At 40.6% G+C, this 288358-nt stretch overlaps 2 protein-coding genes across 4 annotated transcripts; both read left to right on the forward strand.

The window, feature by feature from the left end:
• The first annotated feature begins 31996 nt into the window (after positions 1–31996).
• API5 (apoptosis inhibitor 5) lies at positions 31997–69006 on the forward strand. 2 transcript variants are annotated; one of them, XM_060018740.1, is made up of 14 exons: positions 31997–32192; positions 46186–46347; positions 47441–47534; positions 48034–48099; positions 48612–48763; positions 49995–50201; positions 51106–51210; positions 52327–52416; positions 56863–57044; positions 58329–58422; positions 59250–59306; positions 61649–61725; positions 62249–62385; positions 66869–69006. In XM_060018740.1, exons 1-14 carry the CDS (start codon positions 32124–32126, stop codon positions 66949–66951), a joined length of 1575 nt encoding a protein of 524 aa, XP_059874723.1. In that variant the 5' UTR covers positions 31997–32123; the 3' UTR covers positions 66952–69006. The 2 variants fall into 2 exon arrangements, with proteins under 2 accessions (XP_059874723.1, XP_059874724.1); XM_060018741.1 differs by having other exon boundaries at positions 66874–69006.
• An 8156-nt stretch (positions 69007–77162) lies between these two features.
• TTC17 (tetratricopeptide repeat domain 17) lies at positions 77163–228977 on the forward strand. Of its 2 annotated transcripts, XM_060018742.1 has the most exons (25): positions 77163–77336; positions 104103–104192; positions 115473–115642; positions 116768–116879; positions 117113–117244; positions 126908–127017; positions 127595–127739; positions 128194–128333; positions 129775–129935; positions 131631–131743; positions 135826–135972; positions 137322–137437; positions 137594–137759; positions 138927–139004; positions 139142–139366; positions 146501–146687; positions 168354–168524; positions 182160–182419; positions 182901–183054; positions 187478–187598; positions 189504–189663; positions 190583–190666; positions 224752–224871; positions 226092–226235; positions 227838–228977. In XM_060018742.1, exons 1-25 carry the CDS (start codon positions 77178–77180, stop codon positions 227967–227969), a joined length of 3597 nt encoding a protein of 1198 aa, XP_059874725.1. In that variant the 5' UTR covers positions 77163–77177; the 3' UTR covers positions 227970–228977. The 2 variants fall into 2 exon arrangements, with proteins under 2 accessions (XP_059874725.1, XP_059874726.1); XM_060018743.1 differs by lacking the exon at positions 168354–168524.
• The last annotated feature ends 59381 nt before the right edge of the window (positions 228978–288358 follow it).

A 288358-nucleotide genomic window follows, 5' to 3' on the forward strand; every position in this document is an offset into this window, starting at 1 on the left:
CTACGAATATCCTCCATTCTTCCTCTGACGTGAGAGGCAGAGCGATGGGAGGTACATTTCTTCATAACCATTTGGAGAGCGGGCTGGTGCCACTGTCCCCAGAATCGGGGCAGCTCTGTCTCCAGCTGGGATGGAAGGAGCTTTGGGCTAGTGTCATGGAGTCACCAGCAGGACAGGTGAGGCAGGATGTTTTTCCCACTCACCGAACCTGGGAGCAGCAGGGCCTTCCATACCACTGGGTCCTGCCACGTTTTAATGAAGTCAAGCACTAGATTTTCCCTGTGAGCGTTTCTGATTTGTCATTTTTATTGAGTGGCGAAAAGGGCAGCCGGTTAGCAGCTGAAGCAGAAGAAAGAATCTGAACTCCCAAAATCTAACAGGAAGATCCCCATCCTGACCTATGCCCAGAAAGAAGGAAACTCTCTGCCTTAAGAGTGGGTGTTAATTTAAAAAGAAATTCAGGGAAACATCAGACAGGGCTCTGGAGGTATTTTCACAGCTGTGGACTTCCTGCCACCTCATCAAAGGAGCAGATGTTGGCTGGCTGGGTGGACGGGTGGCTTGTGTGTTTCCTTCTTATGAGCAAGGTCCCGGCTCCCTGGCTTCTCACACCTTCACCTCTTTCAAGTGCCTCTATTTGGCTTGCGGCTCTTTAGCCTGGGTCTACGCAGTCAGTCAGCTGGAGGATGACAGCATGTAACCACGGTGTGCAGAGATCCGAGGGCCAACGGGCAGCTAGAGGACAAGGACACAACCTCTTTAGGAGATGAAGTTTGGCAGGGCTCCCACTGTTTAATCAAGTTCTTAATAGGCTTCACTTCCTGGTTCCATCACATCCTGCTCTCATCAGAGAAGCGACGTCCTCTCTGACACTCCTTGTGTCTCTTTGTCTCAGTCTTTGTTGTGTTTGGTTTCTTTTTCTGTCTTTCTTTTATTCTCATCCTCTCTCTGTCTCTCCCTCCCTCCCTCCCCCCACTCCTTTTGTCTCTTTCTCTCTCTCTTGGTCTCTCTTGGTCATCTCTTGCTCTCTGTCCTCTTTGTGTCCCTACCTCTCCACATGTCTCTAATTTCCTCTGTGTCCACTTTTCTCTCTCATTAGAAAAGCAAAGCCCAAGCCTGGATGGGGGGTGGGTGGGTGGAGTCTGGGAGAGAATGGATACATGTATATGTATGGCTGAGTCACTTTGCTGTACCTGAAACTAGCACAACATTGTTAATCGGCTATACTCCAATATGAAAAAAAAATAGATATAGATATATTTTGCCTTGAAAAAATCTAAAAATTAAAGAAAAAATTTTAATAAAATATATAGAAAAAAGAAGAAAATTTCTCAATTTTATTAGTGATTAAAAAACAAATTACAGGCTTCCCTGGTGGCGCAGTGGTTGAGAGTACGCCTGCCGATGCAGGGGACACGGGTTCCTGCCCTGGCCCGGGAAGATCCCACATGCCGCAGAGCGGCTGGGCCCGTGAGCCATGGCCGCTGAGCCTGCGCGTCCGGAGCCTGTGCTCCGCAACGGGAGAGGCCACAACAGTGAGAGGCCCGCATACCGCAAAAAAAAAAAAAAAAAAAAAATTACAGAAAAAAAACGAAAGAAAGAAAAGCAAAGACCAGACCTTGCCTCCTGTTGGGGCTGAGCCGCCTTTCCATCGGCCCCCCAACACCTCCACAAGTTCATCCTTTCTGACCCCTCCTCTCCCTTCTCCCTAGAAATCCAGAACCAGCTCCTGGCTTCCTGGGGCCCACACCGACCTGCTCCTCGACCTTGCTCCCCTTCTCAGGCTCCACAGCTTTCCAGTGCTTGCTCCCTGCAGCCTTGATTAGCCCCTCCTGACAACGGTTCTCCAGGGTCTCAGGCTTCCTCCAGCCCTCCTCCTCCAGTCACTCCAGTATTTCTTTCACCTGCCTCATGGAGCAACCCATCGAGGCACCCAATGCTTCTCCTTTCCCAAGAATCCTGAGTAAACCACAGAGCAACATTAAACCATTCCAGTGCAAAGCCAATATGTGCATTTCTTTTTTTTTTTTTTTTTTTTTTTTGCGGTATGGGGGCCTCTCACTGTTGTGGCCTCTCCCATTGCGGAGCACAGGCTCCGGACGCGCAGGCTCAGCGGCCATGGCTCACGGGCCCAGCCGCTCCGCGGCACGTGGGATCTTCCCGGACCGGGGCACAAACCCGCGTCCCCTGCATCGGCAGGCAGACTCTCAACCACTGCGCCACCAGGGAAGCCCCAATATGTGCATTTCTAACGTTCATTTTTAATAATATTGCTTCTGGCCAATTCAAATAAGGAAATGCCCAAAGCCATATCCATTTTGAAGATGAGAGATGGTACCATGCAATCTCTGCAATGTCTACTTGAAAATATTTCCTCTGCCGTTCTGTGAAACGAATGTGTTTATTCATTCTACAAACATTTACCGAAGGCCTACTACATGCTAGCACACAGGGCCACTGATATAAAAACGGAAAGTCATATTCCCTGACATGCTCAACAGGCCACGATCCAGCACACTCATCCCCTGTGTAACGACTCTCATTTACTCCTGAAAATCCTGCCTCTATGTGAAAAACCATTAAATAAAACAATATTTTCATTAATTTTAATGGAAAAAAAATAGAACATAAGGCATCCTAACCAATGATAACCAATTTGCACAGATAGAATGATACATCAGTTGAACAGTGAAGGCAAGTTTCTACAAGTAATAAACAATAATTTGAAAGTAAATGCAGTCAGCACATGAAACATGGTGCAATTGAGATTCATTACGTGTCACACGGGATGAAGAGCAGGTGGCAGGCGATGGGTGAGAGGAGGTGAGTGGGAGCCCAGTCGGGGAAAGGTGAATTCTCCTTTCTGCACCACTGGCTCCATCGAAATGCACTCAAAATAAAGTTATAGCACAGAAAAATACATTTAGGAGAAAATGAAGTCCAAACAGAAGAAGGCTTCTAAACATGGGGAAATGATGCTCCTACGTAACGCGCTGAAAACTCCTCATGGATGTGACCTCCTCCTCTTTTTCTTTCTAAAATGGACCGGTAAAAAAAAGCGTGCACGGTAACATTGTTTGCAATGACAACAACTGTTTTTAAAAATGATTTAAAAAAAAATAACCCTGACCATCACCCAAATGCCCTTTGATAAGGAACGGAAGTAAATCAAGGTATATCCGTGCACAGTAATCATTTGTAATAATTTTTTAATGAACAAGGTAAATCTATAGTTAATGATATAGAACAATGCCCAAGATATAGCGTTAAGTTAAAAAAAACAAGCTGTGGAAATAAGTGAGTATGATTTATACACTCATAAATATATGCTTTTTTTTTAATGATCTTAGATGGATAACACAAGAAACTATTTACAGGTGTTAGTCCTAAAGGGTGTGAAGGAAGAACAAGGGGTAAGAAGGGAGTCTCTCACTTTTTTTTTTTTTTTTTTTTTTGCAGTACGCGGGCCTCTCATTGTTGTGGCCTCTCCCGTTGCGGAGCACAGGCTCCGGACGCGCAGACTCAGCGGCCATGGCTCACAGGCCTAGCCGCTCTGCTTTATGTGGGATCTTCCCGGACCGGGGCATGAAACGGTGTCCCCTGTGCTAGTTTCAGGCAGGCAGACTCTCAGCCACTGCGCCACCAGGGAAGCCCTCACTTTTATTTTATATCCCCTGTGACTGTTTGAATTTTATCATAAGCATTGATTATTGTTAGAATAAAAAGTAGATAAGAATTTTTGAATTAAGATCAAAATATAGAGAAAATTTTGTTCACTCTGAAAATTTCACATTGTTATCTAGATGTCTGGTTATTCCAGGGTCCGCAGCAGTGCTGAGAACATTCCCATTGGGGTCGTCTTTACGTTTTGGATTTTCCCGAAATGCTTTCTCCTCCAGCCTCCAGCTCAGCCCGTCCTCCTCAGCCTCTCCTGGTAGAAGGGTAGGTACTTCACAGCATCCTCATTTACCTAATTTACCCTCTCCATGAAATTGCTTGAGGGATTTTCCAAAGTAACAATACCCTCTTCTAGATATTAATTAAGGAGTCCTGTTGCCACTTCACTTACTATCCTAAGGTCCAAACAGAAAAGTCTAACTTCTCTGACTCCACAGAGGCCAATAAAATGCCTCTCTGAGGAGACTTCATATAAGCAAAGAAAATTCATTTGAAAAGGTGAAGCCCATCAGTCCGCAGGAAACTCCCAATCCTGCAGCAGGTACATGCCGGGTGCTTACCTCCGCTGTAATAATATCTGTTTCTGTGGAGAGGGAACTAAATTCCATCACGCTGGGCTCTCAGAGCCCCAGTCCATGATGTGGTGACCTGTGCTGATGCCTCCTGAGATGAATCTCTTCTTTTGTTTGTTAGTTTGTTAAAGCAGCTTGGGTACTCTTTCTTTCTTTCTTTCTTCCTTTCTGTCTTCCTTTCTTTCTTTCAGCTGTGTTAGGCCTTCATTGCTGCACGCTTTCTCTAGTTGCGGTGAGCGGGGGCTACTCTTCATTGCAGTGTGCAGGCTTCTCATTGCCGTGGCTTCTCTTGTTTCAGAGCACGGGCTCTAGGCGCACAGGCTTCAGTAGTTGTGGCACGCAGGCTCAGTAGTTGTGGCACACGGGCTTAGTTGCTCCGCGCATGTGGGATCTTCCCAGACCAGGGCTCAAACCCGTGTCCCCTTCATTGGCAGGCGGATTCTTATCCACTGCGTCACCAAGGAAGTCCGTGAATCTGTTTTTTCCATTCTAGTTTCCCCATCTCTTAAATAGAGGTGCCTATTATTCTTGCCTCTGCTGCTATTTTGGGGGGAAGAAATCAGTCAGGGATGACCAAAACACTACATAAGTGTCTATAAAATACAATAAAATAATCGCAGCTCTTATAACTTAAAAACCCACCAGGGCCTCCAGATCACTTGGGGAAAGCATTTTATGTGTGACTATAAATCATACCATCTGCTGCACTCCCCTGATTTTTAAATCAGATCACTGCCAAATCCAAACATCAAAGAAAGAAGCAAATAAGATCTTTTTGAGCTTTCTCATCCCTTTGGGCCTCTGCACCCCACAGCAGCTCAGTTCTTCCTTCTAAGACCTGGGTCTTCCCTAAGGATATTTATTCAGATCAACTTCACAACTGACTGACTTTTAAAAAAAATGTATTCATCACACACACATGTGCCCCTGGAAGGCACTCTCCAAATACTGGAAAGAATTGGTATTGGATTATCACGTAGGAAGGAAAGAAGAATTTTTTTTAGAAATTAACCAAACTAGGGATCTAATTCTGAAGAAGTTGGTGGAAAAGACTAGAAAGTAAAAGATCATCTACACATGCAAAAATGTGTGGCCTCCTCCAACCTCATTCGATAAATTTTTATTAGTCACCTACTGGGGAGGAGTGGGGAGGCCTGGAAGAACACAGGCTTTGGGAAAAGAATGAACCTGGGCTCTATGACTTACTACTTCTATGGCTTTGGGCAAGTTGCTTCACCTCTCTGATCCATAGTTTTCTCTTCTATTAAGTGAGGATTTTAATATCTCCTTTACAGAATTGTTTTGGGAATTAATAACAAAACATATGTAAAATATTTAGCACAGTCCTGGCATATGGGAGACCCTCAATGTTTGTTATCTATTCTCATTCTCTGTCCCGAGAAACGGTGACAGGAGAGACAAATAAAGACACTTCTGATCCTCAAAGTGCTCACGAAGAGAAACGTTCCTCCCAAATCCTTTCTTGTTTAGGGAGATACTGAGTCACACCTAGATTGGGGATGTTAACATCTCATCTGCTTCCAGGTCACAAACACAGCTGAATTGCACACACAAGGGAAGATCAAGCAAGAAACCCTTTCCTGAGGAAAACTGGGGCCAACCCTGAAAGGCAAAACTGCATCACACCAATTATTCTAATCCAGGCAGAGGTGTCTGGACGCAGCAGATAATTAGTGGCTGCCCCAGTCTTTGCAGTGACATGACTGGTGCTGTTTACTGTAATTACATTACAGTAAAATGATGAGTTTTCCCATAATTGATAGTTACAGCATAATTGTGACTACACAGAATATTAACACCTTAGTTGCCAGAGCCTTCCAAAAATATTAGCTAAGTAAATATTTCCCTTCTCTCTGGGCAGCAAAATGAGGGAACTGGAACTTTCTAGGACAGCCTTTCACATCTGCCCTTCTCGTACTTCATACACCAATCTCCTCAGATTTTTCAAGGGATCCCACTTTGATCTCTGCAAGGACCCAATGTCATGGACTTTCCACCTTCCTTCCCTATTAAACCTGTGGTGACAACCAGCAAGCATCTGACAGATTCATTTTATTTGCAAGTATGATAGCAAGCACTATGCTGAGAGTGAGGCAGGCCTGGTTCAAATCCTGACTTGTGACTTGCCCACTTTATTTCCCTGTGACTTTGGCAATCATGTAACCAAGCTAAGCCTTCTTTTCCTCACTAAAATGGAGATTATTACCACCCACCTCGTGGTGGTACTAACGCTTTCAACGAGCATTTTGTTTGCCTTATATTTTTGCCAACTTCTATTATCTTATATTTGGAAAGGTACTTGGCAATACTAAAAACACAGAAATTTGTGTCTTAAATTGTGACATCTCAGAATCTCCATAGAGATGAGCATCAAGGTGAAACAGAATTCATTAAATGAGAGGGGACAGGTTTATGCTTTACAGTGGAATGGCTATCATTCTGTCTACCCAGCTTTTGCTTTCTGGTGGGAATGTCATTCCCTGCCCACCCTCCCCACATACAAACTGTAACCATGAGGTTTATATGGGAGTAGCCACATTCTTACAGATCACAACCCTAAGACCACTAATGATTAGTCTTAGATTGGGACCCAGACTCAAACAGAGCCATGATGATATCCTAACCACCTGGCTGCAATTGATTGGCTCAGGGGAAGCCACCTGACTCCTCCTATCACCCCCAGCCAATCAGGCGCTTTCCAAGGATTGAGCCATAGATTGTGTGATTAAGTTGTTTCCAGCGGTACGAGCTGTAAGACATAAAACTTAGAACCACTGGCAGCAATGCTTCCCCTCCCTTTGTAAAAAAAGAAAAAGAAACAAAAGAAAAAGAAGCAGTTTCTAGTGAGAAAGAATGCAGGTGACACAGTGACAAAGAGAGGACTAGTGATGCTCCAGCCCTTGTTCTAGTCTTTTCTATTCCCCATATTTCTAGGATTTGATTAACCAGTCTCCCTTAGATTTCATGGGTTAATCAATTCTCCTTTCTGATAAGTTTTATTTCCATCTCTTGCAACCAAACGAGCTCTCTTTAGATTGCTCCTAAATCCTGAGAAGAAGCATAATGTCATCTTTAAAAATCATATGTAGGTGGGTTTTGACACCTTCACCAAAAACTTTCTCAATTGCTTTCACCGAGGGAAAGAAGAGACGGGCTGTGTGGTTCGGTGAATAAAGCAGGAAAGAGGAAGAGTGTCAGGCCTTGGGCTGGAGAACTACCTCCACCGTTCTCCAGCGAGTAACATGGGCAGGCCCTTTAGCCTATTTAAGTTAGGGTTTCCGCATTTATAAAATAAAAGGATTAGATTACAAGACTTCTAAGACTCCTTCAAGCTCCTAACTTTCAGTTTCACTTCTCTAAGTCAACTGCTTCTGGGGTATCAGGATTCACAGGTGTCTGTCTAGCAGAAGTTGTTTTTCAAAACTTCTTCCCATTCTCCTCTGGTTAGTCTGGAAGCTTGTGTTAGCATTTGAGCACTAATTTTCTCACTCATCCTTTCTTCAGTTAAATCCAGCACTTCCTGAAACTGGCTGGAAGGCTACAGCTTGGATGACGGAGAAAGAGGATTAACAAGAGCAGCTCATTGGCGAAATAAGACTAATGAAGAAACAGCGTGTGGGGATCGCCTCTCTGGAGAGGAGTTTAACCTTGGGAAGGATTTCACCTGTGGTGGTTGAGGATGCTGGTACCTTTGAGAGAGGGTTGCAGAAATTAGCGTAGGGTTACACTCAGCGAGGCAGAGGGCTTTAAGGAAAGGCACTTGGAATTTGTTCAGGCCCATCTGTGGGGAGCAGATGTCACCAGGAGCTTGAGGCCAGGATGTGAGCCAAGGTCGAGGAAGAAGTCAGGAAAACCCTAGTGACAGATCTGCAGAGCCAGCGGCCACGTGCCTTATAAAAATGAACCACTTGCTTCCAACACTTGCAGCCAGTTTCGCGGTATCTGGGAACGAAGATGAAAAGATGAACGGCGTCTGCCAAGCAGATCACAGCCTTGCCTGCGACATCGGAAATGGTATGTTTAATCACTGCAGCGCACTTTCTCTAGCCTCCTAAGGACAGAAGGAAGTCCCTAATGAAATTATTGCTCTGCTGGCTGAATTAATGATTTCCAGGTAGGGTGCTGGTAAACACACTGTGCTACGTGTTCACAGGTTAACGGAGGCCACATTGTGGAGACCCTGACCCCACGGCTAACTCGTCACAGGTAGCTAAGAGTTGGGAAGAGAAAGGGCTAACCAAAGGGAACCAGCTGTGGGTACCATAACACTGAGTCTGGAAGAGAGCTTCCCATTAGGAAAAGGGGGAAAGGGAGAGAAGAGGATGAGAACTATATCTAAAGATGGGAAGGAAGGCGCCAGAGGACAGATAAAGCCACTCCTGTCCTTCATGGGCAGCCTCTGCCATCTCCTCCACCCAACTTCCCACCCACTCTTTTTTTTTTTAATTGGCGTATACTTGATTTACAATGTTGTGTGAGTTTCTGCTGTACAGCAAAGTGACTCAGCTATATATATACACATATATCCACTCTTTTTTGGATTTCCTTCCCATTTAGGTCCCCACAGAGCACTGAGTGGAGTTCCCTGTGCTATTCAGCAGGTTCTCATTAGTTATCTAGTTTATACATAGTAGTGTCTATAGTTATCTAGTTTATACATGGTAGTGTCTATATTATCTACTTTATACATGGTAGTGTCTATATTATCTAGTTTATACACAGTAGTGTCTATAGTTATCTAGTTTATACATAGTAGTGTCTATAGTTATCTAGTTTATACATGGTAGTGTCTATATGTCAATCCCAATCTCCCAATTCGTCCCATGCCTCTTCCCACCCTTTTCACACCCACTCTTGCAGACTTCACCCTTCCCACCTTCAGCCCCTCTCTCTCATCCCACATCACACAGTTTGAAGCCACACTGAGTAGATTTGCCCCATGGTGAGCCTCATACCAGGATCCAACATGTTGGAGAGAGAGAAAACACATTTTTTCCCCCTGAATGTGTTTTTTAAAGCCATCAGGAGCCCATCCATCTTTGGAAGTGACAAGCTCACCTGTGGCCTCACAGGGTCCACAGCGAGGATGACACACACGAGCCAGCCTCAGAGGTGACAGGCTGCATCCCATTTCCTGTGGCTGCTGCTGCTACCATCTGCATCTGAGTCAGTCGGGGACGGAGGTGCAGCAGGCCAGCCACAGGGACTGCCAAATGACAGAGGGAGCAGCACGAGAGCGGCGGGGGGGGGGGGGGGGGGGGGGAGGGAAAGAGGAAGCCCACTAATAGCTCGCAAGCATGTCTTCTAAAAAGCGTGTTAACCAAACAAGCTGCCATCCCTCAATCCCTCCCGCTCCTTCCCCAATGTACACTAATTGAAAATTAAGTTTTCAGTTTGAAGCCATTTTCTAATTCTGTCTCATTCAGGAACAGTGAGAGCCCCGGTGTTTTGCTGAATTCTCAACGTGCTTTTCACGAGCTCCCTCAGGAAGCCGACAAAAGAGCCTTGTCAGCATGTCCCTGACAGCAGCAGGTGGGGTCGGGACAAGGCTAAAGATTCTGCAGATCTCGACTGGAAGTGGCAAAGGGAACCCTCTCGCTCATCACCGCCCTGTCCCCAGTGTGTTAGGGAAGCCTTGCCAGTTAGACCATAAGCTCCCTGTGGGCAGGGACTCTGGTACCTAGATGGCCCTTGATCTCCTAGGGTAACTGACTCCAGGGAATGGCTCTACTTAAAGGAGAACAAAATGTCAGAGTAAATAGTGAAAAACAGGTTTATCGGAGGCTCTGTATTAAAAACTGAAATCGAAAGTTATAAAAATTGATTTATTTTGGCTTATATTTGATAAAATTTAGGTCATTATTATTCCAGAACCAAAAATAAATCATGTGCTGATTCCTCTGGCATAATTTTTCCACACAATTGTATGACTGCACAGTAGGGCATTCTTGATTTCGTATTTACCTTTCACTGCAAGAGCAAATGAGAGAATCATTTTTGAAAAATATTTAAAGTCTTCCTCATTTTTCCCGAGGGACTCTCTTAAGCACTGGATATTCTAATCACTGTCTATTGCAGAAGCTCAGATGTCCTTATCCTTGTCGACTGCTTTAATTTTTAAGGGTTCTTCCCAGTCTTGTTTTGCCAAACAGCATATATGCAACTCAGGTGTCCTTCCAACCTCAATTCCACTGACTTCATCAAATCCTATACCTTTTTTTTTTTTTTTTTTTGCAGTACACGGGCCTCTCACTGTTGTGGCCTCTCCCGTTGCGGGGCACAGGCTCTGGACGCGCAGGCTCAGCGGCCATGGCTCACGGGCCCAGCCGTTCCCTGGCCTGTGGGATCTTCCCGGACCGGGGCACGAACCCGCGTCCCCTGCATCGGCAGGCAGACTCTCAACCACTGCGCCACGAGGGAAGCCCATATCCTACACCTTTTACGGTATTTCCAGTTTCACTTTGCAATCGACTTACATTGAATTTGCTTTGCAGTTATCAGATATTCACCCTTCATAAAACATCAAGAGCCTGACACCCACCCACAAAGACATTGGGTAATACAAGAGGAAGGAGACCAGAGCGGATCTGGAAGGGCTGTCTGATGGGAACTGTTGTAATTGGCAGGTTCATTAGTGAGAATTTTCATTTGCAAAACCTTTCCTGTGCGATTTCATAGGATTCCTGTGATTTGTTAAGTAACTCAGATATCCACCACAGGTTGTTACCAAGCGGTGATTTCAAAATAATCTAATTCTAATGAATGGTTGGGCTACCAGGAAGGAGAAGGAAGGAGGCTTTGTTTGGGAACTTAATTAATGAAGCCTTCCCAAGGCATCATTATAAATAAACTACGATAAATGACATGGCCACTGTAACCCCCTTTTCAATGTCTATGGCAAGCAAGAACCTCATGTGCTTTGACTGAAATGTAGGTCTGAAATGCAGATTTTATGATTAATGGAACTTGAGTGACATAAGTGGAATGCTAGAGAAACTGAAATCTTGGGGACAAAAGGAAATGGGTAAATAATATGTGTGAATTTTCCTGGGGCTTGAGGAATCGGAGGGGGAGCAGTGGTGGTGGTGGTGCATAAGCTTAAAGAAGCTTCAGATGGCAGGTAGAAGTAAAGAGATTGGAGGAAACTCCAAGATCAGGCTGGAGAGGAAAGGAAAAGAAAGATCCAAGGAGTTAAAATATCAATTCACCTTGCTGGAAGGGGACTAGGACACCAGCTATTAAAAGTGCAATTCAGGGCTTCCCTGGTGGCGCAGTGGTTGAGAGTCTGCCTGCCGATGCAGGGGACACGGGTTCGTGCCCCGGTCCAGGAAGATCCCACATGCCACGGAGCGGCTGGGCCCGTGAGCCATGGCCGCTCAGCCTGTGCGTCCGGAGCCTGTGCTCCGCAACGGCAGAGGCCACAACAGTGAGAGGCCCACGTACCGCAAAAAAAAAAAGTGCAATTCAACTATATCTGAATAAAAAAAGAAACAAAAATAGGTACAATTCGCAGACAAAAGCAGCGGGTTCCTGGCTTGAGTGCTTATAGCGAATGTAGTTTCAACGAGGAACTTGAGAGTTGCACTTGGTTCCCTCACATGACTGTGCTTCAAAGTCTGACTCAACCGTTGTGTGACCACAGGTAAGTGACCTAACTTCTCTGACCTTCTGCTCCTCATTAATAAAACGAGATGTCACTCTCCAAAGAGATTTTGAGGGTTAGAACTAGTATCCATGTTATTGTGATACACAAATAAGTCCCCTACATACGAAGAGTTCTGTTCCAAGAGTGCGTATGTAAGTCCAACGTGTTCGTGAGTCCAACAAAGTTAGCCTAGGTACCCAACTAACACAATCAGCTATATAGTACTGTACTGTAATAGGTTGATAATACTTTGCACACAAATAATACATAAAATACAAACAAACCAAAAAAAAACCATTTTTAATCTTACAGTACAGTACCTTGAAAAGTACAGTAGTCCAGTACAACAGCTGGCATACAGGGGCTGGCATCAAGTGAACAGGCAAGAAGAGTTACTGACTGGAGGAGGGAGAAGAGGTGGGAGATGGTAGAGCTGAAGGATCGTCAGCAATAGGAGACGGAGGGCAAGCTGCAATTTCACTCACGCCTGACGTGGATGGCACAGGTTCTGGTTCCTTGCTGGATTCAGTTCTACCATCTTGAAAAAACGATCCAGTGAGAGCTGGGTAGTAGCTCTTTTTTTCTCATCATAGATGACACGGTAGCACTGGATTGCATTCTGAAGAGCAGCTGCAATGTTCGTGTACCATTCTACATTCGGGTCCTTTGCCTCAAAAACTATCAGTGCCTCCTCAAATAAAGAAAAATCCCCTTGCTATTTCCTGTGTTGTGAATCTTTTCGGTTCTTCGGTTATTTCTTCTTCCTCTTCCTCTTGTCTCTCTTCGTCCTTTCTCTGGGCCTCCAATTCCATCAGGTCTTGATTAGTAAGCTCCACGTTCACATCTTTGAAAGTTTGCAACTTGAATGTCCGTATGTAGGGGACTTACTGGATACTATATCCTGACTGGCACAGTCATTCTCTAAGTGGTAGCTGTGATTATAATGATGATGATAATGTGGGCAGGGCTAACATGTACCCAGCCAACCTGGGGACAGACAGGTAGAACAGTGTTAGCCTGAACCAACAACAGTTACTAATCCTGATCCCACTACAAAACAGACTTTGTTCTCTATACAAACGTCGGAGGAGTGAGCACTAAGGAATAGGCTGTCATAGTGAAGTAAAGAAGAGCCCGTAGCAATCCAGCATTGAGATAAAGTGAAGAGAAGCACTCCACTCTCAGAGGTGGCCAGGAGCCGTGAAGAAGCAGCCTCCCCTGCGTGTAGCTGGGACGATCTCAGCCCAGAAATCAGTCAGTGTGTGTGGAAAGTTTTGCCATCCTCGGCATTACAAGATAAATGGCAGGAAAAATAAGACATAATCGCAGTACGAAATCATGGAAAAGGCAGGAAGACTGGGAGGTGAAGTCCTGGCTCCTTGAAAACGATAATAACAACATCAATCTAATGCTTTCATCCTGGGTACTTGGGTCAAGTTGGGTTCCCTAGAAGCAGAGCCTGAGGCAGGGACTCAGATGCATGTGACTTGTTGAGGCCATGTGCTCAGGAAGGACCTTTATGGGAGTGAGGAAGGACCTGTATGGGAGTGAGGCAATAGGAAAAAGCTGAGCAAGGATGTGGTCTCAGATGAAGTCTAGGCTTGGTCAGTAAACTGGGGAGGGGGGAAGGGAGAGAGGTCAACCTCCCAGGCATCTCCAACCAGGTGGTTCCTGTCAGCTACAGACAATTCTCCACAGGAGTTCACAGGTTGGAGTTGTTAGCCACGGATCAGAACGGGTGCACAACCTAGTGAAGGATCTGGGAGGGGCACCAGTGGTTTATACTACGACACCTTTCTAGGCAGATGCTTTAGGTGTATTAATTCACGACAATCCCATGAGATTCTCCTGACTTACAGAGGGGAAAAATGAAGCTCAGATAGTCTAAGTAACTTACTCTCAATCACCCAGCTTATGTGACAGAGCCAGGTTAGGAACCCTGGCACTCTGGTTCTGGAACCCACACACCTGGCCACTGTTCGACTTTACGAGGTACTGTTATAGGTTGAATTGTGTCCCCTCCAAAAAAGATTTTGAAGTCCTAGCCCCCAGTACCTCAAAAAGTGACCTTTCTTGGGTATAGGGTCATTGTAGATATAATGAGTTAAAATGAGGTCATTGTAGAGTAGGAAGTTCTCTTAATCCAACATGACTGATGTCCTTAAAAAAAGACACATGAGGAAAGAACACCACATGAAGACAGAGGCAGAGATTATGCTGCAGCAAGCCACAGAACTCCAAGGACTACCGGCAAATCACTGGAGGCTAGGAAGAAACGAGGAAGGACCCTCCCCTACAGATTTCAGAGGGAGCATGGCGCTGCAGATGTCTTAATTGCGTACTTCTAGCCCCCAGAACTGGGAGAGAATACACCTCTGTTGTTTTAAGCCATCCTTTGTTACGGCTGCCCTAGGAAACTAATATAGGTGCCAAAAGAAGGAACTAAATATTGGGGAAGAAACTGTTCTAGTATAGTTATTAATTTTAAGCTCAAAATAATGATTTACTCAAATGTACATTATAATCATAGGCAAGTGTTTCAAAATGACATATATACGAGGAATTCACAGAACCCTCAGGGAGATTATAAACTGCATGTTTAAGCTCTGGGGCTTAGAGTCATACTGGCTTCTAAATCAGTTCTTTCTTTAACAGCTGTGTGGCCTTGGACCAGTGTATTGACCTCTCTTCAGTTTTTCATTCGTGAAATGGTGATAATAATAGTACCCTCTCCTTAGAATTGCCAGGAGGATTATATGAAATAATGCACTTAGCATTTAGCATACAGCCTGGTACATAGTGAGCGCTAAAGGTGAGCTATTATTTCTATTACTGCTTTGAAATCCAATCACTATGGACTTTGGAAAACCTGAGCTCACTTCTCATTTCTACCCCTGGGTATCCTTGCACCTCTGAGCCTCCTTTCCTCAGCTATCAGTGGGATTGAGCTAAAGTATTGCTGCAATCAAACAGGATAATATATGTGTATAAATATACTCTAGGAATAATAATGCTCTTTGTAAATATGACACATGATAACGATGAGAGCTTTTCACTCTCCACTGAATTAAAGAGAACTAATTATGGGGCTGGCAGGAGGAATCGTTTCCTTCTGAGATCTATAGGCCAGAACTTCTCAAATTTTAAGGAGTATATGTGTCACCTGGGTTGCTTGTTAAACTGCAGATTCTGATTCAACGGGTCTGGGATGAAGCCTGACATTCTGCATTTCTAAGAAGCTCCCAACTGATAACCACACTGTGGGCCCAAAATGCACTGAGACATGAGATTTACCAGTCAGATGGGGTTCACATCTTGACCCTTAGGACTGCATCCCTTCTGGAATTTAGGGAGATAATGTATCCTCGTTCTGGGAACAAAATAGAAGGCCTTTTGTTATAAATTTTGTATCTGTGCTTACTGTGTTGGGGATAAACACTTTCAGAAGAGCTCTAGAGAAGTCCCCCTGGAAATGAAGGCCTATTTGTGCCCTGAGGGGTGCTGAATTTTTCCCAAGGGAGCCCCCTCAATCTCAATTGTTTCCACCACTCTCAATGGTCCCATGAACAACACAGCCCGCCTCAGGGCTGAGGAGTAAATGCTGGATGAAGAAAAATGATGGAGACTTATCGCCACCTACTGGATGAGGAAAGAAGAGTAAGGGTATGTATAGTAAAATATTTCACGGATCCCAGCTCTTAAATCTGAGAAGGGCCAGGAAAAGGAGGGGAATTATAAAACCAGAAAAAACCTTGGAGACTGCAGGTTCAACCCTCCAATCATTGAGTTCATCCCAGAACATAAACCAACTAGGCCTGATGCCATCTCTTTCCTCAGTCTTTTTGCCAATTCTGGGAAGAATAACAGCTATAATTCACTGAGGGCTTACTATGGGTACCCGGGGACATAATTTGTATTATCTCATTTAGTCCTCATAGCATCTCTCAAGTTAAAGAATACTGTTATCACCACCTTTGCAGAGAAGGAAACAGAGGCTTAGAGAAGTTAAAAAATTTAAGTTCACCAGGCATTAGGTATTTGCTCCAAAGTCTGAACCTAACAGATAACTAAGGGCAGGCACAGACCAACCGGCTCTCTGCCTTCCTGGTTGTGTGGGGAAAGCACAGTCACTAAAGTGCGGAGTCAGGATCCCCCTTTTATTCTCTTACCTCTTCCCCCATCATCACCAAATTATATCCTTAACCTTAGTTTTTGGAAACACTCCGAAGTTGAGGCTTCTTTCGTCAGCAAGCTACAGAATAGTACCTTCTCCATCCTGGAATGTATGTCCCACTGCACTAGTTTTCTAGGGCTGCTGTAACAAAGTACCACAAACTGAGTGACTTAGAACTTTATTCTGTCAGAGTTCTGGAGGCTAGAAGTATGAAATCAAGGCATCAGCAGGGCCATACTCCCTGTGAAAGCTCTAGGGGAGGATACTTCCTTGCCTTGTCCTAGCTTCCAGTGTTTGCCAGAAATCCTTGGCATTCCTTTGTTTGTATTGGGTTGGCCAAAAAGTTCGTTCGGGTTTTAGTACCATGGAAGACCTGAATGAACTTTTTGGCCAACCCAGTAGATGCATCACTCCAATGTCTGCCTCCGTCATCACATGACTGTCTCCCCTGGGTGTCTGTGTGTCTCTTCTCTTCTTATAAGATTACCAGTCATGTTGGATTAAGCCCCCCTGCCACTCCAGTTTAACCTCATCTTAACCAATTACATCTGCAACAACTCTATTTCTAAATAAGGTTACATTCTGAGGTTCTGGGAAGGACTTGAATGGGGATGTGGGGCAGGGGGGTATCATTCAACCCAGTGGATCCACCCTAGTGGCGCTGAGAGTGACCACTGAAGTCCAACTACCTAGGTTCAAATCCTGGCCCCAGCCCTAACCAACTGTATAATTTGGGACAAGCTACCTAACTTTGTTAAACGTCAGTTTCCTCACCTATAAAACGGGTATGATAATAATTATGTCCATCTCATAGGCTTACTGTGAAGATTAAAAGAGTTAATACATAGAAGGTAACTCTCGGAACCTGGCGGTATGATGTAATTTCTAAAGCCCAGTTGCCTGGGGTTTGAGTCCCAGCTGTGTTGCTTACTAGCTTTACAGTCTTGGGCAAGCTACTCCACACTCCTAGGTCACAGGATCCTAATTTGTAAATTGAGGAATGATGAGGATGATAATTACACCTACCCATGGGGAGCAGGGCGGCTGTGAACATTTGAAGAGTTAGAGCAGAGCTTGGCGCATAATAAATGGCCAATAAGTGTTACCTAATGTTACCTAAGATCATCTCTCTCAGAGCTCTGTTGAAGGATTAACTGATGGAATCCATTGAGACCATGGGTCTCAGTACCTGCTCACTAAATATTGATGATGATGATGAATTTACACTAGGCCTGTAAGAGAAAGAGAGAAACAGCTGGAGCCTTAGGCCAGAGAGACTGCATAGGCAGGAAAATAAAGAGTCAGTATTCTCAGTTCTCCGATTTTAACTTCAAAGTAGGGATTATGATGGTAACTGAGTTGGATGAGTCTCCAGACTGTTAACTCCCCAGGGTGACACCTCTGTTCCCTTCCTTCCTGCACAAGCCCAAAGGCCCTGTCGTCTTCCTGCCTTCTGGTCTACCTCCTGGGGTCTCTTTCCCTCAGGGTTGCTGTGATGAGTGATACAGTCTCTCCAGTTCCTTCCTTCCTTCCTTGGGGTCTCTGCCATCAAGCCCACAGTTTCCTTTCCACTTTCAGGGCTTGATTCCTAATCTCTGAAGGAGAAGTAAAATACAACAAACTGGAGAGGAGATAAGTGTTCCTCAACTTCCCCCAGACATAGACCACAGTCTGTTGTTTCAGACTCTCTCCCTTAGAGGATGCCTGAAAATCTTGGGGTTTTTAAATAAATTTATTTATTTATTTATTTTTGGCTGTGTTGGGTCTTCGTTGCTGCACACGGGCTTTCTCTAGTTGCAGCGAGTGGGAGCTACTCTTCATGTGTGCAGCCTTCTCATTGTGGTGGCTTCTCTTGTTGCGGAGCACAGGCTCTAGGCGCTCGGGCTTCAGTAGTTGTGGCATGCAGGTTCAGTAGTTGTGGCACGTGGGCTTAGTTGCTCCGTGGCATGTGGGATCTTCCTGGACCAGGGCTCAATCCTGTGTCCCCTGCATTGGCAGGCGGATTCTTAACCACTGTGTTACCAGGGAAGTCCAATGCCTGCAAATCTGATGGTCTCCTCTTCGTCTCTGTCTTTCCTGAAAATGGTGTTCACCAGTCCTCTGGCTATCACAGACACCAAGCCTTCCTACAGGCACAGGAATTTCTTCCTACTGGTGTAGTTTAGGAAGATTCAAACTGAATTATCCGCATTCATTCATTTGAAAGATCCAATATTTTCTAAGGGCACATGCTATGCCAGCCTCTGGGCAGTGCAGCAGTGAACTCTGCACTCTCTAGAGCTTTGCTGTCCAATCTGGTAGCCACTAGCTACATGTGGCTATTTCTATGTAAAGTAACTGAAACCAAATAAAAGTTAAAATGTATTTCCTCACTTTAACTAGCCACAAGCCAAGTACTCAAAAGACACTTGTGACTCTTGGCCACTGCATTGGGCAGTGCAGGTATAGCACATTGCCATTATTGCAGAATGTTCTACTGGAGGATGCTGGTCTAGGAGAGAGAGGCAGTGAGCAAATCCACAAATAAATGGATTCAAGAATTGCTTCTCTCAGCATCTCCAGAAAGGGTGGTGTCAATCTTAAAGGGCCTCTAACTCTGACCCACTTAGGAAAAGTCGTGCCCAATTCTCCTCCTGGGCCTCCTTACACATGGGGGCTCTGAGAGGGAGGGGAAGGGGACACCATTTCTTGAAAGCCCCTTTCCCGCCTGGACTCTGGATTCAGAGCAACACTTCAGGACTGGAACTGTGATACCTGCACTTTTACAGCTGAGGGAGCAGAAGTGGAAAGAAGTTATGCCGAAGGGAAGTTGACATCACACAGAGCCAGGAGTTGAGGCTGGATTTGACTCAAAGCCTGGGCTGCCTCCCAGCAGTGTAAGCCCACCGAGAAGAGCTCTCTTCCAAGAGGCAGAAGGTGACGACAGAGAGAATCTTCAGGTGGCTCCTGAATCCTAGGGCCCCACTGAATCCGAGTGGACCAATATTCTCATTTTTCATCATCCCTCAGAAGGTAAGCCTTCTTGGGATTCAGAGCCTGGGAATCTGCATTCTAGCCTGATTCCCACTATTTATTAGCTGCAACTTGGCAATAATTTAGCCTTTCTGTCCCTCAATCTTCTCGCTTTTAAAGTGAGGGAGAATAATCGTACTTACCTCCTAGGGTCTTAAGAGGTGGTTTTTGTTGTAGGGATAATTGACAAATAAAACGGTAAGATATTTAAAGTGTACTGTGTTACGATTTGTATACATATATAGTGTGAAAGGGAAACCACATAGCTCAGATTTGGGACTTGAACCCACAGTCTTTTTTTTTTTTTAATTTTTATTTATTTTTGGCTGCGTTGGGTCTTTGTTGCTGCTCATGGGCTTTCTCTAGTTGCGGCGAGCGGGGGGCTACTCTTCGTTGCAGTGCGCGGGCTTCTCATCGTGGTGGCTTCTCTTGTTGTGGAGCATGGGCTCTAGGCGTGTGGGCTTCAGTAGTTGTGGCACACGGGCTCTAGAGCGCAGGTTCGGTAGTTGTGGCTCACGGGCTTAGTTACTCTGAGGCATGTGAGATCTTCCTGGGCCAGGGCTTGAACCCGTATAGCCTGCATTGACAAGCGGATTCTTAACCACTGTGCCAAACCCACAGTCTTTTAACTGAGATCACACACCTGGTCCCAGGACTTAATGAAGCTCAGGTTCTTTATGTCTCATCGCAGAAGGAATTCAGGGACAGACAAAGTGATAGGTAAGAAGTGGATTTATTTAGAGAGATACACATTCCATAGACAGAATGCAGGGTCCGTCTCAAAAGGTAAGAACGGCCCTGGGAGAAACACACTCCACAGACACAGTGTGGGCCATCTCAAAAGGTGAGAGGGGGCTTCCCTGGTGGCGCAGTGGTTGAGAGTCCACCTGCCGATTCAGGGGACACGAGTTCATATCCCGGTCTGGGAAGATCCCACATGCCGCAGAGCGGCTGGACCCGTGAGCCATGGCCGCTGAGCCTGCACGTCCGGAGCCTGTGCTACGCAACGGGAGAGGCCACAACAGTGAGAGGCCCGTGTACCGCAAAAAAAAAAAAAAGGTGAGAGACCCCAAAGTATGGCGTGGTTAGTTTTTATGGGCTGGGTAATTTCCTAGGCTAACCGGTGGGAGGATTATTCCAACCATTTTGGGGAAGGGGTGGAGATTTCCAGGGAGTGGGCCACCACGCACTTTTTGACCTTTGATGGTTAGCCTCAGAACTGTTGTGGTGCCTGTGGGTGTGACATTTAGCATATGCTAATGTGTTACAATGAGCGTATAACGAGGCTCAAGGTCCGCTGGAAGTCTAAGCTTCCACCATCTTGGACCTAGTTGGTTCTAACCAGTTTCTGTCATGTCCTATGTCTGTGTCACTCTTTTAAAGGTTGTGCCCTGCCCCCTTCCTTCCTGTTTCATAAGGATTCCCACCACTGAAATGTGGATTCCTTCACATTCATCACCTCATGTATTTATCTTTTTTTTTTTTTTTTGGTGAGAACATTATGAGTTTCAAATGAAGCAAACTTTATGAACAACTTACCACAATGTCTAACCCATAGTAAGCACTCAGTCGTCATCATTACGGGATGGCTGGGGAGACAGTGGAATGGGTAGAGGTTAGAAGGGAACAAAACCTGCCACCCCAAAATGTGTCTCTTTGGCTTGAGGATTAATTTAGACAGATAGTTTTTAAGAAACAAAGGCTCAGCAAACCCTTTTACCTCCTCCCCTTAACCGTTCAGAAGAATTTAGATAAAGGGCCTGTTTCAGGAAAAAGAAGTATCACCGTGGGTAACTAAAGCATAATATGAACCAGGTGTGGTCATCCGGGGGAAAGTTAGCAAGGCCTGTGGCATCAAAGTCCTCTCCACCTCATGGTCTCCGCATGGCCCAGCAAACATTTGCTCTTGTTCATTTTCCTGTAACTTGCCTTCCTTCCCTTTGCAGTCCTAACCTCTACCCGCTTTCCTTCCCTCAGATGGCATACCAGCTTCAATTGACTAACTTGTTCTTAGGACCCATATTCTTATGGAACTCCTGTATGTATGTAATTAAATTTGATTTTCCCTCCTGTTAATCTGTCTCATGTCAATTTAATTCTTAGGCCATCCGGAAGAACCGAGACGGGGAGAGGAAGTGTTTTTCCTCCCCGACAAGGTCAAAGCTCTAAGTCAGCTGACCTAGTTTAAATCCTGCCTTGACCCAGCCAGCACTAGCTTCGTTTCTTGGGCAAGTCATGTATCCTCATTTGTAAGTTAAGGATAACAACGCCTACCTTAGAGTCCTAGTAAGGATGAAATGAGACAATTTCTGTAAAGCGCTTAGCATAGTAACTTGCTAGGCACAGAGTAACTTCTCAATAACAGTTAAAACCAGGCAGGATCCTGTGGGGAACTCCAGGGCATAAAAACCTTTCCCGGCTCCTGGTTTCTTGTTTGCAGGAAGAAGGCTTTCAGTCTCCTAGACCTTCCCTGAGTTGCAAAGGGCAGATTCAAACAGTTACAGGGGCCTGGGCCTGGTTCCTCCTCTAACATTTTGATACTTATCTCTGAGTTCTTCCTTAGGAGCTAAGGCCCCGCACCCGGATGGAGGAGGCTAAGTTCAGGCTGAGCCCAAGCACCCAGACCTCAGACTGGTTGGAACCAGAAGGCTGACATGGAAATTCCTGGAGCACCACCCTATTACCTCACCATCAGCCTATCACAGGAGAATTACAAGCCCTGCAGCCCTCCCCATACGTTTTGCCTATAAAATCTTCTTCCCTGAAACCCATTGGAGTTTGTGTCTTTTGATGAGCCACCTGCTCTCCTTGTATGGTCCTTTCTCTGCTCCAGACTCCGACATTTCGGTCTGTTTGGCCTCGCTGTGCATTGGGCACGTGAATAACACTGTTAGCTATCAATAGGGTTACTAAAGTGCAGAGGGAAGGGAGGAAGATAAGCCCCTGGCAGACAGAAGTTTCAGGAATGGAGGGTGAGCGCCATCTAGTGGCCTCCAACTGAAGGCCAAGTACAGCAAACAGCACAGTCAAAGGCACAGGACTTCATTTCTAATTTAATATTCCCAAGAAAGAAGATCTTCTAGCCTCTTCCTGCCCACTTCTTCATGTCCAGGCTCTAGAGGCTGATGTAGGAGTAGAAGAGGAGGAAAAAAGCAAAACAGACAGGTAGTTTTCTAAAGCCTTCTCGGCCAGCCCTACTAAAATGCTCAAAACCCATAAACTGCTACTATCAGGAAATGTCTCGAAGGCCCTTGAAGCATTAGGGACAGAGTTAATGGAGCTCCGAGAAGTTAAGCTTCATCTGAGCTGTTTTCTTCCCCACGACGTCATGGTCTTTCTCATCTCTCCCAGTGTACAACTTGATGCCTGGGAAATATCGTCTCACACCTGAGTTCAAGCCCGAACTCTCCCCTCCACTAGCTCTGAACTTCATGGAAGTTATTTAACTTCATTAAACCACAACTGCCCCATCAGTAAAATTTGCCTGTACTGCCCAGTGTGGGCAGAGCGCCAGCTCCCATGTGAGAGAGCTGGGTTCATGTCTTGAGCACCAATTTGGCTTTTCTGAACTCCTGATTTCTCTTCCACCAGATGCAACAAATAACTCCAACCTTGATGAGCTGTTAAGAAAATGGCATGAATGAAAGTTTGTAAACCACCTGGCATATAGAAACCACTAAACATATCATAGCTTTCTTCATTAGTTACTCCGCCGGTTTGCTGTCAGGTTTGAATGGCAAGATGTATGTGAAAGCTCATCGCACAGTGCCTGGTCCACAGTAGATGCTGTGTGTTGTGGATGCTCTGGGGTGCCACCCAGATCCCCCCAAAACCATCAGCACTGAGTGGTGATAACTGAGAGCTCACAGCTGAGTCTCCCTCTGGAAATTGTTCTAGACTGAAGACAGCAGCCTTGACCAAGGTCACATCCCTTACCAGGGTGGTCCACACCCAACGAATGGTTAGTTTGTGGGTTAAACTGACGTTTAAAAGGTCCAAACCACTCGCTTCATTTGGGTCCACTCTGCAGGGTTATTCCAGCTTCAGAACTCCCCGTGGGATGACTGAGGCGGCTGAATCACACCCCAACTCCCCCCTCTGCCCATTTCTGCTTCCTACACTTCCCCACAGCTGTCATTCAGAAAGCACTTCCCAATGAACTTGCTTCATGCAAATCTTCTCAGAGTCCGCTTCCTGCGGAATTGCTCCATGACACTTCAGTGTTAGTTCTTTCTTACAGTCCCCCAACTCCCTGCCTCTTTCTTCCCCATCTGTAAACTGGAACAAGTACACTTGTCTCTTACCAGCTTCATTGGGCAAGAATAAAGATAACTGGGACAAAAACAAACCAAAAAACCTAACACCTCAATCTCACTTTCCTCCCCTTTAAATTGACATTAATTATTACTGTGCTATATATATTTTTAGGCACATCAATGAGATATAGAAGTGAGAACACTTTATGTAAAAATATAAATAATCTATAAAAATCGAAGGAATTAAGAAACTACAGAATTGACTGACAGTGAGTTAATAATAGCAACAATTTGCTGAATGTTTAGTATGTGCCAGGCGCTGTGATACTTTACATGGTTTGTCATTCAATTGTCACAAAAATCATAAAGTGAATGCTATTATTATCACCCTTTTATAATTGAGGAAACTTGGGCTTAGAGTACTAAGTGGTTTGCCCAAGGGCATCATCCAAATGGTGGGAGTGGATGGGAGGCAGGATTTGCTTCTCGGCAGCTTGATTCCAGAATCGGCACCCTTCTCCACCAGGTAACAGGGCAGGGCTATTTCCTTGATGATTATGCAATCATTCTTTTTTTCTTATCTATAGATTGATTTATTTGTTTATTTTTGGCTGTGTTGGGTCTGCATTGCTGCATGCGGGCTTTCTCTAGTTGCGGAGCACAGGCTTTAGGCACGCAGGCTTCGGTAGTTGTGGCACGGGGGCTCAGTAGTTGTGGCTTGCAGGCTCTAGAGCGCAGGCTCAGTAGTTGTGGCTCACGGGCTTAGTTGCTCCGTGGCACGTGAGATCTTCCCGGACCAGGGATCAAACCCAGGCCACCTGCGTTGGCAGGCGGATTCTTTTTTTTTTTTAATTTTATTTATTTATTTATGGCTGTGTTGGCTCTTCGTTTCTGTGCGAGGCTTTCTCCAGTTGCGGCAAGTGGGGGCCACTCCTCATCGCGGTGCGCGGGCCTCTCACTATCGCGGCCTCTCTTGTTGCGGAGCACAGGCTCCGGACGCACAGGCTCAGTAATTGTGGCTCACGGGGCTAGTTGCTCCACGGTATGTGGGATCTTCCCAGACCAGGGCTCGAACCCGTGTCCCCTGCATTGGCAGGCAGATTCTCAACCACTGCGCCACCAGGGAATTCCCTTATGCAATCATTCTGATTTTTGAAGACCATTACTTAAGAGTTCTAGGAATTCTGGTCGAAATCCCAGGAAATCTGAGACTTCTGGGCAACAATATGTGGATGGGTCGGTCAGAAGCCACCGTTGTATGGGGACAGCTGAGCCTTTCTAGTGATATAATAAGACTATCAGGCTAGGAGTCTTCCATTTTACCACCTTCACTGCCCCTTACGCAGTGTGAAGCCGTCCTGCTCAGACTCCACGGAGCCTCAGGGTCCCAGGGCAGGAGGAGAGAGTGGCCCCTACTCACCCGAAACTTAGGAGTAGGCACCCTTCACTCCCAGGGAAAGGAGCACTTCCACAACCATTTCTTTCTGGCCCTTCTAGAACCTTTTGATGAGAAGCTAAAAACACACGCTGATGACTTTCTAATTTTCCTAGGGCCAGGTCTGAGAAAGGAGGGCATTCCACCTCAGGGAGCCATTGGGAATGAAGTCACACGGTGGAATGTTCTCGGGAATGAGGATGCCTGGAACTCAGAAGAGACGATGGCAGGTCGCTTCCATTATTTACTGCAACAAAACAAACTGTCCCCAAAACTTAGTGGCCTAAAACAGGGCCAGGAAACCTCATCGCGTGGACCGATTCAGCTCGCCACCTGTTTTTGAAAATAAAGTTTGTTTGGAAGACAGCCACACCTATTCGTTTCTCTGTCGTCTACGGCCGCTTTCACACGATAATGGCAGAATTGAGTCATTGTGATAGAAACTGTATGACCCAAGAAACCTAAAATAATTACTATCTGGCCTTTTCCAGAAAAAAGTCGGATGACCCCTGGTCTGACAACAATTTTTCGTATCTCACAATAATGCAGTCTGTGCTGGTTTCTCCCATCTCACTCGGGCAACCACATTCAGCTGAAGGGATAGCTGGAAGAGGAGCTCAGCTGAGACGGCTGGGAACACTGAGCCTCGGTCTCCCGGGGGTCTCCATCCTCAAGGAGACCAGACCAAGTTCCCCCACGTGGTGGTGGCACAAGCCCCAGCACACAAGTGCTTATCAAGCCTCTGCCTGCGTCATGCTTGTTGATGTTCCACTGGGCAAAGCAAGTCACCCGAGGAAGCCCAGGGTTAAAGTGGAAGGGTATGAACACTGCGATCATGAACCCTGGAAGGGGTGGGTCATCAGGAGACACCAAGGCACCATGTACCACATTGGCTTTCAATATTTTTTGGTTGAATAAATAAGTGCAATAGGTCTGGCTGAAGAGTAGTGTTTATTCATTCACTCATTCAGCAAAGATTTAATGAGCCCCTACCCTACACCGGGCCTGATCTGAACGATTGCATTGGTCCAACGATTTATCTGAAAGTGAGTCGGTGATATATTTTTCACAAAAGCTAAATTTGTATTGATTCTCTTGCAGTGAAGACATATTGCGCTTAGATGTTTTACCTAGTATGTAAACATTTTAATGTATTCTAAGAACATTCAGTTCAATGCGAATGACATGCCTCCCAAAAAGGAACCCAAAGTAATTGTATCTTTATTGTGTCCAGTTTATGAAATGAAAACACACGTGAAAGAAGTGGGAGCTTCTCCATTTGTTACCACGATGCCGTTTTGCCGAAAGTTTTACTTTCGTTACAGGTTCAAAGGACTCGTTAACAAAAAGACACCACTCATCACACCAGTAGACAATTTCAACTTAACTTTAATAGAAAATCATTAAAAAGAAAGAAATAGAAATGAAAAGGGAAAGAAAAGTAAAAGCATGTACACCCTCAGATTGGGCCGACACCTACAGCCAGACTTAGCGCGGAGAAGTCCTGAAAACAGCAATCTGGAGCCCCAATTGGGAAAGGTCCTGGGCGGTGCGTACGCTCTGCGGGTGAGACTTCAAATTGCAGTTTAGGGGAGTCCCGCTTATAATACCAGGCTGCAGACTGATATCATCCATTTGCGTGCAAACGTGCAGCTCTGGGTTTCTTCAACAATGCTATTTATCTCATTTTGTGTATCATAAGAATTTCTAGGCCCCCGGGAACTCGCCAGGTCCCCAAGGCTCAAGAAATTCCACAGTCCACTCCCTTCTTCATCTTAAGTGCTGCCGGTCTTGCTGGCGGCAGCTCACAAGCAGGCACATAGTCCAGGCAAGGTCACGAGTCAGTTAGAGGCCTAATATTGCCTCTGAAGCCTAAACAAGACTACTTCCATTTCAATCCTCCTAACAGATGTGCAGCATGGGTGGTGTTGATTTCAGTCGTGCTTCAGACCTCAAGCTCTTAATAGGCATTTAGTTGTCCTTATAGTAGTGCCACCTCCAGAGGGAAGGGTCCTGGACTCGAGGGCCAGAGTTCTAGATTCTCATCCTGGCTCTACCAGTACCTCACTTTGTGTCAATGTACTGAGGTCAAGATCAATTTTTCACTATTCACACGTTTTGCTAACATCCTGTTTCCCTCTCTTTTGGGGCACAAGGAAAGTTTGTACTTCTCTGCCACTTGTAGTTAAGTGTAGCCGTATAACTCGCTCTGGCCAATGAACTATGAGTAGAAGAGACCAGGTGGAAGTATGAAATTGCCAGTGCTCAACACTACTCCTTACTCTTCACGTTTACCTTTTTGGGGTTTTTTTGCGGTATGCGGGCCTCTCAGTGTTGTGGCCTCTCCTGTTGCGGAGCACAGGCTCCGGACGCGCAGGCTCAGCGGCCATGGCTCACAGGCCCAGCCGTTCCGTGGCATGTGGGATCTTCACGGACCGGGGCACAAACCCATGCCACCTGCATCGGCAGGCGGACTCTCAACCACTGCGCCACCAGGGAAGCCCTCATTCTTCACTTTTGACAGCACATGTAGATAAAAAGTGCAACCTGAGGCATCACATGCAGGATGGCTGCCCTAAAAAGTCACCCAAACCTACAAAAAACTTAGTATGGGCAAGAAATCAAGCTTTCTTGTTTTATCCACTGAGATTATGGAGATGTTTGTTACTGCAGCATAACAAAACCCAGCCTAACAAAACCAGATTTCTTAGAAACAGCACCACATCTGTTTGGGTAAAGTACCCTGACATGCTCTCAGTGCAAAGAAGGAGCCTTTCTGACACGCTTAAGCAACAAAAGATAAGCTAAACATCTATGTGTCTGATGGGGAAAGAAACTCCAGAGAGAGATATACAGAAAAGAAAGGGAAGGGGGAACCCACAGGATGCTGGGGATGTGCATATGCTAATGTGACTCCTCCTCCTGCGACCTCTACAAGTCTTCAGTAAAGTGGACTTCAAACGTTTAGGAATGCTTAGAGAGAACGGAATTGTTTTGATCATTTATGAATATGCTTTTGTTTCTTGTTCACTTGTTTGCTGTGGTTTTTGTGGCTTTTCAAAAATTTTGTTTGTTTCGGTGGAAGCTGGGTCTTAAGAGGCTGAATTGCAAGACACGGGTTGACACTGGGAGGAGTAGAGACAGCTCGTGCCACCACAGGCAAGGATCGGGGGCGGGCAGAGAGCGCCGTAAAGCAGAACTGCAAGCCCATGGGAATTTGTAGGCCTCACCAGCCCCAGCCTCAGCCCCACTGCAACAGCAGCTGACACTTCCAAAGTAACCACCATGTAGCACTTTACACAATGAGCGCGTTAAATCCTCATAATATTACCTTTAAATTCTGTACTCTTATTTTCATCTTGCAGATGAATGAACTGAGGCATCGAGGAGTTAAGTTGGCCATGCAAACAGCTCCCCCTTGTGGACCCCTCTTCCAATGACCGGTTCCCTCTCCTTCAGGTCCTAACACAAATATTTTGTCTTCACAGAGACTCTCCCCAGGCACTGTTATCCACCTCTGTCATGCTAGGTCACAGCACCTATCACAATCCATGGCAAGTTGCTAATACTTTTAATTTTTGTATTGTTTTCCTCGGTTTATGTGATCGTCAGCTCCAGGACCACAGGAGCAGCGCTTGCCGTGTTTACTGTTTTATATCCCCCCCACCCCCAGTGCCTAGTGCAGCCATGAATGAACCAACATGTTGAGGAGCATGAACTGAGGTAACAGTGGTTGGATCTGTTAGGTGGGAAATCAGAACGCTTTCAGCCGCCAGTCACAAACGACCTGATTAAATGACATTAAAAAAATTAGGATGATTATTTTCTTTCTTTTCACATAGCAAAAAATCCAGTGTTTTATATAAACTAGAATTTGTATGTTTACCTATAAATAAGAAAAAAAATTCTTTTTCAGCAAACATACCAAAATGTTAACAGAGTTTGTCTCTCAGCGCAGGCTAGTAGGAGAATTTTATTTCCTTCTTTGTGCTTTTCTTTGCAGTTCCCATTTTCTTCAGTGAACATCTATTACATTTGTAATAAAAAATAAACATAAAAACCATTGGTACTTTTTTTAAACGTCTCTTTGCCTTTGAGGTTGTGAATGAATTCTGGGGTCATTCTCTTCCACTGCTTCTCCTTCCCTGGACAAAATTAAGCCAATACCAACTGGATCACTTTGCACACAGTAGTCATTTCTACCTGTTTTGATTAATGAATGGGGAACATGGAGGGAATAAAGAAGCACAGAATCTGTTCATTGTCCGTGAAGGGAAAGCTAATGGAGGGAAGACTTTTCTTCACGTTGGTTGCTGCAATGGAGGATGGTGGGAAAGATATATAAAGCTGTAGAGTCCAAGAGCTCAGGTTTTGAAGTCAGATGGGTCTGGGTTCAAATCCCACTTCTGTTACCAATCTAGCTGAGCAACTCTGGGAAATGTATGTAACCTCCTGACCTCTCTGATGTGACACAGAATTAAACCTTTTCTTCACAAGCCAGAAGGGAGAGAGGGAGATCCCACAAGGAAAAGCAGAGAGAAAGTGCTCAATATGTTAGCTATCACTTTTGTGGCTGTCATTACCATTATCGTCAGCCGTGACTGCTACGTCATCTCAGCTGCTCTCTCCCTCCCTCCCTCCCTCCTGGGCTCTCCACCCACGGAAACCCCAAAGGGTTGGCAATCAATCCAAGCTGGGAAGGTGGGACCAGCTTCAGCCTCCACTGCACCTTTATCGCTGTTATTCACAAACTCGTAAACGTCCTGATGATTAAGGGTGGACTGTATTTATGAAACATTTTTGCACTGGATAGAGTGCATACAAAGCTTTTTGCAGGAGGTGCTATACTTCAGATGAAACAGACTTTCTTTAGTTTAGGGAGGCATTCTCAATTATTTCTTTCAGTCTTACAAACTCCCTAGTTAGTTAAGAAATCTAGAGCCTCACTTCCTGCCCCAGATCACTTCCCCATTTTTTTTAAATTAATTAATTTATTTATTTATGGCTGTGTTGGGTCTTCGTTTCTGTGCGAGGGCTTTCTCTAGTTGTGGCAAGCGGGGGCCACTCTTCATCGCGGTGCGCGGGCCTCTCACTATCGCGGCCTCTCTTGTTGCAGAGCACAGGCTCCAGACGCGTAGGCTCAGTAGCTGTGGCTCACGGGCCCAGTCGCTCCGCGGCATGTGGGATCCTCCCAGACCAGGGCTCGAACCCGTGTCCCCGGCATTAGCAGGCAGATTCTCAACCACTTCACCACCAGGGAAGCCCCACTTCCCCATTTTTACACATATACCTAACACTTCATTGAATACCTAACTTAGCGGATGTGATCCAAATACACCTTTGTTATTTGTCTTTGCCTTTGTTATTTGTCTTTGCCTTTGTTATTTGTCTTTCACTATCTCTTTAAAATTTATTGAAGTAAAGGAATCTCATTCGGATCCTAGAGAGAAATTCTGGCAGATCCATAACTTTTCTGCTTGCTCTTAGTTAAAAAATAGTCCTCAATTCAGAAATTAAAATGTCCATTCTCACAGGTGAACCCAAACTCTAAACTTGAGTTACAATCATATCTTCTCTGCTCCATCTGGGACCTGCTTCCCATCCTGCCTTTCTGCTCTCTATTCCCCACCCCACCTGGTAAGCAGTTTCTAAGCCCTCCTGGGCATATGCTTTGAGAGGGGGATGTGAGAAGAGAGGATACGTTAGTACATCTGCAGTACTACATGCCTTCTCAGGTTGGTAGAGACTAGGTCTTTTCCATAGGCCACTCTGTGGGACCTTCAGAGGTGACCCCCAACTGTGACCCCCATGAGGTGCTCATGTGCTGCCCTCAAACGTCACACAGTTTCTGTTGCCACTGATTCTTGTCGTGGGGGATTTCTCATGCTCAGACAGATGCCCCCTGAAGCAGGACTTGGAATGGATCCAGAATCTCTCCCTCTCTCTCTCTTTTACAAGCCTATCTCTGGTACAAGGGAATCCCTCTGACCCCCTTGTTTCCAGGAAAAATCTGGGATGGCAGGTAGATCCCAACATGGCCACCTCCACTCTGCTGCCACAGGTAACTCAAGCTTTTTCAGGCATACGTCAGGCACCAGCCCTTCGTGTCTTCCAACTACAGGGATTACATTTCAGGCTCCTCAGTATGGTCCCAGGCTTGAGGGAACGAGGCCACAGTTGCCCCAAGCTGCTCACAAGCACAAGATCTCTCTCCAAAAACACCCTCACCAATCCCTCTCCTTCTACTACCTAATTTTTTTAATACCCTTAATCTAAACGAGAAGTACAAGACGCAAGGAACTGGTTTGTAACCATTGCCTGCATATATTCTGCACGAGTGAATCTGGCTTTGAAATTTACCATCTATTACAGCTGATGTTTCAATCTTGACATTTCAATATGAACACACATGCACATAACTTTGTTTTGTACGCTTTGGGGTTTTTTTATAATAAAAATGTAATCTTTTTATACCTGTTTTGCAACTTCCATTTTTTTCATCTAAACTTGTATCTTGCAGACTCTTATCAGTAAGTATATATGGTTTCAGTTATTTATTACCCTCTTGGTTATTAGACACAATCAGGTGGCCCAAACTCTACTTCGGCAGCCAGCAAAGATAAACTTTTCCAGTAGGGCAAATTTCACTCCTAGACCTGTTTAGCCTGGTGGACAGAAGTTTTTTTTGTTTTTTGGGTTTTTCTGTTTTGTTTGGACGTTGAGTTTTGTTTGTTTGTTTGTTTAATGACAACTGAGTGATTTTTGCTCAAAAAAACCACAAAACCCAAAATAAAAAATAATAAAAGCAACACTGAACCAATTGCCACAGATTTGCGTTACCTTCCCTGAGTCAGTTGTAAATAGAGTTTATGACTTCCCATACAGCTTGCACTCTCACTCCTCATTCTGTTTTTCTCCCCGTAAAATCACTTTTCTGGCCAACGTGAGGTCTTTTAAGGGCAGAAACGCAATTAGCTTTGTATTTTCCTCCAACCCGCACCAAGATCTCCTAGCCAGGCACAGTCCTTCCAAAAAAAAAAAAAAAGGCATGAGCTAGTTCAATCGTCCTTGCCGCTTTTTGCACCTCCCACCGCTAGAGGGCAATAAAACAGTAGGTGGCGCATTGGCAGTCAAAGAAGGCCGCTCCCGACGCGCACGTCTTTACGTGGACGTTGGGGGAGGAGCTGTCCCGTGCGAGGTGACTGGCGGCGGCACTGGCGGCAGCTGGAGCCGTAATAGTGCGGGTCGCAGGCTAGGAGAACTTCAGAGGCGGCGGTGGCACCAGCGACGACGAAGACAGCAGTAACAGGCCCTGGGCTTGTCGTTCACCATGCCGACCGTAGAGGAGCTTTACCGCAACTATGGCATCTTAGCCGATGCCACGGAGCAAGTGGGCCAAGTGAGTTCCCTAGCGGCCTGCGGGGCCCAGCGCTCTGCGGCCTTTCGAAAGCGCTCCCCGGGCCGGCGGGGGCTACTGCTTCGCCCTCCCGCGGGCTCCCAGCCGCCCCGGCTGTATCGTCGGGGTGGGCCCCTCGCCGGGAGTGCAGACTCGGGCTTCACCAGGGAGAGCGCGGTCCCCGGGTTCCAGGCTCCTCTGCCTCCCTTGATTAGCCTTTTCTCACCGTGGCGTTTCCCAACTCAGCCTCTTCAGCCCCCCCGTCCCCGCCCCGTTCAGTCTCTTTCCAAGCCTTGTCCTCCAGATTCCACTGAAGTTTTTCTCCTTTTCGGTGGCGCTCAGTCCCTTGGAAGATTAGATTGAGAGTCCTCGAGAGGTCAAAAATGTCTTTCTCGAGGCAAATCTGCAATTAATTTACGAAGAGAATTTGGGAGACAGAAGTTTGTGAAATACAGAAAGGCCCTTTCGTCCAGACTTTAACGAGGGCTTATGATTTCATTATTCAGTACATTTTTTGAGCGCCTGTCATGGACCAGGCTCTGCGCCGGGCGCTGGAGGTACGAGACAGAAAAACACATGCGCTCCCAGAAAGCACCTTTAGTGAGGGAGACTAGTGATAAATAAGAAAGAGAGATGCTTCCCCCCCCCTTCCCCCAATGAAGAGTGTCGTGAAGAAAATATAACAGGGCCGTGGGGGGGTTGGGGGAGAGTGCAGTTTTAAATAGAGTTGTCTGGCAAGTGTTGAATTGGCTGTACGAGCCATTGCTTCTGTGTGAATTTTCAAGTACTGGAGTCCTTTGAAGTTGAGGAATTGACAAGTGGTTGTGTGTTTTCTTGGGAAAAGAACTAGGCTCTCCCCGCGGTAATCTTGACCATTGTTGTTGGAAATCCCATGCTGTATCTTTTCAGTGCCTAGAACGTCATGTGATTCTTCTGCTTACCCATCTCTTGGAGTAGTGAGTGGCAGATCCTAGAGTATGATAACATGAGCAAAGCTGTGGCTTTACCTCTCCCATCCCCTTTTCCAGACATTCAGGAAGAACCTTTCTGAGCCGAACAAAAAAAAAATTTGATGTTGGGACCTTATTTTAGCTTAATCTAGAATTGTGAATATACCATTTTCAGATATCAGTTGGTTTTCCTTCCCTGCACGTTTTCATTTCAGTAGGAAATTTTGACATCATCAATGAGAAATATATACTGACAGTCAGTCTGTTGTAGATGTATGTAGGGTGTGTGTGTTAAGTTGGCTGTGAAGGAGACATTTTCTGCCGATTAAGGCAAGGTGGGAAAAACTTATGGTCACTCAGTTTGAGTTTGTTGTCCTTGTTCCTATAGAGAACTAGTAGTGAAGATAGTTTCATTCATTATGACTGAGTTGGGGGAGATTGTAGCCAATTGTTCTCCCTGAAATTGACTTCGTTGCACATCAGCAGATGGATGGATGGAATAAAAGGTACAACAGTGATTCTCAAGTCAGTTTGTATATGGTGCTCTCCCAAAGAGGTGATTCAGGAATCTTCTAGGGAAACTTTGAAACTGTATGCAGAGTGCTGTCCCATAACCCCACCCTCATTTTTTGCTGGAGTAGGATAAAGGTTGACAGCCACCTACTTACAGTATGTTAGAGCAAATAGAAGCCAAATGGGAGTTTTTATATTCTATGAATAATGGAGAGTTGCTCTCATTTCCCTCTTATATTGTCTTTAATTATAAATACCAGTTTAGATTCAGAGTTCTCTCTCAAGAGGTCAGTAGTGTTTCTCAAGGCAAAAATCTGCTTTTAATTTAGGAAGAGTGCTTAGGAGACAGAATTTTGTGAAAAACAGGAGGGACCCTTTTATGCAGACTTTCATGAGGACCCACAATTTCATTCATTCAGTATGTTTTCTTGAGTGCCTACCATGTACCAGACTGTGCTGGGCAATAAAATTTTAGCACGGTTCCCTTAGGTGATGGGAGATCAGTACCTTCATGACACTGTAATGACAATTGTCAAGCAACTAAATAAGGAAAAAAAATCTTCGGGTGATGAAAGGTTGTGATTTGCTCAGTCTCAAACAGTGAATTCTGGGAGAACTGAAGCTAGACTAAACCGTAATGCCAACTAATTCTGCTCTATTGTGTAATACTTCTTTCCTTTTAGAGAAAATTCCTAAAACTGCTCACCCCAAAAGGTGTATTAAGCTTCAAGATACTGCATGTGAATTTAATTAACAAAAGCAAGAGCCAACTTAACGGAAGGGACACCATTCACGTTTTTTTAAGGAGAGAAAAAAATATTTACATTCATAGTGTAGCACAGCCAGATTTTCATGTCACCTTGTTAAGATTTACAGTCAAGACTTTAAATTTCCTGGCGGGTACCTATCTGGACACTTCTGAAACCATATTTGAGTTTCTTAGTCTAGAACTTACTTCTAACTTTATTTTGATTTTCGCCCTTTTTAAAAGAGATGAGTACCACAGATGCTGCTCACAGAGCCACCACTGAAGGGAGTGCCCTCTCTGCTACTGTCAGTACTCCTTTTATTTTATTTTATTTTATTTTATTTTATTTTTTTAATTAGGAATATCTGCTTGCTTTTTTATATAGCCTATTGAAGAACATTTTTTTTACATTTTTATTGGAGTATAATTGCTTTAAAATGGTGTGTTAGTTTCTGCTTTATAACAGAGTGAATCAGTTATACATATACATATGTTCCCATATCTCTTTCCTCTTGCGTCTCCCTCCCTCTTACCTTCCCTATCCCACCCCTCCAGGCAGTTACAAAGCACCGAGCTGATCTCCCTGTGCTATGCGACTGCTTCCCACTAGCTATCTATTTTACGTTTGGTAATGTATATATGTCCATATATACACTGCCACTCTCTCACTTTGTCCCAGCTTACCCTTCCCCCTCCCTGTGTCCTCAAGTCCATTCTCTACTACGTCTGTGTCTTTATTCACGTCTTGCCCCTAAGTTCTTCATGACCTTTTTCTTTTTTTTAGATCCCATATATATGTGTTAGCATACGGTATTTGTTTTTCTCTTTCTGACTTACTTCACTCTGTATGACAGACTCTAGGTCCATCCACCTCACTACAAATAACTCAATTTCATTTCTTTTTATGGCTGAGTAATATTCCATTGTATATATGTGCCACATCTTCTTCATCCATTCATCCGATGATGGACACTTAGGTTGTTTCCATGTGCTGGCTATTGTAAATAGAACTGCAATGAACATTTTGGTACATGACTCTTTTTGAATTATGGTTTTCTCAGGGTATATGCCCAGTAGAGGGATTGCTGGGTCATATGGTAGTTCTATTTGTAGTTTTTTAAGGAACCTCCGTACTGTTCTCCATAGTGGCTGTATCAATTTTCTCAGGGTATATGCCCAGTAGTGGGATTGCTGGGTCGTATGGTAGTTCTGTTTGTAGTTTTTTAAGGAACCTCCATACTGTTCTCCATAGTGGCTGTATCAATTTACATTCCCACCAACAGTGCAAGAGTGTTCCCTTTTCTCCACACCCTCTCCAGAATTTATTGTTCGTAGATTTTTTGATGATGGCCATTCTGACTGGTGTGACATGATATCTCTTTGTAGTTTTGATTTTCATTTCTCTAATGATTAATGATGTTGAGCATTCTTTCATGTGTTCCTTGGCAATCTGTATATCTTCTTTGGAGAAATGTCTATTTAGGTCTTCTGCCCATTTTTGGATGGGGTTGTTTGTTTTTTTGATGTTGAGCTGCATGACCTGCTTGTAAATTTTGGAGATTAATCCTTTGTCAGTTGCTTCATTTGCAAATATTTTCTCCCATTCTGAGGGTTGTCTTTTGGTCTTGTTTATGTTTTCCTTTGCTGTGCAAAAGCTTTTAAGTTTCATTAGGTCCCATTTGTTTATTTTTGTTTTTATTTCCATTTCTCTAGGAGGTGGGTCAAAGAGATCTTGCTGCGATTTATGTCATAGAGTGTTCTGCGTATGTTTTCCTCTAAGAGTTTTTTTTAAATTTTATTTATTTATTTATTTATTTATTTATGGCTGTGTTGGCTCTCCGTTTCTGTGTGAGGGCTTTCTCTAGCTGCGGCAAGTGGGGGCCACTCTTCATCGCGGTGCGCAGGCCTCTCACTATCGCGGCCTCTCTTGTTGCGGAGCACAGGCTCCAGACGCACAGGCTCAGTAATTGTGGCTCACGGGGCTAGTTGCTCCGTGGCATGTGGGATCTTCCCAGACCAGGGCTCGAACCCGTGTCCCCTGCATTGACAGGCAGATTCTCAACCACTGTGCCACCAGGGAAGCCCTCCTCTAAGAGCTTGATAGTGTCTGACCTTACATTTAGGTATTTAATCCATTTTGAGTTTATTTTTGAGTATGGTGTTAGGAAGTGTTCTAATTTCATATTTTTACACGTAGCTGTCCAGTTTTCCCAGCACCACTTATTGAAGAGGCTGTCTTTTCTCCACTGGATATTCTTGCCTCCCTTATCAAAGATAAGGTGAGCATATGTGCGTGGGTTTATCTCTGGGCTTTCTATCCTGTTCCGTTGATCTGTATTTCTGTTTTTGTGCCAGTACCATACTGTCTTGATTACTGTAGCTTTGTAGTATAGTCTGAAGTCAGGGAGCCTGATTCCTCCAGCTCCGTTTTTCTTTCTCAAGATTGATTTGGCTATTCGGGGTCTTTGTGTTTCCATACAAATTCTGAGATTTTTTGTTCTAGTTCTGTGAAAAATGCCAGTGGTAGTTTGATACGGATTGCACTGAATCTGTAGATTGCTTTGGGTAGTAGAGTCATTTTCACAATGTTGATTCTTCCAATCCAAGAACATGGTATATCTCTCCATCTGTTTGTATCATCTTAAATTTCTTTCATCAGTGTCTTATAATTTTTTTTTTTTTGCATACAGGTCTTTTGTCTCCTTAAGTAGGTTTATTCTAGATATTTTATTCTTTTTCTTGCAGTGGTAAATGGGAGTGTTTTCTTAATTTCACTTTCAGATTTTTTCATCATTAGTGTATAGGAATGCAAGAGATTTCTGTGCATTAATTTTGTATTCTGCTACTTTATGAAATTCATTGATTAGATCTAGTAGTTTTCTGGTAGCATCTTTAGGATTCTCTAATGTATAGTATCATGTCATCTGCAAACAGTGACAGCTTTACTACTTCTTTTCCGATTTGGATTTGTTTTATTTCTTTTTCTTCTCTGACTTCTGTGGCTAAAACTACCAAAACTATGTTGAATAATAGTGGTGAGAGTGGGCAACCTTGTCTTGTTCCTGATCTTAGTGGAGATGGTTTCAGTTTTTCACCATTGAGGACGATGTTGGCTGTGGGTTTGTCATATATGGCCTTTATTATGTTGAGGTAAGTTCCCTCTATGCCTACTTTCTTGAGGGTTTTTATCATAAATGGGTGTTGAATTTTGTTGAAAGCTTTCTCTGCATCTATTGAGTTGATCATATGATTTTTCTCCTTCAATTTTTTAATATGCTGTATCACATTGATTGATTTGTGTATATTGAAGAATCCTTGCATTCCTGGGATAAACCCCACTTGAGCATGGTGTATGAACCTTTTAATGTGCTGTTGGATTCTGTTTGCCAGTATTTTGTTGATGATTTTTGCATCTATGTTCATCCGTGATATTGGTCTGTAGTTTGCTTTCTTCATGTCACCTTTGTCTGGTTTTGGTATCAGGGTGACATTGGCCTCGTAGAGTGAGTTTGGGAGTGTTCCTCCCTCTGCTATATTTTGGAAGTGTTTGAGAAGGACAGGTGTTAGCTCTTCCCTAAATGTTTGATAGAATTTGCCTGTGAAGCCATCTGGTCCTGGGCTTTTGTTTGTTGGAAGATTTTTAATCACAGTTTCAATTTTAGTGCTTGTGATTGGTCTGTTCATATTTTCTATTTCTTCCTGGTTCAGTCTCGGAAGGTTGTGCATTTCTAAGAATTTGTCCATTTCATCCAGGTTGTCCATTTTGTTGGCATATAGTTGCTTGTATTAATCTCTCATGATCCTTTGTATTTCTGCAGTGTCAGTTGTTACTTCTCCTTTTTCATTTGTAATTCTGTTGATTTGAGTCTTCTCCCTTTTTTTCTTGATGAGTCTGGCTAACGGTTTATCAATTTTGTTTATCTTCTCAAAGAACCAGCTTTTAGTTTTATTGATGTTTGCTATCGTTTCCTTCATTTCTTTTTCATTTATTTCTGATCTGATCTTTATGATTTCTTTTCTTCTGGTAACTTCGGGGCTTTTTTGTTCTTTCTTTACTTGCTTTAGGTGTAAGGTTAAGTTGTTTATTTGAGATGTTTGTTGTTTCTTGAGGTAGGATTGTATTGCTCTAAACTTCCCTTCTAGAACTGCTTTTGCTGCATCCCATGGGTTTTGGGTCGTTGTGTTTTCATTGTCATTTGTTTCTAGGTATTTTTTATTTCCTCTTTGATTTCTTCAGTGGTCTCTTGGTTATTAACTAGTGTATTGTTTAGCCTCCATGTGTTTGTATTTTTTTACAGGTTTTTTCCTGTAATTTGTATCTAGTCTCATAGCGTTGTGGTCGGAAAAGATACTTGATACGATTTCAATTTTCTTAAATTTACCAAGGCTTGATCTGTGACCCAAGATGATCTATCCTGGAGAATGTTCCATGAGCACTTGAGAAGAAAGTGTATTCTGTTCCTTTTGGATAGAATGTCCTATAAGTATCAATTAAGTCCATCTTGTTTAATGCATCATTTGAAGCTTGTGTTTCCTTATTTATTTTCATTTTGGGTCTGTCCATTGTTGAAAGTGGGGTGTAAAAGTCCCCTACTATTGTTGTGTTACTGTCGATTTCCCCTTTTATGGCTGTTAGTATTTGCCTTATGTATTGAGATGCTCCTGTGTTGGGTGCATAAATATTTACAACTGTTATATCTTCTTCTTGGATTGATCCTTTGATCATTATATAGTGTCCTTCTTTGTCTCTTGTAATAGTCTTTGTTTTAAAGTCTATTTTGTCTGATATGAGAATTGCTACTCCAGCTTTCTTTTGATTTCCATTTGCATGGAATATCTTTTTCCATCCCCTCATTTTCAGTCTGTGTGTGTCCCTAGGTCTGAAGTGGGTCTCTTGTAGACAGCATATAGACAGGTCTTGTTTTTGTATCCATTCAGGCAGTCTGTATCTTTTGGTTGGAGCGTTTAATCCATTTACATTTAAGGTAATTATCAATATGTATGTTCCTATTACCATATTCTTAATTGTTTTGGGTTTGTTATTGTAAGTCTTTTCCTTCTCTTGTGTTTCTTGCCTATAGAAATTCCTTTAGCATTTGTTGTAGAGCTGGTTTGGTGGTGCTGAATTCTCTTAGCTTTTGGTTGTCTGTAGAAGTTTTAATTTCTCTGTCAAATCTGAATGAGGTCCTTGCTGGGTAGAGTAATCTTGGTTGTAGGTTTTTCCCCTTCATCACTTTAAATATGTCCTGCCACTTCCTTTTGGCTTGGAGAGTTTATGCTGAAAGATCAGCTGTTAACCTTATGGGGATTCCCTTGTGTGTTATTTGTTGTTTTTCCCTTGCTGCTTTTAATATTTTTTCTTTGTATTTAATTTTTGATAGTTTGATTAGTATGTGTCTTGGCGAGTTTCTCCTTGGATTTATCCTGTATGGGACTTTCTGTGCTTCCTCTGCTTCCTGGACTCCTTAACTATTTCCTTTCCTATATTAGGGAAGTTTTCAACTATAATCTCTTCAAATATTTTCTCAGTTTCTTTGCTCATGTCTTCTTCTTCTGGGACCCCTATAATTCGAATGTTGGTGCGTTTAATGTTCTCCCAGAGTTCTCTGAGACTGTCCTCAATTCTTTTCATTTTTTTTCTTTATTCTGCTCTGCAGTCGTTATTTCCAGTATTTTATCTTCCAGGTCACTTATCCGTTCTTCTGCCTCAGTTATTCTGCTATTGATCCCTTCGAGAGCATTTTTAATTTCATTTATTGTGTTGTTCATCACTGTTTGTTTGCTCTTTAGTTCTTCTAGTTCCCTGTTAAACACTTCTTGTATTTTCCCCATTCTATTTCCAAGGTTTTGGATCACCTTTACTATCATTATTCTGAATCCTTTTCCAGGCATACTATTTCCTCTTCATTTGTTTGTTCTGGTGGGTTCTTTCCTTGCTCCTTCATCTGCTGTGTGTTTCCTCTCTTCTCATTTTGCTTAACTTTCTGTGTTTGGGGGTCTCCTTTGCACAGACTGCAGGTTCATAGTTCCCGTTGTTTTTGGTGTCTGCCCCCAGTGGCTAAGGTTGGTTCAGTGGGTTGTGTGTGTTTTCTGGTGGAGGGGATTCGTGCCTGTGTTCTGGTGCATGAGGCTGGATCTTGTTTTTCTGGTGGGCTGGTCCACGTCTGGTGTGTGTTTTGGGTTGTCTGTGGCCTTATTATTTTAGGCAGCCTCTCTGCTAATGGATGGGGTTGTGTTCCTGTCTTGCTAGTTGTTTGGCATAGCATGTCCAGCACTGGAGCTTTCTGATCGTTGAGTGGAGCTGGGTCTTGGCATTGAGATGGAGATCTCTGGGAGATTTTCGCCATTTGATATTACGTGGAGCTGGGGGGTCTCTTGTGGACCAATGTCCTAAACTTGGCTGTCCCACCTCAGAGGCACAGCCCTAACACCTGGCTGGAGCACCAAGAGCCTGTCATCCACACGGCTCAGAATAAAAGGCAGAAAAAAGAAGAAGATAAGATAAAATAAAATAATTAAAATATAAAATAATTATTAAAAAAGATTTTTTAAGTAATTTAAAAAAAAAGAAAGAAAGAAGAGCGCAACCAAGCCAAAAAACAAATTCAGCAATGATAAGCACTAAAAAGTATACTAAAAAAAAGCACAAAAAATGGACAGACAGAACCCTAGGATAAATGGTAAAAGCAAAGCTATACAGACAAAATCACACACAGAAGCATACACATACACAGTCACAAAAAAAGAAAAAGGGAAAAAAATATATATATTGTTGCTTCCAAAGTCCACTTCCTCAATTTGGGATGATTCGTTGTCTATTCAGGTATTCCACAGATGCAGGGTACATCAAGTTGACTGTGGAAATTTAATCCGCTGCTCCTGAGGCTGCTGGGAGACATTTCCCTTTCTCTTCTTTGTTTTCACAGCTCCTGGGGTTCAGCTTTGAATTTGCCCCGCCTCTGCGTGTAGGTCACCTGAGGGCGTCTGTTCCCGCCCAGACAGGATGGGGTTAAAGGAGCAGCTGATTCGGGGGCTCGGGCTCACTCGAGCTGGGAGGAGGGAGGGGTACAGAGTTCGGGGTGAGCCTGCGGCGGCAGAGGCCAGTGTGTTCCATCAGTCTTAGGTTCGCCATGTGTTCTCCCAGGGAAGTTGTCCCTGGATCACGGGACCCCTGGCAGTGGTGGGCTGCACAGGCTCCCGGAAGAGGGGTGTGGATAGTGACCTGTGCTCGCACACAGGCTTCTTGGTGGCGGCAGCAGCAGCCTTAGCGTCTCATGCCCGTCTCTGGGGTCCACGCTGTTAGACGCGGCTCGCGCGCCCATCTCTGGAGCTCCGTTCAGCTGTGCTCTTAATCCCCTCACCTCGCGCACCAGGAAACAAAGAGGCAAGAAAAACTCTCTTGCCCCTTCGGCAGCTCCAGACTTTTCCCCCGGACTCCCTCCCAGCTAGCCGTGGTGCATTAGCCCCCTTCAGGCTGTGATCACGCCGCCAACCCCAGTCCTCTCCCTGCATCCGACCGAAGCCCAAGCCTCAGCTCGCAGCCACGCCCGCCCCGGCGGGTGAGCAGACAAGCCTCTCGGGCTGGTGAGTGCCGGTCGGCACCGATCCTCTGTGCGGGAATCTCTCCACTTTGCCCTCCACACCCCTGTGGCTGCGCTCTCCTCCGCGGCTCTGAAGCTCCCCCACTCCGCCACCCGCAGTCTCCGACCGCGAAGGGGCTCCTAGTGTGTGGAAACCTTTCCTCCTTCACAGCTCCCTCCCACTGGTGCGGGTCCCGTCCCTATTCTTTTGGGTCTGTTTTTCCTTTTTTCTTTTGCCCTACCCAGGTACGTGGGGAGTTTCTTGCCTTTTCGAGGTCTGAGGTCTTCTGCCAGCATTCAGTAGGTGTTCTGTAGGAGTTGTTCCACATGTAGATGTATTTCTGATGTATTTATGGGGGGGGGAAGGTGATCTCCACGTCTTACTCTTCTGCCATCTTGAAGCTCCTCCTTCCTCCTGTGTTCTCTTATACAGGAGTATATTGGCTCCTAAGTGTGGAAGAGTGTAAGCTTTACTGACTTATATTTCATGAAATAGCATTCTTTTGGTACTTTTTTTTGGTATGCTTAAGCTAAAATCACAGACCAACCAAGTTCATAATCACTCAAAAATAATGTAGAAGTGTTAACAGTTTAACACTTACATTAAATTCAAACTAAGTTTATTAATTGAGTCTGAGGAAGGAAGTAGTATAGCTTAGCTTACCCATTTTCTTTTTATGTCATACTTGAGAAATTTGTTGAAACTACATCCTGTCTTCTCTTTCTTCTCATCCCCTCTTCTTCTGCTTTATTTCATGAAGGCTGCATCCTGGACCCAAACGTCGCTTACCTGGCACGTCAGTGACCACTTATGCATATCAGTTGTGATTTGACAATCATAATTGCAAGGTTTTTCTTTTAGAATGTGTCTGCTGAATGTGGATCAAATTGTAACTGACTTTTTTACTTGAAAATATCTTAGAGATTGCTCTAGAGTTTTCTCCTTTAATTAGAAATTAAAATCACACATAAATACACAGCTTTAGAAATCCATTAAAAGTATTTACAATTAAAGTTTCTTGGGCTTCCCTGGTGGCGCAGTGGTTGAGAGTCTGCCTGCTGATGCAGGCGACATGGGCTCGTGCCCCGGTCTGGGAAGATCCCACGTGGTGCGGAGCGGCTGGGCCCGTGAGCCATGGCCACTGAGCCTGTGCATCCGGAGCCTGTGCTCTGCAATGGGAGAGGCCACAACAGTGAGAGGCCCGCGTACCACAAAAAAAGAAAAACAACAAAAAAAGCTTCTAATTAGGATCATTAATTTATCCAGCTAAAATATAAATACAACTGTTGGAAAAGCAAAGATACACAGTGCTGTGTAGTATTTGAAACATTTTATTATGGTTACATTCCTACTTGTTACTAAATCACTATGATCACTGCAAATATCACTTATATCTGGTTTCCTACTTTGAAAAGCAGAAGTAGTAATTACTTTAAGGAGATTTCTGTTAAAAAGTCCTGTCCCTGTACTACAGTTAAAGGACACAATTCAAAAAGCTGGCAAGGAAGAATATAATTTTATTTTGCATTTCATAAAGGATAATTAGTTGAAGTCTATTGTAATGTCTGTGAAATTATTTGATAGAACTGATGCCTATTAATGATAAAAACTTTGATTTCTATTATGACTATGTTAAAATGTCTTAACTTTCCAAAGGTCTTGCTGTTTAATATACTACATTTCAATTTATATGCCTGTGTGGAGACTGTATTTAGGACTCAAATTTTACCTTTGACAATCCTCCATCTGGCAAGCTTTTCTTTCTCTCCTCCTTTGTTAATTAAGATCTCAGGACACTAATTTGAAAGATTCCAATTAAAGAAGCTTGGTATTAGGCACAGATCTTGACTTAAAAGGCTATCAGAACCACGTTCAGGTCCTGGATCTGCTACTTAACTAACTATATGTGGTTCTGGACAAATTATTTCACTTCTCTAAGACTTGGTTTTCTCATCTGAAAAACAAGCATAGTAACACCTAATTCAGGATTATTGTGAGGCACGTACAGAAGGCATTCCACAGTTCCATGTAGGCTTTCAGTAAGTGTTACTAATAATCCCTTTTTATTCTATTCCACATTTTTTTCCCTTGGTAGGGGGATGGTTGTTTTAAGCAGGGATCCTTCATTTAATTTTAGACAGTGAATTTTAGACAATTCAAAGGGGTTTATAAGTAAAGTCTGAAGTTTGAGTTACAGAAAATTGGATTGTGATACTCTGCAAAAACTAAGGATGTCAGACTGCTCAATACTTCAGTTTTATGAAGTCTGCTAGAAGCTATGAAGCAAGCCACAGGAGTGTACATTGGTAGAGAAGTCAGCCATGATTTTTTTGAACCTTTGCACTAAAAAGTGTATAATACACTTTTTAAAATATAAACTTATTTATTTTTGGCTGCGTTGTGTCTTCATTGCTGCGTGTGGGCTTTCTCTAGTTGCGGCAGGTGGGGGCTACTCTTCGTTGTGGTGCGTGGGCTTCTCATTGCCGTGGCTTCTCTTGTTGCAGAGCATGGGCTCTACGCGCACGGGCTTCAGTAGTTGTGGCTTGTGGGCTCAGTAGTTGTGCCTTGTGGGCTCTAGAGCGCAGACTAAGTAGTTGCGGCGCACAGGCTTAGTTGCTCCGAGGCATGTGGGATCTTCCCGGCCCAGGGCTTGAACCCATGTCCCCTGCATTGGCAGGTGGATTCTTAACCAATGCGCCACCAGGGAAGCCCAAAAGTGTATAATACACTTTTGAAGTAGTAACTCCTGAAGACTGATTTTGTGTCTGCATTTCATAAGGAAGCTAACCTTATTCACAGAAATTTCTGTTATTTAGGGGGTGGTATTAATGTTTAAGATAGTAGAAGGAGTTGTCATTAATCGGTTTGATGGAATTTGTTTATTAGAAATAATTTTTAGAATTTGTTTTTTTAGATAGGTTGGCAATATATGAACTTTTAAAGTAATCTAGTAATTATGCAGATTATATTAAAATGTGTACCTTTAGAAGATCTAATTGTGATCATAGCCTTTTGATACATGGAGCACTTTATTTCTGATTATTTTTTTAAAATAATGTCCTTGGGACTTCCCTGGTGGTCCAGTGGTCAAGGCTTTGAGCTTCCACTGCAGGGGGCACGGGTTCGATCCCTGGTTGGGGAACTAAGATCTTGCATGCCGTGTAGGGTGGCCAAAAATAATGATAATAATGTCCTTAATTGAGATCCCACTGAACCTAAATAACTTTTCATCATGCGATATATTTTTTCACTTAACACAGTATATTGTCCATGAGAAGAATTATCACAAAACTAAATTTGTGGTAATTCTCTAATCCATTTTCTGTTCTTTAGTTTTCTGCTCTTGGTGGCATAAAGCAAGCTCACTTATCTAAAGCATTTAGAGAATTTCTTTATACAGAGTAAATACATATTTGGTATTTGTATTATGTTTAAGGTTTTCCAGGAATTAAAAGTATTGTGTAGCTGTGATATTTATTACTTTGTTTGCCAGCTTGATCCATTTAATAAAAGGACTGGTTTGGAGGCAAGTGTGTAGGGGGGATTGGGAACTTGTTGATTCTTCACATTATGAGTATCTGAGGGACAGCACTTCTGAAATTTTTTTTAAAGGAAACAAATGAGCTTTGAATGTATTATTTTAATGAAAAGTTAAATATGTGATATTAGCATCTATCTTCATCGAAATTGGTTGGCCATATAGAATGAATTACTGTTTTTATATCCTAAAATGTGAGGCAAAATAAAGCTTCCTAACCTTCCTCGTATTGCTTAATTTCAAGAGTGTATTCTCTCTACCTTCTGCAAGGTGGTAATTGGAAACATAAATATATTTAAGTAAATGTAACACAATTCTTTGAGAATTCTATTATATTCATTACAAATTTTTAAAGCATGATACAATCACAAGGCTAGGGTCAGTAATCAATAGAATAAAGAAGTGTTGGTACATAACAAACTTACTTGCTTTTTCCACTTAATATTAGAGTCATTCTTCTCCTTTCCCAACTCACAAATAATAACATGGGGGACAGGGAGCAGATAGTAGGAAGGTAGCTGTCAAATTTAAGCAGTAAAACTCCAAAAATAAGCCCATTTCTTAGCCTATGTAAAATTTAACTAATTTAAAGGAGACTCAAAGAAGTTTGTTTAGCTTCCCATCCTTCAAAATTGTGTTTCTTTTCTACTTCATTCTTTCTTTCAGCATAAAGATGCTTATCAAGTGATATTGGATGGTGTCAAAGGTGGTACCAAGGAAAAAAGATTAGCAGCTCAGTTTATTCCAAAATTCTTTAAGCATTTTCCAGAATTGGCTGATTCTGCTATCAATGCACAGTTAGACCTCTGTGAGGATGAAGACGTATCAGTAAGTTTACGTTTGACACTTTTCAACAAGTTTTCAGACGTTGCTTTTGCCATTTTCAGATATTTTCTGCGTGTACCTAATATAACTGAAGTACCAATCATATCAGTGAACAATAAAATACTGCAGTGTGGCCTGGTGTGACAACATACCAAGGCTTAAACCTACATGTAAGAAAATATATTAGTTCTTTCAACTGTGAAGAATCTGTAGAATCACATAATACTTTGTTTTGCTTATTTGTTATCCACTGTTGAAAATGGTCGTGGCTCACACCTTTTCCTTAGATTATTACGCATTGTGCATATGAAATCAGACTAGTGTTAGTCTGTAGTCAATTTATGCTTGCTTGGATATTTAAAATAATAATAGTATTGCAGCATAAAATATAGTTTTAACACCCCTAAATATTTTGCATAGCAGAAAAATAATTTACCTGTGAAAAAATTGTATGTGATTACTAGACTAAAAAGAAATAGTTTTTGCTTGGAACAGAATTAACCATTAGCATTTCTGGCTGCTGATACAGGTTCCTAAGAATTTTCAACTATTAGCCCCTGGCTTTTCAAATGAAATCATTGAATCATGATTTCATGCATAATTTGTTAGATTTAACTCCCTTGCACTTTTATGTTAAACTAGATAAGCCATGATCGCATATTTGGAATGAAGTTCACAGAATGTATTCACAAATGTATTAAGTATTAAGTAGTACTGAAAGTTCTAAAGTAAATAGTTATTAGATATGACATTGACACTGTAGCCATTCTTGAGGGATACAGTATTACGTACCCACAGGTAGTAAAAACCCAACAGTTGTGTATAATCAGCATATAAACTGTTGTTTATAATCTCAAATCTGCCTACTCCAGATAATTGTATTTAATGTCCCTTTCCACCACATTTTGTTTTAGTATTCTGTGAAGCTTTGAATATTAAATTGGAGTAAATTATTTCTAAAACTGCTAAAAATCTCATATTTTTGCGACTCATATGCCCCATATGGTTTGTCTGTGGTTTTTGTTTTCTTTAAAGGTTGAGGTTGTTTTTATTTATGATAGTATTTGGTTAATTTTTTGTTTGAAATTATGTTCAGATTCGACGGCAAGCAATTAAAGAGCTGCCTCAATTTGCCACTGGAGAAAATCTTCCCCGAGTGGCAGATATATTAACCCAACTTTTGCAGACAGGTAAGGAATTTTATTAATACTCTTTTATCTAAATATAAATTCTCTCTGAAATAATGACTCTGTTTTTCTTAGCTTTTTTTTTTTTTTTCTGAAGGTGCTACCTCTGATAGAAATTTAAATTCTCTTTTTTATTCAGTAGTTTGAAGCTTACTGACTTGTGATTATCTAATTTCTGGTTTTGTTTTGAATTCTGTTTATAAAGGTATAATGACTGGATTCTTTGGGGAATTCTTATTCACCACCATCCCCCCCCCCGCCCCCTAATTTCGTGTAGTTTCTCAATTGTACCATCTTAACATAAGAACTTTACAGGTACACTAGATCAGGTTCTCTACCCTTACAAGAAAGATGTATTTTCTTGGTACTTGAGAGAAATGCTTAGTTATATGTCTCCTCTCAATGTAATCTGTGAGAAACTATGTTGAGTCTTAAGTTTGAAAATGAAGCAGATGATATTTTTCATTTATTTCATACATTGTACCACTTTTTTTCTATCCAGATGACTCTGCAGAATTTAACTTAGTGAACAATGCCCTATTAAGTATATTTAAGATGGATGCAAAAGGTAAGGCCACTTCTTGTTCTGAATTGTGTTTGATGTCCTAAAAAATTGGGGAGTTTGGTAGTACTCATTAAGGATAAAGTCTGGGATTCACCCAGACGTCTGTTTCATAAAAATTCTAAGTACTCTCCAAAAAAAGCTTAGCTCAAGATGTTTGTGACTCGAAAAACCAGCAGAAATAATTGCAAAAACAGATCAAACTTTTCCCTTAGAAGTCTGTTGGAAAAACTCCCTTTGCCACTTTAAAGAAATTCTTCCAAAATACCTGAGTTTATTTATTATTAATAGTGATAGAAAAGGAAAGTCATGCTCAAGCTGATTCTGAATCCGTGAACAAAGCATATGGTCACTCTTATGGTTGGGGCTTTAGAAATTTCAGACAGTTTAACCAGTATCAGTGATATTCAGGAAGTTTATTAATTCACTTGAAAAGAAATACTGTAATTCAAATTAACTTGAAAAATTTCATTCCTATATAGAATTGACTTGCTACATGCAACTGTTTTGTTCTGCAGGGACTTTAGGTGGCTTGTTCAGCCAAATTCTTCAAGGAGAGGACATTGTTAGAGAAAGAGCAATTAAATTCCTTTCTACAAAACTTAAGACTTTACCGGATGAAGTCTTAACAAAGGAAGTAGAGGAACTTATACTAACTGAATCCAAGAAGGTAAGCTTCGGTTATCTTTTAGTGAACTTCTCTAATGCACAAGAACATATTTGAAATTAGCCGTATTCATCAGTGCTGTATGTAGCTTGTGTATAAGGTGATATATCCCATAAGAACCACCGTAGAACTTCAAGATTTTCTTATGTTGTGCTTTGCACTTTGGTCACTTGTAGTGATGAATCAATGTGTTAATTTAAAGGGTTTGATCACATTTAAATCCTTTGTGGTGTTATCCTTAAAATTTATGCATTCATCAGGAAGGAATCATTTCCTTCAGGAATTTTTACCTAATTCCCGCCCTTCCTCCCTGATTTTAGGATATTCTCCCATAGTATTCTGGATCATTTCAGAATGAAACTGAAGTCACCTTGAAATGACCTGTTGTTTCATCCTATCCCATGACCCTATAAGCTCTAGAGACCATGCTTGTTTGTGCTCCCAGCGCTGGCATAGTTACAGTTGCTAAGATTTGAAAGGTGCGTCACAATTAACTTTTCATTCATACAGTGCCAACGTTTGGGAATAATTTATTTTTATGTGTTGAGGAAAATTCAAAATTTTCTCTAATAGCACCACTCACTTGCTTATTGATAAGATTTCTTTAGTGAGAGAGAAAGGAGCAGCATATTTCACCTATGTCCCAGCTAGTTATCTGGTGGGATACGTCATGATTGCTTGCTCCTTTGGTCAGTGAACAGAAAGGCTTAGACCTACTGATATGGAGCTCTTAAAATTTGCATGGTCTCCTGTTTTGTATACAATTACCATATTAATGTGAATGAGGCTGCTTTTAAATATAGGGAACTGAGTCTGATTTAACAGTTTATTGCCACATTTTCTCCATCTTTTTTTGGCTATCACCCCCTGAAGAGCCTTTTTAGATATTTTTTCCCTTAGCCACTATCCCATGAAACTTTAATACCACAGATATACTGTATATCTGTTTATGTACTGTATGTATATCTGTGCTTTATATGTAAAAGAAGAGTAAAATTTTCCAAGAACCAAATTTTGTTCCATTGGAAACAGTGTAGCGCACCATTGAAAATGCGTGGCTTATTCTGAAGCTAACTTGACTGAAGCCTGAAGTTGTCCTCTCTTCAGTATTTCAGGAACATTAGCAGCAAACTGACTTTGCAAAACAAATATGCTGTGCTGTTTCAGTATTGATGTTTCTTTCCCATTCAAATGATAAAGATACTAATAACTGTTCTGAATCGTCTCTTTCCAGGTCCTAGAAGACGTGACTGGTGAGGAATTTGTCCTGTTTATGAAGATACTATCTGGGTTAAAAAGCTTACAGACAGTGAGTGGAAGGCAACAACTGGTAGAGTTGGTGGCTGAACAGGCTGATCTGGAACAAACCTTCAACCCCTCGGATCCTGACTGTGTGGACAGGCTTTTACAGTGCACTCGGCAGGCGGTACCCCTCTTCTCTGTGAGCTCTTTGTTTTATATACCTGGTATTTTGATTACTCTGTTAGCTTAAAATTCTATAGATACACACTTGAGCATTCTTCTCAAACCTTTGTATAAAAGTATTAACCCAATGGAGCTATTATTTATTTTATGGAGGCCTAGGTGAAGAGCCCAAAGCAGCAAGAAAGTTCTATATAGTCTTGCTTAGGGACTTTTTAAAAGTCTTGAGATTTTGCATCATACTTTATAGTTTCACTGAGTTTTTAAAACACTTAGTAATTTAAATTTTTTTTTCCTTAAATTTTTTGGATTGTTGTTGTAGGTGTATTTGCTCTTTATCTCTGGCTTTGTGCTTCCTCTGGCCATGAATCTTCTGAGATGTGCCTAGCACAGTTTGAAAAACACAATTTAAAGGAGCTGTCCTGGTACTTCCCTGGTGGTACAGTCGTTAAGACTCAGCACTCCCAACGCAGGGAACTAGATCCCACATGCATACCACAACCAAGGAGCCTGTGAGCTGCAACTAAGGAGCCCGTCTGCCGCAACTAAGACCCGGCACAGCCAAATAGATAAATAAATGTTTTCTAAATAAATAAATAAAGGAGCTGTCCTTCTAAAGGGAGAATGTACAGTCTAAAATTCAGCACTAAAGTTTCCCCTGAAATTTGACCTGAGAATCAAATAAGAGTTGAAAGATGTATAAAAGTCCCAATGCTCCAGATTACTTTGCAACAAAGTATATATTGTCTATTGAGGTTACTCCTGGGGTGCTTTGGGGTATGCACTCTGTTGTATTTTAGCCACAGTACTTGGTGCTTTGGTACTGAGCATTTGTCTATTGACATTCTACTGTTTGGGAGAATATAATGTATGTATATCTATATTTTTTTTTTGACAATTCAGTGTTCTTTGGATTTTTACAGAAAAATGTTCATTCCACAAGGTTTGTGACTTATTTCTGTGAGCAAGTTCTCCCTAACCTCAGTTCCTTGACGACCCCAGTGGAGGGTCTTGATATACAGTTGGAGGTAAGAGAAAATTTCTGCTTTTAGCACTGAAAAGTCATTCCCGTATTTCAACATAAATGTAACCACTAACTTTGATCTGATTTCTAAGAGATTTAAGGCCTGGTGGTGGCTAGCTAGTAACCTCTCCCAGGATTAATTACATAGGAATGCTTTATGGATTCATTGAGAGTTTGCTACAGTAGGAAAGCACCGCCTATAGTTTTCATTATAGTCTAAGTCTCTGCCTTTGTAGCCTTAATACTTTTAAATACGTTGTTCAATTATGACAGTTCCTATCTCTATGACTGATAGAGCCAGATTTAACTGATTAACACAAAACGTCCTTTATCCGTTCTCCAATAGAATTGACGACTCTCTATCCCCTTTATATCTCAACTGTGATGTACATATACATTTTTTTTGCAGCATATAAAATACTCACATTTTTCTCCCCAATTTAACCTTATTCCTCTCTGAATCCTCAGAATCTAATGTAGAATTCTGAAGAGCACCTAGTAATGATTATTGAATTGAAATATGGAAATGTATGTGCCATTTCCTTCATGGGTCTTTAGGATAGAGAAGAGTCTCACTGTGTACTTACACTGTGGTTTCCTTCACATGTCCTGGGTTTGGCTTATCAGACTGGAATTGAGTAAAGCAGAGATGAACCTAAAGAATAGTGGCAATTACTGATACTTTGAGTTAGTATCCAGAGACTAAGTTTGATAGCAAAGGAGGCCCATCCTAAATGTTAGTAAATAATTCTTTGCTGTTAAGAGTTCTTGCTCATTGTCTCTTTCTTATACATTGTTAACCTGTAGCAGAAAGTGTATATTCTTTTCCTTACCAATTCTCACAGATATATTGAGAGTCATGAGATCTGGGTTTTAGAGTCTGCCCTGCCATTCACATACGTTGTGACTTTGCCAAGTCACATAATCTCTCTGACCTTCAGTTTCCTCAACAGTAAAATAGGGCTGCATCTCTAAATTTTTTTTCCAGTTCAAATGTTATGATTCTGTAAAAGCCTAACTGAAAAATAAGCAGTATTAAATAGTTATGTAGAATAATTATTATTTTATAACCCTTGCTCATTCAAAAAGAATGCTAATAACAGTGAATTGTGTGTTTTAGGTATTGAAACTGTTGGCTGAAATGAGTTCATTTTGTGGTGACATGGAAAAGCTAGAAACAAATTTAAGGAAACTGTTTGATAAGTTATTGGTAAGAACTTTTTTCTTTCCTTATGGCATAGTCAGTATAGAGCCCCAAAGTCTAATAGTGTAGTATTAATTTCTAGATTATAGAGAACCAGATTTTGAAATGATTTAGATAATAATTGTAGTGTTGTTAGCTGCTCAGACAACACGTCTACTTTAAAAATAAAATCTGTTTTAATCTTACGCATTTCTTCTGTTGTTGATGCTTTAGAGAAAATATAATACAAGATTTATATAGTAAGTCTTTCTGCTATTCCTTTATCAAAATATTTTAAATGTTTGCACCAGATCACCATCAAGGTTGCTGCTCAAGGCCAAATGGCTTTAGCAACCTGGAAATAAAGTCATTAATCATAATTGTGGAGAAAATAAGCCATCTTTTTTAGTTTTTAATTGGAGTATAATTGCTTTACAATGTTGTGTTCGTTTCCACTGTGCAATGAAGTGAATAAGCTATATGTATACATAAAACCCCTCACTCTTGGACCTTCCTGCCAACGCCCCCCATCCCACCTGTTTAAGTCATCACAGAGCACTGAGCTGAGCTCCCTGTGCTATACAGCAGGTTCCCACTAGCTATCTCTTTTACACATGGTAGTGTTATTTATGTCAAACCTAATCTCCCAATTCGTCCCACCCTTCCCTTAGCCACCATGTCCACGTGTCCATTCTCTACCTCTTCATCTCTATTCCTGCCCTACAGATAGGTTCATCTGTACCATTTTTCTGGATTCCACATATATGCGTTAGTATGTGATATTTGTTTTTCTCTTTCTGGCTAACTTCACTTTGTATGACAGACTCTATCTAGGTCCATCCACCTCAGTACAAGTAACTCAATTTCGTTTATTTTTATGGCTGAGTAATATTCCATTGTATATATGTGCCACACCTTTATCCATTCATCTGTTGATGGACACTTAGGTTGCTTCCATGTCCTGGCTGTTGTAAATAGTGCTGCAGTGAACATTGTGGTACATGACTCTTTTTGAATTATGGTTTTCTCAGGGTATATGCCCAGTAGTGGGATTGCTGGGTTGTATGGTAGTTCTATTTTTAGTTTTTTAAGGAACCTCCATACTGTTCTCCATAGTGGCTGTATCAATTTACATTCCCACCAGCAGTGCAAGAGAGTTCCCTTTTCTCCACACCCTCTCCAGCATTTATTATTTGTAGATTTTTTTGATGATGGCCATTCTGACAGATGTGAGGTGATACCTCATTGTGGTTTTGATTTGCATTTCTCTAATGATTAGTGACGTTGAGCATTCTTTCATGTGTTTGTTGGCAATCTGTATGTCTTTGGAGAAATGTCTGTTTAGGTCTTCTGCCCATTTTTGGATGGGTTGTTTGTTTTTTTGATGTTGAGCTGCATGAGCTGCTTGTATATTTTGGAGATTAATCCTTTGTCATTTGATTTGTTTGCAAATATTTTCTTCCATTCTGAGGGGTGTCTTTTCATCTTATGTTTTCCTTTGCTGTGCAAAAGCTTTTAAGTTTCATTAGGTCCCATTTGTTTATTTTCGTTTTTATTTCCGTTACTCTAGGAGGTGGATCAAAAAGGATCTTGCTGTGATTTTGTCATAGACTGTTCTGCCTGTGTTTTCCTCTAAGTTTTATAGTATCTGGCCTTACATTTAGGTCTTTAATCCATTTTGAGTTTATTTTTGTGTATAGTATTAGGAAGTGTTCTGATTTCATTGTTTTACATGTAGCTGTCCAGTTTTCCCAGCACCACTTATTGAAGAGGCTGTCTTTTCTCTGTTGTATATTTTTGCCTCCTTTGTCAAAGATAAGGGGACCATATGTGTTTGGGTTTATCTCTGGGCTTTCTGTACTGTTCCGTTGATCTATATTTCTGTTTTTGTGCCAGTACCATACTGTCTTGATTACTGTCGCTTTGTAGTTTAGTCTGAAGTCAGGGAGCCTGATTCCTCCAGCTCCATTTTTCTTTCTCAAGATTGCTTTGGCTATTCAGTGTCTTTTGCATTTCCATACAAATTGTAAAGTTTTTTGTTCTAGTTCTGTGAACAATGCCATTGGTAGTTTGATAGGGATTGCATTGAACCTGTAGCTTGCTTTGGGTAGTAGAGTCATTTTCACAATGTTGATTCTTCCAATCCAAGAACATGGTATATCTCTCCATCTGTTTGTATCATCTTTGATTTCTTTCATCAGTGTCTTATAGTTTTCTGCATACAGGTCTTTTGTCTCCTTAGGTAGATTCATTCCTAGGTATTTTATTCTTTTTTTGCAGTGGTAAATGGGAATGTTTCCTTAATTTCTTTTTCAGATTTTTTGTTTTTAGTGTTTGGAATGCAAGAGATTTCTGTGCATTAATTTTGTATTCTGCTACTTTATGAAATTCATTGATTAGATCTAATAGTTTTCTGGTAGCATCTTTAGGATTCTCTATGTACAGTATCGTGTCATCTGCAGACAGTGAAAGTTTTACTTTTTCTTTTCTGATTTGGATCCCTTTTATTTCTTTTCCTTCTCTGATTGCCTTGGCTAAAACTTCCAAAACTGCCCCTATCTTTTATCTTTTTGATGATGGCCATGCTAACAGGTATGAGCCAATATCTCATTGTGGTTTTAATTTGCATTTCCCTAATGACTAGTGATGTTGAGCATCTTTTCATGTGCTTGTTGGCCTTTCGTATATCTCTTTGGAGAAATGTCTGTTAAAGTTCTTTTGTACATTTTTTGATTGGATTATTTGGTTTTTTGCTGTTGGGCTGTATGTGTATTTATATATTTTGGATATTAACCCTTTGTCAGATACATAGTTTGCAAATATATTTTTCTGTTTCACAGGTTATCTTTTCACTTTGCTATATAGAAGCTTTTTAGTTTGATGTAGTCCCATTTGTTTTTTTTTATTTTGTGGCTTGTGATTTAGGTGTCATATCCAAAAAATCATTACCATGACCCACATCAAGGAGCTTTATTCCTATGTTTTCTTCTAGGAATTTCATGGTTTCAGGTCTTACACTTAAGTCTTTAATCCATTTCAAGTTAATTTTTGTGAGTGGTGTAAGATATGGGTCCAGTTTCATTCTTTTACATGTACATATCTAGTTTCCCAGCACCATCTACTGAAGAGACTGTCTTTTCTCCATTGAATATTCTTGGCTCCCTTGTCAAATATTAGTTGACCATCTATGCTTGGGTGTATTTCTGGGCTCTTGATTCTGTTCCATTGGTCTGTTTCTCTTTTTTTATGCCAGTACTATACTGTTTTGATGACTGTAACTTTATAGCCTAGCTTGAAATCAGGAAGTGTGATGCCTGTTGCTTTGTTCTTTCTCAGGATTTCTTTGGCTATTTGGGGTCTTTTCTGGTTCCATATAACTTTTAGGAGTATTTTTCCTAGGAGCATCAACTTTTTTTTTGTTTTAAGTATAGTTGATTTACAATGTTGTATTAGTTTCTGGTGTACAGCAGAGTGATCCAGTTATATATATTCTTTTTCATATTCTTTTCCATTATGGTTTATTATAAGATATTGAATATAGTTCCCTGTGCTATATGGTAGGATCTTGCTGTTTATCTTAATTTTATATATAGTAGTTTGTATCTGCTAATCCCAAACTCCTTTTTATCCCTCCCCCTCCTTTCCCCTTTGGTAACCATAAGTTTATTTTCTATGCCTGTGAGTCTGTTTCTGTTTTGTAACTAGTTCATTTGTATCATATTTTAGATTCCACATATAAGTGACATAAGATAATTTGTTTTTCTGTCTGACATACTTCATGTGGTATGATTATCTCTAGGTCCATCCATGTTGCTGCAAATGGCATTATTGCATCCATTTTTATGGCTGAGTCGTATTCCATTGTGTTTGTGTGTATGTGTGTGTGTGTACATATATATATATACCACATCTTTGCCCATTCATCTGTTGATGGACATTAAGGTTGCTTCCATATCTTGGCTATTGTAAATAGTGCTGCTGTGAACATTGGGGTGCATGTATGTTTTTGAATTAGATTTTTCTTCGGATATATGCCCAGGAGTGGGATTGTTGGATCATATGGTAACTCTATTTTTAGTTTTTTAAGGAACCTCCATACTCTTTTAAGAACATCAGCTTTTGATGTCAAACCCAGGTTGAATCCTGTCTCTTCAGCTTATTAACTTTGGGAAACTTACCTAAGCTCTCAGAACTTCAGTTTGTTCATCTGCCTAGTACCTAATAAATATTAGTCACTTTCACTGTCATTAGTAGTGGTAGTAGTAGTAGCAGCTATACTATAGGTTAATATGGAATGTTGACAGGCTGGGTTATTGATCCAATATGTAAAAGGGATATCTTACTTAAATTTCTGATCTTGGCAGTTTTTAATGCTTCATGTCTTCAAAGCGTGCCTTATAATTACGTGAGTATATGCTTATAATTAGAGTGTCTAGAGCAGATTGCATACATCTCTCTATTTTCATCTCTTAGGAGTATATGCCTCTCCCTCCAGAAGAAGCGGAAAACGGGGAGAACGCTGGTAATGAAGAACCCAAGCTGCAGTTCAGTTATGTGGAATGTTTGTTGTATAGCTTTCACCAGTTGGGCCGAAAACTTCCAGATTTCTTAACAGCCAAGCTGAATGCAGAAAAGCTCAAAGATTTCAAAATAAGGTGATGTATGGTTGAAGTGGCCAGTCTTTGACAAAGGTGAAAGCTATCTTGAAGCTCCCTAGATTTTGTTTTCATTTTATAAGAGCTTTTTCCCCACCCTGCCTTACTGCAGTGCAAAAGAATGGAAGATCTACAAAACAGGAGTGTATATAAACATACAACTATTGTGGCATAGCAAATGCATGGGAGAAGATGACCTTTCTCAAAAATGGACTCTGGCTCTCCCTACTTGCTTCATGATCTTGGGCAGGTTCCCTAACCTCTCTAACACCCCAAATTGTCCTCAGCTGTTAAATTTATTGATAATAGTACCTGCCTTATAGAGTTGTGAGAATTAAATGAGACAATGGATGAAAAGCTTTAAGCACAATGCCTGGCACATAGTGGGTATTCAGTAAACTGTATCTGCTATTACTATCTTATAGTGTTATTAATATCTTACAGTGCAGCTGGAGGAGCAGCACTGGAGAAATCAATATAAGTCATTTTCCTGAAGATACTTTGTATTAAATCATTGCATGAACAAATTCACATCTTAAGTTTTGAGATGCTTGGCCACTGTATCATCTGTTATTGTCCTCTATGCTTTGGTAAGGCAGAGGTTTAATACTTGGTGAAACGTTTGACCAGAAGCAGGCATCTTAGGAAATTACTCTGAAAGTGAAAAAAACAGCGATGCCACGTTGTTAAGTAGAGTTCCTAGAAGTCGGCAGGATGGAGTTAACGGTACCACCTTTCTTCACATATTAACTGGGAACAAATTTGAAAAAGAGATTACTCAACATCCTTCACAAAATCTGCAGTTTTGTTTTATTTTTAAACTGGACCCTTAGGTGCAAATGGGTCAAACACTGTCCCTCCTTAGCAGGTAAACATAGAGATTAAGTGACTTGTCTGTGTCACTTGACCTTCATTTGGCTAGTGGAAGAGAAGAACCCAGGCCACCTGATTCTAGTCCCTGGCTCCTGGTTGTTTCTAATTTAGACACATACCTTGCAGGTTAACATAACAAGCTTCCTTAGCACAGTGCCAGAAGTGTTTCCCTTGCCAGGTTGAGTGTGGATCTATTCCAATTTTTGACGAAGAAAAACTGCTTTTATTTTACTTATTTGTGTATCTCTTATGATCATACATTGATAATTAAAAGAAAGTTCCCCTCAAAATTTACTCTTTATTGGTAAAGGCCATTTAGCTATAGTATTCTTTGAATTTAAAAACACAGTTGAGGTATAAAAGCAAAGTTGAAGTGATGATTTCTTAATTAGCAAATACTTCTTCATTTAGGCTGCAGTACTTTGCACGGGGCCTGCAGGTGTATATCAGACAACTTCGCTTGGCTCTCCAGGGTAAAACAGGCGAGGCCTTAAAAACAGAAGAGGTAAGAATACTCAGTTACATCTTGTTGGGAAATTTTTATGATAGCCACCATTTATTACAAATTCAGACTGAATTCATATATTGAAATGTAACATTCGACTTTATTTGAAGGATGATACAACTCTAAGTTGAAGATACAATGTTAGAAGACTACATATTTAGTTATATGCTAAGTTATATAGATAACTTTATCATTGTTGAAATGTCTTGAATGTTTCCAGTGTTTGTGAACAATGTTATCAAATGTTGATGCATGCCAGTCTTTCACTAGGGTCTCATTAGCAGCATATTTTGTTTAAATATTTGATTAGCAATTGTGATATTTTTAATTTCACCTTTTTGAAGCCCAAATATTAGTTTACATTAGAAAAAAATATTAAACTGCCAATTCTATACCAAACTATATGTGTTTATGTTGGGATTTTTGGTTTTCTCTGATCTCATCTATTTTGATCAATCTTCATTTTGGTCCTAATGAAATATTTTAAGTTTTCATTGTGTCTTCCTGTAACATAAACTGATATTTTTTTAAAACAACTGCTATGTGCCCATGATCTGTCCCCTACTCGTTTTTCAAGTAAATTGTAGATATAACACTTCTAACCTGTCAAGGGAAGATAAAGATTATTTGCTTTCTTTGCCATCTCTACACTTGTTTTAGAGTCAAGAAATAGGATTGAGCATTATCAGTAAATATAAACCAAGGAATTCTCTAACTGTAGAAATGATTCTGAAAGAGAAGTGGAATTATTCAAGTTCTATACGGGAATGAAATATACATCATGAAAGTTATTGGCATTTTAATTTAATTTTGTTTTCCTTTTGCAGAACAAGATTAAAGTTGTTGCATTGAAAATAACAAATAATATCAATGTTTTAATCAAGGTAAGTCTTCCTTTCTTATCAAGTCATCCCAGCCAGCTAGAAAGTTAGTGCAAGAGGTTTTCCGTATGTCTTTATGTCTGCAATGGTACTGGTTAAGGAGAGATGCCATTACATTCCAGACGTTTGGCCTTTTAAAGCTTTATGCCTTTTATAACACCGAGTGATGTTTTTGTAGCTATTATAGAATAATACATTGTTTTATTTATTTAAAAGTTATTGCAGAAGATACTGCAAAGAAAGGGAGGCATGCAGAGTTTTTCTGACCCAGAGCATTGGAGCAGATACATTTAGACTCAGAAATTTCACTGACTTAAGTTCTTGTAGTCTTAATACTATCGGGTCCTTTTGAATGACCAATAATACCCTGCTTTGCTTACACTAAGAATGAACAGTCTTATGTGGCACATGAAATGTTGTCCTGTGGTCTTTTCTGTTAACTTGTCTATGTAATAAATTGAGAGTTTTCTATACTTACCATTAAGCCATAAATATCCTTCAGTTCTGTTTACCCTCCCCAAGTATCTGTTAGCCTAAACAAAAAACTAATGACCTGAGAGAACAAAAAAGGAATCACAACAAAGTAGCCATCATTTGATACTGTAAGTTAACAGTACTGTTATAAGTTGATAGTATTGTAGCCAGATGGGAGAAAGAAATATTTGTAACACTTATAGCACAAAGCTTAACAGCAACAAAATCAGGGCTAGTGATATGCCTTAAAACTAATCTGGTAAAAATCCCATGGAATACTTACTTTTTATCAGAAGAGAAAGGGAAGCTTTTCAGAGAAAACAGTGAGACATTGAGGGATGAGTATCATTGCCAACAGGAAAAGTGAAAAGGCATTAACAACAGAAGAGGTAAGAATACTGACTCACATCTCAAAGAAAATTTTTATCATAGCCACCATTTATTTCAAATCTTAAATATAAATAATTTCAAATGGTGGATTAATACATTAAAATGTGAGATTTGACTTTATTTGAACTGATGCTATAAGTCAAAGTTGAAGATATACTATGATGTTAAGAACATTTTAAACTTAGCAAATACTATGACCCAACACATGGAGATGAGACAGTTTCCTGTTCAGGAAACCATAGTGATTTGAAGATGACTGCAGTAGGAAGTTGCATGGGGAAGAATGATGAATAGGGTCAGCAACCAATGTGTAGGGTACCTGACCAAAAAATTCTGAAATATTTTTTTAATATGACATAATTCTTTGTTTTAGGGAAATCACAAGAAAAACTGGTGTGCTTTGGTCCATCCATGGCATCTGCTTGCCATCTTTAGTTCCTACCTAACCAGACGCATCTAATTCCAAAATTTACCTTCACTTCTATTTCAGTGAATCCACAAACTATACTCCAGTTTCCCATTGTCACCTGAGATTTAACATGTTTAAAATTGAAGACTTCCCCCTTCTTCTTCCTGTTGACACTTTCTTAATAAATAACATTATTATATGCTAAATCACTCCAGCTAGAAACCTCAAGCATTTTTGTTTCAAAGGACTTTATATTGGCTAATTCCCTGCATTTATCTGGTACCCTGGACTTAAGTTTTATATAGTAGGAGGTGATTTTTATTCACATATTCATTTTAACTGTGAAAGAAACTTAGTTTACTTTTATCAGATTTTGCCTGTATATAAAAATTAGAGTAAAACTGGTAAGAAATGTTAGGTAAAATACCAAGAATAAATATATTTAGAAATTCATTCATAGTTTTGAGGGTATTATGAGGTTAGATTATTTCAGTTCTAGATTATGTTAACATTTAAATTCAGCAAATATTTGCATTACCTTATATTAATAATTTAGTACTTAAATCTTGTGGGTTTTTTCCTTATTGGTAATATATAGATATTTGAGGGGAAGAAAAACATGATTAGCCAGACCTTTAGTTTTGTTCTAGTTTTGAACCACTTAAAAACCTGCAAAGCAAATGTAGAGTGCACCATTGTATCTTCCTTAAAGCACGTCAGTGACTGCTCCTGTGCAAAAGAAACTACTTGTGGATTTGATTAAAGTTGATAAATATTGATATTTTTGTCCTATAACTTGAAATGACATTTGAAAAAAGTTAGCTGCAGTTTCTTAAGTGATGTGTGCAAAATAACATTGAAGTAGTAGATGTAATTTGTAAACAAAATTGTCCTTGTTTACTTTTCTCTTGCAGTTTATTTTTTAGGTTATTATTTTAGTCATCAGCACAAAAGCAAGAAGGATAAATTAGTTTCCCGTCCTAAAATTAAAATGTGTCTCCCTGTTTCCTACCCTTACCACCACTCCCCGCACCACCAAACACATTAGAAATCTCTAATTTTTTCTCTTCAGGATCTCTTCCACATTCCTCCTTCTTATAAGAGCACAGTAACATTATCCTGGAAACCTGTACAGAAGGTTGAAATTGGGTAAGAAACATATTTAAAGGGATTAAAGTGTTCTAATATTTGATTTACAAATACGAAAAAATCTGAATTCAGATTTTACATTTCCTGTACAAAATGGTACGTTATTAGTTAAACGATTCTTAATAAGATGTTAAACTATGATTATTAAAAGCATGCCTTAAAATATAAAATCTAATCTAGTATTTATAAAATAAACTGGTAGAATACAACTCTGGAATTTTCAAGCTTTTGTCCGTATTGCTGTAACTTAATAAGACTTTCCTGACAAGTTTTATAAAATGAGTCACTTGTGTATAATCTGTGAAGCTACATATTTCAGATTGTTGTAAAGCCTTGTAAATGCCCCTCTGACAATGTCTGCATAACTAAAGCACAGTTAATTTGATGACATCAGAATGTTATTTCCTTTTTTCTGATGTGACTGTCATCTTTTGGATGTTTTTTGTAACAGATATAATAAATATATTGATAGCCTCTGGTATAAAAGAATTTTTTTTAATTGCTGTTCTTCCTACCATTATAGGCAAAAGAGAGCCAATGAAGATACAACTTCAGGCTCACCACCCAAGAAATCTTCAGCAGGACCAAAAAGGGATGCCAGGCAGATTTATAATCCTCCTAGTGGGAAATATAGCAGCAATTTGGGCAACTTTAATTATGGTGAGCGTTTCCGTTTGGGTACAAGCAATATGAGAGATAAGGCAGAAATTGTGTTGTACTTGATTTTAATTACTAATTAAATAGACTATCATAGTTCTTTCAGGTGACTTTTCGAGTTAGTTTGGGGAACCTGAACTGTTGGGGAAACAACTTAACCCATTCCTTTCTGACTCACCCTTGTGGGCTCACTGAATTGAGCATGTAACACTGAGAACCTGAAAAATGTGCCTCTTGTATTCAGAGGAGCCAACAGAAAAAAAAAGGAAGGAAGATGGCATGAACCATCTATTCCTGGTTTTCCCTGTTTTAGCTTCAAGGCAAGACATTTTGTGCATTCTCCCTCAAGAATGTATATAGCTTCCATTCTTGGCAGATGTGGTATTAATGATCCTTCTTGGCCTTAGTCAGCCTACTGCTTGTCCTCCCATCTTCTGCACTACTTCAAAAGGAGAAGTTCTAGAAGGTAGAGTGAGATGTTAAAGCATCATCTAGCAAAGAAGATGTGTCCTGTTGCAGTCTCCCCCACTACCCAGAGTGCAGTCCTCCTTTCAACTTTAGACATTAGTGCAAGGAGAGCTTCCCACTAGTCCAGTCTCTCCCAGGACTGTTGAATCAGAAGTGAAGTTTGTCTCACTGGCTTATAAACAAAAATGGACAAAAATTTCACTGACTCAGATTCTTAATCTTGCTTAAGAAGACCAAGTTTAATATTCAAAACCAAACATACTTGTGATTGGTTTTGGTTACCAAGCAGAATTGATTCTGCAGTAATTATTCCCAAAAAAGTACATTCTGAAGAATATGCTCTCTATAATTGTTTCCAGGGTGAGATGATTGTGACGTTAAGTAAATTCCTCCTACGATAGCTAAATTCCTCTAATATCTGAGCAAACAGATTATAGAAAGGCAATTTTAGATTGTGAAATGAACCCTTCTACTCCAGTCAGACTCTTTGAGGCAACTTTAGTGTAGAAAAGATCACTGAACTCTTTTACTTATATAATAATAAGTAAATGTGCATCTCTTAGCTTCTTTTCCTACCTGAAATAAAGGGATAACATAGAGCTTAAAAACTTCAAAAAATATTTGCAAAAGCATTTTTTAAATGGAAACGATGCTGTTACTTCATTGCACGAAATATTGTCTTCTGTCATTTGTATGATTTAATGTGGTGTTTATCAAAACCATTCTTAAAATCAACTGTTCTCTCAGATACTATCTTCATTTGATATAGATGAAAGTAATCAAGAGGTATGGCAATACATAGAGAATTAAATTGTATTTATTTTCACTTAAGCAAGTCAGTTACTCTGAATTTCCGTAAGCATTTTGCCCTGTGAAATTCATTACCTGCCTGATAGGGAGAATCAGATGATGTGATGCATGTGCAAAAGAGATGTGGAAAATGCAAAGCCTTAGGTTGTATGTGATTTTTAAAAAATTATCAATGTGAAAAAAATAAGCAGTTTTACTCAGGACAAATATCCAGGGAATTCCCTGGCAGTCCAGTGGTTAGGATTCCACACTTTCACTGCCGGGGGGTTCGATCCCTGGTCAGGGAACTAAGATCCCACAAGCTGCACAGTGCAGCCAAGAAAAAAAAAAATCCAGGAGTCACAACCTGAGTTGTTCCATAGTCGTCAAAGTAACAGAATGGCAGAACAGACAAAACTGTTGTCTTTTGTGTCTGGTATTCTTGTACTTTAATATTCCTATAGGGGTGAACCTTGTAATTGGAGTGCTTGTCATAAATTGAATTACAAAGCAAACTAAACTCTGATTGTTCTTATTGGAAAGTAGGAACAAAATTTCTGCTAGTACTTTTATTTTGGGGAGTTGAATGTGTCAGATTGTAAGTATTCTCATAGTAACAATTCAGAGAGTTTCCCTGGATTTCTTTCACCCATTCGGTTGAAAACCGTTCTTGGTACTATAGATGAGAATTGGTGGACCAATCTACCTCAAATTTTTTCTACCTTTTTTATGTCCTTTCCTTAGGGAACTGACAGTGGGTCAGGAAGAAGGAGAAACTGTTGGATTTTTTTTCCTGGGATGTCAGAGTTGTCTCAAAGTTGGAGGGAAAAAATGTTTTGTGTTCTTGAGTCTTTAATACATAGATTTTATTACCCACATTTGGCAAAAACATCATAATTCCACTTCTCTATATCAGCCAAGCTCAATTTTATTTTTCCAAGGAAGACTTGGTTGCATGGGGGGTTTTTTGTTTTGTTTTTGAAGAGTCATACACACTGAAGGCTTGGGAAATTTACTCCTTTTGTGTTATAGGGAACCAGGTAATACTAATATCGCTCTTATTACAGTGAACAAGTCTACTGCAAAGAAAATAGATTGTGCCAGTGTCATGGGCCTGAACTTGTTCACTACAGAGAAGGAGCCAGAATTTGTGATTGTTCTTTGAGTCCATGTAGGCATACTTAGACTTCTTTCCTTATCCAAGTTTATCACTTTACTAACCAATGTCTCTGTTATTTGCTTTATCAAATGGCATTTGTTCCCATAACTTAGTTCAGCTTCCTGGTGCATTTTCAGTCAAATTATTTGCAAACATATACCCATGTTTAGTTTTCCTTCATGCGGAACAGAGTTCCCTGGTAACCCACAAGTACTAATTCTACGTTTTGTGACTTGTATCCTTCAACTTTTACCTTTTTAGAATATAAAAATAATTTTTAAAGTATAATTTTAACTGTAAGCAGTGTTAGTAAGCTTGAAACCATTGAAAAGATCATTAAAGTGCAGAATAGTCCCTCAGGATGAAGAAAAAAGAAAGTTTGGTGACTCCCTGTACTGTAGAAATGGCTGCCTCGGTTGCAGATCAGAAAGAAATAGCCAATATAGAAAAGATAATCACAGCAAATAATACCTTCATACTATGTTTTTAATATACTTATTAGATATACTGAACAATTGAGGGTAACTGAGTTCTTCATATTAAAATTGATTGAAAAACAATTGAAAGGGTAGATTTTAGTAGTCTGTTAGCTTATAGCTAATAATGATAGCTATGGGGGTGTTGATTTGTTAAGTGTGTCGATGTAAACTGAGAAATGAAGGTTATATAATGAGTATGATAGGGGGAAAATATGCAGACATCTGCATGGGTAAAGCCAAGTCTTAAACAGTCAAAAATGCAGGAGTTACAGCATCAAGAAGTTGCTGTATTAAGGTTGCTATGCTCCCAGAATGCACCACAGTCATTGCATCTATCACTGGGAGTATCTTACCCACAGACGACCTCTGATTTTCTGAACGTGTTGGCTCACGATGGTTTCGTTTAAACAGTTTGCATACCAATCAACTTAGAAAAATGTGTCATGACATGAGAGGTGACTTTGAATCAGATTCTGTTCTGTTACACAGGTAAATGTTGGCTAAGCTGGGGAAAGGTCTAGTTAGTTTTCTAACTCAAGAGTTTCTGGAGGGAAAAAAAAAAAAGAAGAAATCAAAACATCACCCAAATACAGTAACTATATTTCTAGCCATAATGGCAAAAAATGGATTGCAACACTGACTTGATAGGAATTTTTCAAGCCTCCAGTATTATGGATCAAAAATGGCAACACCAGATTCTTTTTATTGCTCCTAACAAGATTGCTGCAATGAGGAAGTTTGAAAAGTTCCAATGAGGAGATTCTATCTCCAGAATTAGAAGTTTGAGACTAACTTATACATGATGAAAAGTCCTGCCTTGCTGATAACGTCAATCAGTTTTCTTCACTGGAAAGACTCCTTTGAGGAATATTTCTCTGGAGCTGTAAAACAGACTGACCAATAAATCAAGGACTCAATCTACCATATGACACAAGTAACTTGATTTTTCAGCAAAAGATATCCTTAATTTACATCAGTAACCCAAACACTGTAATATATACATATCACCTTTTTGGCAGCACTCTGAGCAGCTCATACATAGCTGAAAAAGCAGTGAGGAAGGCCGTCGGAATTTGTATCAACATTATTTTGAAATATGGTGAGCAAAACAAATTGCCTGTTTGTTGCATTTGAAAGGTACATTTTTCATTCTAGCCTGATTTTTCAGAATTGATCATTGATAGTCTAAGATATTTTACATATATGGCACTAACTTTTGAAGGCCAGTGGCTTTAATTCCATATTAAGTATAGAAATTTTTCTAGTTGTGTTAATTATCTTTGGTAGTGATAGACCCCAAAATAAAGAACTAACAATGTAGTTATAACATTGTCACCTTGAAATATCTTTATTAATGGGATACATTTAATTGAGTACCTACTGTGAATGTAGGCACCTTGCGATATGTGCTTTGGCGTATATGATGCCCTGGTTTTATGTGAAGACTGAATTTGTAGATGGACTAGCAGAATACCGATGCTGTTTGTATAGAGCCTACTGCTGCATTCAGAGCTGCGAGCTACATTACTTCTGTGTGTGCTGTCCCGTGAAGTCCTGAACAAGACCTAAACCCTTGTTCGCTTTTTCGTAGAGCAGAGAGGAGCCTTCAGGGGAAGTAGAGGTGGCCGAGGTTGGGGAGCACGAGGAAATCGTAGTCGGGGAAGACTCTACTGAATGAGAAGTCACAGTCTTCAGCATTGTCTTGAGCTTAATATACTTAAATTCTACTACTCTACTCATTGGATTGCCGGGGATGTCCCTTTAAAAAGACTGCTGCCTTCAGCTAAAAACTTAATGTTCTTTATACCTTTGTATGTATGATCTACTTTTGTAATAGACCATGGTTGTGTCCAAGGTAAAACCACAGCGATATTTTTGGATGCTTTGTCTGCAATCTTGACTTGTTTTTGCAATATCACCATTATTCAGACTTCATATTGTGAATCTTTTAAACATCTTGATAATTTGTTATTGAGAGCTATTCAAATCTAAAATGTAATAAAATTCAGTCTAGTTCTGATAACTGGTAAAGATCATCAGTTCTGAAAGGTTACTGACTTTCCTGTCCTCTCTGTCTTGCCCCCAGCCAACATATGGAGAAGAGTAATGGTCAGTCTTAACATTTTATTTTCATTGTTATTTAATAAAGCCGCTAGGCAATGGTGCAGCATTCCTGGCTTCTGTCAGTAAAGCAAAATACTTACCAGCTTTCTTAAAATGTAGAAATGACATTACATTTTTAGGAGGAAGTAAGTTGCTTTGCACTGCTTACTTAACTCTTCTCCATATGTTGTGATATAAATTTTTGAATATGGGATCTTACTATTTGCATAGAAATGTGTATGTATAATATACATACATACATGAGCATATATCTGTGTGTGTGTGTGTGTATATATATATATATATGCATGCTGCGAAACTTGACTACACAACATAAGTCATTTTTTAAAATTCCAGGAACGGGTAGTCTTTGACACGGTGATTATCCTTTTGAGGCTGAATCCATTATTAACTTGTTATCTAGGTTTTCCTTCCAGCAGTGAGGGCTTTTGAGTCAGTTGCACTTACATGATTATTGTTATTTAAAACTAAAAATAAACAAAGGCTGCATTTTCAAAGATAAATTTGGAGATCCCTGTTGGAGAAATACAGCCAGAATATTGAATCTGATGTACATATAGGTTTCTACAGGATGAGATAGAATAATTTAGAATTTGGGGATTTGATAACCAGGGCAGCCCAGAAAAAGTGACTTGGTAACATGGTATACCAGTAAGTAAGGGATGCTCTCTCAGTTTGCTTTTGCCACTTTCAAGATTTTAACTTCTCAGGTTATTAATCAAAATTATTGTATAAGTTAGTCAATAGAGTCTTTAGGTTAAAACAACAGATGGGGGGTTTGTGGAGTGTTTAATGTCATGGGCATTTTTAGTAGCATAGGCCCTTTGCTCTGCATTTGAATGTTTCATATATTTTTGTTCCACAGTTAATCTTCCCTCCCCAAGTTTGCTATTCAAATCCAATGCCTGAGTGACATTTTCTAGTAGTTTGACCTTTTTTTTGAGGCATAGTTTGTGATTCCAATACAGGTGTCTTCATTACTGTTACCTCTATACTGGGGGTATAGGCAAAACCCCTTTGTTAGAATTACTGCACATGTATATGGGGAAAATATTTTTTGAAGACTAGAATGATACGAGTGAGCAAAAGAAGTTGGTCAGCTTGACTATGGAGTGGTGGCAATAATCTCTAAACATTCCAAAAGACAGTGAGCTGAACCTAAGCTCCCTTGGAATCTGAGCAGACACAGGAACATGGAATTTCCATTTGAAAACTGTGACCAGGTAGCCTGGACCTCAACGGCAGATCAGCCAGTGGCCTAAAGCCATTTCAAGTATAGATGCTGTTTTGGGACAGTTATATAAATTTGAACATTAAGTGTAATTTTTCCTCTTTTTCTTTTTAATATTTGTAAACTCAAAGCTGAGCAGAAGTGACTTTACTTTCTAAAGTTTGATATTAAGTTGACTGTGTTCCTTCCTTTACCACCTCATTGTTCCCCTTCCCTTTCCTAAGGCAATAGTGCACAACTTAGGTTATTTCTGCTTCAAAACTTTGAACGAAAAACTTCATGCCACGAATTTTTTTTCTTTTGCAAGACACCTGTATATCCCCTTGTTCAAATGTAAATGTTCCCTTATGCTTTTGAAATAAATTTCCTTTTGTAATTTTGTTTTGTGTCTTGTGTTACGATTATAACTTCAGATTCCTGGATATTCATTAAACATTTATTCATTGCTTCTCATGTGCCAAACAGTGTGTTAGACCATGAAAATATAAAGATGGAAAAAATACTGCTCTGCTTTCAAGGGTTCAGTATTACAAGTTATCTTTCATTTTCAACCTTTTGGATTTATTTTTAGAAGCTAATACCCTTCTGAAAAAAGGATTTGGTTCTTTCTGTCAAAGCAAAACATCAGATACTTGCCAAATCATTATGAAACAATTTCTTCCCTCAAGTTATTATGTAAAGCAACTTCTTATTTTGACTCCCAGCCTTTATTTGTTTTCCTGAAGTAGCACCAAGGATGGATCAGAAAAAGTTACCTAAATTCTCTTGGTGATCACATCCAGTCCTATGTCTGTAATACCATCTACATGCTGAGGACTGCCAAATGTCTATGTCCATCCTTTCTTGCCTGGAGTTTCATAATAGCCTCCTGATTGATCTCCCAGCTATTACACTTGACTATAGCCTGTTCTAAACACAGCAGCAAAGAAACATACACTCTTCTACTTGAAGCTGTTCAATGACTCCTCGTTTTAGAATAAAAATCAAAAACACTGCCATGGCTTAAAAGTTTCTGACCTCAGCTGCTGCTCTGCCCCAGTCAGTCAGCTTCATGCAGCTAGGCAAAGACACACTCCTACCTTAGAATCTGCACTGGCTGTTCCTTTTAGCCACATATCTGCCTGTCTGACTCCACCCCTTCGATTCCTCAAAGATCACCTTCTCAAGAATCCTGTTTAATACCGCAATGCCCCTTTCTACCCTGCCAAGACTTCAGAACCCACTTACCCTACTCAATGTTCTCTGGAGCATTTGCCAACTTCTAACATACTATCCTAATTATACTGTATATTGGGTTAGCCAAAAATTGCTTTCAGTTTTTAAGTAAAAACAAAAGGCATTTTTCATTTTCACCAAGAACTTTATTGAACAATGTATTCACCCTTTTATTCCACTACCTTCTGCCATTTTTCAGGCAACTTCATAATTCCATATTCCCAAAACTTTTTATCTTTTCGAAACAAAGAATTGTTCCAGGTGCCTTATACAGCCTTCCAGGGAATTGAAATTTTTTCCATTAAGAGAATTTTGTAAAGACCGAAATAAGTGGAAAGCCGAACGTGCAATGGCTGGTGAATACAGCGGACGAATCAGAACTTCCCAGCCAAGCTGTAACAGTTTTTGCCTGGTCATCAAAGAAACATGCAGACTTATGTTATCCTGATGGAAGTTTATGCGTTTTCTGTTGACTAGCTCTGGATGCTTTTTGTCAGGTGCTGCTTTCAGTTGGTCTAATTGGGAGCAGTACTTGTTGGAATTAATCACTTGGTTTTCCAGAAGGAGCTCATAATAGAGGACTCCCAATCCCACCATATACACATCACCTTTGGATGAAGACCGGCCTTTGGTGTGGTTGGTGGTGGTTTATTTCGCTTGCCCCATGATCTCTTCCGTTCCACATTATTGTACAGTATCCACTTTTCATCGCCCATCACAGTTTGTTTTAAAAACGGAACATTTTCATTACGTTTCAGTAGAGAATCACATGCGGAAATACGGTCCAGAAGGTTTTGCTTATGTGGAATCCAAACATCAAAGCGATTCACGTAACCAAGCTGGTGCAAATGATTTTCAACACTTGATTTGGATTTTTTGAGTATGTCAGCTATCTCCTGCATGGTTTAACGTTAATTGTTCTCAATTAATGTCTCGATTTGATCGCTATCAACTGTAACTGGTCTACCTGACCATGGAGCATCGTCCAGCGAGAAATCTCCAGCACGAAACGTCGCAAACCACTTTTGACACGTTCAATCAGTCACAGCACCTTCTCCATACACTGCACGAATCTTTGTTTGCGTTTCGGTTGCATTTTTTCCTTTATTGACATAATAAAGCATGATATGCCAAAAATGTTGCTTTTTTTCTTCCAACTTCAATATTAAAATGGCTACACAAAAATTCACCAATTTTGATAAGTCTTTTTTTAAATGCTGACATGACAGCTGTCACATACAATCTAACAAAATTGTTTCGAATGAAGTTAAAGACAAGTGCTACTAGAGCCATCTTACGGAAAAAAATGGACGAGCCTTTTGGCCAACCCAATAATTTACCATATTTTTAGTGTCTCCCCCTGGTAGAATGTAACATGGCTAAAATGCCACAAAGGTAAGGATTTTTGCATTTTATTCATTGATAATCCCATACATCTAAAACAATGCTTAGTACATAGTAAGCTTTCAATAAATAATAAGTAGAAGGCAGTGTTTTATGCTGAGGATATAGTGGTAAACAAGATAGGCAAACTCTCATGGAGTTTACATTCTATTATGCAGAGGCTAATTAATAAGCTGATTTCAGAGAGTAGTGTTATGAGGACACTGAAGCATTCTAAGGTGATCATTTGTAAGAGCTCACAGAATGGTTAGAAAAAGTCTCTGAGGAATTCACTTGAGCTGAATCCTGGATGATGATTTGGAGCCAGCCTAGTGAAGATCTCAAGGAAAGGCATTTGAAATGGAGGCAACAAAACGTGCAGAACCCTTGGCTTTAAGAATACCAGGCTGTGCTAAAGAATGAGTTCTCAAAGTGCTTAGGTTCCTAATCTCGACCCCAGAACTCCCAAACTCACCTTCGATGAACTACTTTCAGTAACTCAAAGGGGACATGCTCTTTCTGATCCTGGGGCATGTTTCCTCTGTCTGGAAAATCTTTGTTCCCTGACTCTCCCTCTCCCATTCATCAGACTAACATTCCTTCTTCAGGTCACACTAGATTTCACTGTCCCTGGGAAGCCTTTCTGCCCATGCTGGGCACAGGACCATGTACAGGGTGCTCCTTCAGCTCACTATCCTTCCTCCCCATTTTGGAAACCATAGGAGGAACTCAAATCAGTTCTGATGGGTAGAAAACAGCAAGTGGGATTTAATTCTAGCAAGTGTGATGGAAACTAAAACAAATGAAATCTAATTTATCAAAATCCTAAGAAACTGTAGATTTATTCCTAGAAGTTGTACATTTAAAACTAATATAGCCACAAATAAGAAAGTAAAATTCTGGTCATCATAAAGAGTTGATAAGAGAAACAAGATCTGAGACAAAGCCTAGACAGACTACTACTTACAGTTCCAGTCTGTATTCTTCAAGAAATACGTAAGAATAGGAAACAAGAGCAAATAAAAGATGAAGGAATGGTATTTCTAGAAGGAAAAACTAAAACTTGGTATGCTATAAAGTGATGGATAAGATCAAAAAGCACAAACGCACTAAAAGGTTTGAATAGAATGAACTTGGATTTAATCATAAAATCAGGATACTGAAAGTTGGGTGTATGTGAGGGAGTAAAAGCTGGGGGTGGGGCGGGTATGACCTGTAGCTACTTACAGACTGAACAGTCACAATACAATTACTCCATAGAAACTGTCGCCCCCAAATGTATTAACAGCTGCAAAGATTTGGATAAATTAATGGCTGGTAAGTCTGTATCAGGAAAAGTCTTTTGAGGCTGACCATCATGTCATCCTCAGAGCAGCCCTAGTGTCACTGTGAGTTAGAATCCTGGGCTGATTTGACACTTGGTCTCATCCAAAGTAGTCCTCATGCTTCAGACTGCCACACTACTGGCGAACAATTTCTAAATGAAATTACTACGTTTCATAATTTCTAATGAAATTAATATTTAGGTATCCCCTGTCTCTTCTTTGAAAACCCTCTTCACTTTGTGTCTGGCTTCTGGGGAGATACACCTGGATAGCCCCTCCTGCCATAACCAGCCTCCCTCCCTATCCACCCTTTCAACCTCCACCAGTTCAAAATCACTGAAGGAATTAACTATATGTAGCAGGCTGCCAATAATTCCTTCTATTCCCAATCAAACATGCTGCTTCACTTATCAAGATGAGTGTTTCCATTTCCCCTGAAATCTGGGCCAGCCTTGTTACTTTCTTTGATCAACAGAATGCAGAAGTGACACTTTTCTGGGCCTGGCCCTCAAGGAGCCTGACAGCTTCTACTTTCACTCTTTTGGAGCCCTGAGCCACCACGTAAGAAACCTCTGTAACTAACTACTGGGACTGAGAGAGAGAGGCCCAGCCACCCCTAGCCATTTCAGCCACTCCTGGTAAGCACTAGGCATGAGTGAAGCCATTTGGGAACGTTCCAAACCCAGCCAGGGTCCCAGCTGTATGAAGCCTTATGAGTGACCCCAGCTAACAGCAGGAGGGGCAGAACCACCAGCTGAGTCCAGCCAAAAAATATATAATAAATCATGGTTTAAAGCTTAAAATTTAATCCACAAAGATTTACGTTGGTTTACTATGAAGCAAAAGATAATCATTTAACAGAATTTAAACCAGGGTGTTAACTCTCTCAGGAATATTTATATCTTAAGTATTTTCTCTAAGAAATAAACAGTATAGAAATCCTTCACAACATTCAGATAAAGTGGCCCAAGAGAGGAAATTAATAATCCAGAAAGATCATTTTATCATTGTCCAATTCCCAACTTCAAAAAAAATCTATAATGATAGTGATAAATTAAAGGACCTATGTGCTAAAATACTTTATGCTGAAAGACCAGATTACATGCAGTTATGGGTTTTCCTATCATTTGTTCAACTAAGAATTGAATCACAATTTAGAGATTATCAGCAATTTTGGTAACTACCATCTTATATTTCTACAGGTTTTATGTAAGCATGAAGAGAAAATATGTACTTAAAATGGAAAAAATATCAGGTCTTAGAACAACAGAATAAAAGAAGGGTAACAGGTGATCTATTTGGATGTAGAAAATTGGTAGCAACAATTTTATTTGGATTAGAAGTTTTCATTGTCTTATTCACATAAAATGGGAAAGCTACCTTTTGGGGGTATAAAATACTAAACAAACTAACCACTTAAGTATGGAAGCTTTATGGAAGATAAAAATACATTAGTATAGGAAATGCTTCCTGCCCTCAGATGCTAACAGTCTAACTAGTTAAACAAAGAGCTACTCAAGAGTTTAGCTGTTCAAAATGTACAAAGTAATATCACAAAGCAACATGGTATTAATTGTCCTATTAGTGTTACAGAATTCAGAGGAGGCAAATAGAAGTTGACAGATTTTTTTTTACAATCTGGGATTTAAACTATACCTTACATAATGTATTTTAAAAGAGCAAGAGAGGGATTTTAGGCAAGGAACAAGATGAGCAAGAGCACTTGTAAGTGTTACTGTGTGATGCTTAAAACATAGTTCAGTAAGACTAGAGGTGTGGAACTAGGCAGTCAGGATCTGTGGCAGGCAGGATTCTAAGATGACCCCCCAATGATCCTTGCCCTCATAAAATCTTCTCCCTTGAAAGTGGGGAAAATGCGTGAATATGATATCATTCCTCAGTTTTATGTTATATGGCAAAGGGAATTTTTGCAGATGTCACTAAGGTTACTAATCAGTTCATATGGGGCTACTCAAAAGACAGGTTATCCAGGTAGACCTTATCTAATCACATGTATGCTTAAAATCTGGGCCTAGAGATCAGAGATGGAAGAAGTCAGAGATATAAGTGATGGAGACATTTTCCTGCTTGCCTTGAAGAAACATCTGCCGTGCTGAGAAAGCCACATGGCAAGGCATGGTGGGTGACCTAGGAGTTGAGAATGAGGACAGTCAGTAGCCAGCAAGAAAACTGGGACCTCGGTCCTATAACAGCAAAGAACTGAACTCTGTAAAAACTTGAAAGCATTTGGGAAAAGCTCCTGAGCCTCAGGTGAGATTGCAACCTTGGTATAAGCCATGTGAGACACTGAGCAGAGAACCCACACACGCCATGCCAGACTCTTGACCCATGGAAACTGAGATAATAACTATGTTAAGCTGCTAAATTTTGTGATAATTTGTTACATAGCAACAGAAAACTAACACAGGATCCCAAAGGACAAGGGTTATCATTTAAGGAAAACGAAGGTGGGTGGTACGTTAAAGCTATAGAAGTTACTATTCCGCCCCTTTGCAAGTTAACTTGTGCATGTCAAAGAAATTGCTGATGGCCAAAAGAGGTGATGCCGGAGCTTCTTTCAAACTCCTCACCATCCTTCATCCATGCTCAGGCTCTAAAGTTAGGTAGACCTGAATGCAAATCTGAGTTCTGCTGCTTATTAGCTGTATGATCTTGGCCAAATTACTTAACTAGCCTACGCCTGGTAAGTTAGTGAAGATTAATTAGAACTATGTGTGTACAGTGCCCAGTATGTATTAAACACTCAACCAATGTTAGATGATGGTGACTGTCATTATTTAGTAGCTTTATACACAAGTAGGGTTTACTTCTATGCCTAAAAATAAGATGCTGAGAACATACAAGAAACCTTTGCAATTTGCCACCAATTTCACCTTTTCATGCTTAGCGCTTATTCTGCCTAAAACAGCACCTTTGCTCTAAGACTTTCACTTGGTTGGTCTGTCTCTTCTACACATGAGCCCTTACACACCCCCAATATCCTATATGTAAATTGTTACCTTGCCAATATCCCACCAGATTGCTCAGTGGTCAGATTTTCATACCCAGGGTCTAGCAGAGTATCAGGCAAAAAAAGCAGGTAAGCCATACATTTTTAATGAAAGTAATGCTCATCACTTCAGTACTCCTAAGAAAAGCTGCTCTAAGAAGACATAAAAAGCCAGTACTGTGGTAACGGCTTCCATAGCATGAAGTGATGTTTAAACACTTGGCAATTATTTGTTTCCTTGCAATACACCTGAGTAGGGAAGTGGTCAGGCATAATTCTCATCTTCCTTTTCCCAAAGAAAAAACCCCAAAGCATAATGAATCTAAACATAAAATGACACATATAGCTAGAAGGCAGCCCTGACGCACCTAAAACGACATAGCTAGCTAGAACCTAGAAGCCAGGCTAGTCCGCTTGGCCTGCGTGTTGATGCACTAGAAGGAAGTGCTTCTCAAACTTTAATGGACATACCAGTCACCCGAGGCTCTAGTTAAAAGGTAGAATCTGATGGGAAGAGACAGAAGAGCCAAGAATGTGCTTTTTTTTTTTTTTTTTTTGCGGTACGCGGGCCTCTCACTGTTGTGGCCTCTCCCGCTGCGGAGCACAGGCTCCGGACACGCAGGCCCAGCGGCCGTGGCTCACGGGCCCAGCCGCTCCGCAGCATGTAGGATCCTCCCGGACTGGGGCGCGAACCCGTGTCCCCTGCAGAGGCGGCAGGCGGATTCTCAACCACTGCGCCACCAGGGAAGCCCAAGAATGTGCTTTTTTAATAAGCTCCCAGGTGATGCCAATGCTGCTGGTCTCCAGATCTAGACCTGTGATGTTCAGTAAGGTAGCCACTAGCCAGCCACACGTGGCTATTTAGCCCCTGAAATCTGGCTAGTCCGAATTTAGATGAGCTATAAGCGTAAAATGCAAACGGATTTCGAAAACTTGGTACAAAAATAAATATCTCAGTAATTTCTAATAATAATTAGATATGTTAATAATAATCTAATAGATTTCACACTGAACTAATAATATACTGTATATAATAGGTTAAATAAGATGTTATTTCATTTTTTTGTGTGTGGTTCACGGCTCGCGTTACGTTTCTACTGGACGGCGCTGCCCTAGACGAACAACACTTCCAATTCTGAAGCTCCCCCTATTGTGAGGTTTTAAGAATAAAAGAGAACCTATCCCTTCCCTTAGATGTTTCGAAAGCACACCTTTTATTTTCCAACCATTTGACACAATCAGAAATAAAAATAATTTTTTTTTAAACCAAAGAGTTGCATGTATATACTCTGAGCCCTCTCATTTTGGCTTAGGATCCAACTGGAACACTACTTTTCTCTCCCTCTGGTTCCCACGCTCCGAGATCGTATCGCGCACAGGAAAACAATAATGAGAAAGCGGTCTCCGACCTGAAGCCAAATTGGGCCAGCGTCAGAGGCCGCGCTTCCCCACCGCCTAAACCGAGCCCGAGGCCGAGGAAGGCGGTAGTCAGCGGGCAGCTCCCCCTCGGCTCCTCCTCCTCCTCCTCCTCCAGCGTCGACCTCCCCAAGATGGCGAACGGCGGGGGTCCATTTCCGCTTCCGGTGTGAGCGCCCGGGCTAGGGGGGGCAAGATGGCGGCGGCAGTAGGGGTCCGCGGACGGTGCGAGCTGCCGCCGTGCTCCAGTCCAGGCTGGTTCCTCAGCCTTTCCGCCTTGCTGAGTGTGGCAGCTCGAGGGGCCTTCGCCACCACGCACTGGGTCGTCACGGAGGACGGGAAGATCCAGCAGCAGGTAGCGGCCAGGGTGTCCCTCTCCGCCCGCGCCCGCCCTCGCCCGGGGGGGATTCCCCGGCCCGGCCCGGCCCCTGGCTGTTTGGCTCCGCGCGGCCCCGCCCCCAGCCTGCAGTCCCACGGTCCCGGTGTCGCGGTGTGGGCGACCTCCGCCCTCCAACCGGTCCCCTTCCCACTTGTGTCCTGGACCTGGCCTCGGCTGCCTGCAAGTTCTCAGGCTTCCACCCCTGGGGCCGGGCGACTCTCCCCGGGAGTTCGGGTCCTGGGGACATTATCTGGCTCCCTAGCTTTAAAACCCGGATTCATTATCCCTCCTCTGGTGCCTTTCTGGCCCACGCGTCACCAGCCCTCCCCGAGGAAGTAGAAAGCAGGTGGCAGCGCCCGGGTGTGCGCGAGTCCTAGGGAGGTGACAGCTTCGGCACCCCTAGGCAGTGTGTCACCTAATGCTACTTCCCCCAGTCTCCTGTTCCACATGCTGGCGTTCGTGTCAAGCTGTGGTGGTTTCAGCTGGTACCGTTACCCAGATCAGCAGGGGCTCATTAGACACAACACGCACACTCTCTTTGCGAAGGAATGCTTGAGGATGCCTCTGGTGGCGTTGCCTGCATCTTTTCAGCAGTCAACCGCCCTAGTATCCCAGTGTTCTTTGCATTGTTTCTTTACCTAGTTGCTGTGACCCAGCCCCTCAGGGAGGATATGCGATTTCCCGGATTCTTGTCAGGTTGAATTAATTCCTCAGAGGAGAGGCTGCTTTTCTTACATAACTTTCTGATGGCCTGTATTTTGTGAATGCTGCTGATGCCTAAAGAATGCGTGAGTGTGTATTCTGCTACAGAAACTTGATAAACTTAATGACTTCCAACACCTGAGAACAATCCTATAAAGTCCAGCAAACATTTAGAAAGTGATCTGTGTGCCCCATGCAATTTAATTGAGCCCACCGATCTGCAATGTATTAACCATTGTCCTGTGAAAGTACTGGGTTGTATGTAATGAATGGTGATAGGAACACAATGCTAGGCTTACCTTTGTGTAAAGTGAGGTTCACATTTAGATTCACCACGTGATGGCAGATTTTGTCTTAAATATAATGAATGAGTAAAGCAATTTAAAAGTCAGCGTTGGTTTTGGTGAGTGGTTTTCAGTGTATATCTGAGAAAAGACTGACTCTGTGGGGTGGCATTTCTCTATACCTAAGTTACATTAGAAAAAAATTTCCTTTTCATGGCCATACCAGCTGAGATTTAAAATATACATGTGTGTTTCAGAAACCCTAGACAACACTTACAAATTCACCTCTAACAAAAGATTGGAAATCTTGTGTGAATCCTGGTTGCTTCTGTCCTTCTTCTCTCTCCAGATGATGGTTTTCCCTGAGGCCCTTATGAAGGGAGATGTGGCGTTAAGTCCTGCTGCATTTTGGGGAGCCCTTCTCCTATTGGCTCTTTTGCAGTATTGTTTTGGGTCACAGCTATTTATATTCCCTGACGTTGACTTCTCATTTTGATGTCCAGCTACTCAGCTGAGAAAGTAGCCCACCTGAAAAGTGGTAGAAAGCTGGTAGAAATGTATTTATATGCTGAACATTGCAAAGGGAAAGTAGAATCTGATTTGGTTTTTGTTTTTTAACACATTCCTTCTTTTTGCACATTGGGTACATATGTTTTGGTGGGGGAAAGGTAGGGGTTACTAAAAACTTGCTTGAGAAAGGGAGAAATCTACAGAATCTTCTGGATCTCTTCCAAGTCACTCCTACAGTAGGTAGTTAGGAAAGCAAGATTTCTTTCCTACATGCCTTTTTAGTGATCCTCTTTGGTGAATTTTCCAGTACTTTGCTACATAACATTTACAGTGTTAAGTCCAGGCAACTACAAAATTTTATACCAGAAGAAATAAAGTTGGTGACTACAGTGTAACAAGAGGCCAGGGGAGGGAAGTTGGATTTAATCTGAGGGGAAAAGCGCATGTAAATAAAGTAAGAGAGTTGGACCTCACAGTCAGCTTCTGAGTTCCACTCTGATAGCTCTGCATACATTACCCATGCAGCCCTTCCTGGCAGTAATTTGACTGCAGGCAGAATCCAAACCTCAATTTACATTGTGCTTAATTATCACATTTGGGTATACTTATTAAAGAATTGAAAGGTCTCTTTAGTATGTGGATTTGGGTGTACTGCAGATCTATTCATGCTTTCAGAAACATAACTAATTAAAATTTAGTATAGGAACTTCCCTGGCGGTCCAGTGGTTAGACCTTTGCTGTCCAATGCATGGGGAGCGGGTTCGATCCCTGGTCAGGGAGCTAAGATCCCACATGCCTCACCGCCAAAAAACCAAAACATAAAACAGAAGCAATATTGTAACAAATTCAATAAAGACTTAAAAAATGGTCCACATCAAAAAAAATAAAGTAAAATTTAGTATATGTACTGTGTCTTACCAGGAGTACCAAATCCCTTGCTCCTTGTTTTTAGTTATAACTTCTGAGTGAGAACAGAAGTATTTCATTCTTTTGGCTGTGCCGCACGGCTTGCAGGATCTCAGTTCCCTGACCAGGGATTGAACCTGGGCCACGGCAATGAGAGCCTGGAATCGTAACCACTAGGCCACCAGGGAGCTCCCTGATTTCATTTAAAAAAAATTTTTTTTTATTTTATACGTTTATTTATATATTTATTTTTGGCTAATTGGGTCTTCGTTGCTGCGCGCGGGCTTTCTCTAGTTGTGTTGAGCAGGGGCTACTCTTCGTTGGGGTGTGCGGGCTTCTCATTGCAGTGGCTTCTCTTGTTGCAGAGCACGGGCTCTACACACGCGGGCTTCAGTAGTTGTGGCGCACGGGCTTGGTTGCTCCGCGGCATGTGGGATCTTCCCAGACCAGGGCTCAAACCCGTGTCCCCTACAATGGCAGGCAGATTCTTAACCACTGCGCCACTAGGGAAATCCCCCGATTTCATTTTTAAAGTTGCCTAATATTAGGGAAAGGGTTAAGGGCAAACTGAAATAGCAGGTCTTAGAAAATAGCTTTAGAAACTCTTCACTCGATATTTATTTTAATTTTTTTTAACTTTTATCTTAATTAATTAATTTATTTTTGGCTGTGCTGGGTCTTCGTTGCTGTGTGCGGGCTTTCTTTAGTGTGGTGAGCGGGGGCTGCTCTTTGTTGCGATGCATGGGCTTCTCATTGTGGTGGCTTCTCGTTACGGAGCATGGACTCAAGGCACTTGGGCTTCGGTAGTTGTGGCGCGTGGGGTCAGTGGTTGTGGCTCGTGGGCTCTAGAGCGTAGGCCCAGTAGTTATGGCACACAGGCTAGTTGCTCCGTGGTATGTGGGATCTTCCTGGACCAGGGCTCGAACCCGTGTTCCCTGCATTGGCAGGCGGATTCTTAATCACTGCGCCACCAGGGACGTCCTTCACTTGATATTTAAACCTATCCAAATTAAGTGTGATAGATCATTGTTTTCCAGAGTGAATGTGGGTAAGTACTTATGAATTAAAAATCTGAATTGCCCAAAATACAGACTTAGATAGGGACATTTTCCATCATAATAGTTAAAGTTTTAAGTACAGTAAGCAGTCCTTCCCAGAAGAAGAGAACATTCGTTTGGCTTTTCTATTTCAAGCCTTAGCAGATGATAAAGATAGGCACCCACAAGTTACAGACTGCAGACTTGTGAACACGCATATATATTGGAAGCCTTAGATCTTTGGGGGGTTGAAATGGGCCTTTCAGTCAGAGCAGGGAAGCAGACATTGCTCCAGGCAGCCTCCTCGCAGTCCAAGCTGAGCTGCTTCTGGCAGTAGCAGGTGTCCAGTACTTGGTGTGGCGACTCAGGGAGTTAGTTGTTCCTTTCCACAGTCCCGGCTCCATCTAGGAAGCATGCCATCCATGTTTTTAGGCTCTGTGTTTACTGAGCTGCCACTGAACTCCCAGGAGTGTTGTACAGGGAATACTGGAGCTGGGATGTGAAGAGAATGCTCCAGTCACTAAGTTCATTTCCCACTGCAGTCAGAGGACGTCTAAGAAAAGCCCCTCCTCTCTTTCTCCTCTCCAGCTCTGTGCCGTTCTCCCAGCTTTGGGCTTTGGCATACTTCTGAACCCCTAATGTCCCTGTACCTGAAAACTAGTAAGATCCTCTCACCTTATTTAAGCAAGAGTCCTTAACTTGGAGTCCATGGACTTGAGGTATGAGCTTTTATAATCTAGTTGCTAGGAAGATCTACAGTAACTAGATCTTTTGTTTGACTTCAAGATAAATTTTTGTTTGTTTCATTTTGACATTGTTTTTGCTTAATTACTCTTGTGGCAACACCTGTTTTCTATTTTAATCACAAGTGCCTAGCAGTTTTCTTGCACTGAAGGTTAAATAAACTTTTGTGAATTAGCCTAAGAGCCTATCTGTCACATCATTTCTTTGGAAAAATGTACGCTTCATGTTACAGCTTACCAGCTAACAGATGAACTCTTGAAAAATGTTAGTTTGGTCTAAAACTTGAAAATTTAGATTATCAACTCTCTCATAACATTATATTATTTATTTTCTTTGCTGCTGTTTCCCTCTCCTCCAATCTTAGAACCATGGCATTTTAGATTTGGAAAAAATTCTTAAAGAATATATGGTGCGACTCATAGGAGAGAGGGTCACCCAAAGACACAACTAATGAATGGCATTTAGTGGTAACAATAAGTAAAAATGTATTTATCTGCAGTAATGTGTAAGCCAGCACTTTATACTAAGTTTGAAGTGCGTTTTTTTATCTGCTTAACACCTACAAAGGAAGGAACAGAAAGAAAAACAAAACCAAATGAAGTAGATGTCTTCTCTTTTCCAGTTTGCTTTACTTTTGCAGAATGTTTTGTGATAACTTTAAGTTGGGGGTGGGTGGATGGGGGAGGGTCCCAAATAGGTGTGAATTAATTTGGGGGTCACTTAATCATTTTGCCTCCTGTCAAGCAGATGTCTTCGGAGTACAGATCTGTTTAACTGCTCAGAACAAATGAGATTTCTGACAAAACTAATGTTCTGAAGCTTAGCAAACTTGGCAAAAACTGTTTGATAAGCAACTATTTCAGCAACTATGACCTAGGGAACAGCTATCATATTTAGTTGGACAAACTGGCTAAATCTTTATTTGTTGATTTTTAACAGCTTATAAGTGAAGGAGTGGTTTAATTTTGGTCTCATGTTAAGTGATTTGGTTAATCTGGGAGAGAGCCTCCATATTGTACTGTGAAGCTGACAGCTTCATTTTGGTGCTTTTCAAAACTGAACCCATCTTTTGACATAGAGCATGTTTCTATGTTTATACACTTAAGGGATTTACTTGGACCTGGAGGTCATATTGGTTATTCAGTAGCTAGGCACCTGCAGTTCATACTAGACGTTGACATCAAAAGTGATTCTCATTCAATCCATTTTTTAAGATATTTCCCACTATTATTTTTCTTCTTATAAATTACCCAGGTATTAAGTTTGTTTATATGGTAGAGTAGTAATAGGAGTTTGGAAATATACAGAGATAAATTGTAACTTTAAATACTTTTCCCAATTATTTATTGAACACATATCTATTGATGGCTTCCTTTTCACCAACCCACAGTGCTTTGAAGGGTATGTTCTTTTCCACTGGCTACTGTGACACAAAATTCTCATTTTTCTTTAGGGGTGAGCAGAGCACAGCTCCTTCTTAACCTTCTGGGTCTTTTTGTCTTTTGTTTTGGCTCTTCCACCTCTGCTTATCTTCTAGATCAGTGGTTCTCAAACTTTGCACAAAAATAATCTGGGATGCCTGCTTAAAATTCAGATTCCCAGGTCACTGAGAGTGATTCAGTAGGTTGATGGTGGAGCCAAGGTTTCCACATTTTTATCAAACTCCTCAGGAGAGTGTGATGCAGATGGGTCACAGATCATTATGAGAAATTCAGTTTTAGATCTTGCTCTTCCTCCAGCCTTTGTTGCAGGCTTCTATTCTTACTCTCTTTGTATACCTGGGAAATGTCATCCTTTCCCAAAACTTAAGTTACCATATGTATGCTGGGAATACCTACATTTCTTTCTACAACTCAGTTTTTTTTCTCCACGAGTTACAAATTCAAGACTTCCGTGTTAACTTTTAACTCCATGTGAATGTCCTCTAGGTACTTCAAGCTTAATATGACCAAATCTAAACTCAGTTTTACACCTATACCTATGTCATGCCCTGTTTTCCCAAACTTAATGAAAGACACCACTATACATCATCTGCTTATTGGTCCACATCAGAAGTCTGGTTGTCCTTTTTAATTTCTCCCTCTTCCTTACCAACAGCTTTCAGTTTTACTTTCTAATTATATCTTGCTTCTTTCAGTAGCCACTACCATTACTCATAATTCCAACCACCTAATTAATTGCCGTAGCTTCTTAACTGCACTCCCTGCTTCTAGTCTTGTCCTACTTCTAGTCCATTTTTTCCACAGTGCAGAGTAATCTTTTAAAACCTTCTGTGTTTTTTTGTTTAATTAAAAAATTTGAATTACAAAAGTGATGCGTGGCACTGTAAAAATAAATACCTAACACTATGGTAGTATTTGAAGTAACAAAATGAAGTCATCCTACCTCTACCCATTCTTACTCCCCAGGAAAAACTACCTTTAACAGATTGGTACATATCCCAGAATATGGTCCAAATTCATTAACATGTCTTGAGATCTGGCCCTTCCTTCTGTCTAGTCTGTCTCTGCTCATTCTTGAGTGCCCCACTCTCACCTCAGAATATACACACGTAATATACTTAGTCATACTTCACTTTTGTCAGTGTCCCCAAATATGCTCTGTTCGCACTTATTTCTGGGCCTTTGTACATGTTCTTCCCCCAAAACATCTTAATCTGGCTAACTCATACTCTTCATAACTTAAACATCACTTTCTCAGGGAAGCTTCTATGATGCACAGATTTGAATAAGCTGTTCTTTCAATGTGCCTTCAGAGCATCCTGCATTCCCTTATGAAAGCATTTGCCATACCATGTTGTGTCTGTTTACTTATGTAAATGCCCTACTAGACTACATTATGCTCTATGAAAGGAGCAGCTGTGTCCATCTTCTCTGCAACTCCAACATCTCTCACATTGCTTAATCACATAGGCTACAGTAATATCTGTTGAATGGATGATATAAGGAAGTATGAGAAATGATTCCTATTGATACCTTTTAGGAATTTACCATTGTCTGAATGAAGCTTTACGATACTCACCAATGTGGTTGTCATCAGGGACTAGCCTAAAGGAACCCTCAGACCTTCCAGGAGATCTTCAAATCTCCGAGTAACCCATCAGTGAGTCAGCCCTGAGGCCTTCAGAAACCATGCTGTACACAGGTGACAGCCATAATTTCAGAGATTACTCTTGCCTCTCTGTTGTGATCAGGTTGTGCCTGCCAGGGAAGTCATCGTGTCGCTGCTGACATTATATATCTAAAGGTCAGCTCTTGCTCAGACATAAAATGTATGGAGAAGAGACAGGAAAATGATAAACAAGAGAAACAGAAAAAGGATCGGAAAGGGCTGAGGCAAGGTAGGTGGGAGCCGGCAGCTGCACTGTTGAGGAGGGATTAGGATCAGCTGTGGGCTTCAGCAGTTGTTGCAGTTTAGAAGCAGCTCTGGTGGAAGTGAACAGAAGGCGCTCTGACAGTCAGGAATAAGAGGGCTTGCCAGCAGGTCGGGTCAAAAATTAGAACAGCTTTGCACTCGGAAATGTAGGGAGCTGGGTGTGAGCAGCGCCTGCATCTCAGCTGTGCTCCACGATGGCAAGAGTGAAAGGAATTCCTCCACCCTATGGCTCTTTTATAGCCAGACACCTCAGCACAGTTGTCTGTGCTCACAGACTCTCCTTCCTCTCTTCATATAGGTCTGTTTTAAACCCATTGCAATCGGTCCTGCATACCCACAACTCTTGTCAAGATACCCTGGGCCTTCCACATTGCTGAATTCAGTGCTCAGTTCTCAGTCATCTTACTTAACCTCTTAGCAGCCCAGCATTTGTCTTCATACTCTATTGAACTATTTTTTTACATGACTTCCTGAACATATACTCCTGGTTTTCCTTCTAAATCCCCTGCCTCTCATTCTCTTCTGCTGAATTCCTTTTTGATTCGTGAGTCTTAAATATTGATGTGCCCCTTTTCTTCCCTCTGTACATGTGGCTCACCAGACCATCTTATGCAGTTTCATGGCATAAAATATATAAATCTGCAGTCTCTCCCTGAACTCTAGATTCATATATCCAACTGCCTACTCAACCTCTCCACCTAACTGCCTAATAGACACCACGAGTACATCATGTGCTAAACTGACTCTTGATTTCCCACTCCACCACACCTGTTACCAAGTTTTTCAGGCCCCACATCTTGGTATCTTCCTTGACTCTTCCTTCTCTCACATCTCATACCCAGTCTCTCAGCAACCTGTCAACTTAACTTCCAAAATGTATTCTGAATCCTGCCATGTCTTTCCGCCTGTACTTTTACAACCCTGGTCCAGACTATCTTCATCTCTCTCCTGAACCTATGCAGTAGCCCCCTAACTGGTCTCTTTGCTTTTACGTTTGCTCCACAGGGTCTGTTCTCCCCAGATTAGCCAAAGCAGTCTTTTAAAAAACATAAGTTTTGGTCATGCCACTTCTTGAGGGGTCTTGGGGGAAGGGAAGCAAAGAGTATCAGAAAACCTTCAGTGGTTTCCCATCACACTTAAATAATAAAACCTAGTTTTCACCATGGCCTGTAAGGCCCTGCAGGATCTGGGACCTGGCTCCTGGCCACCTCTCTGCGCTGATACTACTTTCCTTCTTGTGTGCTGTGTTTCAGCCATAATGGCCTTCGGGTGGTTTTTAAAGCACCAAGTTCACTTGTTTTTGGTTCACCAAGACCTTTGCTTTTGCTCCTTCATCTGCCTGAAGCACTTTTTTGCAGACATCAACATGGCTCAGCCCTTCTCTTCTTTCAGGCCTCTGTTCTCATGTCACCCATTTTCTGACCAAGCTGTCTAAAGCAGCATCTCTTTCCATCACTCTGTCTTCTCACTCTGTTTTTCTTCATGTTATTTATTACTGGCACTGTATTGTAAGGTATACTTTATTGCCTGTCCTTCTATAAGAACATAAGCTTATGAAGGCAACAACTTTGTTTTGTTCAGTGAAGTAACCCTAGTGCCTAAAACAGTGCCTGACACATGATGCACACTCAGTAAATACTGAATAAGTGAGAGAGTATATGAATGTCTGTGTGTGCAAGCAGTAATTACTCCTGTATTAGCTCTTGTATCTCATATCAGCATACTGAAGGGCCAACCGTTGTTTTTTTGTTTTTGTCTTTGTTTTTTTAAATTAACTTATTTTATTTATTTTTGGCTGCGTTGGGTCTTCGTTGCTGCACAGGGACTTTCTCTAGTTGCGGTGAGCAGGGCCTACTCTTCATTGCGGTGCACAGGCTTCTCGTTGCAGTGGCTTCTCTTACTGCATAGCATGGGCTCTAGGGCGCGGGTGCTTCAGTAGTTGTGGCACGTGCGCTCAGTAGTTGTGGCTTGCAGGCTCTAGAGCGCAGGCTCAGTAGTTGTGGCGCACGGGCTTAGTTGCTCCGCAGCATGTGGGATCTTCCTGGACCAGGGCTCGAACCCGTGTCTCCTGCATTGGCAGGTGGATTCTTAACCACTGTGCCACCAGGGAAGCCCCCACCATTGTTTTAATAGTCTGCAGGAGGGAGGTGCATTTACTTTAAAGGGGGCAAGCTGATTCATTCATTCTCCCTGTTACCAATAAAAGGTCTAGACAGCCTAAGACTTTTCTAAGAACATGGTATCTCTAACCAGAGTTGTAAAATGGTGCCTAAGATAATCTACTTTCCTACTGGCTGTTTTGGATATTTTACCTCTACAGCGTACCTTTTATGGTAGGTTCAAAGAAATCATGTTTGAGATTGTGACCTTATTTAAATTAATTGAATATTGTATAAATTTAGGTTGTCACTTTATATTTTGCTTTCAAGACATACTATTAGGAATTCACACTGTTGTGCTTCCCATATTTATTTAGTCAGTAGTAAAGTCAGTTAGTAATGAGTCTAACTTTTTTTTTAATAAATTTATTTTATTTTTGGCTGCGTTGGGTCTTCGTTGCTGCGTGCAGGGACTACTCTTCGTTGTGGTGCGTGTGCTTCTCACTGAGGTGGCTTCTCTTGTTGTGGAGCACGGGCTCTAGGAGCACGGGCTTCAGTAGTTGTGGCTTGTGGCTCTAGCACGGGCTCAGTAGTTGTGGCGCACGGGCTTAGTTGCTCCGCGGCATGTAGGTTCTTCCCGGACCAAGGCTCGAACCCGTGTCCCCTGCATTGGCAGGCGGATTCTTAACCACTGTGCCACCAGGGAAGTCCCATGAGTCTAACTTTTGAAAAGAACTCATTTATGTATTTTTAACTAACGTTTTCAGTCTTCATTTTCCCTCTGAGGAACTTGGTTATTTCAGTTGAAATCAGGTGACTGGCAAGAGGTCCTGTCTCCAAAGGTCAGGCCTTTCCACCTTCAGTCTAATTGCTTGGTGGGGAGTTGAGATGGGTAATTAATCTTTAGTAGAACCCAAGAGAGTAGTATCAACACATGACAAAAGTGGTCAAATGGAGTCAGGAACGTTTTTATTAGAGCAAGTATTTGCTGAGTGCTTTTTGTGTGCCTATTACTGCATTGGGTAAGCTTAGCTCACTCCTTCAGTACATACTTGGATGCTTTCTGTGTTAGGTACTTGAAATACAGCTGTGAGGGAGATATAGTCCCTGCCTTAGTAGAGTTTGTGTTTTATACAGTCATACATGGAAGTGACTCTAATTTAGGATATCAACAGGTAACTTTTATTGTAATAAAAACAATTTAATGTCTGTAATTCACTGAACACTTTATCCAGTGTTTTCATGTTCATTATCTCATTTGGTCATCATACAGACTCAGTAAGATGTGGGTATTGATCTTCTATCAAATAAATTTGGGCAGAATGTAGTTAAACTCCTTGCCCAAGCCATGCAAGTAGGAAGTGGCAGAGTGTGAACTCAAGCTGAGGTCTGATTCTGAACCCTGTTCTCTTCTCTGCAGTGCTAAACATTGCTACTAACATAAAGAAGAATATTTCTGTAGTTTTATTTGTAAAACAAATACTAATCAAAAATTAAAATTTTTATTTTAAAAATGTTTTTTTAATTTTAAAATTGAATTAAACTATAAAATATATGATAATAGTTGAAAAAAATTTTCACACTATTTATTATGTTATAAAATGAAAAGTGAAAGTTTCATAACTACCCACAGCCCTTCTTCCTGGCAACAACTAGAATTATTTGTGTATTCTTCCCAAAAGTGTCTATGCATTTGCAAATACATAGTTCTTTATTTCATTTTTTTTGCGGTACACGAGCCTCTCACTGCTTTGGCCTCTCGCGTTGTGGAGCACAGGCTCTGGACGCGCAGGGTCAGCGACCGTGGCTCACAGGCCCAGCCGTTCCGCGGCATGTGGGATCTTCCCGGACCGGGGCACGAACCCGTGTCCCCTGCATCGGCAGGCGGACTCTCAGCCACTGCGCCATCAGGGAAGCCCCCATAGTTCTTTATTTTTAAACGCACAACTGGAAACATTTTGTCTCACCGTTATCTTCTATCCACTTCATAAAACTTAGACATCTGTCCATATCGGAAATAAGAAAGCTACCCTCTTCTCCCTTAAGATTGCATAGTATTGGGTTGTATGGGTGTTCTGTAGTTTATTTAACCAGTTCCCTAGTGGCAGACATTTAGATTGTTCCTCTGTTTTTGCTATCGCAAACATTGTTGCAGAGAGTAAACGTGCTAATACATTCATCTTTGCATGCCTCTGTGCCTATATTGAGTGTAAGATGAATTCTTTGAATTGGAATTTCCTGTTTCTAAAAATGCATATATTTAATTTTCTTAGGTTTACTAAATTGTTGTCCTAAAGGACTGCATCAGGAGTGTTTGAAAATGCTCAGCATTGCTTGGAATGTGCAAAAAGTTTTTCATAATCCAATTCTAGTAAAAGACCTCTGTTCCATCAGTTGCCCTTAGCTAAACAGTGTTGTGATTATCAGTAGAAATATGAACAGAAAGGAAGCTTCAGTTAAGTTTTTTTATCTTCATAGAAAAAAATTAAACCTTTGTCATTAACATTTATTTCACACTTGTTGGGACTGCAATAAAAGAGATTAGTCAAGCTGATTTCTTTTCCCCCACAGTTGATACTACCAGTGTTTTGATGACTAATCAAGTTGAACTTTATTCAGTTGTCTCTTGTAGAGCAGCGATTTCCAGTACGAAATAGCAGAGTAATTTACTGGCTGTTGAGTTTGCCATCATCTGAATAATGATAAAGTTACTAAGGTTTAATTCCTGGCACTAATTTTAGTGTTCCTTTTCCAACATTTGATTGACAAATCTGTCTTAGCTTGGGCTGCCGTAACAAAATGCCGTAAACTGGTGATTTAAAGAACCGATGTTTATTTTCTCACAGTTCTGGAGGCTGGAAATACAAGATCAGAGTGCCAGCATGGTCGGGTTCTAGTGAGGGCTCTCTTTTTGGCTTGCAGACAACTGCATCTTGCTGTGTCCTCACATGGTAGAGAAAAAGAGAAAGCAAGCTCTCTGGTATCTTCTCTTACAGGAGCACCAATCCCATCAGGAGGGCCCCAACCTCATGACCGCATCTAAATCTATTTACTTCCCAAAGGTCCAGTCTCCAGCTACCTAATTCCCTTTTGCCATGTAACCTAACATGTTCACATGTTCTGGAGTTTAGGACATAGACGTCTTTGTCGGGCCATTGTTCTGTGTTCAGTATTTGCTGCTGGAATGAAAATTACTTCTGAGTTACATATAAATCCACTCTAACTGTACAGCTACATTTTTTCTGTGTATGTTTACAAGAATATGATAAGTACACAAATGAGAAATATTCATGACTCTGGTGTCCTGTTTCATTTTCTTTCCTTGTAAAGTTGTAAACTGTTTGCTTTATTCATTATGTTATTTGTATATTTCTTGGCAACATAAATCATAAAATGTAGACTGATAACACTTTTATAAGAACTTGTTCCTTAGTTATTCATGTTGAAAATGGTTACTTATTTGCTAATCAGTTGGGGAAATGGTGATTATTTGACATGAATGTTCTAATAAAATTGGCTGCAACACTGTACGTGTTCAAATCTAGATTATAGCTATATAATATACTTCAGATTCCTGGATTATTTTATGTGAGTTTAAGTATTTACAACTATGTCTTCCAAGAACTGAAAATGAGAAAGTAAAATCTAATTGAGGATAACTTTAGAAAATATATAAGGACATTAAAAATTCATGTGATGGTCAGGATTCAACATTTTTGTTTATTTAAAGTTTAATTTTAGTTTGGTAACTTGGTATTCTATAAAATTGAGACTGGTTTTTAACTTTTCACTAAAATACTATACAAGTGCTCTAAGAGTGAAAAAGTCATCTTTAATAAAAATATTTCCAAATCTTGACAGTTCATAACAATAGTGTTTTATTGATCTGATACAATTAAATTTTTCTAGTAAAAGGTCTGTTTAAGTTACATATTAAAGTTTTGGCAATTATTACAGCCAGCAACCTAAGTTCCTCTTAAGAGCTGAGGCTGAACTGGTATTTTGTGAACTTAACACTTCTCTAAACCTGGAAGAAGGTGCAAGTCCATGATAGTTAGACTTGAATCCTGAAGAGAGAGTTGCATGCGAAGTCAAGGCCACAGACTTTTCTGCCCCTCTCATTCTGTTCCTCTAAAACTCATCTTGCTCGCCACTGTATTAGGCTGACAGGGGTCACAAAGGTAAGGGCTCCTTAGACAATCATTTGAAAATGGCAGTGAACTAGATTTGCGATAAGGGTAAAAATTTGAGGTGAGAAAGGAACAAGAAAATACAATAGATGTTGCCTTTTTGAGTGTTTGCCTGGACCCATATCTGTGAGAGGAATTTTTTTCTCTATGAGTATATAAGGAAAAGTTGCAGGATTGTTTCTCAGATCTGAGCTTATACTTGTCAGTTTGTTTATTTGTTTTTAAATACAATAAAGCATGTTGCATAGCACTCTATAAAGTTTCATTTTAACAAGGTGACCTGTTCATAGCACTTTAAAAAAAATACTTTGTAAATTTAAGTGTACGTTCGCTGCAGAAGAAGTCAGAAAACACAAACCAGAAGAGAATAATCATCTGGAGTCCCACCAACTAGAAACCACCATTCGTAAAATATGATGTATAAACTGTCAGATGGATTTAAAAAGAGAAAGATTTTCTTATAAGTACACAAAAGAGGGCTTCCTTGGTGGCGCAGTGGTTGAGAGTCCGCCTGCTGATGCAGCGGACACGGGTTCATGCCCCAGTCCGGGAAGATCCCACATGCCACGGAGCGGCTGTGCCCGTGAGCCGTGGCCGCTGAGCCTTTGCTCCGCAACGGGACAGGCCACAACAGTGAGAGGCCCGCATACCGCAAAAAAAAAAAAAAAAGTACACAAAAGAAGAAATATATATGACCAACAAAGAGATTAAAATATATTCACACTCTTCTGTTTCCCTAAGAGTGTATAGAAACTCAGTGATTGTTGTTAGGAATTTCAGTTGATTCAACTATTCTGGAGAAAAGCTAGTAAAAAATATAAATTTAAAAAAGTTCAGTCCCTTTAACCTAACAGTTCTTGTTCTGGGAAGGAAATAATTTGACGGCTGTCAAAAAAATTAAGTGTAAGGATATTCATCACAATATTGTTAAAAAGAGAGCATAAATTTTAGTAGGAACCTGGGTAAATGACTTTAATATAATATTACCTACTAAATATGATCATGTAAATCTGTATTTACTGGTAAATAAGGCTGATAAAATTTAGGGAAGAATGGAGAGGGGAAGGATACAACACAGTAGATATATTATCTGATTTTTATAAAAATATTTATCTACATAGCTATATATGTATATATTGATAAATACAGAGAAGTTATCCTAACATGATATATGTATATGACAGCAGATATATCTGAAAGTGAGATTTCAAGTAATTTAACTTGCTTCTTTATATTGTCTATAATGTGTTTGTTTTTATAGTAACATATATTTAGCTTGTAAATCAGAAAAAAAGATTATTTTTAAGTTGAACTTTCTTGGAATTAAGCAATGAAAGGACAGAGAGGGCTAACTTTGTCTATGATACAATGAACAACTTAACTCTCAGAAATAAGTAGCCACTGCTAATTGGAGCCTTGGTTTAATTTGACAGATTGTTTAAAAGAAGCTTTTAACTGTAGCTTTGGAAATAGTCCCTTGCCTAAAGTGAGTACAAGTTTATATGGGCAAATTGAAAGAATGATAAATTCATTCATTTGAATATCACATTACTTCAGTGTCATAGGTTAGGCTGGTTAAAAGTGATACTTTTATAATAGTGTTAAATCTTTTATAGAGGTAGGATTTGAAAAGTATAAGGAATTTTTAGAAGTCATTAGGTTGGGTGCCCTCAGTTTATAGATGAGGAAACAGAAGCCCTGACAGGGAAGGTGATTTGCTTAAGGTCACACAGCTGGTCATAGTCCTGTCAAGGACTTATTTTTTCCTGATTCCTGGTGGCTTAGCCTCTTTACCTCCTTTCCAGATAGTCATTAGTGAGCCATAATGCCTTAGGAGATAGAGAATCTAACAGTGTGATATCAGACACTTTCATCAAACACTCATCAATGTTTTATGTACCTAACTTGTACCTGAAAGCACATTAAGTACTGAGGGTAGAAAGAGGAATACAAAAAAAAAAAATTTTTTTTTTTTTTCCCGGTACATGGGGCTCTCACTGTTGTGGCCTCTCCCATTGCGGAGCACAGGCTCTGGACGTGCAGGCTCAGCAACCATGGCTCACGGGCAGAGCTGCTCCGCAGCATGTGGGATCGTCCCAGACCGGGGCACGAACCCGTGTCCCCTGCATCGGCAGGCGGACTCTCAACAACTGCACCACCAGGGAAGCCCCCAATTTTTTTTTTTTGGAAAGATGGCCATACAATAATTAAACACTGTAATAAATGCTAATACTGAAATATGTATAAAATACTATGGGAGCTCAAGAGAAGGATGGTTTCAGAAAAGAAATGTCATTTGAGCCAAGTCACTTGGCTTTCATCAAAAACATAAGAAGAGAAAAGCTATCCAAGTAGAGGAATTAGCATGTGCAAAGGCACAGAGGCTCATACAAGAGCCAAAAGGATAAGATACCCTAAACAGGGACTTCCCTGGTGGTCCAGTGGTTAAAAATCCATCTTGCAATGCAGGGGATGCGGGTTCGATCCTTGTCAGGGAACTAAGATCCCATATGCCATGGGGCAACTAAGCCCGCGAGCTGCAACTACAGAGTCCACACGCTCTGGAGCCCGCGCGCCACAACTGAGACCCGACACAGCCAAAAAATAAATGATTCAATTAATGAATTAATTAAAAAAAAGAAGATACCCTAGACAGGGGGCCTCAAAAAAATTAGGCAGAGGTTTATCAATACCATTAAGACTTTCAGTTTTGAAAATTTTCATTGGAATGTTTGGACAAATTCTTTTTTTTTTTTTAACATCTTTATTGGAGTATAATTGCTTTACAATGGTGTGTTAGTTTCTGCTTTATAACAAAGTGAAATCAGTTATACATATACATATGTTCCCATATCTCTGCCCTCTTGCGTCTCCCTCCCTCCCACCCTCCCTATCCCACCCCTCTAGGTGGTCACAAACCACCTAGCTGATCTCCCTGTGCTATGCAGCTACTTCTCACTAGCTATCTATTTTATGTTTGGTAGTGTACATATGTCCATGCCACTCTGTCACTTTCTCACAACTTACTCTTCCCCCTCCCTATATCCTCAATTCCATGCTCTAGTAGGTCTGTGTCTTTATTCCCATCTTACCCCTAGGTTCTTTATGACCTTTTTTTTAATTTTTATTTTTTTCTTAGATTCCATATATATGTGTTAGCATATGGTATTTGTTTTTCTCTTTGTGACTTAACTTCACTCTGTATGACAGACTCACTACAAATAACTACAAAAAACTCAATTTTGTTTCCTTTTATGGCTGAGTAATATTCCATTGTATATATGTGTCACATCTTCTTTATCCATTCATCTGTCAAAGGATACTTAGGTTGCTTCCATGTCCTGGCTATTGTAAATAGAGCTGCAATGAACATTTTGGTACATGACTCTTTCTGAATTATGGTTTTCTCAGGGTATATGCCCAGTAGTGGGATTGCTGGGTCGTATGGTAGTTCTGTTTGTAGTTTTTTAAGGAACCTCCATACTGTTCTCCATAGTGGCTGTATCAATTTACATTCCCACCAACACTGCAAGAGTGTTCCCTTTTCGCCACACCTTCTCCAGCATTTATTGTTTCTAGATGTTTTGGTGATGGCCATTCTGACCGGTGTGAGATGATATCTCATTGTAGTTTTGATTCGCATTTCTCTGATGATTAATGATGTTGAGCATTCTTTCATGTGTTTGTTGGCAATCTGTATATCTTCTTTGGAGAAATGTCTGTTTAGGTCTTCTGCCCATTTTTGGATTGGGTTCTTTGTTATTGAGCTGCATGAGCTGCTTGTAAATTTTGGAGATTAATCCTTTGTCAATCGCTTCATTTGCAATTATTTTCTCCCATTCTGAGGGTTGTCTTTTGGTCTTGTTTATGGATTCCTTTGCTGTGCAAAAGCTTTTAAGTTTCATTAGGTCCCTTTTGTTTATTTTTGTTTTTATTTCCATTTCTCTAGGAGGTGGGTCAAAAAGGATCTTGCTGTGATTTATGTCATAGAGTGTTCTGCCTATGTTTTCCTCTAAGAGTTTGATCGTTTCTGGCCTTACATTTAGGTCTTTAATCCATTTTGAGTTTATTTTTGTGTATGGTGTTAGGGAGTGTTCTAATTTCATACATTTACATGTAGCTGTCCAGTTTTCCCAGCACCACTTATTGAAGAGGCTGTCTTTTCTCCACTGGATATTCTTGCCTCCTTTATCAAAGATAAGGTGCCCATAAGAGTGTGGGTTTATCTCTGGGCTTTCTATCCTGTTCCATTGATCTGTATTTCTGTTTTTGTGCCAGTACCATACTGTCTTGATTACTGTAGCTTTGTAGTATAGTCTGAAGTCAGGGTGCCTGATTCCTCCAGCTCCATTTTTCATTGTCAAGATTGCTTTGGCTATTCGGGGTCTTTTGTGTTTCCATACAAATTGAGAAATTTTTTTGTTCTAGTTCTGTGAAAAATGCCAGTGGTAGTTTGATAGGGACTGCATTGAATCTGTAGATTGCTTTGGGAAGTAGAGTCATTTTCACAATGTTGATTCTTCCAATCCAAGAACATGGTATATCTCTCCATCTATTTGTATCATCTTTAATTTCTTTCATCAGTGTCTTATAATTTTCTGCATACAGGTCTTTTGTCTCCTTAGGTAGGTTTATTCCTAGATATTTTATTCTTTTTGTTGCAGTGGTAAATGGGAGTGTTTTCTTAATTTCACTTTCAGATTTTTCATCATTAGTGTTTAAGAATGCCAGAGATTTCTGTGCATTAATTTTGTATCCTGTTACTTTACCAAATTCTTTGATTAGCTCTAGTAGTTTTCTGGTAGCATCTTTAGGATTCTCTATGTATAGTATCATGTCTCTGCAAACAGTGACAGCTTTACTTCTTCTTTTCCGATTTGGATTCCTTTTATTTCTTTTTCTTCTCTGATTGCTAAGGCTAAAACTTCCAAAAGTATGTTGAATAAGAGTGGTGAGAGTGGGCAACCTTGTCTTGTTCCTGATCTTAGTGGAAATGGTTTCAGTTTTTCACAACTGAGGACGATGTTGGCTGTGGGTTTGTCAAATATGGCCTGTATTATGTTGAGGTAAGTTCCCTCTATGCCTACTTTCTGGAGAGTTTTTATCATAAATGGGTGTTGAATTTTCTTGAAAGCTTTCTCTGCATCTATTGAGATGATCATATGGTTTTTCTCCTTCAATTTGTTAATATGGTGTATCACGTTGATTGATTTGCATATATTGAAGAATCCTTGCATTCCTGGAATAAACCCCACTTGATCATGGTGTATGATCCTTTTAATGTCCTGTTAGATTCTGTTTGCTAGTATTTTGTTGAGGAGTTTTGCATCTATGTTCATCAGTGATATTGGCCTGTAGTTTTCTTTCTTTGTGACATCTTTGTCTGGTTTTGATATCACGGTGATGGTGGCCTCGTAGAATGAGTTTGGGAGTGTTCCTCCCTCTGCTATATTTTGGAAGAGTTTGAGAAGCATAGGTGTTAGCTCTTCTCTAAAGGTTTGATAGAATTCGCTTGTGGAGCCATCTGGTCCTGGACTTTTGTTTGTTGGAAGATTTTTAATCACAGTTTCAATTTCAGTGCTTGTGATTGGTATGTTCATATTTTCTGTTTCTTCCTGGTTCAGTCTTGGCCGATTGTGCATTTCTAAGAATTTGTCCATTTCTTCCAGGTTGTCCATTTTATTGGCATAGAGTTGCTTGTATTAATCTCTCATGATCCTTTGTATTTCTGCAGTGTCAGTTGTTACTTCTCCTTTTTCATTTCTAATACTATTGATTTGAGTCTTCTCCCGTTTTTTCCTGATGAGTCTGGCTAATGGTTTGTCAATTTTGTTTATCTTCTCAAACAACCATCTTTTAGTTTTATTGATCTTTGCTATCATTTCCTTCATTTCTTTTTCATTTATTTTTGATCTGATCTTTACGATATTTTTCCTTCTGCTAACTTTGGGTTTTTTTTGTTTTTCTTTCTCTAATTGCTTTAGGTGCAGGTTAGGTTGTTTATTTGAAATGTTTCCTGTTTCTTAAGGTAGGATTGTATTGCTATAAATTTCCCTCTTAGAACTGCTTTTGCTGCATCCTGTAGGTTTTGGTTTGTCGTGTCTCCATTGTCATTTGTTTCTAGGTATTTTTTGATTTCCTCTGGTTTCTTCAGTGATCACTTCGTTATTAAGTAGTGTATTGTTTAGCCTCCATGTGTTTGTACTTTTTACAGATCTTTTCCTGTAATTGATATCTAGCTAGTCTCATAGCGTTCTGGTCAGAAAAGATACTTGATACGATTTCAATTTTCTTAAATTTACCAAGGCTAGATTTGTGACCCAAGGTATGTTCTATCCTGGAGTATGTTCCCTGAGCACTTGAGAAAAATGTGTATTCTGTTGTTTTGGATGGAATATCTTATAAATATTGATTAAGTCCATCTTGTTTAATGTATCATTTAAAGCTTGTGTTTCCTTATTTATTTTCATTTTGGATGATCTGTCCATTGGTGAAAGTGTGGTGTTAAAGTCCCCTACTATGATTGTATTACTGTCAATTTCTTATCGCTGTTAGTATTTATTTGCCTTATGTATTGAGGTGCTCCTATTGTTGGGTGCATAAATATTTACAATTGTTATATCTTTTTCGATCGATCCCTTGATCATTACGTAGTGTACTTTTTTGTCTCTTGTAATAGTCTTTATTTTAAAGTCTATTTTATCTGATATGAGGAGTGCTACTCCAGCTTTCTGTTGATTTCCATTTGCATGGAATATCTTTTTCCATCCCCTCACTTTCAGTCTGTATGTGTCCCTAGGTCTGAAGTGGGTCTCTTGTAGACAGCATATGTATGGGTCTTGTTTTTGTATCCATCCAGCCAGTCTGTGTTTTTTGGTGGGAGCATTTAATCCATTTACATTTAAGGTAATTATTGATATATATGTTCCTATTCCCATTTTCTTAATTATTTTGGGTTTGTTATTGTAGATCTTTTCCTTCTCTTGTGTTTCTTGCCTAGAGAAGTTCCTTTAGCATTTGTTGTAAAGCTGGTTTGGTGGTGCTGAACTCTCAGCTTTTGTTTGTCTGTAAAGGTTTTAATTTCTCCATCAAATCTGAATGAGATCCTTGCTGGGTAGAGTAATCTTGGTTGTAGGTTTTTCTCCTTCATCACTTTAAATATGTCCTTCCACTCCCTTCTGGCTTGCAGAGTTTCTGCTGAAAGATTAGCTGTTAACCTTATGGGGATTCCCTTGTGTGTTATTTGTTGTTTTTCCCTTGCTGCTTTTAATATGTTTTCTTTGTATTTAATTTTTGATAGTTCGATTAATATGTGTCTCGGCATGTTTCTCCTTGGATTTATCCTGTATGGGACTCTCTGTGCTTCCTGGACTTGATTAACTATTTCCTTTCCCATATTAGGGAAGTTTTCAACTATAATCTCTTCAAATATTTTCTCTGTCCCTTTCTTTTTCTGTTCTTCTTCTGGGACCCCTATAATTCGAATGTTGGTGTGTTTAATATTGTCCCAGTCGTCTCTGAGACTGCCCTCAGTTCTTTTCATTCTTTTTTCTTTATTCTGCTCTGCAGTAGTTATTTCCACTATTTTATCTTCCAGGTCACTTATCCGTTCTTCTGCCTCAGTTATTCTGCTATTGATCCCTTTTAGAGTATTTTTAATTTCATTTATTGTGTTGTTCGTCATTGCTTGTTTCCTCCTTAGTCCTTCTAGGTCCTTGTTAAATGTTTCTTTCATTTTGTCTATTCTATTTCCAAGATTTTGGATCATCTTTACTGTCATTATTGTGAATTCTTTTTCAGGTAGACTGCCTATTTCCTCTTCATTTGTTAGGTCTGATGGGTTTTTACCTTGCTCCTTCATCTGCTGTGTGCTTTTCTGTCTTTTCATTTTGCTTATCTTACTTTTTTGGGGGTCTCCTTTTTACAGACTGCAGGTTCGTAGTTCCCGTTGTTTTTGGTGTCTGTCCCCAGTGGCTAAGGTTGGTCCAGTGGGTTGTGTAGGTTTCCTTGGAGGGCACTCAGTGAGCGCAGGGTCCAGGCGCTGCTCCTCCCCTCTGGACAAATTCTAAGTGCTGCAGATACAGCTTGATACAGGGCTCAAACAGTATAACCTGGATAGGTTTTTCTCTGTCTTCATTTGTTTACTTCTTTTACCCCATTCTCAGGCCCACTGTGGGTACAGGATGGCTATTCCCCAATAGCTCAAACAAAAGTTCTCGATTAGGGACTCTTTAGTATAAGCTAACTACTTGGTTAATGTCCCTTCTCAGAAATAATCACCAAGATACCAAGGGGAAGCAATCCACTGATCAGGCTTCCCATGTGGGGAAGGATGCTTCCAGCCAAGCAAAGCAGGTATTTTGCCACAAGAAGGAGATTGCTGATACTGGATAGGAAAAACTGTAAATACTAAGTGGGGTCATTTAAGGTAGAGGTGAAATCTTGGTTGCTTTGAATATTTTTATTTATGTTTTCCATCGTATTGTCTCAATATTTAAATAAACTAAAACTCTGAATAAAATATTTAAATATTCCATCACATTTTTAACCTAAGGGAAATTCTTTTTTAATGATTATGGCATAATATAAGATTTCATTAGTCAGTTTCAAACTGCTGATGGGAATAGAGTGAGTTCCCCATTAACAGTGCTTTCATGTACTCATTTGGATACCATTTTTTTAAAATAACAGATAAAAATATTCATCATATGTGAAGAATAAGTTGCATATGAAGGGTAGAACTAATGTTACAATAGAAAAGTTCAGTTTCTTATCATGAAGGACCAGTGAAAAGTGATTGATTTTGTAGAACTCAAAAATGTGTATTTCGTTAGATTGATTATTTTATATTTGGTGTGGGTTTTTTGGCCGCACTGTGTGGCTTGTGGGATGTTAGTTCCCCAACCGGGGATCGAACCCATGCCCTCGGCAATGAAAGCTCAGAGTCTTAACCTCTGGACTGCTGGGGAATTCCCTAGATTGGTTTTTTAAATTTAATTTGTTCAGCCTTTGTTTAACTTGGCAGTGAAATCATTACCTTTATATAGTGACATTTCCATCCATTACCATGTGATTTTACTGAATTCACAGAGGTAGAACTCCAGATTAGAAGTGCAGGAACTACCAATATCTTGGTTAGAGATGACAGCATATGAAAATGAACTTGATATGAGTAAGATATTTACTGTTATATACAATTGGGTACATGTGCTTATATAATATATTAAAAGGAAAATAAAATTGAATTGTCTTACATAATTTGCCATTTTCTTTATTAAAATAAATTGCTATGATAACAGTGAAACTTTGTTTACCTGGAAATCTTAAGAAAATGAATCATTTTGAATAGTTGAATTCCATTATAGCTAATTTTCAAATACATGGTCAGTTTTTCCCTGCAGTTTAAATTTTGCTCTAAAATGTATTTCATGCTTTCTCTCCTTAAGTACAGCAAATTGAAAATAATTTCACTTTTTCTTTTTTATTCAGATCATTATAAGCACCATTTATTGTGCTGTGCAGCAATGGAAGTTTGTTTGTCCTTTGTGAAAAAGCCATATAGTGCTTTGAGATCTTGTGTATGCATTATATCATTTTTAACCTACCTCTCTGTAATTTCTATCACTCTTTGCCCTTGGACTTACAGCAGCCACTTCTAAATGCTAACGGTTTTGAAGGGATATTACCATTCCTTCTCACATTGTATATAAAATAGGAGTACATACACTCCAGATATGGACTCCTAGTGCGCCTGGTTCATAGAGGCTTAATAAATTTTTATTAGTTGAATGGATGTGGTAGTATTTACAGAGTTGTCAAACATCTTAGCAGACATGTCAAACATCTTTCGTAATCTTCTAAGGAGGAGAGGTATTTGAAAGGAGAGAAATTCAAGCTGATTGGCATTTGCCAAAGATAATTAGCATAAAGTCTTGAAATTTAAGAACTTGAAAGTATCTCAATAAAAATATGTGAATGCTATAAATCTTCTGTAACCAACCCTAATCTGGCAGAGATCCATGCCATTTGCTGCCAAGTCAAAAAGAGAAACACAGCTGTTAAACTGTCAGTGGAATCCCTTCCTTCTGCTAATAATTTTATCTTTATATCTTCTCTAGCTACTGTATCTTTGTTGAACTAAACGCTTCAAGGAAATGAAAAAGTACTTTCTCACAATTGAATATGGGCCAGACCCATGCTGGTTATGTAGTATCTTTTTAATCTAAAGCTAAGATTAAGTATTTATCTAATGTAAATCTTCATTTGTCTCATTCTGTCATTCCTCTTGCAGTTCTCCAAATGTTAGGTAATCAGACTGGTTGGGTATTTTGGAATGGGAATGTCATACTCCCACATTCCTTCTCCCTCCCCCAATTTTGTCCTAAAAACCTCATTTAAGTATAGAGAGATGAGGCTTCCCTGGTGGCGCAGTGGTTGAGAGTCCACCTGCCGATGCAGGGGACACGGGTTCGTGCCCTGGTGTAGATCCCACATGCTGCGGAGCAGCTAGGAGCCTGTGCTCTGCAATGGGAGAGGCCACAATGGTGAGAGGCCCGCGTACCGCAAAAAATAATAATAAATAAATAAAGAGAGATGTATTAAATCACTACCTCTCGATGTCTGAGATACAATGAAAAGAGAAGCAAAAGCTTCCACACCTCATTGAGAAACACCTAGCGTTTTGCTTGTAGGCCTTTGCCAGGTTTGACTGTTTGATAGAGGAGATTCACAGCTCAAGTGGTCAACTATAGGCCTTGCTATTATATTTTTAGTGCCTTTTAAGTTCAGACTGCAGTTTTAATGTTAATTCCAGTATAGTAGGAAGGCCAGGGGAAGCACTGAAGGGATTTTGTCATAAAAGAGAGACCACGGGAGATTGTAATTATCCATAACTGCATAATGATGATTATGTAGTTCAGACAATTGCAATGAAAGTATGAGTGGAAGTTAGTCCAGACTAGCATCTCTTTTTCTTGTGGCATCTCTGAGATGATAGAATGAGGAAAGGCAGATGAGTTTTATATGCAGTCACCCAACATCGCCCAGTGTTATTGTGCATATTATTAAAGCAACCATTGAACTTATATCATGTTGTTTTTATTCCCTCTTTTTAAATATTTATTTATGTATTCTCTTGGCCATGCCGCACAGCTTGTAGGATCTTAGTTCCCCAACCAGGGATTGAACCTGCGCCCTGGAAGTGAAAGCACCAAGTCCTACCCACTGGACCATCAGGGAATTCCCATTCCTTCTTTTTAAATTTTTGTTTTTTAAATAGACTTGCATTCACCAAGGTCTAAGCAAGGCTATCTTTTGCACTTAAAAAGCTAGTTCTAAAATTAATTGAGCTGATGTCAAGGTCTTAGAGATTATAGAAAGATTCTTAGAGATGTTATGGAAAACCCCGAATGAACTTTTTGGCCAACCCAGTAGTTTCTTCTCAAAGTAGGACTTCTTGAAGAGCTAGTTTATAATTTGACAGTCTAACACTAAGGGATAGCAGGAACTTCATTTCATCTCTTAGACTCCAAGGCCACTGTCTTAGATTTTCTTGAAATTCAAAAAACCCCGTGTGTGTTGTTTTTTCCTTATTATAAACATATTATGTGTGTATTATAGACAATTTAAAAATATACAAGTTTATAGGGCTTCCCTGGTGGCGCAGTGGTTGAGAGTCCGCCTGCCAATGTAGGGGACATGGGTTCGTGCCCTGGTCCGGGAGGATCCCACGTGCCGCGGAGCGGCTGGGCCTGTGGGCCATGGCCGCTGAGCCTGCGCGTCGGGAGCCTGTGCTTCACAATGCGAGAGGCCACAACAGTGAGAGGCCCGTGTACCGCAAAATAAATAAATAAATACAAGTGTATAAAGTAAAAGATATAAATGTGCCTCTCTTCTTAATCCCACTTCCCCAAAGAAATCACTGTAAACCAACTTAGTTTTGTGCATATACAGACATGTATATGTTTATATCTATAAAAATGTAATTTCTTAAAAAAAGTATAGCATACTTATTATTCTTCATTACTTTTAGTTAATTATACATTGTGAACATCTTTCCATGATAGTAGATCTCATTTTTCTGTATCCCATTCCACTGGACAGTGGCTTTCTCTGTTCCCTCATTGCTGGACTTAGGTTTGTTGGGTCTTTTGTTTGTTTGTTTTTTGCAGCTAAAGGTAATACAGTGAGCAGCCTTGTATATATCTTTGCCCATTTAAAGAACGCCTATAGGATAGCTTCCTAGAATTTATATTCCTAGGTCAGAGGATATGTACTTTAAAAATTTTGATATATGTTGTCAAAGAACCCTCCAAATAATAAGTTTATAAGCCTGCTACCAGCATATGAGGGTTCATTTTTCCTACATATTCAACAACATAGTTGCCTGTTTATGATTCAGAAACAGGAATTGTAAACTGTAAGTCTCAAGGTTATTTTATATTATCTCTGATTTACGGCTTCTGCAAATAGCCTGAAAAATAGATGCTTTTCGTATTTTTCTTTTTATTGCCGCCAGACCTGTTCAGATATGGAATGTGCTATCAAGACAAAGCAATCTATTTTTATTAGTATAGATATAAAATATATTTTAAGGAATTTACTTTATCATTCATTTCCAAATACTTCTCTTCTTGAATATTTCTTACATGACTAGTCAAATCTGAATATTCACTTTGAAAGCTTGCTCTTTCAAGTTGGAGTTCAAGGGACAGCTATTGAACCTCTCATTCTCTTTGCCGAAATTTACATGTCATCACTTTTGAAATAAATACCCCTTGAGTTTACTGAGCACCTAACACTGATTATAATGGTGATGGACCAATAATTTAAGGCATATCCAAAGAAACGTTAATGAAATCTGAGCTTTATTTATCTATTGTTTGCTTGCTTGCAGGTGGATTCACCTATGAACTTGAAGCATCCCCATGACTTAGTCATATTAATGAGACAAGAAACAACAGTTAACTACCTCAAAGAACTGGAGGTGAGGCAACTGGACATGTCATATGCAGCTGATACTTGTTGCATTTCACAGGAGCTGTTGTGTTCAAAGAACAAGTAAAGCATGCTATTTCTTAAATCTTCTGACTTTTACAGGAATATTCAACTTGTAGATTGTCCTTTTTTTTTTTTTTTTTTTAAATCAGAATGCCATTTGAGCAATAGTAAGAGAAACAGACTACCAGAGCCTGGGTTTTATGTCTCGTTTTTGTTTTATTTTTTTATGATTACCTTTTGTTTATTTTTTTAATACAACAGGTTCTTATTAGTTATCTATTTTATACATATTAATATATACATGTCAATCCCAATCGCCCAATTCATCCCACCACCACCAACCCCCCTCCGCCCCACTTTCCCCCCTTGGTGTCCATACGTTTGTTCTCTACATCTGTCTCTATTTCTTCCTTGTAAACCGGTTCATCTGAACCATTTTTCTAGATTCCACATGTATGTGTTAATATACGATATTTGTTTTTCTCTTTTATGCCTCGTTCTTGACTCACTATATCCTTGAACAAAGTTTCCATGTATAAATTTTACCATCAAGTATGAAAAGGCATTATCTCAGGATATACTTGGAAGGAGAATTTGCGTAAAATATCAAAAGGAAGAATGGTTTGAATACCTCATAAAAATACAATTTTGTTAATTCCCAGGTAGTAAAAACTAGGGTCTTGGTATTTTGTGTTCTTATGATTGAGGTGAAGAGCATTCATCAATTTGCATCTTGAAAACTTTTTTTTTTCATTTTTATTTTATATTGGAGTATAGTTGATTAACAATGTTGTGTTAGTTTCAGGTGTACAGCAGAGTGATTCAGTTATACATATACATATAGCTGTTCTTTTTCAAATTCTTTACCCACACCTTGAAAACTTGATATTTATTAGTGCTAATAAAATCTGACCTTTTTGTTTCTATCATTGACCTTTTTGTTTCTTTGTTTCTTTTTGTTTCTATCATCTGACCTTTTTGTTTCTATCATTGATTTTCATAAACTGAAAAGAGTATTAACAAAAGTAGCAAAGAGTATTAACTATTTAAAAAATATTTTCTTTTTTCTCTCATAAAACCTGTTCTTAAAAGTTACAGTGTAAATTGAATCCAAATTTTAAGGAAACTTTAAGTTGCAGAAAAAGTAACCCAATTTGCAAAATAAGATTTAGAAAATTATTGGGAATTATAAGAGTCAGAGTCTTTGAGCGCTAGAAGGAATCATAAAGGTGATCCTCATTTTAGAAGCAAGGAAACAATTAGACCTAAAGACAGTGAATTGCCTGATTTTCACAAAACAAGTTATGGCAGAACCAGAGGCAAACGCCTTATCTCTTGACTTAAACCAAAGGTAAAACAAGGTAGCCTTTCATTTTCTAGTTAATGTAAAAGTTCTGAATTTCACTTACATAAATTCAAACTGGTACATTTATCAACAGCAGTAGTTATAATTGTATATTTTTTAAATTTCTGTAAATTAAGAAGGAGGAGCTTTTAGCACATACTAACCAGCTGTGTATAGGTAGTAGCACTTTAGGAATATTTATAAAACTTGAACACCTCACCATTTTTTAAATAGTATCTCACCTTGTTCCTACCAGTTTTGTCACTTATAAATTTGGAAATGTTGATTTTTATGAATACTAGGAAAAAGACAATAGATATATTTATTGGGCTTCATGCTTGGAAGCTTAAACACAGTGTTCAGAAAGATGCAGTGGTGCAGAAAGTAGTTTTTATTTTCAGATGCATAGACACCATTATATATGTTTATTGTTATCTCTCTAAGCAGGAGTATTATTTAATCTAAAGAAAGGAGTCTTAAATTAGAGTATGTGTAGGGGGAAAATGCCATTTACCAAGTCATTGAAAATGCAAATGAAAAATATTGACTCCACCAATTTTTGGTTAAGGTAGTGTAATGAGTCTATACTTAGTACTTAGTTTTTACTTCTGCTCCATATACATAGCAATGACAGATAAAAAACAAAACAGAAATCAAAATAAAATATAGTCAGGCCTAAACACAACATAAATATCTCCATAGACCAGAAATAGAACAAAACACTAAGTTGAGAATGTAGCTGAAACTGTAAACCTGCTGGTCTCAAAGGCCAGGAACAGGCTCTGGTGTCTGGTTGTTCATTTCTATGGAATAAAGGAGATGACAATATTTCGTGCAAGATAAAGGAAGATAACCAAATTCACTACTGCTCAAAGACTAGGATGGAGCTTGAAAAGAGTCTGGTGGGGAAAAAAAAAAAAGGCAGGAAGAAAAAACAAAACCTAATGACCAAAAAACAAACCAAACCATCCAGTGGTTCAATAATTGCATCTTCAATTTACTGAACACCATTTCAGGGTAGAATATTACTTTGGAGTAGAAACTCTAAACTAAAATTATGTGATGTGACTTTGGGCTTGGGATCTGGATAGAACCTGGAAGCAACTACAAAACTGTTAGACACAGGAGATGATCATGGAGTAGTTGGGAAGAGACAGACAGATAGGGAGAGGGGGTGAAGGTTGATTCCAAGATTTTTGACCTGAGCGACTGATGTTGGATGGAGTTGGTGTTAGCTGAGATATAGAAGACTGAAGGAGGTGTAGACTGGGGAGGAGTTTAGCTTTGGTATATTAAGTTTGAGATACCTATTAGGCATCTAAGTGGAGACACTGAGTGAGGAGTTGGTTCTTCTAGTGTGGACTCCTGGGTAAAGGTCTGAGCTAGAGGGATAAATTTGTTATGCCTTGACATAGACATAAAGCCATGAGACTAGGTAATACAGTTTGTCTACAAAGTAGTGACAACTGGATGACTTCTTAGATACCAAAAGACAGTGGAGGAATAGCATCAAAGTGTTAAGTCTAGAATTTTGTATTCTTTTAAATATAATATTTTATATTCTCTTAAACCATCATTCAAGAGTGAGGACAAAGCAGTTTTCTGACATACACAGACAGTTTACTAACCACAGACCCTCACTTAAAAAAAAAAATTAAGTCCTTCTGCAAGAAGAAAAGTAAATCCAGTGGAAGTGCATAGGATGTGTAATGGTGAGCAAAAACTTGATGAAAAAGTTGCTAAATTTATTTATTTATTTTCTGTGTTTAAAAGGTAAAACTAAATAAAATTACCAGTCTATAGGTGGGTTGGGGCATGCTCAATGATTACTTAAAGCATATTAACTCTTTTGTTATATTCAGGAGGCAAAAATAACTGAATAAATTAAAATCCTGTTGGAAAATGTATAGGTATACATACTAAAAATTTAAGAATATCGCCACCTTTCAGAAGTCTTGCCAAAAGAAATATAAATCTAATCAAACCACAGTATAATTTGCTTTTCACTATAATTGGTTTCTTTTGTCATTTTATATATTCTGTGTATTTAAAAGATTATTCTAAGAAAGGGTTTGTAGGCTTCATCAGACTGCCAAAGAAGTCCATGACATGAAAAAGTTAAGAATCCCTGGATTCTGGTGTCAGTATTCAGGAAATACAGAGGACAGAGGAACATGTTAAACCTGTGGGATGCAGTCAGTAAAATCTTGTAGAGTAATAAACTCTACAGGATAAGTGACCCAATTTCTTTCTCAAATAAATTACAGGAATTAAAAAAAATGAAATAGAGGGGTAACCGGAAGATTAAAAGAGACTTAAAAGACAATTCAACCAATTGCAGTGTGTGTGTACCTTACTGAATTTTGACTCAAACAAATTGTATTTTAAAATAAAGAGGGAAGAAACAGTTGGGAATGAACACAGACTGGATATGTAATATTAAGGAATTACTATTTTTTGCATGTGATAATGGTGTTGTGGTATTATTTTTTTTTAAAGAGAATCTTTCAGAATCATACTGAAATATTTACTGATGAAAAACTTAACCAAAAAAAGAGTGAGGACAGTAACCAAAATAATGGAAATGCAATCTATAGTTTTCAAACCTTACAAACAAAGAGAAGATACAGGAGGAGGGGAGGGAATGTAGAAAGTGTATCAAAACTGTATCAGGGGCTTCCCTGGTGGCACAGTTGTTGAGAGTCTGCCTGCCGATGCAGGGGACACGGGTTCGTGCTCTGGTCTGGGAAGATCCCACATGCCGCGGAGCGGCTAGGCCCATGAGCCATGGCCGCTGAGCCTGCACATCCGGAGCCAGTGCTCCGCAACAGGAGAGGCCACAACAGTGAGAGGCCCGCGTACTGCAAAAAAAAAAAAAAAAAAAGTGTATCAGGCAGGAAATGAGAAAAAAGCAGCAAAGAAAAAGTAAGATAAACAGAAAACGCAAAATAATATGGTGAAAATAAATCCATAAGATCATCAATCACAATAAATATAAACAGATTAAACAAACTGATTAAAACGTGGAATATCAGATTGGATTTCTTATTTAGTTTAGCTGTATAGTACATATGAGAAATATACCTACAACAGCCTCGATATTGCCATTCTCAGTACCTGAGGGAAAAGAAAGAACATGGTGAAGCATACACTGGCTCTAAAAATGCTTCCCTCTAGAAGGCTCAGATGATGCTTCTCATGTTACATTGACCAAAGGAAGTCATATTGGTCACATTGGAGTCTAGCAGAACAGTGATGTAGAATTCTCTTGTAAAGAGGGGCACAAATTTGTTAATAGTAATACAGTCTACCCCAATAATTATAACACGATAACATTTCATACCCATGAGATTGACATAAATTAAAAAGTAGGACACAGAGGGCAGACAGCAGAAGCAAGAAGAACTATAGTCCTGCAGCCTGTGGAACAAAAACCACATTCACAGAAAGATGGACAAGATGAAAAGGCAGAGGGCTGTGTACCAGATGAAGGAACAAGATAAAACCCCAGAAAAACAACTAAAAGAAGTGGAGATAGGCAAACTTCTAGAAAAAGAATTCAGAATAATGATAGTGAAGATGACCCAGGACCTCGGGAAAAGAATAGAGGCAAAGCGAGAGGATGGAAGAAATGTTTAACAAAGACCTAGAAGAATTAAAGAACAAACAAACATAGATGAAAAATACAATAACTGAAACGAATACTACATTAGAAGAATCAATAGCAGAATAACTGAGGCAGAAGAACAGATAAGTGACCTGGAAGACAGAATGGTGGAATTCACTGCTGTGGAACAGAATAAAGAAAAAAGAATGAAAAGAAATGAAGACAGACTAAGACCTCTGGGACAACATTAAATGCAACAACATTCGCATTATAGGGGTCCCAGAAGGAGAAGAGAGGGAGAAAGGACCAGAGAAAATATTTGAAGAGATTACAGTCGAAAACTTTCCTAACATGGGAAAAGAAATAGCCACCCAAGTGCAGGAAGCGCAGCGAATTCCATACAGGATAAACCCAAGGAGAAACATGCCGAGACACATAGTAATCAAATTGGCAAATATTAAAGACAAAGAAAAATTATTGAAAGCAGCAAGGCAAAAACAACAAATAACATACAAGGGAACTCCCATAAGATTAACAGCTGATGTGTCAGCAGAAAGTCTACAAGCCAGAAGGGAGTGGCATAATATACTTAAAGTGATGAAAGGGAAGAAACTACAACCAAGATTACTCTACCCAGCGAGGATCTCATTCATATTCGATGGAGAAATCAGAAGGTTTACAGACAAGCAAAAGCTAAGAAAATTCAGCACCACCAAACCAGCTCTACAACAAATGCTAAAGGAACTTCTCTAAGTGGGAAACACAAGAGAAGAAAAGGACCTACAAAAACAAACCCGAAACAATTAAGAAAATGGTCATAGGAACAAACATACTGATAATTACCTTAAACGTGAATGGTTAAATGCTCCAACCAAAAGGCACAGGCTTGCTGAATGGATACAAAACAAGACCCATATATATGCTGTCTACAAGAGACCCACTTCAGACCTAGGGACACATACAGACTGAAAGTGAGTGGAGGGAAAAAGATATTCTATGCAAATGGAAATCAAAAGAAAGCTGGAGTAGCAATACTCATATCAGGTAAAATAGACTTTAAAATAATGTTACAAGAGACAAGGAAGGGTACTACATACTGATCAAGGGATCAATCTAAGAAGATATTACAATTATAAATATATATGCACCCAACATAGGACCACCTCAATACATAAGGCAACTCCTAAAAGCTATAAAAGAGGAAATCGACAGTAACACAATAATAGTGGAGGACTTTAACACCTCACTTACACCAACACACAGATCATCCAAAATGAAAATAAATAAAGAAACAGAAGCTTTAAATGACACAATAGACCAGATAGATTTAATTGATACTTATAGGACATTCCATCCAAAGACAGCAGATTATACTTTCTTCTCGAGTACGCATGGAACATTCTCCAGGATAGATCACATCTTCAGGCACAAATCAAGCCTCAGTAAATTTAAGAAAATTGAAATCATATCACGAATCTTTTCTGACCACAACACTATGAGATTAGAAATCAACATGGAAAAAAATAGAAAACACACAAATACACAGAGGCTAAACAGTATGTTACTAAATGACCAGGAGATCACTGAAGAAATCAAAGAGGAAATCAAAAAATACCTAGAGACAAATGGCAATGAAAACAAGATGATCCAAAACCTAGAGGATGCAGCAAAAGCAGTTCTAAGAGGGAAGTTTATAGCTACACAAGCCTACCTCAAGAAACAAGAAAAATCTCAAGTAAACAATCTAACCTTACACCTAAAGGAACTAGAGAAAAAGGAACAAACAAAACCCAAAGTTAGCAGAAGGAAAGAAATCATATAGATCAGAGCAGAAATAAATGAAATAGAAACAAAACACTAGCAAAGATCAATAAAACTAAAAGCTGGTTCTTTGAGAAGGTAAACAAAATTGATAAACCATTAGCCAGACTCATCAAGAAAAAGAGGGAGAGGACTCAAATCAATAAAATTAGATAAAAAAGAAAAGTTACAACAGACACCACAGAAATACAAACCATCCTAAGAGACTACTAAAGCAACTCTATGCCAATAAAGTGGACAACCTGGAAGAAATGGACAAATTCTTAGAAAGGTGTAACCTTCCAAGACTGAACCAGGAAGAAACAGAAAGTAATCACAAGTAATGATATTGAAATCACAAGTAATGAAATTGAAACTGTGATTAAAAATCTTCCAACAAACAAAAATCCAGGACCAGATGGCTTCACAGGTGAATTCTGTTAAACATTTAGACAAGAGCTAACACCCATCCTTCTAAAACTCTTCCAAAAAATTGCAGAGGAAGGAACACTCCCAAACTCATTCTATGAGGCCACCATCACTCTGATATCAAAACCAGACAAAGATACTACAAAAAAAGAGAATTACAGACCAATATCACTGATGAATGTAGAGGCAAAAATCCTCAACAAAATACTAGCAAACAGAATCCAAAAACGTATTAAAAGGATCATACACCATGATCAAGTGGGATTTATCCCAGGGATGCAAGGATTCTTCAATATATGCAAATCAATCAATGTGATACACCATATTAACAAATTGAAGAATAAGAACCATATGATCATCTCAATAGACACAGAAAAAGCTTTTGACAAAATTCAGCACCCATTTATGATAAAAACTCTCCAGAAAGTGGACATAGTGGGAACCTACCTCAACATAATGAAGGCCATATATGACAAACGCACAGCAAACATCATTCTCAATGGTTAAAAACTGAAAGCATTTCCTCTAAGCTCAGGAACAAGACAAGGATGTCCATTTTCACCACAATTATTCAACATAGTCATGGAAGTCCTAGCCACAGCAATCAGACAAGAAAAAGAAATAAAACGAATACTAATTGGAAAAGAAGAAATAAAAGTGTCACTCTTTGCAGACGACATGATACTATACATAGAGAATCCTAAAGATGTCACCAGAAAACTACTAGAGCTAATCAATGAATTTGGTAAAGTTGCAGGATACAAAATTAATGCACAGAAATCTCTTGCATTCCTATACACTAGTGATGAAAAATCTGAAAGAGAAATTAAGGAAATGCTCCCATTTACCATTGCAACAGAAAGTATCAAATACCAAGGAATAAACCTACCTAGGGAGACAAAAGACCTCTATGCAGAAAACTATAAGACACTGATGAAAGAAATTAAAGATGATACCAACAGATGGAGAGATATATCATGTTCTTGGATTGGAAGAATCAATACTGTGAAAATGACTATACTACCCAAGCAACCTATAGATTCAATGCAATCCCTATCAAATTACCAATGGCATTTTTTACAGAACTAGAACAAATCATCTTAAAATTTGTATGGAGACACAAAAAACCCCGAAGAGCCAAAGCAGTCTTGAGGGGAAAAAACGGAGCTGGAGGCATCAGACTCCCTGACTTCAGACTATACTACAAAGCTACAGCAATCAAGACAGTTTGGTGTTGGCAAAAAACAGAAACATAGATCAATGGAACAAGATAGAAAGCCCAGAGATAAAGCCACGCACCTATGGTCAACTAATCTATGACAAAGGAGACAAAGACATACAATGGAGAAAAGACAGTCTCTTCAATAAGTGGTTTTGGGATAACTGGACAGCTACAAGTAAAAGAATGAAATCAGAATATTCCCTAACACCACAGAAAAAAAGAAACTAAAAATGCATTCGATACCTAAGTGTAAGACCAGACACTATAAAACTCTTAGAGGTAAACATAGGAAGAACACTCTTTGACATAAATCACAGCAAGATCTTTTTTGATCCACCTCCTTGATTAATGGAAATAAAAACAAAAATAAACCAATGGGACCTAATGAAACTTCAAAGCTTTTGCACAGGAAAGGAAACCGTAAACAAGACGAAAAGAGAACCCTCAGAATGGGAGTAAATATTTGCAAACGAATCAATGGACAAAGGATTAATCTCCAAAATAGATAAACCGCTCCTGCAGCTCAATATTAAAAAAACAAACAACCCAATCCAAAAATGGGCAGAAGACCTAAATAGACATTTCTTCAAAGAAGACATACAGATGGCCAAGAAGCACATGAAAAGGTGCTCAACATCACTAATAGTTAGAGAAATGTGAATCAAAACTACAAGGAGGTATCACCTCACACCAGTTAGAACGGGCATCATCAGAAAATCTACAAACAACAAATGCTGGAGAGGGTGTGGAGAATAGGGAACCCTCTTGTACTGTTGGTGGGAATGTAAATTGATACAGCCACTATGGAGAACAGTATGGAGCTTCTTTAAAAAAGTAAAAATAGAATTACCATATGACCCAGCAATCCCACTACTGGGCACATACCCAGAGAAAACTGATTCAAAAAGACACATGCACTCCAGTGTTCCTTGCAGCACTGTTTACGGTAGCCAGGTCATGGAAGCAACCTAAATGCCCATCGACAGACTAATGGATAAAGAAGTTGTGGTACATATATACAGTGGAATATTACTCAGCCATAAAAAGGAATGGAATTGAGTCATTTGTTGAGACGTGGATGGATCTGGAGACTGTCATACAGAGTGACAGTCATACAGAGTGACAGAGAAAAATATTGTATATTAACGCATGTATGTGGAACCTAGAAAAATGGTACAGATGAACCAGTTTGCAGGGCAGAAGTTGAGACACAGATGTAGAGAACAACGTATGGACACCAAGGGGTGAAAACTGCAGGTGGGTGGCGGTGGTGGTGTGCTGAATTGGGCAATTGGGATTGACATGTATACACTGATATGTATAAAATTGATGACTAATAAGAACTTGCTGTATAAAAAAAATTCAAAATTTTTTTTAAAAAGTAGGACAAAACCAAATGTTGGTAAGTTCATGGGGAGATGGATATTATCCTAATCTGTTGGTAGAATTCTAGTTTTTATAACCACTTTGAAGAGCAGATTGACGGTGACTAAATAAACTGAAAATGTATCCCATACAGCCCCATATTTTTCTCCTACTGGAACTCTTACACAATGACAGTTTTATAAGAATACCGTAGCACATTTAATACCAAAAAATATTTAAAAAGAAGCAACCTAATGGTTTACAGGAAAATAAATACTTTTTTTTTTTTTTTTTGAGGTACGCGGGCCTCTCACTGTTGTGGCCTCTCCTGTTGCGGAGCACAGGCTCCGGACGTGCAGGCTCAGCAGCCATGGCTCACGGGACTAGCCGCTCCGCGGCATGTGGGATCCTCCCGTACCAGGGCACGAACCCGTGTCCCGTGCATCGGCAGGTGGACTCTCAACCACTGCGCCACCAGGGAAGCCCCAAATAAATCATTTTTATACATCCGGTAGAATGAAAAATTTAGAGCTTTACCGACCAATGTAGATAAATGTCAAAAACATAATATTAAGTTAAAAAAAAAAGAAAGTTGTAGAATAATACATACAGTATGATAGTATTCATATAAAATTTCAAAATTTGCAAAGCAATGCTGTATGTTGATTTTGGAGATATAGCTGTAAATATATTTATGTATAAAGTAATATTTTAAGAAAAGTAGGGCAATATAGTAATATTTTATGAAAATGATGCATAAAACATTCAGGATAGTGGTAACTTTTGTTCTTTTAATTAATTAATTATTTATTTATTCTCTTGGCTGCACCGCACAGCTTGTGGGGTCTTAGTTCCCCAACCAGGGATTGAACCCAGGCCATGGAAGTGAAAGCTCCAAGTCCTAACCACTGGACCACAGGGGCATTCCCAGGATAGTGGTAACTTTTAGAAGTGAGAGAGGGATCTCAAAGGCAGTTAAGAGGGGCTTCAACTATTTTTTTTTTCTTGTAGAAAAATCTGGAGTATGGCCAAATGTTAAGATAGATAGGGTGGTGGAAACATGGCTGTTAATAATTCCTCTGTATGTTTGGGGAAAAAATGTCAGTGGCAGGAATTCCCCTGGAACACTAGTTACTTCAGGTAGCACTATCAATGCGCTAGATGTCTTCAAGGACTGAAATATGATGTGTTTGGACAATTCAAGGTACTTCTAATTGCTGAGCTATTCTGTGCCAGTTAAGTTGATAGATGTAGCTTTATAGATAGTCAGAGATCATATCATAAGGCACTCACGTGCCAGTATTATAAATGTCATGTTCTGTTACTTTCTGTATATGGACACCTGTTTCGAGAAGCTTATTTATGTCAACTAGCGTAACCCAGGGCATATTTTGATTTCTCTGACTTGTTCAACACATTAAATTCTCCTTTCTCTTACATGGTATCTAGGTTGAAATATTAGAAAAATCCTTTTGTGTTCTTATTTTCTTCTCAACAGAAGCAGTTAGTTGCTCAAAAAATTCATATAGAAGAGAATGAGGACAGAGATACAGGACTGGAACAGAGACATAATAAAGAGGATCCAGACTGCATCAAAGCCAAGGTACCCTTAGGGGACCTAGATCTGTATGATGGCACATACATAACTTTGGAGAGCAAAGATATCAGGTAAAGAAATTCTCTTTCCAAAAATAAAGTACGTCTTCCTGAACAGACCTTTCTCGAATCAATTAGAAATTATTTCTCTAATGAGAAAAAGCTTCAATCACTGTTGACTTTATTGAAATTTGAAAGTTGAAAATGTGTAGTATGTACAGAATTCTTACAAATCCATTAAAAGTATTTAATACCACAGTAGAAAATTGAACAATTTATGGTAAAAAAAATGCAAATGGCCAATAAACACGTGGAAAAAATATTTCTCAGTAATGATCAGATAAATGCATACTAAGACGTATTTTTCTTCTCTCAAACTGAAAAAAATGTTTAAAAATCAATAACTGGTAAAAATGTAGAAAGACTATATAGAAGTGTAAACTGGTTTAACATTTCTAGAAAGAGTTAAGCAGTGTTATATTAGCTTTTGAAAAGTCCACAGTCTTTTTTTAAAATTAATTAATTAATTTGTTTGTTTTTGGCTGCGTTGGGTCTTCATTGCTGTGCGTGGGCTTTCTCTAGTTGTGGCGAGCGGGGGCTACTCTTCATTGCAGTGCGCGGGCTTCTTTTTGCAGAGCACAGGCTCTAGGCATGCGGGCTTCAGTAGTTGTGGCTCACGAGTTCTAGAGCACAGGCTCAGTAGTTGTGGCGCACAGGCTTAGTTGCTCCGTGGCATCCCGGACCAGGGCTCGAACCCATGTCCTCTGCACTGGCAGGCAGATTCTTAACCACTGTGCCACCGGGGAAGTCCAGAGTCCACAGTCTTAACGGTTTGTGACTTACCTATTTTCTCCCTAACCATTTTTTTTTTTTAATTTATTTGGCTGCTCTGGGTCTTAGTTGTGGCACGCGGGATCTTTGTTGCAGCGTGCAGGATCTTTTAGTTGCGGCATGCATGTGGGATCTTGTTCCCTGACCAGGGATCGAACCCCGGGCCCTCCCTAACTCTTGATATATCTCCTTTAAGTTGAGCTCTCAGAAAATTTTGCTCTAACAACAGCTCTGTGAAAAAAGTATGCATGTTGACTAATATTGGTTGTAAAGTGAGATGCTTTGAGAATATGATTTAATTAGGGAAAAATTGGACATATCTTCACTTTTCATTCATTCATTACTTCTTGCCTCTTGATATTTTAGCCCTGAAGATTATATAGACACAGAATCTCCGGTCCCTCCAGACCCTGAGCAGCCTGATTGTACTAAAATTCTAGAACTTCCATATAGTATACATGCTTTTCAGCACTTGCGAGTAAGTAGAGAAATTTGGGGGGTTTTGTTTGTTTTCATTTTTTTCTTTAATCTCTTGCTTATACATACTCTTTTTCTTTCTTCTCTTCTTCCAAACAGCTTTATAATTTAACAAACATCTCCTATTTCTTAAAATTCCTTCAAATTAAATGCCATAAGATACCAAATTATTTGTGATTTCTATTGTCTTATAATCTCCTTTTTCTGTTTTTTTCTATTTTTTCTTCTCTTCAGGGTGTACAAGAGAGAGTTAATCTTTCTGCACCTCTACTACCTAAAGAAGATCCAATCTTCACATATCTATCTAAACGGTTAGGAAGGAGTATAGATGACATAGGTCACCTCATTCATGAAGGCCTACAGAAGGTAAGTCGTAAATGACTTAAAGAGCCCGGAGGCCCTGTGTGAACAGAAGATATTTTTCTCTCAGAAAATACCTACCTAGCTTGTTTTTGTCTAGAGAGTGATTTTAAATCATGATTACAGTAATATAAACTGTATAGTTCAAAGTTAGAGAGAAGCATTGATAATCCAGTCCCCTTTACCAGGACAAGATGCTGAAAAGTTTTATTTAAACTAATTCACAAAACAACAAATTATAAACTAATACAAGCAACAGGGCTTATAAGCTAGATTATATATTTTGAGTGTGAAAGAACATTAACATTAGTGTCTTTGATACATGTCTACACACAGGAAATACATAGATTATCACTGTTCTCTGAACAGGTAAAAGAATCACCACTAACAATAAAATCTTCATGTAATTTTAAGGGAACATCTACTTTAAAATGATGAAATGGGGAATTATATAACAGGACCCAAGAATTTAAAGGTATCATTCAGGATAACATATGGGAATTTAGAAAATAGTTTTTGCTCTTCTCTGTGCCTAAGGAGATTTGTAAAATGCAGGCTAGTTTCTAAGCACTATTATAGTGGTACTAAGTAAAATGTGTAATTGTAACATTTATATACAGTTTACTCAAATATATATTTATATGTTTATTCAAATGCATTATATATTATAGGATTATTTTTGTAGCTAAGTTACCTTCTTCATATTGTTTTTCTGAAGGTAATGTAAAATATTGCATCCCCAGAATTGATAAGTAATAAGGAAAAACTGGCCTGGGATTTAAGATGTCATTCAGAGAATTGTTAGTTGAAAGTAGATCATCGTGGTAAATGCTCTATAGAAAATTAAAATAGAGGGTAATTGAGTGGCTTCTTTAGGTTGAGCAGTTGGGGTTATCCTCTCTGGAAAGATGAAATTTAAGCTGATACTTGAATGACAAGAAGGAACCAAAAGTCAAAGATCAAGGAAGAACATTCTAGGCTGAAGAATGAACAAAGGCCCTGAAGCCTTAATGAGCTTGGTAGTATATTAGTTAGCTCAGGCTGCCATCACAAAATACCACAGACTGTGTGGCTTAAACAACAGAAATCTATTTCTCACAGTCTGGAGGCTGGAAAGTCCAAGATCATGTTGCTGGCTGATTTGGTTCCTGGTGAGGACTCACCTTCTGGCTGTGTCCTCACATGGCTTCTTCTCAGTGTGTACATGGGGAGGGAGGGAGGGAGAGATAGAGAGATAAATCTTCCTCTTATAAGGGGACTGGCCCTATTGGATTTTTAACCTTTATCACCTCTTCAGAGGCCCTATCTTCACATATAGTCACGTTGAGGGTTAGGGCGTCCATATATGAATGGTTAGAAACACATTCAGTATATAACAAGTGTTATGTAATTAAATTCAGGTCAGTATGGCTGGAGCTTGGTGAGAAAAGGGAGGATGATAGGGAATGAAGCCAAAGAAGTAGACCAGGGCCAGACTATGTGGGGCTCTGAAAGCCAAAGTTAGGACTTTGAATTTTATTACAAGTGTGCTGAGAAGCTGGAGCAGACGAGTAACATAATTTAATTAGTACTTTTTAAGGTGCACTCTCAAACTTATATGGAGAAAGGACTAAAGGAGGCCAAAATTCGAAATAGACCATTAGAAGGCTAGTGCAGTAACTCGAGAGAGATGAAGATGGTTTGGACTAGAAGGATTGGTAGTGGAAATGGAGGAAGTTAAACTATTTCAGGAAATGTTTAGAAGTTTAGAAGCTGATTAATTAGATATGGGGAATGAGAGAAAAAGAGGAATCAAGGGTAATTCCTTAATTTTTGGCTTGAGCAACTTGGAGGAGCAGGGTTGGGGTGAGAGAAGATGAGATAGAGTTCTGTTTTGGTCAAGTTAAATCTGAAATACCTATATGAGTCTGGAATTCTAGTAGAGGTCAGAGCTGGGTATGTAGATAGAGAATAATTGTTAAGTAGGGAGTATCTGTAGCCGTGGGATTACATATGGTCATCTGGAGAAGAGTGAAGTTTGAGAAGAAGTCCTGGGTCCTCCTACATTATCTGTCAAGCAGAGGGTGAAGGGCCAGCAGAAAAGATCCAAAGGATGTCCAGAAGGATGTGATATCCTAAGAGCCAAGGGAAAAAATGTGTTCAAAAGAGAGAGAATAATTAATAGTGACATTTGAACATTTATAGATTAGAGTGTAGATTTTATGAGAAATCTTTTTTTTATTTTGAATTTTATTTTATTTTTTATACAGCAGGTTCTTATTAGTTATCTATTTTATACATATTAGTGTATACACGTCAATCCCAATCTCCCAATTCATCACACCCCCACCCCCACCTCCACTTTCCCCCTTGGTGTACATATGTTTGTTCTCTACGTCTGTGTCTCTCTTTGTGCCCTGCAAACTGGTTCATGTGTACCATTTTTCTAGATGCCACATATATACGTTAATTAATATACGATACTTGTTTTTCTCTTTCTGACTTACGTCACTCTATATGACAGTCTCTAGATCCATCCACGTCTCTAAAAATGACCCAATTTCGTTCATTTTTTGGCTGAGTAATATTCCATTGTATATACGTACCACATCTTCTTTATCCATTCATCTGTTGATGGGCATTCAGGTTGCTTCCATGACCTGCCTATTGTAAATAGTGCTGCAAGGAACATTGGGGTGCATGTGTCTTTTTGAATTATAGTTTTCTGTGGGTATATGCCCAGTAGTGGGATCACTGGATCATATGGTAATTCTATTTTTAGTTTTTTAAGGAACCTCCATACTGTTCTCCACAGTGGCTGTATCAATTTACATTGCCACCAACAGTGCAAGAGGGTTCCCTTTTCTCCACACCCTCTCCAGCATTTGTTGTTTGTAGATTTTCTGATGATGCCCGTTCTAACTGGTGTGAGGTGATACCTCATTGTAGTTTTGATATGCATTTCTCTAATACTTAGTGATGTTGAGCAGCTTTTTGTGTGCTTCTCGGCCATCTGTATGTCTTCTTTGGAGAAATGTCTATTTAGGTCTTCTGCCCACTTTTTCATTGGGTTGTTTGTTTTTTTAATATTGAGCTGCATGAGCTGTTTAAATATTTTGGAGATTAATCCTTTGTCCATTGATTCGTTTGCAAATATTTTCTCCCATTCTGAGGGTTGTCTTTTCGTCTTGTTTGTAGTTTCCTTTGCTTTGCAAAAGCTTTGAAGTTTCATTAGGTCCCATTTTGTTTATTTTTGTTTTTATTTCCATTACTCTAGGAGGTGGATCAAAAAAGATCTTGCTGTGATTTATGTCAGAGTGTTCTTCCTATGTTTTCCTCTAAGAGTTTTATAGTGTCTGGTCTTACATTTAGGTCTCTAATCCATTTTGAGTTTATCTTTGTGTATGGTGTTAGGGAGTGTTCTAATTTCATTCCTTTACATGTAGCTGTCCAGTTTTCCCAGCACCACTTACTGAAGAGAGTGTCTTTTCTCCATTGTATATCCTTGCCTCCTTTGTCATAGATTAGTTGACCATAGATGTATCGGTTTATCTCTGGGCATTCTATCCTGTTCCATTGATCTGTATTTGTTTTTGTACCAGTACCATATTATCTTGATTACTGTAGCCTTGTAGTATTGTCTGTAGTCAGGGAGTCTGATTCCTCCAGCTCCGTTTTTTTCCCTCAAGACTGCTTTGGCTATTCAGGGTCTTTTGTTTCTCCATACAAATTTTAAGGGTTTTTTTTTCTAGTTCTGTAAAAAATACCACTGGTAATTTGATAGGGATTGCATTGAATCTGTAGGTTGCTTTGGGTAGTATAGTCATCTTCACAATATTGAGTCTTCCAATTCAAGAACATGGTATATTTCTCCATCTGTTTTTGTCATCGTTGATTTCTTTCATCAGTGTCTTATAGTTTTCTGAGTACAGGTCTTTTACCTCCTTAGGTAGGTTTAGTCCTGGGTATTTTATTCTTTTTCTTGCAGTGGTGATTGGAATTGTTTCCTTAATTCCTCTTTCTGATCTTTCGTTGTTAGTGTGTAGGAATGCAAGAGATTTCTGTGCATTAATTATGTATCCTGCAACTTTACCAAGTTCATTGATTAGCTCTAGTAGTTTTCTGGTGGCATCTTTAAGATTCTCTACATATAGTATCATGTCATCTGCAAACAATGACAGTTTTACTTCATTCCCAATTTGTATTCCATTTATTTCTTTTTCTTCTCTGATTGCCATGGCTAGGACTTCCAAACCTATGTTGAATAATAGTGGTGAGAGTGGACATCCATGTCTTGTTCCTGATCTTAGAGGAAATGCTTTCAGTTTTTAACCATTGAGAATGATGTTTGCTGTGGGTTTGTCATATATGGCCTTCATTATGTTGAGGTAGGTTCCCTTTGTGCCCACTTTCTGGAGAGTTTTTATCATAAATGGGTGCTGAATTTTGTCATAAGCTTTTTCTGCATCTGTTAAGATGATCATATGGTTCTTATTCTTCAATTTGTTAATATGGTGTATCACATTGATTTGCGTATATTGAAGAATCCTTGCATCCCTGGGATAAATCCCACTTGATCATGGTGTATGATCGTTTTATTGTGTTCTTGGATTTTGTTTGCTAGTATTTTGTTGTGGATTTTTGCATCTATATTCATCAGTGATATTGGTCTGTAATTTTCTTTTTTTGTGGTATCTTTGTCTGGTTTTGGTATCAGGGTGATGGTGGCCTCATAGAATGAGTTTGGGAGTGTTCCTTCCTCTGCAGTTTTTTGGAAGAGTTTGAGAAGGATGGTTGTTAGTTCTTCTCTAAATGTTTGATAGAATTCAACTGTGAAGCCATCTGGTCCTGGATTTTTGTTTGTTGGAAGATTTTTAATCAGTTTCAATTTAATTACTTGTGACTGGTCTCTTCATATTTTCTGTTTCTTCCTGGTTCAGTCTTGGAAGGTTACACCTTTCTAAGAATTTGTCCATTTCTTCCAGGTTGTCCATTTTATTGGCATAGAGTTGCTTGTAGTAGTCTCTTAGGATGGTTTGTATTTCTGTGGTGTCTGTTGTAACTTCTCTTTTTTCATTTCTAATTTTATTGATTTGAGTTCTCTCCCGATTTTTCTTGATGAGTCTGGATAATGGCTTATCAATTTTGTTTATCTTCTCAAAGAACCAACTTTTAGTTTTATTGATCTTTGCTATTGTTTGCTTTATTTCTATTTCATTTATTTCTGTTCTGATCTTTATGATTTCTTTCCTTCTACTAGCTTTTGGTTTTGTTTGTTCTTCTTTCTCTATTTCCTTTGGGTGTAAGGTTAGATTCTTTATTTGAGATTTTTCTTGTTTCTTGAGGTAGGCTTGTATTGCTATAAACTTCCCTCTTAGAACTGCTTTTACTGCATCCCGTAGATTTTTGATCATCATGTTTCATTGTCATTTGTCTTTAGGTATTTTTTGGTTTCCTCTTTGATTTCTTCAGTGATCTCTTGGTTATTTAGTAATGTATTGTTTAGCTTCTATGTGTTTGTGTTTTTTACGTTTTTTTCCCCTGTAACTGATTTCTAATTTGATAGCGTTGTTGTCAGAAACGATGCTTGATATGATTTCAGTTTTCTTCAATTTACCAAGGCTTGATTTGTGACCCAAGATGTGATCTATCCTGGAGAATGTTCCATATGCACTTGAGAAGAAAGTGTAATCTGCTGTTTTTGGATGGAAAGTCCTATAAATATCAATTAAATCTATCTGTTCCATTGTGTCATTTAAAGCTTGTGTTTCCTTATTAATTTTTTGTTTGGTTGATCTGTCCATTGGTGTAAGTGAGGTTTTAAAATCCCCCACTATTATTGTGTTACTGTCGGGTTACTTTTTTATAGCTGTTAGCAGTTGCCTTATGTATTGAGGTGCTACCATGTTGGGTGCATATATATTTGTTATTGTTATATCTTCTTCTTGGATTGATCCCTTGATCATTATGTAGTATCCTTCCTTGTCTCTTGTGACAATCTTTTTTTTTAAAGTCTATTTTACCTGATATGAGTATTGCTACTCCAGCTTTCTTTTGATTTCCATTTGCATGGAATATCTATTTCTATCCCCTCACTTTCAGTCTGTATGTGTCCCTAGGTCTGACATGGGTCTCTTGTAGACGTTATATATATGGGTCTTGTTTTTGTATCTGTTTAGTGAGCCTGTGTCTTTTGATTGGAGCATTTAATCCATTCACGTTTAAGGTAATTATCAATATGTTTGTTCCTGTTACCATTTTCTTAATTGTTATGGGTTTGTTTTTGTATGTCCTTTTCTTCTGTTGTGTTTCCCACTTAGAGAAGTTCCTTTAGCGTTTGTTGTACAGCTGGTTTGTTGGTGTTGAATTCTCGTAGCTTCTACTTGTCTGTAGAGCTTTTGATTTCTCCGTTGAATCTGAATGAGATCCTTGCTGGGGAGAGTAACCTTGGTTTTAGGTTCTTCCCTTTCATCACTTTAAATAAGTCATGCCACTCCCTTCTGGCTTGTAGAGTTTCTCCTGAGAGATCAGCTGTTAACCTTACGGGAGTTCCTTTGTATGTTATTTGTCATTTTTCCCTTGAGGCTTTCAATAATTTTTCTTTGTCTTTAAATTTTGTCAGTTTGATTACTGTGTGTCCCGGTGTGTTTCTTCTTGGGTTTAACCTGTCTGGGGCTCTCTGTGCTTCCTGGACTTGGGTGTCTATTTCTTTTCCCATGTTAGGGAAGTTTTCAACTATAATCTCTTCAGATATTTTCTCGGTCCTTTCTCTCTTCTCCTTCTGAGACCCCTATAATGCGAATGTTGTTGCGTTTAATATTGTCCCCAAGATCTCTTAGGGTGTCTTCATTTCTTCTCATTCTGTTTTCTTTATTCTGTTCCGTAGCAGTGAATTCCACCATTCTATCTTCCAGGTCACTCCTCCATTCTTCTGCCTCAGTTATTCTGCTATTGATTCCTTCTAGTGTATTTTTCATTTCAGTTATTGTATTGTTCATTTCTGTTTGTTTGTTCTTTAATTCTTCTAGGTGTTTCTTCTTTAATTCTTGTAGTCTTCGTTAAACATTTCTTGCATCTTCTCAATCTTTGCCTCCATTCTTTTTTGAGATCCTGGATCATCTTGACTATCATTATTCTGAATTCTTTTTCTGGAAGGTTGCCTATCTCCACTTCATTTAGTTTTTTTCCTATGGTTTTATCTTATTCCTTCATCTGGTACAAAGTCCTCTGTCTTTTCATTCTGTCTATCCTTCTATGAATGTGGTTTTCCTTCCGCAGGCTGCAGAATTGTAGTTCTTCTTGCTTCTGCTGTCTGCCCTCTCTTTAAATTAATCTAGGGACTTCCCTGGTGGTGCAGTGCTTTAGAATCCACCTGCTAAGGCAGGGGACACAGGTTTGATCCCTGGTCCAGGGGCAAGAAATCTTATAGATTTTTATTTAAAGATTTATTTTTCTCTTTGAATATACTATGATGAGTAGAGTATTCTGCTTATCATGATGCTTTAGTAGTTCATGTAGAATTTTTAATTTTTATATATGTATTTTTAAAAGTAAAGTTATTTATTTATTTTTAGCTGCGTTGGGTCTTCGTTGCTGCGCGTGCGCTTTCTCTAGTTGCAGTGAGTGGGAGCTACTCTTCAATGCAGCGCCTGGGCTTCTTATTGCAGTGGCTTCTCTTTGTTGTGGAACACAGGCTCTAGGCACGCAGGCTTCAGTAGTTGTAGCTTGCAGACTCTAGAGTGCATGCTCAGTCGTTGTGGCGCACGGGCTTTGTTGCTCTGAAGCACGTGGGATCTTCCCAGACCATGGGTCAAACCCATGCCCCCTGCATTGGCAGGGAGATCACGTAGACTTTTTAATTGATCTTTTTGTCCCAATTCACAATATAAGGTTTAAAAATAAGAGATTAAAAATCATTTGTTGATTTAAAGGAAAACTTTCTCAAAAGGCTACTAAAAAGGCAACTGAAGCCTAAGTCATAAGTCAAGTGTGAAAGAATATAATATTCTGTAACCAGCTACACTTAGTGCTAAAGTCTTTCATTGCAGCACTCAAGAATCATATTTTTTCCTTGAAGATAGAATACTTAAGGATGCTTAGTAAAGAATTATACTAGTTTTAATCTTTTTTTCTTAATATTTATTTATTTGGTTGTGCCAAGTCTTAGTTGCAGCAGGTGGGCTCCTTAGTTGCGGCCCCAGGGCTTCTTAGTTGTGGCTCCAGGGCTCCTTAATTGTGGCATACAAAGTTTTAGTTGCGGCATGCATGTGGGATCTAGTTCCCTGACCAGGGATCGAACCCAGGCCCCCTGCGTTGGGACCTCAGCGTCTTATCCACTGCACCATCAGAGAATCCCATACTAGTTTTAGTCTTAAAGATAACTTTTTAAAATAAAATAATTGGTCCTTGAAAAAAAAAAAAAGCTATATAAAAATGTAAAAGGAAATTAAAAATTATAATTTAAAAAGTCAGAGATAATTGCTGTTTTATATATTTTTGGAGTTTTACATATCTTTATAGTTAAAACTTTATTCTCATAGGATAAATTTTTTTAGTGAAATTTTGGGATGAAAGGATAATCACATTTTTAAGCCTTTTCAAATACATATTGTCAAATTGTCCCCCAGCGATGCTGTACTAACCCAATATTTCTACACTTAATATCTGAAGTTAGTATACACTGTAGCCAATAGTGAATACTGGCATTCTTTCTAATCTTTGCTAATTTTTAAAAGGAAAACTTGTAGCTCTTTATTTCCTTAGTTGTTGTTGTTAAGTTTTTCGCCTGCTAAGTAGTCATTGTTTCATATTTTTGAATTGTCCATGTTTTTGGCCCTTGTTCTTTTGGTTTTTGGTTTCTCTGTTTAGATTTTTTATGAGGTAGCTACACATTAAGTGTTGGCTGTCATACGTTTTTCCCATTTTATCTTAAACTTTATGACTTTTTTTCCATGCTGAATTTGATATTTCTTTCTTGGGTTTACACTTACATTGAGTTTTTGACATGATTCAGTTTAGTCTTATGACCTCTGTGTGGTTGAAATTTAGTATATGTTAGGGGACAAAAAATGCAAGCCACAAAAGGAGAAAACCTGTCTGAACTTCTGTTTAATTTGACTAAATAATGCACTTATTACTACATACTAAAGACTTACTTTTTAGCAGTGTGAAGGTCTGAGTTAGTTTCTGAACACACACGAGGAAATGACAAACGTTTACCTTTCACAAAAGCATAAGCCTTTCATTTGTTTACATACATACCTTCATTCAGATGTTAAATAAATAGGAAATTTTGCAATATGTTAATTTCAGGAATTTCATGTTAGAACAACTAGCATTTCTAAGTAGGTTAGATCCTGACTTCTAAAGTCCTGAAACAGGGCCCAAGTTGTGACCACTTGGTGGGATTTTTCGGCTTTATTTCCCCTTTGGAAGATAGTCTGGGGTTGGACTGTCCCTGTGTTTAGATCACACCTTAATACACCTGATCAACTAATGATCAGAATGCTGTCTTGACAGGGATAGTTTATTTGTACTTTGTCCTCTGCTTTGTCGCTACTGTAATGAGTCTTGATTTTCTTCATCAGTTTCAGACCAGACAGAGTGTAAAGGTGCTCATTTTGAACATTCTGAGTTGAAGAAACTATCTTGAGTTACATTTGGTTGTCATTTTATTTGTTTAACTTCTAGAACTCTTCCTCGTGGGTGCTATATAACATGGCTTCATTTTACTGGAGAATAAAGAATGAGCCGTATCAAGTAGTGGAATGTGCTATGCGAGCCCTTCACTTCTCATCCAGGTAGGATTCCTCCTCTTCTGGACCTCCTGATTTTCCATGTAACTCAGGGCTGTTAAAATACATAAAAAACAAGAAGAGGAAGCATTGTGTTGTACTTGCATTCTCCTCCATCCCTGTTGCAATTAGTCCCATCACAAAAATGTTAGATGTCAAAGAGTTCAAAGTGATGATGGCATAACATACTTCTGATTTCTGTTAAGGAAAAATATATAATGTAGATGCCCTCTGATTCACTTGAGACTTGAAACTAGGGAAATTGGTTGGAGGAACTATCAGAAATTAAATTATTCTCAAAGCAAATATAAGCCCTAAATACATTTTAAAAGCATAAAATCTCTGCCAGACCTTATTTTTGTGGCAAAATTTGTAGTTATCAGATTGAGTAAGCACCGTCAATTATGTAAAATTAAACATTAGGATTTTCTTAAATTATTTTCCCCATCTGTAAGTAAACTCAAAGTTATTTTCCTAAGCTCAATAACTTTGAATGTAATTTGCCCTTGTCAGGCAGTTATAGGCAATTGTGGAGCACATGCTTCTTTCCTGACATCTAATTACATCTTCCCTTCTCTTTTAGGCACAATAAAGACATTGCCCTGGTCAACTTGGCGAATGTTCTGCACAGAGCACACTTCTCTGCTGATGCTGCTGTCGTGGTCCACGCAGCTCTGGACGACAGTGACTTCTTCACTAGCTATTACACTTTAGGAAATATATATGCAGTAAATACAACTTTTTTTTTACATGAACCAATCCAGTTGCTGTTTTCTTTCTTTCTTTCTTTCTTTCTTTCTTTTTTTCCAATAAAAAATACCCTTTTCCCTTCTTTTGGTCCAAACAAGGGGATAGAAAGGAAGAAATTAAGGGAAAAAAACTTCATAGCAATAATGAATCATAAGTGTTTTAGCCTCTTCACAAAAAAGAAAATAATCGAATTGATACGAATATTATTTTCCTTTAGCATACTCTTCTTAAAATAGCAGTACTTCCAATTGAACCATCCTGTATAGCATTGCTGCATGTTATGGAGATTTGACTACTGATCGAAATAATCTTCACTGTATGAGATTTAGTGTGATCTCATAAATCATAAGGGGATTTGGACGGATACAACCAGGCTAACCATTTCCCCTCCTTTCTTTGTGTATGTGTGTGTGTTTGTTTTTGTCTCTTCAGATGCTTGGGGAGTATAACCACTCAGTGCTCTGTTATGACCATGCTTTACAGGCTAAACCTGGGTTTGAGCAAGCTATAAAGAGGAAGCATGCTGTCCTGTGTCAGCAAAAACTCGAGCAGAAACTGGAAGCTCAACATAGGTAACTAGGAGAAAAAATTACTGAAGCACCAACACTGTAGAACCTTAGGTTAGACTTGTGTAGGGTGATATCAGTGTTAATTTGTTCATTAGAATTAAGAAAAACACCTTTTCACTAATGCTAGTCCTGTCCTTTTTCTCCAATCAGGAGGTTTAGCACAAGTCAGTGGTTGTATAAAGGATTCCAGGAACTAGAGAATATTTACAGTAAATGCTGTCATCTAAATCTTAACAATATTGACAGTCAATTACTTGTATGAAGTCAGATGGAGGAGGGGGTGCTGCCAGATGCTCAGTAATTCTATTGATTACATTTTTATTTCCATAGAATACACCGTCAGTAAAATCACTTGCGCATGCTACATTTGAGCTTTCTCTCCTTTGACTTCTAAGGTTGGGCTATTGTTATGTTGGTTAAGTGATGCTGAGAGAGATTATTTGGCCCACATTTTAATCAGATTTGTGTAAGTTGTACAGTAATGGAATTCTGTTGTACTTGGTCCTTGTAGTATACTTAAAAAATATCCTGTATTTAATTCTATAAATAATAGGGCCAGTAAAGGAACTTGACATAACTCAGAAGTGAATTGTTCATCTCTTATAGAATTAGCCTTAATGTTTTGAGTGTACTTTGATTATTATAGAATTAAGTGGGGATTTGGATTTCTTTAAACTTTTGCCTATTTTCCAATCTGTTTAAAAGCCTAATGTAGTAAAAAGGAAAGAATGACAGCTTGTTTATACCTGGCTTTGTTATACCTGGTCAGAACTTGCCCTGGCTGAGTTTCTTCCAATATTATGCTCTTCTTATACAATCTGTGCAGCTATTAAACCTCCATATGTTAACAGTATAATAGGCAATAAGATTTTTGTGACTAAATATAATCAAGCAGCTGATTTATTGATACCAGGTGGTAGGGAATATTCCTTTATAAGCAGTTTCTGTGGTTTTTTTCCCAAAATCTGTAAACCAAGAAGCTACAGTGCAAGAGCAAGGCATTGTGGCCTCTTCTCTTAACCTTGTCTTTAGGTAGAATCAAAGGAAAAGGTGAAAAGGAAGATTCTAGAAAGGCTTTGAATGTCCATGGAACTGACAGTCTTTGTGGAGGGAAATAGACTTGTTAAATGTATAAAGCTTTATAGTAGTATTTATTGCTATGTATCTTTTCTGGCACCTGAAGCGTCTAATACACCGTTTAATGTCATTAATTGTTGTGTTTATGGGAAGAATTTCACATCCATCTTTTTCCCCCCAAATTTTAATAAAACAATCGTATTTATTTAGCCCCATTGTTCTTGAACTTGTGATACAGTGATTGTATGTTAAAAGTCAAAATCTAGCAATTTTTGCTGAGAACCAGAAAATCTATGTATTTCAGTGGGTTTAAAAATCCATAATTTTAAAGCTCTGTAACTTTTTCCTGTTATTAAAAAATGTTAAGATCCCTCCAGCGAACACTGAATGAGTTGAAAGAATATCAAAAGCAACATGACCACTACCTGAGACAGCAGGAGATCCTAGAAAAACATAAGCTGATTCAGGAAGAGCAAATCTTAAGAAATATCATCCATGAGACACAGATGGCAAAAGAGGCACAATTAGGTAAGTACTGATTCCAAGTAATTGAAGACAGGTTAGGAAATTCACTTCTAGTGTGCTTTACTTTTATAACTTTCATGTAGCCATAAAGCAGTATAAAATTGTGCTTATGACTTCTCTCAGTCTTAAAATGACATCGTTACTACAGGTATACCAGCAGGCCTGAGGAGCTGGTTTGATCCTTCTAACTTTTTTTTAGTAAAAAGTAAAAACCAAATTTTTAAACTAAAAACCAAATTTTAAAGTAAAAACCAAATCTTTTGTATCCTAAGAGTCTTAACAGTTTGTTTGTCCTCTATGGCCTACATTGATGCTTCTCTAACTTTGGTATGCGTATCAATCTCTTGTTAAAATGGAGATCTTGTTAAAATGCAGATTCTGATTCAGTAGGTCTGGGTTGGGGCCTGATATTCTGTTATTCTAACAAGCTCCTATTTGATGCCTGTTGTTGCTAGTCTGAAAACACACTGTAACAGGGCCCTACACCAATTTAACGCAAGCTAGACACACCCTAGAATCAAAACATCCACACTTTTCAGCCAACAGTGGCAATAAGGCTAAATGTTCTCCTCTTTTTTATGCCCCATTAAAAACAAATGTTTTATTTTAGAAGTAAGATTTTAGACTAGACTTTGTCTCAAATAGGAAAGTAATCAATGGAATACTTTCGGGGGTTCTGAAATCCTCCCCAAAATTATACACAGTATTGTGTATATGCACATTTTTTTTTCCTGGTAAAATGGTATGTAGCTCTTATTAAATCTTTTACAGTCTCTGACCCCAAAGTAGAACCACTGGTCTAAAGGAACTTGGGTTGACAGGATATCAGTGATTTGATTGTATCCAGAATGTTTCATTTCTGATTAAACCCTGTGGGAGCAGATACGACAACTTGACACCAAAGAATAAATGAATAGAATCCCTTATATTACATCCTTCTCCCTTGGTAAATATATTGGTCTGTACAGCCTCTTGATCTTTGACCCTTAGCTGTGAACGTTTACAGTCCATTTTACAATCCACCTGACAAGTTTTCTTTGCTTTTTTTTTTTTTTTTTTTTTGCGGTACGCGGACCTCTCACTCTTGTGGCCTCTCCCGTTGCGGAGCACAGGCTCCAGACGCGCAGGCTCAGCAGCCATGGGTCACGGGCCTAGCTGCTCCGCGGCATTTGGGATCTTCCCAGACCAGGGCACGAACCCATATCCTTTGCATCGGCAGGTGGACTCTAAACCACTGCGCCACCAGGGAAGCCCTTCTTTGCTATTTTGAGTGTAAAGAGTATGTTCAGTCCTTGGGATTATTTGCTGCTCAATCTGTACTGAAGTGCAACCAGAGCGCTTATATATATATATTTATATATTTGAAAAAGAGTCATGAAGTATATAAAGCAAATTCTCTCCAGAGAGATGGGCAAAGTCTAATCAATAGATTTTACAGTCGTAGAATGCAATTGCCAGAAGGAACGTCAGTGATTATTTAGTGGAGCCCATTTGTTTCATAGGTGGAGAAACAGGCTTCTTTAGAATGATTTAATTTAATTAACCGTTAATGAGATTTCCCCTGGATAAGTATCCCCTCTGTAAGTACTCTGCCAGGCTCTGAAGAGTACAGGGTTGATAGTACATGACTTAGACTAAGAAAATCATGTTGGCATTGCTGATCTTTTTCATCAATTTAAATTTCCTTTCTTATTCCAGGAAATCATCAGATATGCCGTCTGGTCAACCAGCAGCATAGTTTACATTGCCAGTGGGACCAACCTGTGCGCTACCATCGTGGTGATATCTTTGAAAATGTGGACTATGTTCAGGTCTTTTTCTTAGTCTCTTCTAGTTGTTATAAACTTGCACATATCTAAGAGTAATATCACTCCCCCCCTTAATTCCTTATATAATTGATCTCTAAAATGTGTGACCATCATTTAAGGTGTTGAGTATCTGTTATGTTTATGAAGTCAGATTTTATAGAGAGTACTCAGTTACTCCATGAATGACATTTTTGTTTCCCAAAGTACTGGCTGTATTTTCTTTTCATATGTGTTTAATTCTTTTCTTCTTTACCAAGAGAGCTACAATAAAAGCCTTAACCTCCCCTTTTAATTTACTTTAGTAAGACCTATAATTTAAAATTTGGGAAAGAGTAGCCATGCTCTTTCCTGAAGTCATCAGTCCAGTTATGTTGCTTCAACCAAAAACGTCATCAAAATGATCATCTACAAAAAAACGTTTATTAAGCACATTGCTGTGTGCATGTTTTTTCTTTCTTTCTGTCTCTGTATATGTCCACACAGGTACATACACATATACACACAGTCATACACATACATAAAATCCTAGCCTATCTAGTTGGGAAGAAATAATGCATAAATATAATGATACCAGATAGCATGTAACTGATGCTGATATAGACAGTAAACACAATCAGAGTCCAATTTTCATCCAAAAGGATACTGGAAATAAAATAACATTTATCCTATCCCATAGAAAACCCATCATGTTCCTTAATCATAGATACAGAAATTTCTAGCAATTAGCAGTTAAAATAAGAGATCAGGAAAACTTCTATAGGAAGACAAACCATGGAAAATTAGAACTCTTTAATTTAGAAAAACCCAGATTACATTGGGAAAGAGTAAGAAATAAAAATTAAGAGGCCATTTAGGAGGAGAAGTAGTAATAGAGACCAAAAGCTTCCTATGATTTTTGTGAGCCAGCTCCTAGCAATATCCCATGTCTGGTTTTCAAGAGTAGTAAAGGAAGAACAGACTTACACCCTCTGGGACTCTAGCTCCCTGTCTTAAATCCAAGCATTTTAAGGGGAAAAAGGGAATATTTAGAAATGAAATATACCAAAACCCAGTGTAACTTTTAGATATCATAATGGTCTCAAGACAGACCATTTGGAAGACTGCCATGTGTGAGTGTAGCTTCCAACATTATATATCCATAAATTTCATCACTGCTATATAGTGAAAGCATCTGTTCCTGTTATTAAAGGCATAGAGCTACAAATTCATCATATTCATTCCTTTTTCTCATCTCTTTCCTACTCCATCCCATCCTAGTCCCATTCTCTTATCTAACAAGGTTTCAGAAATACACAGGAACTATATGGTATCTTGTGAGAATATCAAATATTGTTGTACCTTGGTTTGGAGGTAGGCTATACATATATATTTTTTAACATCTTTATTGGAGTATAATTGCTTTACAATGTTGTGTTAGTTTCTGCTGTATAACAAAGTGAATCAGCTATATGTATACATATGTCCCCATATCCCCTCCCTCTTATATCTCCCTCCCACCCTGCCTGTCCCCCCCGCAGGTGGTCACAAAGCACTGAGCTGATCTTCCTGTGCAATGCAGCTGCTTCCCACTAGCTATCTCTGTTTTACATTTGGTAGTGTATATATGTCTGTGCTACTCTCTCACTTTGTCCCAGCTTACCCTTCCCCCCACCCCGTGTCCTCAAGTCCATTCTCTTTGTTTACGTCTTTATTCCTGTCCTGCCCCTAGGTTCATCAGAACCTTTTTTTTTTTTTTTAGATTCCATATATATGTGTTAGCATACAGTATTTGTTTTTATCTTTCTGACTTACTTCACGCTGTATGACAGACTCTAAATCCATTTACCTCACTACAAATAAATCAATTTCATTTTTTATGGCTGAGTAATATTCCATTGAATATATGAGCCACATCTTCTTTATCCATTCATCTGTTGATAGACACTTAGGTTGCTTCCATGTCCTGGCTATTATAGGTAGTGCTGCAGTGAACATTGTGGTACATGACCCTTTTTGAATTATGGATTTCTCAGGGTATATGCCCAGTAGTGGGATTGCTGGGTCATATGGTAGTTCTATTTTTAGTTTTCTAAGGAACCTCCATACTGTTCTCCATAGTGGCTGTACCAATTTACATTCCCACCAACAGTGCAAGAGGGTTTCCTTTTCTCCATACCCTCTCCAGCATTTATTGTTTGTAGATTTTTGATGATGGCCATTCTGACTGGTGTGAAGTGATACCTCATTGTGGTTTTGATTTGCATTGCTCTAATGATTAGTGATGTGGAGCATCCTTTCACGTGTTTGTTGGCAATCTGTATGTCTTCTTTGGAGAAATGTCTGTTTAGGTCTTCTACCCATTTTTGGATTAGGTTGTTTGTTTTTTTGATATTCAGGTATATGAGCTGCTTGTAAATTTTGGAGATTAATCCTTTGTCATTTGCTTCATTTGCAAATATTTTCTCCCATTCTGAGGGTTGCCTTTTCATTTTGTTTATGGTTTCCTTTGCTGTGCAAAAACTTTTTAAGTTCCATTAGGTCCCATTTGTTTATTTTCATTTTTATTTCCGTTTCTCTAGGAGGTGGGTCAAAAAGGATCTTTCTAGGATTTATGTCACAGAGTGTTCTGCCTATGTTTTCCTCTAAGAGTTTTATAGTGTCTGGCCTTACATTTAGATATTTAATCCATTTTGAGTTTATTTTTGTGTATGTGTTAGGAAGTGTTCTAATTTCATTCTTTTACATGTAGCTGTCCAGTTTTTCCAGCACCATTTACTGAAGAGGCTGTCTTTTCTCCATCGTATATTCTTGCCTCCTTTATCAAAGATAAGGTGACGATATGTGTGTGGTTTATTTCTGGGCTTTCTATCCTGTTCCATGACCTATAGTTCTGTTTTGGGGCCAGTACCATACTATCTTGATTACTGTAGCTTTGTATTATAGTCTAGTCAGGGAGCCTGATTCCTCCAGCTCCGTGTTTCTTTCTTAAGATTTCTTTGGCTATTCTGGGTCTTTTGTGTGTCCATACAAATTGTAAAATTTTCTGTTCTAATTCTGTGAAAAATGCCATTGGTAGTTGGATAGGTATTGCATTTACTCTGTAGATTGCTTTGGGTAGTATAGTCATTTTCACAGTGTTGATTCTTCCAATCCAAGAACATGGTATATTTCTTCATCTGTTTGTATTGTCTTTAATTTCTTTCATCAGTGTCTTACAGTTTTCTGCATACAGGTCTTTTGTCTCCTTAGGTAGATTTATTCCTAGGTATTTTATTCTTTTTTGTTGTAATGGTAAATGAGAGTGTCTCCTTAATTTCTCTTTCAGATTTTTCATTGTTAGTGTATAGGAATGCAAGAGATTTCTGTGCATTAATTTTGTATCCTGCTACTTTACCAAATTCATTGATTAGCTCTAGTAGTTTTCTGGTGGCATCTTTAGGATTCTGTATGTATAGTATCATGTCATCTGCAAACAGTGACAGTTTTACTTCTTTTCCAATTTGTATTCCTTTTATTTCTTTCTCTTCTCTGATTGCTGTGGCTAAAACTTCCAAAACTATGTTGAATAAGAGTGGTGAGAGTGGGAAACCTTGTCTTGTTCCTCATCTTAGAGGAAATCGTTTTAATTTTTCACCATTGAAGGCTATACATATTTGAAATTGACTGTCCAGTGGTTTTTAATGCCTAAATGATAGCTATATTAAACGCTTAAGAACCCTTAAGCACACTAATTTTATAGAATAGTGATCATTTTAGTCTAGGTAGGGGAGAGGAATAATGAATCAAACATCTAAATCAGCTAATCACTAAACTTATAAGAGACTAAATCATAGAAAGGAAGTAGTGGGACAGGAAAACAACCGACACTAGTTTTCTCACACATCAATGGCATAGTTGATTGAAAGTTGCTAGCTGTGCATTATCTGTGAGAGAATACTGTTGGGGCATAGTTCTGAAAATTAAAGATCTGATTGCCTTTTAACTGACCTACTTTGTGATTTTCTTCTAATTTTGAGTATTCATTAACATTTTTGGGTTGAGTTAAATCTTATTTACAACTCCTTTTCTGCTTTCAATTTGATTGAACTTTTCTTTTCATTTTCTAGTTTGGTGAGGATTCATCAACCTCCAGTATGATGTCTGTGAACTTTGATGTTCAAGCAAATCAGAGTGATATCAGTGATTTGGTCAAGTCTTCTCCCATAGCCCATTCTGTTCTCTGGATCTGGGGCAGGGACTCTGATGCATATAGGGTAAGTTAGTAGAGGATGATTAAGGAGTTTTCTCTAACAGACAAGATTTCTTAAAGCAGTGGCCCTCAACCCCACTGATTAATATGGCCCCAGTCACTGTTCAGCTTAGTTCAGCAAGCATTTGTTAAGCTTACATTAAATGGAAGGCATTCTGCTAGGTGGTAAGACACAGGGTCTGTCTTGAGTTCTTGGCAGTCAGGTGGGGCAGATGGACACCCTGATTTCAGTTCAAAGCTCTGAGTATAATCACCAACCCTCATGAGTTTCTAAACTTGACCTAAGTGCGTGCTTGTATGTACTTCGCTTATTTAATCAGCATTCTTTTATTGAGCTTCCAACTGTATACCAGGCTGATACTATGAATATAGTACACAAGTTCCTTGCTCTGCTGGAGCTCACATTCTAGCAGAAGATACAGATAATAAACAAGTAAATAAATATGTATTTCTAACCTACCTAAGAAATAATTGTGTGTTAGCCAATGGGGATACCAACATATGAAGACAGAAACCATGTATTTTTTATTCAACATTAAATTTTCAGAATTTAATTGTGTTTTTATTCTAACAAAATTAATACGGCCACTTATTATTTAATTATGTCTAATATAAATTCCCAAGTTTGAAAGCTTCAGGCTATAAGTTTAGTAAGCCTCTGGTACGTGTTATTTATATTTAGAAAGATGAAATTTTACAAATAAAATAATAATTGTTAAACTTCAGCATTGGCAAAGAAAAGTCTTAGTTAAGGGAAAAACAGTTTTCTGTTCCAGTTTTTTAAGTGCATGTATGCTTCTAGGTAAAAGTCACAAACTCCACCTCAAATTGACTTAAACGAAAGAAAATTCACCTCATATTATGGGAAATCCAAAGATAGAGCAAACTTTGGCTTTGGTTGATTCAGTGGCCCAGTGACCCATTCCTTTCCTTTTCTTTAATTTGCCATCCACTGTATTGGTTCCATCCTAAAGCCTGTCTTCCTCATGGTACTGAGGCGACAGCCAGCAGTAGCTGGAGCAACATGGTTTTTGCTCCTTTGGGGCATAAGAGACTAAGACTGGCTTTTCTTTCTTGGAAGCCCCAGGCAGACCTCTCCTTGTGTCTTACTGGCTCAGCTGAGTTAGGCCTGCCCAACCCTGAACCAGTCTGTGGTAAAGCAGGTATAATTACTGACTTAGACTAATAATCTGCAGTAGAAAGAATATTATAGAGTCTACCACAATGTCTATATCTTAAAATACTAAACTGTTTTTAGGTTATCCTAGTATATTTATGTTCTTTTAAAAGTTCATTTAGCATATTGAAGCATTGAATCTGAAGAAATTTATGAGAAATTTTCTTTTTTATTAGGACAAACAGCATATTCTGTGGCCTAAAAGAGCAGATTGTGCAGAAAGCTATCCTAGAGTCCCTGTTGGCGGGGAATTGCCAACGTATTTTCTGCCTCCGGAAAACAAAGGACTCAGGCAAGTGCTGATGGATTTGGCAAAGCACTTGATTCTGCATGATTATCATCTGGCGGTTCTTTGAGAGCACCAGCCTTGGACTTGAAAGGTTAAGTCTTTATTTTGAAGTCACCCAAACTTTGAAAATATGAATTTTGTTCCTTTTTCTTGTGCCAGGATCCACGAACTCAACAGTGATGATTATGCTTCAGAAGAAGAGGCCCAAACCCCTGACTGTTCCATAACTGACATCAGAAAAAGCCAGACTCTGTCCTACTTAGTCAAAGAATTAGAGGTCCGCATGGATCTGAAAGCCAAAATGCCAGATGACCATGCACGAAAAGTAAGGCTCACTTAGGCTGGTGTTTATTGCCGTCCATTCTGGTTGACTTCGCAAGCCTCATAGGTGGAGCAAAAATTTGATAGAAGGCAGTTGTTGAGCTTTAAGTTTATGAAACTGAAACATAGAGTTAAAGATTTGGTGAAATAATTAAGAAGTCAGTCACGCTATTGAAGGAATGCCAGTAAAGTGTTCCCCTGGGTTGCTATATACATAGACCACCCAAGCAGTGTTCCTCTAAGAGGGCTGCAAAGATGAGTAACACAGAACTCTGTTTACCTAGTGGAGGCCATTCTGACCACTGCAGTTTAGCTTTACATTCTCCAAGCTTCCAGAAGTTTGTATAAATTGAAAGCTTGAAGATTCTCTTTCCTTGGCCTTATCAACCCTGTTTTGCGCTCATATGAGGTCCTTAGGAATTTGTATGAATTTGATAACTATTTTGCAAACATTATAAATATGTTCTGTTACGCTGTTTTCTTTAGTTCCTATTAGCTATGTATAACTAGAAATGTTTTATTACTGAATATAAATCCTATATTAGTTACCATTCCGTAGGTACAAATGAAAAAATTTACTTTTTACAGAGAAAACAGACCATCACCATGACCTTTTTTTAACTTAATTTTAAAACTATGAGCAGTTACTACTTACATTCAGCATTTACTGAGGCAAAAAACATTATGTTCCAGGCACAGTTTGGAGTGCTAGGAATACAAAGAAAAATAGACCATGATCCCTAACTTAGAGTTGCTCAGAGTTATATAAATGCTGCAAGAATATAAAGTAGACTAATTGAGGATCTGGTGCTTTTCCAGCTAGGAAGGGTAGCAGATTTTCATTGCATCAGGTGTTGCATGCTTTGCTCTCTGAATAATTTCTCATTTGGTTCTGGACACTTAGGTTGACTTGAACGGGGGAATGATAGATCACCTTAATATGTATGTGGTGTATATGTTTTTAACTTTTTTTAATTAAAGGAAACTAAGGCATACATGAGCAGGGTAACACCTGTTGTAATGTCAATGACTGCCTGTTATGTATATAATTATAAATATCTCTTCAAGTTAGCTGTTCCTGAGGAGCTCAAGACTGTTGTCTATAGAAATTCTTTTCAAATGTCTTCCCTGTTATTTTCAATTGATTCAATCTTCCTTTTGATGTTTTCAGATTTTGCTTTCCCGTATTAATAACTATACTATCCCAGAAGAAGAAATTGGGTCTTTCTTATTTCATGCTATTAACAAGGTGAGTTGCCTACCTCAGATATCTGAAATTTAAATGCTTAGTAATTGTAATTAAAAGTTAAAATGCATGTATTAAAAAATCCTTTTTAGAATGAGTACTGTATTCTTGTATTAACTGAAGTATTTGGGGTTTTTCAGCCAAATGCTCCTGTCTGGCTGATACTCAATGAAGCTGGACTCTACTGGAGAGCAGTAGGAAATAGCACCTTTGCTATTGCTTGTCTTCAGAGGGCTTTGAATTTGGCTCCGCTTCAATACCAGGATGTTCCTCTTGTGAACTTGGCCAACCTTTTGATTCACTATGGCCTTCATCTTGATGCCACTAAACTGCTGCTTCAAGCTTTGGCCATCAATAGCTCTGAGGTGAGGTTTTATGTTTCTTTGTAGCAATATATACTAAGTAGTGATAACTCAAATTCAGAGTATAATATGTATTTTTATAGAAAGGGCATAAAAAAAACTCGTTTTATTTTTTAGTAGAATTTGCATATTGTAAGACGGCTTTGTTTTATTTTTGATGTGTTCATCTATTTTAAATGAATGAAGTTTATAAATTATACAGTTATTTTTTAGAAACTTACATTTACATAAGAATGACATAGCTGCTAAAAATATACTGCCACATCTTTATGTCTGAAACATCTGCTTCTCACTTTATCCTGCTCATTACAGCATGCACATTGCATAATGTTATACTGTTTTACAGCGTTAATTTATAGATACCTTTATACCAAGCAAGCCAGAGCACAGTTTAAAGGTTGTTTTGATAAGGATAGATAAGTAGGTTGATATTCATGCCCTGAACCTCCCACATGCAATCCATGGAGTTGTGTCACTGCTTTGTAGTTAAATACTTTATTTCATTGTTTCTAAAGTACCACTTACTTTTTTTTTTCATATTTTAACATCTCTGAAATAAGGATGCATGTTATAATTGATGACATCTTAGGTTTGATGAATGCAGTTATAATAAATGTACAGTTAAATTGCTTTTATACTTAGCGTCTAAATGCTTCTGAGTTTTATATGCAAAGAAACTTTTAGAAGAAGTGTGCATGAATGGCCTAGGTTTATTCGAGGTGTCCCAAAACTGATTTTTTCGGTACTAGAAGAGAATGTTGCCTGTTAAGAGTTTCCTTTGAAATACACCAATTCACAACTGGATTTTAAGTAAAACTTTATAATCACTGTTATACAACAGGCCAAGTTGCCAGAGAAGTACATCAAATATTAATCAAATGTTTACTGTGTGCCAGGTGTGGCTATAGTAGAACAGATGGTCTATATGAGATGTGATAAAATGAACACCCAAATGGAAGGTTCAGCACAGCTGCATTCCCTTGATACTTCTCATGGTTCACTTTTTTCTGCCACCAGCCAAGGCAATTAGGCAGTTTTCTTCTGGAAAAAAAAAAAAAAAAGCTCCTTTAGAGATTAGCTGCCTTTTCATTTTTTTTTTTGCAGTACGCGGGCCTCTCACTGTTGTGGCCTCTCCCGTTGTGGAGCACAGGCTCCGGATGCGCAGGCTCAGCGGCCATGGCTCACGGGCGTAGCTGCTCCGCGGCATGTGGGATCTTCCCGGACCGGGGCACAAACCCAGGTCCCCTGCATCGGCAGGCGGACTGTCAACCACTGCGCCACCGGGGAAGCCCTGCCTTTTCATATTTGAAAATTATACTAAAATTTTAGCTAAATACTGTAGTACTGCAACAAGAATAAAAATACAAATCAGTGAATCAGGGTAGATACCCCAAAATACACCTTAATCAGACCCTACCCCCAGCTGTCAACATTTGGAAATATTTCCTTATAAGCTTTCCTTCTATGTAAATATTTCATAGTGTTGCAACTTTACTGTACTGGTGATCTTTAAAACTTATATAAAAAAAAATTTTTACTACCTAGTTTTTATAGCCATCAATTTAAGTGGTTGTATAAAGGTTTGATGAATTGATATGTTAGAACTGACTCCTCTGTTGCTGGATGTTTAGGTTGCTAATATCAGTAATGATTTTCTGGATACGACCTTTTCTGTTTTCCAGATAATTTTCTTAGGAAAGACTGCTAGTAGCAGTGAAATTACTAAGTCAGTAAGAGAATGAATATTTTGATGGCTTTGATACAAAATACCAAACAATCCACAAAAAGATTTGGGCCAATATATATTGCCATAATCAAGATCTATAAATATTCATTTTGCTTGTATTATCACCAGAATCAGTTGAAGTAACTGCTAACTTTTATTGATTGTTTACTAGAGCCAGGCATCATACTAAGCACTTTACATGTAATAACTCATTTAATCCTCAAAACAACCCTATGAGATAAGATTTACCCATTTGATAGAAAAAGAATGCCAAAGGGATTTACAGAAAGTCATAGAGCTTGGATTTGAACTCAGGGAGAGTGGCCATTAGAGTTCACACCTTTATAGTCAAGTCACACTGCTTCTGTATTAACGTTTGTAAAATAGATTTACTTTAAAAAATTCCATTCTCTGTTGTAACATAAATTTCTTAATCTTACTTTAAGGATATTGTATTTTTTTAAAATGTTTATTTATTTGGCTATGCCGGGTCTTAGTTGCGGCACACAGGATCTTCGCAGCATGTGGGATCTTTTTTTTTTTTAGTTGCAGCGTGCGGGATCTTTTTATTTTTTACTTTTTAGGTGGGGCATGTGGGATCTGTAGTTGCGGCATGCAGGCTCTTAGTTGCGGCATGTAGGATCTATTTCCCTGACCAGGGATTGAACCCGGGCTTTCTGCATTGGGAGCTCAAAGCCTTAACCACTGGACCACCAGGGAAGTCCCTGTTTTATTGTTTATTGTTTGTTTGTGTTTCTGGCTGCGTTGGGTTTTCGTTGCTGTGCGCGGGCTTCTCATTGTAGTGGCTTCTCTTGTTGCGGAGCACAGGCTCTAGGCACATGGGCTTCAGTAGTTGCAGCGTGTGGGCTCAGTAGTTGTGGCTCGCAGGCTCTGGAGCGCAGGCTCAGTAGTTGTGGTGCACGGGCTTAGTTGCTCCATGGCATGTGGGATCTTCCCAGGCCAGGGCTCAAACCCATGTCCCCTGCATTGGCAGGTGGATTCTTAACAACTGTGCCACCAGGAAAGTCCCCTATTTTATTGTATTTTTAAAGTAAAAGTTTATGTAGGCATTTTGCTCATTTTGTTAGAATTTGTTTTTTTTTTAATTTTACATGAACTCTTTATACAATAAAGTCTTTAACTCCATCTATCATATGTTAAAAATATTTTCTCTCTTTGCCTTTTTATCTTAGCTTTTAAAACTTACCTTAATTTTCCATCTTTTCCCTTTTGATTTCTATTGTTAGATTTAAGGTGTCCTCATAAGAAGTCTGAAAAAAAAATAGTTCTATTTTGTTTTCTCTGGTTTGTCTTTAAATAGTTGACTCTCAGATATACAAAGGTCTTTTCCTATGTTGTCTTCTAGATGTTTTACAGTTTCAGGTTTCACATTTAGGCCTATGATCCATTTCAAGTTAAATTTTCTTTGCAGTGTGAGGTAGGGATCAAAGTTCATTCATCAAAGTTCATATCCAAATGGATATCTGATTGTTCCAGGACCATATCTCAAGAACATTACACTTTCCTTATTGAGTCACTTATCACCTTTGCTCTGAACTCCAGACTCCTTTATCCAACAGCTAACATGACACCTCCACTTGAATGTCTAAAACACGGTCTAAAACTACAGGCCAAAACTAAGCTCCTTAACATTGTTCTAATTTGTTCTCAGTCTTTCCCATTTCAGGAAACAGTAAAGCCAGTATCTCAGGACAAAAACTTTGAGCCATCCTTCGTACCTTTCTCCTTCTCTTAGGGCAGATTCAATCTATTAAGTAATCTTGCTGATTCTGTTTTTAAAATATACCCAGAATTTCACTATTTACCATCATCTCCACTGCTATCTTACCCACACCATCATTGTCTTTTATCTAGATTATTTCAGTAGCCTACTAACTAGCTTCTTGGCTTTCTGCCTTTGTCACCCTACACTCTATTCACAGTACAGCAGTCAGTGAAATTCTTATTAAAAGTCAGATGTTGTCAGGGACTTCCCTGTTGGTCCAGTGGTTAAGACTCCACACTTCCACTGCAGGGGCACGGGTTCAATCCCTGGTTAGGGAACTAAGATCCCATGTGCCACGCAGCGCAGCCAAAAAAAAAAGAAAGAAAGAAATTGCATTATGAATAAATACAATGCCAGTAGTGCTCAACATATGCTAAACTTATATGCTGTTCCTTAGCTTTAGGAAGCTATAGAGTATTGCTTAAAGGGAGCCGCTTCCCCTCTCCTTTCACCTAAATTCTCTCCATCCCATAGCCAGAGTTGAAAAATTACCTTCTACATTGAAAAAATACAAGAAACAAAGTTAGTAATTTTTTTTTTAATGTCAGATGTTGTTATTTGTTCAAATCTCTGCGGTGAGTCTCCATGTAACTCACAGTAAGAAACAAGAATTTATAATGATGTAGAAGGTCCTACATGACCTTGTTACTTTTCTGACCGTATCTCCATGAGATCGTTCCTTTGGTCATTCTATTCTAGCCTCACTTGGCCGCCTTGCAGTTCCTTGAACATGCTAGCTGTGCTCCCTCCTCAGGACCTTTGCATTTTCTATTCTCTCTGCTTGGAATGCTTCATCCCACTAAGATTCTTCATAGCTTGCTCCTCATCTCCTTAAAATCTTTTACAAATACTAGCTTCTCAGGGAGTCTTTCCCTTACTACTCTGTAATGGCACTCTCTTCCCTATGGTTAGTACTATTTATGTCTCTTCCCTGCTGTCCTTCATCACATTTTACTCACAATTGTGTGACATGAGACTATAAGATCCACTAAGGCAAGGATTTATCTTTTTTTCTGCTGTATCCCCAGTGTCAAAAACAGTATTTGAAACATGGTAAACACTCAGTAATTATTTTCAGAATGAATTCACGAAAATTACTCTTTTTTTCCAAAATGCTAACCAGTTCGTCTGAATACAGGATATTTGCACAACTATCATTCTGGTCATAGGGATAATCATGATACTTCGTTTCCTTCATTCTAGTTGTAAGGATAATTACGATACTTCGTTTCCTTATGGAAAATATAAGGACATTTTTGAAATCTATGTATGGAATTTAATTGTATATCTTAGTGTGAACCACTAAGTAATACTTTAAATGTAACCTGAGCGCTACCTAGATTAGGCCTCTTTAATCTGGAATATTTTGTACACCTTGGTTTGGTTATAGTGAGATATTTCTGATGACCTAACAGCCTGAATCAAAAGCAAGTAGCTGATAAATTATAGGGGATAATTGCTTTTCACGGGGATATACTGTGCAATTTGAGAATAAAACATTCTTAGATCTTTTAAAATATTTTTAATGATAAAGTAAATAGATGGTTTGTAGAATAAATGGTTTGTATGCAGCAAATACTAAGCATAGGTATATTTCTGCTAAAATGACCTAAACGGAATACTTCGGGCTACGTATAAAAACAAAGTCTCAACAAACAATTGGAAAATAGAATTTTAAGACTATTTACAATAGCATCCAAAAAATCAGATATCTAGAAGTAAATCTAAAGGAAGATGCACAAGATTTCTATCATGATTACAAAACATTGCTAAGAGAAAGAAAACCTAAATAAATGGTGATATACATCATGTTCATGGATTGAAAGATTCAATATTGTTAAGATGTAAGTTCTCTTCAGATTGATTTATAGATTCAATGTGATCCCAGACTCCCAGCAATTGCATGTATATGTGTGTGTAAATTGATAAGGAGAGTCAAAAATCTACATAAAAATGGATCTAGAATAGCTCAAAAATTGGGGTGTGAGGGGAAGAAAAAAACAGAGTTGGAAGGTTTATATTACCAGATTTCAAGACTTAACTGTAGTTAAATCAGTATGGTACTGGCACAAAGATACTCAAATATATCAATGGAACACAATAGAGAAATTAAAAATAGGCCCCTGCATATATGGTCACCTGATTTATGACAAAGGCACACTAGTTCAGTGTGTGTGGGAGCTTTTGGTTTTTCAGTAGGTAGTAATGGACTACTTGGATATCCCCTATGGAAAAAGAAATGAACCCTGACTCCTACTCCATGTCATACACAAGATTAATTTGAGGTGGATCATGTACCAAAATATGAAAGATAAAACAATAAAGCTTCTTGATGAAAACATAGGAGGAAGTCTTTGTTACCTCATAGCTGGCAAAGATTTCAAAAAGCACTAACTATAAAAGAAAAAAATATATAACTGAACTTCATTAAAATTAAGAATTTCTGTTTATCAGAAGATACCATTAAGAGAATAAAAAGGCAAACAACAGACTTGGAGAAGATATTTGCAATAAATATTTCCAGCAAAGGTCTCATGTCTAGTGTATATATAAAGAACTCCTTCAAATCAATAAGAAAAAGGCAACCCAATTTTTTTTTAATGGGGAAAACAACAGCACTTCAGCAGTAAGGGTACCCAAAGAGCCAGTAAGCACATGAAAAAATATTCAACATTATTACTAATCAAGGAAATGCACATTAAAATCACAGTGAGATGCCGCTTAAGCATCTCACTAAAACAGCTAAATTTAAAAAACTGACAATAACAAGTCAGTGCATTCTCACAGTTGTTGGTAGGAGTGCAAGTCTGTATGTCCAATGGGAAATGGTTTCGTTGTATCTCATAAAACTAAATGTATGCCTACCTTAAGAACCACTACTAAGTGTATACCCAAGGAAAATGAGTGCATATGTCTATCAAAAGACATTTACATGACTGTTCATAGTAGCTTTATTTATAGTAACCCAAAACTGCAAACAATCCAAAAACTCCCTATCAGTAGGAGAATGGATGAATAAATTGTGGTGTATTCACATGATGAAACATTACACATCAATTTTTTTTAAGAAGAATGAACAAATAGTACACAAAAAACATCTGGTTTCTTGAATATTAGATGTTGTGTTGAGTGAAAGCAGGTACAAAAGGGTACATATTATACACGTAAGAGAACATGCTGTTTGATTCATTTATATGGAGTTCAAGAACAGGCAAGGCAGAGCTGATCTATGGTGATAGTCACAACATCACATCAAGTGGTTACCTCTGGGGTTGGGGTTGGGTTGCCCAGGGGAACCTCTTGAGGCACCAGAAATGTTCCAAATGTTTTGTATCTTTAGATGAGTGGTGGTTACAGGGGTATATACGTATATAAAAACTCATTGAGCTGTACGCTTAAGACTAGTGCATGTTACATACTTTATGTATTTTTTATCTTAGTAAAAAGGTAAAAAATAAATTTATATTAAACAGTTTAGCTGATGTAAATAAAATGGACAGTTGGGGTAACTTTTATGAGGTAACCTAAAAAAAGCCAAAAGACATATACTGTAAAGGTTTTGTAACTCTCAGAAAATATTAATTCATTAACATTTTCTGATTTTTTTTTTTTTCTTTCTTTTCAGCCCCTGACCTTTTTGAGCCTGGGAAATGCTTACCTTGCTCTGAAGAATATCAGTGGGGCACTTGAGGCCTTTAGACAGGCTTTGAAATTAACTACCAAATGCCCAGAGTGTGAAAACAGCCTGAAGTTGATTCGCTGTATGCAGTTTTATCCTTTTCTGTACAACATCACCTCTTCTGTTTGCAGTGGTAAGCAGCTGTTAAATGCTGGCAAAATAATGAGTTCAATCAGGATTCCTGTTTTGATCAACAGAACACAGAAAATGATTTTATTTTTCCAAGGTTTTTACATAACCAGTGTAATTCTAGATACATAGGAAAGAAATTAATTAATAACTTGCTGTGTACATGCCTTGGAGCATTAGGCTTAATTCTCTCCCAGAACCCTAGTTTGAGAAAGGCTGATCAAAGTATATTCGACTGGGATTGATAAACTGTGAGATTTTTTTCTCTCCCCCAAATCTCTGATGTTCTACAACAACTGATATTTATGGTAAAAGACTTTTTTTTCTGCCACAAATTCAAACGGTGTAATGAGATTTGAAGCAGTGTTTCTATCCTCATTCACCGAAGTACAGCCCCTTGTCTTTGAGTGGAGGTGGTGTGGACCTTCACCGCACCTTTCAGGCAGTCGTCCGACGTGAAGCGGCTATCTACTTTGCATTCTTCCGCTTCCTCCCACAGGCACCACGCATGTGTACATATGTGTATACATACACACGTGTGCAGCAGTGTGTCCACCTGGGTCAGAGCTACTTGAGTTAATGTCTCAACTATTGTAAATTTCTAAGAGTTCCATGATATTTTTTCTTCAATATTTTTTTATTGACGTATAGTTGATTTACAATATTGTATTAATTTCTGCTGTACAGCAAAGTGATTCAGTTATACATATTTATACATTCTTTTTCTTTGAATTTTTATTTTTTTATACAGCAGGGTCTTGTTAGTCATCAATTTTATACACATCAGTGTATACATGTCAATCCCAATCACCCAATTCATCACATCCTCACCCCCACCCCACCCCCTGTCACTTTCCCCCCTTGGTGTCCATACGTTTGTTCTCTACATCTGTGGCTCAATTTCTGCCCTGCAAACTGGTTCATCTGTACCATTTTTCTAGATGCCACATATATGAGTTAATATACGATATTTGTTTTTCTCTTTCTGACTTACTTCACTCTGTATGACAGTCTCTAGATCCATCCATGTCTCTACAAATGACCCAATTTCGTTCCTTTTTATGGCTGAGTAATATTCCATTTTATATATATTCCACATCTTCTTTATCCATTCATCTGTTGATGGGCATTTAGGTTGCTTCCATGACCTGGCTATTGTAAATAGTGCTGCAGTGAGCATTGGGGTGCATGTGTCTTTTTGAATTATGGTTTTCTCTGGGTATATGCCCAGTAGTGGGATTGCTGGGTCATATGGTAATTTTATTTTTAGCTTTTAAAGGAACACATTGTATGAGCACATTGAATATAAGGAATACATTCTTTTTTTATATTTTTTTATTTATGGTTTATCATAGGATATTGAATATAGTAGTTCCACGATATTTGATTATTATTTAACCTTCACTGGAAGAAAAAAAATGAGTTTAACTTGGATTATAAGTGGTTCAGTTTATATACATGTGAATCCTCAGTACCTTGCTTTTGTAGAGCACACAGTAGATGCTGTGTTTAATGTTCAAATTAGATTATAATATTCAACCAGAAGACTAGCTCAGCTCCTTCACTTCAGGTATTTAGAAGAAGAAAAAAAGTGATACACACTTCATTAAGTGACTTGTCTAAAAGACATCAGTAATTACTAGATTTGGCACCCAAACTGATTCACTATACCAGACTGCCTTAGGATTTTAATGGAAGGCAGGAAGTCATTTTAAATATCAGAGCCCTTTTTTTAGTGAAGAAACGAAAAATCTCTCAGACTCTATAGCTCAGTTGTAGATCATTGTTGAGCAGCATCTAAACTAGAATTCGTACATGAATGCTGAAGGCCTAACAGTGTTTTTTTAGCAAGGCAGTATAGTGGGGTGGCTAGTTCTAGAGTCATACAGATTCATGTTTGAGCCCTGGCTTTGCCATTACTATCTTTCTGTTCCCATTAAAGTAATTTGTGTCCTAATCTATAAAATGAAAGACAGTAAAATTTCATATACTTTTTGGGAGGATTAAATGAGATTATTGTCACAGAGTAGGTGTTATGTAAAAGTAAGCCATTAGAAATTCATAATGAATACAGAATATGACTCTAAAGGTTAAGGATCTTTATCTTCTTACATAATACTAGAAAATATGTTGTGGTCTTTAAAGTTTTGTAGGTTATATCTAAGGACAGCCTTATAAACAGGATTTCACTTTTTTTCAATGAGCTGTTTATATTAATAGAATTTCTTATTTTCTTTACTGACTATCATCTCCCTCACTTCTCTTCTTTTCTGTTATTGGGAAGAAGGGTTTTGTATGTATATAGTGATCCTTTTCTAAAAGCCTTTTCTCTTGTATTTGTTTTACATGCTTTTGCTTAGTATTTTAGTTTCTTGAAATTTATTGTTATTTTATTTCACTGATGTTGAGAGAGGAAATTCAGTTGTCTTAAGCTCTTTTTCCCCTGGAACATAATCTCAACTAGCCCAGGGAACTATTAACTTGAAACAGATCTTTCTCAAAATTGTAGTATCTGATAGTCCAGGTTATTCCAAGAATATTTTTTTAATTGCTATTTTTTTTTTCCTGCTCACTTCTTTTTTTTTTTTTTAATAATTTTTAAATTTTTGGCCACATTGGGTCTTCATTGCTGCGCACAGGCTTTCTCTAGTTGCGGCGAGCGGGGGCTACCCTTTGTTGCAGAGTGTGGGCTTCTCATTACGGTGGCTTCTCTTGTTGCACAGCACGGGCTCTAGGCACGCGGGCTTCAGTAGTTGTGGCTCGCATGCTTAGTTGCTCTGTGGCATGTGGGATCTTCCCAGACCAGGGCTAGAACCCGTGTCCCCTGCATTGGCAGGCAGACTCTTAACCACTGCGCCACCAGGGAAGTCCCCAAGAATATTATTGAATCTGATACAATAACTATAAAAGAAAATAATTTGACTTGGGAAGAGGGAATACCATTTTTGGTTCTTTCAGAGAGCTCATTTAAAAAAAATTTTTTTTAATGAAAAAACATTAGCCCTTTTTACATTGTAATTAATTAGCTTAGAAAAGAATCCAACGTCAGTAAATTTAAGAATATTGAAATCTTATCAAGCGTCTTTTCGGACCATAACGCTATGAGATTAGAAATGAATTACAGGGAAAAAAACGTGAAAAACACAAACACATGGAAGCTAAACAATATGTTACTAAATAACCAAGAGATCACTAAAGAAATCAAAGAGGAAATTTAAAAATACCTAGAGACAAATGACAATGAAAACATGACAATCCAAAACCTATGGGATACAGCAAAAGCAGTTCTAAGAGGGAAGTTTATAGCAATACAAGCCTACCTCAAGAAACAAGAAAAATCTCAAGTAAACAATCTAACATTACACCTAAAGCAACTAGAGAAAAAGGAACAAACAAAACCCAAAGTTAGCACAAGGGAAGAAATCATAAAGATCAGAGCAGAAATAAATGAAATAGAAACAAAGAAAACAATAGCAAAGAACAATAAAACTAAAAGCTGGTTCTTTGAGAAGATAAACAAAATTGATAAACCATTAGCCAGACTCATCAAGAAAAAAAGGGAGAAGACTCAGATCAATAGAATTAGATATGAAAAAGGAGAAGTAACAACTGATACTGCAGAAGTACAAAGAGTCATGAGAGATTAATACAAGCAACTCTATGCCAATAAAATGGACAACCTGGAAGAAATGGACAAATTCTTAGAAAAGCACAACCTTCCAAGACTGAACCAGGAAGAAACAGAAAATATGAACAGACCAGTCACAAGCATTGAAACTGAAACTGTGATTAAAAATCTTCCAAGAAACAAAAGTTCAGGACCAGATGGCTTCACAGGTAAATTCTATCAAACATTTAGAGAAGACCTAACACCCATCCTTCTCAAACTCTTACAAAAAACTGCAGAGGAAGGAACACTCCCAAACTCATTCAATGAGGCTACCATCACCGTGATACCAAAACCAGACAAAGATACTACAAAAAAAGGAAATTACAGACCAAATCACTGATGAATATAGAGGCAAAAATCCTCAACAAAATACTAGCAAACAAAATCCAACAACACATTAAAAGGATCATACACCATGATCAAGTGGGATTTATCCCAGGGAGGCAAGGATTCTTCAATATATGCAAATCAATCAATGTGATACACCATATTAACAAATTGAAGAATAAAAACCATATGATCATTCAACAGATGCAGAAAAAGCTTTTGACAAAATTCAACACCCATAATAATCCTATTTATTGACGGTTGTTTTGCTGAGTTCCAGCTTTGAAAAGCTGAAACTTGAAAGAAGCAGACGCCTCTGTCAAAACCATGAACTTCTTACATTTTAAAACCTAACAGTTGCATTTACTCCAGTTATCTCTGAGCTCTACTAAACGGTTGATGAAAAAGGAGACAAAACCTCTGAGTAATGATTAGCATTTCTGTACCTTCAGATGATTCTGTCTGCCCTTTACTTTTTCATTTTTGCAATATTGAAAGAAGCTTCATAAGTTATCTTGTTTGACATATCTTTCTAAAGTTTTTATTATGACTTTAGAAAGGTTTCAAGAAGCAAGGCTTGTGATTCTGTTTCCAATAATCAAGGAATTCATATTTGTTTTGTAATACTCATAGTTACAGTTTATTACAGGGAAAAGATACTAGTTAAAATCAGCCAAGGCAGAGTCCTTGAGGGGTACAAATACAGAACCTCCGGTTGTCCTCTTCCCATGGAGTCATGGACAACATTACCTCCTCCCAGCTATGATGTGTGACAGTACACGTGCAGTATTGCCAACCAAGGGAGCACACCCCAGCCTTTGGTGTCCAGAGGGTCTTTTTTAAATTTTTATTGGAGTATAATTGCTTTACAGTGTTGTGTTAGTTTCTGCTGTACAGCAAAGTGAATGAGCTATACATATACATATGTGCCCTCTTTTTTGGATTTCCTTCACATTTAGGTCACCACAGAGCATTGAGTTGAGTTCCCTATGCTATACAGTAGGTTCTCATTAGTTATCTATTTTATACACAGTATCAATAGTGTATATATGTCAGTCCCAATCTCCCAGTTCATCCCAGTGCCCCTTTTCCCCTTGGTATCCATACATTTGTTCTCTATGTCTGTGTCTCTATTTCTGCTTTGTAAATAAGATTGTCTATACCAATTTTTTCAGATTCCACCATATATACATTAATATGCGATATTTGTTTTTCTCTTTCTGACTTACTTCACTCTGTATGACAGTCTCTAGGTCCATCCACATCTCTACAAATGACCCAATTTTGTTCCTTTTTTATGGCTGAGTGATATTTTAAGGAATTAATATTGTAATTGGGTTTTTTTGGACAAGATTTAAGCTGCCCTTATACACCCTTTTTCCAACCTAAAAAATTCTCTTATGAAAGCCTGTTTGAGAAGCTACCAATTTAAAAGCTTTTCAGGTGAGCTTTTCAAGATCAAAAATAGTTAAATACTCTTGGAAAACATTTTAAAAACAACTTTTCTGACCACTGTTGTTAATCTTCCCTAAATTATTTTCTTTAAAGATCCACATTAGACACTGTTTTTATAGCAACTGTAATATAGTGTAATGTCTTGGATAGTATGAACTGAATGGTAAAATTATCAGTAGTCTTTTAACATCAGTAAGTATTGCTTTTCATATATAATCTTGGAAATTTTTCACACAGCTTTTTAGTTTATGTTTCTTGGAGTATATGCACAGGTAATGTATTTAGCTTTGAATACTGATTCATTCAGCTTAGAAGTACATAATCATTATGCTCACAAACTTTTCTTACTTGAAAGACTTTATAGCTAAAAATGTGTCAATTAGTGCAGAATCATTTATCTGACAGTTTTCCCAAACTTTGATTAATCTAGATAATCCTCTTATTTACTGCCATTTATTAGTTGCATTTGTTCTTATAGAAACTGCTTATCATCATCTCTCTCTCTCCTTTGAATAGTACTTAATAAATTCTTTTCTTTTATAGGTATTTTTATATCAGCATTACAGTTTCAAGGATGCTGGGAAGGAAAACATAATAGATTTTTTAATTGCCAGCTCTCAAGTTGACTGTGAAAGAGAAGCTAGTGCTTCCAGTTTTGATTAAACATTTTATTTTGGCAGTTTTTAAATACATACTTTTTGTCCACATTTATTGGCTTGTTATTTTACAATTCAACTTAAATAGAACTGAATTGGCCACTTGAACAAACTCATTTTTCAATAACAACATACTTGGCCTTTTTTAAAGTAAAATGGAACCTGTTAAATAAACTTACAATGCTTTTGAGTATAAGTAAGGTCTCTTGAGTGCTCAACACTAAAAAAGAACTTTTTAAAAATTGAAAATAACAAGGTGTCACAGAAAATGGGATTTCATGAAGCAATAATGATTATATTCTCTAATGATGAAAAATGGAAAATAATTTATAATAAGCAAAACGTGGATATTAAATCTGTAATATTCATGATAGTGGATTTTCCAAGTGTTTATTACTTGAGTATTTTCTACATACTTTCATTCTTCAGTTTCACTGATTTGAAAATTAAAAAGTTACATCTAAAAAAGATGCTTTCTACTACTTAAGCAATATACATTGTTCTATTATTATGTCTCTGATATGCATAATTTTAGTATTCTTCACTCAGTATTACTTTTCTTACATTAGAAAAGATAAGACCAACGGAAGGTTATATTTGTTAGACTTCATTGCATGCGTATAGGTATGCTGCTAACAATGGCATTGTTATTAACTGAGTATAATTAAGCATCAGCCCCACAATCGCTGAACACTGGTCTTTTCTTAATCCGCTGAGACACCTACCCACTTAAAATTATTGGCCCAGGTCTTTAGAAATTATGAATAAATGTTATACAGAACTCAGACTTTAATGACTAGGTATGGTTAGAATTTTATATACATTTCTCTATAAAGTGTATTTCAGAGCTTTCACCACCATAGAAAAAAATAGAATTTCCAAATCACATACATGAGCTTTAATATCTGTTCCAATGTGCAGAAGAATTATCCTGTGTTGTCTTTTTTTTGTTTGTTTTTTGTTTTTGTTGTTGTTGTTTTTTGCGGTACGCGGGCCTCTCACTGCTGTGGCCTCTCTCGTTGCGGAGCACAGGCTCCGGACGCGCAGGCCCAGCGGCCATGTCTCACGGGCCCAGCTGCTCCGCGGCATGTGGGATCCTCCCGGACCGGAGCATGAACCCGTGTCCCCTGCATCGGCAGGCGGACTCTCAACCACTGCACCACCAGGGAAGCCCCTGGTTGTCTTTATAATGTTTCTGTATTTATAGCATCTACGTACTATTTACCTAAATCTTATCTCGTTTTATAACTTGTTTCTTGCCTGTGGTTTTAGTCTGTTCTTCCACCCAAATTTCTGTAGATTTATAACTTGTAGCTTAAAGCAATTTTACATGGAGTTCAGATTTTGAAGGAAAAGAAATCCTGCATTTTGCTGCCCTCCTGTGGACTATCCAACACATTCTACCTGCAGTTAAGGACCTGCTTTATCACATTCTTGATGAGAATTAGTGAAGATATCTGCTTTACAAAAAAAGAAAGAGGGCTTCCCTGGTGGCGCAGTGGTTGAGAGTCCGCCTGCCAATGCAGGGGACGCGGGTTTGTGCCCTGGTCTGGGAGGATCCCACGTGCTGCGGAGCGGCTGGTCCCGTGAGCCATGGCCGCTGAGCCTGCGCATCTGGAACCTGTGCTCCGCAGCGGGAGAGGCCACAATAGTGAGAGGCCCACGTACCGCAAAAAAAAAAGAAAGAAAGAAAATACAGTCTGAAAGACACAGTTTTTATAGCATTTTTAATATGCTACTAGTTAGCTTACCTCCATTTATTTTTGTTGGAAGAATGAAAACTGGTTAACTTTTTACAGGCTCAGAATCCTGTAGGTGCAGGTGCATCCTGCAACAAAGCTAGATGTACCTCTCTATATGTAATATGTATAAATTTTTATACTTCTTTACTTAAAGGGCTTTAATTATTTGGTTAACAAACAATCCTTTGATAAGCATCTATATGACGGTGAGAGAAGGAATAAGAAAGTGCCTTTTTTATGAATCTAGAAGCAAAAGTTATGATTTACTCAAGTCACAGAGTCAGTCATTGGTAGCACAGAGACTGAAATCTGAGTCCTCTGTCTTGTAAGGCCAGTGTGGCTCTCATGCGTAATTCTTTTATTCTCAAGCCATAAACTATTCCACTGCCAAGACGGAAAGAATTCATATTTGTAGATTCTTGAGTCATTTTATGAAAGTAGCATAATCACTGCACTTCGTATATCATCCCTCAAAAGAGATACATACATCCCTATATAAAACATGCCTCTGAACTATATTATGGGGGACAGTCATAATAAACCCTAAAAGCACATCTAAAATGGTCCGTTTCAGTTTAGCGTGTCACTTTGCTCTCTTCTGTATTTTGCATCATTAGATTGCTGTAATGCATTGGATTGTACACAGAAGATCTGGTAGCCGTACTTGTAATATTCACTCAGTAGGTAATATTTGTCTTTTGGGATTCCCAGCATTTTGGTTTCATGAGCAAAATGGTTACCTTTTGTTTTCATAAGAAGTTAAGACATTTAGGCAGGTTTTGTTAACCAGTGGTTTTACACTTCAGCCTCCGAAGGACATTTAATATGTATATAAATACTTCTTGGTTTTTAACATGAATTTTTTGTCCAGCATGCAAAAAAAATTGTTTTCTTTTGAGGAATGAGCCTGTTGGCCCCTGCTTAAGATCTTTCTACAGTTGTCCTCCAGTCATTATAGATTGTTAACCTGGCCAAATAATATTTAAGAAAAATGAAATTTGATAGTGGATATAACCTTCTAAAGCAATAGAGTATTTGTTTTCTTTCAAGCAAAGGGACCTGAGTATGGCTTATTTATTCATTCATTTATTCAACTAATGTCTACTATTCTAGGAACTAGAAACCAAACAAGCAAGCAAAAAACTCCAAGTCTTACGGAGCTCCATTCTAGTAAAGAGAAACAGAGCAGATGATAAACATACGAAAGAAGTTATTTAGTACGTTAGCAAATAAGTGCTCTGGGGAAAAATAAATAGAGCAGGAGGGTTGGTGTGATATTTAAATTGGATTGTTAAGGGAGGCCCCATTGAGAAAGTGACACTTGAGCAAAGATTTGAAGGAGGTAAAGGGTTGGACCATGCAGGCATACAGCATAAGAGCATTTCAGGCAGAGAAAATAGTTGTTGCAAAAGCTTATGCAAGGAGAGCTTTTCTGTGGTTTGGTGGTGTTGGAGGAAATGAAAGCAGAGACGAACGGGAGGAGGGTAGAACCACATCTTTACTGCCTTACAGACCATTCTAATAATTTGGGCTTTTATTCTAAGAGAAAGATGTATGATTTGGAAGGTTTTGAGCATTAGAGGAAAATTATCTGATTTACGTTTTAACGGGATTCTTCTGGCTGCTCTGTTGAAGATAGATTGTAGTCAGGTAATGGCACAAGCAGGAAGACCAGTTAGGGTGCTGTTGCAAAAATGTAGGTGGGGCTTCCCTGGTGGCGCAGTGGTTGAGAGTCCGCCTGCCGAGGCAGGGGACACGGGTTCGTGCCCCGGTCTGGGAAGATCCCACATGCCGCGGAGCAGCTGGGCCCGTGAGCCATGGCCGCTGGGCCTGTGCGTCCGGAGCCTGTGCTCCGCAACGGGAGAGGCCACAACAGTGAGAGGCCCGCATAACACACACACACACACACACAAAATGTAGGTGAAGGATGATGTTGCCTTGGACCAGTGGGGTGAGAGGGGAGAAGGTGAGAAGTGATCATCATATTTGGGGTATATTTTTGAAGGTGGAACCAATAAGACACTACCAGAGGAAGTATGGGAAATGAAAGAAGCAGGGGTCAGGGTGACTCCTAAATATGGGACCTAATCAACTAGGTGCTATTTAATGAGATTTTTAATAACCAGTGGTGCTATTTAATGAGATAAAGTCTGAGGAAGGAACAGATTTAGGGAGAAAAACAAGTTTGGTTTTAAACAAGTTTCAGTTGCCTTCTAAATGTTTAAGTGATGGTATTGGGTAGGCAGTTGGGTATATATGAATGTCATTATGGTCAAGGAAGAGCCCCAGGCTAGAGATGAAAATTTGTGAACATGGACATACGAATTGTCTTTTAAAATCACAAAATTGGATGAACTTACCTCAGTGATTAGTATAAAAAGAAAAGAGGTCAGCGATTAATTACTAGGGCATTCCAACCAACATTTAGTGATTGGGAAGAGGAAGAACATTACAGGAGTAGCCAGTAAGACAGTAGGGAAACCAGGCAAGTGTTCTGTCCCAGAAGCCAAGCGAAGAAAGTGTTCCAAGGAGTGGTCAGTTATATCGTTATTCTTATGCTACGTGGATATATCCTAAGCTTGAGTTGGATGAGGACAGAGACTAAAGCATCGGATTTCTGAACATGGAGGTTGTTGGCAGTCTTCTAAAAGTTTGTATTAAATGGCTTGTGAAGTAGGTGAAGTGGAGATGGCCAGCAGCTCTTTCAAGGAGTTTTGCTGTAGTGAGGAGCAGAAAAATGGGATTGTAGTTGTGGGGGAATGTGGGATCGAAGATATTTGGTTTTGGCTTTATTGTTCTAAAAATAAGAGGTATTGCAGTGTGTTCCTATAGGAAATATCCAGTAAAGAGGAAGAAATTGAGGATGCAGAAAAAATTGTAGAAGCAAAACTCTTGAATAAACAGAAGGGGATGGGCTCCAAGGCACAAGTGTAGTGTAGAGGTTGTCCTTGAATAGGAGAAGGTACAGTTTATAGGTATAGATGTAGGTATGTTGGTGCGACTTTTGATTACTTCTCAGTGAAGTAAGAGGCCAGTTGTCAGATGAGTGTGAAGAGGGGCAGAGGAGGTTAGAAATACAATGAGAGAGGAAGGGCTGAAAACAATGGACTCAGAAGGTGAATTGAATAGAGAGGTTTCTAATTTTGATAACTGGATCATGTCAATGTCATTAATTTAGAGAAGGAATATGGAAAAGAAATTACCTGTGCTTTCATGTGTGGCTGGAAAATAAGTTCAGTGATAGACATGTTCATACAGAGATGCCACTGGTTCCCTCAGATTGTTCAGGGTGAGAAGAAAAGTCCTAGAATGGAATCTTAGAAAATACTAGCGTTTAAGGAGCAGAGGCAGTGAAAGTGAGTAAAGAGAGGTATTGGGAGAACCAAGAGGGAGCTGGGTCTTGAAGGTCAGAAGAACAGAGAGTTTGAGAAGGAAAAAGAAATCAACAGTAGCGTGTCCTATATTGGTTCCTAAAGTAGGGTACAAATATCACCAGAGGCACACGAGCTTTTAGGTGGTACTTAGAGTAACATTTTTTGATTTTAGTATTTGTGGCTTATTCTAATGGGCATTAGAAGAAATAAATAACCAGCACATCAAACCTGTAATTCATGAAAAGTGGTACTGATTTTCCCTTTTAACATAAATTAATGTAAGATTAAACAGTGACTCCATTTAAAGAAGAACATTGCATAAATAATGGTACTGGTACCTATGGGAAAATCACGACAGTAGTGGACGAATGAATAGTGTGGGAAGTTCTGGGTTTAACAGTTTAGAAAATCATTTGGTGACCTCATTTTATCAAAAGTATTTTGTGTGAAATGGGGAAATATCTATACTAAAACAAGAATAAATTTTAGGAAAATAGAAATATTAAAGTGAGCTCTCTATGTATAGTTGAATTACTTTTAGAGTTACTGGCATAGATTCTAAACTATATAACTTTTGTTTCATCCTGTCACTGTGTAACTAAAATAACCTTAAAGCAAATAGTTAATGATACCAGGAATCATTCTTTAGATCATATATAATAGGACACAAATAAGGAAGACTTTAAAAAAATTCACTTATTAGAAACATGAAAAAGTAATTTGTGTTTGGAATAAAATAGTAGAAAACTTTGGCAGCTGAGTGAAGAAGGAAGGCATTTATTAGGCCCAGCATGTAATACACACAGAGCAAGTGGTTTTATTCTGTCTCTGGGACTCTTGGAACTGAGTCACTGCAGCTTGGTTGTGATGTTCCAAGAGGACTGTGTCCAAGGGCAGCAACTAAGCAGTCACTCTAGATATTTGAGTAGCACTTCTTGAAGTCAGCTAGGAGGTTAGCACTGCAGCTTGTTACTCAGTTATGGAATTCTTTTGTTCATTACCTTAAAAAGAAGAAGTTGCAAATTTATAATCTGAGTTACAGAGCTTAACACTTCAGGTGTGCGAATGGTCTTTGCCAGTGTTAGGGTTACTATCTTGAGTCTCCAGTAGGAAGTGAGTTACACTTTTGAGTTTGTAAATTAAGATCATGGTTCTGCTTCCTTTATGCTCTGTATGTAGTGCGGGGACACCCACTGGAAGGCATCGTTAATCATATTTTGTGAACACTTACCTACAGATAGGGTTGGAAAGTTATACTGAGACATCTTTCTTTGTGTATAGGCGCCATTCTGCGTCAGGAACTTACTGTGGTTTCCTGCATTCACATCACTGAGGTCACAGTGATTGTACACACCAGCAAGAAAAATGAAGGATGAGCAAGATGGGGTCTGTTTTATCTAGCCCCCACTAATTATTGAGCAAGATATTTTTAATATGGTTTGTCACTGCAGTAGTACCTGTCTCCTGATAGGAACTGAAGGGGGCTAACTTCTAGTTATAAATACTTTGTGTGTAGTAAGTTAGGCAAGTTCATTGGATGCTATCTTTTTACATCTTCAGTTTCCATTCATTGTTGCAGATGTTTTTGGAGATATTTCAGTTTGTGATGTTAAGCTTTGCTATCTCATATAGCAAGCATTTGCATGACTCCTTCCCATTCAAAAAGATTATTCTAATTGGCAGAACTCTCCCTCCCTCCCTCCCTCCCTCCCTCCCTCCCTCCTCCCTCCCTCCTCCCTCCCTCCCTCCCTCCCTCCCTCCCTCCCTCCCTCCCTCCCTCCCTCTCTCCCTCTCTCCCTCTCTCCCTCTCTCTCTCTCTCTCTCCCTCTCTCTCGGTCTCTTTCTCTCTCTCTCTCTCTCTCTCTCTCTCTCTCTCTCTCTCACACACACACACACACACACACACACACACAAATCCATGCTACATTAGAGTGGGCTCTTTTTTAAGTGACCTATGCCTCAGAAAATTCTTTACGTGCACTGCAAACCAACTAGTTGAAATGAATTCCCAGTTTTGGAGTTCTTGTTTGAAACAGTGAGTACCAGCAGTTCCCTGGCAGTCCAGTGGTTAGAACGCGGTGCTTTCACTGCCGTGGGCCCAGCTTCAGTCCCTGGTCAGGGATCTAAAATCCCACAAGCTGCAAGGTGCAGCCAAAATAAACAGAAAACAAACCAAAAAAATAGGGGCTTCCCTGGTGGTGCAGTGGTTAAGAATCCGCCTGCCAATGCAGGGGACACGGGTTCGATCCCAGGTCCAGGACGATCCCACATGCCCCAGAGCAAATAAGCCTATGCACCACAACTACTGAGCCTGCGCTCTAGAGCCAGTGATCCACAACTACTGAGCCCGTGTGCCACAATTACTGAAGCCCACACCCCTAGAGCCCATGCTCTGCAACAAGAGAAGCCACCGCGGTGAGAAGCCCGCGCACCTCAACGAAAGAGTAGCCCCTGCTTGCCGCAACTAAAAACCCGCACGCAGCAATGAAGACCCAACTTAGCCAAAAATAAATAAGTAAAATAAATACATTTATTAAAGAAAAACAAAAAACAGTGAGCACCAAGTATTTCAACCCCTTCACAAATTTAATCATTGAATGATTTTTTTTTTTAACTCAGTTCCATGGGCTGATGGAAATAAAGCAGTTGAGCCTGATAATCAATAGAAAAGAGCATTGGTGAGATTTAAAATACATATGACTGAGGATACCTGGCATGTATCTGTGTGTCCGTGTATATGCTGGTTTTGGGTTCCCCCCCTTTTTTCTTTCAGTGTTGGTTGTTTCAATAGTCGGATTTATTTCATACTAAACTATTGTGATCTTTGACCAAGAAAATCTCAGTAGTCTGTTACTTTTTCTTAACCACCAAAGTTTATTTAGTTAGGATCTTGAAAATACAGGAGAAATTTAAATCATATTTCATAGCTGTTGAAATGAACACAGCTTCGGATTTCTCTTCTCATTTAGTTTATTTTTATTGATATAACAACAAATCTAAATTTGCCATTCAAAATTTGCCACTCTGAAAGCAGTTTAAACTGCTTTAGCTGTCAGGCATTACTTAATAACCCAGTCAAATCACAAATATCTAAAATGATAATTATTTTAAAAAATAATAAAACAAGCATATCAAATTTCAGGAGAAGGAACTAGAGGTCAGTAGCAGCTGATAGGGTATGTGGGGTTGATCAAGTCTTCTGAGTCCTGGTATACCTGTAGTCATATAGCCAATTTCCCTTGATGATGTGAAATACAGCTAGAGGAAAACCTAACGTGAACAAAACAATTCACCACCTCCCTCACCGTACACTGCCTAAGTACCATAAATGTTAAAAACTGGGAGAGAGCAAGAAACCATGTTATTTATTACGTGAAAAGTGGCCACTGAGGTGAATGCCTCCAGGCAACTTTGGTGATATAAAGCAAAAGGAAACAGTATGATACTATCATTTATTTTTCTATGCTTCTCACTTGATTTAGTGCACTGATAATATGTACTTAGATTTAGGTAGATATACTCAAATCAAAGTTCCTGTCTTAATCCCAGACCCCTAAAGTGGGTCTGATATCAGGCAGCTAGGGAACTTTCTTACTGAAAGCCACAAGGCCTTGCTCAAAACGTTCTGTGGTAGAGGGACTTCAGTGGCCTTTTTTGTTAACCTTTGTTTAAATATCATACTTATTACCCAAACCAGTGTAAAGGACAATGCCTAACCCTCTTTGTCCTCATGTCTAAGTCCTATGAGATATTACTGGGCTCAAGTCCTTAACAATCATGGAATAACTAGGCTCTTGTGTTCTCATTTAAAGATACTGTTCTTATAATCCACTTAGTCTGAGGAGTAAAAAAGACCAAGTAGCCTTTGACGTTTTATTAGCCTTGGCCTTGCATTAGGAAATTGCATTTAGGAAAAAGCGCAAGCCTAATGGCAGTAAATGCTTCTGATGGAAGGTCCCTTCCCCATTATGCATATCTCTGGGCCTCCATTTATAGTTTGAGGAGGGGGAGCAGAGTTAAATCTATTGATTTTTCTACCAGATTTTTTTCCTTGACATCAGCAGGTGACCAATCACTTGCAGCAAGAGAAAGGAGAGGTAAATATAAACTCCAGAGGTTGTGAGTAGCTAGGAAATCTAAGCCCTCCCCTGTTGCCTCATCCCAACCCTCTGTTTATAGGCTTATTTTAGGTATTAAGAATTGAATGAAGCCAACTCACTGCAAGAATATGTGGTTGATGCGAATAGACATGCTTAATTTAAGCTCACTGACCACATAAGGACTTTAATATCATTCTGTCTTTTGCAAAGTCAATGGAAATTATACCAAACCATGACATATGATGATGCTATTGTGGAATACTTGTTTTCTTTACCACATACACCCTGCTTTCCTGGTTCCTTGTGTCGGCTTATATTGTTTTCAGTAGCTCTTCCCCATAACCCTCCCTCCTGCCCTCCCCCCACACAAAAATTCTAATCTTGCCCATCCTTCAAGGCCCACTTCTGCTATATGCCTTACTGATCCCTTAATTATAAGTAATGCATAACCAGTCATGCCACCTGCGCCTCTCCTTCAGCTCCTGTGACTTGCCATTACAGTTACTTGTGTACAAGACACTACTCCTACAGGACTTCTCTAGCTCATTGAGAGCAGGGACCAATCCTTTTTTTCATCTTCATACCATGGCCCACTATGCATTCCACACCATCCTCCCAATATTTAGCCCATAGAATGTACTTAAACTGCAAATTAGCTAATGGCATTTCAGGTTTGAACTACTGAAAATACCTAGTAATAGAGGGTAATTAACTCATACCCACCCACTGTTTATCCAGAATGCTTTATACCAGACCCCCACTCAACATACATATATAGATATAGATCTTCTTTTGAGGTCTGCAGCTCCCACACAATAGGAGGGGGAATAGAAAAGGAATTATCTCATTTGTGTCCACTAGAAGATGACACATCTAATAGATAGCCTGTATTTTCTCCTGTCTGCTCTGTTTTTAATGAAGGTTACAAATGTCCTTGTTGACCCTCATTGAAAAACTGACATTTATGGGTAAATCAGTAAGTGTGAGAATCTATTGGATTTGTTTCCCCAACATTCTTGCTTGAAACAAATTTCCCTAGGCTGAAGTAAGAGATTTAAATTTAACAATAACAATAACAATAATAACAAAATATTCAACAGCAGCTATGGCAGTTAATTTTCTTTCTTTCTCAATATTGTTTCTACATGGGAAAATCTTTCCTAGTAAAACTTCCAGTAAATGTTTAAATTCCCTTGTTTAGACATCTAGCCTGATCTTTCACATTTCTGGAGGAAGTTACAGCTGTGGAGAGCTTGAATTCCATCACTGGAGTCATGTCTTCCACAGTCTCCATGTCATGGTGTCTGTGTCTCAACTGGTGCTGACTTCGCTCCCTGTGCTTTAGTCACTTAAGTGATGGCCACGTGGCAAGACAAAGAGGCCAGATTTATTGGTGGTTCTCTTTTTTCTTCTCTAAGAGAAGGCCGGGAGTACAGGTCTATAGAAACCAATGCACCTCTGAACTCTTGGGCAAATCACATTCCCCCACCATGTGTGAAGAGAGTGTTACCCAGGATAGAATTTAACTCCTCTTAGAACAAGGTCTACAAGACTTTGTCACAGCCCGTGGAGGTGGAAATCATAAAGGAATCTTTTCCCAGTGAGGTTTCTTACTGCTTCACGTATACCTATTTCTCTGTGTAGTACCAGGCCCCACATGCCACCCACAGTTAAAGTTTCCTGGTAATAATTTAAAGCAATCTTGCATAACAATGGTGCACAACTGAAAGATACACTTTTATTCACTTCACAATTTATATTACTATTTTTCCTAAAAGATACATATCCTACTAGAGAAATAAATATGAAATTAGTTGCTTGGCTCTTACAAAGTTCTGAGTCCTCTCAATTTTGTGGCATTCCTTTCTTATAACTAACCCTAAAGGATTCCTAACCCAACCAGGAATTTCCTACCAACTTATGAGATTCAGAAGAGAAGAATTCTTAAAAAAAGAAGAGAATAATTCTTTTTAACAAGTAAGTGGTTACCCAACTCCAGTTAGAAAATAAATATTCTTCTAGGACCTTTGTAAACAGGATTTATATGAGAAGATAGGAGATTTCTTTAACCTTAGTCATGGTAGGAGTTCCTGAGAACTTAGTTTACTCTGAAAATCTGTTTAGCCACAGAATAATTGTGCCTTTCTCCCTTAGGAGACTTATGCTTTGACAAGGTGTATTAAATATTTAGTTGTTTTCCAGAACACCCTTGTAGGGGAGGTGCATAAGTATTGACTTATGCAGTCAATACTCTAACCACAGAAAAGGATGTTGATATGTCTAAGATCTCATAGCAGTTCCAGAATCAGAAATACCCTCTTTGGAGTTTCATGCTCAGTTGGTTTTGCCTTGTACTCTCTTACTTCTAAGAAAAATCAGACTGCCAAGATTTGAATTGCTAAATGCTTTGCAAGCAAGTATAGAGCATTAAGCAGAGAAAAGTGTTTCCATTTTCACCTGGAACCTTGTTGTCTAAAGCATTTCATTTAAATCATGTAGTTCCCAAAACAACAACAACAACAACAACATACCTCTCAAGGTTAGTCCAAGCCATAGAATCTCCTCATTTTTGCATTAACAAAAAATAATAGCCTTATGCACGGAAGATGACTTTTTACTTTTTAGGTGTCTTTCCATTTTTCCTTCTCCATTTTCTTGTGTTTCTTTAATAAGAACATCATCTCTGCCTTTGCTGGGAAGACAAGCAATATTTTTCTACATAGGCAACTTTTTTTTAGTTCCCCTTTGAGCTAGAGTAGACCTATACTATACGTGCTTTTTTTTTTTTTTGCGGTACGCGGGCCTCTCACTGTTGTGGCCTCTCCCGTTGCGGAGCACAGGCTCCAACGTGCAGGCTCAGCGGCCATGGCTCACGGGCCCAGCCGCTCCGCGGCATGTGGGATCTTCCCGGGCCGGGGCGCGAACCCGTGTCCCCTGCATCGGCAGGCGGACTCTCAACCACTGCGCCACCAGGGAAGCCCTGGACCTGTACTATAGTCCAAAGAATAGAAACTTATTTTTTCTGAAATTCTTCAGTTCTCCCTCAGGCAACTGGAAGGAGTAATTCAAAAATTAGGCAGTATGACTTTCTATGATTAGCCTAGATAATCATGGAAATCACACCAGAATGCTAAACCAGTCTCTTTTTAACTGTCAGCCTAAGAAAATTCATATTAATAGTTCTCATTTTAAAGCATGTAGTTTTTACATGATCATTTTGATCCTGTCTATTTCCAAGAAATATCCTAACATAAACTTCTTATGCTTCCTTTAATTCCCCCAGTTCTCCCTGATCCCCTTTCCTGCCCTCTCCCTCAGAGGTATTGGCCCCAATTTCCTGAGTTGGAGGGCAAGACATTCTTAGAATGCAGAAGGCTTGCTTCAAGAGGGTGTCTGGGCTTGAGGTCATGCAAGAGGACTAATTTTAGCTTCCGGATCTTATGCACATTGTATCTTATAAGTTACCTATGAAGCATTTTAAAATATTGCAGACATTTTAAAAGATGAAACCAATTAAATTTTTATAATAGAAAGAGGGTGGGAGAGAAAAATAAGAGATGGCAAAGGTTGGAGGAGGAAATCAACTGCAGGAAACACAGCTAGAATTTCACTGGGTTCCAGTGTTAAAGGTTTATCTTTTTGCTTTACTTGACCTGTGTCAAGATAAAAAATGCTTTAGAGGCAAATTCACCAAAGCTGAAGGCAGAGAGGATATTCACTAGGAAAACATGTTTAAAATTATCAGTGTCATTGTCATCTTTTTTTCCTCTCTGCTTTTAATAGTCATGCTTATTTATTTCCCAATTCAGAATTGCCTCTGAAAAGCATGCTGTTCTTCATAGTGAATTTTAGTCGGTCGGGTGTGTAGAGTAGTTGTTGTCATTGCTCTGTTATTTTAATGCTCTTATGCTTGGTTTCCCCGTACTTAATTGCACGTACTAGGTGGTGAAGACAGAATTAGAGGCAAATCGGCAACCTCTGTCTGTCCTCTCAGGAGAATCTGGAGAAAGAAAGCAACTACCATTGTTCATGGCTTCTTTTCTTAGCCCTCCAGGGCCCACACACTCCACACCTTCCGTCTCTGTCAAATCGTACTTCTCGTTGTCTCCCAAACACAAATGAGAATTCCTGTTCCTATTGCTTTGCTCAGCACATTATTCCTCCCTGCCTAGAATGCCACCTTCTCTACTTTTTCTGCTAAAGAGGTAGTATTGACTAGGGGAAAGCCAAGAAGCTTTGTGGTAAAATAGAATTAATTCAAATCCCAGATCTACCACTTACTTATTGTTTGACCATAGGCAAGTTACTTAGTTTCACTGATAACCAGTTTCCCTATCTGTGAAATTAATAATATTTCACAAGGTGTTTTTTTTTTTAACATCTTTATTGGAGTATAATTGCTTTACAATGGTATGTTAGTTTCAGCTTCACAACAAAATGAATCAGTTATATATATACATATATTCCCATATCTCTTCCCACTTGCATCTCCCTCCCTCCCACCCTCCCTATCCCACCCCTCCAGGCGGTCACCAAGCACCGAGCTGATCTCCCTGTGCTATGCGGCTGCTTCCCACTAGCTATCTACCTTACGTTTGGTACCGTATGCTAACACATATATATGGAATTTAAGAAAAAAAAATGTCATGAAAAACCTAGGGGTGAAACAGGAATAAAGACACAGACTTACTAGAGAATGGACTTGAGGCTATGGGGAGGGGGAAGGGTAAACGGTGACAAAGCGATAAAGAGGCATGGACATATATACACAAGGTGTTTTTGAGGAGTAAGTGGAAGAAAAAATACAGAAGTACTCAATAAATATTGATTCCCTTCCTTGTAATTCCCCCTTTTGAAGTTCTGTGTTTTTAAATCCTACGTATTCTTCAAAATTCAAGTTCTACCTACTCAAAACTTATTCTCTGAAGCACTTGGCACAGTAGACTACCTCATTATTGTTTGTTGTCTTGCGTTCATTGTCTTGTAAGCTTCTTGAGAGCTAAAGCTTCTGACATAGCCTTGTTGAAAATGGTAGCCTCAGATGTGTGATAGTGTAGAACTGGAAAATGGTAGCCTCAGATGTGTGGTAGTATAGAACTGGAAAATGGGAAGTGAATCCCTAAGTAGGCAGTCCCCTTTCTCTCACCTAGGAAGTTGGGAAAGGTTTTGAGTCCATTATGTTTTCTTGGCACAATAAGGAAAATGGCCTGAGAAATGCTTTCCAAAATTATGGAATCTGAAAGGGAGTCATCAGATCCAGAAAGAGACTTCTTGTATTTCCATTGCCACAGAGACAGCCTGATTGGGTACATACATCTCTTTGGGGCAACATTCTCTTAAAAAATAAAAAAAACTTGTAGAGAATGTTTGGACGTTCTGATAAAGGAGGAAAGTTACTTTTACACTCTTACTCAAAGAATTGTCCTATAATATGAATGTAGGCTTCCACTGAACATGCACCTTCAGTAGCAACGCACGTGGAACATGAGGAGACGTGTTCAGCCAGCCAGATTCCCACTACAGCATACACAACAGCCTAGTGACACATTCTCCTACCCAGAGAATGTCCATCAGGTGGAGCTGGATAGTGGCTCTTTATCCCTGTTAACATACAATCCCTAATAAGGTCGAAGCTTTTCAACTCCTGGGCAAAACTGTAGCAAAAGGTCATGCTCACTCTACGTATCAGAAGGTATCACAGAGTGCTATGATTACGTTCAAGATGTGACATTTTATGCTTAGGTAAATCTTTATTACATGATCAGAACTTGTTTTTCAAAAGAAAAAAATAGGCACCTGTGTGATCTGACAGTCTTAAATGTGGATTCTCTGCCTCCACTATCCCCCTCTAAGTCCTTGGTTTTTAATTTATAATCCTTTACCTTTTGGTATATCTTTCATTTTAAACCATGATGCAAGAATGGTATATTTTTCAGCTATAATTCATCTATCTCCAGACTTATTCAGGTACTAATCTGTCATTTCTCACCTTCAAAAGGCAAATAGAAGGAAAACCACTTTTTTATGATGTTTCTGACTTTCAGAGAAGTGTTTCACAATCATTCATTATGAATGGAAGGAGATCTTGGGACTTGAACTTTGTTGTTATAGTTTTTTCCCCCAATACTTAAAATAGCCTAACAGGTGAAACTTGAACTTCAGTGCAAAATCTTGAATCACAATTATGGTCTGCCTTTGGGCACTCCACCTCACTGATTTGTGCATGTTCTGCTGGAGAAAAACCGACAGTCACCTTTTTGCTCTTCTTGATAGTTGGGGACCTTGAGCTATGGGACTACACAAGAGAGGTTTCTAATGTGCTCTATCTGTGTCTCTTGTCATTGAGGTAATTGTCATGCGAAAACCCTGGACAACAGCCATGACAAACAGAAATATTTTGACAACTCACAGTCACTGGATGCTGCTGAAGAAGAGCCCTCTGAGACAGGAACAGAGGAAGACCCTGTGCTCTCTGTTGAGAATTCAGGGAGGGACTCAGATGTCCTTAGACTTGAAAGTAAGTTGATTTGACCTGAGCTGTGCTTCTGGAGTAAAATCAACTCTCAGACTTGAAGCTTAGGCTTTCTCTACTCTCAAGCGTTTGTTCTTTCTTTTAACAGTCACTTACTATATTGTAGATCATGAAGGTGACCCTCAAGATTGGGAGGCAGAAGGCAAGCTATAAAGTGAAAATGCTCTGCACACTTCTTTCTGTTTTCTCCACCTCAACATCTTCATTTGCTAGAACAAATTTGATTTATGTACTAGTCTTTCTTCTTAATGTCATTAGTCTATTGAGTAAGTCATTGAAAAAAAAAGCAAGTTGTATTTATACTAACCCAATAAAATTTAAAGATTTGAAATAACGGGCATGCCTACCAGGCCCTTTCCTAAAATTCCATTTTATGACCACATTTTGAGCTATGCTGTTCTAAAAAGTTTTAAGATTATCAATTTATAATTGCCAAAATGAGTGACTTCTATTTTTTGTTTGTTTGTTTGTTTGCGGTACACGGGCCTCTCACTGTCATGGCCTCTCCCATTGCGGAGCACAGGCTCCAGATGCGCAGGCTCAGCAGCCATGGCTCACGGGCCTAGCCGGCATGTGGGATCTTCCCGGACCGGGGCACGAACCCGTGTCCCCTGCATCGGCAGGTGGACTCTCAACCACTGCGCCACCAGGGAAGCCCAGTGACTTCTTTTAAGTACTCATCCTGCTTAACCTCTTTTCTGCCTTTGGAACTGTGCAAGACTCCTCGCTTTCTCCTCGCTTTCTCCTTCTCCTCTTGGCTTCTGGGATATCACTTGTTCTTGGTTCTTTTCCTTATCCTCAGAATATCTTTTTTCAATTTCATTCACTTATTCTTTACTTTGCCCTTTATTTTTTTTACCCAGGATCTTAACCTTGGTCTTCTTTTCTTAGTCCTCCATGTGTTATCTCTTGGTGTTTCAGATATTTTGGAGTATACCAATGACTCTAAATCTGTATTTTCAGCTAAGACATTCTTTGTGACTCCAGATCTTATTTCTACCTTTTTAGTGGTCTCTTTATCTGGACGTGCCACAGCCATTTCAAACTTAACATATCTAAAATTGAACTTGTCTTCATTTTGCCCTACTTCCTGAACTGTTTCTAGTTCCTATATTCCTGCTACCTGTTAATGGCACAACTCATCCAGTCATCACTATGTCCAATCAATCCCTAAGACCTGTTAAATATATCATCTCTTCATCTAATCTATTCTTTGTGGCACTGCCTGAATTTAGACTTTCTTCATTTCTGCCAGGGCTGTTGTAGTAGGTTCACGATTGGCTTCCCTATATCTAGTCCTTTACTTCAGTCTATGTATGGAGAGTGCGAGAGAGGCAGGGGTTGTGTATGTGTGTAGGGGAGAAAAAGAGAGATAATACATAGAAATTGGTATACAATTTAAAAAGCAGAAACAACCCCTGTTACCACTTTCTTGTGTGTCCAAAGAGTTGTTTCTGAAATCAGACCTGATCTGGTAAGTTGCCTACGTTTGAAGTTTTCAGTAGCTGTTACCTATCGGAAGAGTCCAAATGTCTTAATGTGGGATATGAGGCAATTTAGCCCTTGATTCTGTCTCCAGCTGAACTGTACCATCTACTAGTACTCTGCATAGCCGGAAGTACAGACCTTTCACTATTTCCCTCACGTGCCATGCTGCTTTGAGCCTCCGTGTCTTTGCGTAGGCTGAGAAGGACCCCTGCATGTTCTGTGCTTTTTATAGACAACTCCCATGCATCTCCAAGATCCAGCTCAAATGTCATCTCCTCTGTGAAGCATTCACAAAGGTCTCCAAGCATTTAGTTGCTCCATTTGCTGTCTTGTTCCTACTTTTTGTCAAGGCATATTTTATACAATATTAATTGCTTGTATGTCTTATGTTGCATCAGACTGTGAGCTTCTTATATATTGTGTCCTTTATAACGTTATATTCCTGTGTATAGTAAATATTTGTTAGAGTAATGAAATGTGTCCTTTGCCCTCCTGTGTAGATTGGATTAACATATTTAGCAATTACAAAATTTTGTGTTTCCTTCTAAGTGGTATTGTGTATGAAAAACAATGTCTAAGAGAAGCAAGCTAGACCTCAAAGGAGGAAGTTGTGACCTTCACTTTTGCAGGTTTAGGGAATTAGTTTCATCAGTTCTACCAGAAATCATTGGGCTTTAAGGAAATTAATTTTCCATTTACCAACTCAAAAGAAATTGACTTTTAAACCAGATGGCCACTTTGTTCATTCACAGTGGGTCTACTCCTCTCTAGTGCCTGGCAGCCTCATGTCTCTTACTGACATCAGGTACCCACACAACCAAATGAACATCATAAGGGAGGCTGATACTGAGTAATGTTAAGGGGTTTTGGGGTTTTTTGGTTTGGTTTTTTTTTTTTTTGGCCACGCCACGGGGCATGCGGGATCTTAGCTCCTCGACCAGGGATCAGACCCATGGCCCCTGCAGTGGAAGCATGGAGTCTTAACCACTGAACCACCAGGGAAGTCCTGGGGTATTTTTTTCAGTTTACAGAAACTTCCTATTCCAATACAACTCCTTAATGAGTGGAATACTCATGGCTACCATATTAGAGTCTTTTCCTACGACAATTCAGAATAAAACCCAACCAAAATCTTATTCTTTGTCTCTTCGTTTTCCAAATACATCATTGCTTGAGGCAGATAACCTAGTGTTTAAGTTTCTTTAGTTTCATGTTTCCCACGTAGTTCCATTCCATCCCCATACTGGGAACACTGAATGGTTGCCCTGGCTAGGGCTAGGTGTTTGCCAAGTCCCTTCAACATTATGCAAATTGTCTCTTAGGGTGCATTCCTTTTCACATTGCTAATTTAATTATAGTATAATGATGACTCTTACTAGTTTTACTCTTAGCTACTAACTTTTTTTTTTTTTTTTTTTACTGTGTGTAAATTCTGGGATACTGACAAGTCCACAGGGACCACAGTCATGGTATGTGGTTAGGAGTCAGAAAGACTCTGTTTTTTAATATAAAGAGTATGGTATAATAAAAGTCAAGCATAGACATTAAAGAATTTTTAAAAACTCTATTTTTGTAGGAAATTTTAAAGAAATACAAATAGTTAAGCCCGTTCCAGTAACCATAAATTATTATGATAATCACTACCTTTTGTGGTACTTTATACCTTACAAAGTTATGAATTGTGTATTAACCTTGTGAAATAGATATTAACCCCATCTTGTAGCTGAGAAAATTGAGACTCAGAGTAGTTAGGTACCTTGCCTCACATCTTCAGTAGGTGACGTATAACTAAAACTCATCCTCAGGCCTTCAGCTTCCGTACACTGTGTGTCATTTGCCTGTGGTTCTCAGAGATAGGGGTTTGACCTATGGGATGCAGCAAAAGCAGTTCTAAGAGGGAAGTTTATAGCAATACAAGCCTACCTCAAGAAACAAGAAAAATCTCAAATAAACAATCTAAGCTTACACCTAAAGGAACTAGAGAAAGAAGAACAAACAAAACCAAAAACTAGTAGAAGGAAAGAAATCATAAAGATCGGAGCAGAAATAAATAAAATAGAAACAAAGAAAACAATAGCAAAGATCAATAAAACTAAAAGCTGGTTCTTTGAGAAGATAAACAAAATTGATAAGCCATTAGCCAGACTCATCAAGAAACAGGGAGAGGACTCAAATCAATAAAATTAGAAAAGAAAAAGGAGAAGTTACAACAGACACCACAGAAATACAAACCATCCTAAGAGACTACTGCTACAAGCAGCTCTATGCCAATAAAATTGACAACCTGGAAGAAATGGAAAAATTCTTAGAAAGATATAACTTTCCAAGACTGAACCAGGAAGAAATAGAAAATATGAAGAGACCAGTCACAAGTAATGAAATTGAAACTGTGATTAAAAATCTTCCAACAAACAAAAGTCCAGGACCAGATGGCTTCACAGGTGAATTCTATCAAACATTTAGAGAAGAGCTAACACCCATCCTTCTCAAACTCTTCCAAAAAATTGCAGAGGAAGGAACACTCCCAAACTCATTCTATGAGGCCACCATCACCCTGATACCAAAACCAGACAAAGATACTACAAAAAAAGAAAATTACAGACCAATATCACTCAACAAAATACTAGCAAACAAAATCCAACAGCACATTAAAAGGATCATACACCATGATCAGGTGGGGTTTACTCCAGGGATGCAAGGATTCTTCAATATATGCAAATCAATCAATGTGATACACCATATTAACAAATTGAAGAATAAAAACCATATGATCATCTCAATAGATGCAGAAAAGGCTTTAGACAAAATTCAACACCCATTTAATGATAAAAACTGTCCAGAAAGTGGGCATAAAGGGAACCTACCTCAAGATAATAAAGGCCATATATGACAAACCCAAAGGCAACATCATTCTCATTGGTGAAAAAGTAAAACCATTTCGTTTAGATCAGGGACAAGACAAGGATGTCCACTCTCGCCATTATTATTCAATATAGTTTTGGAAGTCCTAGCCACGGCAATCAGAGAAGAAACAGAAATAAGAGGAATACAAATTGTCACTGTTTGCAGATGACATGATACTATACATAGAGAATCCTAAAGATGCTACCAGAAAACTACTAGAGCTAATAAATGAATTTGGTAAAGTTGCAGGATACAAAATTAATGCACAGAAATCTCTTGCATTCCTATACACTAATGATGAAAAATCTGAAACATAAATTAAGGAAACACTCCCATTTACCATTGCAACAGAAAGTATAAAATACCTAGGAATAAACCTACTTAGGGAGACAAAAGACCTGTATGCAAAAAACTATAAGACACTGATGAAAGAAATTAAAGATGATACAAACAGATGGAGAGATATACCATGTTCTTGGATTGGAAGAATCAACATTGTGAAAATGACTATACTACCCAAAGCAAGCTACAGATTCAATGCAATCCCTATCAAATTACCAATGGCATTTTTTACAGAACTAGAGGGAGACACAAAAGACCCCGAATAGCCAAAGCAGTCTTGAGGGAGAACACTGGAGTGGGAGGAATCAGACTCCCGGACTTCAGACTATATACTACAAAACTAAAGTAATCAAGACAATATGGTACTGGCACAAAAGCAGAAATATAGATCAATGGAACAGGATAGAAAGCCCAGAGATAAGTCCACGCACCTATGATCAACTAATCTATGACAAAGGAGGCAAGGATATACAGTGGAGAAAAGAGTCTCAATAAGTGGTTCTGGGAAAACTGGACAGCTGCATGTAAAAGAATAAAATTAGAACACTCCCTAACACCATACACAAAAATAAACTCAAAATGGATTAGAGACCTAAATGTAAGACCGGACACTATAAAACTCTTAGAGGTAAACATAGGAAGAACACGCTTTGACATAAATCACAGCAAGATCTTTTTTGATCCACCTCCTAGAGTAATGGAAATAAAAATAAACAAATGGGACCTAATGATACTTAAAAGCTTTTGCAAAGCAAAGGAAACTACAAACAAGACAAAAAGACAGCTCTCAGAATGGGAGAATATATTTGCAAATGAAGCAACGGACAAAGGATTAATCTCCAAAATATATAAACAGCTCATGCAGCTCAATATTAAAAAAACAAACAACCCAATCAAAAAATGGGCAGAAGACGTAAATAGACGTTTCTCCAAAGAAGACGTACAGATGGCCGAGAAGCACATGAAGAACTGCTCAGCATCACTAATTATTAGAGAAATAGAAATCAAAACTACAATGAGGTATCACCTCACACCAGTTAGAATGGGCATCAGAAAATCTACAAACAACAAATTCTGGAGAGGGTGTGAAGAAAAGGGAACCCACTTGCACTGTTGGTGGAAATGTAAATTGATACAGCCACTATGTAGAACAGTATGGAGATCCCTTAAAAAACTAAAAATAGATTTACCATATGACACAGCAGTCCCACTACTGGGCATATACCCTGAGAAAACCATAATTCAAAAAGACACATGCACCACATTGTTCATTGCAGCACTATTTTCAATAGCCAGGTCATGGAAGCAACCTGAATGCCCATCGACAGACGAATGGATAAAGAAGATGTGGTACATATATACAATGGAATATTACTCAGTCACAAAAAGGAATGAAATTGGGTCATTTGCAGAGATATGGATGGATCTAGAGACTGTCATACAGAGTGAAGAAGTAAGTCAGAAAGAGAAAAACAAATATCGTCTCTAATGTATATATGTGGAACCTAGAAAAATGGTACAGATGAACCAGTTTGCAGGGCAGAAATAGAGACACAGATGTAGAGAACAAACGTATGGACACTAAGAGGGGAAATTGGCGGGGGTTGGTTGTGGTGGTGTGATGAAGTGGACGATTGGGATTGACATAAACACACTAATATGTGTAAAATGGATAACTAATGAGAACCTGCTGTATAAAAAAATAAAGTAAAATTTTTTAAAAAAAGAAATAGGGGTTTGATAGATGAGAACTTTAGTTTTTAATTTGTAAGGTAATTTTGAAAGAAAACCAGCATCTGCTATTACCATTATTTTATAAAACAACAATTTAATATCAAAAAAGTATAAAGGCAATCTTAGAATAAAGGTCAGTCTTTCTCAAAAATGGACAGTTGGCAACTTTACACCAACAAGTGTGTATCTGGATGGACATAAGTTGTGTGTGTGTATTATAACTTTAGATATATGTTCTTGTTTTGCTTCTCACTTTGCTAAGGATTGGTGAAAATCGTGTAGCTGATTAACATTTTAAAAACCACTGCTTTAATAGCTCATCATATACTCCAGAATTTCTGCCCCAGAAACCTGATCTGTGGAGCGTAGGTTTTGTAGTCAGAGATATTGTTATCATGTCCTGGCTCCGCCACCTACTTAGTTGTTAAATCTTGGGCAAGCTGAGCCTTCCTTACCTCAAAAAAAAAAAAAAGCCTCAGAGTGCTCTTGAATATTTAAATGAAATAACTTAGGGAAACATTTCTACCAGTACAGAGATGGACTAGCACACAGATGGAACTCAGGAAATGTTCATTTCTATCAATGCAAACACAGGTGTGACTCTGCTGCTTCCCGACCTAGAGGCTGCTTGTGAGCTAAAGTCCTCACAAATACATACACACAGTAGCTACTCAATGAACGTCAGTAAAGGGGGCCCTGACATTTTTGCTCAAGAGTTATTACAGGAACAATTCCCTATTTGCTTTTCTAGGTTATTTTCTCCAAATTCTCAGTCTTCTCTTAACTATCCTAACCCAGATAAAAGAAGGAAGAGCACCACTGGTGCAAATGAAAACTCATGATTGTTGTTTTCTTCTCAGAAGTGAATCATTTCCCTGCCTACCTTAGTCTGAGTAATTTAATCTAAGCCTTTTGTGCCTTCTGATTACTGGCTTGAAATTTTATGCCATTGTTTATGCATTACGTCTTCAGTCCACGGGTTTATACTCTGACTTCAAAGAAGAGATCATTGCCTTTTTTTAAATTGAAGTATAGTTGCTGTACAATGTTATATGTTACAGATGTACGATATAGTGATTCTTAAACGTTATCCTCCATTTATAGTTGTTATAAAATATTGGCCATTCTCCGTGTTGTACAATATATCCTTGTAGCTTATTTTATACTTAATAGTTTGTACCTCTTAATCCCCTACTCCTATATTGCCCCTCCCTCCTTCCCTCTCCCCACTGGTAACCTCTAGTATGTTCTCTGTATCTGTGAGTCTGCTTCTTTTTTGTTATATTCACTAGTTTGTTATATTTTTTAGATTCCATATATAACTGATATACAATATTTGCCTTTTCTGTCTGACTTATTTCACTTAGCATAATGCCCTCCACGTCTATCCATGTTGCTGCAGAGAAGGCACTAGAACTCCAGGCAGAATTGCCCAAGGTCCTATGGTGGTGGAGTCCTAATTTGAAACCAACTTTGTCTAATTCCATAGTATACTTTCTATTTTGTGAGACAAAGGAACGTATCCTTAAAGGTAGAATGTGCCTGCTTGCCTTCAGAAACCACAGTCTAATAGTAAATGGATATTAATCATGTAAGACTTTCTGGAGGAGATGTTTTGAGTCCAAACTTTGAAGGAAGGATTTTGTCTTGCTGGTCATTTCTTTGAAGGTGTGACCTTTATCTCTGTTTATTCTCGATCTATTTCATTTTGAACGTAGCACTTATCTTTTCAGACTCTACTCCCTAAAACTCTTCTTGAAACCTCTCTTCCGAGATTATTAATACTGCTTCTTATCAAACACAGTCACCTTTTTTAATCACCTTCTGAGGGTCCTCTCCCTCTCAGTAGTGTTCCCAGCATAGTCTGGCTTCTGCTTCTCCTCCAGGCATGGGCAGCTCAGGCTCTCCCTGGGTAGCCCATTCCAGTTCTGACCATTCATAAGTCTTTCCTAATATTGAGCTAAAATATGACTTCTCGTTTCTAGTCCTGCCCTCTGAGGCTAACAAAGTCTTGCCTCTCACTAATGTCACATTTCCTTAGATATTTGAAGATGAGTATTGTTCCTGTCTACCCACCCCCCATGTTTTTGTTTCTTTTAGCTAAATGTCCGCACTTTCTTCAATAATTTCTCTTTATTATAGTTTTTAGTCCCTTCAGCATCCTTGAAGTACTCACTCTGGAATTTTTTTTAATCTTTCTAGCAGAATATTTTTCAAGTCTGATTTTGTGTGTGTGTGTGTGTGTGTGTGTGTGTGTGTGTGTGTGTGTGCGCGCGCGCGCGCACATGCGCACAGTATATCAGCTACTCTTCCTACTACGGGATCACCCTTGATTTCTTCAGTCCTTCTTCATTTAACATGGTTTTGAGTACTTTCGCCAAGTCACTTTTTTATGAATATGGTCCACTTTGAAAATCTCTTAAACTGTGGTACCCAGACCATGAATTTCCAGGTATGTCTGGAATGTTGCAAAGTTATAGTGGACTTCTTTTTTTTTTTTTTGTGCGGTACGCGGGCCTCTCACTGTTGTGGCCTCTCCCGTTGCGGAGCACAGGCTCTGGACGCGCAGGCTCAGCGGCCATGGCTCACGGGCCCAGCCGCTCCGCAGCATGTGGGATTTTCCCGGACCAGGGCACGAACCCATGTCCCCTGCATCGGCAGGCAGACTCTCCACCACTGCGCCACCAAGGAAGCCCTGGACTTCTTTTTTTCTTCCTTTTTTTTTTTCTTTCTTTTTTCTCTCTGTTTTTTGTTTGTTTTTTTCTTTTTCTAATCAGAACTACATACGCTTCTCTCCATCTCTCAACACTTCTCCTTGTCCCTGTGATTCTTGCCAGATTACCTCATAGACTCAGCTGTGAGTTTTCCCAGTACCCTGAGATAAGATTCATCAAAGTGAAAAAACATGAACTCATACAAGCCTCACTGCGAGTGCTCAGTCTCTTCACTTCACAATATTTATTCTCCTTTTTCCAGTTTGAAAATGGTACATGTTGAAGAAGATAAATAAAAAATAAAGATATGGGTCTCAGTCTCTCTGTTTCCAGTTTTCATCATAGCATCTGCCCCGCAAGCAGCAGTCTAATATTTACTTTTTCTTCCTACTTCAAGTATAACTTAAAATCTTCTGAGATCCCTCTCTAGTCCGGACCTTTCTCCAGACCTGACTTCTGTATTTCCAGCTGCTTATTGGACAATGTCTGGAGATATGTTCCTCCATCCATTCTAGCCTAGACCATAGCTCCATGGGTCGTTATATCCTGAGCCCTCAGCATATTCTTAAGCACATAACAACAGGTGTTTAAATGAATTAATGAATGAATAAGCTTCTGAAATCCCAACACTATCCTATTGTCCTCTACCAGTTCCATCATCTTTGTAAATAACATTATGTTTTCATATTCACAGATGCTAAAATTTCACATAGTAAAAAAATCTTGACATCATCTTTGGATTTATTCTGTTTGCCATTATATCCATATAATTACCAACTTCTATTAATTTTTCTTCATTGAAATTTCTTCATGCCTCTTTCCCTCCCCTTCTAAAATCTCCCATTTACCCCCAGCCTGTCACCTTCTCTTTATATAACTCCTATAGAGATTGTTGAAGCACCTTTATAATTGTCCTGTGTTCTGTCTTCCTTCTGTCCTCCACCCCCTAACTCCTAAATCACCAGCTGATTTACTAATCTAACCGTTATAAATATTGTGGCTCTCATCTTGTTATTCTTTGCTTAACATACTAGAGGCTCCCTTTACAATGAATCTTCTTCCTGACTTTCCCAGATACTCTCAGTGTCACCCACCTTCCCCAAATATCTTATTTGCTGATATACTCTGTATATGTTTTTTGTTCTAGTTAATTTAAAATTAGTAGTGCCTTCACATATACCTTCCTTATGCCTGTATCTATATGGGTGTATATGGGTATGTGAGTATGTATATACCTGCTTTTTTAGTTTCATCACTCGGGGAGTGCCCTCCCTGAACCTCTATTCTGTCTGAATCCTGCCTCAGGTAGTCTACTCTCCTGTAAGAAGCATTTTGTGACCACATTCAATTGTGTTTTTCCTTTAGAAAAAAAATCTAATGTAATTGTTCTCTCATTGTTTAATGTATTGATGTATAGTTTTGTGTCTCCAGCTTGATTAGCTTTAACTCCTTGGGACCAGATTCCTTTTGCTCCCAGCATGGAGATGGGCATGTAATAGGGTCTAAATAAATAAAGATTCGTTTATGTTTCCACACTCGTAGCACTTTTATGATCTCCCCATTCCTCACCTTTATTTGGTGGTGTTCTCTAAGAATTGCTATCACCCCGACCCCAGCAGCCTTGGAAAAGGCCGAATGGCTGCCAGCCGCACCAGACTGCAGCAAGTTCCATAGTCTCTCAATTGAATGCTGATTTTCATCAATGAAAGGCCGCTTCTCTAAGAACTTCTTGATAATGATATCTGTTACCATATGGTAAGGGCACGGGGAAGTATCAACCTTTGGGACCTCTCTGCAACTAAAAAACATGAATGCTTTCTAGATAGTAGTAGTTACTGAATGGAAATAAGGCTTCCACACACAGCATCCCTATGCAGCTCTAACTATACACTGGGGAATTAGTTACCTGCTGTCTACCTTTGACCAAAAGCCACTTTTCTTTAAACCCGTATTCTTGGCTATGGCCAAATCTATCAAAAATCCTCTTCTGTCTCAGGACCAGGTGCAAGGAACCCCATGGCCGTAGGAGAAAGAAGGAGAAGAAGCTAAAATAACATGAGGAGTACTTAAAGACAGCTCAGTTGCCAGGCAATTCTAATTAAGTTCCTGTTGGGGATCCCTGTAGCAATCCTTTTCAGCTGCTTTCCGGGATTAGCTACTGAGACGTTTGTAAGTCACGTAGTATGCCAGACACTATGCTGAAAACATGGTGCCTGCTTTTCTGTTTGCTTACCTTTCATCTGGGTTGACAGTACTTTAACAGATGACACTTTTTAGAGTTTAAAAAGTCTTGAATTTCCAGCAGGACAGGGCAGAAAGAGGAACAGCAGATCCTCAAGGATCTCACAAAGCAAAGTATTCCTGAGTTCCCATTAATTGATTCTACAGCTATTTGTGCCTGCTGTGTGCCAGGTGCAATGTTGGACATTTGGAATATAGTAGCAAACAAGATAGAAACTAAAAATAAAAACTCTTTGTCCAGCCTACTTATACTACTGGCCACATAATTTTGGCAAGTAACCAACCATTTTTATCTAAATACCCTAAAGAAAAAGACTTTACACACCCCTATTTTACTTTATTCTTGTTTCAGAACATTAATGACAATGTTAAGCAATAGAATCTAGCAGATTGGCTCGGAAAACCTAAAAGGAACTTACTTGAAGGGGCAGCAGTACATTTTGTAGTCACCTGTTAACAAACGGAAGAGCCCTATAGCTTTTTCAAGAATGACAAGAGATTTCTTGCAGGACTCTCAACCTGGCAATGACCTTCCCACATTCTGGAATAGAAAGTGGGATAGGAGATAAGAGATGCCACCAGAGAGCTAAGGGTGACGCTGCAGACCTTCTGTGAGAGGGGCTCAAAGCTTTGTTTTTAGCCATGGTAATCAGCCATCTTTCTTACCCCAAGCCTCCTCAGAAACTAAAACTATGCATTTCTAAAATGGGTTACTCACTATGGCTATAGGTCTGGTGATATGGTTATGAGATTGCTGACGTTGGCCTTATTAATGCCATGTTCTAAATCACTGAACGAGCCAGAATTCCCAATTGAAGACTTTGGGATAACGTAGACTGGCATTTTGTGAACAATCAACCCCAAGCTCTCAGGTTGTCCAGTGGGTACATATTACAGGAGGAGGCATTCCATTTTGTTGTTTGTTTTTATACCCTGTACACTTCCAAAAAGGATTGAAGATAACTTTTCACAGAACACACAATATAAGATTGAGCCATTAATTCAAAATAGCAAAAGTTAAATAGTAAAGAATTTTTTTAAGAAAGGAAGGCATTCTATTAAGAAACTTAGACTAATTTTGCCTTAAGGTTTCTAGGTAGGCATAGAGAGGGGCTTGTAAGGTTGTGTAACCTGCAGTGTATAATAATGGAAACATATTGACTTCTCAAGAGAGAATTTTTACTAGGCCATTGCACTGAGAAACATCCATGAGAGTCTTTATATAAGAAGCATGAGCAATGTAATAAATATCTTGATAACCATTTTAGAAAAAAATTACACTAGTATATTGCTATTTCTTATATTAGCCATTAGTGAAAATGGGAGCCTTCATGTGGAATTAGGATAATTTTCCACTAAACAAATCATTGTTCAGTTGAGGCAGACTGTATGGTCTGAACAGCTATGATATTTCATATGCTATTTGAATAAAGCTTGAAGAATCCTATATATATATTAAGTAAATAATATTTCATAATAAACTTCATCTTTGCCATCTCTGTCTCATGTCTAGAGCAAGTTGGGTTTTTTCCCCCCAAAAATACACATATAAAATAACCATCTTCAGGACTTCCCTGGTGGCGCATTGGTTAAGAATCTGCCTGCCAACGCAGGGGACACAGGTGCGAGCCCTGGTCCGGGAAGACCCCACATGCTGCGGAGCAGCTAAGCCCATGCGCCACAACTACTGAGCCTGCGCTCTAGAGCCCACGAGCCACAACTACTGAGCCCATGTGCCACAACTACTGAAGGCCGCACACCTAGAGTCTGTGCTCTGCAACAAGGGAAGCCACCTCAATGAGAAGCCCGCGCACCACAACGAAGAGTAGCCCCCGCTCGCTGCAACTAGAGAAAGCCTGTGTGCAGCAATGAAGACCCAACACAGCCCAAATAAATAAATTTATTTTAAAAATAATTTTTAAAAAAATGGCCATCTTCATGCTCACTAGTGACATAATCTATGACCTCCTGCCATCTAGCTGCTGCCATTGTGCTCAGCCAGGTTTTTTACAAAAGCTAGATGACAAAGATAATATTATATTATGAATTTTGAGGATGTTGAATGGTATTTTTATGAAGATGGACTATAGAAGTGCCTCTGAACAGAGCCAGAACTTTTCTCAGAAAGCATGGTTGGAGTCCCTCAAGTACTTGAATGATTGTAATTTTTAATAACATGCTGGCACTTGAATTGCAGGTACAGTGGTTGAGGAAAGCAATGGTTCTGATGAGATGGAGAATTCAGATGAAACAAAAATGTCAGAAGAGATTTTAGCTTTGGTGGATGAATTTCAACAGGCATGGCCTCTGGAAGGCTTTGGGGGAGCACTAGAGATGAAAGGACGGCGTCTGGACTTACAGGGGATACGAGTACTGAAGAAAGGTCCCCAGGATGGAGTGGCCAGAAGCTCTTGCTATGGAGACTGCAGAAGTGAAGATGATGAAGCAACAGAGTGGGTAAGTGTTTGCTAACTCAATTCTTATCAAATTGTAGCCCAGGTCTTTGCGGGTATGGGAGGTGCTTCTAGTTTGCAAAGTGTAAGGGTTCTGTTGGGTGCGTGGCTCTACTTCACTCCACGTTCCAGTCAGCCTTCACATGGGAATTGTACTGCCAGAAGCATTTCATGTTACTTAGGTATTGCTGGCTCTTCCAGGAGGCAAAGGAAGTGGGATGGGTGTGAAACGACACTCAAAGCCTGCAGACTTGGGAACAGCCCAGTTCAGACATCTTACTTTTCAGTTTCCTCTATACCCTTCAAGGCTAGGTTATTTTATTTATTTCACTAAACATTTTTCATCTAGATCTTTAAGAATTAAACTGAAGGAAAGAACTTAACCCTAGCACAAGGCTGATTATTCTTAAAGCCACCAATACCCACAGCCATGGACAGAAGTGATAACTGGTCTCATTTGTCCCTAACATGTTTTCGTTTCCCAGATCACATTCCAAGTCAAACGTGTAAAGAAACCCAAAGGAGATCATAAGAAAACTCCTGGGAAAAAGGTAGAATTGAATCAGGCAGAAAATGTACATCGTAACCAAGCAAACCTGGAGATCACTGGCCCAAAGGTGGCATCTCCTGGGCCACAAGGTAAATTTGAATATTTAATATGCCAGTTTCTTCTTTCAGATTTCACTGTCTCAGTTCTCACAAAGGGTGTGTTTGCAGCTTGAAGTAAATCAGATGTGAACGTAATTGAACCAAGTGAGCAAGAAATCAGTCATCGATATAAAAAGTTTTGACATATACTTGATTTTTTTTTACCATTGGCCATTTGACTTACAATCTTACCATCTTGAACTTAAATATCCTATTAATTCCTAACAGTCTAGTTTAATATGTAAAACTGTAAGTTTGAGACAGACTCCCTGGCTTCACACACCAGTTTTGCCATTTAGTTCTCTGTGCCTCATTTTCCTTATCTATAAAATGGCGATGATTGCATCTGTCTTATAGGGTGGTTGTGAGTATTATATGAGTTTATACATGTAAAGTGCTTTAAATGAACTGGGCACATAGGACTCGATAAGTATTAACTATTTAGTAACATTTTGTTTGTCAGATGTCTCTTTAAGTATTGGATAAATGCTTTGGAACTACTCCCCAGAAAAAAAAAATGCATTTACATCAAAATTTGGCATGTACTTTCAGGGTTCATAGTTGTCCCGAAGTCTATCTTTGGACTCCAGGTTCCGGGCCATTGCCATGAGTCCAGTTGACTTTCTTTTCCAACAATGAAATAGTGGTGATAGAATTTCTTTTTTTAAAAGAAGTCTCCTTTTTTAAAAGGATATTTTCACTGTCTTAGACTTCAAAAATTCAAGGTAAGTTCATGAAAATGTGTCTTATTTAAGTTGTATTTACCAAAGCTGAAAGCAAAGGACACATAATAAAATGTAAAGAATGAGGTCAACTTGGCTAAATCCCAGAATGATCTGTGATTTGAGAAAAGTACTAAGGACACCATAAAGGATACTTTGTCATGACTAGAGTTGAAAGTATGAAGTAGCTTTACTGTTTAAGAAAAAGAGCATGTGCTAACATGTTATGGAAAGAAAGCAACACTTCCTCTAGTAGGTCCGTCTGTAGTAGCAAGGAAAAAGATATTCAAACTATAAAACATGATTATAGCAATGAAACTTTCAATGGATTAAGTAGTAAATGTAATAAAAGCATAAAAGAGGAAAATGCAAATGGATATTTATATACTTTTAAGGTGAAAAAGGACTTTCTAAAGCAGAGAGAAAAAGAAAAATAAAATAATTCTGGCATCAGAAAACACTACAAAATAGAAAGACAAAGGATTGAAACAGTATTTTTGCAGAATGTTTATATGTATTTACAGAATATATGATAAGCAAAGGATATCAACATCATTTAAAGAACACCTACAAATTGATAGAAAAAAATACAGCATTTCAATAAAATATGTACAAAGTACATAGGCAGTTCACCACATACACACTCACACATACACACACACACACACACACACACACACAGCCACTAAACGTGATAAAATGTTGAGCCTCACTAGCAGTCAAGGAAGTGCAGACATAAAATGTGATCCGCCAGTTTTGCTTGTCAAATTATTTGTGTAATACACAGTGAGAGTTAATAAAGTGAATTTTGGGATAGTTTGACTAGATGTATCAGAAAATTTTTAAAAATGCCAACAGTTCTACTTCTAGTAATTTACCCTAAATAAATTATCTTACAAGTTTGAAAGATAGAAGTACAGAGATTGATCATTGTGCTGCTTATCATAATAAAAATTTGAAAAATACCTAAATGATGATAGTTGCCTAAATAAATGACAGCATGTTCTTGCCATGTACTGTGCAGCCAAGATGTTTATAATTTAGTAGGTGAACAAATGCAGTTTATAGAATAGCATATATAGAGAATACTTCAATTTTTGTAAAATAGTAAATATACTATATTTTGACTACATTTTTTTTCACATTTCAGTATCTCTGAAATTGAGATCATCTTACAATTGACAGTATCTTAACTAATAATTGGCAACATTTTTCTTTCTTAAATCATGTAAAATAATGTGTACCTTACAGTTGATGACATCTTAGATTTGATGAAATATGTTAAAATAAACAAGCACATAGAAACGAGTGTAGGAGAGAATACACTAAAATGTCATAAATTATCATCTCTGGGTGCTCATAGGGCTGCAGGTGATTTTCTGTTTTCTTCTACATTCTTTTCCATTTTCTAAATATTTTGTAATAAGCCTATATTACTTTAACAAACAAAAACTAAAAATTTCTTGTAAAAGTGAAAATTAAAGCTCAGGGTGGTTGAGATGATAGGAGAGCACTTAGACAATTTTGAATGGATTCAAGGAGGTGGGCCTGGGTAGGGCACTGAATATACTTGCAAATGAGATCATGGAACTAAAGTGTCACTGTCACTAAAGTGAAAAGTTCTAAAGCAAGAGAAGACTGGAGAGGTTCAGTATCCCAATTTTCAAATAAGTATGGATTCTGTCCACTACCAAATGATAAGGAGTTTGTGATAAATTCTGACAAAGTTCTAAAGCAAATTATTAAACCAGTACTTTGTGAGCCCATGGGGGAAGAGTAGGGATCATTAAGGGCCATTGTAGATTTTCTAAGAATTAATAAAATTAATAATGCCTAACTAATTTCATTTCCTACTTTGGTGAGGGCTAGTAGACTGGAAGGCCAGGAAAGTGTCATAGACATAACGTAACTAGATTAAAGCCAAGCATTTAACAGAGTGTCTTATGATATCCTTGTGAACAAGGTGGAGAGTGGTGCGCTCAAAGGCTCCCCAGTGCCTGCAGCATAAAGGCCAAACTTTCTGGTGTGGTGCACAAGACTGTTTACAGCCCAGCCTTTCTCTCCCCTTCAGTACCATTCTCTGAACCAACCCTGCTCTTGTTTTACCTCCTTGTCTTTGCACATGCTGTTCCCTCTGCCTGGAATGCCCTTCTGCCACCTCAGCGGTGCTAAAATGTCACTCGTGTTTACACTTCAGACTCCAATGCCGTCTCTTCCTTGGTACCTTCAGGCAGCATTAGTTGCTGTCTCCTCTATGCAGCTGTTCTGTACCTTCACTCTAGCACTTAACCCTATTGTGTTCTAATAATTTGTTTGTTTACCTTCCTCAGTAGACTGTGAGCTCAAGGGCAGGCCCTTTTATTATTCCTCTCTGTATCCCTAGTGTCTTAACACAGTTCCCAGTCTCTTATAACAGATGCTCAGTAAACATTTTTCAAGTGAATTTCTTAAACATAAAAGAAAAATAATCCTTATTGTGAAACCTATGGTTCAACTCTTTAACTTATTCATTTAAACAGGGTTCATTTGAAACTCTTCCAAACAGTTTTTTTTCTATTCTATTAAAATCTAAATCTAAAGCCCTGCCTGTGTCTTAAACAGTTTTCTATCATTGGTAAATTCCTACAGTATAAAAAGAGCTATACAGAACCAAGGTTCTCCTTCCTGTCCATTCCAGTCGAATTTCTTCAGAAGAATCCTTCCTAGATAGGACTTAATTCTGCTCTTTTCTTGGGGACTTGATTTAAGTAAAGGGCCTACACCCAAAAGGTAGTACCTTTGAAGGGTACCATAAACAGAGCTTTCAAAGCCCAGTAAAGCCTTAAATAGCATGATTGGGAATGTGCACGTTAGAGTCAAACAGACCTGGATCTGAATCCCATTTCTGCCACCTAGTAGGCAGGTGACCCTGGGCAAGTCAGTTGATTTCTCTGAGCCTCTGTTTTCTCATCTGAGAAATGAGGATTAAAATCTGCCTCATGAGGATACAGATATAAAGCCCTTAGCACAGGACCTGAACACATGGTAAGTGCTCTGGAAATAAATGATAACCTTTCATTATCATCATTATTCTCTAACCTACTGCTTTTCTTTACAGCAGGGGTTCTCTACCAGGAGTGACGTCGCCCTCGCAGGGAACATTTGACAGTATCTGGAGGCATTTTTGTTGTCCTATGTCAGGGAGGGTGCTGCTGACATCTGTTGGGTAGAGGCCAGGGATGCTGCCAAACATCCTCCAGTGCGCAGGACAGCTCTCACAGTGTCAGTAGCAGCAGCTTAAGAAACCCTGCTTTAGAGATATATGTTTCTCCTGACTTAAGAGTTGTCTCTATAAAATCAAAATGTATTGATTTTGAATAGAAAGCAATAGAAAGGTAAAAATTAAGGTTGGTAAAATGTTAACATTGAACAGTATTTTGACCCTTATTTCAGTCTTAAATCCATAAAGGGCACATTTATTTTTACTTCATCATCTGTCTTTGAAAACAAGGCTTTACTCAAAGATGATTGTTATTCCCATAGCTGTGAATGACAAGATTTTAGTTAGTTCTCTAGGTGGTAGAAATTCTAGACTAGAAGAATGACTGGCACCTCCAATACACCAATCTGGATGAAGTAATCACCAGGGCATAAGACACTGTATGTTCTGTTCCTTTGCAGTCGTGTCGATTGATGACATACTTTCCTTCCAGGAAAAAAGCGTGACTACCAGAGTCTGGGATGGCCCAGCCCAGACGAGTGCCTCAAACTCCGCTGGGTAGAGCTGACGGCCATCGTGAGTACCTGGCTTGCAGTTTCTTCAAAAAACATTGAGTGAGTATCTTAAACCTCTCCCTCCTTCATGGCATTTGTGACCAGTGACCCCACTGGGCCCCAGCTGACCTCATGGCTGCCCTTCTTTGTCAACAGCTACTAGAAGAGTCATCCTCTCTAGGGTTGGTGGTTCAGAGGATACCACAGTTGGACTCAGCCCATTGTACTGAAACAGTCGATGTGCCCCCTTCTCAGTGCCTTCACCCATACTTTCTAAGCTATCTAGAAGTCACGGCTAACTTACTTAGTTTGAATTAAAGACTGGCTCTCTCTCAATCAAAGCACAAAACCTCCCTGACATGGTGTGCTTACAAAGGGAGCCAGAGCAAATCCAGATTTACAAGCACCTCCCGGGACCCAGGCGAGCAAGGTTGCCTCTCTTATAGCTGCTTTTTCCTGCCTGGATGCTCAGTCTCTTTTGTTGGCCCCTTTTCTACCTTTTAAGCATTGGAGTTCCCCAAGATTGACCACTAAGCCTTCTTATTTTACAATCACTCCTAGTCAGACTGCTCTACTCCCAGAACTTTTGAATATTTTTCAAAACCACCTGCTTTTCTTCATCCCCATTGCGGCCTCCTTAAACCAGAGTACCGTCATCTCCACTTAGATTCATTCAGTGGCCTCCTAGCTGGTCCTCTTGGTTTATTCATTCTTGCATCTCTTCAGTCCATGCTGTCCACAGTACTCAGCATTATTCCTCAAATATAAGTCAAATAATTCTTAAAATACTCTAGTAACTTATAAATATCGCTGTTCACAGTGGCCCACAGAGCCCTTCATGATTTGCTCCCTGAGTGTCTTTCCATCTTCAGCTCTGCCCTCCCCCCTCCCTCCTTTCACATGTAGTATCTCCTTTGCCTGTGCTGGTGTTCTCAGCACCTTCTCCCTTCCTGGTTAATTCATACTCCTCCTTCTGGTCTCCACTTAAACCTCTTCCGCAGGAAGTCCTTCATTAACCACCTCCTTCCTCCATCAGCATGGAGGAAATATATACCCTCCTGTAGTAAACTGACATTGCACTGTATTTTTATCTTTTACAATTCATCACGCCTGTAATAACCGACTATCACAAGACTGTGAGCATCATAACTGTGGGAACTGGGTATGTTTTGTTAATTATTATAACCCTGATATCTGACATGTAATAGGCTGTGAATAAATAATGAATGAATGAATGTTTGCATAATATGTGTTAAACTTTTTAAGTAGCTATAACAAAATTTGGTAGTGCCAATTTGCCACATCAGTGTATATGATATAGATATAATAGGGTATAACATTTAGCCTGTCTATAGCAGGAAAATGACCCCTTTGGAACCATGAAGGGAAGTACTTATATCTTATACATAGATACAGTGACTAGCTGGATCTGTATAACATTTACTGTCTAAACTTTAGGTAACTTTTTCTGTGGGGACAAGTGTACTTCTGTGCATAGAGGGAAAGTAAAAGATAAGAACCACTTGTGGGTATTTATCACCATCTGTACCCTGGAAGAAGAAGTCCTAGAAGAAAACCCACCTGGTTTAAAACCTCCCCGGTGAGAAAAAGTGGTGGCCAAGCAGCAGTAAGGAAATCAGACATCACGGTGCATAGAAAGGAGGCAGCTTGAGGAGACTGAGAAAATACTGAGTTCAAGACTCAGATCCCAACACTGCTGCTTTGACCCAGGGTACGATGTCTATTCATACATTCAACAGATGGTCATTACCAGGCACTGGAGTCCTTGTGCCTGTAAAATGAGAGATCAGGCTAAATAACTTCTGAAGTCTCTTCCATTGTGAGATTCTGTGGTTCCAGACACTTCTAAGCATATGTTGAAGTTATGGTCAGCTGATTATTAATACTCTTTCTCCCCACCCACTCAGTTTTTCCACGGCTAAGGTGGTCCTCTCCATTTTTCAGCATCACAGAACACATAGACTTTGCCACTCCAATACAGCAGCCAGCTATGGAACCTGTTTGCAATGGCAATCTCCCCACGAGCATGCACACCCTGGACCACTTGCAGGGGGTTTCCAACCGAGCCAGCCTCCATTACACGGGCGAGAGCCAGTTAACAGAGGTGAGTGCTCGGCTTCATTCAGCCTCTCCGTGGTTTTTAGTCCCACAGTCATGATGCAACTGATAGCAGAAAGCACAAGCAGCCAGGCCGTATTTTTTTGCCTGTTTTCAGATGGCTGCCATCTAGGTGGCTTAGGCAAAGCCTGATTTCTTTCAGGCCCTGTGACTGAGCTTATGCTTTTTTTTATGACCAGGAAATTTTAATTCTGATTTATTCCTTGAGGTGGGTAGCATTCTGCTTGCCATCAGACAGAGGCTCTTCGTGAGAAATATTTGGGGCAGTTAATCCTCCTATTGACATTCTTAAGAAGGAAGGGAAAGAGGACAGACCCAGCATATACACAGAAGAATAACTGGAAAACATGCCACAGTAGAGGCATGTTAAATAAGTAGAGGATTTGTTAAATAAGTTTTGGTATAGATGTGAGATAGTATACAATAGGAGCCATTAAGAAAGATGTAGTAGAAATATACGTATTGGCATGAAGAAACTTTTAGAATATATTATGTGAAAATGTAGGTAATAGTTTACAGTGCGATCCCATGGTATACAGTCTGTGAGAGAAATAATAGATGTGTATGTAGAAAAACATCTGAAAGATACATAAGAGATATCAACAGTGGTTGTGTCTGGGTGACAGGATTACAAGTGCTTTTTATTTTACTTACTCTATATTCTGTAATACTGTAATGAATGTGTTTTACATGTCCATAATTTTTGTTAAGTGAGAGAAGGCTGAGGGGATGGTAAAATGGCCTTCAGTGTATCTTCCACAAAATGCTTTACCAACAGGACCACAGCAGGTACCCCAGAGAAGCAGTCTGCACCTGTGGTACAGTGCCCAACTCAGCGTCAGCAGTGTCACCAGCCCTCACCTCATTTTCATTCCTCTAATCTACCATCTTTCTCCCTATACCAGGTATTGCAAAATCTTGGCAAAGACCAATATCCACAACAGTCACTTGAACAAATTGGCACCCGAATTGCCAAAGTTTTGGAAAAGGTAAGTCACTCTGTAGAAAAGCTCTAAACTATTGCCCACTTTCTAACTTTTCCTGATTATTTGCCACTCTGTGGCTCTGACCTGTTCTGTTAGTTACTTAATACTTGGTACCGAAGGGATGACGTGAAATGTTTCAATCACTTTTCCATTACTTTTTCCATCAATTGGTTAGTATTCTTTTTTGCTGCTTTGTTGACCTTCTGTGCTTAAACTTTACATGGTCAGTTTTCTCTTTTATAGTCCAGCGTGGATATATTCAGGTGATGCCACTGTGAACTATGGAATCTAGGTATGGGAAATAAGTCAGGTGTTCCTTTTTTGGTGATAAAGAATATTTGGTATTTTGGATGGTGTGTGGGAATCACATCTTGAAATATCTTTTTTTCTTTGAAATCATTAAAAATATTTGCAAAACTATATTTTCATACAGCCTACAGAAAATATAATTAAGAGTCTCTAAGACTGTTCATCTGCCTCTGTGATATTTGTATAAAGAGGAAGTTTTTAAATTTTAATTTAACTATTTTATGGTTAAGAATCTCTCCACTTTATTATTATAATGATATTGAAGAGGTAACATAAAATAGTGATTAAAAGGGTCGACTCCACTTCTAGTAGGTAGGGATAGGATAATCGCATCAGTTTAAAAGAGAGGAAGTGGAAGGCACTCAGCAATCACTATTCCATGAGAATTCTGAAATTCATCTGGCCATATGTCACCGGTTCCCCCAATTCCAGGGTAGGATATATTCCTTTTTAATTAATTAATTAATTTATTTATTTATTGCTGCATTGGGTCTTCGTTGCTGTGAGAGGTTTTCTCTAGTTGCGGCAAGCGGGGGCTACTCTTCATTGCAGTGCGCGGGCTTCTCATTGTGGTGACTTCTCTTGTTGCAGAACACGGGCTCTAGGCACACAGCCTTCAGTAGTTGTGACTCGCGGGCTCTAGAGCGCAGGCTCAGTAGTTATGGCACACGGGCTTAGTAGCTCCGCGGCATGTGGGATCTTCCCAGACCAGGGCTCTAACCTGTGTCCCCTGCATTGGCAGGCAGATTCTTAACCACTGCGCCACCAGGGAAGCCCAAGGATATATTCCTTGAATAGGGCCTGTTTTGGTTCCCTGGGGTTGGTTTCCTAATCTGTTTCTCAGCTTTCAGCTCTTCTGTCTGAGCTGTCTTTCCTTTTCCTTAGGAGTGTCCTGTATTTGTAGCTGAATAGCTTACTCAGCTTGCTGCCTGTCTCTATCCTTGGCACAACTTCTTGGAAAAACTTTGTGGACTTTCAAATTATAAGCCATCCCATCAGACAAAAGCCACACCCACAGATCTCTTCAAGAAGGCCCCTGTCTGCTTTGAACATGAATCCAGGGCAATACCTTTAAGATTCTTAGACACCTTTGGTCTAACGGAGAGTCTCTGAGGCTTAAATCTAGACTCAGATCTTTCTGAGGTGGTAGTAAAAAAGTGTCTTACTGCCGTGCTTTGGATTTGATCTTAATCCTGAGGCCATAGTTTTACTGGTAGCACCTGGATTTGACTTTTTGTCAAAACCTTGTGCTGACTAGAGAAGCTGGCAATTGAGAAAGTTTCATTTTCTAACCCTGCAAGTCCCAGGTTGGAAGCATTTTCTCTAAATTTTGCTTGAAAACTGCATAGTTCCTTGTTTAGGTCTCCTCTCTCTTTTAATACCTAAAAAAATTATAGGTGATTTTTTAAAAACTATTTGTCACTTTTAGCGCTCTTCCTAGAGGTCTTCCTGGCCAGATCCACAGCTTTGTTAGGTATTTTCCTATATTCCAAGATACAGCCTCTCTATTTGTTCTGCCAATAGATTATAATGCCGCTTCTCCAGGGTCCAGTAGCAGTATCCCCAGTGCTCTTCCAACCTTCATTAATAGTCTCATTGCTGCTCCTTCGTCAAGTGTCCTCAACCCGTTCCCCAGACTTATGTCACATGCTTTAAGTTTCTGTTGCGGCCACACTCCATTCTTGATGCCAAATACTATTTCCAGTTATCTTTTTGCCTAATAAATCATGCCAGAATTTACTGGCTTAAAACAAAACTATTATTTGCTCAAGATTCTACAACCTGAGCTGGACCATCTTCTGATCTGACTTGGAATCATTCATGCAACTATAGACATGGGGAGACCTAAGTGGGGCTGGCCACCAAAGAAGGCTGGAGCAATTGGAATAGTGGGACACAGTTGGATATCGTCTCTCTCCAAGTAGTCTCTCTAGCAGAGAAGCTGGACCTTTTTACCTGGTGGCTCAGGGCTCCAAGACGGTGAAAGCAGAAGCTTAGAGTCCATGCACAGAGGTGGAACAGCACCACTTTCACCCCTTCTATCTGTCAAAGCAAAGTCCCAGGGCAGGGGAAGTATCCTCCGCCTGCTGACAGTGCAAAGACTATGGCCTATCTTTTATCTACCGCAGTGCCTTTAAAAGGAGCAACAATAAAACTGACAGCTTCTCAGTGGAAATGATGGAAACTAGAAGCCAATGTAATGACATCTTTAAAGTACTAAAGAAGAAAATTGCAAGCCTAAAATTCTATACCAGCAAAAATACTGTTCAAAAATTAAGGTGAAGTAAAGATGTGTTTAAACCAATAAAATTCAGAGACTTAGGCATCAGTAGGCCTGCACTGAAATAAAAATTAAAGGGAGTTCTTCAGAAAAACGATCCCAGATAGAAATATGGACATGCCAGAGGGAAAGAAGAACACTGGAAAGAAAATATAAATGAAGACTAATTGTACAAAATGATAACTGTACTGCCCTGAGGAGCTTCACCTTTATATATAACTAAAATTCATGGTAACAGTAACATAAACGATGGGAGGGAAATAAATGGAGTTTAAAAGTTCTAAGGTTTAATTGGTATCAGCCAAGTAGTAAAAGAAATAATTTGCATTGGACTGTAATAAGTCAGAATGTATGTTTTAAGCTCTAGGCTAACTACTAAAAATGGTTTTACAATATAATTCAGTGGAAAGAAAATGGAGTAATGTGAAACATTTGATTAATCCAAAGAAAATCGAGAAAGGTAGAGTCACGTAAAAATAGAACACAAATAGTAAAATAGTGAATACAGTATATCAGTAGTTAACTACAAAAAAGATTTATAATTTAAGCATTTTGTATAGAATGGATTTTTTTTAAATCCAACTATATGCTGCTTATAAGAGAAATTCTTCAAATATTAGGATACAGAAGGGTTGAAAGTACAAAGATGGAAAATAATATACCATGCAAACAATAAAAAAGGCAGATATGGCTACACTCTTTTTTAAAAAAAAAAACAACTTTGAAGCAAGGAACATTATGAGAGTTAGAAGGGCTAAAATGAAAAAGATTGATGATACAGATGTTCAAGATGATATGGAGAAACCAGAACTCTGATACATTGCTGGCGAGAGTATAAAATGGTACAGTCATTTTGGAAGACAGTCTGGTAGTCTATTAAAAAGTTAAGCATATATGACCCAGTAATTTTACTGCTAGGTATTTATCAAAGAGACATGAAAACTATGTCCACAAAATACTTGTTAAAAAATGTTCACAGTAGGGGCTTCCCTGGTGGCGCAGTGGTTGAGAGTCCGCCTGCCGATGCAGGGGACGCGGGTTCGTGCCCCGATCCGGGAAGATCCCACATGCCGCGGAGCGGCTGGGCCCGTGAGCCATGGCTGCTGAGCCTGCGCGTCCGGAGCCTGTGCTCCGCAACGGGAGAGGCCACAACACTGAGAGGCCCGTGTACAGCAAAAAAAAAAAAAAAAAAAAAATGTTCACAGCAGATTTATTCGTAACATCCAAAAATCTGGAAACAGTAAGATGCCCATCAGTAGAAGAAGGGATAAACAGTGTTATATTTATACACTGAATACTATTCTGCAAGAAGGACCCTATATCCATATTGATGAATCTCAAAAATATTATTGCTAATAAAAGTCATTGGACACAAAGTGTATAGTGTATGATCTCAACTATATGAAATTCTAGAACAGGCAAAACTAACCTATGGTGATAGAAATCAGAACAGTGATTGCTTTGTGGGGGGAAGCGGTTGACTGGGAAGCAACTTGAAAGGACTTTCTGGAGTGTTGGAAGTTTTCTGTGTCTTTAAGCAATAGTCAAAACGGAATGTTATACCTAAGGTCTGAGCGTTTCTCTGTATTTAAATTATACCTTGATTTTTTTAAAATGAAGTTTAGATAACGGTTTTAGACCACAAGAAACTGAAAGATATATGTTATCAACAGACTTGCATTAAAAATCACTAAAGGGATTTTTTCAGGCAGAAGGAAAACTATTCCAGGTAGAAACTCAGAAATACAAGAAAGAGTGAAGAGCAACAGAAAGAGAAAATATTAGAGTATGTGTAAATGAGTATGACAGTACAAAATAATAAGTAGTGTCTTCTGAGGTTACAGGTCATGACAACAGCAACACAAAAGGCAGAAAGGAATTGCACTGATCACTGTAGATGGTCTCAGGTCCAATTAGACATTTCACACTCATGTAATTGGCCTCACTTAGAGTGGGCTTCACCCAGAAGGATAAGGGGCTAGGACACCACAGCAGCATCAGTCATATACCTCCAGAAAGAGCACTCACTTAGGCCAGGGACCATTCTCTGCCCACCCTTCTTTCCTGCCAAGTGACTGTTCACATGCTTGGGAACAAATCAGATGATTAAGTGTGGGAACTACCCTGGCTTAGATGCTCCCAGTTCCATATGAGAACCAGTATCTTTTGTAATAGCCACATGGGCATAGAGTGCTAGAAAGGGACATGGCTAGCTACAAGAACCATGGCACTTAGAGGCTCCAAGCTTCCTACCTGGTGTTTATAGTTTTTTCCCAGTCTTATCAGTCCAGATACAGTTTACCAACCAAGCCATTTTTACTGTAAGTTGTCTTGCCTAGTGACAGCTAACATTCCCCCTTTATTAGGTCTTCAGGGAAATAGGGCTAGAAGGTAATCCAACATCAGTTTCCATTGTGGGCTCACAGACTGACCTCCATGACCTTGAGTTATTAACTTTAGTACAGTAGTTCTCAGACTTTAGGGTACCCCACAATCACCTGGAGGACTTGTTAAAACAGATTGCTAGGCTTCTATGACAGGACTTACTGATTTAGTAGGTCTAGGGCCGGGCTTGAGAATTTGCATTTCTAGTAAGTTCACAGCTGATGCTGAGCGATGCTGCTGATCTGAGGACCACACTTAGAAAACGGCAGTGATAACAAAGCAGAAGCAGCCCTTCCCATTTACCTTTCAGAAAAGAAAAGGATCTCCGTATCCGCTCTGCTCCAACTTTTAAAATACTCAGTCGTTATCCTTTATTATTTCTTGAAGAGCCCATCTGTAGTTGTCTCTTTAGGGAGTTTTTAGTTTGCATTACCATAATCATCACTAAGTGTCAGCAGATGACATTGGTCAGACTCCATTTTAGGGTGAAATCATTATGCACTATCAGAACCCTCAGAAAGCTGCCCAGGTTGCAGCTGAGGTTACTCTCCACACATGGTAGCCTCTGCAGAGGTCTCACCTCTGGCCCCAGATGCACACCGTGCTGCCACCATTGTCACCTCTGGCCCCAGATGCACACCATGCTGCCACCATTGACCCCGCAGCTGGTTTGTATGCCCGGTTGCCACGTTGTCCTGTTTGACCTTGTGGGCTAGTGCAGAAATAGTCCTCCCATTTTTGTCTCCCCAGGTCTTCAGGTGGTGGCTTGTGGGCACTACTTTGTGCTGGTTAGATCTACAGCCAACCCAACTTGGGTCAGAACCAAGCTGCTCCACCTCCTTTTCTGATCCAGACCTAGTTACAAACATGGAGTCTTAAGCTCATGTGCTTGTCTCCTCCCCGCCCCCTGTCAGGCATCAATGCCTACTTTGGCTCAAATGCATCAACTACACTAAGGCAATATCATTCTTGCCAGTAAGCCCATTTGTAACTAGGTTTCTGGTCAGCTCCATTTCATGGACAGTGGGGCATTTTCTCTCGGCATAAGTTTGTCTCCAGCTTTCATCCATTCCTACAAGGGGGAGCTTTATCCCCTGTCACACAGTGTCAAGCTTCTGCCATCAGACTGTGGGAAAGTTGGCCCCCACTGAGGCTTCAGTCTTATCAGCATCTTCCTCTCCATTCCCTTTGTGTCCTGGTGCCTTGGCCATATTGAACCAAGGATATGAAAGTCTGTTTCATTGCTACTGCTGCTCTGCAGTGCCCACTGTTTGTGGTTTTAAGACCAGCTCGATAGATATTTCATACTTGCACACCTCAGTAGGGCACCTTTCTTGCCTTCACTCAGGAGGATATAGAACAGGACATACAGCAGGCCAGCAGGGAAGCTTTTCATGTATTTCTCCAGGAGTCCCCATAGCTCTCTGGCAGCAGTCTTGGGGACTGTTCTCTGCTCCAACCACCCAATTGATAGCTCAGGGATAAAGGATCAAGACCACATGGATGAGTGTGGGAACCACCCTGGCCTGGAAGTCTCAAGTTCCATGTAAGAACCAGTGCCTCTTTACCAGTCCTATGGGCCTAGAGCCCAAGAGTTCCAACAAGGGACAAGAAACATCACACTGGGGAAAGCTCAGAGCTGTGGCTTCCTACCAGATCATCACAGTCCACTAGCAGTTTACAGTCAGGTCATCTTTACCATAAACAATGTTGCCTAGTAATGTGGGTGACATTCTACCTTTATTATGTTTCCAGGGCAACTTAGCTGAAAAGTTAACATGAGATTAATTTCCCAGGAATACACATAGACAAAGTGTTAGGCTTTAACATTTCAGGAAAGTAATAAAATTAATAATTTATATTTTTTGTCTGTAATAATTCAAAGATGCATGTTATACTTTTAGGCTAACCACTAAAAGAACAGTTAAAGTATAATTAAGGGAAAATGGAATAATAAAAAACATTTGATTAATTCATAAAGGAGGCAAGGAAGACAAAGGATTATAAAACAGGTGGGTGAAATAGAATACAAATGGTAAGATGATAGTGATAAACCCAATATATCAGTAATCACAATAAATATAAAAGGACTAGGTACCCCAATTAGAGTGCTAACATTATCAGACTAGGTTAAAATCTTGAACCCAATTATGTGCTGTTTAAAGTAACACATCTTCATATAAGATACAAAACAGTCGAAATTAAACTGATGGAAAAAAGATACATCATACAAACATTAATCAAAAGAACCTGGTGTAACTATACTAATATCAGACAATGTGGAATTTAAAACAAGAAGCATTACTACAGATAAAGACAATTCATAATGATAAAGTGGTCAGTCCACCAGGATATTGAAAGTTGTAAATCTATATGGAACCAATGCCATAGTTTCACATTATATAGACAAGCATTAAACATTGACATGTAAAAGGAGAAATAGATGAATCCACAACCAAAATAGACTTTAACATACCTCTTAATAGGTGATAGAACTAAGCAGACAAAAAATTAAGATATAGAAGATCTTACTAATAAACTTGACATAACTGATATTTATATAATGCCACATTCAACTGTGAGGATATTCTTATTTTTAAAATGCATATGGAACATTTACCATATTGATCATAAGCTGAATCATAAATTAAACCTCAATTAAATATTAAACCACTGAAGCAATTTAGAGTTTACTTTCTGACGATGGTGGAATTAACCTAAAAAAAAAATCAGAAAAAAAAGGATAGAAAATTCCCAATGATTTTGATGAGATTATACTACACCTCTGAATGACTCAGGGTTCAGTGAAGAAAGCAAAATTAGAAAATATTTTGAAATGAATGACAATAAAGATTTGGCATATCAAAACTTATGGGATGCACCTAAAGCAATGCTTGAGGGAAGTTTATAGCCCTAAATGGATATGTTAGTTTAAAAGAAAAATGACTGAAACATAGTGATCTGTGCTTCTACCTCAAAAAGCTAAAAAAAAGAACAAAATTACACTGAGATATTTCCTGCCCATATCATTGGCAAAAATTTAGAAGTTTGATAGAATAGGATACCCTTGGTGAGACCATGGGAAAACTGGCAGTGTCATACACTGCTGGTAGAAATGTAAAATGGAATAATCTCTATGGAGAGAAAATTGACAATATCTAGCAAAATTATACATTCATTTACCCATCCAGCCAGCAATCCTGCTTTTAGGAATCTTTCCTGTAAATACAATGGCAAAAAAAATTACCTGACAAAAATACCTGTGAATAAGGCTGTTGATTATAGCCTGATTTGTAATAGTAAACTAAAACAATCCAAATGCCCAGTAGTAGGGGGTTGATTGAATAAAAAGTCCCATGTGGCTGCTCATTGTGTGTGAACATCCACACAATGGAGACTTCTGAAGCTGTCAAAATGAATGAGGACCATCTCTATAAACTTATATGGAGTAATCTCCAGGATATAGCAAATAAAAAAAAGAACAGTAGAAAAATATTATGTCTTAGGTTACTCTTTATCTCTTTAAAATAGCAACTTGTGGGGAGGGGAATTATATGTAGAGAGAAATAGATATTTTAAAATGAAAGACTAAATTTGAAAAAAAAAATTTAAATGGTGTCCCATGGAAGGAAGACAGAAATAGGATAGAAAAGGCACGGAATGAAGCTAGATTTCCTTGAATCTACATTGGTTTTTTGTTGTTGTTGTTGTTGTTTGACTTTGGAACCAAATAAATATTTTGCATAATTACAAAGAATTTTTAAATAAGAGAATTCCTAATTAAAAGTAAAATTAAATGAGCCTAACTTTGCATTCCATTGGTAGTATAACCACAACAAGAGGAAGAATTCCAAGTGACTTTAAAACACAGTTATTTGGCTGTACATCCCTAATGGAATTTACCCTAAGAACAAAAGAAAACCTTATACTGTTTTTAGTAATACTATTGTATTAATAATATTGATGTTATTCTTTTGAGATTGTAGGTGTATGTATTGCAAAATAAATGAGTAATTTTGTTGGTGATGTTGAAAACTGGAATTTTGAGTATGGGTGAAAGGACATAGAAATGTGAGAATGATGATAAGTAAACATCTCTAGTCTTGAATTGGAAGTATTAGTAAGAATTCTTGAACTATTTTATTGATATATTTACACATCTCCTAGCTTTATTTTACTGAAAAGACTAGAATCTATGACTAGCCCACTATTAGTAGGCACCCTTAGTACCCAGATTGTGATCTTTAGATACTGTTTTCCACTTTAAAACAAAGTCTGTAATAAAAGACAAAGAAGGGCATTATATAATGATAAAAGGATCAACACAAGAAGAGGATATAGCATTAATAAACATATATGCACCTAATACAGGAGCACTTAAATATATAAAGCAAATATTAAAAGACCTAAAGGTTGACAGTAATACAATAATAGTAGGGGACTTTAATACCCCAGTTACATCAGTGGACAAATCATCCAGACAGAAAATCAATAAGGAAACAGTGGTCTTAAATGACATGTTAGACCACTTGGCCTTAATAGATGTCTACAGGACGTTCCATCCAAAAACAGCAGAATACACATTCTTTTCAGACAGATCACATGCTAGGCCACAAAACAACTCCCAATAAATTTAAGAGGACAGAAATTACATCAAGCATCTTTTCCGACCACAACAGTATGAAACTAGAGATCAGTTACAAAAGAAAAATGGGAAGAACACAAACACGTGGAGACTAAACAACATGATGCTTAAAAACCAATGCGTCAATGAAAAAGTCAAAGACGAAATCAGAAAATACCTTGAGACAAATGAAAACAGAAAACTTCCCAAAATCTATAGGGCACAGCAAAAACAGTTCTAAGAGGGAAGTTGGTAGCAATTCAGGCATACCTCAAGTAACAAGAAAAATCTCAAATAACCTAACCTACCCCCTAAAGGAATTAGAAAAAGAAAAATAAAGCTTAAAATTAGAAGAAGTTAGGAAATAGTAAAGATATGAAAGGAAGTAAAATAGAGACCAAACAAGACAAAACAAAACAGTAGAAAAGATCAGTGAAACCAAGAGCTGGTTTTTTGAAAAGATAAACAATTGATAAGACTTTAGTCAGGCTCATTAAGAATGAAAGAGAGAGGACCCAAATAAAATAAGAAATGAAAGAGGAAAGGGACGTCTCTGGTGGTCCAGTGGCTAAGACTCCACACTCCCAGTGTAGGGGGCCTGGATGCGATCCCTGGTCGGGGAACTAGATCCCATATGCCGTGACTAAGAGTTTGCATGCTGCAACTAAAGATTCTGCATGCTGTAAATAAAGATCCCGCATGCCACAACTAAAGACCTGGCACAGCCAAATAAATAAATAAATATTTTTTAAAAAAAGAAATGAAAGAGGAGAAATTAAAACATATCACAGAAATACAGTCATAAGAGAATACTATGAACAGTTATATGCCAACAAATTGGACAAACTACAAGAAATGGATAAATTTCCAGAAACATACAATCTTCTAAGACTGAATCAGGAAGAAATAGATAATCTGAACAGACAAGATACTTTTATTAAAATTAAATCAATAATAAAAAAAAAACGCCCAACAAACAGAAGTCCAGGACTGGATGGCTTCATGGGGGAATTCTACCAAACATATAAAGAAAAGTTAATACTTACCCCTCTCAAACTATGACAAAAACTTGAAGAGAAGGCAGTACTCCCAAATTCATTCTGTGGGACCATCATTATCCTGATACCCAAATCAGACAAAGATACTACAAAGAAAAAGAAAATTACAGGCTAATATCTGTGATGAATACAAATGCAAAGAACCTCAATGAAATATTAGCAAGTCCAGAAACTAACACACCATTGTAAAGCAATTATACTCCAATAAAGATGTTAATTTAAAAAAAAAGATGTGGCACAGCCTAAATAAATATTTAAAATATATATATATATATATATAAGCAAGTCAGATTCAACAATATACAAAAAGGTCATACACTGTGATCAAGTGAGATTTATTCCAGAGATGTAAGAATCGTTCAGTATCTGCAAATCAATCAATGTGATACACCACATTAACAAAACAAAGGATAAAAATCACACAATCATCTCAATAGATGCAGAAAATGCATTTAACAAAATTCAACACCCATTCATGATAAATATTCTCAACAAAGTTGGTATAGAGGGAACAGATCTCAACATAATAAAGGCCATTTATGACAAACCCAGCTAACATCATACTCAGTGGTGAAAAACTGAAAGCTTTTCATTTAAAATTGGAATAAGACAAGGATGTCCACTCTCACCATTTCTATTTAACATAGTATTAGGAGACCTGGCCATAGCAATCAGACAAGAAACAGAAAAGGCATCCAAATTGGAAAGGATGAAGTAAAATGGTCACTATGTGCAGATGACATGATACTACATATAGAAAACCCTGAAGTCTCCACCAAAAAACTATTAGAACTAACAAATGAATTCAGTAAATTTGCAGGATACAAGATTAATATACAGAAATCTGTTGCTTTTCTATACACTAGTAACTATCAGAAAGAGGAAGCAAGGAAACAGTTGCATCAAAAATAATAAAATACTTAATAATTTTAACCAAGGAAATGAAAGACCTATACTCTGAAAACTGTAAGATGCTGATGAACAAAATTGAAGATGATACAAATAAATGGAAAGATATCCCATGTTCATGGTTTGGAAGAATTAATATTGTTAAAATGTCTATACTACTTAAAGCAATCTAGAGATTTAGTGTTTCCCTTATCAAAATATCGATGACATTTTTCACAGAATTAGAACAAATAGTTCTAAATTTTGTATGGAACCACAAAAGACCCCAAATTGCCAAAGCAATCTTGAGAAAAAAGAGCAAAGCTGGAGGTATCATGTTCCCTGACTTCAGACTATACTACAAAGCTATAGTCATCAAAACAGTATGGTACTGGCACAAAAACAGACACATAGATCAATGGAATAGAATAGAGAGCCTGGAAATAAACCCACACACATATTGTCAATTTATGACAAAGGAGGCAGATATATACAATGGGGAAAAGACAGTCTCTTCAGTAAGTGGTGTTGGGAAAACTGGACAGCTACATGAAAAGAATGAAATTAGAACATATTATCACATCATATATAAAAATAACTCAATGGATTAAAGATCTAAATGGAAAATTGGAAACCATAAAACTCCTAGAAGAAAACACAGGCAGTATATTCTATGACATAATTCTTAGCAATATATTTTTGGATCTGTCTTCTCAGGCAAGGAAAACAAAAGCAAAACTAAACAAATGAGGCCTAAATAAACTTTAAAACTTTTGCACAACAAAGGAAACCGTCAACAAAACAAAAAGGCAACCTACTGAATGGGAAAATGTATTTGCAAATGATATGTCTGATAAGGGGTTAATATCCAAAATTTATAAAAAGCTCATTCAACTCAATATTAGAAAAACAAATAACCTTATTTAAAAATGGGCAGAAGATCTGAATAGGCATTTTTCCAAAGAAGACATACAAATGGCCAACAGGCATATGTAAAGATGCTCAACATCATTAATCATCAGGGAAATGCAAATCAGAACCACAATGAGCTATCACCTCACACCTGGCTCTCTACAAAAAGTTAACAAATAAGTGTTGGCAAGGATGTGGAGAAAGGGGAAACCCTAGTTCACTGTTGGTGGGAATGTAAATTGGCACAGCTGTCATAGAAAACATTATAGAGGTTCCTCAAAAAATTAGAAATAGAACTACCATATGATCCAGCAATTCTACTCCTGGGTATATATCCAAAGAAAATGGAAACACTAATTCAAGATATGGAAGCAACCTAAGTGTCTATCAACAGATGAATGGTTAAAGAAGACACACACACACACACACACACCACACACACACACACACACACACACACACACACACACACACGATGGAATATTACTCGGTCATAAAAAAGAATGAAATTTTGCCATTTGCAACAACATGGATGGACTTGGAGGGTATTACACTTAGTGTCATAAATCAGAGAAAGACAAATACTGCATGTTTTCACTTATATGTGGAATCTAAAAAAATAAGTGAATGAATATAACAAAACAGAAGCAGTTGCATAGATACAAAGAACCAACTAGTGGTTACCAGGGAGGTGAGGGGTGGGCAGAGGGGCAGCACGAGGAAGGAGATTAAGAGGTACAAACTACTAGGTATAAAATAAATAAGATACGACATTTTAATGTACAGCACAAGGAATATAGCCAATATTTTATAATATTGGGTTGGCCAAAAAGTTCCTTTGTTTTTTAAGTAAAAATAAAAGACACATTTTTCATTTTCACCAAGAACTTTGTTGAACAACATATTCACCCTTTTGTTCCACTACCTTCTGCCATTTTTCAGGCAACTTCCTGAAAACTTTTCCCAAAACTTTTCATCTTTTTGGGCAAAGAACTGTTCCAGGTGCCTTTTACAGTCTTCCAGGGAATTGAAATTTCTTCCACTAAGAGAATTTTGTAAAGACCAAAATAAATGGGAGTCCAAATGTGCAATGTCTGGTGAATACAGCGGATGAATCAGAACTTCCCAGCCAAGCTGTAACAGTTTTTGCCTGGTCATCAAGGAAACATACGGTCTTGCGGTATCCTGATGGGAGATTATGCATTTTCTGTTGACTAATTTTGGTCGCTTTTCATCAGGTGCTGCTTTCAGTTGGTCTAGTTGGGAGCAGTACTTGTTGGAATTAATCATATGGTTTTCCGGAAGGAGCTCATAATAAAGGACTCCCTTCCCATCCCACCATATACACAACATCACCTTCTTTGGATGAAGACCGGCCTTTGGTGTGGTTGGTGGTGGTACATTTCATTTGCCCCACGATCTCTTCCATTCCACATTATTGTACAGTATCCACTTTTCATCGCCCGTCACAATTTGTTTTAAAAACAGAATGTTTTTGTTACGTTTAAGTAGAGAATTGCATGGTCAAGAAGGTTTTTTTGCGCTTAACTTACGTGGAACCCAAACATCAAAGCGATTAAATAACCAAGCTGGTGCAAATGATTTTCAGCACTTGATTTGGATATTTTGAGTATGTCGGCTATCTCCTCTATGATAACTTTGATTTTTCTCGATTAATGTCTCAATTTGATTGCTATAACTTCAACTGGTCTACACAACAGTGGAGCATCGTCCAGCGAAAAATCTCCAGCACAAAACTTCGCAAACCACTTTTGACATGTTCAATCAGTCACAGCACCTTCTCCGTACACTGCACAAATCTTTTTTTGCATTTCAGTTGCATTTTTACCTTTCTGGAAATAATAAAGCATAATTGGGACTTTCCTGGTGGTGCAGTGGTTAAGAATCCACCTGCCAATGCAGGGGACACGGGTTCGAACCCTGGTCTGGGAAGATCCCACATGCCGTGGTGCAACTAAGCCTGTGCGCCACAACTACTGAGCCTGCGCTCTAGGGCCTGCGAGCCACCACTACAGAGCCCGCGTGCCACAACTACTGAAGCCCATGCACACTAGGGCCCGTGCCGCACAACAAGAGAAGCCACCGCAATGAGAAGCCCACGCATCGCAAGGAAGAGTAGCCCCTGCTTGCCACAACTAGAGAAAAGCCCACACGCAGCAACAAAGACCCAACGCAGCCAAAAATAAATAAGTAAATAAATAAATAAATTTATTTTTAAAAAAGCATAATAGGCCAAAAATGTTGCTTTTTTCTTCCATCTTCAGTATTAAAATGGCTACACAAAAATTCACCAATTTTGATAAGTTTTTTTAAAAATGCACGCTGATATGACAGCTGTCACAATACAATCTAACAAAATTGTTTCGAATGAGGTTAAAGGCAACTAAGTGCTACTAAAGCCATCTTACGGAAAAAACTGAACAAATATTTTGGCCAACTGAATAACTATTTCTTTTTATGTTTGTTTATTTATTTATTTATGGCTGTGTTTGGTCTTCGTTGCTGTGCGGGCTTTCTCTAGTTGCGGCAAGTGAGAGCTGCTCTTCATTGCGGTGCGCAGGCTTCTCACTGTGGTGGCTTCTCGATATGGAGCACAGGCTCTAGGCACGCAGGCTTCAGTAGTTGTGGCACACGAGCTCAGTAGTTGTGGCTCGTGGGCTCTGGAGCTCAGCCTCAGTAGTTGTGGCGCACGGGCTTAGTTGCTCTGTGGCATCTTCCTGGACCAGGGCTCAAACCCATGTCCCCTGCATTGGCAGGCGAATTCTTAACCACTGCACCACCAGGGAAGTCCCCCAATAACTTTAAATAGAGTGTGATGTGTAAAAACATCTAATCACTATGTTGTATATCTGAAACTAATATAACATTGTAAATCAACTGTACTTCAATTTTTTTTTGTTTTTCTGGGAAATAATGCTTTAATTTTATGTCTTAACTGATTTTTACTACATTGCAGCAAGTTGAACCATGAGGAAACCCACGGAATATGACCATAACAGCTCTATTAAAAGCTGTCAGCTTTTTTCTGTAGTGTTTTTTATTCACATCTTTATTGGAGTATAAATGCTTTACAAAGTTGTGTTAGTTTCTACTGTACAACAGAGTGAATCAGCTATACATATACATATATCCCTATATCGCCTCCCTCCCACCCTCCCTATCCCATCCCTGTAGCTCATCACAAAGCACTGAACTGATCTCCCTGTGCTCTGCAGCAGCTTCCCACTAGCCATCCATTTTACATTTGGTAGTGTATATATGTCAGTGCTACTCTCTCACTTCATCCCAGCTTCCCCTTCCCCAGCATGCCCTCAAGTCCATTCTCTACGTTTGCGTCTTTATTCCTGCCCTGCCACTAGGTTCATCAGTACCGCTTTTTAAAATCTATATGTATGCGTTAGCATACAGTATTTGTTTTTCTCTTTCTAACTTACTTTACTCTGTATGACAGATTCTAGGTCCATCCACCTCACTACACATAACTCAATTTCGTTCCTTTCTATGGCTGAGTAATATTCCATTGTATATATGTGCCACATCTTCTTTATCCATTCATCTGTTGATGGACATTTAGGTTGCTTCCATGTCCTGGCTATTGTAAATGGTGCTGCAATGAACATTGCGGTACATGACTCTTTTTGAATTACGGTTTTCTCAGGGTATATGCCCAGTAGTGGGATTGCTGGGTCGTATGATAGTTCTATTTTTAGTTTTTTAAGGAACCTCCATACTGTTCTCCATAGTGGCTGTATCAATTGACATTCCCACCAACAGTGCAAGAGGGTTCTCTTTTCTCCACACCCTCTCCAGCATTATTGTTTGTAGATTTTTTGATGATGACCACTCTGACTGGTGTGAGATGATGCCTCATTGTAGTTTTGACTTGCATTTCTCTAATGATTAGTGATGTTGAGCATCCTTTCATGTATTTGTTGGCCATCTGTATATCTTCTTTGAAGAAATGTCTATTTAGGTCTTGCGCCCCTTTTTGGATTGGGTTGTTTGTTTTTGTGGTATTGAATTGCATGAGCTGCTTGTATATTTTGGAGATTAATCCTTTGTCATTTGCTTTGTTTGCAAATATTTTCTCCCATTCTGAGGGTTGTCTTTTCATCTTATTTATGGGTTCCTTTGCTGTGCAAAAGCTTTTAAGTTTCATTAAGTCCCATTTGTTTATTTTTGTTTTTTATTTCCCTTACTCTAGGAGGTGGGTCAAAAAGGATCTTGCTGTAATGTATGTCATAGAGTGTTCTGCCTGTGTTTTCCTCTAAGAGTTTTATGGTGTCTGACCTTACATTTAGATCTTTAATCCATTTACTTCATTTTTGTATATGGTGGTAGGGTGTGTTCTAATTTCATTCTTTTACATGTAGCTCTCGAGTTTTCCCAGCACCACTTATTGAAGAGACTATCTTTTCTCTGTTGTATATTTTTGCCTCCTTTGTTAAAGATAAGGTGACCATATGTGCGTGGGTTTATCTCTGGGCTTTCTATCCTGTTCCATTGATCTACATTTCTATTTTTGTGCCAGTGCCATACTGCCTTGATAACTGTAGCTTTGTAGTATAGTCTGAAATCAGGGAGCATGATTCCTCCAGCTCTGTTTTCATTTCCTAAGATTGGCTATTTGGGGTCTTTTCTGTCTCCATACAAATTGTAAAATTTCTTGTTCTAGTTCTGTGAAAAATGCCATTGGTAATTAGATAGGGATTGCATTGAACCTGTAGATTGCTTTGGGTAGTATAGTCATTTACACAATATTGATTCTTCTAATCCAGGAGCATGGTATATCTCTCCATCTGTTTATGTTATCTTTGATTTATTTCATCAGTGTTTTATAGTTTTCTGAGTACAGGTCTTTTGCCTCTTTAGGTAGGTTTATTCCTAGGTATTTTATTCTTTTTGTTGTGATGGTAAATGGGATTGTTTCCTTAACTTCTCTTTCTGATCTTTCGTTGTTAGTGTATAGGAATGCAAGAGATTTCAGTGCATTAATTTTGTATCCTGCAACCTTACCAAATTCGTTGATTAGTTCCAGTAGTTTTCTGGTGGCATCTTTAGGATTCTCTATGTATAGTATCATGTCATCTGCAAACAGTGACACTTTTACTTCTTCTTTCCCAATTTGTATTCCTTTTATTTCTTTTTCTTCTCTGATTGATGTGGCTAGGACTTCCAATAGTCTGTTGAGTAATAGTGACGAGAGTGGACATCCTTATCTTGTTCCTGATCTTAGAGGAAATGCATTCAGTTTTTCACCATTGAGAGTGGTGTTTGCTGTGGGTTGGTCATATATGGCTTTTATTATGTTGAGGTAGTTTCCCTCGGTGCCCACTTTCTGGAGAGTTTTTATCATAAATGGGTGTTGAATTTTGTCAAAAGCTTTTTCCTCACCTATTGAGATGATCATATGTTTTTTATTTTTCAGTTTGTTAATATGGTGTATCACATTGATTGTTTTACGTATATTGAAGAATCCCAGCATCCCTGGGATAAATCCCACTTGATCATGGTGTATGATCCTTTTAATGCATTGTTGGATTCTGTTTGCTAGTATTTTGTTGAAGATTTTTACATCTATGTTCATTAGTGATATTGGTCTATAATTTTCTTTTTTTGTGATATCTTTGTCCGGTTTAGTGTCAGGGTGATGGTGGCCTCGTAGAACAAGTTTGGGTGTGTTCCTCCCTCTCCAATTTTGGAGGAGTTTAAGAAGGATAGATGTTAACTCTTCTCTAAATGTTTGATAGAATTCGCCTGTGAAGCCATCTGGTCCTGGACTTTTATTTTTTGGAAGATTTTTAACATCTTTTTTTTAACATCTTTCTTTGTTTCTATTTCATTTATTTCTGCTCTGATCTTTATGATTTCTTTCCTTCTACTAACTTTGGGTTTTCTTTCTTCTTTTTCTAGTTTAAGTGTAAGGTTAGATTGTTTATTTGAGGTTTGTCTTGTTTCTTGAGGTAGGATTGTATTGCTATAAACTTCCCTCTTAGAACTGATTTGCTGCATCCCACAGGTTTTGGATCCTGGTATTTTCGTTGTCATTTGTTTCTAGGTATTTTTTTATTTCCTCTTTGATTTCTTCAGTGATCTCTTGGTTATTTAGCAGTGCACTGTTTAGCCTCCATGTGTTTGTGTTTTTTACTGTTTTTTCCTGTAACTGATTTCTAATCTTATAGCATTGTGGTCAGAAGATGCTTGATACGATTTCAGTTTTCTTAAATTTTCCAAGGCTTGATTTGTTTTTTTATATACATTTATTATTTTATTTATATTTATTTTTGGCTGCGTTGGGTCTTTGTTGCTGTGCGTGGGCTTTCTCTAGTTGCAGCGAGCAGGGGCTACTCTTTGTTGCGGTGCGCGGGCTTCTCACTGCAGTGGCTTCTGTTGTTGCAGAGCATGGGTCTCTAGGCACGTGGGCTTCAGTAATTGTGGCATGCAGGCTCAGTAGTTGTGACTCTCAGGCTCAAGAGCACAGGCTCAGTAGTTGTGGTGCACGGGCTTAGTTGCTCTGCAGCATGTGGGATCTTCCTGGACCAGGGCTGGAACCCGTGTCCCCTGCATTGGCAGGCAGATTCTTAACCACTGTGCCACCAGAGAAGTCCTCCAAGGCTTGATTTGTGACCCAAGATGTGATCTGTTCTGGAGAATGTTCCATGTGCACTTGAGAAGAAAGTGAATTCTTCTGCTTTGGGGTGGAATGTCCTAAAAATATCAATTAAGTTGATTTGGTCTATTGTGTCATTTAAAGCTTATGTTTCCTTATTTATTTTGTCTCTGGATTATCTATTGGTGTAAGTGGGCTGTTAAAGTCCCCCACTATTATTGTGTTACTGTTGATTTCTCCTTTCATAGCTGTTAGCATTTGTCTTATGTATTGAGGTGCTCCTATGTTGGGTGCATAAATATTTATGATAGTTATGTTTTCTTCTTGGATTGATCCCTTGATCATTATGTAGTGTCCTTCCTTTTCTTTTGTAACTGTCTTTATTTTAAAGTCTATTTTATCTAATATGAGAATTGCTACTCCAGCTTTCTTGTGATTTCCATTTGCACGGAATATTTATTTCCATCCCCTCACTTTCAGTCTGTATATGTCCCTAGATCTGAAGTGGGTTTCTTATAGACAGCATATATATGGGTCTTGTTTTTGTATCCATTCAGCCAGTCTTTGTCTTTTGGTTGGAGCATTTAATCTATTTACCTTCAAGGTGATTATTGATATGTATGTTCCTATTATCATTTTCTTAATTGAGTTTGTTTTTATGGGTCTTTTTCTTGTGTTTCCCACTTAGAGAAGTTCCTTTTGCATTTGTTGTAAAGCTGGTCTGGTGGTGTTGAATTCTTGTAGCTTTTGCTTGTCTGTAAAGCTTTTGATTTCTCCATCGAATCTGAATGAGATCCTTGTAGGGTAGAGTAATCTTGATTGTAGCTTTTTCCCTTTCATCATTTTAAATTTGTCCTGCCACTCAACACCAAGGTAAAACAGAACCCCAAGAGGAAAACAGAAAAGCCTTGTCTGTGGTGGCGAGAGTTTAGGTGGAGGTGGACTTACGCAGAGGCCAGGTTTAGGGTGGGGCGAGACCTATGCAGGGGGGTGGGGGTGCAGGTGATGTTTGAGCATGGAACAGGGCCTGGTTCAGGACCCGCACCTGGTTCAGGATCCTCGCAGGCAGAAAAGGCCTTGGGGGCAGGCCCTAAGTGTGTGTGTGCGCGGGGCGGGGGGGGGGGGGGGGGGTAGTCGACATTCAAGTGTGGGGCGGAGCCTCTGCTTAGGACCTGCCCAGAAGCAGAGAGGCAGCACGTCCAAAGGGGTGCCTCTGGAGTATGGAGTTCCAGAGTTTGGAGGTAAGTCCCTGGGTGAGGGTGTATGGGTGGGGTTTTCGCCCAGCACGGTTGGAGGTGGTCTCCCACTATAGAGGTAGGGCCCTGGGTGTAGGGGTGGGGCTTGGGCTCTGTGTGGCAGGAGGGAGACTCCAAGGGCAGAGGATTAGGCCCCAGAGCCCAGTAGGCTCTCTGGTGTTTAAGTGGACAGGGAAACTGCTGGCTGCGTTCCTCTCCATTTCTCTGTGCCCTGTCCCCCGCCGTCTCCCCCAGGGTCTCCCCCATCCCCACTGGACCCCTAACCGTGGGTGGGTCCCGCTGGGTGTAGGAAGTCCTCCCCTACCCCAGCCGCCCCTCAGGGAGGCCGGACCCATAGATCCAGCCTTTACTTTTGCTCCCCCTTCCCTCCCTCCCACTCCCTCAGGACCCGCATGGCTGGAGGGGGCCTCGGTGGGCAGAGGATCAGGCCCGGATCTCAGCAGGCTCCCGGGTGCCCACGTGGGCAGGGGAAACCTGGCCGCTCTCCCTTCTGGTTCTCTGTCCTCCCAGTTGTCCCCCAGTTTCCCCCTTCGGGTGTAGGATCACTTTCCCTCCCCCAGCCACCCCTCAGGGGCGCCAGTCCTGTCCCGCCTCCAGTTCTTCTCCCCCCTCCCTCCCCCACACCCCACTTTCTACCCGGTCGCTGGGGGTTCCTCCCGTCCCTTTAGGTGTCCATGGTCCCCCACCAGTGCCTGGTAGGTGCCCTAGTTGTGCGGAGACACAAATTCCTCATCCTCCTAGTCCGCCGTCTTGACTCTGCCTCCTTTCCAGGCTTTAGGCTTGATTTATTTATTTAATTCGAGTGTCCTTCCTTGACTCTGTTCCCATATGGAATGGATCTTGATCTCATATATCCTTGCCAAAACCTTTGTGCAGTTTACCACAGAGTAAAGGGTTGAAAGGTTGACCTCTATACTACAATTTTTAAAAATGACCTTCTAGATCCTTCTAGGAAAGACGAAGATGGTAATAAACAAACATGTATCCTTCCTTTCTAAATGAACAGTACTTTAGGATAAATAAATAATTGATGAGAAAAGTCTCTTTATAGGAGTATTCCAACTAATAAACTAGGAATGATCATTGCAGCCCCTAATTAAGTTATGGCTGCTACCATCACAAATAGAGAGACAGTATGTGTGTACTCTTGGAAGTTCTCACTACCACCTATGAAATAGTTTTCCCCCACTCCTCCCCAAAAAAGTCAATCCTGAATCCAGTCAAGCCCCTAACTACCAACTTACGGGAAATACAGGGGACAGAGGAACATGTCAGATGGTTCCATGAGGATGCAGTAAGCAGAGTCCAGTCAGTGTGAAACTACAGGATAAATACCCTGTATTTCTAGTACAGAAATAAATTTTAAAAATTAGGTGGCGGACTCTAGAGATCAAAAGAGACTTAAGGAATACATTAGCCATTTGCAATGTATGAACTTTAGTTAGATTATGATGAAAACTGTAAAAGGAAAGCAAAGTTTTATAAGACAGTTGGGGGAAATAGGGACACCAGATGAATACTTGATGGTATTAGAGAATAATTTTCAATATTTTAGGCCAAAGTTTTTCAAGTTTATCTTTTAAACATGAGGTTGTATCTTTTAGAGGTAACACTGAAAAACTTACTTGTGAAATTATATAGAGTCTGGGATTTGCTTCAGATTAGCATGGATGAGGGTTTAGATGAAATAGGATTGGCCATGAGTTGTTGATAAATGTTGAATCTAGGTGATGAGCACATGGAGTTCATTATACTGTTCCCTTTATTTGTATATGTATTTGAAATTTTTCATTATAAAATACCTCAGAGATGTAATCACAAAAGTGAGCAAAGAAATGACATAGAAAATGAGTAGGTAAATTTTTTTAATTGATATGTCTTAAACTAAAAATATATTTCTTTAAGTAATTAAGTCAGATACCCCGTGGATGAGTTAGATAGATTCAGACACAGTTAAATAATTAGTGAATTGCAAGCTTTGTGTAAAAAATTACCTGGAGCATTATAGAGACAAGGAGGTAAAGGAATCAACAGATTCAGGAAGTACCATGTATCCCAAGCTGGGTAAATAAAAAGAAATCCACGCCAAGATACATTATAACAAAGACAAAGACATCTTAAAAGCATCTGTTTCAGTCAAGGTACTGTCAGGAAAACAGAAACAACACTAGGTATTTCAGAAGAGCACACTGAATTTAGAGAACCGAGTACAGGCGTACCTAGTTTATTGTGCTTCGCTTTACTGCGCTTGGCAGATGCTGCATTTTTTGCACATTGAAGGCTTGCAGCAACCCTGTCTTGAGCACGTCTGTTGGCGCCATTTTTCCAGTAGTATTTGCCCACTTCGTCTCTTTGTGTCACATTTTGGTAATTCTCACAATATTTCGAACTTTTTCATTATTATCATTTGTGTTACGGTGATTCTGTAGCCAGTGATCTTTGACGTTACTACTGCCACTCACTGAAGAGTCAGGTGATTGTTAGCATTTTTTAGCAAGAAAGTATTTTTAATTAAGATATGTACATTGTTTTTTAGACATAATGCTGTTGCACACTTGACAGACTACAGTATCGTGTAAACATAACTTTTATATGCACTGGGAAACCAAAAAGTTGGTGTGACTCGCTTTATTGCAATATTCCCTTTATTGTGGTAGTCTGTAACTGAAACCGCAGTATCTCTGAGGCATGACAGTACCTTGTGGTGGAGGGCTGAAAAAGAAAAAGGAAACAGGTAAACCAGAGATATTAATTGTAGGGAATGAGAAGGTAAGCATTTGAGATTTTCAAAATCTAGAGTCCACAGGCGAGAGCTCTGAGCGAGCTAGACTTCCTGCTTCTGAGGAGGGAGCATGGGCTGGCTGCTGGGTCTGGGAGTGCTGGAAGAAGCTGGAGACCAGAGTGCTGCCCACAAAGTGCTGTTGCCACAATGACAGTGACAGGAGCAGCATGCAGATGGGCAGAAAAAGTCCCTTTCCCTCTTACCTTCCAATCCCCTAGCACATATGTTTGCAGAACCTAACAAGAAGCCAGCTAGCAAAGGAGAAATGTGGTTTGCAGAGTTCCAGCCACAGTATCACAAAGCAGATTATAGAATTTTGAATTTGCATCTGAGAGAAAATAGCTTAAGAAATATGACAGCAGCCTTTCATTCATTTATTCATTCATTCAACAAATATGTAGCAAAGTATTGTGCCAAATACTTTTCAGGTGCTTGGCATCAATCAGTGAAGAAAACTTTAGACCTAGATCTCTGCCCTCATGGGGACAGAAAGGACAGATCACCTATAGAGAAGAGATGACTCAAATGACAGCCTGTTTTTCATAGCAGCTATCTAAGCCAGATGACAGTTTTGGAAGTATACTGGGCCCACTAGAATTCTGCACCCTACAAGGAGGGAAGAATAAAGGCACTTAAAGAACTGGAAAAAGTTTACCAAGAGCCCCATCCTAAAGGAACTTTTCTATATGACAGCTAGAGAAGGATTGTCTGAGACAAAGGAAGATTCACTAAGCAAATAAAATTATACAGGTATACAAACCCAAACAAACACTGTCTGTAGAAAACAATTTGTGGGTTTTTTAAATTTATTTATTGTTAATGTTTTATTTTTTTAACATCTTCATTGGAGTATAATTGCTTTACAATGGTGTGTTAGTCTCTGCTTTATAACAAAGTGTATCAGCTATACATATACATATATTCCCATATCTCCCCCCTCTTGCGTCTCCCTCCCACCCTCCCTATCCCACCCCCCTAGGTGGTCACAAAGCACCGAGCTGATCTCCCTGTGCTATGTGGCTGCTTCCCACTAGCTATCTATTTTACATTTGGTAGTGTATATATGTCCATGCCACATTCTCACTTTGTCCCAGCTTACACTTCCCCCTCCCCGTGTCCTCCAGTCCATTCTATATGTCTGTGGCTTTATTCCTGTCCTGTCCCTAGGTTCTTCAGAACCTTTTATTTTTTTTAGATTCCATATATATGTGTTAGCATACGGTATTTGTTTTTCTCTTTCTGACTTACTTCACTCTGTATGAAAGACTCTAGGTCCATCCACCTCACTACACATAACTCAATTTCGTTTCCTTTTATGCCTGAGTTATATTCCATTGTATATATGTGCCACATCTTCTTTATCCATTCATCTGTCGATGGACACTTAGGTTGCTTCCATGTCCTGGCTGTTGTAAATAGAGCTGCAATGAACATTGTGGTACATGACTCTTCTTGAATTATGGTTTTCTCAGGGTATATGCCCAGTAGTGGGATTGCTGGGTCGTATGATAGTTCTATTTTTAGTTCTTAAGGAACCTCCATACTGTTCTCCATAGTGGCTGTATCAATTTACATTCCAACCAACAGTGCAAGAGGGTTCTCTTTTCTCCACACCCTCTTCAGCATTATTGTTTGTAGGTTTTTTGATGATGGCCATTCTGACTGGTGTGAGATGATGCCTCATTGTAGTTTTGACTTGCATTTCTCTAATGATTAGTGATGTTGAGCATCCTTTCATTTGCTTGTTGTCAATCTGTATATCTTCTTTGGAGAAATGTCTGTTTAGGTCTTCTGCCCACTTTTGGATTGGGTTGTTTTTCTGTTTGATATTGAGCTGCATGAGCTGCTTGTAAATTTTGGAGATTAATCCTTTGTTACTTCATTTGCAAATATTTTCTCCCATTCTGAGGGTTGTCTTTTTGTCTTATGGTTTCCTTTTCTGTGCAAAAGCTTTTAAGCTTCATTAGGTCCCATTTGTTTATTTTTGTTCTTATTTCCATTTCTCTAGGAGGTGCGTCAAAAAAGATCTTGCTGTGATGTATGTCACAGAGTGTTCTGCCTATGTTTTCCTCTAGTGTCTGGCCTTACATTTAGGTCTTCAATCCATTTTGAGTTTATTTTTGTGTGTGGTGTTAGGAAGTGTTCTAATTTCATTTTTTTACATGTAGCTGTCCGGTTTTCCCAGCACCACTTATTGAAGAGGCTGTCTTTTCTCCACTGTATATTCTTGCCTCCTTTATCTAATATAACGTGACCATATGTGCGTGAGATTATCTCTGGGCTTTCTGTACTGTTCCATTTATCTATATTTCTGTTTTTGTGCCAGTACCATACTGTCTTGACTACTGTAGCTTTGTAGTATAGTCTGAAGTCCAGGAGCCTGATTCCTCCAGCTCCGTTTTTCTTTCTCAAGATTGCTTTGGTTATTCAGGGTCTTTAGTGTTTCCTTACAATTGTGAAATTTGTTGTTTTAGTTCTGGGAAAAATGCCATTGAAAGTTTGATAGGATTGCACTGAATCTGTAGATTGCTTTGGGTAGTAGAGTCATTTTCACAGTGTTGATTCTTCCAATCCAAGAACATGGTATATCTCTCCATCTGTTTGTATCATCTTTAATTTCTTTCATCAGTGTCTTACAGTTTTCTGCATACAGGTCTTTTGTCTCCTTAGGTAGGTTTATTCCTAGGTATTTTATTCTTCTTGCTGCAGTGGTAAATGGGAGTGTTTCCTTAATTTCTCTTTCAGATTTTTCATCATTAGAGTATAGGAATGCAAGAGATTTCTGTGCATTAATTTTCTATCCTGCTACTTTACCAAATTCATTGATTATCTCTAGTAGTTTTCTGGTAGCATCTTTAGGATTCTCTATGTATAGTATCATGTCATCTGCAAACAGTGACACTTTTACTTCTTTTCCAATTTGGATTCCTTTTATTTCTTTTTCTTCTCTCATTGCTGTGGCTAAAACTTCCAAAATTGTGTTGAATAATAGTGGTGAGAGTGGACAACCTTGTGTTTTTCCTGATCTTAGAGGAAATGGTTTCCGTTTTTCACCATTGAGAACCTTGTTGGCTGTGGGCTTGTCATATATGGGCTTTATTATGTTGAGGTAGGTTCCCTCTATGCCTACTTTCTGGAGAGTTTTTATCATAAATGGGTGTTGAATTTTGTCAAAAGCTTTTTCTGCATCTATTGAGATGATCATATGGTTTTTATTCTTCAGTTTGTTAATATGGTGTATCACATTGATTGATTTGCATACATTGAAGAATCCTTGCATTTCTGGGGTAAATCCCACTTGATCATGGTGTATGATCCTTTTAATGTGCTGCTGGATTCTGTTTGCTAGTATTTTGTTGAGGATTTTTCCATCTGTGTTCATCAGTGATATTGGCCTGTAGTTTTCTTTCTTTGTGATATCTTTGTCTGCTTTTGGTATAAGGGTGATGGTGGCCTCGTAGAATGAGTTTGGGAGTGTTCCTCCCTCTGCTATATTTTGAAAGAGTTTGAGAAGGATAGGTGTTAGCTCTTCTCTAAGTGTTTGATAGAATTTGCCTGTGAAGACATCTGGTCCTAGGCTTTTGTTTGTTGGAAGAGTTTTAATCACAGTCTTAATTTCAGTGCTTGAGATTGGTCTGTTTATGTTTTCTATCTTTTTCTGGTTCAGTCTCAGGAGTGGCTAAACCGAAATACTGGAGAAATGTACATTTGAGAGTGGGATGATCATAGTTAAGGTATTCAAATGCTCTTTTAATGTTCAGGAGGAGTGAGTTAATATATTACTTGGACTTTGTTAAGTTAAATATTAAGTAGAGATTTAAGGGTAACCTTTAAAAAAAATGTGCAACTCCCAAACCTCGGAGGGTAAAATAATGAAGTAAGAACAGGAGGACCAAAAAAAAAAGCAATCCAAAAAAGAAAAAAGAAATCAATCCAAGAAATGGCACAAAAAAAAAAAAAAGAGGAAAAAATGTATTCAAGAATCAGGATAAAAAGAAACCAAGAAATATGATAAACAGTCTTTAAACAAATCTGTAATATAACAGTCACAATAATGTCAAATTGGAAACTTTTTAAAGGAGCTACATGTTTTTAAGTCATACCTAAAGCATAGTAGAAATGTTAATGGGAAAATACTAATCAAAAAGGAATATACTATCAAAAGGAAGCAGCTATAGTTATATTAATTACCTGGAAATATATATTTCAAAGCAGAAAAAATTATTAGGGTCAGAGAGAATGAGCACATAATGATAAAGCTTTAATTCACCAATATATACTGCTTCTAACCTTATACATATGCTATAAAAATAACCTCAAAATATATAAAGCAGAAAATGATTGATTTAATGAGAAATTGACAAACCAACACACACACCTTTCTCTACCGCTGATAAGCCATTCAGTCTGAATTTATGTTCATAAGTATATTAGTCTGATTTTCTTGTAATGTTTTGTCTAGTTTTGGTATCAGGATAATAATGACTGTGTAATGTGTTGGGAAGTGTTCCCTACCCTTATTTTTCTGGAAAAGATTGTAGAGGATTGGTATTATATCTTCCTTAAATGTTTGATAGAAAATTCACCTTAGAGGCCATCTGAACAGGGAGTTTTCTTTGTGAGAGATTTTTAACTATAAACTCAATTTCTTTAATGAGAGTATTCAAATTGTCTTTCTTCTTTTTTTTTTTTTTTTTTTTTTGCGGTACGCGGGCGTCTCACTGTTGTGGCCTCTCCTGTTGCGGAGCACAGGCTCCGGACTCACAGGCTCAGCGGCCATGGCTCACGGGCCCAGCCGCTCCGTGGCATGTGGGATCTTCCCGGACCGGGGCACAAACCCGTGTCCCCTGCATCGGCAGGCGAACTCTCAACCACTGCACCACCAGGGAAGCCCTTTCTTCTTGAGTGACCTTTGCTAGTGGTGTCTTTAATTTGTCTAGTTTATCTAAGTCATTGAATTTATTGGCATAAAGTTGTTCATAATAGTTCCTTATCATTCCATTAATATCTGTAGGATTTGTAGTAATGTACCTTCTCAATTCTTATCTTGGGACTTTGTATCATCTCCCCCCCCACCCCGTCACATTGACTAATAAAAGTTTATCAGTTTTTATTGAGCTTCCCAAAGAATGAGTTTTTGGATCCATGGATTTTTCTCTATTGTTTTCCTATTTTCTCTTTCATTGGTATCTGCCCTTATCTTTGTTACCTCCTGTATTCTGCTTGCTTAGGATTTAATTTGACAAGTTTTTTGTTTGTTTTGTTTTTAGTTTCTCAGTATGGAAGTTTAGGTTACTAATTTGATCCCTTGCTTTTCTAATGTAGGGGTTTAGTGCTAAAAGTTCCCTCTAAATTCTGTGTCAGCTGCATATCACATGTTTTATTTGTCATATTTTCATTTTCATTCAGTTTAAAATGATTTATAATTTTCCTTCTAATCTCCTCTTTGATGCATAAATTATTTAGAAGTGTGTTATGTGGTTTCAAACTATTGGGTATTTTCCAGATGTCTTGCTTTAATTGATTTCTAATTTAATTACACTGTGGTAAATCAGTATACTTCGTATGATTTGAATTATTTTAAACTTATTCAGACTTGTTTTATGCCCCAGAATATGATCTGTCTTGATAAATGTTCCATAAGCACCATAAAAGAATGCATCTTCTGCTGTTGTTAGACTGTTCTAGAAACGTCATTTAAGTCAAGTTGGTTGATAATACTCTCTATATATTCTTTATATTTACCGATTTTTTTGTCTACTTCTATCAATTATTGAGAGGTATGTTGAAATCTACAGCTGTAATTTTGAATTTTTTATATTTTTTATATATATATATATATATATATATATATATATATATATATATATATATATATATAAAAGATGCACCTTGACCAGTTGGGTTTATCCCAGAAATACAAATGTAAACAGTCTAACTTTAGGGAAATCTTAAATTCCATCAGCCAAATTAAAGGAAAAAAATTATGAAATCATTTTAGTAGATTGCATCTGATAAAATTCAGTACATTCATGATATAAACCTAATGCAAATTAAGAATAGAAAAGTATTTCCTTAATCTGATGAGAAGAATCAACAAAACATCTTCATCAAAGATAATTGTTAATGGGGGAAATATTTAAAATAATTCTTTGAAATCAGGAAAAAGAATGCCCACCACTACCACTTCTTTTCAGCATTGTACTAAAAGTCCTAACAAGTATAGTAAATCAAGAAAAAGAAAGTAATGGCATAAGTATTAGGAAGAAAAAAAATGTTATTCAGAAATGATGTGATTATCTACATAGCAAACCTGAAAGAATCTACAGACAAATATTTAGAAATAAAACAATGTTTCTATCAAGGTGGCTGCCTGTAAAGTCAATAAATAAAAATAAGTTACATTTCTATACAGCAGCAGTAAATATTAGAAAACATAATTTTTAACATGTATTTACTTTGTTACAAAAATATAAAGTTCCCAGTACTAAATCTAACAAAAAAGTTGTGAGACTTAGGTGCAGAAAGTGATAAAACTTTATTGAAAGACATTTTAAAGGACCTAAATAAACAAAGATATGTAATGTTCATGGATAAGAAACACACCATAAACATGTCAGTTTTCCCCAATTAGATTTATAGAGTCAATCCTATTGTAATCAAAATAACAACAGGGTTTTTTTTTAATGGCACTTAAAAAGCAGATCTTTACATTAATATGGAAGGGTAAAGAACAGACATAACACTCTTGAAAAGAAGAATAGGTTGTGAGAACTGCCTTACTTTTATGAAAAATTATAAGACATTATGCCATTTGCTCAAGGAATAAGCAAAAGTAATGAGGGGGACTAAATAGGAAGCCCAGAAAGTCTCTAGTGTACACAGAGCTGTGGAAGATCAATGGGGAGACGGGGGACTATTCAGAAAGCTTGCTGGGGCAATTAGTTAATTTCAATCCTCACCTCACATCATACACAAAAAATGAACTCCATTAAGGAAGTCCTGAATTAAGGACTCAAGTATCAAAAACAAAACTTTAAAAATTAAAATAAACTGTGGGAGATGATCTCTCTGGCCTTGAAGTACAAAAAGATTTCGTAAAGAAGATATACAAGCATAAGCTAGAGAAGAGAACGTTATTAAGTTCAACTATATTAAAGGTTAAAAGTTTTTAATTAAAGACATTTTTTAAGTGAAAGTAGCCAGAGTGAGAGAAAATTCATTTAACACATTTAACCTACAAGGATTAATATGCAGAGCATGTAAATAAAGTGATGAGAAAGATAAATAATAAAATAGAAAAATGTATAAAAGATATTAACAGACATTTCACAGAAAAAAGATATGACCAATAAACACAAGAAACAATTCTCAATCTCACTAATAATCAGGAAATGCAAATAAAGGCTACAGTAAGATGCTGTTTTATCCCCACTGATAATAACAAGAGTTAGAAAGGATATAGAGCAAGAGGCACTTTTAAACATTTCTGATAGCACTGAAACTGTCATAACACCTTTAGGAAGCAATTTGGCTTTCTCTTGTTATGTTGGACATTTGCGCATCCTCTGACCCAGCAGTTCCACTCCTAGGTATCTAGACTAGAGAACCTCTTTGTACATCTATTGGCAACGGGAAGCTAACTTAAAAACAAGAAATAACTCAAACCCTCCCATTTACAGAAAATGTATAAATATGTTATAGTATATTCACTTAATGGACATTTAATTGTGCAGCAAGGAAATTTAATGAACTGAAACGACATATAGCAACATGGATGAATCTTAGAGGGCCGAATAAAAACACCAAGTCCCAGAAGACTGCTTACACCATGTTTATAATGCACAGGAAGAAGTAAACTAAGTATTGTATTGTTGGAGCAAATATGTGTGTGTAAGTGATAGAACGGTGTTTAAAAAGAGCAACGGAGGGCTTCCCTGGTGGCACAGTGGTTGAGAGTCCGCCTGCCGATGCAGGGGATGCGGGTTCGTGCCTCGGTCCGGGAGGATCCCACATGCCGCGGAGCGGCTGGGCCCGTGAGCCATGGCCACTGAGCCTGCGTGTCCGGAGCCTGTGCTCCGCAGTGGGAGAGGCCACAACAGTGAGAGGCCCGCGTACCGCAAAAAAAAAAAAAAAAAAAAAAAAGCAATGGAATAATAAACACAACACTTGGGATAGCGTGTGCCTCTGGAGAAAAGACAAGAGGCTGGCATAGTGTCAAGAACATACAGGAGAAGCAGGTTCATTCTTTAGTAGGGTAGCAGTTTCTGGAATATTCATTATTTTATGCTTTACAGCATACATGTATATTTTATATAATTACATATTTGTTGTATGTGTATATATATAAATATGTTCTTCAGTATGTGTCAGATATTGGCATTAAAGAAAGGTAATTTTATTTTCTTATAAAAAGGATCCTTGTGGGAAGCCAGTCAGAAGAATCAAGTCATAAAGAAGGAGGAACACATCAGGCTAGCTTCAGATTTCTGTGCAGCCCCCATTCAAACCAAGAGGCAATGGAGCAATACCAGCAAATTGTTCAAGGAAAGAAAGAATGAGCCATGGTTTTATATCCAGCCAGCTGTGCTTCAGGCATAAAGGCTAGAGACAGAAAGTTTTGAACTTACATGATTGTACTTGTTTGCTAGGGGTGCCATAACAAAGTACTATAGACGGCGTGGCTTAAACAAGAGAAATTTATTTTCTCACAGTTCTGGAGGCTACAAGTCGGGGATCCAGGTGCCGGCAGGGTTGTTTTCCTCTGAGGCCTCTCTCCTAGGTTTGCAGTTGGCCACCCTGTTGGCACCTCTCGCCGTCATCCCTCTGCACACACGACCCTGATGTATCTCTTCCTCTTCTGTAAATCCTTCATATAAATCCAGTTATATTAAATTAGGGCCCCACAATAATGGCCTCATTTTAACTTAATCAGCTCTTTAAATACTTTATTTCTAAATAGTTACATTCTGAGGAACTAGAGATTTGAGACTTCAACATATGAATTTGGGGAGACACAGTTCAGCCCATAACAACAATCTCAGAATAATTTTCCCATCAGCCCTTCTTAAGAAAAGTACTAGAAGATAAACTTCAGCCAACCAGGAGGTGACTAGGGAAGCCGCACAAAAGTAATGTCAGTGATCAAGGACTATATTTAACTGTAGAACCAATACAAAAACAAAGGCAGGAAACTGGATGATAGAACAGAATATAAATGCTATGTGCCCTGACAATGAAAAATGATAAAATTACCCAAAAAATAGATTGGAAGACAGAAAGAAGATAGGAAGCAGGGTAAGTTTTCTGATTGCCTCATCTGTAATGGCTGGGAGTTAGAGACCACCCATCAGAATGAAATAGACAGGAAAATGCAAAATTAAACCTAAATTAACCCAATATTCGACTTAAATTAAGTACTAAAGTTTTGTATATGATAAAGGTAGCATCACAGTGGGGGAGAGAGGAATTAACTCATTAACTATTATCGAGACAACTTAGTAGCCATCTGGAGAAAAATTAAATTGGAGCCGTATCTTTACAGCAAGTTAAATTTTAAGTGGATCAAAGGTTAAAATGTGAAAAATGAAACTACAAATGTTCTGGGGAAAAAAACATGGTAAAAATTCTTAATAGCCTTGGAGTAAACAAGACCTTCCTAACTGAAAATCCAGAAGCCATCAGAAATAGATTAATGAACTGAACTACGCAGAAATTAAAACCTTTATATCACACAAAGCACCATAAGTCCAAAGGCAGACTTGAGAAGCCTGGGGGAATGTATCTGTAATTCATATACAGGCAAGGGACTAATCTCCCTTATACCTAAAGAGCTTTCTCATATAGATAAGCTAAAGACCTCACAGAAAAATTAACAGTATAAGAACAGGTCATTCACAGAAAAGAAATCAGAAGGCTGTCAAACATGAAAGGATGGTCAGCTCCATTCATAAGAAGGGAAATGTAGATTTAAACCGCATTTTCACCTATCAAAGATCCCAGAGTTTAATAACAGACTCCTTGGTGAGGCAATAAAGAAACAGGGACATATGTATATTTCTGGTGGGATATTAAATTGCTACAGTCCTATGGAAGGCAGTGTGATGATTTCTATCAAACTAACGTGTATCCCCTTGATATAGCATGTCCACACTGGAAATGTATCCTACAGATGCGCTGCACAGACACAAAATTACACCTATACAAAGTCATGTTTGCAGCATTGTTTTTAATAGTGAAGAATTGGAGGAGAGAGGAATATTCATTAATAAGGACCTACTTAAATAAATAATGGTACTTCCAAACAATGAAATACTATGCAGCTGATAACAAAGGAATGAAGAGGCTTTCTACACACTGATGTAGAAAGATCTCTAAGGTGTACTGTTTAGTGAAAAAAGCAAGGTGCAGATGAATGTTATCTCTTATATAAGTAATAGGCTTATAAAGCAGGAGAGATAAGTCTGTATTCGTATTTGCTTAGATAAAGCATAAAGAAATCCTAGAAGGTCACATAAGAAACTAAAAATAGTGTTTACTTGTATATAATAGTGACAAGGATGGCAGGGAGGTTTTTCATTGTATAACTATATAATTTCTGGTTTTTGAAACGTGAATGAATTACCTGTTCAAAAAGCTAAGTAAATTTAAATATAAAAGAACATGGGCATGAAATATAGTTCTGCTACTTAGTAATTGAGTGGATTTGGACAAGATATTTAACCTCTCTGGATCATAGTTTTCTTATCTATACAAAGACTGTAATAGTAGAATCAAGCTTATAGGGTTGCTATTAGGATTAATAAGAGGATGAACATGAGTGTATAGCAGACCGCCGGGACCAGGTAAGTACTCAGTTAATTGGTCATTAACTTGTGTTACTTGTGTTACTGTTCTTAATCTTGGTGGTAAATTAGTGTGTTACTTAAGAAGCATCAGCCTTAGCTGACCATTCCTTTGTAGAACCAGACGTCCTGGGTCCTTTCCAGCATGGCAGCCCTCTACTGGAGAGTGAAAGGCCAAGGAAAGAAGGCGATTGACTGCCTACGCCAAGCCCTGCACTATGCTCCACACCAGATGAAGGTGAGTGGAACTCAGAGGTGTGAATTTCCATCCCTCAGTCCTTTCCTTTGCCCACAGTGGTTTATTTCTAAGGTTTCAACAACCTTCCTCATGCTCAGCCTATAAGAAAATGGCAAAAGGCTAAGATAGGACGGAAAAACTTATGACCCCACTTGTGCCACCACAAGCCTGTGAATTACACCCACTGTTGTGCCTTCCCTACCTCAGCAAGATGGAACGTCAGGGAGGGGCTTCAAGATCACCGTAAAACATTGTATCAGGCGCAGGCATTGCCGAGTTCTAAATGCAGCTCTGCCTCTCACCGGGTTTGTGATCTTAGGCAAATTCTTAAACCTCTGTGACCCTATTAATGACATGCACTCTGTGGGTGTCCAGCAAGGACAAAGATGGGTCATTTCTTCTGTTTCTTCTGTATCTCCTATAGAAGAACCCAGTGATGCAGAACAATGCAATATAGATAGCAGTTGCTCAGGTAACACATTTAAAGGGAATAAATATTTGTGATATTAATAAATATTTGTGATAATAATACTGCTACTTGATCAACCCATCATTCTGTGCTCTGTACTGCTAGGCGATAGGGAAGGGCGAAGACTCTGGATCAGGGGGTCAGGGAACTTTTTCTGTAAAGGGCCAGGTGGTACAAATTTAGGGTCTGAGGCCAGACAGGCTCTGTTGCAGCCACTCAGTTCTGCCATGATAGCGTGAAAACAGCCACAGAAATACCTAAGGGAATGGGAATGGTGTGGTCCAATAAAAAGTTACAAAAGCAGGCAGCAGGCTGGACTGGCCTGTGGGCCACAGCTTGCCAGCCCCTGCCTCAGGCAGTGCGGCGGTCCTTGCAGAAAACCCGTTGGCTCTGTGACGGGATGCCCCAGAGCGTGGGCTGTGCAGAGCATCGGGCCACCGACTTCCCTTACCAAGCTGCAGCGCAACTAGGAGCTTGCACCAGGATGGAAGCCAACAACCGCACTCAGCAGGTTTTTACGCAGCTGACATGTTTGTTTGTTTTTTGAGGCAAGTCTCACTCAGTGAAAGAAGTACTGCATGGATAGGCTGGTGCGTGCTCCTTCCCTATCACAGACCCGTAGCAAACAGCAGCCTCCCGCGCTGAGTTGCACGACCCTGCCATTCACCAGGAAACGCTGACCACATTACTTACGATCACCAGAGCCGAGAATGAAAGCTCTTCCCTTCTCGCCTTCTCCTTCCTCCCACAGGACGTGCCCCTCATTAGCCTAGCCAACATCCTGCACAACGCCAAGCTCTGGAACGACGCCGTCATTGTGGCCACCATGGCAGTGGAGATCGCGCCACACTTTGCTGTGAACCACTTCACACTGGGCAACGTCTACGTGGCGATGGTGAGGTTGGCCTGTGAGCGGAGCACACCAGCTCTGCCACCTTCTCTCGGGCACATCTTTGATTTCAAACCCTCTTTGACTGTGTCAGTGTCCTCCAGTTTCCTGTAAGTTTTGCATCTAAAATTGTTAGCTCTCCACCAAAGGTATATTTTATAGGTAAGGGGTTTGTGAGTTTTTAAAGTAATACAGGAAATTCATCCACGTATTTGCAACTATGTAGTTCCGCACCTTAAGTTTTTAACAGTAATAGAGTCAGATTTACCTGCAGTTTTCTAGAGACGTCACCTGTTCCAGAAAACCTTACCTAACCCTCCACGTGGACGGACACACTCTCGTGCTTTCTTACTGCAAGGTTGGGCTAGGTCCCTACGGTTGCACTCATGATGCCCTGTGCAGATTTCTCTTGTACTTTCACCTTGTTTTATAATTTTTGTTTCAAGTATTAGTCTCTCCCCCTAGACCAGGAGCTCCTTAGAAAGAGACTCCTCTTCATCTCCCTGTTCCTAGCACTTCACAGGGTTTGGCATATAGTAGGTGCTCACCAAAGCTTTGATGAATGATGGAATGCCACTAGTTTCATGGGATACCATTTACAGATAAAATGGCAAAGCCATCTTGTTCAGAACGAGGACCGATTTCAGAACTTAAAGTCCCAGGGGTCCCCCAGAATCTGTCATAGCCGAATTTAACAGGAATTGTGCCATGCACTTTCATCCAAAGCTTGGGGTCCCACATGGGGCTCTTCCCACGGTACTCTCAGTAAAGGTTAATAGAATGAGCAGCTTCAGGCTCTAAGTTTTATGTGTTGTTACCCGTGACTTCAAAGGCAGGAAATATAATTTTGGCCAGGTAGGTCTTGCTGAATGTGCAGATTTCCCTCTCTGCTTCTTAAAATTGAAGAATCTATTTTCATCCCCAGTAAATGCAAAATTTGCTGCTGTGAATGAGGAATTCTGCCTCTCGTTTGGCCAGAAGGAGCCATTTAAGCAGTAGATTTGCGCTCTTCTTTGAGAGTATTAGTCTAAGTAAAAGATTAACGCCTTCACTATGGCAGTGATCATTTCCAAACCGTGTTCGTATTTTCAAGTGTTAGGGAGAAGAAGAAACTGTTTCAGAATTTCCAAGTCTAATTGAGATACCTGACATGACTTCCATCTTTCCAGTTAACAGTAGAAAATTCAGACAGATGCACAATAAGCTTTTGCCAGACATAGTTCTAGAGGTTTCTGTGAGGATTAAAGGAAGGGATTCCATAAAGCACCTAGCACTGTGCCTGGCACACAGCAGGTACTCAGTAATGTTGGTTCTTACTGTTGCCACCACAGTTACTCCTATTGTTGGGCCAAACCTCTATAAACTTGATATCCCCTTTCCCTCTGGTTCTTGGGCTCTGCCGTAATTTTCTTTGTTATTTCATACCTTGGGGATGGAGGTAGTTGTTTCCTCCAGACCTTAGAGTTTTCCTCAGAGATTTAGATCCACTGAGAAAATACTGCAGGACTGTCACTACCACAGATGTGCTTTTCACAGAAAAAGAAGTCACCATATATATTTAGTCTGGTGGTAGTACCCCTCTCACTTTTGTCCCTCTGCCCCTCACAGGAAGAGTTTGAAAAGGCACTGGTGTGGTACGAATCTACACTGAAGCTGCAGCCCGAGTTTGTCCCGGCCAAGAACCGAATCCAGACCATCCAGTGTCACTTAATCCTGAAGAAGGGCCGGCGCTCTCCTTAGCTCACTCCTCCCTTCTCTCCTGTCTCTCTTTTCTCATGCTCTTCAGAAAAGGAATAAGAAACCAATCATTGTCAGTATCTACTTCTAATGATGTGTATGACAGTAACTGAGTAAGACATATAACAGGACTTTTACATATGTGGGAATTGGTTTGTTTTGGTTTTTAAGTTCCTTCTTTCCCCCAGCCAACCTGAAACATAAATTTCTTAAAAGGAAAATGCAGCCTAAAGATATTGTGTAAATACTGAGCCAAGACATTTCTGGAGCTGTGCTCTGTCTCCAAAACCTCGATGCCTTTAGGGCTTTTCTCAGTGGTCCAGCCAACCTCCTCCGATTCGGAGGAGGGCGAAACCGCATCGCACATTCTCTGCTTCCCGTCGTAGCCTCTGTTGTCAGTGGAAATGCAGAAGCCCATCTGGTGCCAGTCAGTGAGAAGCAATGTTCCACGCTCTCCCCACTAGATCTCCATGCTGCCCCCAGCCTTGTCCGTTCCATGCTGCTCTGATCCAAACTCTCACAGGTAGTTTGCGGGGGAGGAAGGGGAAATGATTTTAAAAACAAAATATTTACAACAAAAACTCTTAGGATCACCTGACCTTTGTGATGTTATTTATGTTGGGGAGGGAGGGGGGCTGAGAAGGGGAAATCAGCAGTGTACAACATCGATATCATTTGTACTTTAATTACAAATCACAAGGAAACCAATAAGTTGAACTCCTATATAACAGGTTTATATATATAGAATATGTATATTTGAAGCCCTCTACAGACTGAGTCTATGTTTTACTAATTCTTTGTTCACTGTGTTACCCATCTTGGAATGAGGCATGAGTGTCAGCTCCCTCTCTCTGAGGCCTTCAGACTTAGCCCCTCAGGAGAGTGGTGAGCCAAGGTTGAGTGTTCCGTACAATGCTTATGCCTCTGGTCCAAGGAGAGTCAGAAACTCCAGGCATTTGGGAGTCTTCAAGGGCACATACTGAGGACAAAAATAAAAGTTGTTTATGAGAATAGGTCTGTGGTGTGGTTCTTCTTTATGGAACCAGGCTCATTTGGACAGCTCTGAAGCCTAACTCTAACTCTGGGTCAGATTTTCTCCAGTCCTAGGTTGTCTTTATCTTTCTTTCTTTCCACCACAGCAAGGTGTGGGGAGAAACAATCCATCACTAGGTTTTATGGTTGATGAACTTCATTAACACAATACATTTGACCAGGAAAGATGCACAGTCAGCAGATGTTCAGAGTTGATAACTGACCTTCCTGGGAAAGGAAGAATAATCTAAACCACAAAGGCAGCCCTCCGGTGAGCCCTGATCCTAAAGTTCGTCGAAGTAAGCTTCGTGGAACTTTGGGGAGAGTTGTACCAGTGTGAAACTGAGCATTCCCTTTGGGACAGGACTCCACTGAACACAGGGTTTCCTAGAACATTATCAGACACCAATCATCTCAAATACTGGGTCACTAAACCTGGAGCATTTGGTTCTAGCAGAGACTGTAATTTCTTAGAAGCAGGTGAGCAATCAGACATGCCTGTCAACTCTCCTTCTGTCTTTTATTCAGCTAGAGTCCAGCTAATTTCAAACAGTTTCATATCAGATAGATGTATTTTGAGAAGCAGCTCATTCATTGCTGGATAAAGTGAACCTCTTTTCACTGAGAATCCTGTGTGTGTCTGATTGTATTTCCTGCTTCCCCAACCTCTCCACAATGTTGCATTTAGTTTTTCCTGAAACTTGCAACCGTTGTTTGTGATTTTGTTTTGCTTTTTTTTAAATTTACATACAGTGAAATTCATTCTTCAGTGTACAGTTCTGTGAATGTTGACAAATGCATAGTCTTACAGCCACCACAACAATCAAGGTACAAAACTTTCATCACCCCCAAAAGACTCCCTCACTCTGCCCCTTTGTAGTCAAACACCACCCTTAACCCTTGGCCACCTCTGATCTGTTCTTTCTATAGCTTTTCCTTTTCCCCCAGAAGTCAGACTCCAAAGGCTATGTACTATATGGTTCTATTTACATGGCATTATGGAACAGCAAAGGTAGATGCCCTAAGGCAGAAGCATACTGAAAGTTACAAAACACAGGAGGCCACTTTGGCTGAAGAGGTGTAAGCAAGAGGAAGAATAATAGGAGATGAAGCCAGAGAGGTGAACCAGATTGTGTAGCTTTTTGGGTGTTTGTTTTGTTTATTTTTGTTGTGGGGCTTTATATGTCACTGCAAGTCACTGGTTTTAAGCAGAGAAATAACATGATCTGACCTGTTCTAACAGGAGTCAAGATTACAAGATTTTTTGACCTGAGCAATTAGGAGGGAGTTGCTATTAACTCAGATGGGAAGACCAAAGTTAGATAAGAGTTTTGTGGGGAAGATTAAGGAATTCAGTTTTGTACAGACTATGTGAAGATATTTGGTAGACAGTTGGATAAATTAGGGTTAATAGAGGATATCTATGCTGGAGATATAAATTTGGATGTCACAGGCATGGGGATAGTATTTGAACCCATGAGACTGGATGAGATCACTAAGGACATGAGAGAATATAGACAAGAGCACAGATTTAAAGACAGAACTGGGGAATTCCAGTGTTATGGCGTCAAAGAGTTCACATGCCCAACAACAGAATTCATTCCTAATGTACAAGAACTAATAGAGCAATTTGAAAAGTAAGAATGCTGAAAATGTTCAAGTAGTTAAAAGACTATCATCCACATAACAGAGATTATGGAACATGAGCAGGTTAGGGACTTCCCTGGGGCCACAGTGGTTAAGAATCCACCTGCCAGTGCAGGGGACACGGGTTCAATCCCTGGTCCAGGAAGATCCCACATGCCGCTGAGCAACTAAGCCCGTGTGCCCCAACTATTGAGCCTGTACTCTAGAGCCTACGAGACACAACTACTGAAGCCCGCATGCTCTAGGGCCTGCATGCTGCAACTACTGAGCCCACGTGCTGCAACTACTGAAGCCTGCATGCCTAGAGCCCGTGCTCCACAACAAGAGAAGCCACTGCAATGAGAAGTCCACGCACCACAACAAAGAGTAGCCCCCACTCGCCGCAACTAGAGAAAGCCCACGCGCAACAATGAAGACCCAAGGCAGCCAAAAGAAAGAAAGAAACACGAGCAGGTAGATGTGAAAAAGAACCACATAGGACTCCTACAAGTGAAAAATATTGTTGAAATAAAAATCTCAATGGATAGGTTAAACAGACTAGACACAGCTGAAGAGAGAGTTAGTGACTTGTAAGATAGAATGAAAGAAATCCACCAAAGCAAAAACAGAAGGACAAACTTTTCCTCAAATATTTGTATTAAATGCTCTCATAGGGCAAACTCCTCACTTTCCAGGCTAGAACTCACTTTCTTAAGCAGTCAAGCTTTTGAATCAGGGTCCAGAAACAGAATACAACTCTTGATTTATTTCTAGAACTGGGAAAAGAGTTGGTGGCAGGATTGAAGACCTCTGCTAATAAGAAGAACTAACATCTATCGGTTGCATGGTGTGTGCCTGTCCCTGTTCAAAGTGTTTTACATGGATCAGGAGCAATGGGTGACTCGGGCAGAGCTGAGAGACCAGACTGTACCTCTGTAGATTAAGTGAGAACAGCTTCACATGTCCTCTGGAGCTGTCCCTGATTTAGTCTTCCCTCTCTCTTTCAATTTCCAGTCTCTTCTCCCTGATGCTTCTATAGCTTTAGGGTATTGCTGGGTCTGTCCACCATTATTAATTCAATAGTTCAGTAACTTTTTTTTTTTAATCAAGCAACTGTTTTGCACCAGGTCCATATGTTGAAAGAGCGGGGGATATAGACATTTATTAGACGTGGAGCTAAGCATCTGATTGGAGACAAGATACGTGGTCAGCAGACCGAGAATTGCCGTAGCAATCCTAAGAAAAAAGAACAAAGCTGGAGACATAACCTTTCCAAACTTCAGACAATACTACAAAGCTACAGCAATCAAAACAGTTTGGTATTGGCACAAAAACAGACATATGGATCAATGGAACAGAGTAGAGAGCCCAGAAATAAACCCACACACCTATGGTCAATTAATCTTCGACAAAGGAGGCAAGAATACACAATGGAGAAAGGAGAAAGGGTAGTCTCTTCAGCAAATGGTGTTGGGAAAGCTGGACAGCTAGCTACACGTAAATCAACAAAGATAGAACACACCCTCACACCATATGCACAAAAAGAACACAAAATGGCTTAAATACTTAAATATAAGACATGACACCATGAAACTAGAAGAGAACATAGGCAAAACATTCTCTGACATAAATTGTAGCAATGTTTTCTTACGTCAGTCTCCCAAGGCAACAGAAATAAAAGCAAAAATAAATGGGACTTACTCAAACTTATAAGCTTTTGCACAGCAAAGGAAACCATAAACAAAACAAAAAGACAACCTAGGGACTGGGAGAAAGTATTTGCAAATGATGCAATCAACAAGGGCTTAATATCCAAGATATACAATCAGCTCATAGAACTCAAAAAAAATTTAAAAATCAAAAAATGGCAGAAGACCTAAATAGACATTTCTCCAAAGAAGACATACAGATGGCCAATAGGCACGTGAAACGTTGCTCAAAATCACTAATTATTAGAGAAATGCAAATCAAAACTACAATGGGGTATCACCTTACACTGGTCAGAATGGCCATCATTAAAAAGTTTACAAATGATAAAGGAGAGGGTGTGGAGAAAAGGGAACCCTCCTACACTGTTGGTGGGAATGTAAATTGGTGCAGCCACTATGGAAAATAGTATGGAGGTTCCTTAAAAAACTAAAACTAGAGTTACCATGTGATCCAGCAATCCCACTGCTGGGCATATATCTGGAGAAAACCATAATTCAAAAAGATACATGCACCCCAATGTTCATTGCAGCACTATTTACAGTAGCCAAGACATGGAGTAGCCTAAATGTCCATTGACAGATGAATGGATAAAGAAGATGTGGTACATATATACAATGGAATATTACTCAGCCATAAAAAAGAATGAAATAATGCCATTTGCAACAACATGGATGGACCTAGAGATTACCATACTAAGTGAAGTCAGACGAATATCATATCTCTTATATGTGGAATCTAAAAAGTGACACAAATGAACTTATTTACAAAACAGAAACAGACTCACAGACATAGAAAACAAACTTATGGTAACCAAAGGGGAAAGAGGAGGGGAGGGATAAATTAGGAGCTTGGGATTAGCAGATATGAACCACTATTTTTAAAACAGATAAACAACAACGTCCTACTGTGTAGCACAGGGAACTATATTCAATATCTTATAATACCTATAATGGAAAAGAACCTGAAAAAGAATACATATATGTATGTATATATCACTCTGCTGTATGCCAGAAATAATACATTGTAAATCAACTCTACTTCAATTTTTTTTTTTTTTTTTTTTTTTTTGCGATACACGGGCCTCTCACTGTTGTGGCCTCTTCTGTCGTGGAGCACAGGTGCCGGATGCGCAGGCTCAGTGGCCGTGGCTCACGGGCCCAGCCACTCCGCGGCATGTGGGATCTTCCCGGACCGGGGCACGAACCCGTGTCCCCTGCATCAGCAGGCAGACTCTCAACCACTGCGCCACCAGGGAAGCCCCTACTTCAATTTTTTTAAAAAGAAACATGGTCAGCTCATTTCCCTAGAGGCGATGAGTGTCACCAAAGGGGTTATCACAGGTGCTGTAGGTACGTGGCATCCTGTGACACATGGACAATGCCTCTGAAAACCAGTGGAATTAAGTGAAAAAAAGGGGGAGAAGTGGGAGGAGTTGGCATCCAGGTAGTGGCAGCAGCATAATCCTAGACATGGAAATGGGGAAGTTTTGTGCATGTGGGAAACACTAAGTTGTAGCTTCAAGTGCAAGCTGGGGAGTGGCTCTCCATTTCCACCAGGAAAAAGCCCAAAGTTCGTGGCTCTGCTTATGATGACTTTCACGATCTGGACCTTGCCTCATCTCTCACCACCTTCCCCACCCGCACTCTATCCTCCCACCATATGGGATCACCTGCAGTGGCCAGCACGGTGCCTGGCACATAGGAAGTATTCAGTACATGTTTGTGGAATATAAAATGAGTTGCAGAAGAAAAGTATGGAAAGACAGGCAGGGGGCCTCTGCTTGGAGTGTCCAAACCAAGGTTTGTACACCTGGAAGAGGCTACACCACCCTAGGGGACTCGGACAGTGAATCCATCAGAGACCTCTGTTTCTGGGTCTTCAACATTCAGGAGTAGACTTTGTGTCCCCTAATTCTCTCAGTCTTATCTCTAACTAGACTGTGACTCCTTGAGGGAAGAAGCCATGTATAATGTCTCGTTTACAGTGTTGAACATCAGTAGGTGCTGAATTAAATGTTCGTCGGTAAAGCTGGACTTGCCTGTTTGCATCTCCACAGAAAAGGAAAACATGGGATTAGATCTGACCGTTAGGAGAACCACAAAAGCTGAAGTTAGAAGCCAGTCTCCCCTGCTGCTGGCTCATCCACTGCTTGAAAGATAACAACAGGCATAGACTTGAGTAGAGTCGCTGGATCCAGGAAAGGGGAATTATCCACACAAAGCTGGCCCCACCAGACTGGCCCCATTCTCCTTAACTAGTGGTGCAGGGTTCTTGGGCAGTGAAATAGACTGGGTTTCCTCTATCAGCCTAGTAGCCAGATTGAGACTAGGGAGTCTGAGGCGTGTGTGTGTGTGTGTGTGTGTGTGTTGCAAGTTCCATTGCAGAGAAGCAAGATATTTTGTTTCCCTCAGATTGGTTTCCTAAAAAGCCATGAGATATGGGTGGAAAGCCCTCCAAACTCCAACAGCAGGAAAGAGAGGAACACATCAATTGCACTGTTTTGTCATTCATTCAGCATTTACTAAGTATTTACTGCATACTGGGTGCTGCATTCAGTGCTAGGAGGCACAGACATGTGACACACAAAGGAGAACACATATGGAAGAGACAAGATCAACACACCTGAAAGCAACTAGAGAACAGTTAAGAATGAAGTACTTACTAGAAATAATTTGTATGTGGAAGAAGTGTAGGAGAGCAGCTAAGAGCACTCACTTGGTGCATTAATTTAGGTAAATCTGAGCTTGGTTTGAATCTGAACTCCACCACATATGTGTGATTATGAACCGGTTGCTTCACCTGTGAGCCTTGGTTCTCTTATCTGTAAAATGGGGATAACATCATCTATCTCATTTTGTAGCTGGGAGGATTAAATGGGATAATGGATGTACATAGCATGGTGTTTGGGAGTGCTGGCTCTAGAACGAGGCTACTTGGGCTCAGATCTCAACTCCAACGCTTCCCTGCTGTCGTCTTGGGCAAGTTACTTAATCTCAGTTATGGTTTTCCCATTCTTAAAATCAGAATAACAGCTCCTACACTGTGGGGTTGATGTGAGGCTCCAATGAGTTTTATCCAGTGGGAAACTTTTAGAATAATCTTGGAACATAGCAAGAACTCAACACATACATTTACAACAGGAAAACAACGGCTGAATTATTTTCACAAGAGAAATTAAAACCTATCTGCACACAAAAATCAATATGTGAATGTCTATTGCAGCTTTACTTATAATCTCCAAAAGCTAGAAACATCCCAATGTCCTCCAACAGGTGAGTAAATGATGAAATACTACTCAGCAATAAAGAGTAATGGATTATGGGAATGTAAATTGGTACAGCCACTATGGAGAACAGTATGGAGGTTCCTTAAAACACTAGTTTCCATATGATCCAGCAATCCCACTCCAGGGCGTATATCCAGAGAAATCCACAATTCCAAAAGATACATGCACCCCAATGTTCACTGCAGCACTATTTACAATAGCCAAGACATGGAAGCAACCTAAATGCCCATCGACACATGAATGAACAAAGAAGATATGGTATATTTATACAACAGAATATTACTCAGCCGTAAAAAAAGAATGAAATAATGCCATTTACAGCAACATGGATGGACCTAGAGATTACCATACTAAGTGAAGTAAGTTGGATAGAGAAAGACAAATATCATATGATAATCACTTATATGTGGAATCTAAAAAAAAACGATATAAATGAACATATTTACAAAACAGAAACAGACTCACGGACATAGAAAACAAACTATGGTTACCAAAGAGGAAAGGTCGGGGGAGGATAAATTAGGAGGTTGGGATTAGCAGTTTCAAACTACTGTATATAAAATAGATAGTCAACAAGGACATACTGTATTGCACAGGAAACTCTACTCAATATTCTATAATAACCTTTATGGGAAAAGAATCTGAAAAAGAATTGATACATGTATACATATAACTGAATCGCTTTGCTGTACACCTGAAACTAACACACATTGTAAATCAACTATACTCCAATATAAAATAAAAACTTGAAAAAAAAAAAGAGTAACAGACGACAGATTCATGCAACAACACGGATGAATTTCAAGTTCACTATGGTAAATGAAAGCAGTCAGATTCAAAAAGCTATAGACTGTATAATTCCGTTTACATGACATTATGGAAAAGGAAAAACCATAGGGAGAACAGATTAACAGTTAAGGGTTAAGGGTGGTGTTTGACTACGAAGGGGCAGAGTGAGGGAGTCTTTCGGGGTGATGGAAATTTCATACCTTGAATTCCCCCAAATATCCACTTGGCTCAGCACCTTCCCTGGGAGGCTCCTCTAATCGTGATATTTTAAATTGTGACATCTACCTCCACGATTTCCTAATCCCCTTTCCTGCTTTACTTTTCCCAGTAACTCTTACCATTATTGAGTCTACTGTGTAAGTTATTTGTTGTCTGTCACTCCCACACATATGTCCTAACGATGCAAGATTTGTCTCTGTTTTTTTTTTTTTTTTTCTGTACGTGGGCCTCTCACTGTTGTGGCCTCTCCCGTTGCGGAGCACAGGCTCCGGACACGCAGGCTCAGCGGCCATGGCTCATGGGCCTAGCCACTTCGCGGCACGTGGGATCTTCCCGGATCGGGGCACGAACCCATGTCCCCTGCATCGGCAGGCGGACTCCCAACCACTGCGCCACCAGGGAAGTCCTTGTCTCTGTTTTGTACCCTGATGTGTCTCTAGCCCCTGGTACAGAGTAGGTGTCCAGAGGAAACTGCTGAATGAATGGATGGATGGATGGATGAACGAGTGAGTGATGCTAGACTTCCTCATATATTTTATATTTTTTGTCCTTATTTAGCAGGAGTTAACATTCGAGGTAATCCCACAAGTACCTGGGATTGAAGACGCCTCCCTCCGCAGAAGTTTTTGAAGTGGCCTCTACTGGAAACCCCATAAGGTCAACACGTTTGTTAGCTTCTGAAGTTGGGGTTTCCACACTGTATGGAGAGTGTGAGTTAGGACCCCACCTTCCCACAGGTAGGAGACTCAAGGTCCTAATAGTTTTACCTGGTGGGCAGGGGCTGTCTGAGCTGGGTCTTGTCCCTGCTCCTGGCCTTAGACAGAGCCCAGTTCCATCAGTCAACTGTCCATGAGGGCTTATCCCTGTCCCTGCAGCAGACCCAAGACCACAGTTCTTCAGGCCTGTAGGAATTCTCAGTGCCAGTTCCCACTCCATCATCGGCACCTGGTAATTTCTTGATTTTGAGTTTGCTCAATATTCTAAAATATCATATCGTGCCTTTGTATGTGCTGGAGTTGGAGGTGCAGGATTCCAGTCTGTGTGTTCCATAGGCCAACATGGCTGGACGTTTGGAGAGGCCAGCTCTACACTACATATGACCTTACCTCCAAGAAACCTGGAACCTTCCCCTGGGGCACACGAATCCCTGTGTGAGAGGCATTGCTACAGAAAGACATGAATTTTATCCTTCATACAGGATGAAATAGAAAGGGCATGCAGACACGCTGGCTTCAGAGCAGACTCCCATTTTGTCTAGAGTTCACCTCCTCCATGCCCTCCAACCCCAAAATCTCTGCAAGGGCCTATCACGGAAAGCCCACCCTCTCTGAAAATGCCCAGCTGCATTAGGGAGGTACCTTTTATAATTTGAAAACAAGCCCAGACCAGTAGTGAAAGTAAGGCCCAGCCAGACCCTTACCACATGCTAACTTCATAAAGATGGCAGACGGGAACCTGGAGCTTCTCCACTAAGGCCTCTCCAAGAGTTCTGAGAATGTGTCCAGAGTCATTCTCACCAAGCCTTCTCTCTATAGTCACATGCCTTGGGGTGAGGCTAGTGAAAATCAGGGGACCCAGGGATAAGGGACCAGGCCAGCTCCTGCCCATTGCTCTCCGAATCCTGCAGGTGGCAGCCGGACACAAGGCTGAGGATCTGAGGACCAAACGAAGGGGGGACCACGTGGCACTCCAGGCGCAGGGATGCTCTTGATCAGGGCAGCTCGGAGTCCTAGCTGCAGAGGATGGAGAGGCAACAGGGTGGTGGAGGACCTGCACTGTCCACGATGGTAGCCAGTAACCAACCCGCCCACTGACACTGACATTTAAATTCATCACCATGGGATCAAATTAAAGATGCAATGCCTCGGCTGCACCAGCCGCATTTTCAAATGCTCAGCAGCCACATGGGTCTTCTGTATTGGACAGCACAGATACGAAACATCTCCATCAGCAGAGTCCCAGGGGGAGCGCTGCCCCAGCCAGTGAGCTCCAGCCCACCCCAAGTGTGTAACACCCAGGCACCAGCCAAGTCTGCATCACCCCCAGAGAACGTCCACTCAGAAGGCCCCAGAGTGGGTCCCTTAACGCAGACCCCTCCTCACCTCCTTCTTTTATCCCTTTCCAGTTTTATCGAGATACAATTGGCATACAGCACTATATGTCTAAAGTGTACAGCTTAACAACTTGACTTACATATATTGTGAGTTAATTACCACAGTAAGTTTAGTGAATATCCATCACCTCATATAGATACAAAAAGAAAAAGCGTGTTTTTTCCTGTGATGAGACCTCTTAGGATCTACTCTCTCAACAAGTTTCAGATCCACCATACGGCAGTGTTAGCTATAGCCACTGTGTGGTACGTTACATCCTCAGTACATTCTTATCTTAAAGCTGGAAGTTTGTACCTTTTGACCATCTTCATCCAGCTCCCCCCTCCTTTCTTCTTGGGAAATAATTATTTCTCCTTAAGCTGGGATGGTTTAGGCTCCTTCAGGCCTCAGTGCCTTTGAACATGCTGTTACCTCTCCCCGGGAGGCTGGGATGCTCTCTTCTTCACGTCTATGTACCAAACAGTGAGCACTGTGCCGGGGCTGTCGGTATCCGCCCATATGCCCTCAGCACTGCTTCAACGTGCCCAAAGCTACTGCCTGGGGACTGTCCTGGCTATGGGAGCCATTTGGCCCTTGCACGGGCAGGCAGTGCTGGAGAGTTAATGCCCCAACAGATGGGGTGTTGGTGGATAGATACCCCTTGAGTAAGATGACTCTGAGGCCTTTTCTACACTTGCTCCCAGAATCCCCAGAGGACTGAGCTTCAGTGGGGTCCCCAGGGGCAACTGGCCTGAAGAGACGCCTTTTACTGGCTTTCCGACACCCCATCCTGCCCCTCACTCCTTACTGGTGCTTCCTCAGATCACTTCCCAAATAAACGGCTTGCACTAAAATTCTCAGAGTCTCCTTCCCGCAAGGCAAGCCGAGACCAGGGCCTACCGTGTGCCAGACTCAGCAGTAAGCACAGAGGAAAAGAGATTTGATAAATTCAGTTCCTTCCTCGTAAGCTTGCAGTGACACGGGTGAAGCCGGTGGGTGAAGAGGCAATTGGGAGATGGTGGCGTGAACAGCACTGTGATGGGGCCCGGAGACGGGGCAGGGATTCCCTGGGGAGAGACAGCCGCCCAGCCTGGATGGGGTGGGGGGAGTTAAGGTGAGTGCTGAAGGCCGAGGGAGGGAGGAAGACTCCAGACAGAAGCGCTCCTGAAGACGTGAATGGGGAACCATTGACACCTTTCACGCTGGGAATCATGTGATGGGATTGACATCTCATCACGCTGAAGGTGATGTGGAGAAAGGACAGAGCGGATGAGGATGGAAGCAGGGTGCCCACCCTGGAGACTGGTGTGGGAACAGACAAGGAGAGACGGGGTGTGAATCAGGCAGGGCCCAGGCCCCAGGCGGAAGGTGAAGGGTCAGAGGAGAGCTGATGAAGGAGGGTTGCCGGGACCTGGTGATAACTGAGCCCCGGAAGCCCAGGGAGATGATCCCAGGTTCCTGGCTGAGGAAACTCAGTGGTACTGCTGCCATTCCCTACAAACAACACAGGAGGCGTGGGTTTGAGGGAAAGATGATGACTTTTGTTTTGGACATGACTCTGAGGTGCCTGTAGGCCTCTGATTCTCTGAGACCAGTAGCCTCAGCATCCCTGGAACTTTTAGAAATGCAATTTCTCAGGCCCTACCCCAGACCTACTAAATCAGGGACTCGGCGGGTGGGCCCAGCAATCTGGGCTTTAATAAACCCTCTAGCCCTCCAAGTAGTGGTGACTGAGAAATGTTTAACAACTCCCTCCTGGGGAGAAGGAATTCCTGATTTTAGTACTCGCCAATTCTAACGGTGGAAATAATCCCACCATGGCCGATTTCAAGCCACCTGTCTGACATCACTCCACACAGAGCTGGGAAGAGATGCAGCAGTTGTCACCCCCAGGCAGTATGAACTGGCTCCAGGGGGTTCTGAGGTGCACCTGTGGGCCCAGAGCCACTGCTCGAGGCCAATTGCATGAACTTATCTAGTAGGCAGGTAGATGTACGGGTGTAAAGCCCAAGAGAGAGGACCGGGATGCAGAAAACGTTTGGGAGACATCAGCGTAGATACAGGTGCCTACCAGGTAAACCCAGGGAACACAAACATGAATAATTAGACTGGGTTCCTGCCCCCGAGGATCACGCAGTCACTTAGACAGAAAGGCACACAAACAATCATCACACAACAGTGGAGGCGCAAAGGAGGGGGTGATCCCCTCGACTGGGGAAGGTTCTTGGAGGAGGTGGCAGGAGCTGGGTTTTTTAAACACAGGAAGGGAATTAGACGGGTAGAGAAGAGGGAGGCCGGTGTCCCAGGCAGAAGGAAAGGCCGAGTGGAGAAAAGAACGTGGCTGATGGGAGGTGGACGCACTGCAGTGATGGAAGGGGAGGCCAGAGAAGCCAGATCTACGAGGCGCCTGAGCTCAGGGCTACAGAATTTAAACTTGACCTTGGAACATATGAGGCATCGTTAAAGAATTTGAAGGAGTGGGGGGTTATGATCAAGAATGAAAGGTCACGCTCTCTCCTTAATCATTACGCTGTATTCGCTCTGGAATTTCTTTTGTTTCTCAAACATATAGAGCTATTTCCTACCTCCAGGCCTCCATGCACTTCCTCCTGACTGGAACCCTCTCACAATGGCTGTCCTCCGGGTGGACTTGTCCATCAATGTTCAGCCCAAGTGTCACCTCCTCCTCCAAGCACTCCCCGTGGCCATGATGTGATTTAAAACAGGCCCCTCTGTCCTCTCCACCCCAGTACCTTGTCCAGCTCCTTGGTATCTATGGCACTAACCACCAGCTACGATGATCTTCACTGTGTCTGTAGCCGAGTTTTAAATTTGTACATTTCAACCCTGATGTCAAAAGGAAAAATCAACTTGATTTCCCACAGCTGAACTTTTAATTGAATTCATCTTTGCTCTCAAGGCCCTGTTCTAATGTGCTCCCAGTTGGTCCAATTTAGTAGGCGTTTTTCAGATAAATTTAAATATTATCTCAATCACTGTGCAGTTCAGAGTTTGACTGCAGTTTTAACAAAAATACTCAGTAATTCAGGGTGTCATCATATTCCCCTCCTCTTGTCTCTCTTTTTAAAGGGCATCTGGGCACCGGGAAAGCTCGTGCCCCATAACGGACGGGAGTGGGACTAGCAATGGGAAAGTGCTGATGGGATGCTTCTCAATGCCAGCCTTTAACCTCTGATGGCCTCATCTGCAATTAGGTGGGTCAGAGCTTCAAAAACTAAACAGAGAATTACCATTCGATCCAGCAATTCCACTTCTAGAACTAAATTTCCAAAAGAATTCAAAGCAGCAGCTGTACATCCATGTTCATAGCAGCACTATTCACAATAGCCAAGAGGTGCAAACAACCCAGGTGTCCATTGAAAAATGAATGGATGATAAAATATAGTACACACAAAGAATGGAATATTACTCAACCTTAAAAAAGGAATGAAAATAGAAAATAAACTTATGGTCAACAAAGGGGGAGGAGGAGGGATAAATTAGGAGTTTGGGATTAAAATATACACACTACTATATATAAAATAGATAACCAACAAGGACCTACTGTATAGCACAGGGAACCACACTCAATATTTTGTAATAACCTATACGGGAAAACAATTTGAAAAAGAATAAATATATTTATATATAACTGAATCACTGTGCTGTACACCTGAAACTAACATGACATTGTAAATCAACTATACTTCAATTAAAAATATATATATTATTGGGGCTTCCCTGGTGGCACGGTGGTTGAGAGTCCGCCTGCTGATGCAGGGGACAAGGGTTCGTGCCCCGGTCTGGGAAGATCCCACATGCCATAGAGCGGCTGCGTCCATGAGCCATGGACGCCGAGCCTGCGCATCCGGAGCCTGTGCTCCGCAACGGGAGAGGCCACAACAGTGAGAGGTCCACGTACCACAAAAAAAATATATATATATGTGTGTATATATATATATATATATATATATATAATTATCCCAAAAAAAAAAAAGGAATGGAACTCTGATACCTGCTACAACATGGATGAATCTTGAAGTTGTTATGCTAAGCGAAATAAGCCAGACACAAAAGGAAAAATATCATATGAGTCCGCCTATGTGAGATACCTAGAATAGTTTGATTCATAGAGGCAGAAAGGAAGATAGAGGCTGCCAGGGACTGGGGGAAAGGGGAAACTAGGCAAGGGGAAATCTACAGAAATCTCTGATAAAGGGGCCTTTGTATCAGTCAGCTATCACTGCATAACAAACCACCCCTAACCCAGTGGCCTGAAACAACAGTTACTTATTATCATACCTTATCTGTCTTTGGGTTGACTAAGAGTAGGCTGATCAAGGCTGGGCTCAAATGGGGCTCAGGGGTCTGCTGACTTCACTGGGGTCACTTCTGTATCTAGAGGTTGGTTTGCGGGTAGTTCTCTAGGCTGGGCTTGGCTGGGCACCTTCACTGGGGCAACTCTGCTCCACACGTCTCTCATCCTCTTCCTGGGACCAGCGAGCTAGCCCAGAATATTCTCATGGCAATGGCAGAAGCACCAGAGAACAAACCCAGTCATGCAAGCACATTTAAATACCCTGCTTGTGTCATGTCTGCTAATATCCACTGTCCATGGGCAGGGAATTATAACTTGCCCTCAAAGTCACACGGATACAAGGAGTGAAGAATTGAGGCCATAACACAACCTACCACAGTCTTCTTCCAAGTTTTGCCTTCAGGGGGCCAGATAAACAGAATATTTGCTTTGTGCTCTGTTCGATACACAGCCTTGGAAGGATGTGTCACTTTGGGGGTGAACTTAGTGCCACTTGGGGTGAGCTTTTGGGGTGTCACTTCCGCAGTTATCCTTCTGTTATAACACACCCCACATGGTTCTCTGGCGGGTTCTTTGTGTGTCTGTCTCCTCTATTACACTGGGTGCTCCTGTCTTATTCACCTAGGTTCCAGAGTGGATGTCCATAAACATCCCTTGAACGCTGAGTGAATGACGGGACATTCCTGGCCACCACGACCCCTCCCTTCTCTGTCTTCCTCTACACATTATTTTCACCCTTTATCTCATTTTCTGGTTATTGCTGGTTAATCTGTTATGCTTACAATTCATCGTTACAGCGTCACATGGCTGTCTTTTTACTGACAGAGCATTCAAATCAGTCACCTCAAAAGACTATACTTTTCTATACTCTTTCCCCACCCTGAGTTCTGAAGGAAGTTTCAGGAACTCCCGCAGTAATGCTGTCATGTTCGCTTGAATACTCCTGAGGGTGACAAATCTTTGCCTTGTTAAGGTGGATGGAATTTTTGGAAACAGCTGACAGTCATTTAGATCCAAAGCTGGTGACAAAGGTGGGTGATCAATCTGGGTCATTCTGGGGGGAAAAAAAGAAGTGATCAAGAAGAAATGAGCCTGAGATTTTTCCATCGTTTCAAAGCTATCCCTGAGGACAGCCCACAGGAGCCCCAGGTGGAAAAGAAAACGGTCATCTGAGCAGTCAGCCTCCTCCCAAGGTGACTATATTGAAGGGGCCCACATACACCATGGGATGAGAAGCTTTCATCTCATTTACTTTAGCTGTGGTTCTGATGCTTTTAAATCCTTTGAGAATCTGACGAAAGCTCCAGACCTTCTCTCCAGAAAAACGCCCATTTCATGCATATAATTTCAGGGGGCCCACGGACCCCCTGAAGCCAACCCAAGGATCCCAGGTGAGAACTTCTGTTTGGAATGAACACACTAACTAGTGTGAAGGCACCAGAGAGCAACAAGTATGGTCTCCTTCGTTTCTTAGTTTCTACCCACCCACCTCACAGTGAGCCCAGGCCAGGCCCAGGACATAACAGATTCTCCAGAAGTAGTATGTGAACTACTGGTACGCCCTTCTTCACTCTGAGATCATCTTTGTGGGCGAGGTCCCTGCGGCCAGCTTGTCCCCTCAGCGCCTGTCAGGTCGGCAGTGCAGTCTGAGCGTGGTGAGCCTTCTCAGAATGGCTGTTTCAGCCTCCACAAGGTTCTTGCTTGGGAAGAAGCAGGAAAGGGCCTTGCTGCTCCAATTAGACTCAGGGGTTCAGGGGGTCCAGGCTGGGAATGAGCTTTACTTTGGGAGCTCAAGGGCCAGGCCAGGCCAGCTTCAGTGTCCTCGGTGCCCCTCCCTTCAGGCACCTGTCAGGGTGCTCTGAGCAGCCAAGGGCACGGGGGCGGGAAACGCCTGCCATGAGGCCTAGTGGCCACAAGAGGGAGACATTTGTCCTGAAAGGACAGGCGTCTGGCTGGGATCGTGACTCCCACATTCATCCCCCGACGCCCACGCAGGCTCCGGGTAGCGTTAGGTGCTGACTGCAGGCGAGGACGGAGCATGGGGTGCAGGTGGCCACCGGCTGAGATAGATTCTCCCCCAGTGACCTGCTTCTACCCAGGTGGGTGCAATGGACACAGCCACTTCCAATGCCTCTGAGCTCTCAGACCTTTTATAAGGTTCCTCCTCTCTTAAATTTTTCTTTTCTTTATGGCAGAAGCAACCCAAGCTCAAAGGGGAAAATGAGAACATTCAGACAAGCAAAGGACACCCGACACCAGCCCATCTCAAAGACAAGCCTGGTTACCATGATAGAGGTACATCCTGCCTGGGACCCTCAGGAGGGTAACAAGAATAGGGGAGCCTTTCAGGGAGAATGGGGGTGCATTTGTCGATGGGGTACTCAGCAGTCTGTGGAGAGCCGGTGATACCCCCAGGGTTCCGAGCCACAGGTGCCTGGAGGGAGAAGCACATGGCCGGGGAGGGAAGGAAGCTAATCCCCGCTGAGCCACCCTGTGACCCCATACGTCCGTCCCAGGAGCCATCTCCTCTATTCTATATGCACATGCTAACCAGTGCCGCTTTACAGCTAGGGAAACTGAGACTCAGACGAAATCACCTCCTCTGGGTCACGCAGCCAGTGAAGTGCTGCTGGAGCCCAGATCTGGAGCTGGGATGTCTCGCTCCAGAAGCTGATGCCTTTACGAAGCCCTGGGGCCTTTCACAGCAAGGGTCTGCCCTCAGGCTCGGAGAACGTGGCCCAGCTCCCCAAGCCCCACCTGCACCCACAGCATCACACACATCCCAGAGTTTGCAGTACAGCCCCAAGGTTAGAGGGCCTCTCAGGCCATCAGCGTCTTGTCCTGACTGCACAGTCCCTGCCCTAAACCAGCCCTCAGGAGGCCTCAGAGGAGGAGAGGTGGGCATTAGGGAAAGGTGCTCAGGAGATACTGCACTGACGCGTCCGTGGCCCGCTCAGCCTTGGTGTGGTGGAAACTGCTCGCACCTGTCTCCCTCTGAGGCTCTGCAGAATGGGTCCACAGAGACTCTGATCATCTTCTCTGGAAAGAAGCCCCTGCCGCCCTTCCTTGGGGGACAGGCAGCTCTGAGAACAGGCACACCCACCCTCTTCCCAGCCTCCCTTTCTTAGGACACCTCCTCCCAGACTCAGCCTGGAGGCCCAGGGAGAGGCCTCCCCTGGTTGCCAGGGCAACGGCTCCATTGTTCCTGCCTCCGGAGGGCAGCAGGCAGGCCCCCCTAGCTCCTGGACCTGGCTTTCCCTACCGTTCTTGAGCCAGTGGAGCCCGCAGGGCCCCATTCTACCCCTCAGGGCCTCTTTGTCACAGCAGGATGCAGAGGAGGGGGAGACAGGCTGACTGGTCACCATGCCAACAACACATTGCCCACATCCCTGGGGGGAGGGGAGGGGCTGGGGCCTTCGGACATTCAGCAGTCTAGGGAGTGGTTTGTCTGTCCTTGGGTCACCTGCCAAGGGCCCCTGCTGCTGGCCCAGCATAGGCCTCAGGGTCCACTGCGGGAGAGACTCTGCTAGCTCTCTGCTTTTCACCCAGTGTGCTGTATTTTTGCTCAGTGAAGCACAGCTTGGAGCTGAGGCTTTCTCCCACCCATTCTGAAGTTTCACCGGCAGGCGGGGCCTGGGCTGTAGGAGAGGAGCTAGGCTGTGTCCTGGCGCCCAGGCTGCGCTGGTGGCTGTGGTCCGTATCCATTCACTCATTCACTCGCTCTATCTCATTCATTCAACAACATTCCCTGGGGCTGACTCAGGGCCACTTCAATATTATTAAAACCACTTTACAGAAGGAGAACTCTTACTCCAAGAGGTAAATGGCCCAAAGTGCCCGAAATATTAAGTGTCAGAGACAGGATTTAATCTCAGCTCCGGCTGGCTCTAATATCGCTGCTTTTAAGTGAAGAAGAGATTACATTCTCCCCACCACTGACAGTATCTTGACTACCCTGGGCACAATACGTAGATTGATTATTGACTAAAAATGAAGCCATTACAAGGAAGTTAATGGCAGGGTAACTTAGTGTCTTGCTTAGTAAGTATGGAAGGCACGTGTGGATGGACGGATGAACAGATTCTCAGTAACTACTCTCTTCAGAGTACTAAGGGCAACTGTTCATTCACTCATTTATTCATTCATTTACATTCATTCAGTAAATAAATACTGAGGACTTCTGTGTATCAGGCACTGTGCTGGGCACTGCTGACATAAGGGAAACGACACATATCGGGTTCCCAGTCTGGTGAGAGAGGCGGACAAGTAAACTCCCCATTACAGTGCAGTGGAGTGAGAGCTACAACGGGGGAAGCCAGGCTGACCGCAACGGCATCTCTCATTTTCTGAATCACCGAGTCACAGACCCTCTAGGCAGAGAAACAGATCATAAAATTCTTCTAGTTCAGTTCTTACGCTTTGGTCATTTCATGTACCACCATCACCATGTTTACCATATCTACACATCACTTGCCATTATTTCACTCATAACTTTCTTTAAACTGACTCTCTTATTAAGCTCTAAAAAGATTATGTAAGATGGAAACTTTATATCACTACCAGACATGGAAGACCACGGGAAAGTCAATTCATTGTAAACAAAACAATGTTATTAAATTCTAGGGAGACGTTGTTGCTGCCGGGGACCCTGATCTAGGACCCGCTCTCTTAAAAGCGACATTCACAAGCGTCAGTGAGGGTGTTGGAAACATGGGCACCAAGCTGATGCCTTCTCTTTGACTTAAAAGGTTGAAAGAGAATTAAAAGGGGAGAAACCTTCTTAGTGGGTGATTTAACGTTATTTAGGGGCTGGCGGGCCATGAAACACCTAACGTCAACTAAGGCACCATGGATTTATGCCCGCACTTGACACACACTGGTGGGTCCTGCCCCTCCCTGCGCGAATTACTATGTCCCCGTGGAGGGGCTGCATGGACTAAAGGAAAGTAGGGGCTTCTGGACGACCTCCCCGTGCAGCCCTCTGGGCAATGCTATGGGCTCCACCATGGCATCCCCTCTCTCCCCCGCCACCTGCCACCGCCACCTCAGCACCGACTGGTCTGTTCCCTCTGGTGCCTCCGCAGAATCAGCCGGTCTCCCCAAGGGAGTAGATCCCCCCAGCCCTTCCTTTGCACAATTCTCAGCAGGGCACCAGCCACTGAAGTGATTCGCCAGCCTCCTCCTGGATCCTGTAGCTGGTTGGCTTTTGACATTTTCCTTTCCAAGCATGTTATAAGAGGAAAAACAAACGGGCTAGACTTATGCACAGAGGAAGGAGGATCTGAGTCTCCAAATCCTGTCCCCCTCCCCACACACACACCTATCGCTAGTACCTGAGGGTCCACTGTTAGTGCTTCATTCCTTTGAACTTATAATTAAAAGGAATTTAAGAAGAGAATTTGCTTATTGTGCATATTCTGATCCATGTATATGAAATGTCCAGAACAGGCAAATCACAGAGACAGAAAGTAGATGAGTGGTTTTCCCAGGGCCAGAAATGATGGGGGATTGGGTTGATAGCGAAAGGATATGGGTTTTGAGGTGATTAAAATGTTCTATAGGGCTTCCCTGGTGGCGCAGTGGTTGAGAGTCCGCCTGGCGATGCAGGGGACACGGGTTCGTGCCCTGGTCTGGGAAGATCCCACGTGCCGCAGAGCAGCTGGGCCCGTGAGCCATGGCCACTGAGCCTGCGCGTCCGGAGCCTGTGCTCCGCAACGGGAGAGGCCACGGCAGTGAGAGGCCCGCGTACCGCAAAAAAAAAAAAAAAAAAGTTCTATAATTGATTGTCGTGCTGGTTGCACAACTATGTGAATATAGTAAAAATCAAGTGTGCAATTTAAATGGGTGAACTGTGTAACATATGGGTTATATTTTGATAAAGCTGTTATGGATGGGGGGAGAGAGAGAAAGAATAAGGAGGAGGAAGAAGCGGAGGGGGTTCTTCACGATGGAGATGGAGAAAGAACTGTCAGCGCTATTCCCTCCTGTCCCCTTATTAATGTCAGATCTAACCCCTCTCTCTATCACCCCCATCTCTCTCTATCACCCCCATCAGCCCATCTTCTATTTCTTCTACTGGTCCCTGACTTTAATAATAATCAGAGCCAACATTTCCTGAGTGCTGACAATGTGCTTGGCACTGTCCTAAGTGATCTTCATTTAATCCCTTGCTGAGATCATTCGCTCACAAAGCGCAGGAACCGAGGTCACCTTTTGCCCCAGGGCAGGAGGTAAGAAGGACTGGGGGACTTCTTGGTTTCCTATAGCTACTTCCAGGCCCCTCTGCCTGCACGTCCTCCTTACAAAACCAGGTCACCCGCCTGCGTCGTCACCACCACCCCGCTTCCTCCATGTTATCTGCCAGCCTGCAGGATCCCTTCCAACCCCAACCTTCCCCGAGAATGGGCACACCTGGCTCATTCATGGGTTCCAGCCCCACACTTTTCCATGTTCTCACCTCCACTGATTTCCACAACCAGGCGGAAGACTTCTCAGCTTGCACTGCCTCAGCTCGAATTGATGCCTCATCCACACTGCACTTGAGCCAGCCGGAGGCAAGGCTGCATCTGGACCATGTCATCTTTCACAACTGCTCAGCCCCTGAGTCTCAGGCTCTAGACCTCCCTCTCCTATATAACGACCGGGACTTTCATTGCCATCATCCACCCACTCCATCTGAACTTGCTCTTTACTTTCATATTTTCCTTCCATCCCCAGACCGTGCACCAGTATCAGTCCTTCACTTGAGCTCTTCTTTTCAAACTTAGTCCACCTCTAAGAACTTGCTCCTTCCGTTACTTGCCATGTTCTTTGCATCTTCCATCACTTCCTTTCCATTAGGCTGTTTTCTTAGTCTACAAGTATCTCTAAAAGTCCTTCATGGGACTTCCCTGGCAGTCCAGTGGTTAGGACTCTGCACTTGCACTGCAGGGGGAAAGTGTTCGATCCCTGGTCGGGGAACAAAGATCCCACATGCCGTGAGGTGTGGCCAAAAAAAAAAAGTCCTTCATGAGTCATACCATCTCCTAACTCTCTTATTTCCTTTACTACCAAATGTCATGCTGGAGTTCTGTCCTCAGTCTCTCTTCATAGAGCAGTTTCTGTTCTAATTTGTCCTCTATGATCATAAAGTGAATTTTTAAAGATATGGCTTTGAAAGAACAAATGGCAAAGGCCGTAGCACAGTTTGGCGGTCAGGCGGAATAAAAGGTAGTCTGGTTGCTTCTCACCATCCAAGAGAATTTAAATAGAATATCAAGCCCAGGGCTTTAAATTCATGGCTCATTAGTCAGAGAACCAAGGACTTCCTATAACTGTCCTGAGAGAACGGTCTTATGAATACCCTAAAATCATATCCTATCTCTCATAGCTAGTGAGTAGCCTAGTGTAGTCAAGTGTAGATTCTTATCCTATTGGTTGCTGATTTACAAAATAGACTGGATTCACAGCCTACCATATTTCTTACATGAAATTTTAGGGCAATGATTAGGAAAGACCAGAGTCCCAAAGTATTAGAATGGTGATATTTAGGAGAATCCAGTTAAATCTGAAGACTCTGGACAACATAACTCCACTGGGCTTCTCTCACCAGTAGAAACAACTCCTCTGACCCTAAGGAGGTTGGTCTTGCCTTGCTTGATGATCCTATGACCATCTCCCACCCCATAGCTTCACATGTGTCCCAGATCCATGGCTAAAGACAATCTGCGTGTACCCAGGGAGCCAATTATAAAGGTGTGCCTAGTAGACGCTTAGATGCCAAAATGTGCAAATTTATATATCAGTGAAAACCTGGGGAATATTCATAGGAATAGGTTTGAACCATGCTAGAGTAGAGAGGAGAGAGTAGTTTTAAATCTGGCTGAATTTTTCAGTATGGATGTCCTGCTTACCAGAGATTCTGAAGCTGGTGCACCAGCTCAAGAATCTGATCAAAGTTGTATTGTTACTTCAGTTGATAAACTGAAGTTTGGACTCACTGATAGTCAAATGAAACGGACATGCCAAAAAGTCTCTGGGTATAATGTAAGAGAAATCCAAAGACTTAGGGAACTACGTATGTTGAAGTGGATTTATCACATGTGACTGGTCTATCTAAGCTTTAACTACAGGTCTTCCTTGACTTACCCATGGTAAGTTGACAATATCATATGTTGAAAATGCTTCTAACACATCTGACCTACCAAACGTCATAGATTACCCTAGCCTATCTTAAACATGCTCAGGGACTGGAACCAAGATGGCAGAGTAGAAGGATGTGCTCTCACTCCCTCTTGTGAGAACACCAGAATCACAGCTAGCTGCTGGGCAATCACTGACAGGAAGACACTGGAACTCACCAAAAAAGATACCCCAAAGACAAAGGAGAAGCCACAATGAGACAGTAGGAGGGGTGCAATTACAGTAAAATAAAATCCCATAACAGCTGGGTGGGTGACTCACAGACTGGAGAACACTTATACCACAGAAGTCCACCCACTGGAGTGAAGATTCAGAGCCCCACGTCACGTTTCCAAACCTGGGGGTCCGGCAATGGGAGGAGGAATTCCTAGTGAATCAAATTTTGAAGGCTAGTGGGATTTGATTGCAGGACTTCGACAGGACTGGGGGAAACAGAGACTCCACTCTTGGAGGGCACACACAAAGTAGTGTGCACATTGGGACCCAGCGGAAGGAGGAGAAGTGACCCCAGAGGAGACTGAACCAGACCTACCTGCTAGTGTTGGAGGGGCTCCTGCAGAGGCGGGGGGTGGCTGTGGCTCACCATGGGGACAAGGACACTGGCAGCAGAAGTTCTGGGAAGTACTCCTTGACGGGAGCCCTCCCAGAGTCTGTCATTAGCCCCACCAAAGAGCCTAGGCAGGCTCCAGTGTTGGGTTGCCTCAGGCCAAACAACCAACAGGGAGGGAACCCAGCCCCACCCATCAGCAGTCAAGAGGATTAAAGTTTTACTGAGCTCTGCCCACCAGAGCAACAGTCAGCTCTATGAACCACCAGTCCCTCCCATCAGGAAATTTGCACAAGCCTCTTAGATAGCCTCATCCACCAGAGGGCAGACAGCAGAAGAAAGAAGAACTACAATCCTGCAGCCTGTGGAACAAAAACCACATTCACAGAAAGAGAGACAAGAAGAAAAGGCAGAGGGCTATGTACCAGATGAAGGAACAAGATAAAACCCAAGAAAAGCAACTAAATGAAGTAGAGATAGGCAACCTTCCAGAAAAAGAATTCGGAATAATGACAGTGAAGATGATCTAGGACCTCGGAAAAAGAATGGAGGCAAAGATCGAGAAGATGCAAGAGACGTTTAACAAAGACCTAGAAGAATTAAAGAACAAACAAAACAAACAGAGATGAACAATACAATAACTGAAATGAAAAATACACTAGAAGGAATCAATAGCAGAATCACTGAGGCAGAAGAATGGATAAGTGACCTGGAAGACAGAATGGTAGAATTCACTGCTGCAGAACAGAATAAAGAAAAAAGAATGAAAAGAAATGAAGACAACCTAAGAGACCTCTGGGACAACATTAAGTGCAACAACATTCACATTCACAACAACATTCTCCTTCACAGAGGAGAAGAGAGAGAGAGAAAGGACCAGAGAAAATATTTGAAGAAATTATAGTCGAAAACTTCCCTAGCATGGGAAAGGAAATAGCCACCCAAGTCCAGGAAGCGCAGCAAGTCCCATAGAGGATAAACCCAAGGAGAAACATGCCGAGACACATAGTAATCAAATTGGCAAAAATTAGAGAGAAAGAAAAATTACTGAAAGCATCAAGGGAAAAATGACAAATAACATACAAGGAAACTCCCATAAGGTTAACAGCTGATTTCTCAGCAGAAACTCTACAAGCCAGAAGGGAGTGGCATGATATACTTAAAGTGATGAAAGGGAAGAAACTACAACCAAGATTACTCTACCCAGCAAGGATCTCATTCAGATTTGATGGAGAAATCAAAAGCTTTACAGACAAGCAAAAGTTCAGAGAATTCAGCACCACCAAGCCAGCTCTACAACAAATGCTAAAGGAATTTCTCTAAGTGGGAAATACAAGAGAAGAAAAGGATCTACAAAAGCAAACCTAAAACAATTAAGAAAATGGTCACAGGAACATACATATCGATAATTACCTTAAACGTGAATGGATTAGATGCTCCAAACAAAAGACACAGGCTTCCTGAATGGATACAAAAACAAGACCCATATATATGCTGTCTACAAGAGACCCACTTCAGACCTAGGGACACATACAGACTGAAAGTGAGGGTATGGAAAAAGATATTCCATGCAAATGGAAATCAAAAGAAAGCTGGAGTAGCAATACTCCGATAAAATAGACTTTAAAATAAAGAATGTTGCAAGAGACAAGGAAGGACACTACATAATGATCAAGGGATTGATCCAAGAAGAAGATATAACAATTATAAATATATATGTATATGCACCCAACATAGGAGCACCTCAATACATAAGGCAACTGCTAACAGCTATAAAAGAGGAAATCGACAGTAACACAATAATAGTGGGGGACTTTAACGCCTCACTTACACCAATGGACAGATCATCCAAAATGAAAATAAATAAGGAAACAAAAGCTTTAAATGACACAATAGACCAGATACATTTAATTGATATTTATAGGACATTCCATCCAAAAACATAAGATTACACTTTCTTCCCAAGTGTGCACAGAACATTCTCCAGGATAGATCACATCTTGGGTCACAAATCAAGCCTCAGTAAATTTAAGAAAATTGAAATCATATCAAGCATCTTTTCTGACCACAATGCCATGAGATTAGAAATGAATTACAGGGAAAAAAAGGTAAAAAACACAAACACATGGAGGCTAAACAATAAGTTACTAAGTAACCAAGAGATCACTGAAGAAATCAAAGAGGAAATCAAAAAATACCTAGAGACAATGACAATGAAAACATGATGATCCAAAACCTATGGGATGCAGCAAAAGCAGTTTTAAGAGGGAAGTTTATAGCTATACAAGCCTACCTCAAGAAACAAGAAAAATCTCAAATAAACAATCTAACCTTACACCTAAAGGAACTAGAGAAAGAAGAACAAACAAACCCCAAAGTTAGCACAAGGAAAGAAATCATAAAGATCAGAGCAGAAATAAATGAAATAGAAACAAAGAAAACAATAGCAAAGATCAATAAAACTAAAAGCTGGTTCTTTGAGAAGGTAAGCAAAATTGATAAACCATTAGCCAGACTCATCAAGAAAAAGAGGGAGAGGACTCAAATCAATAAAATTAGAAATGAAAAAGGAGAAGTTACAACAGACACCACAGAAATACAAAGCATCCTAAGAGTTTACTAAAGCAACTCTATGCCAATAAAAATGGACAACCTGGAAGAAATGGACAAATTCTTAGAAAGGTATAACCTTCCAAGACTGAACCAGGAAGAAATAGAAAATATGAACAGACCAATCACAAGTAATGAAATTGAAACTGTGATTAAAAATCTTCCAACAAACAAAAGTCCAGGACCAGATGGCTCTAAATGTTTGAATTCTATCAAACATTTAGAGAAGACCTAACACCCATCCTTCTCAAACTCTTCCAAAAAGTTGCAGAGGAAGGAACACTCCCAAACTCATTCTATGAGGCCACAATCACCCTGATACCAAAACCAGACAAAGATACTACAAAAAAGAATATTACAGACCAATATCACTGATGAATATAGATGCAAAAATCCTCAACAAAATACTAGCAAACAGAATCCAACAATACATTAAAAGCATCATACACCACGATCAAGTGGGGTTCATCCCAGGGATGCAAGGATTCTTCAATATACACAAATCAATCAATGTGATACACCATATTAACAAACTGAAGAATAAAAACCATATGATCATCTCAATAGATGCAGAAAAAGCTTTTGACAAAATTCAACACCCATTTATGATAAAAACTCTCCAGAAAGTGGGCATAGAGGGAACCTACCTCAACATAATAAAGGCCATATAGGACAAACTCACAGCAAACATCATTCTCAATGGTGAAAAACTGAAAGCATTTCCTCTAAGATCAGGAACAAGACAAGGATGTCCACTCTTACCACTATTATTCAACATAGTTTTGGAAGTCCTAGCCATGGCAATCAGAAAAGAAAAAGAAATAAAAGGAATACAAATTGGAAAAGAAGAAGTAAAAGTGTCACTGTTTGCAGATGACATGATACTATACATAGAGAATCCTAAAAATGCCACCAGAAAACTACTAGAGCTAATCAATTATCTTGGTAAAGCTAATTAATGCACAGAAATCTCTTGCATTCCTATACACTAATGATGAAAAATCTGAAAGAGAAATTAAGGAAACACTCCCATTTACCATTGCAACAAAAAGAATAAAATACCTAGGAATAAACCTACCCAGGGAGACAAAAGACTGGTATGCAGAAAACTATATGACACTGATGAAAGAAATTAAAGATGATACCAACAGATGGAGAGATATATCATGTTCTTGAATTGGAAGAATCAATATTGTGAAAATGACTACACTACCCCAAGCAATCTACAGATTCAATGCAATCCCTATGAAATTACCAATGGCATTTTTTACAGAACTAGAACAAAAAATCTTAAAATTTGTATGGAGACACAAAAGACTCCGAATATCCAAAGCAGTCTTGAGGGAAAAAAAAAGGAGCTGGAGGAATCAGACTCCCTGACTTCAGACTATACTACAAAGCTACAGTAATCAAAGCAATATGGTACTGGCACAAAAACAGAAACATAGATCAGTGGAACAAGATAAGCCCAGAGATAAACCCACGCATCTATGGTCAACTAATCTATGACAAAGGTGGCAAGGATATACAATGGAGAAAAGACAGTCTCTTCAATAAGTGGTGCTGGGAAAACTGGACATGTAAAAGAATGAAATTAGAACACTCCCTAACACGATACACAAAAATAAACTCAAAATTGATTAGAGACCTAAATGTAAGACCAGACACTATAAAACTCTTAGAGGGAAACATAGGAAGAACACTCTTTAACATAAATCACAGCAAGGTCTTTTTATCCACATCCTAGAGTAATGGAAATAAAAACAAAATTAAACAAATGGGACCTAATGAAACTTCAAAGCTTTTGCAGAGGAAAAGAAACCATAAACAGACGAAAAGACAACCTCAGAATGGGAGAAAATATTTGCAAACGAATCAATGGACAAAGAATTAATCTCCAAAATATATAAACAGCTCACACAGCTCAATATTAAAGAAACAAACAACCCAATCTAAAAATGGGTAGAAGACCTAAATAGACATTACTCCAAAGAAGACATACAGATGGCCAAGAGGCACATGAAAAGATGCTCAACATCACTAATTATTAGAGAAATGCAAATCAATACTACAATGAGGTATCATCTCACACCAGTTAGAATGAGCATCATCGGAAAATATACAAACTACAAATGCCAGAGAGGGTGTGGAGAAAAGGGAACCCTCTTGCACTGTTGGTGGGAATGTAAACTGATACAGCCACTATTGAGAACAGTGTGGAGGTTCCTTAAAAAACTAAAAATAGAACTACCATACAACCCAGCAATCCCACTACTGGGCATGTACCCAGAGAAAACCATAATTCAAAAAGACACATGCACCCCAATGTTCATTGCAGCCCTATTTACAACAGCCAGGTCATGGAAGCAACCTAAATGCCCATCGACAGATGAATGGATAAAGAAGTTGTGGTACATATATACGATGGAATATTACTCAGCCATAAAAAGGAACGAAATTGGGTCATTTGTTGAGGTGTGGATGGATCTAGAGACTGTCTAGATCCACTTCACAGACTGAATTAAGTCAGAAAGAGAAAAGCAAATATCGTATATTAACACATGTATGTGGAACCTGGAAAAATGGAACAGATGAACTGGTTTGCGGGGCAGAAGTTGAGACACAGTTGTAGAGAACAAATGTATGGACACCAAGGGGGAAAGCCATGGCAGGGGTGGGAATGGTGGTGTGATGAATTGGGCGATTGGGATTGACATGTATACACTGAAGTGTATAAAATTGATGACTAATAAGAACCTGCTGTATAAAAACTAAATAAAATAAAATTAGAAAATTTAAAAAAAATGCTCAGAACACTTATGTTAGCCTACAGTTGGGCAAAATTATCTAACACAAAGCCTATTTTATAATAAAGTGTTTAATATGTCACATAATTTATTGAATAGTGTACTGAAAGTAAAAACTGGAATGGTTGTTAAGTGTATCAGCTGTTTACGCTCTTGTTTATTATTACGTGGCTGACTGGGGGTTGCAGATTACTACCCATGCCTAGGATCACAAGAGAGTATCATAAGCATACCATTAGCACAGGAAAAGACCCAACGTCAAAATTGGAGGTATAGTTTCTACTGAACATGTATTGCTTTTGCACCACCATAAAAATAAAAAATTGTTAAATTTGGAGCATTATAAGTCAGGTACTATCTGGACATCCCCTGAGAGGGACCAGAGGACTCCCCACTTCACCAAGACATCAAGAAATTCATTGATGAGGAGAACACTAGCTTCCTCCAAAGGTGCTAGAGCTGCAGTCCTCTCTATGCTCTGGGTGATAATGGAAGACATGCCATTGAAATACGTTCTTGGGTTTTAATGGTGATAATGAGACCCCAGCTCTGTAGTGACACTTAGTGACCATAAACAAGGTGGACAAAGAAGGCAGCAAGGGGGCTTCCCTGGTGCCACAGTGGTTGAGAGTCTGCCTGCTAGTGCAGGGGACACGGGTTCAAGCCCTGGTCTGGGAGGATCCCACATGCCGTGGAGCAACTAGGCCCGTGAGCCACAACTACTGAGCCTGCGCGTCTGGAGCCTGTGCTCCGCAACAGGAGAGGCCGCGATAGTGAGAGGCCCGCGCACCGTGATGAAGAGTGGCCCCCACTTGCCACAAGTAGAGAAAGCCCTCGCACAGAAACGAAGACCCAACACAGCAAAAATAAATAAATGAATAAACTCCTACCCCCAACATCTAAAAAAAAAAGAAGGCAGCAGGGCCAGAGTGACAGTCAGAATAGAGTGACACACAGGGAACTTTCGTGGTGGCTAAGTGATCATGGATACCAGGGGCTGAAATATAGAGAGCACGGCATTAACATCTTACTAGATCTGTAGAATTTTTTAAAAAACTAGAGCCCTAAAGATCTGACTGACAAGGTCGCAGGACATCAGAGGGTCATAGGTTTTCACTAAATTCCCAGACCTAAGTCAGGTGAGTAGAAAAACTGTGTACTCTGTACCATATGATATTACAAATTTATATTGTACATCTTCCTCCAGATTTTTCTCCAAGGGAATTGTGGTCATTTAGTAGAGTGAGTGTGCACTGGGAAAAGAGAAATAGCAGACTTTTCAGGGCTTATTACTGGCGCTGAGCTAATGGGTTGAATGGGTTGAAATCAAATTAATGGAGGTCAGGAAATAAATGGAGTTTGGGCCCAAACCATTTCACAGTGGGCCCAATAGATTCATATCCACCCTGTGGTTGTTTCTCCAGGTCCTGAATGTACAGTTGGAATATGTACACTCAGCGACAGGCAGAATCTCCAGTGGATTCTGCCTGACCTATGGATTAAGGGCCATCATGACAGGAAGGACCAAGTGAGAACTCCTGGTGAGCCCCTCCTTAACAAAATAGTAAATCAAAACCAATGCCACATTTCTAGGGAATCACGGAGTTCAGTATCACCACAGAAGACTTGAAGAATGCAAGGTTGGTGACCCATCAGTGAGAATTGTTCTCATTTATTCATAAGAATTATATAAGATTGTTAACATTACCTCCAAACCTCATCTTTGGTAGCTTTAAATTGGCCACGATGAGACTACTTAAACCATGAAATTGGCACACGCTACAAATCGGGGCTTTTTCGTCCTTTCTGAGAGCCAATTTACCAGCAAACTAGAGGTGATCCCCATCACATCCTCATTTAACCTACTTACTTGACTTGACCAGATGTACCTTGGAATTGGAGAATGATGACAGATTATGTAAGATCAGACTGTAATTTCAATCGCAGCTGCTGTTCTACACCTGGTCTACTCACTGTACCATATCAACACAGCTTCTGATGCCTACTGTGGTTGGATGGATGGATGGATGGATGATGGAAGATGAATGCATGTTATTCACAATAGCTAAGATACAACCTAAATATCTGATGATGAATGAATGAAGAGAATGTGGTACACACAATGGAATATTATTATTCAGCCATAAAAAGAAGGAAATTCTGCCATTTGTGACAACATGGATGAACCTGGAGGGCATTACGGTGTAATAAGCCAGACACAGAAAGACAAATACTGTATAATCTCACTTATGTGTGGAATCTAAAGCAGTCAAGCTCCTATAAGCAGAGAGTAGAACGGAGGTTGGTGGGGGTAGGTGTGGGGTGGAAATGGGGAGATGTTGGTCAAAGGGTACAAATTTTCAGTTATGCAAGACGAATAAGTTCTAGAGATCTAATGTACAGCATGGTGACTACTGTTAACAATACACTATTTACTTGAGATTTGGAAAGAAGGGATGGAGGGAAGGAGGGAGGGAAAGGAGGGAGGGAGGGAGGAAGAAAGAGGCAACTATATACAGTGATGGATATGTTAATTAGCTTGACTGTGGTGAGCATCTCACAATGCATACTTAAATCAAAACATCAAGCTGTACACCTTAAATATATACATTCGCATTTGTTACTTGTACCTCAATAAAGCTGAAAGGAAAAAAGATAATTATGAACAAGGTCAAGGTAATTGCTTCCAGTCTTATATAGACAGATTAGCACACTGTCCAATGAAACTGAATTGACCTATAACCTGTACGGTTCATCATGTATTATTAGTGAATATAATACATAACTTTATTCTATTTGATGAACTGTAAATACATTTGGATACGAAAGTCCTTTGCAGTTAATATAAATATAACTAAAATTTGTATGCTCCTATGCCAATAGAGACTTTTGTGTCAGCTGTAAAATGAAAACAGTAACCCCTATGAATGTCCAGTTCACAAAATGTGATAATCAAATGAAATCATATATGTGAAAGAGCACTGCAAACTTCAGTGCCCTGCCTTAAAAGATGGAAGAGGCTAACGCTAGGTGGTTTCTATACTCAAGACTGAAATGGAGAATCTTGGCAATTATATTATTCAAGGATGAAATTCTACTGTTATTAATTAGCTTTATCAAATCCTTTAATTGTATGTTAGGCATACATCTGATTTCAACTGAAATGGAACATGGATGGATGGATGGTGTTTTGTAAGAAGGGATAGTTATATTAGGTGGGAGCACGTTGCTGTTGCTGTTGTTTATTAGAATTTAAGTGTGGGGGTAAGGGTATATGTTCCCATACTGCAGAGAATGAAAAACCAAAAACTTCCCAGACTCCTTTGCAGCTAGATTTTAGATTGTGACTTAGGTTCTGCCAATAAGTAACACTTGATGAGACTTGAATTTGGGAACTTGGCCCTGTATCCAAAGTTGCTGTCCCAACTTCCTGATCCCTGCATGACAGCTAAGTGTTCTAAGGCTCAACAGCAGTGGCTTCCAAACTCCCCAGTTTCTTTTTATTCTTTTTTTTTTGGCCATACTGCGCAGCATATGGGATCTTACTTCAAACCTGTGCCCCCTGCAGTGGGAGCATGGAGTCTTAACCACTGGACTGCCAGGGAAGTCCCTCCCCCATTTCTTGACTGTGGTAGAGATGGTAGGCCCCCTGGAAGATTAGTGATGAGATGCCCTGGATTCATTCCTGGAATCTCAGTTTAGAGTTTGGCCTTCTAGACTTTCCAGTGATTTTTGTAAGCACCCAATTCACTGCATTAAGTCCTCTTCTTCTTAAAATAGCTACAAAGGATTGTTAACTGCAACTGAACTCTGACTAATACACCCTTTTCAAGTTTTTCTTCCCCGCGTCATCTCTACTATCCAATAACCTCCCATCTCACTCCCCAGAGATGAATCATCTCTTACATTTTAGGGGAAAAACAAGACAACATCATTGAGGAATTTCTTAAATTCCTGCCAATCCATCTAAGGTTTCTAGACCCACTGCTACCTCCACTACATCTTTCCTACAAGGATAACCCAACCACCTTTGCTCTGGATCCATCCTTTTCATCTCCGGAGTCTTCTCTTTCCTCGCTGTATATTTGACCTCTTCCCTCCTGCTCTTCTGCTCATTCTTTATAGAAACACCATAAAATCTCTCTCATGGGGAAAAAAACCCAACTCCAAATCCTCTGTCCCCCTCTAGCTACAGTCTATTTTTCTCCTTCCCTTCACTGCCAGGCTTTCTAAGAGAATCACCCACACTATTCATCTCCACTTCCTCCCCTTTTGTTCATTCCTCTGTCCATGCAACTTAAACTTTGCTGCACTCACTCCACTAAAACTGACCCACTGATGTAGTCAGTGACCACCAAGTAGCCAATCCAAAGATTCCCTTTCATCCTTTTTCTTTTCTGATTTCTGAGGGGCATCTAATGGTGTTAACTCTCTCCTCTGTGATGTTCATCAGACTTTTCTCCAGCACCATCTGGTTGACCTTTACCATTCTCCTTTTCCTCAAGGTTTTGTCCCTGAGTCCTACATTTTTTTCACTCTAAAGGTTCATCCTAGGGACTTCCCTGCCCTGGTAGCCCAGTGTTTAAGACTCTGTGCTTCCACTGCTGTGGGTGTAGGTTCGATCCCTTGTTGGGGAACTAAGATCCCACATGTCACATGGTGCCGCCAAAAAAAAAAGGTTCATTCCAGGTAACTTCATCTAAGTCCATGACTTCAACTACTGGCAGCTCCCAGATGTATATCTCAAACCCAGACCTCTTCCTGACGTCCCACAAACATCTCAATCTCAACATGTCCAAAACAGAACTAACCTTCCCCCAACGTCCACTCTTCCTCCTGAAGTCCCTGTCTTGTGAATGCCACCACTGTCCACTCACACTCAAACCAGATATCTAGGGAGCATCCTAAGTTCCCCACTCCCTTGTCCCTCACGACTAAGTTGTCACTAACAGATTTCAATTCTACCCCTAGGACTCTGCATAATGGTTTCTCCCCTCTCCATCCCTACTGCCTTGGTCCAGCCCTCTGTTCTCTTTCCCTCTCACTCTCTTATTTCTGCTTCTGCCCACTCACTAGTCTCCCTGGCTCCCCTCACAACCCCCTCAATCCATCCTCCACACAAAAGCCAAATCTAATCATACCACTCTGTCCTTAAATCTCCCAGATGATGTTCCCCACACATCCTGAAAACTTTGTCAAGTGTATGTGTAAGTTCACTTTCCTTATCCTGGACCCAAGGCCCTTCATGATCTGGCAACTCTAACCTCATCTCCCTTCACTGACCTGCAGCCATACTCTCACCCACACCCACCTGCACTTACTCACTCTATGGATTTCCCTCCACATGGAACTCCCTTCCACTTCTTCTCCCCTTGGGCCACTCCTTTGTCATCCTTAGAGACTCAGGTCATGACCCCCCTGAGTAGCGCTGACCACTCTGCTCCTTTTTTTAAAAATTTATTTTATTTATTTATTTTTGGCTGCGTTGGGTCTTCGTTGCTGCGCGCGGGCTTTCTCTAGTTGTGGCGAGCGGGGGCTACTCTTCGTTGCGGTGCGCGGGCTTCTCATTGAGGTGGCTTCTCTTGTTGCAGAGCACAGGCTCTAGGCATGCGGGCTTCAGCACTTGTGGCACGTGGGCTCAGTAGTTGTGGCTCGCGGGCTCTAGAGTGCAGGCTCAGTAGTTGGGGCGCACAGGCTTAGTCGCTCCGCGGCATGTGGGATCTTTCCGGACAAGGGCTTGAACCCATGTCCCCTGCATTGGCAGACGGGTTCTTAACCACTGCGCCACCAGGGAAGTCCCCACTCTGCTCTTTGTGCCACCACTATGCTTTGTATCCCCTGTGCTTCCCTGTAATGTTACATTAAGCTGTGTCATATATCAAGTGTGTCCTAGAAGTAAACATACTTATCATAGCTCTTGTTAACCTGCATTACATATTTTGAATGTCCGTATTCTACCACAAGACCAAGTGTACTTTTGGGGCCAAGTCCACACTTAGCAGGTACCTGGTATAGAGTAAGCATCTGGTGCATGTTTGATAGATGAATTAGTAAGTTCTGCTTGAATTTCATTTGGTAGTTGTGATGGGTCCCTTGGGTCTACTAAAAAGAATATGTTGGAGTCCTAACCCCCAGTACTTCAGAATGTGACCTTATTTGGAGATAGAATCTTTATAGACGTAATCAAGGAAAAGTGAGGTCATGAGGGTGGGCCCTAATCCAATAGGACTAATGTCCTTATAAAAAGGGGAAATCTGGACACAGAGACAGACACAAGTAGAGAGAAGACAATGTGAAGAAAGACAGGCAGATGATCGCCATCTACAAGCCAAGGAGAGAGGCCTAGAACAGGTCCTTCCTTCCCTCACATCCTCAGAAGGAACCAACTCTGCTGACACCTTAATTTTGGATGTCTAGCCTCCAGAACTGTGAGATGATGATAAATTTCTGTCATTTAAGATACCCAGTCTGTGGAACTTTGTTATGGCGTCCAAGCAAATAAATACAGTAGGATTTCCTGTGCCTGTTAATCTAGTTTCTTTGTCTGAATCTCTAGCCATAAGCTAGTAACTCCTGTTTTCTTTCTGGAGTCCAAGAGATTTGCTTTTCTAGCACATCTCTCTACCTCTGTTTCTCAGTCTGTTTCACACACTCACTCACACACACACACACACACACACACACACACATCATATGATCATCCATCCCTTTCTCCCAAGAACTTCCCCTTTTCCTCCAGACACTTCTACCTTACCAACAAGTTCTTCCTTGCTAGTCAGAATTAGATCCCAGGTACTAGCTCCCCGCATCACTGCAATGCTTATGAAAGAACAGGGCACCCAACGGTTGTGCCCATCAGCCCAGTTCACTGCCTCCAAGTGAGGATTTCCTGGACAAGGAGAGCATCACAACACTGTTAGCCAGGCCAGTGGTTGGGACCTCCCATAGCAGCGTCACTTGTTTCTCCTTTTATCCCCACCCGTGGTGTACCATCACCAGCTTTTGTGACATCAAGTCATGCTGTTCTCCTGCCCAAAACTCTATGATGCCTCCCCACTGCACGTAAAGCCAACTCTCAACTTGCTGCAGAGGCCTCTCCCAGGTTCACTGAACACCTGTAAGGCCCTTCCGGCCTCGGGATCTTTGACAGTTTATTTTTTGGCCACACCACATGTGACATGCGGGATCTTAGTTCCCCAACCAGGGATCGAACACACGCCCCCTGCAGTGGAAGCGCGGAGGCTCAACCTCTGGATGGCCAGGGAAGCCCCAGCCTCAGAATCTTCGAACGTGCTATTCCCTCTGCCTACTACACTCCTCTGCCCATCCCTTGCCCTTTGCCTGACTAAGCTTAGTGTCCCTTCCTCAGAGGAACTTTCTCTGATGCTCCACCCCTTATTAACCTCCTATTAGATGCTCTCAGAGAAACATGCAGTTATCTTGCCAAGGATTTATCACAGTTTCTACCTATATATTTATATTTCTGACTGTGTGACTTATGTCTTTCTCCCCCAGCAGACTGAAAACACCTTGAGACCTGGATGCTTGTTTTGCCCATCACTGACTCCCCAGTCCCTACTGTAGTACACGCCATGCAGTAGATATTCAATAAATATTTATTTAAATAATTAAATGAACTGAGTTCTTGACCCACTGCCATGAGACTTATTTGGGTGAATAGGATCCTTACCAACATAGAATTCACATCATAAGCCTCATCCAACCAAGCGTTGCTGATGACATTGAGCTTATACCAACCTCATGTTACAGTTTCAACTTTATGTCATTTATTACATTATTGTATTAGGTAGGGTCCCAGTGGGAAGTGGTTGGCAATCTCAGACGGGGTAATTCGGAGTTTAATAAAGGGGCTGGTTAAGTAGTGTCAGCAGGGTTAAGGGAAACCAGCAAGGAATAGAGCTAACAAGGGTGGGGATCTGTTACCATTCCAAGCCCTGGAGGGGCAAAGGGAAAAGGTAGGTACCTGAATCTGAACAGAGTTGCTGTAGCACGTCACTGACAAGAGCTGAGGTTTTTAGAGGAGGGATGCAGCCAGCACATGGAGACCCACCTGGGAGGGAGCCAGAAAATAAATATCCCGACTTCACTCTCCTCCCATCTTCCAGTCTCCCACTGGTTGATTCTTATTGGCTGAACCCAGCAGAGAGCCCACGGATGCATCCATAAAGACAGGCTTCCAGGACTCGGGGCAGAATGTTGAAGACGGTGGAGAGGACAAAGTAAAGATCTCCAGCCCCAATCTGAGACCACACGAACACTGTTACTTAACCAAGAACTTCTTTGCTTCTATTTTCACTGATGCCAGGCTCACTCTCCACAATACCCGGTTTTCACTGCAGATGAAAGTCTCTCAAAGTTTCAGTTTAAGTTATTTGGATCAGGTGGGAGATTTTCCTGCCAACCCCCATTGTCATGATCCCCTTCAGATGTACTCTGTCCTTGGGAGAAAGTCCATTTTTATAATGTTAAGTCTTAGTTCAGAAGACCCAGTTCTGATCTTTAACACTAGGTGACCATTTCCCACAGCTTGCTTTCTCTGTCAGTGTGACTATAAGCAAGAGTAAGAGACAAATGTTATTTGGTCTTGCCCTTTGAGTCCCCACCTCTCTCCCTGCAATTCCTGCAGCTTCCCAGGGCTACCAAGTGACAAAGTTCCATTGGGAAGTAGCTATACCCATTCCCGGGTCGTCTCCCTAGGACCCAAAGTATGCAAGCCAACTGGAGGCTTCCATATCAGGGATGTGGGCCAACATCATTCTTCCTCTGGGGAGCAGGTCCCCCAGATATGCTCAGGCATCCTTTCCATCCCTAGGATCCTGGGGCTCAATGGTTCTGTCTCCACATCTCTGTCTCAATTTCTGGCTTCACGGTGCCACACTCAGGCCACCTTACCTTTCTCTCACCTGACCTTTGTGCTCAGTACCTTCTGCCTCAGACCAACAACTCTGTCCTGAAACCTGCAGACTACGAAAAATTCTGACCCCTATGGCCATCGGCTGAATATGGCCTCCCTGAGTTTTCATATTTACTTCCTAAAGAAGTATCTTATAAACATCTAAGCAGCTCTAAATTGTCTTGAGTAATGCATGCCACTCCTTCCCTCCTTTCTGGAACCTGATCTCCTCTATTCTCCCCCCTCACTTTCAGAGAGATTGTGTCCTTCTCCATGCCCTTCCCCACTGGGTCAGCAGAGGAGAAAGTCTCCTGCAGAGACATCTCCTGACCTCGCAGCCCACCACAGGCTACGACTGCTGGGCGGGAGGACGGCTGTGTCCAGGAGGAGGGCACATGGGGCAGCGGCCCCTGTTAATAACAGCGGGCCTCATAGCTGACTTGTGGATGAATGGCTCCAAAGCAGGAAGCCCCTTTGCCCAGGTTGAGGTTTTGGGGGTTCAGGGGAATGTAGGGATGGGAGGGGGCCACGTAAGGGTAGCTGCCCTGCTCTTGATCTGAACCACGGACTCCCAATGGCCCCATCCTCCAGCCTGCTGTCTTCCTATCCTTTCACTGGGATTGATTTTTTTTTCTCCCCTTCCAAATATTTTCAACATTAAAAAAATAAAAAGCCAAATCCCGAAATCCTAACACAATAAAAAGCAAAGACGGGAGGAAAAATAACAAGGGATAAAAGCTCTCAATCCCAGCTGCAGACAAGAACCCGCTCTGACGTCCTTGGGCGCCCGGAGCGGTTAACCCTCTGCTGCCCGCGAAGCCGCTCCCTCCCCTGCTACCCTCGGCCCCGCCCACTTTCAGCGGAGATGGGTGGTTGTTTGCCGGTAGTCGGGCTATAGATAGATGGATTTAGTTCTCTATTTTTGCCAAACCTGCACGAGCTCATCTCCACCCCACCCTCACCACGAAACCTTTTGTCTCAGTGCCTCCTTCCTCCACCAGACAGAGAATTTTCCCTGGTGAAACTGAACCTTTGGCCATACTACTTTGGGGGCATGAAATGGATGCCTTGCGTGTGCTTCTCACCATCACTTGCCTTCTTTCTTACACACACTCTCCCCAATAGCGAGAGACAGGCACACGCCTTCTGCATCCCATCTCTGTGCCATTAGTGACAGCTTTTGTTGTCGTGTGGGCAGAAAGCAAGTGGACAAAGGACCCCAGATGATTTAAGCCACACCCCTTACCTCCTCTGAGAGCCTGAAGCCAGGCTCCTCCAAGGAGAAGAGAGCAGGGAATCCTTTCAGAGCCCCCATTTTCTAAAGCAAATGCCAAGTCGACAGTACAGTTTACCAAGAGAAGCATTTTCACCACTTCATTAAAATTACATTTGTCTCAATTTTTAAACAAAAGGGAATTTGGGTTGAGATTCCCAAAACCCCAGGACAGCTTGCCGAGATAAGAGGACCTGCAACCACGCAGCAGGCTAGAGATTCTCTGACAAAACTTGACTAGAAAGCATCCAAATCCACCCCTACCTTATGCCAGAGGGCCCCCCAGTGGGTCTCACACAGCAGCCAGGAACCAGTTGTTCAGGAATTGCAATGAACTCGGGGTGAAGTTCAAGTGAAGCCCCACACAGGATGGAGGGAAAGACGTACACCTGGGACTGTGGACAGAACACTTTGGAAAGCAACCTCTCTCAGGCCTGAATGAGACTGAAGTTGTTATGACTTAAGATATGGACCAGGACCAGCTGGTTTGTCCAAGTCCCTTGGCGGGGCGGGGGGAGTGTGTCTAATAAATGGAGAGTGAGATTTGGGAAAGGGGAGGAAGACGTGTTACAGACACCAGGAGCTTATTCGAGAGGCTCTTCAAAGTGTCAGCACAAAAAACATCCATCCATCCTTTCACCATGTGGACTGCCTCCTGGCCACTTGTCCTGGGGGTGCATCGGTGATGCACAAACCTTGTCTTTGGGGATGTTAGTGCCAAAGACTCCACCCTAAGGATCTAGTTTCCAGTTCCAGTTTGCAGCCTTAACCTCCTGCTCAGTTTCTGCATCTGGAAAATGGAAGTACCAGGTTCTTTATTGCCTTATGGACCACCAAGAAGAAGAAAGAGCCGGAAGTTCGTTGTTCAATTTGAATTAAAATATAACAGGACCATATATACCCCAAAGAATTGGAAGCAGAAACTCCAGCAGATATTGTACCCCACTGTTCACAGCAGCGTTATTTACAATAGCCAAGAAGTGGAAGTAACCCAAGTGTCTGTGAACAGAGGAATGGATAAATGAAATGTATATATGTACAATGAAAGGCATGAAAAGGAAGGAAATTCTGATATATCCATGGTTTAACATGGATAACCCTTGAAAACATGATGCTAAATTAAATAAATCAGACACAGAAAACCACATTTTGTATGATTCCTCTTGTATGAAGTTTCTGGAATAAGCAAATTCTTAGAAAGTAGAATGGAGGTTACCAGGGACTGAGGCGGGGGAGGAAATCGGGAGTTATTTTTTAATGGATACGGAGTCTGTGTGGGGCAGAAAAGTTCTGGAAATGGACAGGGGTGATGGTTGTACAACATTGTTAATGTTCTTAATGCCGATACATTGTACACTTAAACAGAGTTCAAATAATAAATTTATGTCATGTATATTTTACCACAAAAATTCAAATATGTATATGTACTCTTGTGATTTATAATATATATTTGGTCTTCAGGCACATAGCTCCTAAAGCATTTGGAACTCCCTAAAAGAGGAATAAAGGTGAAAGGAGCATCTTTTGTTATTCATCACAAGCCCCTATACACCTCACCTGAGCTTGTTAATGAGGTGACTTTGAAAAACCCCTTAGGATGGCACCTAGTTGCCAGGGGAACCAACCATTTAGAGGATTGGAACTTTCAGCCCCTGACCTGACCTCCAGGGAAGGGAGAAGGGCTGGAGGTTGAATTAATCACCAGTGGCCAATGATTTGATCAACATGCCTAAGTAATAAAGTCTCCATAAAAAAGCAATAGTATGGGGTCCTGGGAGCTCCCAGGTTGCAGAATATGTAGAAGTGCTGGGCTGCACCCCACAGGCCTACAAGGCCTGTACTTGCCCAGCTTGAAGACCGAACAAGAAGTCCAGAGTTAGTGACAGAGATATCAATGGTTTAACGGATGAGGGATCTTACATGTCTGAAGCAAGGTCCAGGAGCAACACTGTACCACGCAGGGTGGCAGTTTTCACTCCTGGCCGGGAGTGAGTTGGGTAGGTTACCGGTTACAGGGGGAATTGACATCAGGTTGGCTCATCGGTTACCAGGGAAACCAGCTGAGGGGCATGCCCCTCACTGCCCCTTTGATAAGCTGTCATGGTGGAGATGTTCTGATCTAAAGGTTAGAATAATCACTAGCTGGGGGGCAGAGGCACGTATGGTGGAAGGCGAGTCATGTGAGTAGGGTAGAGGTGAAGCAGGCACTGGTCGAGCAGGGGATGTACAGAGAGCAAGAGAACAGCCATCCTGGGTGGCCTGACCATACACTCCACCCCTACAGACCCTGCACGACCCTTACAGTCTTGGTCCACCCCTCTTCCATGATATCCCTGGGTATATAGAGGGGCACTGCCACCAGATACCACAAATACACTACAGACACCAGCAGCTAAAGAGTATCAACAGTAAGATACCTAGTATGCTAAGAACAGTCGTTTGCCAGGATGTGGGCAAATTTTGGAGCCAAGCGCTTACCAGGTCAATGGAGATGGAGTCAATGGCAGCAATGCCCTGTCCAGTTATAAGGAAGGTAAGGCCACCCTTGGTTTTTACATTTACCAAAGGGGTCCTTCTGATGTACTGGCCCGTGGGAAAGGAAGATGGTGAAAGTCTTCCCCTGCCCCATTGTCAGTCATCCCCACATGGTCACATTAGCTGGGTCAGTTTTTCATGGAAGTCCAGAGGAAGATGACAATGGCATCTCGCTGTTGACCCAGCAATTAGACTCATTTTGCAGTGAGGCCAGTGTTGCTGTTCCGTCCTCAAATAGATTCCCTTCGCTCAAGCTAGGGACGAAATGTAAGACATCTAACAGGTACAATACAGGGGTGACCATGACCATTAAACAAAATACAAGCAGTACCTGCATTCTGAGATAATACCACACCTGCCTGTGGTTTTTGTGCTGGTCTGCAATACAGTTCTGAACAATGGCCACCTCGTTTTACCTTGGGTGTCTGAACCACAGCTACTCCATTTTCACTTTCAGATGCATTCCCCTCCACATGGCCAAAGCAGATGCATAATTCATGCTCGACAGGCCACCAAACAGGCCACTCTGGTCCATAAAGTTTAAATTAAACCACGTATAAGCCAGAATGACTTCCCCATACCTCCATATATGAAGATTTTCCCATCATTTTCCCCTTTTGACTGCAAATCTTTAGATAGACCAAAGTATATGTTCCTGGGAGCCAGGGTGAATGCTGCCTACCCTGGGTCCAGATCACGTGCCTCAGTGCTAGGCCTCCTTCCTATTTGCTTACAGAGTTGTCCGCTTTGAGGGAAAACTAATGAGATATTGTGAACAAGCTCAGAGGTATGGGGAAACATTTCATAGGCTATACATTTTATTACTTATACCGAAGTGTTACACAAACATTGTACATGTGCTTTTAGTGGCAGACATAAAGCAAGCAGTGATACACTCTGAGTAATTATACTCTGGGACAACTTCACTAGATAATTTTCTTTCCAGCCTGAACATCAGGGCAAAAGTATGGCTAACACAGTAACTTTCGTAAATACAGACCTCAATTAGCAGAACTAGAATTTAATATCTATTGAAAAAAAACAATCTTTTTTCTCTCTGAAATTACCCTCATCTCCACCAAACACAGCCAAATCAGAACTAATTTGTTTGGAAAACAAGTCTGGTCAGTTGACCACATAGGCTCCTCCAAACTGGCTGTGGTAGAATTCCTCAGGAGTCTCAGACTGAATTCCCAGGAAACCTCTCAAGGCCAGGAGAGCCATGCCAAGGGCCTGCCATCAGACTCCACGTCAGTGGATCTCTCTCTTCTAGAGGTCCCCAAAATATCGAGATACCTGCACATGCCAGGAGACAGTCTTTCCCATTCACTTGATAAGGCTGCTCAGAACCCAAAAGTCTCCAGTTTCTGGAGCGACCAGGCAGAGAGAAGAAAATGTTTCAATTCTACCCACAGGTGTAGTTTACCAAATTGCTGTAAGTGTAACTAACTTTAGGGGAAGGGCTTCCCTAGACCTGGGAAACACAGATCAAAACCAGTAATAGGGCTTCCCTGGTGGCACAGTGGTTGAGAGTCCGCCTGCTGATACAGGGGACGCGGGTTCGTGCCCCAGTCCGGGAGGATCTCACATGCCGCGGAGCGGTTGGGCCCATGAGCCATGGCCGCTGAGCCTGCGCGTCCGGAGCCTGTGCTCCGCAACGGGAGAGGCCTCAACAGTGAGAGGCCCGCGTACCGCAAAAAAACCCCCACAAAAACCAGTAATATTCCAGACAAAAACCATAGAAAGTATAACCATATCTACCAGTTCACTCAGTAACCAATCCTTTTGTTAACTTTTTATGAAGCCATCAGGTTTTCCCTTGGGATTCTTTAATTTCTTACCCAGTTCAGTGGTAGGATCTGAAATTTATCAGAGACCTGTACTTGTCAAAAGATCCTTCCTATGACTCTTCTTGAAGATGAAGCACTTTTGCAAAAGCATCAGAATACAACAATACGTCTATAAATCACAAAAGACCTAAAAAGGCACTGTTAAACACCTGATTACAACATAGTCAATAAAGAAACTTGGTCACAGTAACTAGGATTATGACCGATTATAATCTTAACCCTTAACAACCTTAATCTCTGGCAGAAACCAAGAAGAAAGTAATTGTGAACTTTTTGCCCTACCAGCATTTCCTGATTGGAAAACTGATGCTTTAGTCTTTCTCTCCTAAAAAGGCAAAGGTAGGTAAACTTACACCTCCCCAGCAATTAATGTTCCAATATTTTATCCTATTTGAAATGACCCAGATTTTCAAAGAATTCTCTTCATTTAACTTAGTTTAGTTGCAAATTACCAAAATCTGGAGAAACAATTTTAGACAGACATTCCCAAAACATAATTATTCCTATAGAGTTCTAAAAGGCCTCTTTTTTTTCCTTCTTCACTCTCAGGGACCAGGTGATTAACGTTCCTGAGAGCCCAGGCAGGTCATTTACATCTCAAAGGCACAAGAAAAACACCAATCCTTCTAGGAAGCTAACTCCCTTTAAACAGTTTTAGAATGTCAAAAGAGGACATCTTTAGGAATTTATTTTTTCAGTTTCTAAATAGCCCACTCAGTTTAAACAATTAATAGCAGTAGACACATTCACTTGCCTCACCTTCAGAAAAACATGAATCAGCATTCAAGTTACCAGGGCCTTTTAACGAAGGTCAAGACCAAAGAGAGAGAACAGGATTTGGACTCACGTACGTACTAGGCGCCCATGCACACATCCAAGGTAAAGCCAACCCAATGACAAAAGGCTCACTTTGACACAATAGCAGAGCCATTAGGGGCCACTGTTTTCCATACTCTCTTGGCAGCCCCCCTTCCTCAAGGACAGCCACCACAGGACCCCACATACTAGTGGACAGACACCCTGGGATCTCCTGGGCCCACATATTAGCGGATGGCCCCGCAACTTTCCATTCCCCTTCCTTATCTCCCGACATCTCTGCACTCACAGAAACTTCCTCGGTCTCCTGGCAGGCGCCGCCAATTGTTGGGCTGCACCCCCCAGGCCTACCAGGCCTGTACTCGCCCAGCTTCAGGACCGAAGAAAGAGCCTAGGGTCAGCAACAAAGACGCCAATGGTTTAATAAATGGGGGAGCTTACACATCTGAAGCGTCTGAAGCAGGATCCTGGAGCAACACCCTACAATGCAGACAGGCGGGCTGGACTGGGCGGTAATCTTCACTACCGAGAGGGAGTGGGAGGTTATCAATTATAGAGGGAATTGACGTCAGGTGGGATCAATCAGTGACGTCAGGTTAGAACAATCTCTAGCTGGGGTGGGAGGCAAGTATGTAGCACGGGCAGTCACGTGAGTAGGGTAGAGGTGAAGCAGGCACTGGTCGAGCAGGGGATGTACAGAGAGCAAGAGAACAGCCATCTTGGGTGGCCTGACCATACAGGAAGGCTTGGAAGCTCCACATCCTTCCCCACATGCCTTGCCCTATGCACCTCTTTGATCTGGCCGTTCTGAGTTGTATCTTTTTATAATAAACCAATTATCTAGTAAGTAAACTGTTTTCCTGAGCTCTGTGAGATGTTCTAGCAAACTATCAAACCCAAGGAGGGGGTCATGGGAGCCTCTAATTTATAGCCAGAAGGTAAGAAGCACAGGTGACAACCTGGACTTGGCGACGGGCATCTAAGGGAGGGAGGAGGGTGGGCAGTCATGGAACTGAGCCCTTAACCCATGGGGCCTGCGCGAACTAACTACAGGCATTATTGTCAGAACTGAGTTTGAATTGTAGGACACCCAGCTGATGTTGAAGAACTGCTTGATGGGGAAAAAGCCACACACATTTGGTGTAAGAAGTAGTCAGTGAATAGTGAATAAAGAAAACAAGTGTTCTCCTTTCAATATTTAAAATAGGACCCACTGAAGGCCAGTTTAGTATTCTAGTATGAATCATAGGGCTTAGCAAGGAGTAGGTGCGCAGGGTACGCTTAATGAATGGTGCTGTGCCAGAGGTCAGATTTGCATCCAGAACAGAGGCTCTCAGAATTAGGAGGGAGTTCATCTGGGATCAGGTGAATCTCATCTGATCTAAAGGTGATCTCATCTGATCTAGCCTCCCACCCACTATGCAGACATTCTGCAACAGGTGTTGTAAATTTAAAAGTACACAGGAGGGCTTCCCTGGTGGCGCAGTGGTTGGGAGTCCGCCTGCCGATGCAGGGGACACGGGTTCGTGCCCTGGTCTGGGAGGATCCCACATGTCGCGGAGCGGCTGGGCCCGTGAGCCATGGCTACTGAGCCTGTGCGTCTGGAGCCTGTGCTCCACAACGGGAGAGGCCACAACAGTGAGAGGCCGACGTACCGCAAAAAAATAATAAAATAAAAATACACAGGAGTCAGTTGCCTCCCATAAATGAGAGATGCGGCCCTAAAAGAGGGTATAAGACATACATATATGTACAATAGGCTTTATCTTAAGGGAGTAGCCACAGCTCAGCTGCATTACTGATACGCAGGACTGTCGATTCAGTGTTGCCAGATCTTCCAACTCTGCAAAAAGCAAACAAGCTGAAAATCTAGACTTTTTAACAAAAATCTCCTAATCCATCGTTTTTTGTTTGTTTTAATTTTTAAAAATTTTTATTTGGCCATACCATGCAGCTTGCGGGATCTTAGTTCCCCAACCAGGGATCAAACCCGTGCCCCTGCTGTGGAAACGTGGGGTCCTAACCACGGGACTGCCAGGGAATTCTCTCCTAATCAACTGTCGACTCATTGAAACTTTTAAAAAATACATGACCGCCCAAATAATACACCTTTGCAGGTGAGATCCATCCAGCCCATGGACTACCCATTTACAAAGTCATATACCATCTACCTGGATGTCTATTCAGGATTTGCCTGAATGCCTCTGATGACAGGGGAGCTCATTACTTACCAATTCTATTGTTAGGAAGATCTTATCTTACAAAATCTACCTCCTTGTAACTTTCTCTTGCTTTGTTCCTACAACCACCTACGTCCCCTTGCCATCTTAAACAAGAGGACAGCTACCCCCCCCCGCCCCGTGTCATCAGTGCAGTTTTCTTCCCCGGAGATTTAGTTCTTTGAGGATAGCAACTAAGTCTTTATTTTTTTTTAATTAATTAATTTATTTATTTTTGGCTGCGTTGGATCTCCATTGCTGCGTGCCGGCTTTCTCTAGTTGCGGTGAGCAGGGGCTACTCTTCATTGTGGTGCGCCGGCTTCTCTTGTTGCGGAGCACGGGCTCTAGGCACGTGGGCTTCAGTAGTTGTGGCACGCGGGCACAGTAGTTGTGGCTCGCGGGCTCTAGAGCGCAGGCTCAGTAGTTGTGGTGCACGGGCTTAGTTGCTCCATGGCATGTGGGATCTTCCTGGACCAGAGATCGAACCCGTGTCCCCTGCATTGGCAGGTGGATTCTTAACCACTGCGCCACCAGGGAAGTCCCCAGCAACTAAGTCTTACATCTCAAAGTAAGGATAATAACAGCCCAAGTTTACTGAGCACATATAGCCCAGGCACTATTCTAAGTGCTCCACATGTGTTAACTCTCTTGTCCCTCATGAGAACCCTGTGAGAGGCACTCTCATAAAGACATTTTACAGACAAGGAGACTGTGGACAAGTGATGATTAATAACTTGTCCAAGGTCATACAGCTAGTAAGTGGCAGAGCCAGAACTGGAACCCAGACAGTCTGACTCCAAAGGTGATGCCCTTCACACTGTAGTGTTTATGGGGACAATCACACTCGTTCAACAATTGCCTGTTGACATGAAATAAAAGAAAACAATACTAGTTCTTTCTTCTGGAACCAGGTCTCTATAACACCAGCGTTAGAGATGGATTCCACCATACGCAAAGATGTGAGAGTTGAGAAGGGAGAAATGATGGCCAACCATGGAGAATCAAGTTAGACACTATGCAGAACTTCCTGATGTGGAGGCCTTTGCACCCCTGGCATACAGAATGAAAAGTTGTGCTTCGTTTCTTGGAGATCCATTTTTAAAAGAAAGGAAGGAAGGAAAGAAGGAAGAAAGGAAGGGAGGGAGGGAGAGAGGGAGAGACTAATGTTTCCGGATGGCTCTTCCATCTGAAGCCATCCAGAGGCAAAGAAAAGCTTTATAAAGAAATGTGGCTGCTGAGAAACTTGCCTTCTTCCAATTCCTCTTCCTCATGGGGTCCCCTAGAGGAGGCAGAATAATGGTCTTCTGGGTATTTGAGCTTATTGTCTCAGGCCCTGATGGATCCCAGACTGAGGACGCTGGAGGCAAAGAGATCTAAGATTCACAGGTCAAACCGTGTATCCTAAAATACAACTACACGGGTCAGAAATTGACACAGTGTATGGTTAGGCTATTCAAGATGGCTGTTCTCTTGCTCTCTGTACATCCCCTGCTCAACCAGTCCCTGCTTCTCTCACATGACTATGTAATCCTCTTAATTATAGGGCTTAATTAGTCCCTGGTAACTGATGAGCCCACCTGGCTGTCAACTCCCCCTATTAATGGTAGCCTCCTTCTCCCATGAGTAGTGAAGACTGATGCCACCTCCTGCCCACCATCTGCCGTGTACGGTTGGGTGTCACTCCAGGACCCTTTGTGTAAGAGCCTCTGTCCAATAAATCACTGATGTCTCTGTCACTGTCTCTGGGCTCTTTCTTCAGTCTTTAGGCTGGGCAACTACAAGACTTACAGGCCTGTGGGGTAAAACCCACACATAGGATACCCAGAATCAGAGTATCTTAGTGTGGGAAAGGGCTCAAGAAGTAATCTCTTCTTATCCAATCTCCCACTCACGGCAAGAATTCTTTCCACAATGTTCCAGACAGGTGGGCATTCACCTGTTGTTGACACTCACCCACCATAGCTCTTGTATCAGCCCTCACAGCCTCTAAAGGAGGTGAAGTGAATCACAGATAGTTGGTGCAGGAAAATCTAGAGGCAGACTGAAGGCTGAGGCCAGGGGAAAGGGAAGTTAGGGAGACAAAAGAACTTGATACCTGATTTTCTCAGCAGAAACTTTTCACACATGTCCATGTGAACATGGGACAACTGTGAATAAAGCCACAGGGATGGAGTTTGGGAAATCTGGAGCAGCCCATTCTAATCCTACTGCTGAGCTCACTTTTTCCAACACTGTGATGAACTGGATTATTTTTCAGTATATTTCTCTGCCCCACTGATGTTGGGCTTGGCCTCCTGACTTGTTTTGGCCAAAGGAATATGGGCAGAGCCAATAGGCGTGCCAGTTCTGAGCCAAGGTCTTAAAAGGCGCGGTGTGTTTCTGCCGTTCACCACAAGAAGAACATACCCGAGGTGGCTCCTGTTCCCAGGAAGATGAGAGGAAATAGACTAAACCTGAACCCAGTCCACATCCTGGGGCCAAGCTTAGTCAATCTGCAGCCCAAAGCAGAAATGAGCCAACCACTCCACAACCCCGTGAATGAGAAAAAAAGTTAATGCTAAATATTGTAAACCACTGAGTTTTGGGGTGGTTTGTTATACAGCGTTACTGTAGCAATAGCTGGCGGATACAGACTACTGTTAATGAATTGAACATCTGCTGTTTTTGTCACCCACCTGCCATTCACCTTTCCTCTCGTCACCACCTTTGGATGCCTCCTGAGAACCATTCCTCTCCATCTCTCAGTCCCGTGCTTTGAGTGGGGTGAAACTCACCCAAAATATATGTGCCTTTGGCCTTTATCGATGGAGCATCACAATCCCAAAACCACGATTGGTTTAGGAGAGACCTGTGCCAGGAATGCTGGGAAAGGCACAGACATTCTTTCCCAATGGACGTGAATCCAGGTAGGTGCAAGATTGGAAGTTCTGGAGCCATCTTACAACCAGACTGAAGGAGCCTATCTGAGACAGGAGCCCGCCAAGGAGAAAGCAGAGCCTAGACAGGGAGAATGAAACCAGATGTCTGCTTTAAGCCCCTACGCGAAGCCACGCCTGAGGGTGACACTGCCCTATGTACTTTCCAGTTATGTGAACAAAAAAAATAAAAAATCCGCTTTAAATTAAGCCGGTTAGGCTGAATTTTCAGTTACTTGCAACTGAAATACTCCTGACTCTCTTTAGAAGGGTTGCCTTCCAACGAATCAACCCAGAAACAAATCTCCCTTGGGTAAGGCTCTGGTACTCAGGGAAATACTGCTCTAGGGGTTACAGAGGGGAAAAGAATCAGGCCCTGAGCACTGCCCCCCAGGCATCTAGACTACCATAAAGGAAAAGCCAAACCACTACAAAAGGTTTACCTAATCCTTCTGGAAATCAATAACATGCATTTGTTCTTGCTTAGCAGCATCTGACGGTGTGTTTGTCACCCAGGCATCTTGGTCAACAGGTCCCTCTTTTTTTTTTTTAATTTTATTTATTTTTGGCTGCCTTGGGCCTTCGTTGCTGTGCGCAGGCTTTCTCTAGTTGTGGCGAGCGGGGGCTACTCTTCGTGGTGGCTTCTCTTGCTGTGGAGCATGGGCTCTAGGCACGCAGGCTTCAGTAGTTGTGGCTCACGGGCTCCAGGGCACAGGCTCAGTAGCTGTGGCCCACAGGCGTAGTTGCTCCCCGGGATGTGGGATCTTCCCGGACCAGGGATTGAACCCACGTCCCCTGCATTGGCAGGCGGATTCTTATCCACTGCGCCACTGGGGAAGTCCAACAGGTCCCTCTTTTAACACTTAAATCAAGATAGAAAATGAAAGAAGTGGGTGGGAATGAGGCTTTTATTGATCTGGCTCACCAGGAGACAGAGGCAGGGTTGCAGAGACCCAGGTGACTATAAGAACCATCTAGAGACATCCCCTGAAACTCCTCCATGAACAAAGGCTGAAATCTTAGAAGGCTTGACACCTGCAGGGGCGCTCTGGTAGGCCCCAGCACCCCCTCCCAGGCATGGCTGTCCAGACCCATCACTATCAAGCCTCCAAGATGACAAGAATCTCATGGCAATTTGCTGATTTGTTTTTGTCGCTGTTCTGTTTTCCAGTATTTATGGAGGACAAGAGGCTTTTGGGGTAACTTGGGTCCATTTCCTCTGGGAAGACATACAACAACCAATCAGCATCTTTCCCCCACTGACAATCCTTTGAAACAGGGCTGGAGGCAGGCCCCTAAAAAGAGATTCATACATGGAAAGGGACAGTGGATGAGGAATGCTGCCCCACACTATGCAGACTTAGGGGGAAAGGTGGTTGTACCAGGCAGTTTCATGCCTCTACGACTGTGGCCAATGAGGTTCTCTCTATAGGAATATCCTTCCCTGCCTTGTCTGCTTGCCTGCCCAAGTTTTAATTTACTTTTGCAATCGGTCCAAGCATCACCACCTCTGGAAAGCTGTGGTAGATTGTATTATTGGTCCAGATAGTCACCACCCCACCTGACCCTGTAGGAAGATTATACTTTCTGCTCTATTTATGGCCAACTTAATCACATGACTTGCTTTGGCCAATGTGGCATGAGTGAGAGTGACATATACGACTCTGGAGCAGAAGCCATTACACGGCTCTGCCATCTCTATTTTCTCTTTGCCATTAAGACCAGCCAGACCCACGTAGGGACAGCACCTTTACCTTTGGTTCCAGAATGAAGGGAGCATGCAGCAAAATCGCAGGAGACCTCTGGTGGACATGCATGTGAGAAAATAAAAACCTCGATTGTTTTTAGCTACTTGAGCCATTGGAGTCAATTGTTACTGCAACATGATGTAGCCCAAGCTGACAGATACACTCCCCAGTGCAGATTTCAGCAGCTTCCCCCTTATGTTACCCTTGTATCTCATGAGCAATCCAGTTATATCATTTCACTGGGATAAAATCATTTACTGTCTTCTCAGTGGACCCAATACTCCTCATCAACAGAGGCCATGTCATTTTAACTAGGTTTCCCCAGTGCCTTGCGTAAGGCGCAGAACACAGTAAGCCCTCAAGAAACAGGAACGAGTAAATAAATGGTCAAAGACTCCTAAAGCTCGGCAGTGCCCTTTCCTCCTCCAGGAGTGCAGCCCTCTCCTGAGGCCTTTTGCGTGTTTGCACATAAACCTCTGTTTTCAAGGTGACACCTGGTGACAAAATTAACTCAAAGAACAAGCTGCTGCTAAACTGTATGAAACTGCTATCCTGAATAACAGGAATTCTGAGGAGCTTGACCTGGAGCGTAGAGGGCTTGCTGAAGGACGTCCTCAAGTTTCTAATGTCCAAGGCAACCGGATTTAACAACCCCAGTAGACTGGAGCAGAAGAGGGCCCAGGGGACACTGAACCGTCCACTCAGACTTCTCTTTGGGGTCTGAAAGAGCTTGTTTACAAGGCAGTTTTCAAGAGCCCATCCAGGGCAAGCTCTTAGCAGGTAACGCTGGAACCTGGAATTGCAACCCCCAGCCCTGCTGCCTCTCTCTTGGTGAAACTTTAGCCCAGGCAACCGCCACCTGGAAGCGAGGGCCCCAGGTCTGTCTCTTAGGGCAACATCCAGAATCATCCTCCAGCTAGGGGACGGGCCTCAGAGGAGTGAGCCCACACCTTCCAGGGCAGGGTGTTAACAACTGGGCGAGGGCCGGACCTGACTTCTGGGTATCTCTCGCCTTTCATATTTATTTCTCACCCTACCTCTGTGTCCAACACACACCACCTTACCTCAGACCTTGCGTCAGACGCACTGCAACCCAGAGGAGAGAAACCTGGGCTAGGCCTTGCTGCCCAGTTAGCAGGGGCAGCGAAGGCGTATTCTTCGGTGCTGAATGGAACCAAACCACAATATTTACTTCCGGGGAGGGGGGGAGGGACACGTGCTTGGGTGATCAACGAAGAGTGGAAATGAGCTGGTGTTTAGGATCCCTCTCCTCCTGCGGAGTTCCTGTTTGTTTTTCCACTGCCCTGTTCCAAGAGGGTGTACACCACAGGGGCCGTGTGGATAGCCTGTGGGCCGCCCTACTCCCCCTCTGCCGCCAGCAACCATGTGGACTCCGGAGGTGGGGTTGTGGGGCTCTGAGGAAAACATGGGAGATTTCAATGCCATCAAGGGCAACCAGGTGCAGGATGGAGACACAAGAATGTCCCATAGGGTGGACGGGGACACGGGGGCTGGGCCTGGCAATGACCTGGTGTGGGAAGCCACAGTCATTGGAGGCGGGGTGAAGGGAGGTAAGTGGGGTGCCTGGCAGTTGGGCAGGCCCGAGGGTGGCAAGCTCAAGGGGCAAGGCTGGGAGCCAACCTCCCGCCCCCGCCCCCAAGTGCACGCTGCGGAATTTTGCCAGCACGAAGCAGAGTCACGAGCCGAGCCAGAGCAGCGGAGCCGGCAGGGCATCATCAGCGCTGGGAGAACACGCGCGCGTGGGTGGATGCGGGGGCGGGGTGTTAAGGGGGTATCCTCGCATCTGACCGCACCCCTCGCCTCCACCAGCCGGCAGCTGTATTCCGCATCCCTACTTCTCCTCGCCCCAAATGTAGGAAAACCCCGGAGGGTACGGGAGAGCCTTTGGAGGGACTGGGGGAGGGGGCTTGCCCCGTCGGAGGGCCTAGTGCAGCGCCGGGCGCCAGCCCCTACCCACGTGCCTCCCTCTCCTCCCCCCCCCGACCCCCCTCCTTCCCCTAGCTCCTAGTCGCACAGCTCCAGCTCCCCCGGCTCCGGGGCTCGCCCACGCGCGGGAGCTCTCGGGACGGAGGCGGCGCGTTCAGCGGCGCGAGGGCGGTGGCGCCGGGCGGGGCGGAGCGGGCGCGGGCGGGGGCGGGCGCCGCGCTCCTACGCAAGCAGCCGCGAGAGGGGATCCTGGGCGCAGGCCCCGCCCCCTCACGTGCCCGGGGCGCAGCGCCGCGTGCCGCCCGCGTGACCGGCAGGCTCCACCCGGCCGCCGCCGCCGCTCGGCTCCCACGCGTGGGAGGGAGGCCGCCGCGGTGGGGGCGGGCCGGCCTGAGCAGGCGGAGGGGAAGTCTGCGTCGTGCAGCCACGTCCCCGCCCGAGGCCCCGGCACCGCCGCCCTTCTCTGTCCCGGACTTGGAGACCAGGGTTGCCGGCCAGGGTTGCTGAGCTCCATGCTAGCCCGGTTGTGGGGGAAGGGGATGGAACTCGGTGAAAGGAGGTCTCCCTCTCTTAACCCCCACCCCCCTGAGTTTCAGGGATGCAAGAAGGAGGCAGAGTAGGGGGACTCTTCTGTAAGGGAGGAGACGGTTCCAGATTTAAACCTAAGCTTGGCTTGGGAGGGAGGCGGGGAGAAGAGGTTTTGAAATGAGGGGGAGCCCGCAGCCCTCTTTGGCCTCCGTTACCGTGCCGACGCTGTGGCGTAGACGCCTCGGTCGGTCTCGACCGCCAGACTCTGAGCTGGGTTGGGTCAGGTGCCCTGGCTTACTGGATCCTGTGCCGAGCACCGAGCTCCGCCCACGGGCGAGAATCTAATATCTGCCTCCTTCCCGGGTCGGTGACCTCGCTGACTCCCCCGGCCCCAAAACCCCTCCCGGAAATGGCAGATGAGCACCTGGGGAGAACCAGTGAGCCCTGGAGGCCAAGGACAGGGCACGCACCGAATTGAGTGTCCACAGCAACACAGAAGGAAACCCATCATCTGTGCCTTTGCGTGGTGTCCTTAAGTGACCCATGCTCCTGCAGGGTGTCAGGTGTTGAGAGAGTCCATGCGGGCTTGTTGCTGTCTTGAAACTTGTGTCTCACTGCTTGCTAGTTCCCGTGCCCGGTGAAACGGGGTGGGAGGGTGGCTCTAGAGTGGAAATCCCTAAAGTAAACCATCTCAGGGAAAAGTGATGGATGATGTGGCCCAGAGGGTGGGAGCCGGATGCAGGGAAACCACCAAGCGCTGGAGGAGGGGCAGAGGTGTGAGGGGGAGAGGAGAGGACCTGCGTCTGACCCAGGCCCACTTCCCTGTTTCCCTGTGGGAAATCATGGGCTTGGTGTGTTCTCTTGAATGTGGATTATAGTCTCTAGAGCAGAGGTAATTCCACGGGACGGTTCTTTTATGGAAGGCAAAACCTAAGTGTGTCCAGTTATTAATGTGTTCGTTTCTGGGATGATCAGGGAATGGAAGACATTTGGAGACAAGGAGATAGGTCCCCTTGGGCTGTGTGTCTAAATGTCAGTGTATCTGGACAATTGCCTTTCTACTCTTGGCTTTTAAGGAGGCCACTTGGCTCTCAACACTATTAGGTATGAGGGTGGTCAATATAATTGAATAGCTACTGAGTGCCAGGCACTGTGGAGAAGCCAAAGGGAATGCCAGGTAATGTCCTTGACCGAAAGGAGTTTACATCTCTTAGGGAAAGGCCTACCCTACGTTCTTGAAATACATACTTAAGGAAATGTGAGTGACTATATGAGGTTAAGAGCCAACATGAGTGGTGTAGACAAGTGCTTTGATAGAAGGGGGAGAGCAGTAGAGGCCAAGAAGCCAGAGAAGAATGGGGAGGTTTTGAATAAATGGACAGGAGCTGGGGAAGGTGTCCTAGGTGCTGAGAACTCCATGAGTAAAGGCAAGGAGGAAGGGATGGTTGTGGGCAGCCCACTGGTCAGGGAGAAGGCTGGTCTGGCTGGAACAAAAGATTTAGGATTAAAGTCAAAGATTGCCTTAATGAATGAATCTACAGAGGCCCAAAGCAGAAACTATAGGTTCCCCTGCAGCCTCTCGTTAACCCAATACACTAAAGCTCAGCTCTGATCACATAAAGCCCTCATTAGGAACATGCTATGGCTCTCCATTGCCCACACTCTATCATGGCACTCCGGGCCCAAACAAACCTGTTCAATCTTACCTCCCATTCTGCCCTTTCAGGCCTGCCATAATCCACAGAACTGCCCCGGGGCCTCAAACACGCCTTCTGCCTTCCCTGTTTTGTGCCTTTACTCATATGCTTTTCCCTTTCTTTGGAATGTCTTCTCCTCCCTTGCCATTTCTACCCACTCATCCTTGAAGACACAGCTCAAGTGCCAGCTCATCCCACAGCCAGATGTAATTTTCATCTGAGTTCCCACAACACAGTGTACTCTATCTTGGCACCTCACGTTCTACGTTGTATTACGGATATGGAGAGGCAGCGACTTTCAGATTAGGTGCTGCTGATCCCATCACTTCTTGCCACCTCCATCAATGTCAGTCTTAGCCAAGCCACCATCATCTCTTGTTTGACTGCCATGATAGCCTCCTGACCCGTTCAGTTGCTTTCCTCTTGCCCTCTTCAGTCGGTTTTCCACACAGCAGCAAGTGTGATCCTTTTAAAACATAAACCAGATCATGTTACTCTCCTGCCCCCAAGTCTACAATGGTTCCCCATCACATTCAGATGTAACTTAAGATTAACATGACCTTCATGACCCTACGTCATCTGGCCCCATCTACCTTTCATAGGCTCCCTGATTTCTAGCCACCTTGTTCTTCCTGTTTCTGGAGTATTCCATTTCTGCCTCAGAGCCTTTGTTCTTGTTGGCCCCTCTTAATGGAGTGTCTTTCTTTTAGAATTTACAGGGTTCACTCCCTCACTTCGTGTTTCTGGTCAAATACCTTTTTCTTAGAGGTGTTCCCTGACTACCTTATCTAGAATAGGACTTCCTATCAGTCACTCTACATTTCCTTACCTTTGCTTTTTTAATTTTTTTTTCTTACCTTTTCTTAAGAGCCTTTACCACTGTCTGCACCATATTATGCTTCTTCGGTTATTTGTTTATTGTCTGGCACTATCATGAGAAGATAAGATTGGTGAGGCAGGAACTTGTCTTGTTCACTGATGCAGAACAGTGCTTCCTCGCACATAGTAGGTGCTCAGTTTGTTAAATGAATGAGTGAATGGATCTTAACTGGTACTCAACTATAAGCTCCTTGAGGGCAAGCACCATGTTTTATACTTGGGTCCCCTTCCCCAACTCCTGGCTTCTGTACATGTAAGTCCACTCAAATGCTCATTGAGTGAATTTCAGATTCTGTAGAGAGTATCGCCAACTGATTTTTTTTTCCCCCATTAATGTGACTACACCTGTTTAGAAGACATGAGCATATGGTCTTTACCTATTCTGTCACCTTTAAGGACAGAGCATTGACCCCCGGAATATCCACCAGATCACTGTTTCTCCACTGATGAGTTGGGACCCACATTTTGTGTGTGTGTGTGATGAAATAGAGCAAATGAAGGAATATCAGAGTGCATCGCAAGTTGTAAGGCTAAGTATTATAATCTTTCAACTTTGTGTGTGTTTTCTTCAGGTTATGATATAAAATGAAAATCTTACTGTTGGCCATGGGCCAAAACTTTGAAAGTTCTAGATGCCCCATCGATGGTCATCTGTAGAATGTATGCTTATAGTCTTAATAGTTAAATAGCTAACATTTACTGTGGGTTAACTCTATGCCAGGCAGTGTGTTACACACTTCCACATACATTACCTTATGCAGTTCTTATAACAATTCTCAGGGCAGGATGCTGTTATCATTATTATTCCCATTTTACAGGGGAGGAAACTGAGGCTTCGAGAAATTAAGCAACTTGCCCATGATCACAAAGGCAGTAAACAGTTGGGCTGATGGTCCACTTTCAGCGCTCTCCTTAACTGCTATGCTACAATATCTCCAGCAGCATATGTTGTTTAATTTAATGAACTTAATTGAAAAAGCTCACCTTTTCTTTGTCCATAAAACAAGTACTACTTACCCAGCCTTCCGACTGGAGATTTTTTCAGTAGCCAGTAGGAACCAGTGAGGAATGTGGATTCGGGGACTTGTGCCCTGCCAAAGAGGAACACGGCCACAGACAGCCCATAGCTTGGCAGGGAGGAAGATGGTGCTGTTCTTCCGTCTTCAGATTTCCCTGGCAGGGCCCCCCAGTGGTTGAACCAGAGATCCAGAGTCCATGGGGGCCCTGTAGGTCAACCTCCAGGGGCACAGAACAGAAGGGAGAAATTGCCAAGTGCCTCTGGAGGGCCAAATGGAGAATCCCCAGCTCCCCAACCTCAGTGTCCAGACCAACACGGAGTCCCAGAGCCTGGGAAGGCCAAATCTTGGCTCCTGCAGGACTTGACAGCCCTCCACAACTCTCACCTCTCCCCAGAGTACAAGATCTGAACGGGCCAAGTGGGACACTGTGCAGTCTTGGGCCACACTGCAAGCCCCTCCCTTGGCCCTCTCTTTGTTCACCAGACTGCCAAGGGAGGGAAACCAGGCCAGGAAAAGAACTGGCCCCCTCATCCACGTAGGCAATTGCAGCTTTGCCAGCACTTGGGCATCTCCTCCGAGGTCAATAGGTCTTTATACAGGCTGGGGATTCAACCGTCTGAATAGCAGAAATGTGTTTGTTTCAGGGAAGGAAGTGGGGCCAGGAGTGACGGTGTGTATATGTGTGTGTGTGAGCGCGCATGTGTGCGCGTGCGTGCGCGCAAGAAGGGAGGGGTAGAATGCAGCCTTCTAAAGGCACGTTCCTGCTGTGCACACTTGCTCAGCCTTTGCAGGCAAACGTGAGACTGCAGTTGCGGCTAAAATATGAATGAATGTTGTTGTGTGCAGGTGCACGAATGACTGTAAGTTTCTGTGAATGAGTGCATTTGTGATGAAGGGCGTCTGGGAGCCTTTGCAAGCTGGGGTAGTGGTTTGCAGGTGCCTGGTTGGCTGGAAGCATCCACATGATCAGTGTCTTTACCAAAGTCTGTAAGTGCTGGGTTGGGGGAGAGAGGAACACTGGGTTTTCTCACAGCATCTCCCTTTTGCTGCTGCTGCTGCTGCTGCTGCTGCTGTGGCAGCACAAACCATTGGCAATTGTCTTGTCCTCCCTGACCCCTCAGAGAGGAAAGAGGGGAAGAGACAAGGAAAATCACATGGTCAGTCTGTCCTCAGTTGAAGTTTCCTCCAAAAACCAGAAACTGTCCTTAGATAAACTTTAGCCCTACTAGCCCTCAATGCTTCTCCTTGGGGCTGACAAAGGGCAGATGGGGTTTGGTTTTTTTCTGCCCTGCACTCCCCTGACCTACTAGCCTGGCATAATAGAATTATGCATTTTCTGTCCTTGTTTGAAAATGTTGAGAATGACAAGATCTTACCCAGTCTCTCTCTCGACTAGATATCAGGGAATGAAAGGAACGGCCTCATTCTTTTAGGACATAGTGATAAGCACAAATGATCGGGTGATGATGCATGGGAAAACTGACCTTGTGGGTGTATCAAAAAAAATTGAGGGCCCTCTTAATTTTGTCACGTTATTTAAGTACATCATGGAAGCTGCTTCTTCTCCACCCAAGGCCCCCCACATCCCTTGTCATCCAGATGCTTCCCAGGAGGGCCCCTGTACACAATGGCCCTAATTAGTCCCCTCATTAACAGTCTCAGCAGAGGCCAAAGACTGAATGGGTCAGAGAAACCGAATTCTTTTTTCACTCAGAGGCACAAGTGCAGCACATTGGAGGAGAGTGGGTCAGGGCGAGAGGGTTGGGAAGCAAGAAATGTGGGCAATGAAGACTCTGAAACTACTGTAAATTGCCTCCTCTGAAAATAGAGAAATCCAATATGCCCCTCCCCAGAGTTTTGAGAGTGGCATCTATCACCCACCTTGCTTCTATGGGGGAGGCCCTCTCTATACTCCTGTATATAATTCACAGGTATGTCGAAAACTGTATAGTTGTAAAATAGACCAATTAGAACTGTATCGTGAGCTATGTGAGGGGGGCGATTGCTCCCCTATAAAAAGCAGATTTTTAATACATGCAGATTTTAATAATATAATCTAATTATCAGATTGAATATTTAAATCCCCCCAATTAAACTTCAACCTGTTTCGGTGGGTGGCTGCTATGCCTTTTCTGCCAAGCAACCCTGAGAGGAGGGAAGATCCCAGAGCCTTTGCTTATGAATGTGCTGTCTCTGCTAAGTGTGAATGCCCTGGTGCTCTGTGTTTGTATGAATGGGGGTTACATGTGCTGGTCAGAGGCCACGTGAGACACGTGGGATGGGAATTATATCTTAAAAAGGTGAACTGGAAAAAAATGAACCGGTACAGTGCGAATGGCATAAATCTCCCCCGGGCACCCCCTCTTCTTTATTACCCACCACCACCGAGGCGCACCTGTTTCATTGAAATTAATTCCTGGCTTTGCAAATATCAATAGATCGATATCTGCACTGTGTTCCACCCTTCACCAGGACCACACTGCTGAAAGCAGAGAGCTGCAACACAAAAGATACCGCAGTCAGCTCAAGCAAGGGGTTATTTTTAGATCAGAAAAAAGAGAGGAAAGAAAAAAAAAGAGAAGCAGTTCTGGGTTTTTGCAATCTAATTTAGTCTCTTTTCTTAAGGAAAAAAAAAATCCCATCAATGGCATTTTCCATACAATCTGATTTCTATTTGGCTCCTAGAAAAAGAAGAGATCTAGGGCTGAAAATTCTGGAGTTTTATGGCTGATTCCAGCTAGTAGCCTTTCTTCACCAGGCTCCAGCTGAATTAATTTGATACTATTTTTGAAAGTCAGTGTTTCTAAGGGAGACCTAATGACGCACTGACGTCA

This window comes from Delphinus delphis, chromosome 8 (assembly GCF_949987515.2).
Source record: "Delphinus delphis chromosome 8, mDelDel1.2, whole genome shotgun sequence".
NCBI lineage: Eukaryota > Metazoa > Chordata > Mammalia > Artiodactyla > Delphinidae > Delphinus > Delphinus delphis.

Excerpts from the sequence above, each read along its gene's own strand:
- API5 (XM_060018740.1), top strand. The coding sequence starts at position 32,124 with ATGCCGACCGTAGAGGAGCTTTACCGCAACTATGGCATCTTAGCCGAT. Across the intron at positions 50,202-51,105 it reads AGGCGGTACCCCTCTTCTCT|AAAAATGTTCATTCCACAAG; the intron begins GTGAGCTCTTTG and ends GGATTTTTACAG. Across the intron at positions 61,726-62,248 it reads GTACAGAAGGTTGAAATTGG|GCAAAAGAGAGCCAATGAAG; the intron begins GTAAGAAACATA and ends CTACCATTATAG.
- TTC17 (XM_060018742.1), top strand. The coding sequence starts at position 77,178 with ATGGCGGCGGCAGTAGGGGTCCGCGGACGGTGCGAGCTGCCGCCGTGC. Across the intron at positions 137,438-137,593 it reads CCGGAAAACAAAGGACTCAG|GATCCACGAACTCAACAGTG; the intron begins GCAAGTGCTGAT and ends TTCTTGTGCCAG. Across the intron at positions 139,367-146,500 it reads TGGCCATCAATAGCTCTGAG|CCCCTGACCTTTTTGAGCCT; the intron begins GTGAGGTTTTAT and ends CTTTCTTTTCAG.